The following is a 268,334-nucleotide window of genomic DNA, read 5'->3' as shown; positions in this document are numbered from 1 at the left end:
CGATTGAGCCCCTAGCCATGGCGTTGAGGGAGTCAGGGAACTGGAGGGGCCTGGTGCGGGGTGGGGAGGAGCATCAAGTGTCGCTTTATGCGGACGACCTGTTGCTGTATGTGGCGGACCCGGTGGGGGGGATGCCGGAGGTGATGAGGATTCTTAGTGAATTCGGGGGTTTCTCTGGGTATAAGTTGAACCTGGGCAAGAGTGAGTTGTTTGTGGTGCATCCGGGGGATCAGGAGGAGGGGATTGGTAGGCTCCCACTGAAGCAGGCAGGGAAGAGCTTCAGGTACCTAGGTGTCCAGGTGGCTGGGAGCTGGGGGGCCCTGCACAAGCTCAACGTCACAAGGTTGGTGGAGCAGATGGAGGAGGAGTTTAAGAGGTGGGATATGTTACCGCTGTCACTGGCGGGGAGGGTGCAGTCCGTTAAGATGATGGTGCTCCCGAGGTTTTTGTTCCTGTTCCAGTGCCTCCCCATCCTTATCCCGAAGGCCTTTTTTTAGGAGGGTCAACAGGAGTATCACGGGATTTGTGTGGGCGAATGGGACTCTGAGGGTGAGAAGAGTGTTCCTGGAACGAGGCAGGGATAGGGGGGGGCTGGCGTTGCCCAATCTCTGTGGGTACTATTGGGCTGCCAACGCAGCGATGGTGCGTAAGTGGGTAATGGACGAGGAAGGGGCAGCATGGAAGAGGATGGAGGCGGCGTCATGTGTGGGCACGAACCTGGAGGCGCTGGTAATGGCGCCGTTGCCGCTCCCTCCAACGAGGTATACCACGAGCCCGGTGATGGCGGCTACCCTCAACATTTGGGGGCAATTGAGACGGCATAGGTGAGAAATGGGGGGCTCGATGGAGGCCCCGATACGGGGGAACAATCGGTTTGTCCCAGGGAGCATTGATGGCGGATTTCTGGGCTAGCACAGGGTAGGGGTTAGAAGGTTGAGGGTCCTGTTTGTGGAGGGGAGGTTCGCGAGCTTGGGGGAGTTAGAGGGGAAGTTTGGGCTCCCCCCGGGGAACATGTTTAGGTACATGCAGGTGAGGGCGTTTGCCAGGCAGCAGGTGGAGGGGTTCCCCTTGCTGCCCCCACGTGGGGTGCGGGACAGGGTGCTCTCAGGGGTGTGGGTTGGAGGAGGGAGGATTTCGGACATATACCGGGTAATGCAGGAGGTAGACGAGGCCTCGGTGGAGGAACTGAAGGGTAAATGGGAAGAGGAGCTGGGTGAGGAAATTGAGGAGGGTACGTGGGCGGACGCCCTGGAGAGAGTGAATTCCTCCTCTTCCTGTGTGAGGCTTAGCCTCATACAGTTCAAGGTGCTGCATAGGGCCCACATGACTGGGACGAGGATGAATAGGTTTTTCGGGGGTGAAGACAGGTGTGCTAGGTGCTCGGGGAGCCCAGCGAACCATGCCCATATGTTCTGGGCATGCCCAGCGCTGGGGGAATTTTGGAAGGGGGTAACAAGGACGGTGTCGATGGTGGTAGGATCCAGGGCCAAGCCAGGCTGGGGACTCGCAATTTTTGGGGTTGCAGTGGAGCTGGGAGTGCAGGAGGCAAAAGAGGCCGGTGTTCTGGCCTTTGCGTCCCTAGTAGCCCGGCGGAGGATCTTGCTCAAATGGAAGGATGCGAGGCCCCCAAGCGTGGAGGCCTGGATCAATGATATGGCGGGGTTCATTAAATTGGCGAAGGTGAAATTTGCCCTTAGAGGTTCAGTACAAGGATTCTTTAGGCGGTGGCAGCCTTTCCTGGACTTCCTGGCGGAACGGTAGGAAATAGGCCAGCAACAGCAGCAACCCGGGGGGGGGGGGGGGGGGGGGGGGGGGGGGGGAGGGGTTTTGGTCACATGATCAAGTGATATTGTCCACCCTGAATGGCTTGCAGGCTGAAAGGCATTAATATGTAATGGAAATGGATGAATATCCTTCTCACACCATTCGATAATGGGTTTTCTGCCTTTCTCCTTTTGTTGATTGTGCTGGTGGAGACATGGAGTCTTGAAGACCATCGATTATGAGGTTGGAGTAAACCACAGGCATGGATTGCACAGAGTGGTGCTATCTGCGCATTTCAGTTCAATGGGAGCGCCCCATCCAGGGTGATCAATCAGGAACTTTCTGGAAGCTGGATGTATTCTGTGTTGAATTTGCAAAAATTACCTGACCCTGGCAGCCATCTTAGCCACTTGGCTAATGTCCATTTAAAAAAACAAAAAGACCATTCCAGATGAACACATTCCATGTGTTTTTGTTCATTCTTTCATGGGATGTGGGCGTTGTTGGCTAAGGCCAGCATTTATTGCCAACCTCTAATTTCTCTTAGATAAGGTGGTGGCGAGCAATCTCCTTTAGACTCCTGTTGCAGTCCATGTGCTGCAGTAACAGCTGAACTGCTGTTAGGAAAGAGTTCCAGGATTTTGATCCAGCAACAATAAAGGAACGGCGATATATTTCCAACTCCGGATTGTATGTGACTTGGAGGGGAGTGTCCAGGTGGTGGTACCCTTCTCCTATTCAGTGGCCAATGTCATGGGTTTGGAAGATGAGTTGCAGCTGTGCATCTTGGCTCATACAACTGAAGATGCTGGAAAGAGTGAATGGTTATCTTTGTAAATATTTTTATTGAACATTTTTACATTAATGTACAAAAACATGGCTGGAGGGTTGGGTTTTTTGGGTGGGTTGATGTGATGGTCTTTGTTGTTCTTTGGTTGTTCTTTTGATATTTTGTATATTTTGTTGAAAAGCCTTGAATGAAATATTTATAAAAACAGGAAAACAAGAACAAATTCCCTCTTTTCCAGCCCCCCAACATCCAACAATGACCAGCTCTTTAAAATGCATAACAAATAGTTGCCACCTTATATAGAGTCTCCCAATCGACCCCCTCAGCGCGTATTTAACTTTCTCCGAATACAAAAGTTCCAGGAGGTCCCTCAGCCATACCGAGGCACTGACCTCCACTCCAGCAGAACCTGCCTATGAGCAATCAAAAGGCAAAGGCTAAAACATCTGCCCACGCACCCGCCTGCAACTCAGGAAGCTCTGACACCTCGATTATGGCCTTTAGGGGACCCGGCTCCGGCTCCCTGCCTAAGATCGCCAATATGGTGCTGAAGAAAGAGCCCCAAACATTCACTAGCTTAGGATGCGCCCAGAACATATGTACTTGATTCACTTGGCCTCTCACCCCCTTCACACTTTTGTTCTACCCCTTCAAACACATCCCTCATCCTTGTCCTCGTTAAGTGTGCCCGATGCACCATCTTCAGTTGTATGAGCCCAAGTCTCGCACTCGGCGATGTGGCATTCGCCCTCCCGTAGTCCTCAACTACAACCCCTCCTCCACTTGCCCCCATCCCTTCACGTGACCTAGCCTTCATCTTTACCCAAACTGACTCCTGATCTCCCCACCAACCCAACAGCCCCGCATTCACTGCCCAATAGTAGTAACAGTAAGAAGTCTTACAACACCAGGTTAAAGTCCAACAGGTTTGTTTCGAATCACTAGCTTTCGGAGCACCGCTCCTTCCTCAGGTGAATGAAGAGGTAGGTTCCAGAAACATATATATAGACAAAGGCAATGATGCAAGACGATACTTTGAATGGGAGTCTTTGCACGTAATTAAGTCTTTACAGGTCCAGACGGAGCAACTGGAGAGAAGGATAATCACAGGTTAAATAGGTGTGAATTGTTTCAAGCCACGACAGTTGGTATGATAAGCCCAGGCCAGATGGTGGGGGGTGAATGTAATGCGACATGAATCCAAGGTCCCAGTTGAGGCCGTAATCATATGTGCGGAACTTGGTTATAAGTTTCTGCTCGGTAATTCTGCGTTGTTGCGCATCCTGGAGGCCGCCTTAGACATCGCTTACCTGAAGATCAGAGGCTGAATGCCCTTGACTGCTGAAGTGTTTCCCGACTGGAAGGGAACATTCCTGCCTGGCGATTGTCGGTTCATCCATGTTCGCAGCATCTGTATGTCTCACCAATGTACCACGCTTCGGGACATCTTTTCCTGCACTGTATGAGGTAGACAACTTGGCCGAGAAGCATGAGTATGTGCCACGTACATGGTGGGTGGTGTTCTCACGTGTAATGGTGATACCCATGTCGATGATCTGGCACGTCTTGCAGAGATTGCCATGGCAGGATTGTGTGGTGTTGTGGTCGCTGTTAAGGCTGGGTAGCTTGCTGCAAACAATGGCCTGTTTGAGGTTGCGCAGTTGTTTGAAAGCAAGTAGTGGGGGTGTGGGGATGACTTTGTAAGATGTTTGTCTTCATCGATGACGTGTTGAAGGCTGCAAAGAAGATGTCGCAGTTTCTCCGCTCTGGGGAAGTACTGGACGACGAAGGGTACTCTGTCAGTTGTGTCCCGTGTTTGTCTTCTGAGGAGGTTGGTACGGTTCTTAGCTGTGGCGCTTTGGAACTGTCGATCGATGAGCGCCATATCCCGTTCGTACGAGGGCATCTTTCAGCATCTGTAGATGTCTGTTACGCTCCTCGTCTGAGCAGATCCTGTGTATACGGAGTTACCCTCCCCGGTACAGGGCCTCGGCTGCCTGACCCACCTCAGGATCCGATCCTCATCTAAGAACCGATGCAGGCTCACCACCATCACCTTCAACGGCTCGTTCCCCTGCGGCTTCCGCATCAGCGATCTGTGCGCCCAGTCCACCTTCAAGGGCAGAACAAATGTCCCCTCACCCTGCAGCTTCTCGAACATTTGAGCAACATACACACTGGTGCCCGCTCCCTCACTGCCCTCCGGCTGTCCCACAAGCCTCAGGTTTTGCCTGCGAGACCGATTCTCCAGGTCCTCCACTTTCTCCTGCAGCCGCTTCTGTTGTTCCCGCATCAGCCCCATCTCTGCTGCCATCGAGGCAAGCTGTCCTCATGCTCCACCTTCTCCACTGTCTGGATCGCCTGGCTCTGGGCCTCCACCATCGCCTCCAGGCGGTCGATCCCTGCCTTTATCGGATCCACCACCCTAGCCAGGTCTTCTAGATTCTCCTTCCTCTGCTGGTTAAACTTCTCGTTGGGCGGGTAGGATCGGTCCCTGCCCTTCCACCATCTTCTGTGTCGCAGGCACAACTGCAGCTATCTCCAACTGTTCCTTTCTTTTTCGGCCACTTCTGGTCCACGAATCCATCCACAGGTGGAACACTCTATCTTACCACCCCTCCTGCACCTTTTATAATCAGAAAATCCATCCATTAGCCGGGGAAAAGGTCCGCAAATTCCACCAAAAGGGGGAGCCACCAAATGTGTGAACAGTCGCACCATCATTTTGTAGCCATCTGGCATGGCCACGTCGGGAATACAAAATGGACACTTTGCAAAGAATGCAGGGAAAATGGACAATGCTGAGAAAGCAAGCTGATGCAAGCCTGTTGATTGGAGCTGTCGCTCCCAGCCAAGGCCGATACCGCAAAGCCATTACCATACTAATGAGCCATCTCCGGGGACAAAAAGAGTAACATTTAGGTAAACGATACTAAGGCAGACACCCCGGAGCCAGAGGAGACTAGAACAAAGCAGGCCAACGGCCCAGCAATTGGGACACCCACCCCTTTTTTATAGAACAGTACAGCACAGAACAGGCCCTTCGGCCCTCGATGTTGTGCCGAGCAATGATTACCCTACTCAAGTCAACGTATCCACCCTATACCAGTAACCCAACAACCCCTCCCCCCATTAACCTTATTTTTTAGGACACTAAGGGCAATTTAGCATAGCCAATCCACCTAACCCACACATCTTTGGACTGTGGGAGGAAACCGGAGCACCCGGAGGAAACCCACGCACACACGGGGAGGACGTGCAGACTCCGCACAGACAGTGACCCAGCCGGGAATCGAACCTGGGACCCTGGAGATGTGAAACATGTATGCTAACCACCATGCTACCGTGCTGCCCACCATGCTACCGTGCTTTATTGGAGGAAATCCATAGGAATGATCAAGATGCGGTCCAATTAATTGGAACCAAGTTCAAGGACCGCCCAAAAGCGCACAAAGCCCCTTTGGGTTTAAGAAGAAGCCCCCTCTTGGCCTTGGCTCTCAGCAACGAGAGGCCTTCCTAGCAGCTGCACCAGAACAAGTAAGTCAAAGGTCAACGCACGCTACGAGACAGACGCTCCTAGCTACCATTCCGTACCAGCTCGACCCCAGCAGCCTCAGATCCGGACAACGGCCATTGTTCCTCTGACTGAGTGGGCGCCTGAAGCTAAGTATAGGCTTTAGTAGTAGTGATAGTTTAGTTAGTAGAGTTTGTGCATGTGTATATTTGACTGTGTGTAAATAAATGAGCATTGATTTTGAATTTACTAACTGATATATCGAGTCTTTGATCAGTATTCGGTTTTGAACCTTGTGGCAGTATCGAAAGATACCTGGCGACTCTTGAGCAAACATAATTAGAATTAAGGAGGCAACCATATTAACCGCCATAAACAGAGCCAATTAAAGAGAGAACACAACGAGCAACAATTTCGCTTTTATTTTAGTGGTACAACTTGAAATGTGTATAAATAAACATTGCTTTGCACTTCTGGTGCAATCAGTTGGCACACTCGTGTCAGGATTGAGCCATGTGCACTGCCAAGGTTCAGAGTTCAAGCCAAACCTGGAGGAACATCTGCTGAGGAACTTCATGTTGCAAAAAAACATGAGCTTGCAGCATGTTGCAACCTCTTTGAAATAATTTAATTAGAAGGGACAAACATTTGTAGATTGAAATGTGGTTAAATGTCTAAAATATCAACATAAATGGTGCAAATACTCAACAGATTGAAGCAGCTTCTATGGAGAGAGAAATATCTGATATCGTTGAACTTTCCCTGTGTGTTTCATCTCGGTATTGAATCTTCAACCTCAGTCCCCACCTTCACATAGAAACTAGGGGCAGCAGGAGGTCAGACTGTCCTTTGAGGTTACTCTGCCATTCACTTGATTATGGCTGATCCTCTATCTCGTCACCATATTCCATATTCTCCTTATACCTTTGATGTCTTTGAATTTAGAAAACTATTTCCTTCTTAAATATATTCAGTGCTTTAGCCTCCGCAGCCTTCTGTGATAGAGAATTCCACCGGCTCACCACCCTCTGAGTGAAGAAGTTTCTTCTCATCCTGAGACTGTGGCCCCTTGTTCTGGACCCCCCTCCCCAAGCCAGAGGAAACAACGGCCGGGATTCTCCGAAATCCTGGCCAAGTGTTGACGCCGGCATGAACACTGGAATGGTGCACGCCAGCGTCAACGGACCTCCAGGCCCAGCAATTGACCGGTCTTCAGGGGTCTAGCATGACGCCGGAGTGCTGCGCACTGCTCTAGCGCTGAAAGGCGGTCCTGTACGGTCGGCGCGGGTCTGCGCATGTGCGCAACGGCCGTCTCTGCAAACGTGTGGTTGCCATTTCCGCGCCAGTGCATGCACGTGGTTCACGCCTCCGCACCGGCGCGGAGCAACATGGCAGAGTCCTACAACGGGCCCGTGCGGAAGGAAGTAATCCCCTCCAGACCACAGGCGCCCGCTGATTGGAAGCCCCCGAACGCGGGCCTGGACCCCCATGGAGACCCCCTTCCCACCCCCCCGGCCAAGTGAGATCCTCTCCACCAGAACGTCCATCGCGGCCACGGGTCCGACCTCCCATGGGGTGGAACCAGGTTGGAACCACGCCGGCGGGACTCGGCAGGAGTTCAGCTGGTCGCCCGCGGAGAATCGCGGCCCGGCGTCGGAGTGGCATGGCGGGAATTTCCCGTGTCCCCGGTGATTCTCCGACCCGCCGCGGGTTTGGAGAATCCCGCCCATCATCCCTGCATCCAATCACTTTTGCCCTGTCAGAATTTTATGCATTTTAATGAGATCCCCTCTCATCCTTCTAATCCAGTGAATACAGGCCCAGTAGACCCAATCTCTCCTCATCCGAAAAGCCTGCCATCCCAGGAATCAGCCTGGTGAACTTCATTGCACTTCCTCTGGGGCAAAAATATCCTTTCTCAGATGATGAGACCAAAACTGCACACGGTACTCCAAATGTGGCCTCACCGAGACCCTGTGCAGCTGCAGTAAGACATCCCTGCTCCTGTACTCAAGTCCTTGCGCTGTGCAGCTTTTAAACGAAAGACTGAAATGTAACAACAGTTCGAGACATCCAGTGGTCATGAAAAATGACAGTACAACTCATAAAGTAGATTAAGTTGTACTGTCATTATTACAGGAAGCTTCCAAAAACAACACCTGATTGCCTGCTTCCGTGACATTGGTTGATGAACAGCAGGAGGGCAGGGAAACATTCCCCTGCTCTTCTAGAAAACAGTGCCAGTCTGAACCTGCATTAACACTCACAACAACAAGGGGTGAAGATTCAGGAAAACATCCAAACCATTCCCACTCCGACCCAGGTCCCTCTGAGTGAACCCCCTTTGCCTTTCGCTCTAATCCCCCTCCCCCTCTTTTCCCTGCTTTTGTTCAGTTTAACACGGATCCCCAATCGGATTTTGCAATGTTGCTTTCTTTTCCTGCCTATAAACGGAAGGGGCATGAATATGCTGTGCATCCAGATCTTTTCTCACTCTTTCATCCCCCTCGTTTTATAACGAGGCGGGGTGGCGGTGGCAGAGTGGTATTGTCACTGGACGCGTAAACCGGAGGCCCAGAGTCATGATCTGGGGTCCTGAGTTCGAATCCCACCACTGCAGATGAAAATAAAAATCGGGAATGAAAAGTCTAATGATGACCATGAAACCATTGCCATTTGTCGTAAAAACCCATCTGGTTCACAAATGTCCTTTCAGGAAGGAAATCTGCCGTCCTTACCTGGTCTGGCCTACATGTGACTTAACTGTCCCCTCAAGGGCAATTAGGGATGGGCAATAAATGCTGGCACAGCCTGTGACGTCCAGGTCCCAGGAACAAATTTTTAATAAATAAATAAATGACCTACGTTGAAAACTAACCGGCCAATAGTACAATCTGGTGCCTCTGAAAACTATAACTCTGTCAACATTCCTCGCCCTGGAATCCACTCACCCTACACAAGTTAAACGTGCAGCTCTTTGAAATGAAATGAAATGAAAATCGCTTATTGTCACAAGTAGGCTTCAAATTAAGTTACTGTGAAAAGCCCCTAGTCGCCACATTCCGGCGCCCGTTTGGGGAGGCCAGTACGGGAATTGAACCTGCGCTGCTGGCCTGCCTTGGTCTGCTTTAAAAGCCAGCGATTTAGCCCTGTGCTAAACCAGCCCCTGGCGAGTGCAGCCCACACACCATAACCCAGCAAGCAGAGAATAGTGAATCTAAACATCACAACAGATGGCATTATTAAAGGGCACTCACTGGAGTGTCTCTCACTTCTCAGGTCCTACCCTTCAAGCCACAATGCTTGGAGCACGCTGACCCAGAATCCTCCTTCCCTGCTGTCCCACTTTCCCAACTCGTCCTCGGGGGGGGGGGGGGGGGGGGGGGGGGGGGGGGGGTGAAGAGGGAAATGGAAATTGAAGGTGGGAATGAAAGAGGGAAGATGGGTAGAGGGAAGATAGGGTGAAGAAGGGGGTAAGGGTGAAGGAAGAAGGGAGGGTGAAGGAAGAAGGGAGGGGTAAGGGTGAAGGAAGAAGGGGGGTAAGGGTGAAGGAAGAAGGGAGGGTGAAGGAAGAAGGGAGGGGTAAGGGTGAAGGAAGAAGGGAGGGGTAAGGGTGAAGGAAGAAGGGGGACGGGGCGAAGGAAGGAGGGGGACGGGGTGAGGGAGGGGGGCGGGGTGAGGGAGGGGGACGGGGCGAAGGAAGGAGGGGGACGGGGCGGGGGCGAGGGAGGGGGACGGGGCGAAGGAAGGAGGGGATGGGGCGAAGGAAGGAGGGGGACGGGACGAAGGAGGGAGGGGGACGGGGCGAAGGAAGGGGATGGATGGATGAAGGAGGAAGGATAGGGGGAAGGAGGGGGATTTTGCAGGGCAAATGAGGGACTGGGGGGTGAAGGAAGGGGACTTATGGGGAGCAAAGGAGGAATTTGGGATGGTGTTGAAGGATGGTGGTGAAGGAGGGTGGGATGGGGGTGAAGGGGAGTAGTATGGGTAGAGTGGGTTAAATTACTGTGGTCCTGGGATTTACAGGTGTACACCTCCAATTCCAGCCCCAGCCACATTGGTTCACCCATTTCCAGATTCGAACTCCCGAACACGTCACAGCTGCAACTTCCATCAGGGACCATGGGCTGGGTCTCCCCTGATCCTATTCTGCTGCTCCTCACTGTATAGAAGCACAGCTTCACAAGGGTAATGTCATTCCAAACGGTGATTGTGTGAAGAAAGAGCAGCCCCCTCCTCTGTGGTTGGCTCCGCAGGGTGATTAACATGTAAATTCTGGAAGAGATTTCAAAATAATTCTGTCCTTGGTTGGCTGTGAGGGATTCGCTCATCGCTTTTGGTTCCCCCGACATTTGGGAGCCCTGTGCCAGCCAAGGGTGTGTTTCATTGTAAATCCATCCCTGATTTACACACCCTGATTTACACACCCTGATTTACACACCCTGATTTACACACCCTGATTTACACACCCTGATTTACACACCCTGATTTACACACCCTGATTTACACGCCCTGCTGCTCCTGTGCTTTTCTCTGAGTGTGACTGTGTTTCTGGAGAAACATTCAGATATTCCTCCCACTTATGTGTCTTAGTGCCTGTAACACTCACTCCAGCTCAATGAATTTGAGCCAGAGTACCTCAAGGCAGAAACATTTCCTGCAGATGTGGCGATCTGGGACCATAAAGCTGATCCAAATCTCCCACCTAATGCAGTCCAGACACACTGCCAACTGTAATATTTATTTACTGTTAACAGTAATTCATTTCTCAAGCTAATGGAATCACATGAAATCTAGTGCTAATTAGTTGATGGATTAGTTTGCTATCAAATTAATTACTCTGATTATTTATTTATGTATATCAGATATTTAATGCATTTGGATCCCTTTAATGTTGATATCCTCGACTTAGTTTATTTTATCCACTTAGATCTAATTAATTACTCCGATTATTTATTATTTATTTATGTGTGCTAGATATTCATTTCATGCAGTTTGGATCCCTTTAATGTTGGGACCTTCGACTTGGTTTATTTTATCCATTTAGATCTAATTAGTTACTGATTATTTATATATTTACTTCTTTAACTATTTATTTAGGTTTGATAGTTATAATTAAAAGGTGCATAATAAATTGAATACTTAGTTTAAATTCCTTCAGCTTTGCTGCTCCTCCCTCTGCGTTAACTGTGCGTCACTTGTTCAGATCTTTCTCTGCAGTTGTTCTGCTTTGTCACGCCCAGTTCTTCCTCACTCTCTTTAAAACTACTCCTCCCCGACCCCAAAGTAGAATCATTTCTTTAAAATTTAGAGTACCCAATTCATTTTTCCCAATTAAGGGACAATTTTAGCGTGGCCAATCCACCTACCCTCCATATCTTTGTGTTGTGGGGGTGAAACCTACGCAAACACGGGGAGAATGTGCAAACTCCACATGGACAGTGATTCAGGGCCGGAATCGAACCTGGGACCTCGGAGCCATGAGGCAGTAGTGCTAACCCACTGCGCCACCATGCTGCCGACCCAAATAGAATCATATATGACATTTTATGCATTGCAAAATGTTTGCTATAAACCAAATGCTTATTTGATTGCTAACTGACTTTATATCTTCTATTTCACCATGAAATTAGATATTAAATTCATAAAATGTATCGATCAATTTAGTTCAATACATCTTTGGAATAGATAACTAGGATGTGCACTGCTTAGAAGTTTTGTGCTGCATCAATTTATTGAAATATTTTGTACAATCCTGACACTGGAAACAATTATGTTGCAATTGAAATTTGACAACGGACTCATTAAGCTTTTGCACACGTGAAACATCGGCCCCGATATTCTGGTTCCTGGATGGTCGAAACCGGATGCACCCCAAAGGATGCGTCATGGTACCCCCTCGGGTGGCCTAATGCAAGGACTGCACGGGATTTGCCCGGGACTTTTCAACTTCCGATGAGCCATTCACCTGCTCCCCAGGACCCTCCAAAAAATTTCCAGCTTTGGGATAGAGTCCGAGACTTTGGAGTGTCCTGACTGTCTTACGTGGATAATTACCCAGGAAATGTTAGGCGGAAAAACAATCCAAGTCCAACTCCTGGGTAATGATACAACTCATCCCTTCCTCAACTCTTCCCCACCCCCACACCCCTCAAACTCTTCTCTTGACAGCTGAACCCCCCTAAACCCTCCCACTCACTCCTAACTCAGCCACTCCCCGCATCCTGATTCCTTGATCTGACTTAACCATCCTTCCCCCTCGTCACCTGCCACCATACCCACCTTTCTACTTTGCCACATTGTGCACCCTGCCACCCTGCTCACTTGCCTTACTCAAATGCATTCACTAACACATTGAAATATTACTTAAATCACCCAAAGATTTTTGCTGTGTTAGTAAATGCAGATTTACCGGAATATGGCATTGAGTGCCTTAAAAGGGGGTGTGGCTTGGCTTTCCCAGAGATCCTGCACGTGGAAGGTTGATTCGGAGCCCAGGTCCAGAGGCCCAGTTCTGAAGTTTGGGCCAGAAATGCAGAGCTCCATGTTAGTTTAAAAATAAAAGGCCCGGTAATGTGATGATTGCTGCTCCTTGGGAGATTGTAACAGATCACTTCTTAAAGCTTTCTACTTTGTGTTCTTGTAAATATTGTAATGAAGTTGAACAGAAACACTCGTTTACTTTTCATTGAATGAAATGTCACATTTATGACAAGTGTAGAAGAAAGGACATTCATGATCCCTCGTGCTTTTTTTGATACTTTAAGGGTTGAATTCTCCGCTTCCCGCCGCTGGCAGCGAGAATTGTGATCGGACGGAGAATAGCGTGCAAGTGCAAAATCGTGATTTGTGCCCGGCACCGATTCCGACGCCATGCTCCGGTTCCCCGCTGGCAGCAGTAGCGAAGTTTGCCCCCTTGCTGGCCAGCCCATGCAAAATTGCATGGATTTCAATATCATTAGCGGCTTGGACACAGTATGCTCCACCCTTCCGTGATGCTCTACACTTCTCAGGTGAAAGTACGCGGGTGTGAATCGGTGCAAGTATTTACAGACGGAGCCTGGGAGCCATGGCTGTTGAGGGGGAGCGAGAGGCAAAGAAAACTCTCAGAAATCCTCAGGTTTGCTGGATTGGCAACCTGGGCTGGGGGGAGTAGTGGGGAATGTCTTGGAGCTGAGTGAGTGGCCTGGTGGCTCGGTTGAACTCCCAATTGTAGCAAGAGATCGGGACGGCATTTAAAAATTAGACCTTGAAAAGAACCCCAGCCTCCCCAACACCCACAGCGGGCAACTCGGGCCTGATCACACGCGCTCAAAAAATGCCAGCTTGGCAGTGCCCCTGCCAGCTGGCAATACCACCTGTACCCTGGCAGTGCCAGGCTAGCACCCAGGTGGCACTGTCAGGGTGGCAAGTTGACAGTGCCTGGGTGCCAGGCTGCCACTGAACCCAGGTGGCACCAGCAATGCCAGGGCATCACCCTGCTCAAAGGGCATGCAGCTGGGGGCCTCCACTCCACTTGGAGAACCCGACGGGTGCCATTCCATCTGGCCCCAGTTTGTGGGGAGCAGCGCTGAACAGCACTCACCCGAGGTCCCCAAGACGAAGGGATTGAATCCCAAAGCCTCGGTACCTCGGGACTCTGCACATTAGAGTAATACTTACTGCCTCGCTCTAATATACAGAACTGCTAAAAACTGATGGGCGGGACTCCCATTGCAAGGTGAGATTCCGTGGAATCTCGTGAGGCGTTGCGAGTCAGGTAGATCCCGGGAGCGGAGCCTCCCGGCTTTCACCAGTGACACTGAGCTGCGACGGAACGCTTTTCCAGCGCAGCGAGGCAGGAGGATCCCGCCCTTAGTCTCCCAAACGGAGAATCCAGCCCTTTGAGTTCTGCGCAGCTGAGGCAATAAGTGACCAATATTTAAGTTCAATGAGGAGCTCAGTCTGTGTTGATATGAAATGTGGTCAGGCTGATAACTAGGTGGGTAACGTAAAGTAACTAGCAGCAGCTGCTTGTGTCATACTACATGCAGCTTCATACTACATAGCTTCATACTACATACAGCTTCATGCTACATACAGCTTCATACTACATACAGCTTCATACTACATAGCTTCATACTACATACAGCTTCATACTACATACAGCTTCATACTACATACAGCTTCATACTACATACAGCTTCATACTACATAGAGCTTCATACTACATAGCTTCATACTACATAGAGCTTCATACTACATACAGCTTCATACTACATAGCTTCATACTACATACAGCTTCATACTACATACAGGTTCATACTACATAGCTTCATACTACATACAGCTTCATACTACATGCAGCTTCATACTACATACAGCTTCATACTACATAGCTTCATACTACATACAGCTTCATACTACATACAGGTTCATACTACATAGCTTCATACTACATACAGCTTCATACTACATACAGGTTCATACTACATAGCTTCATACTACATACAGCTTCATACTACATACAGGTTCATACTACATAGCTTCATACTACATACAGCTTCATACTACATGCAGCTTCATACTACATACAGCTTCATACTACATAGAGCTTCATACTACATAGAGCTTCATACTACATACAGCTTCATACTACATAGCTTCATACTACATGCAGCTTCATACTACATACAGCTTCATACTACATAGCTTCATACTACATGCAGCTTCATACTACATGCAGCTTCATACTACATAGCTTCATACTACATAGAGCTTCATACTACATAGAGCTTCATACTACATACAGCTTCATACTACATAGCTTCATACTACATAGAGCTTCATACTACATACAGGTTCATACTACATAGCTTCATACTACATAGAGCTTCATACTACATACAGCTTCATACTACATGCAGCTTCATACTACATAGCTTCATACTACATACAGCTTCATACTACATAGAGCTTCATACTACATACAGCTTCATACTACATACAGGTTCATACTACATACAGCTTCATACTACATACAGCTTCATACTACATACAGCTTCATACTACATAGAGCTTCATACTACATAGCTTCATACTACATACAGCTTCATACTACATACAGCTTCATACTACATACAGGTTCATACTACATAGCTTCATACTACATACAGCTTCATACTACATAGCTTCATATTACATACAGGTTCATACTACATACAGGTTCATACTACATAGAGCTTCATACTACATAGAGCTTCATACTACACACAGGTTCATACTACATACAGGTTCATACTACATAGAGCTTCATACTACATAGAGCTTCATACTACATAGAGCTTCATACCACATACAGGTTCATACTACATACAGCTTTGTACTACATAGAGCTTCATACTACATACAGCTTCATACTACATACAGCTTCATACTACATAGAGCTTCATACTACATAGAGCTTCATACTACATAGAGCTTCATACTACATACAGCTTCATACTACATAGAGCTTCATACTACATAGCTTCATACTACATAGAGCTTCATACTACATACAGCTTCATACTACATACAGGTTCATACTACATAGCTTCATACTACATACAGCTTCATACTACATAGCTTCATACTACATACAGGTTCATACTACATACAGGTTCATACTACATAGAGCTTCATACTACATACAGGTTCATACTACATAGCTTCATACTACATACAGCTTCATACTACATAGCTTCATACTACATACAGGTTCATACTACATACAGGTTCATACTACATAGAGCTTCATACTACATACAGGTTCATACTACATACAGGTTCATACTACATAGAGCTTCATACTACTACATAGAGCTTCATACTACATAGAGCTTCATACTACATACAGGTTCATACTACATACAGCTTTGTACTACATACAAGTTCATACTACACACAGGTTCATATTGCATACAACTTCATACTAAATACACCTTCATACTACATACAGGTTCATACTATCTACAGGTTCAACATACATACAACTTCATATCACATACAGGTTCAAGTTACATGTGGCTTCATACTACTTACAGGTTCACACTTCATACAGCATCATACTTCATACAGCATCATACTACATACAGATTCATACTACGTACCGGTTCATACTACATGCAGCTTCATACTTCATACAGCTTCATACTACATACAAGTTCATACTACATACAAGTTCATATTGTATACAACGTCATACTACCTGCAGCTTCATACTACAAACAGCTTTGTACTACATACAGGCTCACATTGCATACAGCTTCATTCTACATACAGTGTCTTACTGCATACAGGTTCATACTGCATATAGGTTTATATTACATACCTGTTCATATTACATGCAGCTTCATGCTACATACGGAATCACACTACATACAAGTTAATACTACATACAGGTTCATATTACGTACTACTTCATACTACATACAGGTTCATTCTACATACATGGTCATACAGCTTCATAATACGCAGAGGTTCATATTACATACAGGTTAATACTACATACAGCTTCATACTACATGTGGGTTCATACTGTACGCAGCTCCATATTACATATGCGTTCATACTATATACAGGTTCATACTACATTCAGCTTCATAGCACATGCAGTTTCATATTACATACAGGTTCAACCATACATTCACAACAGACAATATTCCCTTTACTCATGGATAATTTTAGAAGTCTCTACGATTCTACTTGCATGTAGATATAAAACTACAAATTGAGAAGGTGTCATGTATCCCATACATGCTTTTTTAACTCAGTAATGCTTTTTATTAATGTGAAAACACCAGATGCATCTTTTACTGCAAATGTTCTTCCTGAATTTCAAAATGCACATCCTTTTAAATCAGACTTGTCCAACCTGTGAGTCACAAAGAAGCCAGAGGGACCTCTCTATGTTGCCCCTGAAGCCCCTCCATGTGGCAAACACACTAATGCTTCCACACTCTTAATGATAGTCTTTATTTATTACTCACGTTTTAATGATCAATTTATCTTGCTCAGCAAGTTGTTTCTTTTCGTAAGTCAGCTTTTTAAATGAACATATTTAATCTTGCTAGCTTTCCAATTTGTTCAGTGTGAGAAAAATTGAAAAGTGGCCCCTCCAGACAAATAGGTTGGACAAGCATGTTTTAATTTCACATAATTTCTAATGGAGCTTCTTTTTAAAACATCACACTCATTACAAATAGAACCGGTTTCTTTTAGCTGGGACTTGTTCATAGCAAAGTCTGCTTTGTTATCTGGACTATTAGCACAGATAGCAACACAGATATTGGGAGTGGCACGGTAGCACAGAGATTAGCACAGTTGCTTCACACCTCCAGGGTCCCAGGTTCCATTCCCGGCTGGGTCACTGTGCGGAGTCTGCACTTTCTCCCCGTGTCTGCGTGGGTTTCCTCCGGGCACTCTGGTTTCCTCCCACAGTCCAAAGTTGTGCGGCTTGGGTGGATTGGCCATGCTAAATTGCCCTTAGTGTCAAGAAGGTTAGGTGGGGTTACTGGGTTATGGGGGATAGGGTGGATCCGTGGGCTTAAGTGGGGCGCTCTTTCCAAGGGCCGGTACAGACTCAATGGGCCAAATGGCTTCCTTCTCCACTTAATATTCTATGATTCCATGATTATGATTCAATGATTAGTAACGTCTTCTAACATGTAATTAAACTGGACCAGTGACAGTATTTGTGCTCTCAACAATTCTGATCTATGTTGTGTGCTGTGTATTAAAGCTGCATTGTTACCACCTTCACTATACACAGTTTATTGTCTAACTCCAAACCCCTTTCCCACATTTTCTTGCAACTCGCCCTGGGTCTCTCACATCCTGGAACAGAACCTGCTCCCAAGTTTAAGTCTTCCTCATGGTATTGTAAACGAGCAGTCGAGCCCGACTGTCGAGCCCATCTCGTCACAATATTCCCTGGGTGGAGTTCAACAGTGTACCTCTGACTGACCTCCCACATTTTACCTCCATGGATGTGAGCTCATCCAAAACTCTGCTGCCCATGTCTTAACTCGCACCATTGGCTCCTGCCAGTGCCTAGATTAAAATTCTCATTTTTGTTTTCAATCCCTCAATGGCCTCAACTTTTCCTAGCTCTGCAATCCCTTCCAGCCCAACAACGCTACAACGTCTCTGCACTACTCCAGTTCCTACTCATTGTTCCATTATTGCTGGACCTCATTTTATTGTCTAGGCTGTAAGTGTTGGATTTTCCTCCATGAACATCTTTGCCTCACCCTTACCCTGTATGATTCTCCTGAAAACCCATCTCTTTGACCAAGCCTCTGATCATCTCTCCCAATGTTTCCTGCTGTGGCACTTCAAGGTTTGTTGGATAACATTCCTGTGGGACACCTTGGGACAATCTAGTGTCATAAAGGTGCCACACAAATATAATATGTTGTTAGAATCATAGAATCCCTACAGCGCAGAAGGAAGCCATTCAGCCCATCGGGTTGGTGCCGAGCCTCTGAAAGAGCACCCTAGCCAGGTCCACTCCCCTGCCAGGTCCACTCCCCTGCCAGGTCCACTCCCCTGCCAGGTCCACTCCCCTGCCAGGTCCACTCCCCTGCCAGGTCCACTCCCCTGCCAGGTCCACTCCCCTGCCAGGTCCACTCCCCTGCCAGGTCCACTCCCCTGCCAGGTCCACTCCCCTGCCAGGTCCACTCCCCTGCCCTATCTCCGTAACCCCACCTTTTTTTATTTTGTTATATTTAGAGTACTCAATTAATTTTTCCAATTAAGGGGCAATTTAGCGTGGCCAATCCACCTAGCCTGCACACCTTTGGGCTGTGGGGAAGAAACCCACGCAGACACGGGGAGAATGTGCAAACTCCACACAGACAATGACCCAGAGCCGGGATCGAACCTGGGACCTCGGCGCCGTGAGGCAGCAGTGCTAACCACTGCGTCACCGTGCTGCCCTCCCGTAACCCCACCTAACCTTTGGGCACTAAGGGGTAATTTAGCATGGCCAATCCACCTAGCCTTCACATCTTTGTTGTTCTATTTCTAATAAGCCTGATGTCAACAGCTCAGCCCTTCGCCCTATGCTGCAGCTCCTGCCTTCTCTTCAGCATCTCCTTGTAGTTGTGTGACTGGAATTGCGGGTTCAGTGAAGTTGGGTCAAACCATTGCTCCACAGCACAGGACTGAACTACAGAGCCACCTGCACGGCATTCCCTTTTAGCTCTCTCGATGCTTAAACAATATCTTACATCTGGTCCACGGATGGACAATTTAAATATGCTGGAAACCTGAAATAAAAATATAATATGCTGGAAACACATAAGTGTCATCAGAATCCAAAGCAGGAAAGATAAATCAATACTTCAAAATGTTGATGCCTTGTCAGAGCTGTGTTCTGACGAAGGGTCTTTTCCCAAATATTAATTTTCTTTCTTCACACATTATATGTTTCCAACATGTAATATTTTTGCATTGATGAACAGTATCTATTATAATCAGTATTTTGGATAAATTGGCTGTAGATTATTAAAATCTTGTTTGTCCTTTGAGGAGACGATGATCACGTTCATAATCTGTGGTGTTTTGTACAGTAGTGTTTCGGTGGGTGCGGAGGTAACTGCTAAGCTCAATCTGTACCCAGAATGCTCTGCTGCAATTAGGACAGAATACCACAGCTAGTGGAATTTTGGATGAGTTGCCGGTTCCAGATTTCTTCTCCTGTATTTTTTCTCTGCCTCTGATATTCTCTTGCTTTTGACGGGGACTGCTCTGTTGTATATTTGGTTGCACTGGGCGGATGTGCCAAGTGGATGATTCATCGCGGTCTCCTCGGGAGGTGCCCAACAACACAGATCATAGAACAGTACAGCACAGAACAGGCCGTTCGGCCCTCAATGTTGTGCCGAGCCATGATCACCCTACTCAAACCCACGTATCCACCCTATACCCGTAACCCAACAACCCCCCCTTAACCTTACTTTTATTAGGACACTACGGGCAATTTAGCATGGCCAATCCACCTAACCCGCACATCTTTGGATGTCAGCCTTCAGACATTCACTCCATGTGATTTGAAGAAACGGCTGAAGGCGCTGGATGCTGCAACGGCTATGGGCCCTGACAATATTCCGGCGATAGCACTGAAGACTTGTGCCCAAGAACGTGCCGCGCTCCTAACCAAGATGGTCCAGTACAGCTATAATACTGGCATCTACCCGGCAATATAGAAAATGCCCAGGTATGTCCTGTACACAGCCTGACCAATTAACACCCAGAAGTCTATTTTATTATCAGCAAAGTGATGGAAAGAATCAGAAACAGTGCTATCAAGCAACACTTACCTGTGCGCAGACGCTCAGTTTAGGTTCAAGAGTTACTGATAGAGTCTACAGAGGGATACAGACAGGTTAGATGAGTGGACAAAAACTTGGCAGATTGAATCTAATGTAAGAAAATGTGAAGTTATTCACATTGGTAGGAAGAATAAAGAAGCTGAATATTATTTAAATGGAGAAAGATTAGATTTGGGGGTCCTCGTGCATAAATCACAAACAGCTAGCATGCACGTTGTGCAGGTAATTCAGAAGGAATGTTGGCCTTTATTTCAAAGGGCACAAAGTATAAAAATAAGGAAGTCCTGCTAAAACTATACATGGCATGAGACCACTCCTGGAATACTTGAACAATTTAGGTCCCCTGAGCTAAGAAAAGAGATATTGACATTTGAGGTAGTCCAGAGAAGGTTAACTAGGTTGATTTTGGGTTTGGAGGGATTTTCATAAGGAGAGAGGTTGAGTAGACTGGGTTTGCACTCATTCCAGTTTAGGCGAATGACTGGTCACCTTATTAAGACATACAAGATTCTAAGGTGGCTTGACAGAGTAACTACTGAGAGGGTGTTTCCTCTTGTGGGAGAATCTAGGACTAGAGGGAATAATCGAAGAGTAAGGCGTCGTTTAAGACCGTTTATATTTAAGACTGAGATGAGGAGGAATTTCGGCACTCAGAGAGTAGTGAATCTGTACAATTCTTTACCACCGCGAGCTGGTTTAAGTATGTTCAAGGCTGGGATAGACAGATTTTTAATCAGAAAGGAAATCAATGGTTATGACGATAAGGCGAGAAAGTGGAGTTGAGGATTATATCGCATCAACCATGATCTCATTGAATGACGGAGCAGACTCGATGGGCCGAGTGGCCTACTTCAACTCCTACATCTAATGGTCTTATATGAGTGATACCCACAAGGTTACAATCTCTACTGGCCTGAGTAAGGGTGTCATCGATATTGTAAATCAAATCTATAATCGAGGCCAGTTTCAATACTTCTGTTAACTCCGACAAAATCTGTTTCTAATTTCCTGGAGGTTTTTTGAAACTTCTGCACTTTTTTTTGGTACGTGTCTGATTCCAATATGAAAGTTTTGTGAATATTCAAAAAAGAAAATAATCATCTGCAACTCAGCATCAAAAGCATTTCTCTCAAAAATGAAATGTAACCAGAAAGTACAAAACACGCCATCAGATCAGTTGTTTGTTTTTAATGCAATTTATGCGTACTATTTAAGAGCCCTGCAGGTCTCCTAACTATCAATAGCAAGCGATAATCCTTAAACAATGACCGCAATTAAATGTACGGAAAAGATACTCCCCCTACAAGTGTCAGATGGTGATCCCTGAACTGACAAGAAAATAACTACTTACATGAGAATGTTGTGTTAAAAAGATGACAATAGGCTTGATTTGATGACAAATAGGGTCCATTATCAGTTGCAGATAAATAGAGCTCTATTGAAAATAGGACTTTCAACAGATTTGCTTTTAGCAGTTTTGACACTGTCTACTAGGCCAACAAAAGAAATGCCATCTGAGGTTTTTTACATATTTATATGTAAAGATTTTTAAAACGGATTTCATCTTAATAAATTGTAGTTTATTCAATTCAGAGTGTAATAAATGGTTGAGGTTATTTCAAGTTTTTGGTAAGTTGATTTCCTACTAATTTTGGAGGGAATAATGTAACCCGGTTATTCTCCAGTTTACATAAACCAATGATACTTCTCTGTAATCCCCACTATTGCTCCGTGTCAAATACTGTTTGGCAAAACCATGAATTATCAGTGCAAAGCACTATTTAAAAGAGCATTTTCTTTACCACTGATTGAATTAGGTCAATTCAGGGTACACGAGAGGGGCAGGAATGTGCAGGGCCAACCAAGACCATTGCACAATTGACTCGGCTGGCCCCAGTGTATCACATCCAACTTTCCATGCCCCTCTATCAAATTTTCTCCATTTACTTATTTGGCTTGTTTTGAAACTATGGCCGCTATTTAACGGGGACAAAGAATCAGAGTTTGTTTTCGGGCGGGTTTAGCGGGGGTATTCTCGGGGGCTACAGAGGTGAGAAGTACCCCGCTATTCAACAGCACTTTATTGTGTATGGTGTTTGATGTCTAGCAAGGAATATACCAAACGACTTGTGACTTGTCCAAACCAGGACAAACATATATCCGTAGTAGTCATCGTCGGATTCAGCACCGTCTGCAATGATCTCTCCTGTAAAATACAACATTGCACCAGGAATTATGTGTTCACGCAGGAGGCTGCCAAGTTCAAAGTCAGCCCTGAGTTTGGCTGCAGAACTTTTGCTTAATGTTCCACGCTGTGGAACTGCAGGAGGACTGAAGAAATTAAAGAACGATTCATTTGGTACGGTTTTCGTGACTGTTCTGTGAGCGCTTTGATTTTTGTGCTTCAGTTTTATTTGAATTGTTTTCTTCGTTACGTTTTTGCCCTCCCTCCAGTCGATCTTACAGCCTGTACATCCCATGATTTCTGGTTCATCAAAGAATGATTTAAGCGGCCATGAATCCAACTGATACATTTCCGTGATCACCTCATTTGTGAAATACTCATTGGCCTCAAACTTAAACTCCCGAGTGAAATTCCACGGCTTCTCATGCTCTGTCCCTTTAACATTCACATCTTGCAGATGCTTTAATACAGGCTCTTCATGCTCCTGTATCATGCCACTGAGCACAGGCACTTTCTTAAAGACTTAACCAGAATTGCAGAATGCTCACTGGCTGTTCCGTCTCTTTGTCTGATTTGTCGTCCTCCATCTGGATTTCTTCTGAACCCTCATCAAATGTGTGCACACTCTAATATCTCGTCGGGATCTGCCGTATTCAGCTGGCCAGTTGTCCTCTTGAGTGACACACAGTCAGTCAACTGAATTCAGGGATTTGCATTCATCTGCTCCTATGATGGAGTTAATGCCCATGTCTACAATATTAAACAGTAACATGTACCTCATGTCGTCTACAAAGTGCTGAAGTTCAAATCCACTGAAAGTCTCCAGCAGTTCTGGCCGATTAGCGACTTTTCAGCTGCACGTTCAGCTTGTACAGGGCAGACTGACTGAGGAGATTAGGTCTCTTTTAGGGTCAAAGGAACATCGTAATAATGAGTTATTCAAGAACACCATCTAGTTTTAATGGTTTCCGGAGAGTTCTTATCAGCTTCGGTCTTTTTGAAATTGTACTTTCATCTTTTTTATTCACCTTTATGATCCGTGGTTGCAATGAGATCGATGAAAAACTGTTCATCGGTATTTACCTCATCAATTACATTTGCTAATTTTACATGGTCCATTGTAGGACACACAAAACACTGTTTTGCAAAATGCCCAATACGGCTGCACCTGGAACAGACCTTTTCAAAGGCCGGGCATTGCCATAGACCATGTCGAGTGCCACACTTTAGGCATAACGTGGTGGCACCTGTCGGCCACTTAAAATGGCCGTCTGCACTGAGACCACTTTTCTTCATGACGTGTGTCACAGCACTAATGGCGCTGGCGTCTTCCTCTGTGTTGACACCAACATTTTTAGAGCAGAGTGTGCTAATTGGCAGGGCAGCTATGTTGATTTGAGCAGAGTGCGCTGATTGGCAGGGCAGCTATGTTGATTTGAGCAGAGTGTGCTGATTGGCAGTGCAGCAATGTTGATTTGAGCAGAGTGTGTTGATTGGCAGTGCAGCTATGATTTGAGCAGAGTGTGCTGATTGGCAGTGCAGCCATGTTGATTTGAGCAGAGTGTGCTGATTGGCAGTGCAGCCATGATTTGAGCAGAGTGTGCTGATTGGCAGTGCAGCTATGTTGATTTGAGCAGAGTGTGCTGATTGGCAGTGCAGCTATGTTGATTTGAGCAGAGTGTGCTGATTGGCAGTGCAGCCATGTTGATTTGAGCAGAGTGTGCTGATTGGCAGTGCAGCTATGTTGATTTGAGCAGAGTGTGCTGATTGGCAGTGCAGCTATGTTGATTTGAGCTGAGTGTGCTGATTGGCAGTGCAGCCATGTTGATTTGAAAAGAGTGTGCTGATTGGCAGTGCAGCTATGTTGATTTGAGCAGAGTGTGCTGATTGGCAGTGCAGCTATGATTTGAGCAGAGTGTGCTGATTGGCAGTGCAGCTATGTTGATTTGAGCAGAGTGTGCTGATTGGCAGTGCAGCTATGTTGATTTGAGCAGAGTGCGCTGATTGGCAGTGCAGCTATGTTGATTTGAGCAGTGTGCTGATTGGCAGTGCAGCTATGTTGATTTGAGCAGAGTGTGCTGATTGGCAGTGCAGCTATGTTGATTTGAGCAGAGTGTGCTGATTGGCAGTGCAGCTATGTTGATTTGAGCAGAGTGTGCTGATTGGCAGTACAGCCATGATTTGAGCAGAGTGTGCTGATTGGCAGTGCAGCCATGATTTGAGCAGAGTGTGCTGATTGGCAGTGCAGCCATGATTTGAGCAGAGTGTGCTGATTGGCAGTGCAGCCATGATTTGAGCAGAGTGTGCTGATTGGCAGTGCAGCCATGTTGATTTGAGCAGAGTGTGCTGATTGGCAGTGCAGCCATGTTGATTTGAGCAGAGTGTGCTGATTGGCAGTGCAGCTATGTTGATTTGAGCAGAGTGTGCTGATTGGCAGTGCAGCTATGTTGATTTGAGCAGAGTGTGCTGATTGGCAGTGCAGCTATGTTGATTTGAGCAGAGTGCGCTGATTGGCAGTGCAGCTATGTTGATTTGAGCAGTGTGCTGATTGGCAGTGCAGCTATGTTGATTTGAGCAGAGTGTGCTGATTGGCAGTGCAGCTATGTTGATTTGAGCAGAGTGTGCTGATTGGCAGTGCAGCTATGTTGATTTGAGCAGAGTGTGCTGATTGGCAGTACAGCCATGATTTGAGCAGAGTGTGCTGATTGGCAGTGCAGCCATGATTTGAGCAGAGTGTGCTGATTGGCAGTGCAGCCATGATTTGAGCAGAGTGTGCTGATTGGCAGTGCAGCCATGATTTGAGCAGAGTGTGCTGATTGGCAGTGCAGCCATGTTGATTTGAGCAGAGTGTGCTGATTGGCAGTGCAGCCATGTTGATTTGAGCAGAGTGTGCTGATTGGCAGTGCAGCTATGTTGATTTGAGCAGAGTGTGCTGATTGGCAGTGCAGCCATGTTGATTTGAAAAGAGTGTGCTGATTGGCAGTGCAGCTATGTTGATTTGAGCAGAGTGTGCTGATTGGCAGTGCAGCCATGATTTGAGCAGAGTGTGCTGATTGGCAGTGCAGCTATGTTGATTTGAGCAGAGTGTGCTGATTGGCAGTGCAGCCATGTTGATTTGAGCAGAGTGTGCTGATTGGCAGTGCAGCTATGTTGATTTGAGCAGAGTGTGCTGATTGGCAGTGCAGCTATGTTGATTTGAGCAGAGTGTGCTGATTGGCAGTGCAGCTATGTTGATTTGAGCAGTGTGCTGATTGGCAGTGCAGCCATGTTGATTTGAGCAGAGTGTGCTGATTGGCAGTGCAGCCATGTTGATTTGAGCAGAGTGTGCTGATTGGCAGTGCAGCTATGTTGATTTGAGCAGAGTGTGCTGATTGGCAGTGCAGCCATGATTTGAGCAGAGCGTGCTGATTGGCAGTGCAGCTATGTTGATTTGAGCAGAGTGTGCTGATTGGCAGTGCAGCTATGTTGATTTGAGCAGAGTGTGCTGATTGGCAGTGCAGCCATGTTGATTTGAGCAGAGTGTGCTGATTGGCAGTGCAGCCATGTTGATTTGAGCAGAGTGTGCTGATTGGCAGTGCAGCCATGATTTGAGCAGAGTGTGCTGATTGGCAGTGCAGCTATGTTGATTTGAGCAGAGTGTGCTGATTGGCAGTGCAGCCATGATTTGAGCAGAGTGTGCTGATTGGCAGTGCAGCCATGTTGATTTGAGCAGAGTGTGCTGATTGGCAGTGCAGCCATGTTGATTTGAGCAGAGTGTGCTGATTGGCAGTGCAGCTATGTTGATTTGAGCAGAGTGTGCTGATTGGCAGTGCAGCCATGTTGATTTGAGCAGAGTGTGCTGATTGGCAGTGCAGCCATGTTGATTTGAGCAGAGTGTGCTGATTGGCAGTGCAGCTATGTTGATTTGAGCAGAGTGTGCTGATTGGCAGTGCTGCTATGTTGATTTGAGCAGAGTGTGCTGATTGGCAGTGCAGCTATGTTGCTAGCCTGGCAAATCTTTATTTCTTGTTCCAGTACCAAAACTTCTCCCTGCAATAACTTAGAACATAGAACATAGAACAGTACAGCACAGAACAGGCCCTTCGGCCCTCGATGTTGTGCCGAACAATGATCACCCCACTTAAACCCACGTAACCCGTATACCCGTAACCCAACAATCCCCCCATTAACCTTACACTACGGGCAATTTATCACGGCCAATCCACCTAACTTCTCCCAGAGTTTATCATTAGCAACACTAAAGACAATTTGGTCGCGGGCGAGTGAAAATTTCAGGCTGCTAAAGTTGCATGACTAGGCCTTCAGCCTCAAGTCAGTGCCAAAACTGTCAAACTAGTCACCAGGGTTTTGGGTACACAGACGGAACATTTATCTCTCAAATGTCTCATTCTTTTTGGGGGAGAAATGCCGATTGAAGTAACTAACCACTTCATTGTATCTCTTGCTATCTTCCTCATTGTTGATTGTAAATGTGTTATCCAGTTCAATTGCTGTGGACCTGCCACCATTAGCAGCAACGCTATTCACCCCACATCAGGCTGAGCCTGCAGTCCTCGGGCCGAAACATAGAGTTTGAACTGTTGCTTGAAGAGCCGCCAGTTTTTGTCTACATTACCGGATATCTGAAGCTGGTGGGGAGCTTTCAGTCCTTTCATCTCGCGCTTCAGCATCGTCTAGTGTGTTGAGTCGCCACAGGCTGCAGTTCACCTGGTCGGTCTGTCTGCTGAATTTTAACTTTGTCACTGCCAGCTTGTTATCTTCAAATATTCAGCGCTCTTGGTGCGATGTTGTGTTTGGTGTTTGGTGTTCAGTGTCTAGCAAGGAATCTGCCAAACGACTTGTGACTTGTCCAAACCAGATCTTTATTGAATCACGTGTGGTAAGATAATGATCTGTTTCAGAGCATGTTATCATGCACTGCACCGAGGCACATTTGCCGTCTTGTACGGCGTACAACCATTTGCCGATTACCAATGTACCCGCACTTATATTTGAGTGCTTTGTCACATGGCCCCTGTCTGGAGACCACATGGTGTGTCTGTACTGCCACCTGCTGGTTGAAGGACCCATCACCAGTCTTCTGCAATATTGCTTACAGGCATATCACCACATACTTTGCCGGGTTTTCTTTTGGCCTTGGCGAGGAATGCCCTTTGTATGCTGTTGAAAGCATACAAAGTGGCAAAGATTAGTGGGAGACTAGATCACTGGGAAATCTTTAGGGGGCAACAGAAAGCTACTAAAAAAGCTATAAAGAAGAATAAGATAGATTATGAGAGTATACTTGCTCAGAATATAAAACCAGACAGTAAAAGTTTCTCCAAATATATAAAACAAAAAAAAGGAGTGGCTAAGGTAAATACTGGTCCTTTAGAGGATGAGAAGGGAGATTTAATAATGGGAGATGAGGAAATGGCTGAGGAACTGAACAGGTTTTTTGGGTCGGTCTTCACAGTGGAAGACACAAATAACATGCCAGTGACTGATAGAAATGAGGCTATGACAGCTGAGGACCTTGAGATGGTTATCACTAAGGAAGTAGTGATGGGCAAGCTAATGGTGCTAATTGTAGACAAGTCTCCTGGCCCTGATGGAATGCAGCCCAGAGTGCTGAAAGAGATGGCTAGGGAAATTGCAAATGCACTAGTGATAATTTATCAAAATTCACTAGACTCTGGGGTGGTCCCAGCGGATTGGAAATTAGCAAACGTGATACCACTGTTTAAAAAAGGAGGTAGGCAGAAAGCAGGTAATTATAGGCCAGTTAGCTTGACTTCGGTAGTAGGGAAGATGCTGGAATCTATCATCAAGGAAGAAATAGCGAGGCATCTGGATGGAAATTGTCCCATTGGGCAGACGCAGCATGGGTTCATAAAGGGCAGGTCGTGCCGAACTAATTTAGTGGAATTTTTTTGAGGGCATTACCAGTGCGGTAGATAACGGGAGGCCAATCGATGTGGTATATCTGGATTTCCAGAAAGCTTTTGACAAGGTGCCAAAAAAGATTGCTGCATAAGATAAAGATGCATGGCATTAAGGGTAAAGTAGTAGCATGGATAAAGGATTGGTTAATTAATAGGAAGCAAAGAGTGGGGATTAATGGGTGTTTCTCTGGTTGGCAATCAGTAGCTAGTGGTGTCCCTCAGGGTTCAGTGTTGGGCCCACAATTGTTCACAATTTACATAGATGATTTGGAGTTCGGGACCAAGTGCAATGTGTCCAAGTTTGCAGACGACACTAAGATGAGTGGTAAAGCAAAAAGTGCAGAGGATACCGGAAGTCTATAGAGGGATTTGGATAGGTTAAGTGAATGGGCTAGGGTCTGGCAGATGGAATACAATGTTGACAAATGTGAGGTTATCCAATTTGGTAGGAATAACAGCAAACGGGATTATTATTTAAACGATAAAATATTAAAACATGCCGCTGTGCAGAGAGACCTGGGTGTGCTAGTGCATGAGTCGCAAAAAGTTGGTTTACAGGTGCAACAGGTGATTAAGAAGGCAAATGGAATTTTGTCCTTCATTGCTATTGGGATAGAGTTTAAGACTCGGGAGGTTATGCTGCAATGGTATAAGGTGTTAGTGAGGCCACACCTGGAGTATTGTGTTCAGTTTTGGTCTCCTTACCTGAGAAAGGACATACAGGCACTGGAGGGTGTGCAGAGGAGATTCACTAGGTTAATCCCAAAGCTGAAGGGGTTGGATTATTAGGAGAGGTTGAGTAGACTGGGACTGTATTCGTTGGAATTTAGAAGGATGCGGAGGGGATCTTATAGAAACACATAAAATTCTGAAGGGAATAAATAGGATAGATGCGGGCAGGTTGTTTCCACTGGCGGGTGAAAGCAGAACTAGGGGGCATAGCCTCAAAATAAGGGGAAGCAGATTTAGGACTGAGTTTAGGAGGAACTTCTTCACCCAAAAGGTTGTGAATCTATGGAATTCCTTGCCCAGTGAAGCAGTTGAGGCTCCTTCATTAAATGTTTTAAAGATAAAGATAGATAGTTTTTTGAAGAATAAAGGGATTGGATTTGTTTATTGTCACGTGTACCGAGGTACAGTGAAAAGTATTTTTCTGCAAGCAGCTCAACAAATCATTCAGTACGTGGGAAGAAAAGGGAATTAAACAAAATTCAAGAAAATACAAAAAAATACATAATAGGGCAACACAAGATATACAATGTAACTACGTAAGCTTTGGCATCGGATGAAGCATACAGGGTGTAGTGTTAATGAGGTCAATCAATAAGAGGGTCATTTAGGAGTCTGGTGACAGTGGGGAAGAAGCTGTTTTTGAGTCTGTTCGTGCGCGTTCTCAGACTTCTGTATCTCCTGCCCGATGGAAGAAGTTGGAAAAGTGAGTAAGCTGGGTGGGAGGGATCCTTGATTATGCTGCCCGCTTTCCCCCGGCTGCGGGAGGTGTAGATGGGGGTCCATGGATGGGAGGCAGATTCGTGTGATGGACTGGGCGGTATTCACGACTCTCTGAAGTTCCTTGCGGTCCTGGGCCGAGCAGTTGCCATACCAGGCTGTGATGCAGCCCGATAGGATGCTTTCTATGGTACATCTGTAAAAGTTAGTAAGGGTTAATGTGGACATGCCGAATTTCTTTAGTTTCCTGAAGTAATGCTGTTGAGAAGGTGCTGTTGTGCTTTCTTGGTGATAGCGTCAACGTGAGTGGACCAGGACAGATTTTTGGTGATGTGCACCCCGAGGAATTTGAAACTGCTAACCATCTCCAATTAAGACAACCTGTCTCTTGCAATGAGGTGTTTGTAATCAAGGTGATTCACAATCCATAAGTCGTTCGACAAGTCGGTTTCTGAACTCATTTGAGCCTTTCTCCATCAGAACTTTCAACACGACTTTGATATACAGGCGAGGATTAAGGGTTATGCTGTTTGGGCGGGAAAGTGGAGCTGAGTCCACAAAATATCTGCCATGATCTCATTGAATAGCGGAGCAGGCTTGAGGGGCCAGATGGCCTACTCCTGCTCCTAGTTCTTATGAAGCTGCACTTACATTATTTCCTGCAATGACTACGAGGGGGGCACCATTTTTAAAAGCAGCCCCAATTTTTCAACCCCCCCTAAGCATCCCCACTGCGGCCTCCGGTCCCGTCCATTTCACTCAACCTACCTCTTTAGGGGTTCCTTGAGTCCCCCCATCACTCCACCTCTTAAGGGAAAAGAACCCTGGGCCCAACCCCTGGCACGGGCAGCCTGGCACTTAGGCACTGCCAAGGTGGCACTGTCCAGGTGCCCAGATGGCAGTGTCAAAGTGCCAGGCTGGCAGTGCCAAGGTTCCCGGGTGCCAGAAAGGGTATTAGCCTGCCCAAAATCCGACCACCCGAAGGTCGGCAATTACCTGGGAAACCCCCTCAGGTGCCGTTACGACTTGTCCATTTTTGTGTGGACCAGTACTAAAGCGCACCCAGTCAAGGCCTTGCTGGGGAGGCTGTTAGTTCCCGGGCACTGGAAGAATAAGGTGTAGACATATTTAGACAAGACATCGGAACAGAATTCGGCCATTCGGCCCATCAAGTCTCTTACACCATTCAATCATGGCTGATATGTTTCTCAACCCCATTCTCCTGCCTTCCCCATAACCCTTAAGGCTAATGGCTCACTAAAATATGCTTACCTGGATCACCCCCACTGAGGGTGCGATCCAGATCGCAATGCCTTGCCAGGTTCGGTTGAATCGCGCGAGACGTCTCAAGATTCAACGGGAGTGACGAGGCCGGCAAATCCCTCCATATGTCTCATATATGAAAGGGCCAGTCTGCTGAACTCTTTCCCCAATTTGACTTTTTTGTGAGTAACCTTATTTAAGCTTCAATTTTTCGCTAAACTTCTGCAGGCTTTTATTCTTGTCATGGAACTTGGTATGCTGGGGAAGAAAATTTTCAAGTGTCTAAAACTGTATTTTAAATATTCCCACATGGCCCTTCAATATAAACATTCATCATTACAAATGTTCATGTTTCTTTCTAGTCCAATTTCACTTTGTTGTCCATACGGAAATTAATTTCTGGTCCATTGCTCGTACATTAAAAAATTATATATAACCCAATAATAACAATAAAAAAAAGAGAATTACTTTATCACAGAAATATAACTTTAATTAAAATATGTATTAAAAATTATTCCAAAGCATTAAAATAGCCAGCGAGTCCCACCCTGAGTGTATATCCTCGCCTGTACATCAAAGTCGTGTTGAAGGTTCTGATGGAGAAAGGCACAAATGAGTTCAGAAACCGACTTGTCGAATGTCTTAAGGGTTGTGAATCATCTTGATTACAAACATCTCATTGCAAGAGACAGATTGTCTTAATTGGCAACACAGCATCTTTTTTGCTTTAATCCGTTCAAAATGTTGTAACTGCTTAAATTGCAAATTTTTATCGAACAGTAAAATGTCAACAGAGTCAAATTCTTGTGGTGGGGAGGGTGGGGGGTGGTGAGAAAAAAAGAATGTTTCGATGCTAAGTTTATACTGCCATGTGTTATTTATTGAGTTTCCATCTCTGGGGCCTGCCTTCACATCCAAACCTGACTGGTGTGTTGAAAGTCTCCCTCTGCTGGCTACATAGGTTCCACATTAAATTAATTTGACCAGTCGCAGTATAGTTTCTTGTGGGTATGGACGTACCTAATAACAAAAGAAATAAGAGCAGGGGTATACCATACGCTCTTGAGCATGTTCTGCCATTCGATGGTTGATCTGATCTCGACCGCAATTCCGCTTTCCTGCTTGTTTTGCATTTTGCTGACTCCTCTACAGTTCAAAGATCTCAGCCTTAAATACATTGAATAAATACTCTCTGTCGTACAGACTTCCAGTGATTCATGAGCCTCAGAGAGAAAAACTTCCTCTTCGTTGCGGCCTTGAATGGGAGAGCCTTAATGTGAAGCTGTTGCATGGATTTTAATTCCCAACGGTGCATCTGCAGAGGTGCAAAATTTCCAGGTTTGCTGCACCTGCCTAATAACAGGATCTTTGCTCAGAAGGATGGCTGCATGCTGGAGTCAGTAACAGGGGCGGGCCGGTTAAAAGGACCGCCTTGATGGGCTGGGACTGTATCCCAGTTTTGTGGTCGAGTATTCGGACCTAGAGCCCTCCATCCTCACAACCTTACAGCCCTTCACCCACCCCCAATTGGTCTCTCATGCCCAAACGATGCCCCCATTCATTCTGATGGCCCCTTATAGCCCCCATGCTAACAGTGCAAACTCATGTCAACATATGCCACTCCATTCATCCCAACGTCCCCATATAGCCCATATAGCCCCTATGCCAACTTAGTGCCAACCCATGCTCATACATGATCCCCAGTCACCATCCTGACTTCCTCTCTGCCAACTCATCAAGTATCCACCATGGGAGTATTTCTCCAGTCATGCTGAGATGGAAATGAAATAAAGTTTCCACTACAGATTCACTATATAAAAAGCATTCTCATTGATGAAAGCCCATTCAATAGATTTAAATCCCCCAAGTACGTAATCCCTTTTAAAAACAAACCTTTGTATTCATAGCCCTACATCAAAGACTGCTAATCCCTCAGTAAACTCATGGAGATATCAATCAAACATTGAATTTACAGCCCCCCTTTCCCAGTGATTCTCCTAGGCTGTGGAAGGAGTCAAGGAGTAATACTATAATGATAGCGCTTTGGGTTATGGCAATAAACTGCTATGGAAACTACAAACACAGATTTTCTTCCATCCCAGAGGCACAGCAGACTGTTTTTGTCCAAATTTAAAGGGCACGATATTTAGATAATTTGGCAGCGTGACAGTTCCACAGACCACTTGCATTTATTTATGTCTACTCTGAAAAATTGTAAGACACAAACAGTGAGAAACAGACCCCTCTCCAATGTGTGGATCACATGCTACTGCTTTCCCTTACCGGCAAAAATGGGATTTCTCAGAAATAGGGGCAGGATATCTGGATCCTTCAACATTTTGGATAAAGCGTGGCACCTCCACAATTCTGTAAAAAATTAGGCCCATGTCATCTGTTTCTAGATTCCCCCAAGAGGGGAAAACTGCCCCAGTAGTTGATAGCAAATTGGTAATTCCACTCAGAAGCTGAAAGGATGGTTGGTAAAGGTTGCACTGATGGAATTCCCGTACCAGCCTCCCCGGACAGGCGCCGGAATGTGGCGACTAGGGGCTTTTCACAGTAACTTCATTGAAGCCTACTTGTGACAATAAGCGATTTTCATTTTTTTCATGATGATGCTCCACTGAATTTGGGGCAACCTGTAGGCAGAATGAAGCTTTGCTCTGCAGAAAACATGCCCTGGTTTCCCACATTACAACAGTGACTTCAAAAGCACTTTGTTGACTGGAAACAAATTGGGATGTTCTGAGGTTGTGAAAGTGGCAAGTCCTTTGTTTATTTATTTAGAAACATCTAACTGTGCTACACAACTGCATGAAACTGGCGGTGGAAATAAGTGTGAGGTGATGGAGTTTGGAAGAAGTGATAGGATGTGTCAATACAGATTAATGGAACAGTTCTGAAGGGTCCATAGGAGCAGAGATCTGGGGCTTCATGTGCATAGATGGTAAAAGGCGCCAGAACATAGTGAGAGGGTAATTAGTGAAACATGGGCGGGATTCTCCATAGCCCAATGCCAAAACCGTAATCGCCGATCGGGCGGAGAATCCATTCCGATGCCGGAATCGGGTCCGGCGCCAGTTTGAGATTCTCTGCCCTTCCAAACCGGTGACATCGTGACGCGCCACCACGTGCAATTGCAATGCCATTGGCACCTCATTGGCCGGCCCACCCGCGATGCTCTGCCCCCAATGGGCCGAGGCCCGATGGCGCGGGACATGTGTGGTCTGAGCCGGTGTGGTGGCTGCGGACTGTGTCCAGCGTCGCCACACTCGGACAGAATCTGTGCCGTTGGCCGGAGGGGGCATCTGTCAGGGACTGGTGGGGGGGGGGGGGGGGGGGGGGTGGCCAGGGGGTGGGATGTGGGGTCGCGGTCGGCGCCATGTTTTTTTTAAAAATTTAGATTACCTCATTATTTTTTCCAATTAAGGGGCAATTTAGCGTGGCCAATCCACCTACTCTGCACATTTTTGGGTTGTGGGGGCGAAACCCACGCAGACACGGGGAGAATGTGCAAACTCCACACGGGCAGTGACCCAGAGCCGGGATCGAACCTGGGACCTCAGCGCCGTGAGGCGGTTGTGCTAACCACTAGGCCACCGTGCTGCCCTTGGTCGGCGCCATGTTGTATGGCGTGACCAGGGACCCAGCCATTCTCCAGCCATTTTCGCCATGGTGGCGGGTGTTTCAGTCGGTGCCGGTGCTAGCCCCTCAACGGTACCGGATTCAGTAAGGAGATGCCGCTGATTTTCTTTCATGTGAATCTCCCACGGATTCTCCGTTCGAGCCGGCACTTAGCCACGGAAACGGAGAATCCAGCCCAAGGAATCATGGGTTACATAAATAGAGGTATTGAGATTTTCTGTGCTCTGTTTAATACTTTATTCATTAAATATCTGAACAAACATTACAAACATTTCAAAATGGCCATCGCAGAAAGTGCAATAATATTCAAGTTTTCTACATTTATCATTCTGCCCTCTGAGGTGCTTCAATACAATTGTGATACAAGGAATATTCACTGTCACTGTATACATTCAATGTGAGCCCAAAGAGTTCGCTACAATTCCACGCTCCTCAGTTCACTCTGGCTGAAAGTTCTTGGACTGCAATCTTTCCCCCTCTGCAGCAGCTGCCCAAGCATTATTGTGTCCCTTAGCACGTAATCCTGGGCTTTCATATGTGTCAGTCTGCAAGAGTTGGTCGGGGACAACTCTTTGTACTGGAAGACCGACAGGTTTTGGACAGGCCAAAGAGCGTCTTTCACCAAATTGATGATCCTCAAGCAGTAGCTGATGTTTATCTTGGTGTGCACCTCTGCAAACAGCCCATAGAGCACAGAGTCCTGTGTCACGGAGCTGCTTGGGATGAATCTCAACAGAAAAAAACACCTTGTCTCTCTCCAGACTTTCTTTGCAAAGGCCCATTCCACAAGGAGGTGGGTAACAGTCTCTTCACTTGAGCACAAAAGCAGGGGTGGCACAGTGGTTGGCACTGTTGTCTCACAGTGCCAGGGACCCGGGTTCAATTCCGACCTTGGGTAACTGTGTGGAGTCTGCACATTCTCCCCGTGTCTGCATGGGTTTCTTCCGGGTGCTCTGGTTTCCTCCCACTGTACAACGATATGCAGGTTAGGTGGGTTGGCCAGGCTAATTTGCCCCTTAGTGTCCAGGGATGTGCAGACGGGGTGGGGTTACGGGGGTAGGATGGGGGAGTCGGCCTAAGTAGAGTGCTCTTTCAGAGGGTGGATGCAGACCCGATGGGCTGAATGGCCTCCTTCTGCACTGTAGGGACTTTATCATGCTGATCCTTTCTAAAGCTCTGGTTAAGTGACAACTAGAGTACTTAGTACTACATCTAGTTTTGATCACCACATTTTAGGAAGAATGTGAGGTTTCTTGAGAGAGTGCGAATAAATTAACCAGAATGATTACACCATAATATCAAAGATTTTTTAAAAATGCAATGAAAGAATGTGAAAGGACTGTTTCAAAGTGCATTTCAGTCTAGATGCGATTGTTACACCTTTGTGTTAGCACTTGAATTAATCTCTATTGCTGCAGGCCCAGTTTCTTCCAGGGCATGCCGTAATGAATTAAAGTTGCTACGTTGAATTAAAGGACAATGGCATCCCCTAGAGGCCATGAAACAAAAGACAGCTTAAATACCCAGTGGTTACACAGTAGAAATTCCTTTTTTGAAGGGAGGAGCAAGTTGACAGAAACAGTCAATCACATACAATTAATCCTACTCTTTTCCTCCACAGCATTTAAAAAAAAAGTCCTCATGGTAATTATGATAATTAAGCTTCCTCATGCAACTTAGGTCTGTCTAAGTATAAAATATCTAATAATTATGTTCACTTTGTTTGATAGTTCCTTGTTTATCTCAATTTCACATCCCAGTTGCATCCTGATGAGACAGAAGCTGTTTGGTAAGGCGACTAATTCGCCATGATTCCTCGAAGTCAGCCTTTGCATAAAGGCAAAAACGAAAAGGTCATGTAGCTTCAATGGATGCTAAGAATTGTTTTTTGTTGCTTTATTAAGTGAAGCCAAAAATAAAAGTGAGTACACCCAAGGGGTGGGGAGGCAAAGTGTGTCAATTCTCTTAGTGATTTTTGTCCAGAAATGTGTCCATCCTAGAATTGGAACATATTCATAAACTTAAAGATTTAACTTTGGAACTTGTTTAAACATATAATCCAACAGGGTTGAACACATATGTTTTAAAGATAGTGGATGGCAAATATATCAAGTAATGTATACAAAACCATGTTTTATTTGAGTACTTAATCTGTTACATGAACAGATTGCTTTAAAGTTTTAAAGTTCAATTGTTTAATTTTCCCCATCCTATTATGTGACGGTATTAGAGTAATGGGGTGGGCTTGTCAACCACAGCAAGCCTGCATGTGAAATAAACATATAACGAGGTCAAAGCTCAGCACAGTATTCTATTAATGCTTCAACATTGCTACACTGAAGTGTCTGTAGGACACACTGGCATATAGTTCAAAGCCCATCCTGGAGCTCCTTCCCAACAACACTGTGGGTGTACCTACATCTCGGATACTGCAACAGTTCAAGAAGGCAGCTCACAACCACCTTCTGAAAGGCAACTAGGGTTAGGAAATAAATGCCGGCCTAACTAGCGACACCCACATCCCGTAAATAAATTTTTAAAAACTTTTTATTGAACAGAGACAAATGTTGAGGGGCACCACTCTGCATCAAGCATGGGGCAGGCAAGGAGGCAGGTCCAAAGCCTTAAGAGACACCTGGATGGGTACATGAATAGGGAGGAAATAGACGGATACGGACCGAGTAAGGGCAAAAAGTTATTTTTAGTTAAGGCATCGTGATCGGCACAGACTTGGAGGGCAGAAGGGCCTGTTCCTGTGCTGTAGTTTTCTTTGTTCTCTCTCCTTGGGTAAAAACAAAGTATTAGCCCTCAAATAGACGGCATCTGTGACTTAAACGGAGCTTTCTGCTTTTAAAAAATATATAAATTGAGATTGACGATTATAATAAAAGCAAAATACTGCGGATGCCGGAAATCGGAAATAGAAACAGAAAATGCTGGATCTACTCAGCTGGTCTGGCAGCATCTGTGGAGCGAGAAAGAGAGTTAGTATTTCGAGTTCAATATAACTCTTCTTCAGAGTTCTGAGGAAGGTCGACGATTGGATGTTTTCAGAATTGAAGAGACTTTGACCAAACTTTAATTTTTGTTCAAAGAAATCACTAGATATTAAAATAAGTAAACAGATTTGTTTATTGCTGCACTTCCCAGCCAGCAATATAAAGGCAGCAAGCATGAGAAGAGCATATTCAATTTCTCCCCTCATTCTGGCAAGTCCTTTGCTTGTTGGAAATTAGATTTACTTTTCTGGGGAAAAAAGATTCCCATGTTGATAATCATTCTCATTCTTGTCGGTTCTGTGTTTATTTGCCTGATGTGGATGACGATTGGAAAGTTTGAAAGCTTTAAGTTAAGTTTTTAGTTCCTTCATGTCCTGTGGATTGGTTCAGGCTGGGTAGCAGTTAGTGGAGTCCGCAGTGTTATGCCTACTTTGTTTTATTTTGTTCCAGCCAACCGTTATCTCTTAAAAAATATTTATAAGCTTCTCCATGAAGGTCATTTGAAAGTAAATTAATTCCAATTCTGAATCGAAGAAATGATATCATGAATATTTTTCCAATTAAGGGCCAATTTAGCATGGCCAATCCACCTACCCTGCATGTCTTTGGGGTGTGGGGGCAAAACCCACACAAAGAAGGGAAGAATGTGCAAGCTCCACACAGACAGTGACCCAGAGCCGGGATCAAACCTAGGACCTCAGCACCGTGAGGCAGCAGTGGGATTTAACTCTATTCATAGTTTCATAATTTGCCAAGTGTGTTAGACAGACCTTGGGATTTATTTTCATCCTGGCTTAGCTTCTGTGGTTCCCACACTTGCTGCTGTGCTTCCTGGCTCAGCTTTAGACTTTCCTTGCCACCTTCACAAACGCAATAAAAGAAACCCTTGCCGTCAGTGAGAAACATATTATGAAAATAAAGCAACACAGGAATAAAAGCGTATGAAAGAGAAAAAAAGGTCACTTAGCCCATTGATCCCTATGCTTCCAACTAGACCACTTCAATGAATTTTGAATTAATTACTTTTTGTGAGTCAATTCCCTGTAATTATTACTATTTGGAGGCAGAAAAAAATGTTTCACATCTCGAGTCTTGCTGGGGACTCACCAGTTTTGTTCTTGTCCTCTGGTTCTTTGATCACAGTCGTTGCATGATCTGGGATGCATCTCATCATGCCTCTGACGATGCTGACCCTCCTCCAAAAATAACTTCATAAATTGTGAGGCCAATTCCTTTTTTTATGTAATAATAATAATAGGTTATTTTCACAATGAAGTTGCTGTGAAAAGCCCCTAGTCGCCACATTCCGGCGCCTATTCGGGGAGGCTGGTACGGGAATTGAACCCGCGCTGCTGCCTGGTTCTGCATTACAAGCCAACTATGTAGCCCACTGTGCTATTATTCTAATATAATTTAGAATACCCAATTAATTTTTTCCAATTAAGGGTCAATTTAGCGTGGCCAATCCACCTACCCTCCACATCTCTGGGTTGTGGGGGCGAAACCCACACAAACAAGGGAAGAATGTGCAAACTCCACACAGACAGTGACCCAGAGCCAGGATCGAACCTAGGACCTCAGCATCGTGAGGCAGCAGTGCTAACCACTGTGCCACCGTGCTGCCCGGTCAATTCCTTTTTAATTTATTCAGGTCATCAATGGGGGCCGGCTATCCAATGTTTAGTTCCAAATCTATATCAATTAGATCACTTCTCATTCTTCTCGGTTCCAACCAGTGTATGCTCATTCTACAGATTCTCTCATCTCTACCCATAGACAACTCCTCAGAGTTAACTTTCCCACTTAGCTTTGTATCAGCATCATATTTGGATATATATACGCTCAGTTTCTTCATTTAAGTAATTAATATAAATTGTAAATCGCTAAGGTACTAGCATTGATCTTTGTGGCACCCAAGTACTAAAAGCCTGCCGATGTGAAAATGACATGTTTATTCCTTCTTTGTCCTTTCTCTGTCCTTTATCCGATCAATCAATGCTAATATATTACCCCTTGAGTCCTTCCCTTTTGTATCAACTCCTCATGTGGCATCTTATCAAATGCCTTTTGAAAGACAAAATATATTACTTCTACTGGTTCCCCTTCATTGATCCTGCTATTTCAAAACTCTTGTATTTCAAAACACTTTTATAGATTCATCAAACACGATTTCCTAGGACAACATTGTGGCGCATGGTTAGCAACGCTGCCTCACGGCGCTGAGGTCCCAGGTTCGATCCCGGCTCTGGGTCACTGTCCGTGTGGAGTTTGCACATTCTCCCCGTGTCTGCGTGGGTTTCGCCCCCACAACCCAGAAATGTGCAGGGTAGGTGGATTGGCCACGCTAAATTGCCCCTTAATTGGAAAAAGTTAATTGGGTATTCTAAATTTATAAAAAAGAAACACGATTTCCTTTTCATAAAACCAAATTGCTGCTACTCTTAGGGAAGGCAGTGGCATAGTGGTATTTTCGCTGGACTAGTAATCTAGTAGATCCAGGGTAATGCTCGGGGGGCCCGAATTTGAATCCCACCATACTGAAAATTGAGTTCACAAAAAAAAATCCGGAATTAAAAGTCTAATGATTACCATGGTTGATTGTCATAAAAACCCATCTGGTTCACCAATGTCCTGCAGGTCCCTATTTTCTCTCTCTCCCTTCTTTCAGTAAAATAGTTAAATGGAATAATATAATAAAGTTCAATTTTTTTAATTGCAGGAAAGACGGTAATGAAAAGACTTGCATTTGTACAACATCTTTCACAACTTCGGGATGTCCCAAATGCTCTTTATCGCCAATGAGGTACTTTTGAAATGGCATCAATGCTGTACTGTGGGGAACACGGCTGTCACAGGGCACAGAGTGAGCTCTCACAAAGAACAATGTGATAACGATCAGATAATCTGGTTTTCTGATGTTGATTAAAGGATAAGTATTGGCCAGGACACTCGGGGTAACTCCCTCGCTCTTCTTCAAAATAGTGACCTGGAATCACTTCCATCCATCTGAGAGAGCTGACAGGCCAGGACCTCGATTTAACATCTCACCCAAAATATAAGACTTTCAACGTTGCAGCGATCCCTCAGTACTGCACAGGAGAACTGCCCCAGAGGGCACCTGAACCCACAACCTTCACACTCCAAGAGGCTACCAGCTGACCCACGGTTGATCCAGTTTAGCACTGTTGAGCGGTGCAGTTGTGCACTCCCATACTGTGCTGCAATATTTCAATGATCTTATCTCTTCATATAACGAGACTCCGTCTTTACTTATTACCTTAATTATTTCATTTCAAACAGGACCGGTTCACAGTCAAGCTTTGGAAAGGTCAGTTGTACACTGGTTAACAGGAGAGAGTTGACACCATTGGAATGCAATTTGAGCATTGTGTTGGTCCAAAGCTGATTCTTACCATGTTGGAGACGTCCGCGCAACAGGTAAAATATGATAGGGAGTATTATGAATAAATTAGAGAGAGAGCAGAGCAGTATTTTGTTTGTTCTTGGCATGGGACCAAAACTTGAGATGGCAAAGCCTTCTCCTTACTGTGGCCCTTGAGATGATGATCACAGAACCCCTACAGCACAGAAGGAGGCCATTCGGCCAATCGGGTCTACACCAACCATCTGAACCCGAGCTAGGCGCCTCTCTATTCCTGTAGCCCCATAACCCCACCTAACATTTGGACAGTAAGGGACAATTCAGAATGGTCAATCCACCTCACCTGCACACCTTTGGACTATGGAAGGAAACCTTAGCACCCGGAGGAAACTCACGCAGACACCGGGAGAATATGCAAACTCCACACAGACAGTCACCCAAAGCTAGAATTGAACCCAGGTCCCTGGCGCTTTGAGGCATCAGTGCTAACCACTGTTCCTGCATGATGCTCCCACAATGGTGTTAGATACAGAATCACAGGATTTTGACCAACTGCTAAAAATACATATCCAAGTAAGAATGGTGAGCAATTTGGAGTGGGATCTGGAGGTACAGAAGTCTGAAGACTCGCACATCAGACATAGGAACAGCTTTTTCCCCACAGCTAGAAGACTCCTCAACAACTCCCCCCTCGGACTGATCTGTTCCCTGTAAGAACGCTATTCACGACACCCTACGCTGCTCTTGCTCATGTATTTGCTTTGTTTGCTTTGTTTGGTCCCTTGTTCTGCTCTGTAACCAATCACTGTTTGTTGATGTACCATTTGTCATGTTCTCTGTTGATTATTCTTGTGTCTACTATGTATGTACTGTGTGCGGTCCTCGGCCACAGTACTTTTCACTGTACTTCGGGTACATGTGACAATAAATCAAATCAAATCAGGTGATGGAGGGCCCGTGTCATTGCTGTGCTTATCTTTCCTTGTGCTAGAGGTTACAGTACAGACAGGGTTTGATGAATTCTGCAATGCATCTTGTAGATCATGCACACTGCAACCATCGTGCACTGGGGACAATGGGATGGATATTAAAATCCACCGATAAGGGGAATATGCAAGTCAACTCTTGGTTCTTTCACATCCTTTTTATATGTTTGTGAGTACCAACATGCCATTCTTTAGCTCTTTGAAGTTATGATAAATTACCGCTTTCATTTACATTCCTGTACAGTTGTACTATTTTATTTTCAAGGGGAGTAGATCGAGCCTTTGCTTGTATAAAACAATAATCAGAGATCTGAAAGAACAATGGGCTGTGAAAGACAACAGCAGACATAGAAAAGCAGGAGCAGCACAGTGGTGCAGTGGTTAGCACTGCTGCCTCATGGCGCTGAGGTCCCAGGTTCGATCCCAACTCTGGGTCACTGTCCTTGTGGAGTTTGCACATTCTCTCCGTATTTGATTGTGCTGGGTGGGTGGATTGGCCATGCTAAATTGCCCGTTAATTGGAAAAACAAATTAGGTACTCTAAGCACTCCTTTAGCCTTGCGCCAGTTAATCTCCCCTGTCTTCCCCCTTATCACAAACCTCCCCTTTTGTTCTTTTTCTCATTATTTTCACTTGCTTAAAATCTCTTTACATCTCTAACTTTTCCCAGTTCTGACGAAAGGTCATTGACCTGAGACATTCGGCTGGATCTTCCTGATCTTCGGAGGTGGGCCTGGAGACTGAAGTAGGAGTTAATTTAGATATAGGGTCGGGGTCTGGTGCGTCCCCACCTCCGATCATAGAGCTTTATAACACAAAAAGAGGCCCTTCAGCCCATCGTGTCTGCGCCGGCCATTGAGCACTTATCTTTTCAAATTCCATTTTCCAGTACTTCGCCCTTGTATCCTATGGCGTTTCAAGTGCTCACTTAATCTTGCCGGGAGAGCGTTATCAAAAGCAGTGGCTACCGACCTGGCAGAAGCAAGTTGCCAATTTGTGGACAGATTAGGGATGCCTTCCCATCAAGGCCAAACACCAGCCGACGCCTGGAAGTTGCTTTCCAATGTCAGACACTGGGTCCTGCAGGATCACTTTCACCCCTCACCCTATCTCCCGCTGGAGGCACAGGGGTCAGTGGGTCATAGTTGCGGAACCTATGGAATGGGTTTCCCTAACCATGGGGATGGCCAGTTTAATTTTAAAAACATAAATATGTCTTACTTCCGAAGGCACCTCAAGATAGAAACACCCTCACAATGGCAGTCTCTGGTGGGGCTGGCATTCGTCCAAGGCTTGCAAACTCAGGAACCTGCCCGCTATCATCAATTAGGAGGTCGCCTCCCGAAAGATTGTGCCTGCCAGCAAGTATGGAGTCGGGATCCAAAACTGGCCCCACCACATGATTATTCCTGAAGGCTATAAAATACCTCCTGTTAACACAGTTTCTCTTTTCACAGAGACTGCCACACCTGCTGATTCTTTTGCGCATTTTCTGTTTTTAATTCAGATTTCCAGCATCCCTGTGTTTTGCTTTTGAATTAAGACTAATTTTGCTGATAGAATTTTAAAAGTGGGCTGACTTTTTTTCCTCAATTACTTCAGCTGATAGTTTTCCAATGAATCATGTTCCTGAACAAAATAAAAGTAACAAGATACAAATTAATCATGTATATATGCTAATATAGTCAAACAACAATTTTCTGTATTGATGAAATTGAAATTATGTAGTCATGTAAAGATTTCAATGGTTATAAAGTACACACTCATGTATAAAAGCTAATTAGTTCATTAAGAAATTGTGCATTTGGGTGTTTAGTGCAGTTTTCTCGTATGCAATAAGTCCAACATAAAGTTCCGTACCAAATTAATATCACAATTATCTATCATTTCATTTGCACGTGTGTGTTTGTGTGTGTCTGTGGACTAAAGGAGAGGATCATTTGTGTATGGGGTGGGGGGGAGGGGGGGTTACTGATGGTGGTCCCTGTGGACTGAAGGAGAGGAATTTATCTCGCATTTAATGTGTGTGAGTGTGTGTGGACTGAGGAAAACTGACATTTCTCATGAGGTATTTGGCAGATGTCTTACAATCCGTTGCTGGCGAACCGCCAATGCCAGAGCAAGTATGTTAGAAGAAACCCATGTTCAGCGAGTGGCATTAACAGTCCGTAAAAAACCCCTAATTGTGTATAAACCAGCATGGCTGGTGAAGAGTGATGAAAAAGCGCATCTGTCTACAGGAACCCAGATTACATTGGTGGCTCTCTTGCTGTTAGCAGATATTCTATTTGAGAATTTGAGAAGACCGGAACGCATCACCTTCATCGCAGCAGCAACAAAGCGCTGCTCAGACTTTCTGCACCTGTTTTAAAAGAGCAACTTAATCAGCTGTCAACACAAAGCGCCTCATTGACTTCTTGAACCTCAGCAGCTATGTAGCTACTCTTTCATTTAGGAGGCACAGAATGTAGAGCATACATCGGCTGTTGTTTAAATATCATAGAGAGCCCAACGTTCCAAATTCCATATTGCCGGATAAATTCTGTTTTAGCTTTCGTTGCTGGCACGTCGATTTTTAGGTGTAAAGAGGACAAGTTACTTTACTCTCTGTCTTTCGTCAGGCATCCCGGTGCCACAAACCCATTTCGTAAGAGGGTGACCTACTCCTGTCATTGGAAATGTTGGCCTATAACTGACTTGTAGCTTTCCCTGCTTCTGTTCTCAGCGGTTGTCAGGAACTCCATGCAATACCTCCCCCCTGACAACGCAGTGTAAAATTACAAACATATCAGAACCATGTGAGAAATGATGGGGATGCGACCATTCTGTGGCACTTGTGTAACAAGCCTATCTATAAACCCAGCAATCAAAGCCGTTCAAATGAACAGTTATTCATCCCCTGAGCAGAAACTTAACACGTTACTTTCCAAGACGTTTCCAGACTGAAGGAGTGAGGTCTTCGCTCCATTTTAAGCTCAAATCTTGGTAAAACATAAAAGAAAGCATAGTGGGTCTATTCTTACCTATCCAGTCATCATTCTCCATTAACTCACCTGAATCCCAAGTTTTATTGCACTTTCTACGCATCATTTAAATCTTATGCGATCTGCTTTATACTTCCTGCTTTGAACCCTGTGAGGATTCTTCATCCTGGTTGGTTGAAGAGCCTCGCTGATTCTTGCCCTGCTTACATGGTGGCACACAGGAAAGCACAGAAGAGTAGAGGAAATCTGTGGGCAGCAGTCAGTGAACTGAACTGCTCCAGTGTCAGTGATTCTAAATCCAAGCCATCGTTAGGCTCCACATATACACAAACAACACTGAGCTCGACCTCTCCATCTCTTCTCTCAACCCCACTCCACTGTTTCTTAATTGTCGTACTGCCTGTCTGAAAACAAGGACAGGATGAGCAGAAATTTCCTTCAGCTAAATATTGGGAAGACAAGAGGCATTGACTTTGGTCTCACAAATTGTACATCTGAAACGCCAGGCGGGAATTTCCACTGCTCAGGTCAGTGGGATCGTTCAATCCCACCGACAGCGCACCCCCGCAACAGATTTCCCAGCGGCGAGGGGTGCATTCAGCAGGAAACCCCATTGACAATGGCGGAACCAAAAGTTGGATCATCCACTTCGACTGAAGATTGTTGCGAATGACCATGAAACCAAAAGACGGAGGAGCAGAAGTAGGCCATTCGGCCCATCAAATCTGCTCCGCCATTCAATGAGGTAATGGCTGATCTGACATAATTATCCTCAACTCCACTTTCCCACCTTATTCCCATAGCCCTTGATTTTACTGATTAAAAATCTGTCTACCTCAAGCCTTGAACATACTTAACGACCCAACCTCTATAGCCCTCTGCGGTAAAGAATTCCACAGATTCAATACCCTCTGAGAGAAGAAATTCCTCCTAATCTCTGTCTTAAATGGGTGACCCCTTACTCTGAGATTATGCCCTCTGGTCCTGGAATGCTTCAGCCTTGGATTTTGCACAAATGAGCTCAGCTCCTCCATCATTGAGGATGGGGATATTTGTGGAGCCTCCTCCTCCAGTGAGTTGTTTACTTATCCACCACCATTTATGACTGGATGTGGCAGGACTGCAGAGCTTAGATCTGATACGCTGGTTGTGGGGTCACTTAGTTCCTTCTATTACTTGTTGCTTATGCTGTTTGGTACACAAGTAATGCAGTGTTGTAGCTTCACTAGATTTACATCACATTTTTCGGTATGCCTGCTTTTGCTCCTGGTGTGCTCTCCTACACTCTTCATTGGACAAGGGTTGATCTCCTGCCTTGGTGGTAATGGTAGAGTGGAGGATATTCTGGGCCATAAGGTTGCAGATTATGGCTGAGTACAATTCTGCTGCTGCTGATGGCCCACAGCACCTCATGGATGCCCAGTCTTGTGTTGCTAGATCTGTGTGAAGTCTATCCCATTTAGCAAGATGGTAGTGCCACACAACACGATGGAGGGTATCCTCAATGTGAAGAAGGGACTTTGTCTCTACAAGGAATGTGTGGTGGTCACTCCTACCGATACTGCTTTGGACAGATGCATCTGCAGCAGGCAGGTTGGTGAGAATGAGGTCAGGTATGTTTTTCCTTCTTCTTGGTTCCCTCACCATCTGCTGTAGACCCAGTCTAGCAGTTATGTCCTTTAGGACCCGGCCGGCTCGGTCTGTGGTGGTACTACTGAGCCACTCTTGGTGATGGCATTGAGGTCCCCCACCCAGAGTACATTCTGTGCCCTTGCCACCCTCAGTGCTTCCTCCAAGTGGTGTTCAACATGGAGGAGTACTGATTCATCATCTGAGGGGGAGATGGTATTTGGTAACCAGCAGGAGGTTTCCTTGCCCATGTTTGACTTAGTGCCATGAGACTTCATGGGGTCCTGCGTTGATGTTAAGATGCCCAGAGCAACTCACTCCTGACTGTACACCACTGTGCCACCACCTCTGCTGTTCTGCCAGTTGGGCAGGACATACCCAGGAATGGTGATGATGATGTCTGGGATATTACCTGGGATATTCCGTGAGTATGATTATGTCAGACTGTGGCTTGACTAGTCTGTGAGACCGCTCTCCCAATTTTGGCACAAGCCCTCAAATTTTAGTAAGGATGACTTTGCAGGGTCGACAGAGTTGGGTTAGCCATTGTCGTTTCCGGTGCCTAGATCAATGCTATGTGCTCTGTCTGGTTTCAGGCCTTTTTGTTTGCTTCATTATGGTTGAATGCAATTGAGTGTCTTGCTACGCTACACATTCAGAGGGCATTTAAGAATAAACTACATTACTCTAGGCCTGGAGTCACATGTAGACCAGACCAGGTAAGGGAGTCAGGTTTCCTTCCCTAAAGGGCATTAGTGAACCAGACAATCAACGCTGGTTTAATTTGACTTTTAATTCTAGATGTTTAAATTTGAGTTAAAATTCCTCCATGTGGGTGTTGAGCAATTGAGCAGTATAGTTATGGATAAAGAAGAGGTGCTAAAATGACTGGCAGCACTCCAGGTAGAGAATTCGCCAGGCCAGGATGGGATGCACCCCAGATTGCTGAGAGAGGTAAGGGAGCATATTGCAGAGCCATTGACAGAAAGTTTCCAGGCCTCTCTGGTCACAGGATTAGTCCCAGGGGACTGGATGATTGCAAATATGACACCGTTGTTTAAGAAAGGGACAAAGAATAACGCAGGAAACTACTGTTGTGTCAGCTTGACATCAATAGTGGGTGGCACGGCAGCACAGTGGTTAGCACTGTTGTTTCATGGCTCCAGGGACACAGGTTCAATTCCCGGCTTGGGTCACTGTCTGTGTGGAGTCTGCACGTTCTCCCTGTGACTGCGTGGGTTTCCTCCGGGTGCTCCGGTTTCTTCCCACAAGTCCCGAAAGATGTGCTGTTAGGTAATTTGGACATTCTGAATTCTCCCTCAGTGTACCCGAACAGGCGCCGGAATGTGGCGACTAGGGGCTTTTCACAGTAACTTCATTGCAACGTTAATGCAAGCTTACTTGTGACAATAAAGATTATTATAAAAAGATAGTGGGAAAACTGATGGAGGCCATAATACGGGATGAGATAACTATACACTTAGAGAAAAATAATTATATAATAGACAGTCAACATGGCTTTGTCAAGGGCAGATCTTGTCTGACAAACTTAATTGAGTTCTTTGACTTTAGTGAATAGGCTCTTGGGACATCATCTGGTGCGCACCAGACAGCTGATCTGGCACAGCAGGTGGCTGCTGCCGGTATATCGGAGATCTCATGCGGCTCCTCCTTTTCACCTCCTCCTCCCCATCCACCTCCTTGGCCTGTTGGGTGGCCGTCCCTCCATCCTCAGCAGTCGTCTCCTGTGCTTCTGATGCACGTTCCGCTACTGCAGCTTCCTCCTCCTCGAGTATATTTTATTACTTGAATTATCGTCTGCGGTTTGCCGATAACCTGACATGTGTGACATGTATGGCAAAATTCAACTACATCCTTATGCAGTCCAGGTCAATAAAAATATTTTTAATTTTTGCTTGAGCTTTCCTCAGTCCTAAATGACCCACTACTGGAACCTCATGTGCTACCCACAAAGCCTCCTCTCTATAACCCACCGGGAATACCAGTTGATGAATTTCTACCCATTTCTCATCTACTTGAATATGTAAAGGCCTCCACTTTCTCATTAAAACATTATTTCTAATGCAATAACACTCCAGTATACACTCAGATCTATTTCTATATATGCTTTCTGATACAACTGCTTTATCTCTAAATCTTTCTGCTATAATTCGACCAACTTGCTTGAGCGAAAGATATCCCCTTCATCCACCACTTGCTCTTGTTCTTGGATTGGATTCTCCACTGGTGGGATTCTCCGTTGTGCTGGCAGTGCACCCACGCCCGGGGTTTTGCCGACGGCATGGGACTGCCCATAATGGGAAATCCCATTGGCCGGCTGGCGAGACAGAGAATCCTGCTGCCTGCGTGGACGCGCCGGTACGGTGTGGTGGAGAATTCCATCCATTAACTTTCCAGGGGCTCCCCTAGTAAAACAATATTGCATTAGCCCAGGCTGTTTTTATTCTGGCCAATTTCATCTCTGGATCCTAAAGGCTTTCTGGTCTTGCAAAACAAGATCATTTTTAAAACATGACTACTGATGGGGCCCCATCACTTCCTCCTCCCTTGGGGTGCTCGATGGGCCCCCAGCTACTCCATGGGACGGAGGTGAGGCCAGAGTGAGCTCCGGGGGCACTACCATCACCTGGCACTAGGCCAAGCTCTGGAGTGCCACAGTAATGTCCGTATGGGCCAGGTACACAGCTGCCTGTAATGGGCATCCCTGTCCTGAGTCTCAGCCATTGACTGCACAATATGCCCCAAACCTTGGGCATCTCGACCCATGGCTGTGAAGTTTTGACCCAAAGCTTCCACTGCGGATGCCACCCAGTGTTGGCCTGGGGTACCAGGCATTGTCGGCACAAACTCCTGCACCTGAAGGTGGTTGGACTCCTCCAGCTGCACTTGCAGACTCTGGAAGATGCTGACTCCCCCTCCTGTAAATCCTGGCTCTGTGTCAGCATCTCTGCCAGTGATGGGATCATACTTTCCAGAAGCTCAGTACGTGTCCTGATTACAGCTGTTTCCTGGGATCGGGCAGCCCTCTGAACGCCCGCTCCCTTGGGAGTTCCTCCCTAACCTGATATGCTGCAGCATATGTGACTTACGCACCAGAAGGTGACCCAGGAGCTTCTTCATTTAAATGCCCACCGAGGTGACAGTCGGCGTAATGGTGTAGGGTGCGGGTGAACGCTGTGCCAAGAGGTCTGTGTCATCCCCGGACTGGTCCTCCGGGCTCTGCTGGGGTTGTGGCTGGGGACGAGGCACTCCAGACTGGCCGGCATGTCGGATGGTGGTCCTGCAAAACAAAAGACAAGACACATGGTGAAACCATGGGAAGGAATGTTTGGGAGAGGGGTGCTGCCTGGCACCCTGGCAGTGCCACCTGGGTGCCAGCCTGGCACTTGAAGGTGCTCATTTAGCAGTACCAAGGTTCCAAGCTGGTGATTGGGCCAAAGGTGCCCTGCGTGGGTCTTGGGTGGGATGTGTGGAGCCTCCCATAGAGTGTTTGGGCTGGAAGTGGGAGGGGGTTGCTTAGGGGGCCTTAGAGATTGGGACACTCCAGCAAGTCGAACTCCTCAGCATACTAAACGGGGCAATATGTGGCCTCGCCCACGCGTTCCCCACTGAGGCTCCTGAGACAACGCTAGTCGTGTTGAATAGCCAGAGCCATGTGTCTCTCGGCTCTCTGAGCACTGGGAAACACGTGGCTAAACGCACTCACTATGAGACTTTGTTCCCAATTAGTTGAACCGCGCCCTTAGTCTCCCAAACAGGGAATTTTGCCTACTATCTCTAATTCGCTTTATAACATTGGTTTGTCAACCTTTCCCGTTTTATTTTTGCACCAGAGAAAAATAAACAATTGTCGCAGTTCACTCAAGCGCTCTTTGAATCTTTGCCATTGCCAATCCATCATCATCCCTTTAAGTAACATTTCCCAATCTATTAAAGCCAACTCACACCTCATATCTCTGTACTAATAATCCAGAGACTCAGGATAATGATCTGGGAACCTGGGTTCGAATCCCACCACAGCAGGTGATGGAATTTAAACTCAATATAATGTCTGGAATTAAAAGTCTGATGATGACCATGAAACCATTCTCGATTGTTGTAAAAACTCATCTGGTTCACTAATGCCTTTCAGGGAAGGAAATCTGCCATCCTTACCTGGCCTACATGTGACTCCTGATCCACAGCAATGTGGTTGACTCTTAAATGCCCTCTGAAATGGCCTAACAAGCCACTCAGTTGTATTCAACCACTACAAAAACACAAAAAAGGAATGAACCAGGCACCGGAAACGACAACGACAAACCCAGCCATGTCGACCTTGCAAAGTCCTCCTCACTAACATCTGGGGGCTTGTGCCAAAATTGGAAGCGCTGTCCCACAGACTAGTCCAGCAACAGCTGGACATACTGTTATACTCACAGAATTATACCTACAGACAATGTTCCAGACACCACTATCACCATTACTGGGTACGTCATGTCTCACTGGCAGGACAGACCCAGCAGAGGTGGCAGCACAGTGGTATACAGTCGGAAACACTTGGGGAGAAAACCAGAGCACCCAGAGGAAACCCACGCAGAAATGGTGAGAACACGCAAACTCCGCACAGACAGTGACCCAAGTCGGGAATCGGACCAGGGACCCTGGAGTTGTGAAGCAACAGTGCTAACCACTGTGCTACTATGCCACCGCCTTGTGTGACAAACAGCAGCAAATAACAGGCAGAGCGAAGCGATTCCACAATGACCGTATCGGATCTAAGCTCTGCTGTCCTGCCTCATCCAGCTGTGAGTGGTGGTGGACAATTAAACAACTCAGTGGAGGAGGAGGCTCCACAACTATCCCCATCCTTAATGATGGAGGAGCCCAGCACATATGTGCAAAAGGCATGGCCGAAGCATTCGTAACAATATTCAGCCAGAAGTGCCAAGTGGATGATATATCTCGGTCTCTGCCGGAGGTCCCAAGCATCACAGATGTCAGTCTTCACCCAACATGTTTCACTCCGCATGATATCAAGAAACAGCTGAAGGCACTGGATGCTGCAAAGGCTATGGGCCCTGACAATATCCCAGCAATAGTACTGAAGACTTGTGCTCCAGAATTTGCCACATCTCTAGCCAAGCTGTTCCAGTACAGCTACAACACTGGCATCTACCCGGCAATGTGGCAAATTACCCAGGCGTGTCCTGTACACAAGAAACAGGACAAATCCAACCCAGCCAATTACCACCCCATCAGTCTACTCTCCAAGTGATGGAAGGAGTCATCAACAGTGCTATCAGTAGCACTTACTCAGCAATAACCTGCTCATGGACGCTCAGTTTGGGTTCCACCAGGGTCACTCAGCTCCTGACCTCATTACAACTATGGTTCAAACATGGACAAAAGAGCTGAATGCCAGAGGTGAAATAAGAGTGACTGCCCTTGACATCAAGGCAGCACTTGACTGAGTATGGCACCAAGGAGCCCAGGCTAAACTGGAGCCAATCGGGATCAGGGGAAAAACTCTGCTGGTTGGATCATACCTAGCACAAAGTAAGATGGTTGTGATGGTTGGAGATCAATCATCTCTGCTCCAGGACATCACTGCAGGAGTTCCTCAAGGTTGTCCTCGGCCCAACCATCTTCAGCTGCTTCATCGATGACCTCCCTTCCATCATAAGATCAGAAGTGGGAATGTCTGCAGATGACTGTACAATATTCAGCACCATTTATGACTCTTCAGATAATGAAGCAGTCCATGTCCAAATGCAGCAAGACCTGGACATTATCCAGGTTTGAGCTGACAAGTGGCAAGTTATATTCACACCACGTAAGTGCCAGGCAATGACCATCTCCTACAAGTGAGGATCTAACCACCTTGATATTCAATGGCATTACCATCGCTGAATCCCCACAATCAACATCCTGGGGGTTATCCAGGATCAGAAACTGAATGGACTAGCCATATTAATACTGTGGCTACCAGGACAGGTCAAAGACTAGGAATCCTACAGCAAGTAACTCACCTCCTGAGCCCCCAAAGCCTGCCCACCATCTGCAAGCCACAATGGAATACACTCCACTTGCCTGGATGAGTGCAGCTCCAACAACACTCAAGAAGTTTGGCACCATCCAGGACAAAGCAGCCCATTTGATTGCTCCTCCTTCCACAAATATTCAAACCCTCCATCACCTACGAACAGTAGCAGCCATGTGTACTGCCTACAAGATGCACTTCAGTAACTCACCAAGGTTCTTCAAACAGCATCTTCCAAACCCACGACCACTACCATCTAGAACAATGTTTTTCAAACTTTTTTCCGGGAGCCCATTTTTACCAACCGGCCAACCTTCGGGACCCAACCCGGCTGATCTTCACGACCCACATCGACAGACCTTCGTGACCCACGCCAGTCGACCTTCGCGACTGTTGGATCTGAACTTTTCGTTAATATATTTCTGTGTCGCCACACGTATATTAATTCAACAGAACTTGAGACTGAACTTAAACTGGGTTTTAATATTAATTAGCCACTTTAATTTGTGTGTCTACTGAGGATTAATTTTCCTGCACAAAATTTACATCATTTTCAACTTCGCGCTGCAGGAAGCTGAGTCAAAATGATTGTCTCCCGCAATTACAGATAGGTTGAATTCAAGATACATTAACAGTTCGAATCAAATATGCACAGTACATAGACAACTGCGCAAATTAAAATAGAGCTGCAAAGCAAGAGGATAGAACAGATTTAGAGAATAGCTTGAGTTGATTCTGAAATGACTTTCTCGTCTCGATACCTAAGCTTTTAAGAGATTTATTATATGTTATTATCTATGACGTCTCAGCCCCTACAAAGCTTTGATTGGTCTGAAATCATCTATAATCCTTCTAATTTGATCACACGATTTGTCTGTCAACTAATGAGGGCAGCACGGTAGCATGGTGGTTAGCATAAATGCTTCACAGCTCCAGGGTCCCAGGTTCGGTTCCCGGCTGAGTCACTGTCTGTGTGGAGTCTGCACGTCCTCCCCGTGTGTGCGTGGGTTTCCCCCGGGTGCTCCGGTTTCCTCCCACAGTCCAAAGATGTGCGGGTTAGGTGGATTGGCCATGCTAAATTGCCCGTAGTGACCTTAAAAGTAAGGTTAAGGGTGTGGGGGATTGTTGGGTTACGGGTATAGGGTGGATACGTGGGTTTGAGTAGGGTGATCATTGCTCGGCACAACATCGAGGGCCGAAGGGCCTGTTCTGTGCTGTACTGTTCTATGTTCTATGTAATGGAAACATTATTTTGGTAATCTTAAGAAGTTGTTTTAACAAATTCCTTTGTGGGGTGATTTCTGTAGTTATAGAATGGCATGCAGTTATCCCGGATGCATAGCTGAATGTCATCCAATTCTTTCTCAGACAAAGAATTACTCATGTTAGTTTTATTGGTCAACCTGACCTTGCCAGCTATAACATCTTCATATCTGATTCCATTTCTTGTCAACAATGAAATGCAGTGGCTGTAAACCAGCCCAAATTCTAGAACACAAAGAGCCTTTCTCTCAGATTGACCCTGCAAACGTTTCCAGTTTTGTTATCGGATCTTTTAATAAGCAGTCAGCTACTCTTCAAGTTATAGTTCATTTAAAACTTAGTTATTATGATTTATTCAAGTAATTTCTTCCCTTACCCCTTTTTACCTATATAAAAAGGTTAGTTTCCATCAGTTGATTATTCGAAAGATTAAATGAGATGAATCAAAATAAAATAGAAATTAAGGAAGAAATGCGATAGGATAGGTGTAAGCATGGAGAGGAACTCATTCCCATTATCTTTAAAGGTTAACTTGTTTGAGAACAGCCTTCAACAATGGAGCGGGCAAAGCTTTTGCAAAGCGTTACAAACATTCTGGTAATTTCTTATTCAATAAAGAATGATTATATTGTACAACAACAATTCATTAATAATTGAATTTTGATTCTACTGATTCAGTAATAATTAATTAATGATGTAATAATAATGCAGTAAATAACAGTTCAAAAGTAACAACCCATTTCCATCTCATTGACTGGTGGTGCAGTTGGATTACTACGAACTATTTGGATTGGTTGGGCATTACGGTTAGTCTTACATTGGCCAATGCATTTGATCAGCATGATCATTGCATAAATGATAAGTCCAATTATGCAACATAAGAGGAGTCCCTGAATAATGGACATTCCTGTGCCACCCAACCATCCAGAAATCCACCCCCAAAGAGAGTTGTCAGAGGATGGGTCAAGTTTCCTGACTTCTTCCTGAATATGTGATACCAAGTTTTTCACTTCTTTTGAATTATCTGGGATGAAGATACAACACTCAGCACCAATCAGGGCTCATGTGCCACCACTTTTGGCTAGCAAATAGTCAAGTGCCATCTGATTCTGTAAAGCCACAGTTCAGATAGCTAGCATTTCGTCAGAAATTTTATCTAGGGCAGTAGCGGTATAATTAGCTACGTTTTCTAAAATAGTTGGTATTTTATTCAATTCGTTGGATACTTTTACTTTCCAATAAAAAGGAACAATGTTATCAAAGATTATACCTCGGTCAGTGACGGCACGTTCATTTCTTTGAGCTGGTAGTCCTGATGGAGCAGGAAGAGAGGGAAGCTGACGAATAGAGGGCATTGCATATCCTAAATAACAAGACCCTGACCAAAATTTTGGAAGCCAGGGGTGTGCTTTGTTGTTACAGATAAAATAAATTCCATTATAGGAAGAAAATGGGCAATATCCTCCATGTACCAGCGGTCAAAAAATGTCTTATTACTGGTGAGATTCTGTCGGCCTTTTAATATCGAGGAATGAATATATCTGCTTACCGAGTGTTTTGTACATTGGTAATCTCTGCTTACGTCAAAATAATTACTACAGATACTATGCCCCATCTTCATCCCTTTTGGATGATTGCTTGTAAAACATATTGATCCTTCTATTGATTATAAGTAGTTGGGAGGTCGATATGGGGAGGATTTTGATTTGTGTTATAGTTCTGTTGATACCATCCTGAAAAAGTGTTTAACAAATAACCTGCCGATTTCCAGTCTCAGATTTTATTTGTTAAGCTAACTTCCCACTTGATTTTCTCACATGTGTCTTCTCCTTTACGGCTCTTTGCAGAATGTTTACCGCTCTGCAAAATATACCATTCTGCTGTTTCTGAAGCATTAAAGGGAGTAGATAAGAAAGGGATACCTTCTCCTGAGTAGGAATTGCAAGACATACCCAACAATTGGAGATGTTCAAATTTTTAGCATATACTCTGGACGTGTGAAGAAACGTATTGTCATTTAATGCTTTGGCAGGGCTTACAAGGCCAATTTTTAAATTGAAAATCAATATTATGGCAAATATTTTTACAGATACTAATATTTATGCATGCACTTCACATATGACGCGTGAATCCAGGTTTTCTTTCCTTGGAGCTTCACAGCTGACTGAGTAGTTGGCAGTATAATATATGGCCCCTCCCACTTGGCTGCCCGCGGCTCTTTCTGTAATTTCTTCACGTAAACGCTTTCTCCAGGGATCAGATTGTACCCACCCTCAGGCGAGGGATTTGGAATCGCTTCCTGCAAATCAGTTGCAATTCAGCTCTAGCGGAAGAACAGTTTTCCAAATGGAGAATCTCGCCTGTTGTCTTTAGTTCTGTTTGATGTTTCCTCTTTTCTTGCTCCTGCCCCTCCTTGTGTGGTTTTATGCCTGCGTGTCTCGAGGTGCTGACTTTTATATACTCCCAGGGGTCTGCTGCTGTGCAGTTCGGCACATTGCCCCCTCCATACGTGTGACCTGGCTACCTGACCCCCGGCTACATGTGGTCTGGCTATCTAACCCCAAACTCGCTGGCAACCCTTGCCAGCTGCGTGACGCCGAGGGCTGTTGTTGGCATCAAGCTGGCAACAGCAGCTCACTGTGGAAAGCTTACTTTTGTTTCAATACTTTTTAAAAAAATTTAGAATACCCAATTATTTTTTCCAATTAAGGGGCAATTTAACGTGGCCAATCCACCTACACTGCACATCTTTGGGTTGTAGGGGTGAAACACACGCAGACATGGGGAGAACGTGCAAACTCCACACGGACAGTGACCCAGGGCCGGGAATCGAACCCGGCTCCTCAGCGCCATAGGCAGCAATGCTAATCACTGTGCCACCGTGCTGCCCTTGTTTCAATACTTAACCCTTTAGCTCCCTTTAACTTCATCCCTGCAGGCCTAGTGGTTAGCACAACCGCCTCACGGCGCTGAGGTCCCAGGTTCGATCCCGGCTCTGGGTCACTGTCCGTGTGGAGTTTGCACATTCTCCCCGTGTCTGCGTGGGTTTCGCCCCCACAACCCAAAAAATGTGCAGAGAAGGTGGATTGGCCACGCTAAATTGCCCCTTAATAGAAAAAATAATTGGGTAATCTAAATTTATAAAAAAAAAGAAAAAAAAAAAAAACTTCATCCCTGCATCTATTTTGTGTGATATATTTTCAAATACTTTGTGGGTGTACCTACACCTCAGTGACTGCAGCGGTTCAAGAAGGCAGCTCACCACCACCTTCTGAGGGGCAACTAGGGATGGGCAACAAATGCTGGCCTAACCAGCGATGCCAACACACGTTGAATGAATTTTTTTTAAAGTAAAAGGTACAATCAATTACCATGATAATTTAGAACTTATCCATAAATAATACAAACAACTTATTAATCGGAACATCTTCATAAATGATTTCAACAACATAATGTCAATTTTGCATGCCAAACTTAATCAAGACAGAGGTGGGAAATCAGTGATGTCCCCACCCGTCACCGTTCCACCTGACTCAATGTCAAATGCCACCAAATACTATCCTGGGAGAGGGTATTACATTCCACTCACTAGTAATTTACTTCCTGATTCCTGATGTTTAAGAGAATATGCACTCGTGAAGTACATTCACATGAAGGGAATTGATTTGAGGAGCAGGGAGGCTATGCTTCGGTTCTGATGTGTGATGCCCGATCTGGCGAGGAATTGGGCATCGGGCTAAAAACGGGATTGGTGCGCGCTCCGGTCCCCCACTGGCGGCAACAGCGACCTACATGCCCCGCCCACGCCGGAAGATGCAAATGGGTCATTTTACACTCATTTGCATCCGATTAGCGGGCTGAAAACCTGACTCTCCAGGCCTCCGGGATTCTCCAGGCCTCTTAGCCGGGATTCACGCGGGTGTAGATTGGTGCAGGTATTTTCAAGGTTGGCCCTGACATGATGAACCCTGTGGTGGGTCAAGGAGGTCAGTGCATATTGGAGGAGGCCTCCAAAGTCCATCAGAAGGTTCCCCTCCCATCACAATACAAATTCTGCACCCCCGCCCGACCCCCCCATCTTCCCCAACAGAGCTCCCCCCCCCCCATCAGACCCCCCCCCCCCCCATCAGATCCACTATTCAGATCCTTTCATTAGTCTTCTCATCAGAGACCCCTTCCTGAAAGAAGCTAAAGAGCAGTCAAGGCATCATTATATTTGCAATTACCCTTTCCTAACATCAGCTGCCTCAGACAAGTGTTTAAAGCAGCAGCTGTTACAATTGTCAAAGGCTTCCTCAAAATCCAGCAGACCTCAAAGAGCTTGAAATCCCTTGACAATCTTTGAAATGCAAATCTTCCATTCAATTTCACACAGCAATTGCTTTAGCCAGTGATTTACAGTTTTATTACTTCAGAGAGAGCTGCTTGGTGGATTTTTTATTGCTCTCTCCCTTCATGCTTGAATGCATCTCCATTACACTGCTTTGATGCAAAGCACAATCTTTATAAATAATCTTGCTATGACTGACAGTCCCTCACCGCGTCAAAAGCAGCTCGGTGCTTTGACCTCCTCGTTTCACAGCAGAAACTGGGGTCACTGTTTAGAAAAAAGGGGCAGTCCATTTAAGAGAGAAATTAAGTGAATCTTTTTTTTCTCAGAGGGGTCTGAGTCTCTGAAACTCTCTTCCTCAAACTGTCTTTCTCTCCGGTGGCACATTGGTTAGCACTGCCGCTTCACAGCACCAGGGACCTGTGTTTAATTCTGGCCTGAGCAGGTTAGGTGGGGTTACGGGGGTAGGGCAGGGGAATGGGCCTAGATAGGGTGTTCCTTCAGAGGGTCTGTGCAGACTCTCTGGGTGAATGTAGGGATTCAATGGTTCTGTGATTCAATAGACAGAGGCCGGGATTCTCCGCCGGTATGATTCTCTGTTATGTTGTCGCCCGGGGGTTTCCCGATGGCGGGGGGGTTGCCCCACATTGGGAAACCCCATTGACCAGCCGGCGTAACGGAGAATCCCGCCGGCCAGTCGGGGCAGAAATGCGGCGCGGAGGGGAGGAGAACCCCGGCCAGAATCTTTGTTTATCAATAATCTACCCAGCTCTGCCTTAAAAATATTCAAAGAGGTGAAAGGTTATCGGGGTGGGCAGGAATGTGGGGGTGAAGTTATAACCAGATCAGCCATAGAATCCCTACAGTGCAGAAGGAGACCATTCAGCCCATCGAGTCCCCATACCCCCTGTGGACACTTAGAGGCAATTTAGCATGGCGAACCCACTTAACCTGCATTTACTTGGAACTGTGGGAGGAAACCCGGGCACCCGGTATCGTGTTAATCACCCTGGGGTAACGCGGACTGCAATTGGATGCAGTTGTACTTGAAAGTAAACTCCAAACTTTGATGTTAGTTCAATACAGTTGTCACCAGTGGAAAGAGGCAGAGTGCTGATGCCTTGTGTGTTTTATAGTGGGAAACCCTCTTCTAGTGTTCTGCCTGGTGATTGGTTGTGTTCTGTCCTGTGTGTTGATTGGCTGTACTGGGTGCCTGTCACTGGCTGTCTGTATCTCGTTATGTGCATGAGTGCATATCATGACATCTTCCCTTTTTAAAAAAAATGTTGGTTGCTTGGAGCATATGCGACTGTATTTACATATAGAACTATTTACATTAAATGGCGAGTGAATGAAAGCGAGTGGATGAATATATACATAAGAGGTGTTTAGCTTGCAGATACAGAACAAAATTTACAAGATAAATATCTATAAGTCCAATCTTTGGGACTTGCGTCTGATCCTTGTCGACCGCCTGCGATGTGGAGGTGGGGACGACGGAGCCTCGACAGGCGGGATTGCTGCCAGATTGGTGGCCTCGTGGTGCGAGGTGTCCGGAGGAGGCAGAACAACATATAGAAAAGTAGGATCTGGTGGTGGACAGGCAACTTTGCGCAGTGCCATTCTGTTGTGCCTGACAATGGAGCCATCAGCCATACGAACTACAAACAATCTGGGAGCAGCCTGTCGAACAACAACAACTGGAGCTGACCAGCCTCCATCAGGGAGCTTGATCCGAACAGCATCCTCCGGAGACAGCACAGGCAAATCAGTAGCATGAGCATCATACGTCAGCATTTGCCGGTCTCTGAGTTGCTGCGCCTTTTGCAGCACTGGGAGGTGATCCATGTCTGGTAAGTGTATGGCTGGAACAGTCGTTTGCAGGTCTCTATTCATGAGGAGTTGAGCCGGAGACATACCGGTGGACAGAGGGGTTTCCCTGTACGCCAACAGCACAAGGTTGAAGTCAGAAGCAGAGTCCGCAGCCTTGCAGAGCAGTTGCTTCACTGTATGGACCCCTTTCTCAACCTTCCCGTTGGACTGCGGGTAGTGTGGGCTTGAGGTAATGTGGTTAGTTTGGTACGACTTGGCGAAATTGGACCGCTCTTGGTTGTGGAAGCAGGGACCATTGTCACTCATGACAGTGAGTGGAATACCATGCCTGGCAAATGTCTCCTTGCAGGCCTTGATGACTGTCCTTGATGTGAGGTCTGACAGCTTCATAACTTCCGGGTAATTTGAGAAGTAATCTATGCTGAGCACATAGTCACGCCCATTGGCGTGAAAAAGGTCGATTCCCACCTTGGACCACGGAGAGGTCACGATCTCGTGTTGCTGGAGTGTTTCTTTTGTTTGAGCAGGCTGGAAACGCTGGCAGGTCGCACAATTGAGGACCATGTTGGATATGTCCTGGCTGATTCCAGGCCAATAGACAGCCTGCCGGGCCCTGCGCCTACGCTTTTCGACACCTAGGTGTCACTCGTGGATTTGTTTGAGCACTAAGCTCTGTAGACTGTGAGGAATAACGATACGATCTAGCTTGAGGAGGATCCCCTCAACGACCGTCATGTCGTCCTTCACATTAAAGAACTGAGGGCATTGCCCTTTTTGCCAGCCATTTGCAAGGTGGTGCATTACACGCTGCAGAAGAGGGTCTTTGGTAGTCTCTTCACGAATGCTGATCACTCTTTCATCTGAGGCCGGGAGGTTGCTGGCACACAGCTGCATCTGTGCCTCAATCTGGCCGATGAAGTCAACCTGTTGACAGGGCGAGGTGATGGAGCGGGACAGGGCATCCACAATTATCACCTCCTTGCCTGGTGTGTACACTAACTCAAAATCGTACCTTCGGAATCAAAGGAGAATGCGCTGAAGCCTGGGCGTCATGTCATTCAAGTCCTTATGAATGATATGGACCAAGGGTCTGTGGTCAGTCTCCACTGTGAATGTTGGTAGACCCTAGACGTAGTCATGGAACTTTACAATGCCAGTTAGGAGGCCCAGGCACTCTTTTTCTATCTGGACGTACCTCTGCTCAGTGGGAGTCATGGCCCCTGACACATAAGCAACTGGAGCTCAGGATGAGGAGTCATCCCTCTGGATGAACACCGCACCAATGCTGTCCTGGCTGGCGTCCGTGCAGATTTTTGTTTCCCTGTCCGGGTAAAAAAATGGAAGTACCGGAGCAGTGGTGAGCTTTGCTTTGCGCTTGAGCCACTCTGCTTGATGTGTGGGTGGCCACTGGAATGCAGTGGACTTCTTCACCAGATGCCTGAGAGCCGTGGTGTATGAAGCCATGTTGGGAATGAATTTTCCCAAGAAGTTCACCATTCCGAGGAAGCGTAGTACCGCCTTCTTGTCTTCCGGGGTCTTCATGGCGTTAATGGCCTTGACCTTGTCCGAATCTGGTTGCACATCCTGCTGGGATATCTGGTCGCCCAAGAACTTGATGGTTGACATGCCAAAGGAGCACTTGGCCTTGTTCAGCTTGAGGCCGTTTGTATGGACACGTCGAAAGACTCGTTTGAGACGAGATATGTGTTCCTCGGGGGTCGTGGACCAGATGATTACATCATCTACGTAGACACGCACACCCTCAATGCCCTCCATCATCTGCTCCATGATCCTGTGGAAGATTTCAGAGGCTGAGACAATGCTGAACGGCATATGGTTATAACAGTACCTGCCAAATGGTGTGTTGAATGTGCAGAGCTTCCTGATGGACTCGTCCAATTGTATCTGCCAGAAACCACGCGATGCATCGAGCTTCGTGAAGAATTTGGCGTGTTCCATCTCACTGGTCAGTTCCTCCCGCTTCGGGATCGGGTAGTGTTCCCGCATTATGTTCTGGTTAAGATCTTTGGGATCTATGCTTATCCGCAACTCTCCTGAGGGCTTCTTCACACAGACCATCGAGCTGACCCAGTCAGTTGGTTCCATCACTTTGGAGATGATGCCCTGGTCTTGGAGCTCCTGTAGCTGTGCCTTTAAACATTCCTTCAGAGGAGTCAGCACCTGGCATGGTGCATGGATTACGGGCATGGCATCAGTCCTGAGTAGGGACTTGCAGCAGTATGGCAGAGTGCCCATTCCATCAAACACATCTGGATATTGAGCAAGGATGTCGCCAATGTCAGCCTGAAGATCCACATGGGAAGAAGACATGGCATGGACTCGCTGTACGAGGTTGAGTAGCTTGCTTCCATGGGCACCGAGCAGGGATGCCTTATCAGGCTTGACAATTTCGAATCGCAGTGTGACATTGATGGTCTTGTTGGAGATGATAGATGACAAGATCCTAGTGCAGTTATGGCATTGCCATTATAATCGAGGAGCTGGCAGGCTGGCAGAAGAATTTTGGGTTGCTTTTTAATGCGGTCAAAATCAGCTTGAGAGATGAGATTGGCAGAAGCACCAGTGTCCAGCTTGAACTGGATGCTGCATTGGTTAACGTGTATGACAGCACGCCATTCGTCCGCGGAATCCACATTGAGGATAGATAGGCGTCTTGCTGAATTTGAGGAGGCATACTCACACAATATGGGGACTCCAGGCAGTCGGTCTCTGGATCCGTAATACTACCAGGATCAGAATCCGGTAAACCTTGCTGTACATATCGAACGCGCTGGCATTGGAATTGGGATCGCTGGCCCTTGACTGGTGGTGCAGACCTGCACAAGGCTGCATAATGTCCAGGCTTCCTGCAATTTAAACATCGCCTGCCTTTTGCTGGGCTTTGCTGCTTTATGTGGGCGGTGCCACAGTTCGGGCACGTCATGACGTTGATGTCGTTACGCTCCGTGCGTCGTCGCACATGTGCAGTGCGGTCAGCCGACGTTCGCACTTGCGCAGTTTGGTTTTCGGCCGCTTCTTTCTCCCGTTCGTGTTGCGCATGCGTGGGGCCCTGGGAAAAGTGCGCAAAATGGACGCTATCATCGATACTGAGGCGCTGCATCTGGGCAATGGCCTGTACACTCTCTGCCTCCTGGGAGGCAAGTTTTTTGCATTCTGCCGATTTGAAATGGGAGTACCGATTTCCCGCATGCTCATGCACTGTACACGTCTCGATTGCGACTGGCAGGGTCATGTGCTTAATTTTGAGGAGTTGCTCCCGCAAGGAATCGGAGTGCACCCCAAACACGATGTGATCCCTGACCATGGAATCAGCGGTTGCACCATAATTGCAGGACTGCTTTAATATACGGAGATGAGTTAGAAAGGATTGGAAAGGTTCATCCTTACCCTGAAGGTGTTGCTGGAAGATATAGCGCTCAAAGCTCTCGTTTGTTTCGACTTCACAGTGACTGTCAAACTTCTCCAAATTTGGTCTAGTCCTGGCCGTCGGTAAAATTAAGCGAGTTGAAAATCTGGACGGCTTGGTCCCCCGCAGTTGATAGGAGCAGAACGATTTTCTGGCATCGGACACATCCTCGAGGTCGGAGGCCTCAATGTGGAGAAGGAACCTTTGCTTGAAGACCCGCCTATTGACGCCGAGATTGCTGGAGATCCGTAGCTGTGGAGGGGCCTGGATCTTCTCCATGCCGCTGGAAGGCACTTGCTGGTCATCACGGAATCACTCGAGGTAAACCACTTAGATATAGTAGACTACTGGTACCATGTCGTGTTAATCATCCTGGGGTAACACGGACTACAATTCGATACAGTTGTACTTGAAAGTAGACTCCAAACTTTGATGTTAGTTCAATACGCTTTATTGAACTTGTTAAGCAGTGCACACAGTTCGCTGTGGGTTTGACACTCTACTAATCTAAGCATGCTTACTATAACTAACTAGACCAGACTAGCTCTGAGCCACGTGTAGAAGGTGCTAACTGATATATACACCCTGACTGTCACTACAGTTGTCACCAGTGGAAAGAGGCAGAATGTCGATGCCTCGTGTTTTATAGTGGGAGACCATCTTCTAGTGTTCTGCCTGGTGATTGGTTGTATTGTGTCCTGTGTGTTGATTGGCTGTACTGGGTGTCTGTCACTGCCTGTCAGTATCTCATTAAGTGCATGAGTGCAATATCATGACATCCAGAGGAAACCCACACAAACACAGGGAAGAATATGCAAACTCCACACAGCCAGTCACCCAAGGCCGGAATTGAACCCTGGTCCCTGGTGCTGTGAGGCAGCAGTGCTAACCACTGTGCCACCGTGCCTCCTCGTGCTGCATTCATTGAATGACCAAACAGGCTCAAGAGGCCGAGTGGTCTACTCCTGATCCTAATCATATGTTTGTACTTGTACTGTGAGTGCGTGGTATATTTAGTATTTTTGACTAAAATTGGTGAATATGGCTAAAACAAGGTCACTGTCGCCACACCTTTGGCTTGCTAGCAATTTCCATTCAACAATGGTGGAAATCCTGGTATGGTAATAATCAGTTGTTTGCGTTGATGGGGAAGGGACTACAGGGTTTTTCTGGATGGATGACCTATGAGGGGCCGAATGGTATCCTGATGTATATCTATTTTGTATGAAATCTTTTCAGGTGCAGTGAAACGTGTGTACAATTCACTCTCTTGCTATGATGTAATGGAACTGTCAATATCATTAAATGCTCACAAGGTGGCAGATGTGAGCCATATTTGGAACGTTTTCCAAGCTCGTACCATAAGAGGTGAAGGTAAGGTGAAAATACATACCTAAGTGTGTTTCTCTAACGATTTTTATTGCAATTCCATTTATCAATTGCAACTGTCGCAGATCTGTCATTTCTTTCAATCTTAATAGCATAATAGTTCTGGAACTCAGTTGAAAACAAGGCCCCCATCCTGACTGGAGTGGATGGGTGTGTGGCATTTTGACTCTGTATCCTTTTTCCTCAAAACAGGTTCCTTACCCAGGAGCCAGCCTGCCTGACTGGAATAGCTCCCTGTTAGACCATAAGATATAGGAGCAGAATTAGGCCACTCGGTCCATCGAGTCTGCTCCGCCATTCAATCACGGCTGATATTTTTCTCAATCCCATTCTCCTGCCTTTTCCCCATAACCCCTGATCCCCTTATTAATCAAGATAATAATAGTAACAATCACTCATTGTCACAAGTAGGCTTCAATGAAGTTACTGTGAAAAACCTCTAGTCACCACATTCCGGCACCTGTTCAGGGAGGTCAGTACAGGAATTGAACTCACGTTACTGGTCTTGCTCTACATTACAAGCCAGCTGTTTAGTCCACTGTGCTAAACCTATCTATCTCTGTCTTAAAGACACTCAGTGATTTGGCCTCCACAGCCTGCTGCGGCAAAGAGTTCTACAGATTCACCATCCTCTGGCTGAAGAAATTCCTCCTCATCTCTGTTTTTTAAAGGATTGTCACTTTAGTCTCAGATTGTGTCCTCTAGTTCTAGTGTTTCCTCCTAGTGGAAACATCCTCTCCATGTCCACTCTATCCAGGCCTCTCAGTGTCCTGTAAGTTTCAATACTCCAGAGACGACTATAATGGGCAAGAGCAGGTATAGGGAGCTTGCAACAGGATTAGTGGGAACGTGGAGGGGGTGGTGCGTAGTTGCAGTGTAGAGGGTACATGATTCAGAGGGGGCTGTTAGTCCCCAATCCCTGGTGGTTTCACAGAGATGTGGTGGGGTGGTCAATGATCCCTGAAGTCTGATACAAGAGCAAGGTAGTTGCCAGTCCCTCGGGGACATCTGATACCAGGGTAGATGTGGTCACTCAATCCTTGCAGGTCGTCCGATATTGGGGGTTGGAGGCCTGGGTGATGATTCTTTTAGCTGGGGGGGGTCTGGTGTTGATCTGATACGGGGAATGGGGAGGCCTGTGGTTGTTGATCCAAGCTTCTTTATAATATTTGGCACACTCCCAGTTGGTTACTCACCCCTCCATCCCCACTCCGTGAAAATTACCCCCAAGGATCCACTGATACTGCATTCTATCTATTCTTTTTTGGGGTTTGGGCATCACTGACAAGGCCAGCTTTTGTTGCCCATTCCTCATTGCCTTTGAACCTAATGGCTCCCAGCCCAACCACATTGATGTAGGTCCCGAGGCACATGTAGTCCAGACCACGTAAGGTTGGCAGGTATTTTCCCTGAAGCCCATTAATGAACCAGATTTTGTTTTTATCACAATCAATGATAGTTGTCAAGGTCACCATTACTGGTATAAATCCAGATTTTATTAATTGAGTTTAAATTCCATCGGCTGCTCTGGTGGGATTTGAACCCGTATCCCCAGACCATCAGCCTGGGCCTCCAGAGCATCGGCCTGGGCCTCCAGATCATCAACCTGGGCCTCCAGACCATCAACCTGGGCCTCCAGATCATCAACCTGGGCCTCCAGATCAGCAGCCTGGGCCTCCAGATCAGCAGCCTGGGCCTCCAGATCAGCAGCCTGGGCCTCCAGACCATCAGCCTGGGCCTTCAGGTCATCAACCTGGGCCTCCAGATCAGCAGCCTGGGCCTCCAGACCATCAACCTGGGCCTGCAGATCATTAATCTGGGCCTCCAGACCATCAACCTGGGCCTCCAGATCATCAACCTGGGCCTCCAGATCAGCAGCCTGGGCCTCCAGATCAGCAGCCTGGGCCTCCAGACCATCACCCTGGGCCTCCAGACCATCAGCCTGGGCCTTCAGGTCATCAGCCTGGGCCTCCAGATCAGCAGCCTGGGGCTCCAGACCATCAACCTGGGCCTTCAGGTCATCAGCCTGGGCCTCCAGATCAGCAGCTTGGGCCTCCAGACCATCAACCTGGGCCTTCAGGTCATCAGCCTGGGCCTCCAGACCATCAGCCTGGGCCTTCAGGTCATCAACCTGGGCCTCCAGATCAGCAGCCTGGGCCTCCAGACCATCAACCTGGGCCTGCAGATCATTAATCTGGGCCTCCAGACCATCAACCTGGGCCTCCAGATCATCAACCTGGGCCTCCAGATCAGCAGCCTGGGCCTCCAGATCAGCAGCCTGGGCCTCCAGACCATCACCCTGGGCCTCCAGACCATCAGCCTGGGCCTTCAGGTCATCAGCCTGGGCCTCCAGATCAGCAGCCTGGGGCTCCAGACCATCAACCTGGGCCTTCAGGTCATCAGCCTGGGCCTCCAGATCAGCAGCTTGGGCCTTCAGACCATCAACCTGGGCCTCCAGATCAGCAGCCTGGGCCTCCAGATCAGCAGCCTGGGCCTCCAGATCAGCAGCCTGGGCCTCCAGATCACCAGCCTGGGCCTCCAGATCATTACCCTGGGGCTCCAGAGCATCAACCTGGGCCTTCAGACCATCAGCCTGGGCCTTCAGAGCATTGGCCTGGGCCTCCAGATCATCATCCTGGGCCTCCAGATCATCATCCTGGGCCTCTAAAGCAAAACTTTATAGCGATAACCACTGTATAATAGCTTTAAATCCTGCTGAACAATATCAATGTGAAATAACAGTTGCAGAGAAAATTGTTACTGTTGATCTGACAGACTCCTGTGTCACAGAATCATGGGGGCAGAAGTACGAGAGCCAGTCCCTTAAACCGGTTCTATCATTTCGATGATAGTTGACCTGCACCTCAATGGTTTAATCCATTATACTGGTGTGGTGAATGTAACGTAGTAATTCACACTGTATTTACCAATACTATTGTAAGCGCAGTAGCGTTATCCGACCACTATGGAGAGTAGCTCTGGGAATGCTCAGGAGTTTGTACAGGGCTCCACCTTTGGCTCCGCCCACAACTCCTCCCCCTGGACTGCTGTATAAATACCCTTGTCCAGGGCCAGCCTGCAGTTCATCGAGAGTTCAACGGGTAACAGGCTGGCTCTGTAGTAAGTAGATTAAAACCACTGTTTATATCTTAAAACATGTGTCTCGTGAATTGATGGTTCCATCAATTTAATCTACTTAAGAACAGTCAGGATCAATCATGGAATCAGCCCTCAAGCCTGGACACCTGGAACTCGACCCACAGGATGCAGAGGCAAAAGAAATCTTCTCCCACTGGCTGCGGTGCTTTAAGGCCTACCTGGCAGAAGCAAGCACAGCCGAAACGACAGAGGAACAGAAGTTAAGTCTACTGCACACGAGGGTGAGCCACAGAATCACTACGCAACTAAACACGGCTGGTTCATATACTGCAGCGCTAGCGATACTCGATAAGATGTATGTAAGGCCCATTAACGAAGTTTACGCACGCCATGTGTTCACGACTCGCCGCCAGCGGCCTACAGAATCACTCGCCGAATTTTTAAGAGAGCTCAATAATCTATCTAATGACTGTAAGTATCAAGCGGTTACCGCGGCTGAACATAGAGAACTTGCTGTACGTGATGTTTTTGTAGCAGGCCTCAGGTCTAATTATGTGCGCCAACGACTGCTGGAAAAGGGGGCCCAAGACGTAGAAACAACTGCGGAAATTGCTACCATGATGGAGGTCTCCTTCCGCAGCCTCACCTCGTTCCCCACGGACCCCGCGACCCAATCATGGGCCCCCGACCAGCGACTCCCCCAGGCCTGTGCTACGCGGCCGCCCAGCCACCAGGCTGCTCCATCCTGCCATTTCTGTGGCCAGAATCAGCACCCGCGGCAGCACTGCCCGGCCCGCAACGCAACCTGCAGCAGCTGCGGGCAGAAAGGCCATTACGCAAGAGTGTGCCTCGCAAAAAGGGCCCCAGCTTCCAACTCTGGGGGGGGGGGGGGCTCCACTGTGGCCTGGCCTGCGATCAGGGCTTACCGATCGGCGGGCCGACCTCTTGGGTTGGGGGCCTCTTTTGCTCTGCGCAGGCCCATATAGCCCTACGCCATGTTGCGTCGGGGCGGATGCAGAGAAGGGAGCCACCGCGCATGCGCGCAACCGCACCGATCGCAGTGTACATGCGCGAAACCGCACCGATCGCAGTGTACATGCGCGCAACCGCACCGATCGCAGTGTACATGCGCGAAACCGCACCGGTCGCAGTGTACATGCGCGCAACCGCACCGGTCGCAGTGTACATGCGCGCAACCGCACCGATCGCAGTGTACATGCGCGCAACCGCACCGATCGCAGTGTACATGCGCGCAACCGCACCGGTCGCAGTGTACATGCGCGCAACCGCACCGGTCGCAGTGTACATGCGCGCAACCGCACCGGTCGCAGTGTACATGCGCGCAACCGCACCGGTCGCAGTGTACATGCGCGAAACCGCACCGGTCGCAGTGTACATGCGCGCAACCGCACCGGTCGCAGCACGCATGCGAAAACCCACGGCACCCATTTGACGCCGGCATCGGCAGCTGGAGTGGCGTGGGTCGCTCCAGTGTCGTGCTGGCCTACCGAGGGGCTCAGAATCGCCGATCCTGAGGGCCTGCTGACACCGTCGTGAAACACCACGGCATTTACGACGGTGTCAACACTTATCCTCAGGATCAGAGAATCCCCCTCCCCCTCCCACCAGGCCACCCCCGGATGGATGCACACCGAGGTCCCGCCGGGTCAGACCACACGTGGGCAGGACTCGTTTTTTTTTGCGGCCGCTCGGCCCATCCAGGGCAGAGAATCGGCGGGTGGGTCCTATAGAGTGACCGGCCCCGACCGGCGCCGCGCCGGTGCCAATGGCGCTGATTCTCCGCTCTCCGGAAAATCGGCGGACCGGTGTCAGGGCGGCATAAGGGCGGCAGCGCGCAATTCGCACCCGGCCCGGCGATTCTCCGGCCCAACGTGGGCTGCGAGAGTCCTGCCAAAGGCATTGATCCGGGGGGGGGGTTAGAGTCATAGTATTGGGAAATGGAGGGTAGAATAATATTCAGGTCAACTAAAAAGTTAAGTAGGGATATTGGATGGCCTCGTGGTGTGGGGTCTGAAGATGGAAGGATGCATGTGGCCTCGGATAGGAGAGGAGCCATATCGACAAAGGGCATGGGGACATCAATATTGAAGGGGTCAGGGTGAAAACAAGAACATCAACATGGACAATAATGGGGCAAGTGTAATGTGGTTGGCTGGGTAGTTACAGTAGGGATGGGAATTAAGAAACTATGGAGGAGGATAGAGGAACCTGGTGGGTGATGGGGGATCTGGTCTTATTTGCTTTCAACTATCAATTAACAGTTGGAAAACCAAGCTTGAAAAAAGTGATATGAGAGGGATCTCAAGGTGTATGGGAAGGGTTCAGCACTACTATTTTGGGCCTATTGAAGGGGCATTCTATTAATTACATGTTCAAGCCATGGAGACAGGGCTCAGCTGAACAAACATAGAACATAGTGCAAAAGGAGGCCATTCAGCCCATCGAGTCTGCACCGACCCACTTAAGCCCACACTTCCACCCTATCCCTGTAACCCAATAACCCCTCCTAACCTTTTTTGGACACTAAGGGCAATTTAGCATGGCCAGTCCACCTAACCTGCCGTCTTTGGACTGTGGGAGGAAACCGGAGCACCCGGAGGAAACCCACGCACACAGGTGGAGAATGTGCAGACTCCGCACAGACAGTGACCCAGCGGGGAATCGAACCAGGGACCCTGGAGCTGTGGAGCCACAGTGCTAATAAACTTGTACTACCGTGCTGCCCTTTAATGTTTCTCCTTTAATGGTGCACATTCAGTGGAGAATCCACTTGGTGCTGGGGTGAAGTTGGTCTTTTGGTGACAGACGCATGTGATAAAGGGAAGTAGGATCAAACAGTCAAGGGTCATGGCTACTACATAGAAGCTGTAGGCCTATTACAAGCCTCAATATTCCCATTGTACTCATCATGGTTACAAGGCACCATGAGAGTAGAATACTAGATTGGATTGAGGATTGGCTGATCAAAGAACAAAGAAAAGTACAGCACAGGAACAGGCCCTTCGGCCCTCCAAGCCCATGCCGACCATGCTGCCCGTCTAAACTAAAATCTTCTACACTTCCTGGGTCCGTATCCCTCTATTCCCATCATATTCATGTATTTGTTAAGATGCCCCTTAAATGTCACTATCATCCCTGCTTCCACCACCTCCTCCGGCAGCGAGTTCCAGGCACCCACTACCCTCTGTGTAAAAAAACTTGCCTCGTACATCTCCTCTAAACCTTGCCCCTTGCACCTTAACCTATGCCCCCTAGTAATTGCCCCCTAGTAATTGACCCCTCTACCCTGGGGGAAAAGCCTCTGACTATCCATTCTGTCTATGCCCCTCATAATTTTGTAGACCTCTATCAGGTCACCCCTCAACCTCCGTTGTTCCAGTGAGAACAAACCGAGTTTATTCAACTGCTCCTCATAGCTAATGCCCTCCATACCAGGCAACATCCTGGTAAATCTCTTCTGCACCCTCTCTAAAGCCTCCACATCCTTCTGATAGTGTGGCGACCAGAATTGAACATTGTACTCCAAGTGTGGCCTAACTAAGGTTCTGATTGACAAAAAGTAGAGGGTCGGGTTAAATGGATCCTTCTCTGGTTGGCGAACTGGTTCAGTCCTTGGACCTCAACTTTTTACAATCTTTCTAAATGATTTGCAAGCAGGGACCGAGTGCAACATAGCAAAATTTACGGATGATACTGAAATAGGTGGGAAAGCAGGCAGTGAAAAGGAGATATAGATTTTACAGACAGATATAGATAGGCTAGGAGATTGGGCCAGAATTTGGCAGGTGGAGTTTGATGTGGATAAGTGAGAGGTTATCCATTTTGGCCAAAACTTTCGTCCAGGCAAATTATTATCTAAATGGAAAAGCAGATTCAATATGCGTCTGGGCAGAGGGATCTGGGTGTTTTTGTTCATGAATCGCAGAAAGTCTGTATGCAGATACAGAGTGTAATAAGAAAAGCAAATGGAATGTTAGTGTTTATTGCAAAAGGACTGGAGTATAAAAGTAGAGAAGTGTTGTTGCAATTGTATAGGGTGTTGGTGAGACCACATCAGGAGTATTGTGTCCAGTTTTGGTCTCCTTATTTTTGAAAGGATGTGGTGGCATTGGAGGCAGTTCAGAGGAGGTTCACCAGATTGATTCCGGGGATGAACGGGATGACGTATGAAGAGAAATTCAACCGTTTTGGCTAATACTCGCTGATGTTTCGAAGGATGAGAGGGGATCAGATTGAGGTATATAAAATACTAAAAGGGATTGATAAGGTCAATGAAGATCAAATGTTCGCCCTTGTGGGAAAACCTGGAACAAGAGGAGACAGATATATGTTGAGAGGCGGTAGATTTAAAACTGAGTTGAGGAGGCACTACATCTCACAGAGGGTGGTGAATTTGTGGAACTCACTGCCCCATAGTACGGTGGAGTCGGAATTATTGAATGGTTTCAAGAGGGAGATAGATATATTTCTGATTTTAAAAATGGGTTAATGGGATATGGGGAACACATAGGAAGGTGACATTGAGAGCAGGAAGAGATCAGCCATGATCTGATTGAATGGTGGAACAGGCTCAAAGGGTTGAATTGCCTATTTCTGCTCCAAATTCCTATGTTCCTATGCTTACAGTCATAAGTATAATGATAGGGTTTTGGTAGTGTTTAGGTTACGGAAGGCAAACTGACAATAGCCTGACTGAGGATTTATGAGCAGGAATACATGGATTATTCATTCCAAGGATGGCGGGACTGTCATATGAGGAGAGATTGATTAAGTTGGGATTGTTCTCGCTGGAGTTCAGAAGAATGAGGGAGGATCTCATAGAGACTTATAACATTCTAACAGGACTAGACAGGGTAGATGCAGGGAAGGTGTTGCCAATGATGGGTGTGTCCAGAACCAGGGGTCACAGCCTGGGGATTCAGGGTAAACCATTACGAACAGAGAGGGGGAGACATTTCTTCACACAAAGAGTGGTGAGCCTGTGGAATTCATTGCCACAGGAAGTAGCTGAATCATTAAATATATTCAAAAGGTGGCTGGATATAGCACTTGGGAAGAATGGGATCAAAGGCTATGGTGAGAAAGCAGGATTGAGTTGGATGATCAGCCATGATCGTGATGAATGGCGGAGCAGGCTCGAAGGGCCAAAAGGCCTCCTCCTGCTCCAATCTTCTATATATCTATGTATCTATATGCATCTAATCAAAATGTTCACTGTGAATACGCGGTCATGTCTGAGGGGGAATGCTCATCCACCTGTGGACCTTAGGATGATCTTATTCTACAAGAGGTGTCCTGGGGATGCCAAATCTAAGACTGGATTCCAGGAAATGGAAGGAGACTATTCAAGGAGAATTAGCAATGATGTCTCAATTCTATTTGATTTGATTTATTATTGTCACATGTACCAGTATACAGTGAAAAGTATTGTTTCTTGCATGCTGTACAGACAACGCATACCGTACATAGGGAAGGAAGGAAAGACGGCAGAATATAATGTTACAGTTATAACGAGGGAAGAGAGAAAGGATCAACTTAATACAAGGTAGGTCCATTCAAAAGTCTGATGGCAGCAGGGAAGAAGCTGTTCTTGAGTCGGTTAGTACATGGCCTTAAAGTTTTGTATCTTTTTCATGACAGAAGAAGGTGGAAGAGAGTATGTCCGGGGTGCATGGGGTCCTGCATTATGCTGGCTGCCTTTCTGAGACAGCGGGAATTATAGATAAAGTCAAAGGACGGGAGGCTGGGTTGCGTGATGGACTGGCCTACATTCACAACTTTTTGTAGTTTCCTGCGGTCTTGGGCAGAGCAGGCTCCATACCAAGCTGTGATACAACCAGAAAGAATGCTTTCTATGGTGCATCTGTAGAAGTTGGTGAGAGTCGTAGCCGACATGTCAAATTTCCTTAGTCTTCTGAGAAAGTAGAATCGTTGGTGGACTTTCTTAACTATAGTGTCGGCATAAGGGGGCTTCGTTTTGTTGACATTGAGGGAGAGACTATTGTCGTCGCACCAGTTCACCAGATTCTCTATCTCATTCCTGTACTCTGTCTCGTCATTGTTTGAAATCCGACCCACTACGGTGGTGTCAGAAAATGTGAAAATCGAGTTGGAGGGGAATTTAGCCACACAGTCATAGGTGTATAAGGAGTATAGTCGGGGCTGAGGACACAGCCTTGTGGGGCACCGATGTTGAGGGTGATCGTGGAGGAGGTGTTGTTGCCTGTCCTTACTGATTGTGGTCTGTGGGTTAGAAAGTTCAGGATCAAGTCACAGAGGGAGGAGCCGAAGCCAAGGCTACGGAGTTTGGAGATGGGTTTCATAGGAAAAATAGTGTTGAAAGCTGAACTGTAGTCAATAAATAGGAATCTGCATAGGTGTCTTTGTTATCTAGGTGTTCCAGGGAAGAATGCAGGGCCCTGGAGATGGTGTCGCTGTGGACCTGTTGCAGCGGTAGGCGAACTGTAGTGGATCAAGGTAATCCGGGAGGCTGGAGTTGATTCGTGTCATGACTAACCTTTCGAAGCACTTCATGATGATGGATGTCAGAGCCACTGGACAATAGTCATTAAGGCACGCTGCTCGGCTTTTTTTTGGTACAGGGATGAAGCAGATAGGGACCTCAGATTGTTGTAAAGAGAGGTTGAAGATGTCTGCGAATACCCCCGTATTTGGTCACAAGTATGAGGAGGTGGAGAATGAACATGGCAGGCAACACTGTCTTGTTGACAGCTGTGATTTGAATGATAAGAAGAAGGGCCTGCCACCAATTGGCAGAGCTCTGGAAGAGTATCGGCCTGAGCAATGTGAGGCAGCCAGCCCCACATAGTCCCAGATGCTCCTGAAGAGGGGAACAATCCACAAAGACAAGTGGCGCGACCAAGGGTATGTAGAAGATACAGCTCATGCATAGAGATAGAAGCGAGAGACAGTGCTGCAGGTGCCTTCGCTAGCCTGGAGATTCGGTGGCGCATATTTGTCATCATCTCCATGAGGAACTCACGCCACAAGGACCTGGAGCACATTCCATGCCAGTTGCTAGGAAGATGACCACTACACTGAACTTTTTTGCAAGCGGGTCCTTTCAGGGCTCCACTGGAGACTTGTGCAGAATATCACAGTCAACGGCACAAAAATACATAAGAGAGGTGACAGATGCCATTTTCAATAAAGCTCACCATTACATCCAGTTCTGTATGGTAATGCGTCAGGCTACCAGAGCTGGGGGATTCACTGCAATCCCATGTTTCCTGCAAGTGCAGAGTGCCATGGACTGCACACATATGGCCTTGAAAGCCTCTTGGCATCAGCCAGTCAGATTCATAAATAGAAAAGGATTTCACTCTTTGAGCGTCCAGCAGAGGAGATCATTTATTTTGCACAACTGTGGAAGCCCGTCTCTGGGTCCCAAGAGTGCTAGCCTCCCCGGCCACCTCCTCCCAACTGGCATGGTCAGGTGGGAGGAGCTCCTGCTCCCATCCCTCGAGAAGAGGACTTCCCACCTTCCCTGCTCAGCATAAAGGGGAATCCCCAGGGAGGCTTCGCTGGACCGTGGAGCAGAGGGTTTCCTTCATTTGGGTGCCATTGTTTTTCTGTCACCACAACACCTGGCCTGCAGTGAATGAATGGCCATCCGGATGCTAATGCTGCCAGGACCTTCAACCCCCACGAGGCAATGGCTTCCTGCCCGCCTGCAACAATATTAATCGAGCTGGTCACTGCTGCATGATTAATTAGCTAGCAAGCACAAGATTGCGGGTGCTGCACCATCTCAATGGCCAGCGGGAATCATTCCGACTTTCACGCCTGCCACGAGACTTAATCTCCAAAATGGAAAATTCTGCCCACTATTTTTCATTCTAGATACAAAAGATAGCATACCTAAGTCCATAAATAAGTGTAACATTAGATGTTGAGGAAAATGTTTTTCTGCTTTCCAACTGCAAGAGGTTTTAATCAAATATAGTGATGCGCTAACAATTGCACACAGAAACACCAAACGGTACAAAAGAGGCTTTATTACCGTGAGATGTTATTCCCTCAAGTGGAGCTGTAAAATGGCAGCTCAGGAGACCTCATGGATATTTATACTGCTCCCTGTGGGCGGAGCTAGCCGGCAGGGGCTTACCGACAAACTATGCAGGGGCTTACCAATAAACCTGTAATAGCAGGTACTATTGTACATCCCCTAATAGAGGCGCACACATATATATACAGTGGTATTACCACATATAGTTGATCCACCAGATTATTTGATGCTTTTTCTTCATTATTTTTTCTCTTCTCTAGGCTTTATTTATAGGGGCATTGGGTATAAAAGCAAGGAAATCGTGTTAAATGACTACAGAACGTTGTTTTGGCCTCAACTTCAGTATTCCAGTCTTTCTGGGTGCCACTCTTTAGGAATGACGTAAAGACATTAGAGAGGGTGTAGAAAAGATTCACGGGAAATGACAGGAGGAAAATCTTTGTCAGGCAGGATCTGGATTGTGCTGCCTGACAATGTGGTGTAAGTAGGTTTGATCAAGCTATTTTAGGGGGAATTGGATTGTTATCTGATAAGGATGAATGTGGAGGGCTCTGGGAGAAGGCAGGGGAGGGCTGGCATCATGTGAATTGCTCCTTGTGAAGAGCTGGCACGGAAACAACGGACTGAATGGCCTCCTTCTGAGCTGTAACAATTCTGTGATTCTGATTCTGAAATTCTCTTTGCGTGAGATGTGACCCTGACTAGAGTTTGTGAAGTTAATTCTTCATATAGACTGGGTTTTATTTTAAATTATAAAATGGCAGTGAGTTACATATGTACTTGAATTCAGTCCTTCACCTGTCCATTATTTCAATGTTTGTATATTATCATTAAAGTAAAGTTGCCATAGTCCCAGATGACCATAGGCTGCTTTCCCCTTTGAGGGGGGGAGCTGACTGGTGGTGATTAAACCTGAGGATCACCATACCTTGGGCAAGGGGCAAGGTTCAGAAGGCGAGGCCTTCATGAATTATTTCCCTATTGGTGGCACCTGTATCCCTTTCAATTGAAGTCTGTTATACAACATTAGACACCACAAATTAATCACAACTTACCAGAAAACAAATTTTCTTATAGATATTTGGATCTATTTCCAGATATTTTCCCCCTAATTTTCTCTGCTCCTAAATTGAAGGTAATTGCTTCATAGTGTGAATGTTGTACCAGTCACAGGGCAGTATGGGCATCAGACACTTACTGAGGAAGGTTCAGCAACTGTCACAGGCATGTGTGCTCATAAAGTGCCCATTGGGATGACACTCAATCATTCTGTATGTCTGCAGGAGAAACAAGTTCATAATCAGAGGGAGTGCAATGTAACTGGAGGAGGACCATCAAATAAAAGAATCCTCACCCGTTTTGAGGAGCGGGCTGCAGAAATTGCTGCCGATGACCGGGACTGAGCTTGTGCCAATGGAGAGCCCAAAGACTTGCAGCAATCCAGTGAGGGTGCCTCCAGTCTGCTGTTGGGCAAATGGACATACGGGACTAATGCCTGATAAATATTGAGAAAAGGAATTGTATATAACCTTCAGCAAATTATTTTTGCTCCCCACTACATGTCCTTGCAACAAATCCAAGAAGATCCGTAGATCCACTTGCAGCTCCAACCTCACCTCGATCACCACCTATGAGAATGATGCCTCAGAATCCTCGGAAGATGCATCATCAAAGTGTTCACCAGTACCCTCCACCAGCACAGATTCAATCACCTCGGTGCCTGCACGTTGTAGATTAGGACTGGAGGCACTGTCTGGTCAGCACATCACTGGCACGTCCCCACAGCTGACAGAGGGTGTGAGAGCTGAGGTCTCCAACACTCGGAGGACTGATGGAGAATATGCCCCTGCTGAGCCGCATGCAGATGGCGAGCCTCTGGAATTCGCCATACGAAACCTGATGGAAATGCAGAGGCAGGTAGGGGAACATCTGGCAGAGATGCTAGAGTCCATGCGCAGGCCAGGGTGGAAGCTGGAGGTGTCTATCATAGTTCTCTCTGCTGCCATGGCTCTGGCATGCGAGTGCTCCATGGGGAGGGTGGCTACCGCCTTGGAGTGCCAGGTCTGGCCGAACACACAGTGATTGACGGATATGTGCCGAGGTCTTCACTCCAGCGTGCTAGCCACGGGTGCGGTGCAGTAATGGCTAGGTGAGTGGGGGATGAGGCACCTCCGTCCAGGTGCCCCTCCGCCTCAAGGAGTTAGAGAGATGCCATTGCACATTAACAGTGAGGATGAGCTCCAGCCTGGCACCCTGGGCTTCATTCTAGAGCACTTCATGGGTGTTTCCGCTCCCAGAAACCCCATCACTTTTGGTAGGTTGTGTCAAGGTGGGCACCTGCAGCTGTTTAGGAGACACCCAACAGGCTGGGGCTCCTAGGCCTCAAACAACTAGAGGACAGATGCAAAGCTTATCATAGTCAACAATACATAGCAGTCAACAGTCTGCCTCCACAGCACTTGTGGATGTTGGGGTAGTGTATGCTATGCGTAGTCATAGGAAAATAATGATTAAGGAGTTCTAAAGGCAGTTCTAAAGGAGTTCTAAAGGCACATAGGTGGCACAGTTTTTACTTACTGTGTATGAAATGCACTTGTAAAATATATGTTTAATTGCAAGTTTGTTGTGTTTTAATTTGTTTGCTATTTGCTGCAATGGCTGTGTGTATTCAAGGGTGTTGCACTTCATTCCTAATTATTACTGAATGATGTGATCCTATGAATACAATATTTATGGTTTACTTTCATAGAATCAAAGAAGGATTTATAAATACACAGTAAAGGGTACAAGCTAGGAGCTGTCTCCGTGCTTTAACACGGCTCTGCTCAACACTCGCCTCACCCTGGGTGCTTGTCATGTGTTCTCTTACATCACTGTGTAGGAAGTACTGCACTCAGTCCCACATTAACTCTATATGTGCCAGACCCTTATACTACACACAGTGGGGCGGCAAAGTAGCACAGTGGTTAGTACTGTTGCTTCACAGCGCCAGGGACCCGGTTCAATTCCCTGCTTGGGTCGCTGTCTGTGTGGAGTCTGCACGTTCTTCCTGTGCCTGCGTGGGTTTCCTCTGGGTGCTTCGGTTTCCTTCCACAAGTCCCAAAACATGTGCTTGTTACGTGAACTGGACATTCTGAATTTTCCCTCAGTGTACCCGAACAGGCGCCGGAATGTGGCGACTAGGGGCTTCTCACAGTAACTTCATTGTAGTGGTCAGTACTTGGTCAGTTTGGCTGTCACAGTGGTTGATGGTGTCATGTTCTGTAGACTGTCCGAAGTGAATGATGAACGACAGAACATCTAGTTTAAATAATTTATTATGAAACAACTGCATGATAACGATTACTAGAATTAAATTAAATAATAAACTATTAATACTCATTAACTATTGTCAAGCTACTACAAACTACGTCTATCCTCCAACACGATCTACTCCCAACTCCACAGCCAAAGGGTCACGTGGTGGGTTTACACTAGTGGTCAGAGGTTGTGCATAACATTATGTACAGAACTGCTTCATACATATCATCACAGATGGTCACTACCCTAACTCAACTTGCAGGGTGGATGAACATTGTGTTCATCTCCTTGTTGTTATTTTGCTGCTTCCATTGTCGAGTGGGTCGTCACAATGCCCTTTGAAGTGGAGGATGAGCATTCCTATGACGAGAATGAGGTTTAATGGTATGCTTACCTTTGTGTTTTGCTGTTGGCAACAGGGTTCCAACATCTTAGGCAGCGGCGTGCAGAGGGGGGGGCCGACGGGGCGCTGGCCCCGGGCAGCGACTGGATGGGGGCAGCACCGCGGTCGGCCCGAGCGCGCCTGCGCACCGCGGTCGGCCCGAGCGCGCCTGCGCACCGCGGTCGGCCCGAGCGCGCCTGCGCACCGCGGTCGCCGCGGTCGGCCCGAGCGCGCCTGCGCACCGCGGTCGGCCCGAGCGCGCCTGCGCACCGCGGTCCGCGGTCGGCCCTAGCGCGCCTGCGCACCGCGGTCGGCCCTAGCGCGCCTGCGCACCGCGGTCGGCCCGAGCGCGCCTGCGCACTGCAGAGGCTGGAGAGGGAGCAGAAAGGGCGCGAATTTTCCAGAATGGACGGCATTGCCACCATGGGTGAGTTTTATTTATTCATTTATTTATTTTATTTATTTGATCTATTTTAAAACTCTTCTCTGCACCCTCTCTGTAGCTGTCAACTTTTAAACTGTCGTGCCCAGAATTTGACATTTGGGCCAGGGGCACCCATTTGGGACAGAACCAGTATTTTATAAAAATTCATCATGGCCTCTTAACTTTTGCCCTCTTACCCTTTATACTTAAAGCCCAGGGTCAGCAGGGTGCAGGGGAGATTCTCAGAGACTTGACTGCAAGCTGCTGGAGCTCGGATCTTGAACAGAGCTTTTATATCTGGATTTGGGGACCCTTTATGCACTGGCATAGTGCACAAACAGGCCCCACATGACCAGGGTTTTGTGAAGAAGAAGGGATCTGGAAATGTGTTGACTGTGAAAATTATATTTGTGGAAATTGGGTGAAGTAGTTTGATGAGACTTGGTGCTAAAGCTTTAGAGAAATGAAGATGGAATTTGATTTGAAGAAGTTCAACGTTTTGAAGGATATTGTGGTTGAAATGAAAGCGATACGTGCTGAATGAGCTGACCGAAATGTGTGAGATATGTCTTTGTATCTGCTATGTGTAATTTATCGGTCATATTATTGCAATTTTCCTGTTAATTCATGTTTAATTTACGTTGATTTTGGTGTGATTGCTAATATAAAAGTGAAGTCTTGTATATTGGTCTTAGTTGGGTTGTTTGTAGTTGTTTCCACAAGGGTCATAACAGTATTTCCATGACGTTCTGCTCATATCCTTCTCCATGGGGGTTGCAGAGGAGGGAGGCGCAACTTTTGAGACATAACATCTCACCCATTGATTTAGATTTAGAACAGTACAGCACAGAGCAGGCCCTTCGGCCCTCGATGTTGTGCCGAGCAATGATCACCCTACTCAAACTCACGTATCCACCCTATACCCGTAACCCAACAACTCCCCCTCAACCTTACTTTTTAGGACACTACGGGCAATTTAGTATGGCCAATCCACCTAACCCGCACATCTTTGGACTGTGGGAGGAAACCGGAGCACCCGGAGGAAACCCACGCACACACGAGGAGGACGTGCAGACTCCGCACAGACAGTGACCCAGCTGGGAACCAAACCTGGGACCCTGGAGCTGTGAAGCATTGATGCTAACCACTATGCTACCGTGTTGCAAAGCAAAATGACTGAAGAAGAGAACAATATCCCTAGAATTCCAGCGCTAAGGGGAAATTGACTAACTTACAGCGCAATTTAACCTCAGGCAGCCGTCCTATACCTTAGAGATGGCAAAGATAAAGAGGTCAGTGAATAGCTCTAGAACGGGTGCAACTACGTTTTTTATAGGTTTTTTGGTGATATTTAATGAAATATTTACGTGGGATGTAGTAAGAGTGAAGCCTGGATGATCAGAGGACTGCTATGGCATTTAATCTCGGAATTGGAGACATTTATTCCTTAACATGCTAATATTTGAATACAGATACCACTAATTTGCAAGTCTATGATATAAATTGCACAAAATTATCAGTGGAGATGAACAAGAAAGAGAGAAATTAAAAAAGGAATGTTCAGACTTTGCAAATTATTATGACAATGATGTGGTTGCAATTCAGTTATATGACGAAATTATTGATTTTGTGATGCTCCTTCGAGCTGGAGGGACTAGAGTTCCCCCTGATCCTAAAGATGCTCTGGAGTCTTTACTGCAGTATGGGAGGGATGTCTTTCCGACGCTGTGTGTTTCATACAGATTACTGCTTACAATTGCATTTTCAGTCGCAAGCTGTGAAAGGTCATTTTCAAAACTGAAATTAATAAAAACATATCTGAGGTCTTCTATGTCACAGGAGCGACTGACCAACCTGGCTTTAATAAGCATTGAAAAAGAATTTCTCACAGCTGATGTAAAAAATGAAGTAGTTCAGGTGTTTTGTGACAGGAGGTATCATTTGGGGAAAAGAACTTAATAAATTTGATTGATTAATATTAAAATCGAATAAATCAGGGTAGCATGGTGGTTAGCATAAATGCTTCACAGCTCCAGGGTCCCAGGTTCGATTCCCGGCTGGGTCACTGTCTGTGTGGAGTCTGCACGTCCTCCCCCTGTGTGCGTGGGTTTCCTCCGGGTGCTCCGGTTTCCTCCCACAGTCCAAAGATGTGCGGGTTAGGTGGATTGGCCATGCTAAATTGCCCGTAGTGTCCTAATAAAGGTAAGGTTAAGGGGGGGGGTTGTTGGGTTACGGGTATAGGGTGGATACGTGGGTTTGAGTAGGGTGATCATGGCTCAGCACAACATTGAGGGCCGAAGGGCCTGTTCTGTGCTGTACTGTTCTATGTTTAAAGCGTTTATTTCATGTTTCATCTGTGTTTATATATTCAAAATGTTTTCCTTTCTCATAATATTTCTCAGTATATTAGGCCTTATACTTGAGTCTTTGGGGGCATATAATCAAGATTTGCCCCGGGCATCACCAGACCTCTGCACGCCGCTGATCTTAGGTGAATTGGATGTTCTGAATTGTCCCTCAGGCGGCGGAGTGTGGCGACTAGGGGATTTTCACAGTAACTTCATTGCAGTGTTAATGTAAGCTTACTTGTAACATTAATAAATATTATTATCTTTTGTCATCTTGCCATGCTGACTGGGAGTTGCAGCATTTGTACAGTGGCTGCAATGTTGACTTGCTGTACTGTTGTCGGAGCCAGAGGTTGAGGCTCATCGCACGCTGATCATGCTCTGTTACATCCTCTACTTGCGCCATCATGGTTACCTCCTGGGTGGCTGTCTGGTCTGACCATTATCGGTTTTCTGGCACCTGAAATGAGAATGGACAAACCTGCTCCAAAAAGAGAGAAGACAGTTCAGAGCTGAAGTCCCAGACAGGATATTCTCTTTTTTGTTAGTGCACTTGGAAACTTGCAGTTCTGTATCATTAACAACAGTGATTATCTTGTCATCTTCTGCCATTTTGAGGAGATCCAGGGCTACACAGGCATCTATGCTCAAGACAAAAAAGGCCAGTCATGGATAACACTGGGGCAAAATCCTGGAACTCCCTCCCTAACAGCGCAGTGGGTGAACCAACTATAAAAGCTTCTACAGTACAGGAATGGGAAAAGATTAGCAAAGACAAAGATTACCGGGACTCTGTTGTATCCGCACAGCCGCGCGGCCCATCCGGCCGGAGAATCGTCGTCCCTGCCGATTCCAGACGCCTGCGGCCAGCGCCGCGCCAAACGTGCCTGCGCAAATGGCGCCAATTCTCCGCACCTCGAAGAATCGCGCGGCAGCGTCGGGGCGTCATGGCGCGGTTGCGGCGATTCTCCAGCCCGGCGCAGGGGTCGGAGAATCGCCCCCATTGTGTCTTGGTTCACCCCCAAAATATAAGAAAACCAAATGACTAGAAAGCATGAAGAACTGACAGCAATTAGTATTAGTCAAAAAGTAGTACAGGAGAAAGAAATGGGACTGAAATTTCATAAACCCCCTGGACCTGATGATCTACATACATCCCAGAGTGTAGAAAGAGGTGGTTGTAGTGGATGCACTGGTGATCATCTTCCAAAATTCTGCAGACTCTGGAATGGTTCCTGCAGTTTCCAAGGTGGCAAATGTAACCCCATTGATAATGAAAGGAGGGAGAGAGAAAACAGGGAACTATAGACCTGTTAGGCTGACATCAGAAGTAGCGAAAAAGGATGTGCTAACAGGACACTTAGAAAATAATAATAGGATTAGGCAGTGTCAACATGGATTGATGAAAGTTAAATCATATTTGACAAACCCTGTTGGTGTTTTTAGAGGATTTAACTAGCAAAATAGATAAGGAACCAAGGATATGATGTATATAGATTTTCAGAAGGCTTTCGATAAGGTCCCACACAAGCAAAATTAGAGCACATGGAATAGAAGGTAATATATTGGCATTGATTGAGAATTGGTTAACATGTGGCAGCACAGTGGCGCAGTGGTTAGCCCTGCTGCCTCATGGCTCCGAGGACCCGGGTTCGATCCCAGCCCTGGGTTACTGTCCATGTGGAGTTTGCACATTCTCCCTGTGATAGCGTGGGTTTCACCCCCACCACCCAAAGATGTGCACGGTAGGTGGATTGGCCAGGCTAAATTATCCCTTAATTGGAAAATTAAAAAAAGAATTGGTTAACATAGGCTTAAAATAGAGAGAAGGAATAAAAAGTTATTTCTCAGGTTGGCACTCTGTGACTAGTGGGGTAGTGGATGCTGGTTGTAATTTTCCAAAAATCCCTGGATTTTGGAGAAGTACCGGAGGATTGGAAAACTGCCAAAAATGACCCCCCCCCCCCCGCCCCGCCCCGCCCCGCCCTCCCCCATTCAAAAAAGGAAGGGAGGCAAAAAGCAGGTCATTATATACCTATTAGCCTAACATCTATTGAAAATGTTGGAATCAATTAAGGAAGTAATAGTAGCACCTTTGGGAAAGCATAATTTAATCACTCAGAATCACCAAGGCTTCATGAAAGGGAAGCTCATTGGGGAATGAGCCCGGCCAGGTAGCCGGTGTTTCAGTAGAGCAATAGTTCTGGAACAGACACCACAATTCAGTAAACTTTAAGGTACTGATGGATAAAGATAAGTGTAGTCCTCAGGTGAAGGTGCTAAATTGGGTGATGGCTAATTACAACAATATTAGGCAGGAACTGAAGAATGTAAATTGGGGGCAGATGTTTGAGGGCAAATCAACATTTGGCATGTGGGAGGCTTTCAAGTGTAAGTTGATAGGAATTCAGGACCGGCACATTGCTGTAAGGATGAAGGATAAGTATGGCACGTTTCGGGAACCTTGGATAATGGGAGATATTATGAGCCTAGTCAAAAAGGAAAAAGAAGCATTTGTCAAGGCTAGGAGGCTGGGAACACACGAAACAAGGGCGGAATACAAGGAAAGAGAAAGAAACCTAAGTAAGGAGTCAGGAGAGCTAAAAGCAGTCACAAAAAGTAATTGGCCAGCAGGATTAAAGAAAATTCCATGGCTTTTTATACATATATAAAAAACAAGAGGGTAGCCAGGGAAAGGGTTGGCCCACATAAGGACAGGGGAAGGAACCTATGTGTGGAGCCAGAGGAAATGGACGAGGTACTAAATGAGTACTTTGCATCAGTATTCACCAAAGAGAAGACTTGGTGGATGATGAATCTAGGGAAGGGTGTGTAGATAGTTTGGGTCATGTTGATATCACAAAGGAGGAGGTACTGGGGGTCTTGAAAAACATTAGGGCAGATAAGTCCCCAGGGCCTGATGGGATTTACCCCAGAATACTGAGAGAGGAAAGTGAGGAAATTGCTGGGGCCTTGACAGAAATCTTTGTATCCTCACTGGCTACAGGAGAGATGCCAGAGGATTGGAGAAAAGCCAATGTTGTTCCTTGGTTTAAAAAAAGCAGCAAGGATAATCCAGGTAATTACAGGCCAATGAGCCTTACATCAGTGGTAGAGAGGAGAGGATCCTTCAAGACAGGATTTACTCCCACTTGGAAATATGTGGACATATTAGCAAGGGACAACATGGTTTTGTGAAGGGGAGGTCGTGTCTCACTAACTTGATCATGGTTTTTCGAGGAAGTGACGAAGAGTGGATAGTCAAGGTTTTTTCCCAGGGTGGAAGAGCCAATTACTAGGGGGCATAGGTTTAAGGTGTGAGGGACAAGGTTTAAAGAAGATGTACGAAGCAAGTTTTTTTACACAGAGGGTGGTGGGAGCCTGGAACTCGCTGCAGGGGGAGGTAGTGGAAGCAGGGACGATAGTGACTTTTAAGGGGTGTCTTGACAAATACATGAATAGGATGGGAATAGAGGGATTTGGTCCAGGGAAGGGTTGGGGTTTTTAGTTTGGACGGGCAGCATGGTCGGCGCAGGCTTGGAGGGGCGAAAGGCCTGTTCCTGTGCTGTACTTTTCTTTATTCTTTGGAAATCATGCCTGACTAATTTGGCAGAGTTTTTCAAGGAAGGGCAGCACGGTAGCACAAGTGGCTAGCATTGTGGCTTCACAGCAGCAGGGTCCCAGGTTCAATTCCCCACTGGGTCACTGTCTGTGCGGAGTCTGCACGTTCTCCCCGTGTCTGCGTGGGTTTCCTCCAGATGCTCTGGTTTCCTCCCACAGTTCAAAAGCGTGAAGGTTAGGTGGATTAGCCATGCTAAATTGCCCTTAGTGTCCAAAAAAAGATTAGGAGGAGTTATTAGGGTTATGGGGATAGGATGGAATTGAGGGCTTAAGTGGGTCGGTGCAGACTCGATGGGCCGAATGGCCTCCTTCAACACTGTATGTTCTATGTTCTATGTCTCAACTATAGTGGATTGAGGGGAACCAGTAGATGTGTTATATTTGGACATCAAGACGGTTTGACATGGTTCCTCACAAAAGTTTGTCATAAGCTAAGATCCCATGGTGTTGGAAGTAGTATATTGGCATGGAGAGAGAATTGGCTAATGGGCAGAAAATAGCGAATGGGGATAAGAGGTTCTTTTTCAGGTTGGTGACCTGTAACTATTAGAGTTCCACAGGAATCAGTGCTGGGACCATATAGGTTTACAATATATATTAATGGCTTGGAGGAAGAAAGCAAATGTACTGGAGTCAAATTTGCAGGCAACACAAAAATAGGTGAAAAGGCAAGTCGCAAGAGGGATACAAACAGTTTACATGAGATATTAATAGGTTAAGTAAGTAGGCAAACCATTGGCAAAATGGAGTATAATGCGGGAAAATGTGAAGTTGTTCATTTTGGAAGGGAGAACAAAAGGACAGTATTGTTTAAGTGGAGAAAAACTGCAGAAAGCTGCAACACAAAGGGCCTTGGAGGTACTTGTGCACGAAACACAGAAAGCTAGTGCACAGGTGCAGCAGGTAATCAGGAAGTGGGCTAAATAGCTGGCTTGTAATGCAGAACAAGGCAGCAGCGCAGGTTCAATTCCCATATCAGCCACCCCGAACAGGCTCCGGAATGTGGCGACTAGGGTCTTTTCACAGTAACTTAATTGAAGCTTACTTGTGACAATAAGCGATTATTATTATTATTATCATTATTATTAATGGCATGTCGGCCCTTATTTCAAGGGGATTGGAGTGTAAGAGCAGGGACGTCTTGCTGTAACCATACAAAGTACCCGTGAGACCACATCTGGAGCACTGTGAGCAGTTTGGTCCCCTATTTAAGGAAAGATAGAGGTTCGGAGAAGGTTCACGAGGATGATCCCCAGTATGGAGGGATTGTCTTATGAGCAAAGGTTAAACATCTTGGGATTCTATTCATTGACAATGAGAAGAATGAGAGATGATCTCATTGAAACATGTAGGGTGGGATTTAGCGACCACCCCACCGTGTTTTCCTGTATTTCCCATTGACAGCACCCTGAGTGCTGGTGTAGCACCGGAATTTCCCGCTGGCGTGAACAGCTGGTAAATCACGGCCATAGGATTCTTGAGGGGCCAACAGGGTAAATGCTGAGCGGATGTTTCACCTCACGGGTGAGTCTCGGGTCAGAGGGCATAATCTCAGAATAAAGGGCTGCCAATTTAAGACTGTGATAGGAGGGATTTCTTCTCTCAGAGGATTGTGAGTCCTTGGAATTCCTTGCCACAGAGACCTGTAGGGGCAGAGTCCTTGTGTATATTTAAGGTTGAGATCAGTAAGGGAATCAAGGGTTACGGAGAAAGGGCAGGAAAGTGGATGTGAGGAACGTTGTGGGATCATCCATGATCCTATTGAGTGGTGGCTCGAGGGATCGAATGGTGTTTGGGCTGAAATAGATTATAATGTGGAAAATGTGAAATTATTCACTTTGGTGGGAAAAACAGTAGTGTGAGAAATGTTGGTGTGTGGTTGTCCATGAGTTCAGTAAAAGCTAACAGACAGATGCAGCAAGCAACTGGGGAGGCAAATGGTACGTTAGCCTTATTGCAAGAGGATTTGAGAACAGGGGTAAAGAGTTCTTGTTGCAGTTGTTTAGGACTTGCTGAGACCACAGGTTATTGTTCTGGTCTCCTTCCCCAAGGAAGGGTATACTTGCCATAGAGGGAGTGCAGCAAAGGTTCACCAGACTGACATCTGCGATGTTGGGATTGTCCTATGGAGTAGCAGTTGAAGAAACTGGGCAAACATAGAAAATCCTTCCAGGGGCTCGGCAGGGTTGATGCAGGAAGGATGTTGCCCAGGCTTGAGGGGAGGGGGTCTAGAATCAGGAGAGAGAGTTTCAGAATGACATTCATAGAGTTTCATAGAATTTACAGTGCAGAAGGAGGCCATTCGGCCCATCGAGTCTGCACCTGCTCTTGGAAAGAGCACCCTACCCAAGGTCAACACCTCCACCCTATCCCCCATAACCCAGTAATCCCACTCAACACTAAGGGCAATTTATCATGGCCAATCCACCTAACCTGCACATCTTTGGACTGTGGGAGGAAACCGGAGCACCCGGAGGAAACCCACGCACACACGGGGAGGATGTGCAGACTCCGCACAGACAGTGACCCAAGCCGGAATCGAACCTGGGACCCTGGAGCTCTGAAGCAATTGTGCTATCCACAATGCTACCATGCTGCCCCCTGACATGAGGAGGGATTTCCTCACACAGAGGGTGGAGAATCTTTGGAATTCTCTACCACAGAGGGCTGTAGAGGCTCAGTCATTGAGTATGTTCAAGACAGAGGTCGACATATTTTTAGATATTAAACGCATCAAGGGACATGGGGATAGTGCTGGAAAATGGCACTGCGGTAGATGGTCAAGCATGATCTAATTTAATGGCAGACCTGGCGCAAGGTGCTGAATAGCCTATTCCTATTTTATAGGTTCCTATGCACAACATCATGCAGATGCATGCAAAACAGCTTCCTGACGTATGCCATCAGGTAACTCAACCCACCATCAAACCTCTGAAAACTTAATACCGTAGTTTAATTCCACCCTGGGGAAGCTGAGTTTTGGTCTCCTGTCCAATTATGTCCCCCCTGCCTGCCAAACCCCCCACTCCCGGTGTGGTGTTCTTTGTGTTGCCAAGTTCAGGATGGTTGACGTAATGTTCACAAAGACCACAAAATAGCTTGAACTTGAACAAAGCTATACATTTTTTAACACTACTAATTTGGATTTGACACGTACTCCTAAATAATACACAGTTGATAATTAACATATAATCTACATTCACCTACAACTAATCTCTACACTACAATAAACTATGATCTGCTCTTACTCACACTATTTTTACTGCAGTCTGTACTCTAACTATCTCCTTCACTTCTCTCGCCACAAGGCTTAGCATCAATGTCTTATATGCTTGTAACTCTAGCTCTCTGTAGTGGCTGATCTCAACATTTCATTAACCCTTGCAGTTCTTACATTTATGATAGTACCACACGCGGAAGCAGCACAATATTCTGCCCCATAAGTGACAACATGAATAGCATGGCAGCATTGTATCCCTGAGGCAGACACTGTATAAAACAGACTATTGTTTCTGAAGTTTTTAATCAGTTTATTGAATTTTCCTCGGACAGCAATTTGCGTTATATTGTGCTCTGGAGCTGCACCAAATCATTCTCTATTAGTTAAAATGAGTGCTGGACTATTTGACTTTTTGGAGCAGGAGGAGGAGGAGTGAATAGATTGAAGGTGCGTAGAGTGAGGCATCAGAAAAATGCTTATTTCCAGCCAGTTGATTACTATTCCAAATGGTTTACAGAGCTGAAAGATCTTACTTAGATTTAACCCACCGCTCATCCATGCATCAGAATGTTATCCGTCTACCCGGAGGCTATCGGAATTTAAATCAGCTTCTGGTTGAACACCTGCTGCCCACTGGATTGAAGAGCTCAGCAATGAAAATGGCCACTTAATTTTTTTTTAACGCAAGGAATGTTTCCAGACAGTCTCAGGTGACCGTTTTCACATTACTCAAGCTGCAGTTCATCAATGTATGAAGAAGACCATTGATATTCTGCTCAGATGGGCCTCCCAGTCCATTATCTTTTCAATGGAACCTGTAAAAAGGGAGTAAACAATTTGGTTCTACAGCATGTCCGGGTAAAAGCGCTGCTGCTGCTGCTGCCACTAACCTGACAGCAAGAAGACACTCCAGTCCTCTCACTGGAAATAGCTGCCTGATCATGCTGTCATTAGGTGCTCAAAATAGAACTTGTTCCATTTCCCAGAGCTAATATCCCTCACCTTAATGAGCAGAAATGTTAAAAGATCTTTTAATCTGGATCACTGACCACTTTAGAACTGTCCCATTCGCTGTTCTTATTTCTGGTGATTGACAATGGCATTCCAAAGTGACACCCAGAAAATAAAATGTCAGTATTTCGGCCATTTTGATCAGAACTGATCTACTCTTGAGAGCAAGATGGAGGGCAGCGGAGAGAGAGGTCAATCCAGAGTGGTTGCACAGGAGCTACAATGGATGTTTGATGACAGTGCAAGATGGGCGTGACACACCATGACAGCAGAGCTCCTCCTGGTAGGAGCCACAACCACCAGCAGCAGCGGTCAATGGCACCTGGCCCAAACTGCCGGGAATGGAATCTAAATATTTATTTGGAAGCATAAAAACTAACATTACTAATTTTCAACCTTCTGGCCTGCAGGATGTCAGATTTAGATCACAATGGGACTTCCGGTGACGGGGATGTGCTGAGTGGACACCTCATCAAAGAACTAGAAAATAGGCACTTTTAACCAAAATTAGCCTGCAAAAATTGGGAAAAAATCATCCCCTCACCCTCTACAACACACGGACAAGGATAAATGCCAGGAAGCAGTAGCTCCAGAGGCCATAAAGAGACCAAAAGCATCGGCAAAGGACAGGAAGAGCGAGCGAGTGCATCAGTGGACCTATGAGGTGGGGGGTCCCCAGCCATACACGGGAGAGGGAGACCAGCAAGCCACAAAATCAGATACCCCCCCCGGCGGAGGATGGATGGAAGATGTTCCTCAAGGAACTGAAGGAGCTGAAGGATGAAATTAAGACCGAGATCAAGGCTGCTTGGCTGACGATCTGCAACACCGACCAAAGCTGCAGACTGACTGGCTGGCTTTTCGAATTTCTCCAGCTGGAGAAAATTGAATTCACCATCCGGGGGTGGGAAGAGGGCTTCCACAAGACTTGGAGGCCATTCACCAACTTGTTCAAAGACCTATTTGCAGCCAACATCCAATAGAGCTGGGGGAAGGGGGAGCGCGCCGAACAGCAGAGGGGGCCACCAAAACGGCAAAGAATAAGGAAAGAGAAGAATGGAAACATGTGAAGAAAACTGGCGAACGAGCCGAGCCAATATCCATCCAAAAGGGGGAACAAGGGTAGGGGGGAGGTACCCTGTCTTTTTCGATGGGACTGGCACATGCAAATAACTAAATCCCTGAAAGTATGTAATGCAGAATGTGACACCAATTAAATACTTAAACAGTTAGGGGGATGAGATGGGGGAGTTGATATTGGCGGGAAGGGGGAGGCGGTTACACCTGTTATTATATTTAATGTATGTTTTTTGTAAACTTTGTGAAAAAATCATTAAAATGTCAATAAAAATATTTTAAAAAAGATTTAGATTTGATTTGATTTATTGTCACATGTACCGACGTACAGTGAAAAGTATTTATCTGCGGCCGAGGAACGTACACCGTACATACATAGTAGACACAAGAATAATCAACAGAGAACATTGACAAAATGGTGCATCGACAAAACAGTGATTGGTTACAGTGCGGGACAAGGGGCCAAACAAAGCAAATACATGAGCAAGAGCAGCATGGGGAGTCGTGAATAGTGTTCTTACAGGGCCAATGAGGGTGGAGGCTGGGAGGGCGGTGGGCAGGTGTTAACAGAAAGAGGGAGAGAAGGCATGAAGGAATTTGAAATTAAGGATAAGAAGACTCGCTTGGTTGTACAGAGGTTGAATATTGATGCAAAAAGAGACGTATTGTTGAAGCTTTGAACTCATCTAGACAGAGGCAAGAATACCAAATTTCAAAGGGAACAATAATTTATACTGCATGTGAAAAGGGGGCTGATTAGTAGACGAGTTGTCTCTAATCGGTCGTGACATTGCCTTTGCAAATTTACCGAGGCCCGAATTTTTCACCCACTGGCCGAATGCACTCGATGGACCCAAAAGTGGGTGCGAAACACACTTCCAGCCGTGATTGGGCCTGAAACATGGGGCGCGATTCTCCGACCCCCATGCCGGGTGGGAGAATCGCGGGAGTGCCGGGCAATTCCCGCCACACCGCCCTGGCACCCGCACGTGATTCTCCCACCCCCCCCCCCTCAAAACGGCGTGCCGGGTTTTACGACAGGCCGCTCGGAGAATCGCCGCTCGCCGTTTCTAACGGTCGAGCGGCGATTCTCCGGCCCGGATGGGCCGAGCGGCCTGCGTAATCCGACCGGTTCACACCGGCGCCAACCACATCTGGTCACTGCCGGCGTGAACAGCGCCCGAATGCTGCGTCTGCGGCCTGTGGGGGGGAGGGAGGATCGAGCACCTTGTGCGTGCTCAGGAGGGGTCTGGCCCACGATCGGTGCCCACCGATCGGCGGGCCGGCGTCTCTAAAGGACGCACTCTTTTTCCTCCGCTGCCCTGCAAGATCAATCCTCCATATCTTGCGGGGCGCCCACGGGGAGGACGGCAACCGCGCATGCGCGGGTTGGGCCGGCCAACCTGCGCATGCGCGGGTGACGTCATTTAAGCGCCGTCGGCCGCGTCATTTCGGAGCGAAATTGACGCGGCGCCGCTCCTAGCCCCCTAGGGGTGGGAGAATAGGGGGCGAGGAGCGGCCTCCAACGCCAGAGTGAAACACTCTGGTTTTCACTCTGGCGTCGGCACTTAGCCTCCTGTTGGGAGAATCGCGCCCATGATTGCACACTGGCTGCCCAATTAATGGGGAGGCAGCATGGAGCTCATAATGCAGAAGGCTTAGCGCTGGAGCATGGGCACCGCGAAAAGGGAGGTTGTATGCTGGTACTTCCAACGTGCTCTCTCAGGGGAACAGCCATTGTGGAGCTTTCTCGGGGAGCTGCAGACCTGTGAAAAATAAATAACGATGGAAAAAATTTGCAAAGGCTGTCTGGACAGCACAATCAGACCCAAATCTCATCCCCAGACACATTTGTTAATTTTATTTCAGCCCTGACCTGGCCTGGCCACCTTGCCAATTGGCGCACCAGTCGGCCATAAAGGCAGATGTCCAACGTAAACTTGTGGTCAATTCCACGATTTGTAGATTGGGTAAGGCTGCTGTACAGGGAGCCGAGGACGAGTTTCCGCACAAATAACATGAATTTGGGTTATTTTGCTCTGCACTGTGGGACCAGGCATGGATGTCCTATGTCCCCCCTGTTGTTCACAATTGAGCCATTGTCCATCATGCTGAGGAGTTCGGAGGTGTGGAAAGGGATATTGCGGGGTGGGGGGGGGGGGGGGGGGGGCAGAGCCTAGGGTATCTTTGTATGGGGATGACTTGCTATTGTATGTATCGGAACCGAGTGTGTCGGTCAGTGGCATATTGGAGCTGCTTCGAGTGTTTGGGTCTTTTTCGGGGTATAAGCTAAATATAGATAAAACTGAATATTTTGTGGTGTCTCTGGCAGGGGTGGGGGGGACTACCATTCCGTAGGACGGGGACTCATTTTAGATATCTGGGGTGCAGGTGGCACTGGATTGGGGGGTGGCTCCGTACGTATAACATTACTAGTCTGGTGGGGAAGGTGAAAGCAGATCTGGCAAAGTGGGATGGTCTCCCTCAGTCGCTGGTAGGTTGGGTACAGGCAAATAAAATTAACGTGTTGCTGCGATTCTTGTTTATCCTTCAGTGTCTGCCAATCTTCCAGCCAAAGGCATTTTTCAAGGACGCCAAAAAGATGATTACCTCGTTTATGTGGAGGGGGGGAAGGTATCTAGTATTAGGAAGGTGCTGTTACCGAGAGAATGGCAGTCAGGGGAGTTGGGTCTTCCGAATTTACTATATTATTACTGGGTGGCGAATGCGGAGAAGGTGAGGTGCTGTGTTAGAGGAGGGCACTCCCAGTGGGTTAGAATGGAGGAGAATCTGTGTAGGGGGTCAGTCTGAGGGTGTCGGCAAAAACGACGCTCCCGATGGCGCCAGGGAAATACTCAGGGTGTCCGGTAAACGTTGAAGCGACGTTGAAAATCTGGAGGCAATTGCGCAAGCACATTAGGTTGGGGGCGGGTTCAAGGGAAATGCCGATTCGGGGGAATCACAGATTTGAGCCAGGGAAGTGGGATGGGAATTTTCAGAGATGGGAGGAGAAGGGAGCCAGGGTATTAAAGGATTTGTTTCTAGGGGCCAGTTTGCAGGATTGAAATAGGGGACGAAATATGGGTTGGGGCAGGGGCAAATATTTAGGTACATGCAGGTCCGAAATTTTGCTAAGAAGGAGATACAGAGCTTTCCAGTGGTGTCGGCCTCCACACTGTTGGAAGAGGTGCTGACGACAGGGGGAATAAAGAAGGCGGTGGTGTCGGCGATTTATGGGGCGATTCTGGGAGAAGGGAAGGCACTGCTGGAGGGGATTAAGGCAAAGCGGGAGGAAGAGTTGGAAGAGAGCTTGGAGGAGGGGCTGTGGTCTGAGGTGTTCCGGAGGGTGAATGCCTCAACTTCGTGCGCGAGGTTGGGGCTGTTACAGCTGAAGGTTGTGTATAGGGCGCACCTCACAAAGGCGAGGATGAGCTGACTCTTTGAGGGGGTAGAGGATGTTTGTGAGCGTTGCGGGGGAGAAGGTGCACAAACCACGTTCATATGTTTTTGTCCTGTCCAAAGCTGGAGGGGTATTGGAGGGAGGTGTTCAGGGTAATTTTGGCGCATGTGAGGCTTGAGCCAGGTCCTCTGGTGTTCATATTTGGGGTATCGGGTCAGCCGGGGTTGGAAGAGTGTGCAGATGCAGATGTTTTAGCCTTCGCCTCGTCGATCGCCCAAAGGCGGATCATGTTGGGATGGAGGTCAGTTTCTCCACCCTGTGCCCTGGCGTGGCGGGGGGGACCTGTTGGAGTTTTTAACACTAGAGATAAGGGGAAGGATAGAAGGGTTCTACAATTCATGGGCTTTGTTTATTATGCACTTTCAAGAATTGGATGACATCGGACATTGGAGGGGGTTATTGGGGTGGTGGTGGGGTGTTGGACTGGGGGGTGGGGGTGGTGTTGGACTGTGTATGTTGTTGGTGACTATGTATGGGTGGTTGGTGGATTCCTGAATCCTTTTCTTTGATGTTTGTACTTAAAATGTTGAGGGTTGTTTAGGGGTGGGGGGGAGGGGGATTGTTGGCCAGGGGATTGACATTGTATTTGTTACCGTTGATTGTTTATGGGTGTAAATTTGGATGAAAATGTGGAAAAGGGAATAAGAATATTAATTTTTTTTAAATAGTGGTCAATTGGCCTATTAAAGAGCTAAATTTCCTATCTGATTATCAGAGGCCACACTTCTGACTCTCGCGTGTACACACCTACCAAAATATTGCGTGATTGCGTGGTGATGTCAGAAAACGTGTCTAATGCCTTCTTGCACGATTTCACATCCTTCTGGTTTGTGCGCGTGTTTTACATGTAAGATTCTGGCCCAGGGAGATATTAGCTGTGTGGGCTAGACAGCTGGTTTGTGATGCAGAACAAGGCCAGCAGCAAGCGTTCAATTCCCCTACCAGCTGAGAGTTCTGAATTCTCCCTCTGTGTACCCGAACAGGCGCCGGAATGTGGCGAGTAGCAGCTTTTCGCAGCAACTTCATTGCAGTGTTAATGTGAGCCTACTTGTGACAATAAAGATTATTTACAAATTATCTCCCATTCTTTTCATTATTCAAACCTGCAGAATACTGGTCCTTGCATATGAACATAGAACATAGAACATTACAGCGCAGTACAGGCCCTTCGAACCTCGATGTTGCGCTGACCTGTGGAACCCCTCTAAAGCCCATCTACACTATTCCCTTATCGTCCATATGCCTATCCAATGACCATTTGAATGCGTTTAGTGTTGGCGAGTCCACTACTGTTGCAGGCAGGGCATTCCACGCCCCTACTACTCTCTGAGTAAAGAACCTACCTCTGACATCTGTCCTATATCTATCTCCCCTCAATTTAAAGCTATGTCCCCTCGTGCTGGACATCACCATCCGAGGAAATAGGGTCTCACTGTCCACCCTATCTAATCCTCTGATCATCTTGTATGCCTCAATTAAGTCACCTCTTAACCTTCTTCTCTCTAACGAAAACAGCCTAAAGTCCCTCAGCCTTTCCTCATGATATCTTCCCTCCATACCAGGCAACATCCTGGTAAATCTCCTCTGCACCCTTTCCAATGCTTCCATATCCTTCCTATAATGCGGCGACCAGAACTGCACGCAATACTCCAAATGCGGCCGCACCAGAGTTATGTACAACTGCAACATGACCTCATGGCTCCGAAACTCAATTCCTCTACCAATAAAAGCTAACACACCGTACGCCTTCTTAACAACCCTCTCAACCTGGGTGGCAACTTTCAGGGATCTATGTACATGGACACCGAGATCTCTCTGCTCATCCACACTACCAAGAATCTTACCATTAGCCCAGTACTCTGTCTTCATGTTATTCCTTCCAAAATGAATCACCTCACACTTTTCTGCATTAAACTCCATTTGCCACCTGTCAGCCCAGCTCTGCAGCTTATCTATGTCCCTTTGTAACTTGTAACATCCTTCTGCACTGTCCACAACTCCATCGACTTTAGTGTCATCTGCAAAGTTACTCACCCATCCTTCTATGCCCTCCTCCAGGTCATTTATAAAAATGACAAAAAACAGTGGCCCCAAAACTGATCCTTGTGGTACACCACTAGTAACTGGACACCAGTCTGAACATTTCCCATCAACCACCACCCTTTGTCTTCTTCCAGCTAGCCAACTTCTGATCCAAACTGCTAAATCACCCTGAATCCCATGGCTCTGTATTTTCTGCAATAGCCTACCGTGGGAAACCTTATCAAACGCTTTACTGAAATCCATATACACCACATCACTGCTTTACCCTCATCCACCTGTTTGGTCACCTTCTCAAAGAACTCAATAAGGTTTGTGACCTACCCTTTACAAAACCGTGTTGACTATCTCTAATCAAATTATTCCTTTCCAGATGATTATACATCCTATCTCTTATAAACCTTTCCAAGACTTTGCCCACAACAGAAGTAAGGCTCACTGGTCTATAGTTACCGGGGTTGTCTCTACTCCCCTTCTTGAACAAGGGGACAACATTTGCTATCCTCCAGTCTTCTGGCACTATTCCTGAAGACAAAGATGACTTAAAGATCAAAGCCAAAGGCTCAACAATCTCCTCCCTAGCTTCCCAGAGAATCCTAGGATAAATCCCATCCGGCCCATGAATATATGTAGATTCTACCAGACTGATAATCTTATATTGTTGTTCGCGTAATTGATAGCACACTTGGAATTGTTCAGCCAATGATGCCCAATCTTTGAATTACATCTAACATTAGACATATATTCTGAATTTTGCATGCACAGATTGGTTGAGTATGATCAGTACTCTGGCCATTACGAGTAGTCGAAGGGACTGTTTGGTGCGATGTGCCAGTCGTTGGGACGTACGGACTATATACTCACATCACACTGGCACTGGAATTCTCAGATGCATTATTCAGTTGTGAGGTTGGCAGAATGTCTTTTTGGCTTCACAGCAACTTCCTGTTAGTGGAGAACACCACTTGTGTTGTTGCTGCATAGTATTCGTGTGATGTAGCTGGTTTCACCTCTTGCTCAATTTTATGAGATACTTTACTCTTCCAACGTAATTTGAGGTAGTGTGCACTTTTCAGATCTGAAAGTGTGATACAGAGCGAACACTGGTCTGGGATTATCCCACAGGATAACATTGATGTGCCCTATTTTGGCATCAACCTTGCATGGTGAGCAAACAATAACAATAATCTTTATTGTCACAAATAGGCTTACATTAACACTGCAATGAAGTTACTGTGAAAATAGCCCTAGTCACCGCATTCCGGCGCCTGTTCGGGTTCACAGAGGGAGAATTCAGAATTTCCAAATTCCATAACAGCACGTCTTTTGGGACTGGTGGGAGGAAACCCACGCAGACACAGGTAGAACGTGCAGACTCCATACATACAGTGACCCAAGCCGGAAATCGAACCTGGGACTCTGGAGCTGTGAAGCAACAGTGCAACTGCGCCACCCAAATTGATCGACTTATGAGTTTTATAAGGTCAATCTTTTAGTGGATGAAACACACCACACAAATATCCTTATTTTCACTTATTTTTTAAAAAAATTCCAATTAAGAGGTAATTTAGCATGGCCAATCTATCTACCGTGTACATCTTTGGGTTGTGGGGGTGAGACCCATGCAGACACAGGGAGAATGTGTAAACTCCACACGGAGAGTGACCGGGGCCAGGATCAAACCCGAGTCCTCAGCGCTTTGAGGCAGCAGTGCTAACCACTGGGCAACCGTGCCATCCCCCCTTATATTCAGTGATGGAGGAGCCCAGCACATCAGTGTAAATGTCAAAGCAGAAACACTTGCAACCAACTTCAGCAGAGGTGCTGAGTGGATGATCCATCTTGACTTCCTCCTGAAGTCTTCACCATCACAGATGCCAGTCTTCAGCCATATTGATTCACTTCATGTGCTATCAAGGAACAGCTGGATACTGCAAAGGCTATGGGCCCTGACAACATTTCAACAACTATACTGAGGACTTGTGCTCCAGAACTAACTGCTCCCCTAGACAAGCTGTCCCAGTACCCAACTACAACACTGGCATCTACCCGGCAATGAGGAATGTTGCCCAACTGTGTCCTGTACACAAAAAGCAGGACAAGTCCTACCCGGCCAATCTCTCGATCATTAGCAAAGTGACATCAACAGCACTATCAAGCGACATTTACTCAGCAAGAACAGAGGAAGCTGGAAAAACTAGCAGGTCTGGTAGCATCTATCAGGATAGAAACACAGTTAACGTTTCAAGTCATGGACCCTTCGACGGAACTGAAAGCAGGAAGGATGCTAGGGCAAAAGAAGCTGCAACAAGAAATAGCAACTTTAAGAGATGGCCTGATATGAGAGGGGCAGGGATGTTTTGAAGTGAGGCAATACATGAATGGAATATTATAAAATGTAAAGAGAAGTGAGGGGGGGGTTAAGATGGAGATGAAAGGTCAAAATCTCGATCTCCGGGGCAGCACAGTGGCGCAGTGGTTAGTACTGCTGCCTCACGGCGCCGAGGTCTCAGGTTTGATCCCGGCCCTGGGTCACCGTCCATGTGAATTTGCACATTCTCCCCATGTTTGCGTGGGTTTCGCCCCCACAGCCCAAAGATGTGCAGGTAGGTGGATTGGCCACGCTAAATTGCCCCTTAAATGAAAAAAATTAATTGGGTACTCTAAATTTTTTTTAAAATGAGGTCATAGAGGTTTACAACATGGAAACAGGCCCTTCAGCCCAACTTGCCCATGCCGCCCGGTTTGTACCACTAAGCTAGTCCCAATTGCCCACATTTGGCCATATCCCTCTATACCCATCTTTCCCATATAACTGTCTAAATGCTTTTTAGAAGACAAAATTGCATCCACCCCTACTACTGCCTCTGGCAGCTCGTTCCAGGCACTCACCACCCTCTGTGTGAAATAATTGCCCCTCTGGACCCTTTTGTATCTCTGCCCCCTCACCTTAAACCTATGCCCTCGAGTTTTGGACTCCCCTACCTTTGGGAAAAGATGTTGACTATCTACCTTATCTATGCCTCTCATTATTTTGTAGCCTCTATCGCTCCAGGGAAAAAAGCCCCAGTCTATCCAGCCTCTCCTTATAACTCAAACCATCAAGTCCCAGTAGCATTGTAGTAAATCTTTTCAGCACTTTCTAGTTGTGGTAATACCACTGTATATATATGTGTGTGCCTCTATTAGAGGATGTACAATAGTACCGGCTATTACAGGTTTGTCGGTAAGCCCCTGCATAGTTTGTCGGTAAGCCCCTGCTGGCTAGCTCCGCCCCCAGGAGCAGTATAAATATCCATGAGGTCTCCTGAGCCTCCACTTGACGTAATAACATCTCACGGTAATAAAGCCTCTTTTGTACCGTTTCGTGTTTCTGTGTGCAATTGTTAGCGCAACAATTTATTACCGTGAGATTTCCCAAATCATGGACATCAGAATCAAGCCTGATCGTCAGCAGCTGGATCCGCAATCGCCGAACGCCAGGAAAGACTTTCACCACTGGCTGGCTGTCTTCGAAGCCTACATCTCCTCAGCGGACCCTGCACCATCGGAGGCTCAGAAGGTACAACTCCTTTACTCCAGACTGAGCTCCAGCGTGTTCCCGCTGATACATAAGAACATAAGAACATAAGAACATAAGAACTAGGAGCAGGAGTAGGCCATCTGGCCCCTCGAGCCTGCTCCGCCATTCAATTAGATCATGGCTGATCTTTTGTGGACTCAGCTCCACTTTCCGGCCCGAACACCATAACCCTTAATCCCTTTATTCTTCAAAAAACTATCTATCTTTACCTTAAAAACATGTAATGAAGGAGCCTCAACTGCTTCACTGGGCAAGGAATTCCATAGATTCACAACCCTTTGGGTGAAGAAGTTCCTCCTAAACTCAGTTCTAAATCTACTTCCCCTTATTTTGAGGCTATGCCCCCTAGTTCTGCTGTCACCCGCCAGTGGAAACAACCTGCCCGCATCTATCCTATCTATTCCCTTCATCATTTTAAATGTTTCTATAAGATCCCCCCTCATCCTTCTAAATTCCAACGAGTACAGTCCCAGTCTACTCAACCTCTCCTCATAATCCAACCCCTTCAGCTCTGGGATTAACCTAGTGAATCTCCTCTGCACACCCTCCAGCGCCAGTACGTCCTTTCTCAAGTAAGGAGACCAAAACTGAACACAATACTCCAGGTGTGGCCGCACTAACACTTTATACAATTGCAACATAACCTCCCTAGTCTTAAACTCCATCCCTCTAGCAATGAAGGACAAAATTCCATTTGCCTTCTTAATCACCTGTTGCACTTGTAAACCAACCTTCTGTGACTCATGCACTAGCACACCCAAGTCTCTCTGAACAGCGGCATGCTTTAATATTTTATCGTTTAAATAATAATCCCGTTTGCTGTTATTCCTACCAAAATGGATAACCTCACATTTGTCAACATTGTATTCCAGGATACAGGATGTGCCGACCTACACCCGTGCTATGGACCAGCTCAAAGAGAATTATGTCCAGTCGACGAACACTCTGTTTGCGAGGCATGTACTCGCCACTCGCATCCAGCAACCGGGTGAGTCGATTGAGGATTTCTGGCGGGCCCTTATCCCTCTAGTAAAGGACTGCGAGTGCCAGGCCGTCTCGGCTACGGAACATTCGAATCTACTCATACGGGATGCATTTGTAACGGGTATTGCATCGGACCCCATCCGGCAACGACTGCTGGAAGGGGCCGCGCTCGATCTAGCGGCGACAAAGACTTTAGCGCTCTCTATGATGGTTGCTTAGCGTAATGTGCAATCCTACCCCGCCCACTCATCCTACCGCACGGCCCACCCATTCTACCCCTCGCCGACCCCGCTACCGACCCCCCGACTGGGGCCACTCCCGCGCAGTATGCCTGCGCTGCTCGCCATACCGCGCATCCTGGGGGTCCCTGCTGCTACTTCTGCGGCCAGCAGAAGCACCCCCGCCAGCGCTGCCCGGCCCGCGCAGTGACCTGCAAATCTTGTGGCAAGAAAGGCCACTTTGCAGCGGTGTGTCAGGCCCGCGCTGTTGCCTCTATCGCGCCCGACCTCTTCCCCTCTCCCCAGCCGATCGCACAATGGGCCCCGCCGTCCGCAGCTCCCGGGGCCACGTGCGCTGCATGGGCACCGCCATTTTCTTCCCCGCAGGTACTCCGGACGCCACCATTCTGGCCTCCCCTCGGGACTGGATCACGGGACCCGGGTCGCTGCCGCTACGCATCGGAATCTTCGGACTCTTCAGACGATCACCCGCTATTTGCCACCATGATGCTCGGCCAATCCCGTCCTCGCAAACTGGACACCGCTTCAACGATGGTGCTCATCAACGGCCACGCGACCTACTGCCTACTTGACTCCAGGAGCACCGATAGCTTCATTCATCCGGACACGGTAAGGCGCTGCTCCCTCGTGGTCCATCCCGCCAACCAGCGGATCTCCCTGGCCTCCGGATCCCTCTCTGTCCCGATCCGGGACTTCTGTCTGGTCAGACTCACCGTACAAGGCGTGGAATTCAGCCGTTTCCGCCTGTATGTTCTCCCCAACCTCTGTGCGACACTTTTACTGGGCCTGGACTTCCAATGTAACCTCCAGAGCCTCACCCTCAAATTCGGTGGACCCTTACCCCCACTCACCATTTGCGGCCTCACGACCCTCAAGGTTGACCCTCCCTCTCTCTTTGCCAATCTGGCTGCAGATTGCAAACCCGTCGCCACCCGGAGCAGACGTAACAGCACCCAGGACAAGACCTTCATCAGGTCCGAAGTCCAGCGGCTGCTTCGGGAGGGTATTATCGAGGCCAGCAATAGCCCCTGGAGAGCTCAAGTGGTGGTGGTTAAAACTGGGGAGAAACACAGGATGGTCGTGGACTACAGCCAGACCATCAACCGGTACACGCAGCTCGACGTGTACCCCCTCCCTTGCATATCTGATATGGTCAGCCAGATTGCACAGTACCGGGTCTTCTCAACAATTGATCTGGAATCCGCCTACCACCAGCTCCCCATTCGTAAATCGGACCGTCCCTACACTGCCTTCGAGGTGGACGGTCGCCTCTATCAATTCCTTAGGGTTCCCTTCGACGTCACTAATGGGGTCTCGGTCTTTCAATGAGAAATGGACCGAATGGTTGACCGGTACGGACTGCGGGCCACGTTTCGGTACTTAGATAATGTCACCATCTGCGGCCACGACCAGCAGGACCATGACGCCAACCTTGCCAAATTTCTCCACGCCGCATCTCTCCTCAATCTAACTTATAACAAGGAGAAGTGCGTATTCAGCACAGACCGCTTAGCCATCCTCGGCTACGTAGGTCAAAACGGACTACTGGGGCCTGATCCCGACCGCATGCGCCCCCTCATGGAGCTTCCCCTTCCCCACTGCCCCAAGGCTCTCAAACGATGCCTAGGGTTCTTTTCTTACTACGCCAGTGGGTCCCACAATACGCGGACAAGGCCCGTCCACTGATCCAGTCCACACAATTTTCCCTCACGGCCGAGGCACAACAGGCCTTCGCCCGTATTTGCTCAGACATAGCCAAGGCCGGGATGCACGCAGTAAACGAGACACTGCCCTTCCAAGTAGAGAGCGACGCTTCAGATGTCGCCCTTGCCACCACTCTAAACCAGGCAGGCAGACCCGTGGCATTCTTTTCCCGCACCCTCCATGCCTCTGAAATTCGACATTCCTCAGTTGAAAAGGAAGCCCAGGCTATCGTTGAGGCGGTGCGGCACTGGAGGCATTACCTGGCCGGCAGGAGGTTCACCCTCCTCACTGACCAATGGTCGGTTGCCTTCATGTTCAACAACACGCAACGGGGCAAGATCAAAAACGATAAAATCTTGCGGTGGAGAATCAAGCTCTCCACCTATAATTACGAGATCTTGTATCACCCTGGCAAGCTCAACGAGCCCCCAGACGCCCTCTCCCGAGGTACATGTGCCAGCGCACAAGTGAACCAGCTCCGTGCCTTGCACGAGAGCCTTTGCCATCCGGGGGTCACTCGGTTGTGCCACCTCGTCAAAGCCCGCAATCTGTCCTACTCCGTCGAGGAAGTACGGACAGTCACCAGAGACTGCCAGGTCTGTGCGGAGTGCAAGCCGCACTTCTACCGGCCAGACCGCGGGTGCCCAGTGAAAGCGTCCCGCCCCTTTGAACGCCTCAGTGTGGATTTCAAAGGGCCCATCCCCTCCACCGACCGCAACACCTACATCCTTAGTGTGGTCGATGAATTCTCTAGGTTCCCCTTCGCCATCCCATGCCCGGATATGACGTCTGCCACCGTCATCAAGGCGCTCGATTCCGTATTCGCCCTGTTCGGTTTCCCTTACTACATACACAATGACAGGGGATCCTCTTTCATGAGCGATGAGCTGCGTCAGTTCCTGCTCAGTAGGGGTATCGCCTCCAGCAGGACGACCAGCTACAACCCCCGGGGAAACGGGCAGGTAGAGAGGGAGAACGGGACGGTATGGAGCGCCGTCCAGCTGGCCCTATGGTCCAGGAACCTCCCAGCCGCTCGCTGGCAGCAGGTCCTCCCTGACGTACTCCATTCCATTTGGTCACTGTTGTGCACCGCAACTAACAACACACCCCATGAATGTGTTTTTACCTTCCCAAGGAAGTCTCCATCCGGGGTGTCGCTCCCGACGTGGCTCGCAGCTCCAGGGCACATCCTACTTCGTAGGCATGTCAGACTCTACAAGGCGGACCCTCTGGTGGACAGGGTATGCCTGCTCCACGTAAACCCCCAGTATGCCTACGTGGAGTTCCCCGACGGCCGCCAAGATACAGTCTCGCTCAGGGACCTGTCTCCCTCGGGTGCCGATCCCACTCACACAGACCTCCCCACCCATGCGCCACCCTCCTTTTCCCCGGCACCCCCAACATCAGCCCCACCAGGTCCATCCCTCGTTCCCCTGCCCACACTAGAGGACATGGAAGATTTCGGCACGCTCCCGGAGTCGTCCAGCCACTGGCCAGCACCAACACTGCCACCACCGATACCATTGACACCGGCACCACCTGTGCAGACGTCGCCACCGCTGCTGCGTCTCAATGAACCGTCAGACCGCCGGTCAGACTCAACCTATGACGGGCACCGGGGTTGCAAGATGGACACCTGATTTTCTTTTTTCTCCCCCCCCTGTAAATAAATCACTGCTTATGTATTATAGTTTCCCGTCACCCCGCCGGACTCATTCTTAACAGGGGGTGAATGTGGTAATACCACTGTCTATATATGTGTGTGCCTCTATTAGGCGATGTACAATAGTACCGGCTATTACAGGTTTGTCGGTAAGCCCCTGCATAGTTTGTCGGTAAGCCCCTGCCGGCTAGCTCCGCCCACAGGAGCAGTACAAATATCCATGAGGTCTCCTGAGCCTCCATTTTACAGCTCCACTTGACGTAATAACATCTCACGGTAATAAAGCCTCTTTTGTACCATTTCGTGTTTCTGTGTGCAATTGTTAGCGCAACACTAGTTTAATAATATCCTTTCTATAATAAGTTGACCAGAACTGTACACACTTATAATGGGTTTGGTGGCAGATATACATAAACCAAGCAATTGCATGCGAGACTTGAATTTTGAGAAGTTTTAACAGACATTACTGGAGCTCTCCTGTGGTGGAGGAGAGCTTGTTAAATATCACATTCTTAAGTTACAACTTTTGAAAGCTCTTTTGGTCAAATGCTCATGACCGGGTATTCTGGCTTTCATATGCTACCCACTCCTGATATATCCTTACCAATGCTCCATTCTTATGTTGCATCATCTTGCAAGAGGTTTGAGAGGAATTTCCAACAGAAAATACACCACAGTGGTTAGCACTGTTGCTTCACAGCGCCAGGGTCCCAGGTTCGATTCCGGCTTGGGTCACTTGTCTATGCGGAGTCTGCACTTTCTCCCCGTGTCTGTGTGGGTTTCCTCCGGGTGCTCCGGTTTCCTCCCACAAGTCCCGAAAGACTTGCTGTTAGGTGAATTGGACATTCTGAATTCTCCCTCAGTGTATCCGAACAGGCGCCGGAATGTGGCGACTAGGGGCTTTTCACAGTAACTTCATTGCAGTGTTAATGTAAGCCTACTTGTGACACTATTAAAGATTATTATTATTAAATGAGCTGGGTGGGTAGAAGGCAAAGCGATTAGCACTAAAAGACCCATAAAATTTAGGATAAATAAGCTTCTAACTGGACCTGCTGGTACTAAATCTAGGCACTTCAAATTATCTTCCACCTTTTCTCTATCACCTGCAAACCTTGGACGAGCATATTTGATCAGAGTAAATGAGAAAAAAAACATACATGACATTATTACAGCTCAGTTTGCATGGTGATTTTTGGAAAATGCAAGAAATTGGTTATTTGTTTGATTGCTGTTCCTATCAGCTATTCCAACATCTTGATATTTTCATTTTTTTTCTCTCAAACGTTTTCCCCTCCTCCCCTCTCGAACGTATTGGCTGCTTGACGCGTGGACCAAATGTTATCCTTAGTCCTATAAATGGGTATTGGCTATTGTCAAGCATAATGGAGGGGGGTTTTCCACCAGAAATTATAGTGGAAATCGGGACAAGTACTAAAGTGGGGGGAGATCTGGCTGAATAACTTTCTGACCCATTTACTGCTTTAGCACACCCAATAAGCGCAAAATATTGTGTAGAGCCAACAAAAATTCTAGGCGTACTTGACTCTGGCAAAGCTAGTGCTTGATCGCATGACCTTGATTGGAAACTAACCAGGCATGAAATTTGCAGTGTAAATCTACACCCCACCACTCAATATGTTACTGCATATTAGAACTCAAATAAGCTGCACCGCCACTGACAACTTTTAAAGTAAATCATGAAAAATCTTTTCATTATCCATTAGATATACTCTAATTTATTAGCGAACTCCCTCGTGATTATCTGCTGTGTACAATTCAGACCCATTGTAAACCAAATGTCGATGTGAAAAGCACAATTTATGCATGATGCATTTTATTTCTGGGTTGAATTAGGTGCAAGAAAAATGTTAGAAAATAGGTAGCCATTTTACCCATTCTCTTCCAGGCATGATGCAATCCGAGATTATACTGTCTGTGTTTTAAAATATATCCTGTTAGTTTTAGAAAGAACTACGTTTTGAAGTCTTTGTTGTAACTATTGCAGCTTGACATTAAAATCGCCTTGATTCGAAATAACTTTGTTCCTCCTTTGTTTGCAAAGGCAGCCAGCCTTCTCGAGACATCGCAATGTAGGTCAAATTACATAGCAACGCATGTGCAGTGCACGATTCATTCAAATGTTATTTTGCGTTTCTTTCAGTCATCCTAAATGGATCTTAATGGATTGCAGATTTAACTGCAGATATTTCTTTACAGTGGCTCAGCTTTGGTTTAAATCCCCCTCCTTAAGAATTAAGATAACACGTTGATGATTAAAACGTTCAAGCGAAATACAAGCGAAACACATGGCGCACATAATGTTCAAGGATTAAAACAGATGGTTCTGTGGGTTGCTGTGCTCACCGGGGGATATGTAGCTATCGTAATATTGTGGGGAGGGGCGGGATCAAGGCTCCCCACGCACCGTGCTGCGAAGATTTAAATGTTCACCTTCCCTCATATTTCTTGTCAGTTTAGTCCAGCTTTAAAAATGTGTGCATTTTTTGTTCCCTCAAAACTCCGGCTGTTTCATATCTCTGTTGCAAATAAGACGGATTTTATTCAGGACAGAACGTCAAAAGGGGAGAGAGAGAGAGAGAGAAAAACGCAGGGCTGACAACATTGCACACGTGCTGGGATGACACACTGAAAATAATGCAGCATGGCTGCAGCATGCCTCCACTGACAACACTAGCAACAGTAAGCAGAAAGGACAACTCAGACCTGTCCTTGCACTGGGCTCAATGCCACACAAACATAGCATGAGAAGGAACACTGGAAAACCACAAGTGAATGGAGTGAACCGCTACCCCACCTTTTCCACGTGCACGGACGGGATTTAATGATTAAATTCACTGTTTTTGTTATTATTGTGAGGTCCCCTCCTCCCCGCCACAGAGTGTGCAAGAGTTGCCAACAGTCCCACCAATCCCACCAATCCGCGCGAGGTCTGGGCCCGAGTGACGTTCGCCCGAGGCCAATGGGAAGTGAAGGGGGGTAGGGAGGGGACGGGAGACACGCCCCCTGACAAAGAGGATGACGCAATGTGTTTCATCCGCTCAACCGAACCTGCTGCGGGCGGGGCGGAGCCTCCGTGACGCAGTAACCGCGCCCCACCCCGCCCTCCCCTTTCTCTGGCCAATCGAGTGACCGCCCGCACCACTCGCCCCGCCCATCCAGTCCTCAATGTACCTACGCGAGGACGGATTGACCCAATGAGCGCGGTGGAGGGGGTCGGGCCGATGCAATAGTAAAGCTGCGTTACGCTCTCTGGCGTCTCTAACTTTGTTTCTAGGGGGAGGGAAAGCAGGAGATTATGAGAGTGTGTGCGCGTGCGCCTCTCTCCTTGTCAAGAGTGGGTCGGCGAAGCCGAGCTGGAGGGACGGTCGACAGCTAATTCTGATGTTGGCCGCCGAGTAACGGCCGGCCGTTCTCGAACTCCCGTCTCCCGGAGTGACGGCGCGAGGCTAACGGCCGGCGCACGAGCGGAGCGGGGGCCGCAAGAAGCCTGTGAACCCTGCACCGGCCCCGTGCCTCACTTCAACCCGCATTAGTGATTAGGGAGCTGATCCCATTGGGGGGGGGGGGGGGCAGAGAAAGAGGAGGCCTCGGTGGAGAGTTGGGGGGAGGGGGGGGGTTAAGGGTTGGTTTTTAAGGGGGTGACAGCGGCCCCCCCTCCCCAATTGAGCGGGTTGGGAAAGGTGATGAGGCGGCAGCCCTGTGAGGGTGTGCAATCCCGGTGAGGGTGTTCAATAAAGAGCAGCGGACATTTAACCCCCCCCCCCCCCCCCCAAAGCCTGGGCACAGTAGAGGCCGGAGTTGGCAAAGCTCATCTCTTCCCCCTCTGGATGGCTACGAGTCAGCGACACCCGCTGCAGCTTTAATTGCCCCCCCCCCCCCCCGGACTGCACCCTGACCCCAGCGCCGCCCCGGTAACTCGCAGCCCCCCCCCACCCCGGGCCGAGGGAACCCATCATGACCGAAGGGGCTGCCCCAGCCACTGGGACCGTGGCGGACATCGACCCCGACTTCGAGCCGCAGAGCCGGCCCCGCTCCTGCACTTGGCCCTTGCCCCGGCCCGACTTCCCCGCCTCCTCTCCCCCGGGCAAGAATGAGGCTTCCGAGATGATCCCCGAGGAGGAGGAGGAGGAGGAAGAAGGGGACGACGAGGAGCCCGGCCCGCCGCTCGCCTCGGCCGGCGGGGGAGGAGACGGCTTGAAGGAGCAGCAGCCGCCGCCAGTGGCCGGGGCGAGCGGCCCCCGGGGAGCCCGCTCGCCGTCCTCGGGTCACTCTCCCGGCATTGGTACCGGGGGAGTGGCGGGGCCCCAGCAGCGGAAAACCTCGTCCCGCAGGAACGCCTGGGGCAACATGTCGTACGCGGATCTGATCACGAAAGCCATCGAGAGCTCTCCGGACAAGAGGCTCACCCTGTCCCAGATCTACGACTGGATGGTCCGCTCCGTGCCCTACTTCAAGGATAAGGGAGACAGCAACAGCTCGGCCGGCTGGAAGGTACAGTAATTAATCATTATTATAGTCAGCCGCTCTCAGCACTTTAATGCTGCTGCACTGTGCGTGCATCACAATCCGCTTGTTTTGCCAGAAACAAAACCCAGCACGGACCCAGTAAGTAAACTCAAACACAAATCGACCGGTGCCTCCTTCAAATGCCAGAACTGAGATTTCAACTCGGGATAGCTTGTTCCCGGAGCACCCGCGATTTGCAGGCAAACTCGTCCCGGGAGATGTGTCTGTGTGCTGATCTGGTATTTACTTCCATCAAGCTTGTCTTTTTTTTTGGTATGTTATACTTCGCTCTGAATTTGTAAGTGACAGTTTGGTTATATAGTGCACGGAAATAAGTAACTGTCTTGCATTTAATGCAACTTCGTTCACGACCTCAACGTACCCTCCCCCATCCTCGCTTATACAGTAAGTAGAGAAGGACTTTTGAAATGTTGCTCGTGTTAGAGAAACGGGGCAGCCAAATTGAGCGCAGAAAGGTCCTACAAACATGTAGAAAATTAGGTGTTTGGTTGAGGGATAAATACCGAGGAGCACTCCAATGCTCTGAGAAACGGTGCCGTATAGGTTGCCAACTTTTATGCCTACCTGCGAGGTCAGATCGCTTCTCAGTTTAATGCCTCACTCGAAAGGCAGCGCCTCCAACAGGAGAGCAGTTTCTCGGTACTGTACTTCAGCCGGGGTTTAGAGCTCAGCTTCTTCGAATGGGACTTCAAGTCAGAACCCTCTGACTTTTAGGGGAAAGTTACATGCTTTGGTTGAAAATTGCTGCATTGTAAGCATTTATTCATTTGCAGGTTATGGGCATTGCTGTGAAGGGCAGCATTAATTGCCCAACTCTATTTGTCCTTTTGAAGGTAGTGGTGAGCAGCTGCTTTGAATATAACTGTGGGGCTTATCGGGTCATTTCCAAGGGCAGTTGGGGGTTAACCTCATTGCTCTGGGTCTGGGGTGACACATAGGCCAAACCAAATTTAAAAACCGAAATATTGGGTACCTTTTAAGGACCTCAGGACTGGTAGTGAGACAAATAATTAACGTCATAGAATTTTTACAGAGCAGAAGGAGGCCATTCGGCCCATCGAGTCTGCACCGGCTCTTGGAAAGAACACCCTACCCAAGGTCAACACCTCCACCCTATCCCCATAACCCAGTAACCCCACCCAACACTAAGGGCAATTTTGGACACTAAGGGCAATTTATCATGGCTAATCCACCTAACCTGCACATCTTTGGACTGTGGGAGGAAACCGGAGCACCCGGAGGAAACCCACGCACACACGGGGAGGATGTGCAGACTCCGCACAGACAGTGACCCAAGCCGGAATCGAACCTGGGACCCTGGAGCTGTGAAGCGATTGTGCTATCCACAATGCTACCGTGCTGCCCAGATAGCTGTCATATAGCTGATTCCCTGTTAAATTCATGACTTAAAATGTAGCCATCAGCATTTCTAGGAGATGCTGCTGCATTTCCTATGAAGATATTGAAATGTTGTCTTCAGGAACATTTAGTCCATCAGGACGACCGTTGTCAACTGTTATTTCAATTGTCTGGCACAAGTACAGTTTCTGAGTATGGCAAACTTTAAAAAAAAAAGTTACATATATTCTGTGGCATTTGAATGAAGTAGGATTAGTACAGTTTAGTCTAGTGTGGTATTCTATTTAAAGATCGGACAATGAGAAGTACCACATGTAGCTGTGTTTATACTGATATCTTTAGATTGTTTTCGTGTGGTAAAACTACACACTCTTCAGAGATTTTAAAAAAAAAAAGCTTCATTTTTCTTGGCTCATGACCTTTTTTATAAAAATACTTTTATAAATAAATAAGACTTAAATTTATTCCTGCGTGCATGGTAGCACAGTGGTTAGCACAGTTTCTTCACAACTCCAGGGTCCCAGGTTTGATTCCCAGCTTGGGTCACTGTCTGCGAAGTCTGCACGTTCTCCCCGTGACTTTGTAGGTTTCCTCCGGGTGCTCCGGTTTCCTCCCACAGTCCAAAGATGTGTAGGTTAGGTGGGATGGCCATGCTAAATCGCCCTAGGTGTCCAAAAGGGTTGGGTGGGGTTACTGGGTTACGGGGTAGGGTGAAGGTGTGGGCTTAGGTAGGGTGCTCTTTCTAAGGGTCGATGCAGACTCGTTCAGCACTGTAAATTCTATGATGGTTGCTAGTATGTTTGTTAGTATTGATAAAATTGCTTGCTTGATTAAAACACTAGTATTAATTAAGGAATTATTAAAGTGGCAGTGAATATTTCAAATTTCACTGTTTTTAATGAAAAATCTGTAATAACAGGGGCAGCACGGTAGCACAGTGGGTGCAGCATGGTAGCACAGTGGTTAGCTCCATGGCTTCACAGCGCCAGGGTCCCAGGTTCGATTCCCCGCTGCTCTGGTTTCCTCCCAGAGTCCAAAGACGTGCAGGTTAGGTCGATTGGCCATGATAAATTGCCCTTGGTGACCAAAAAAAAAGGTTAGGAGGGGTTGTTGGGTTACGGGGATAGGGTAGAGGTGGGCTTAAGTGGGGCGTGCAGACTCGATGGGTTGAATGGCCTCCTTCTGCACTGTAAGTTCTGTGTTCAACAGTGGGATCTATGTATTTTGTATTCTGTGCAGTTTATCCAAATTAACCATATGCTGTTGAATCTGCGGGTGCTCTTCCTGCTGTACCATTACTCAAGGGTGTATCTTTGGCCCTCTGCTATTTCTCATCTGCACGTGGCCCTTCAGTGACAATTTCTGAAAGCACAGCATTAGTGTTCACCTGTATGCTGATGACACCCAGCTCGACCTCACCACCACCTTAGTTAACTCCTTCACTGCTGATAAATTACCAGTCTACTTGCATCCAGTATTGAACGGAAAACATTCCTTCAATTTAATTTTAAGACTGAAGTCATTGTCTACCTGTCCTACTTCAAACATCCCGACCTTTTGATTCCATTTGTCACCCTGGCAACTGTCTGAAACTAAACCAGACTGTTTACAACCTTTTTGTTACATTTGACCCCAAGAAGAGCTTCCAACCTCATGTGTGCGATCACTAAGTCTGTATATTTCCACTGTCTCTGTCTTAGCTCTTCTGCTTACTTAGACCCTCACTCTTGTCTTGTTACGTCTGGACTTGACTGTTCCAATTCTTGGTACTTCTCCACTGCTTCAAACTTGTCTCCCTCTATAAACTTGAGATCATCTCGAACTCTGCTATCTGTGTCTTAACTCTCACCCATCACCCCTGCACTCACTGACCTATGTTTGGTTCCCAATCAAGCAAACTCCTGATTATTAAAATTCTCATCATCGTTTTCAAATCCCTCTATGACCCACCTCTCCCCATCTCTGTAATCTCCTCCGGCCCCACAACCCTCCAAGGTATCTGTGTTCTAATTCAGGACTCGAGTATCCCTCCACCTTCGGCTACAATTACTTAGGCCCCAATCTCTGGAATGCCTTTCCTACACCCCTCTGTCACTCTACCCTGATTTCCTCCTTTAAGGCACTTAAAATTGACTTATTTGATCAGCTGATTTAATAACTCCTTGGTGTCATACATTGCTTTATAAAACTTCTGTGAATCTCCTTGGGATATTTTGTTGCATTCAAAGGAGCTATGTAAATATAATTATGGGTGGCATGGTGATTAGTACTGCTGCCTCACAGCACCAGGGAGCCGGGTTCAATTCCAGCCTTGGGTGGAATTTGCACTTTCTCCCATTTTGCACTTTCTCCCACATCTTTGTGGGTTTCCTCTGGCTTCTCCCCTCAGTCCAAAGATGTGCAAGTTAGGTGGGGTTACGAGGATAGGGCAGGGGAGTAGGCCTAGGCTGCGTGCTCTTTTGGAGGGTCGATGCAGACCCGATGGGTCGAATGACGTCTTTCTGCACTGTAGGACTTTTATGGTTCTATAAGTTCATAATAATCTTTTAGTGCCACAAGTAGGCTTATATTAACACTGCAATTAAGTTACTGTGAAAATCCCCTAGTTGCCACACTACGGCACCTGTTTGGGTACACTGAGGTAGAATTCGGAATGTCCAATTCACCTAACAGCATGTCTGTCGGGACTTGTGGGAGGAAACCAGAGCACCCGGAGGAAACCCACGCAGACACTGGGAGAACGTGCAGACTCCACACAGACAGTGACCCAAGTCGGAAATCAAACCTGGGTCCCAGGTGCTGTGAAGCAACAGTGCACTGCTGTGCTACTGTGCCATCCATAAGTTCAGTATTGTTCAGTTCAAGAATTTTGTCAGCTACAATAATTTTATGGGTTGCATAATAGGAATGCTGCTTTCTGGCACATGGTTTTAATGTTGTGGATTGTAGATTATTTTTGAACTGAGAAAATACTAAAATTGTTTCTAATGATGAGCAATGAGATTTTCCAAATTGTTTAGGAAGTTGGGTGTGTTAAATAGTACTATTAACGTAGAAATAAAATCAGGCATGAGGAGTTCAATCGAGCTTAAGGAGGGGTGATCAAACACTTGGTTAGAAGTGTGTTCCAAGGAGCATATTACATACAACATAGAAGCAGGGGGAGGCCATTTGGCCCTTCGTGCCTGCCCCACCATTCATTATGATGGTCGCTGATCTTAATTGAAGCAGGCAAAGGTTTAATTTGGAAATTAAGCAGCTGAAAGCCAATAGGGATTGCTGGAAATGCACCCAAGGCCAATCAGCCAATCAAAGGAATCGTCTATTAGTGTGTAGTTCTAAGCTATTACTGTACCAGCCTCCCCGAACAGGTGCCGGAATGTGGCGACTAGAGGCTTTTCACAGTAACTTCATTTGAAGCCTACTTGTGACAATAAGCGATTTTCATTTCATGGGGAAGAGATGTATGATCAAGGATGGTTATGTTTATGAATTGGAAGCCAGTGTAGGTTGGTGCGGACCATGTAATAGGTGAGCAAGTCTTATTCTGCCTAAATCTGATGAGCATGAAGTGAGGGTGATGTAAAGCTTAGAGTCAGAAGCCTTACATTTGTAACTCAACATAGAACGCAAGTGACCTCAAAAGGCAGATTTTCATGAATAAAGTGATTAGGGTCAGACTGTGTGAGGAAAAACTTTGAGGTTGAGGAGACAGTGGGAGAGACATGGCCTGGGAAATTGAGATGATATGAGTCATAGGAAGATGGCACTTTCTATAGGCAGAACAACAGTGTCTGAAGAGAAGAAACCCTTTATAATGGGTGCTAGGGCGAGAAGCTGAGTGGTCTGAAGTTTATTGGGAATAGGATTGAATGGGCAAGTCTTAAGTCAGTTGAGCTGAGAGGACAGAAAAGAAGCAAGCTATTGGGGTGGTTTGGGGCTAGGATGGCAATAAGTGCGTTTAGTGGCAGGAAGAACCATTGGTGGGTGAATACACTTGAAGACAAATTCTACCTCGTACACCATTAGAGATGGGGAGTGGTTAGGAGAGAGGGTAAGGAGTAGTAGATGTGCCTCATTTTTATTCTACTATTATTCTGGCAAGCAAAGGTAATTTGACAGGAAACCTTGATTTGGTGGAGCTTGGTGTGGGCAAGTCCGATCTGGTGATAGATCGTTAAGTTATGTCTGCCAACGTTTTGAAGTTTGTATCCCTTGGACTTCAAAGTGCAAAGATGGAGGCTGCACTGGAAGTATTGCCAAGGTGGGCACAACGTTTTCATTGGGAACACGAGTATTATTGGTGGAGGTGTGAACATAGAACACTACAGCGCAGTACGGGCCCTTCGGCCCTCGATGTTGCGCCGACCTGTGAAACCATCTGAAGCCTCTCTGACCTACACTATTCCATTTTCATCCATATGTCTATCCAGTGACCACTTAAATGCCCTTAAAGTTGGCGAGTCTACTACTATTGCAGGCAGGGCGTTCCACACCCCTACTACTCTCTGAGTAAAGAAACTGCCTCTGACATCTGTCCTATATCTATCACCCCTCAATTTAAAGCTATGTCCCCTCGTGTTGGTCATCACCATCCGAGGAAAAAGACTCTCACTGTCCACCTTATCTAACCCTCTGACTATCTTATATGTCTCTATTAAGTCACCTCTCAGCCTTCTCCTCTCTAACGAAAACAACCTCAATTCCCTGAGCCTTTCCTCGTAAGACCTTCCCTCCATACCAGGCAACATCCTAGTAAATCTCCTCTGAACCCTTTCCAAAGCTTCCACATCCTTCCTATAATGTGGTGACCAGAACTGCACGCAGTACTCCAGGTGTGGCCGCACCAGAGTTATGTACAGCTGCAGCATGACCTTGTGGTTCCGAAACTCAATCCCCCTGCTTATAAAGGCTAGCACACCGTATGCCTTCTTAACAGCCCTATTAACCTGGGTGGCAACTTTCAGGGATTTATGTACCTGGATGCCGAGATATCTCTGTTCATCTACACTACCAAGAATCTTGCCATTAGCCCAGTACTCTGCATTCCTGTTACTCCTTCCAAAGTGAACCACCTCACTTTTCTGCATTAAACTCCATCTGCCTCCTCTCAGCCCAGCTCTGCAGCTTATCTATGTCCCTCTGTACCTTATAACATCCTTCAGCACTATCCACAACTCCACCGACCTTCGTGTCATCTGCAAATTTACTAACCCATCCTTCTACACCCTCTTCCAGGTCATTTATAAAAATGACAAACAGCAGTGGCCCCAAAACAGATCCTTGCGGTACACCACTAGTAACTGAACTCCAGGATGAACATTTGCCATCAACCACCACCCTCTATCTTCTTTCAGCTAGCCAATTACTGATCCAAACCGCTAAATCACCTTCAATTCCATACTTCCTTATTTTCTGCAATAGCCTACCGTGGGGAACCTTATCAAATGCCTTACTGAAATCCATATACACCACATCAACAGCTTTACCCTGATCCACCTGTTTGGTCACCTTCTCAAAAAACTCAATAAGGTTTGTGCGACATGACCTACCCTTCACAAAACCGTGTTGAGTATCGCTAATCAACTTGTTCTTTTCAAGATGATTATAAACCCTATCTCTTATAACCTTTTCCAACATTTTACCCACAACCGAAGTAAGGCTCACAGGTCTATAATTACCAGGGTTGTCTCTACTCCCCTTCTTGAACAAGGGGACAACATTTGCTATCCTCCAGTCTTCCGGCACTATTCCTGTCGACAAAGACGACATAAAGATCAAGGACAAAGGCTCTGCAATCTCCTCCCTGGCTTCCCAGAGAATCTTAGGATAAATCCCATCTGGCCCAGGGGACTTATCTATTTTGACATTTTCTAAAATTGCTAACACCTCCTTTTGAACCTCAAAAGTGTTTGAATAAATAGGTACTGAGGTAACGTAACAAATGGAGTACTAAAACCTGACAGATTTGATTCTGTGTGGTTGTGTGATTTGGGGTGTTGGTGTTTGTTTGCAGGATATAAAGGATGGAGATTTGTGGTATTATGTGGTGAGAACCACAAAGGTGGAAATGACCTTGCAGGTCTTCAACTCCCAGATAATGGCATGGTTGAGGGGATGGCTGTGAAAAGGAGAGATTTAGACCATGAGAGGTCAGTCAATTGGGTGGAGGGGTTAGGGGATCTGAAATACAGTTTAAAGTAATTTTAGGATAGTGCCTTCACTTGAATTCACTCCCTAAATGCTGTCACATGTGGTACTATTTGCAGAAGAGCAGGTAGATTCACTTGCCCTAGCAACCCAACATTTAACCCTTGATGAGATGAGACTGATTATCTCATAAATGATCTTATTTCAGTTTGTGGGTGCCCTGTTGTATGGTGCCTTGTTTCTCCATGTTGTAGCAGTGACTGTTGTTGATGGGATGTCACAAAACACTTGATGGCCTGAGATTGTGAAAGCCACTATAAAATAAAAGGGTAATAATTTTTGTTCTTTAACCCACCACCTCCTTTTCAGACTTCTTCTTTGTCCAAGCTTTTAGTCACCCCTCCTAAACTCCCCACCTTGGTGTGTTGATTTATGCCAGATTATGCTTCTGGCAAGTATCTTGGATATTTTTCTACACTTTACCCAATATAAATGAAAGCTGTTGAAGTCGATGAATGGTTGCAACCTTTGGGCGAACCCCATACAGATCCCCTCAAGGCGAACTTAATTTTTTCCATACCCAGAAAACGTGACATGTCCAAAAGCCATAGTTCGGTCTTCGAGGGTTTTGAGTCCCTCCATGCCAACAGTATTCGCCGCCGGGCTATTGGGGAAGCAAAGGCCAGAACATCGGCCTCTTTCTCCCCCTGGACTCCCAGGTCTTCCGAAACCCCAAAAATTGCCACCTCTGGACTCATCACCACCCTTGTTTTCAGCACCCGGGCCATGATCCCTGCAAATCCCTCCCAGTACCCTCTAAACTTAGGACATGCCCAAAACATGTGAACGTGGTTCGCTGGTCCTCCCGCGTATCTAGCGCACTTGTCCTCTACCCCAAAGAATTTGCTCATCCGAGCTACCGTCATGTGGGCCCGGTGAACGACCTTAAATTGAATCAGGCCGAGCCTGGCACATGTTGCGGTTGAGTTTACCCTACTCGGGGCTTCTGCCCACAGCCCGTCCTCCATCTCCCTGCCAAGTCCCTCCTCCCATTTGAGTTCCTCCATCTGGGACTTTCTCCCCCTTCATGAGCACCGTGTAAATATCTGAGACTCTACCCTCTCCTCCTTCTCCTCTCGAGACTATTCTGTCCTGGATCCCTATTGGTGGGAGGCGTGGGAAGGCTGGGACCTGTCTGCATACAAAGTCCCGCATCTGTAAGTACCTAAAGTAATTTCCCCATACCAGCCCAAATTTCTCCTCCAAGCCCCTCAAACACGCAGAGCTCCCATCCAGGAACATATCGCCCACCCTCCTCACCCCTGCCCACTGCCATGTTCGAAACCCTCCATCCATGTTCCCAGGGGCGAATCGATGGTTATCACATATTGGAACCCAGACAGACGCACCTACCTCCCCTAAATGCTTCCGCCACTGGCCCTATATCCGCAGGGCCGCCCCCACTACCGGGCTGGTTGAGTACCTGGCCGGCGACAGTGGTAGGTGAGCTGTGACCAGGGCTGCCAAACTGGTGCCCCTGCACGAAGCCGCCTCCACCCGCTCCCAAATAGACCCCGTACCCACCATCCACTTCCTTATCATGGCTATGTTAGCTGTCCAGTAGTAGTTGATCAGACTCTGCAATGCCAGCCCTCCCTCGCTGCGGCTCCTTTCAAACATCGCCTTCTTCACCCGTGGGGATTTTCCTGCCCAGACAAAGCTCATGATGATTTTGCCAGTCCTTTTGAAGAAGGATTGTGGGATAAAGATCGGGAGGCACTGGAAGATGAACAGGAATCTAGGGAGGATTGACATCTTTACAGTCTGCACCCTCCCCACCAGTGACAGCGGGAGTGCATCCCATCTCTGAAACTCCCTCTTCATTTGTTCCACCACTCTAGTCAAATTTAACTTGTGCAACCTGCCTCAGTTTCGTGCCAGCTGTATCCCCAAGTACTGGAAATTTTCCTCAACCAGCCTAAATGGCAGCTCCTTCAGTCTATTCTCCTGACCCCTTGCCTGCACCTCAAACATCTCACTCTTGGCTATATGTAATTTGTACCCTGAAAACCGGCCGAACTTCCTCAATGTTTCCAGTATATTTTCCATCCCGGCCAGTGGGTCCGACACGTACAGGAGAAGCTCGTCCGCATAGAGTGAGACCCTATGTTCCCTTCCACGCCATCGCAGCTCTCAACGCAATCGCCAACGGCTCTATGGCCAGCGCGAACAGCAACGGGGAGAGTGGGTATCCCTGTCTGGTCCTGCGATGTAGTGAGAAAGAATCTGACATTATCCTGTTCGTCCTAACGCTAGCTTTTGGGGCCTGGTACAATAGTCTGACCCAATTAACCAGTCCCTCCCCGAACCCAAACTGTCTAAGCACCTCCCACAAATAGCCCCACTCCACCCGGTCGAAGGCCTTCTCGGTGTCCATTGCCACCACTACCTCCACCTCCTTGCCCATCGGGGGCATCATGATCACAATGATCACATTAAGCAATCTTCTCAAGTTAGCTGTCAGCAGACTGCCTTTCACAAACCATGTCTGATCGTCCCCAATCACCTCCAGCACAAAGTCCTCAATTCTAATCGCCAGGATGTTGGCCAGGAGCTTGGCATCCACATTGATCAGGGAGATTGGCCTGTATAACCCGCAGGATTCCGGGTCCTTGTCCTGCTTCAATATCAGCGAGATGGTGGCTTGCGACATCGGCGGCGGCAGGGTCCCTCTGTCCCTTGCCTCATTAAAAACCTTAGTCCGGACCGGTCCCACTATCTCCGAGAACATCTTGTAAAACTCTACTGGGTATCCATCCGGCCCCGGGGCTTTCCCTGACTGCATGGCCTTTAGGCCCCCCAATACCTCCTCCGCTCTAAACGGGGCCCCCAGCCCGTCCACTAGTCCCCTGCCTACTTTTGGGAAGGTTAGTTCGTCCAGGAACCTTTTCATCTCCTCAGGCTATTCCAGGGGTTCTGAAGTGTACAGCTTACTATAGAAGTCCTGAAATACCTTATTCAGTCCTGCCGGGTCCTCCACTCTGCTCCCCACCCCATCAACCACTCTACTTATTTCCCTGGCTGCCTCCCTCTTCCCAAGTTGCTGCGCTAGCAATCTGCTGGCCTTCTCCTCATGCTCATACACCACTCCCCTCGCCTTCCTAAGTTGTTCCATGGCCCTATGCGTGGATAGCACCCCCAATTCCGCCAGCAATCTCTGTCTCTCCCTGAGTAGGTCCTCCCCCGGGGACCCCGCATGCTCCTTGTCTATCCGGTAAATTGCCCCAACCAATCTGTCCATTTCTGCTCTGTCCGCCCTGACCCTGTGAGCCCGAATTGAGATCAGCTCCCCCCTCACGACTGCCTTCAGCGCCTCCCACAGGGTCGCTGCTGAAACCTCCCCCGTATCGTTTACCTGCAAGTAATTTTGCATACACTTCCGAAGTCTCACACGTATCTCCTCCTCTGACAACAATCCTACGTCTAACCTCCATTGCAGGTGTTGGTAATTCCCCCCCCCCCCCCCCCGACCTGCAGGTCCACCCAGTGCGGGGCATGGTCCGAGATAGTGATTGCCGAATATTCCGTATTCTTTACCTCCCCTACACAGTCCCTGCTCAAGATTTTTAAAAAATCAATCCTAGAATATACTTGAGGAACATGTGAGTAAAACGCGTAGCCCCTTCCTGTCGGCTGTCTGGCTCTCCATGGGTCCACTGTCCCCATTTGCTCCATGAACCCTTTCAGCTCCCTTGCCATTGCTGGGAGTCTACCCGTTCTGGGACAGCCCCGGGTCAAGGTAAAGTGTGCCCCCCCCCATTATCAACTTGCGTGAGTCTAGGTCCGGGATCTTCCCCAGCACTCTTTGACAAAGTCAACGTCGTCCCAGTTCGGAGCATATGTGTTCACCAGCACCACTCTTCTCCCCTCCAGTTTGCCCCTTACCATAAGGAAACTGCCCCCGCCGTCTGCGACTACGCCCTCAGCCTCAAATTGAACCCGCTTATTGATCATAATTGCTACCCCCCCTGGATTTAGAATCCAAGTCCGAGTGGCCACCTCCACACCCGACCACCTTTCCATTACCTACTTCAGATCCCCCCACGTCAGCAGAATAACTCTTTCTCCCCCGACTCCCTTGACTAGCCAGTCTGCTAGCCCGGTGACTCATCGCTCTGGCACCCACTTGTCTCACTCCCATTGTTTCCCTGATCTCATCTCCCCACTCCCCAACACACCATCCTCCACTCCAACCCACTGGAGCAGTCTCACTAAGATGGGAAAGATCAGACAAGATGTAAACATCAAACAGCACCGCGAGGCTGCTCCAGAAACAATACAGTTCCAGCTGTGTACACAAAAAAGTGTTAACCCACGTCCCTTTTATGAGCATTAATAAAATAACACCGCAATAACCCAATACCCGTACATCACCCATCTGAAACAAACATAAAAACCATAGACGTAAATGAAGCGAAAGCCCCCAGCCAACATCTTTAATCCCCACTGCTGACCGGCCACCTTTTTGTTACAATACAGGCTCCAGCGCACTCGGAGCCCAACAAAAGGTACCCACCACATGGCACCTTTAAAACAGTAAACAGTCGACCAGCAGTCCAGGCACAGTAGGCAATCCTTCAAATGGTAATTCTCAGACCCTAGCTTGCGTCCGTGGGTCCTTTTTTCGAGACCAGCCCCTGATCCCTTGCAAAGTCCATCGCTTCTTTGGGCTCGGAGAAGTAGTGTTGTTGGCCCTGATACGTAACCCAAAGACGGGCCGGGAAGAGCAGACCAAACTTCGCGTGCTTTTTGAATAACACCTCCTTAACTTGTTTAAGGCTGCTCGCCGCCTGGCCACCACCTGGCTTAGGTCCTGGTAAATACGAAGAACACTGTTATTCCACGGGCTGCTCTTAGCATTCTTTGCCCACCGCAGCACCTGCTCCTTCTCCACAAACCTGTGGAACCTAATCACCATCGGACGGGGGGGACCCCCCGGACGCACCTGTCTCGCCTGTACTCTGTGTGCCCCCTCCAGCTCCGGCGGTTGCGGAAAGGCTTCAGCCCCCATCAGCTGCATCAATGGGTCCGCCACAAACGCTGTGGCATCAGCTCCCTCAGTCCTCTGCGGGAGGCCGACCATCCTCAGATTTTGTCTACGAGCTCTATTTTACAGCTCCTATACTCTGTCCAGCAGTCTTCTCTGTCTCTACTTCAACCCGTCGACTTCTAGCGCAGCAATCGTCTGTGCATCCGCCTGCTCCTCCACCGCCTCTCCCAGCTCCTTAACTTTTTCGTCCTGGGCATCCAGTCTCTGGTTCAGCTGATCGACTGCCTTCTGAAGTGGGTCCAAGTTATCCCGCTTCAACGACTCAAAACTGTTTTTAATCACCTGCAGCATGTTTTCCAGAGCTTGCTGGATCGTGAGGTCCGTAGGTCCGCCATCTTGGCTCCCGGGTCAGCTTCCCCTGCACCTTGCCTTTGCCTCTCCTGTTTTCACTGCTTTCTGCCCTCCTGCGGTTCCATGCAGCTCTGCTCGCTCCTCCGCACCTCCGTGGCCGTCCTTTCAGCGCTCCATAGTCCCGCAAAACCGGGGAACCAGTTCCTCAAATCCCACCGGAGTGAGAGCCCCCAAATGTGCGGCTCACTCACTCGTTGCCGCCACCGGAAGTCTCGTTTCATGAATATTTTAATGCAGAAGCTGGAGGAGGATATCCAGTGACCCAGTTGATATAAAAAAAATATATACAACCTGTCATGAGTAATCGAATGGGTGTGCATTCTCAGGATCCCTGCACATGTTTGCTTAAATGTTCTGAAATACGGTGACAAAGCAGTCTACTGTTTCAACATCATTCTTGATGGAGAGGGACTAGAAACGCTTAATGAAAAGGTGTCTCAACATAAGCCTTGTACTCGCACTGTAAAATTAAGATTAACTGTGAGTATAGCTCTGTGCTGGTTGTGGCTTGGCTTCAGCTCTTTAAATGATGTTGTTAACTTTGGAGTAGATTGGCAAAGGGGCCATGATCAGCACAATATTTTGTCAGATGTAATTGATGTGGCTTCAGTCATAGTAGATGATGTAATCTGTATTTTTATAATCCTATTGCGGAATGCAGTTTCTTATCTACTCTCACTGTTGTATTTGAAGAATACAATTGTCTAACTATATAATTGGAGTTTTGCAAAAGTTTAGATATATTGCTAAGCTGATCTTGGTGGTAACATTGAACCATTGGGGATCCAGCTGGGAAATATCACCAGTTGAAATCCAACCTTCACCTTTGTAAACCTCTATCACTGAATGTTAATACAAGAAACATGTATCACTGTAAGAACCTGAACTGACCAGTACCATAGGCGAGTTTGATACTGGGTCAGCAGATTTTTGGCTGAAGCAGTTTTTTGGCTGGGATGTTGAAATGTATTTGTGTGGAGACACAATTTTGTTGGGAATAACTAAGAATTTTAGAAATGTGAATTGTTATGAGGGAGCATACCGCTCTAACCACCAGCTTGAAAACTAGTTAATTATACTTAACTGATGCCGTTTGCTCAGCCTGTTAACTTGTTCACAGTAGAGTGGAGCCGAAGGGCCACAGCATATTTTACTTTAAATCTATACGCATTTTGGATAAATGAAGTAAATGCACCCAGGCAAATGTTGTACAATTCCCACAGAGTGGCACGCCAATATTACCAAGTGCTTTTTGCTTAGGAACAGTATTAAAGGTACACTACATATTCAGTAGACCTGGTCTGGAGGGCAGCAGAGAAACCCAATCTTCTCTTGGAGTGTAACTAATGGTGTTTTGAACCAAGTTTATATTTAAAAAAAAAAAAAAAAATACATGTTTGGTTTGGATCTCCTGAGTAGTTTTAAATCATGGCCCCTACTATCAACATCCTGAGGGTTAACATTGACCAGAAACTGAACTGGAGTAACCATATAAATACAAGAGCAAGTCAGAGGCTGGGAATTCTGTGGTGCGTAATTCACCTCTTGACACCCCAAGCACATTCACAATCTAAAAAGAACAAGGTGGGTGTGCGATTGGACACACTTCATTTGTCTGAATTAGTGCAGCTCCAGAAACACTCAAGCAGCCCACCATTCAGGACAAAGCAGCCCATTTAATTAACACCCGATCCATCACCTTAAGCATTCACTCCCTCCACCGACGCAGTGTACCATCCACAGATGCAGATGATACTAAGATTGGGGGTGTTGAAGATAGCAAGGAGGACATCCAGAGAATACAGCAAATATAGATAGATTGGAGAGTTGGGCAGAGAAATAGCAGATGGAGTTCAATCCAGGCAAATGCGAGGTGATGCATTTTGGAAGATGTAATTCAAGAACGGACTATATGGTCAATGGAAGAGTCCTGGGGAATACTGATGTACAGTGAGATCTGGGAGTTCAGGTCCATTGTACCCTGAAGGCGGCAACGCAGGCCGATAGAGTGGTCAAGAAGGAATACAGCATGCTTGCCTTCATCAGACGGGGTATTGAGTACAAGAGTCGGCAGGTCATGCTACAGGTGTATAGGACTTTGGTTAGGCCACATTTGGAATACTGCGTGCAGTTCTGGTCGCCACATTACCAGAAGGATATGGATGCTTTAGAGAGGGTGCAGAGGAGGTTCACCAGGATGTTGCCTGGTATGGAGGGTGCTAGCTATGAAGAAAGTTTGAATAGATTAGGTTTGTTTTCGTTGGAAAGACGGAGGTTGAGGGGGGACCTGATTGAGGTCCACAGAGGTATGGACAGGGTGGATAGCAACAAGCTTTTTCCAAGAGTGGGGGTGTCAATTACAAGGGGTCACGATTTCAAGGTGAGAGGGTGAAAGTTTAAGGGAGATGTGCGTGGAAAGTTTTTTACACAGAGGGTGCCTGGAACGCTTTGCCAGCGGAGGTGGTAGAGGCAGGCACAATAGTATCATTTAAGATGCATCTGGACAGATATATGAACGGGCGGGGAACAGAGGGAAGTAGATCCTTGGAAAATAGGCGACAGGTTTAGATCAAGGATCTGGATCGGCACAGGCTGGGAGGGCTGAAGGGCCTGTTCCTGTGTTGTAATTTTCTTTGTTCTTTGTTCTACAAGCTGTACTGCAGCAATTCAGAAAGACTCCTTCGACAACACCTTCCAAACCCACCTCTACCATCTAAAATGACAAGGGCAGAAGATGCATTGGAACACCACCATCTGCAAGTTCCTCTCCAAGCCACACCCCATCCTGATTTTTTTTTAATAAACAATTTTATTGAGGTAGTTTTTGGCTTTATAAACAGTTACAGACATCATCAGAAAGAAAGCAAAAAAGGAAAAAATGTGCAAACATCCACGTACTTTCAATACTTCCATCGTAACATATTGCACAAGCCCGCTCCCCTCCCACCGGTACTACCCGCCATATTTTCCCCTCTACTCTACTCTACCCCCCCCTTCCCCACCCCCTTGCTGACGCTCACTCTTCCGTAAAGAAGTCAATAAATGGTTGCCACCTCCGGGTGAACCCCTGCACAGATCCCCTCAAGGCGAACTTAATTTTTTCTATCCCCAGGAAACTCGACATGTCCGCAAGCCACCACTCAGTCTTCGGGGGCTTTGAGTCCCTCCACGCCAATAATATTCGTCGCTGGGCTGTCAGGGAAGCAAAGGCCAACACATCGGCCTCTTTCTCCCCCTGGACGCCCGGGTCTTCCGAAACCCCAAAAATTGCCACCCCTGGACTCATCACCACCCTTGTTTTTAGCACCTGGGACATGACCCCCGCAAATCCCTCCCAGTACCCCCTCAGCTTAGGGCATGCCCAAAACATGTGAACATGGTTCGCTGGTCCTCCCGCGCACCTAGCGCATTTGTCCCCCTCCCGAAAAATTTGCTCATCCGAGCCACCGTCATATGGGCCCGGTGAACGACCTTAAATTGGATCAGCCCGAGCCTAGCACATGTCGCGGTCGAATTTACCCTACTCAGGGCCTCTGCCCACAGCCCATCCTCCATTTCCCCGCCTAGCTCCTCCTCCCATTTAAGTTTCAGTTCCTCTGTCTGGGACCCTTCCTCCCTCATGAGCACCTTATATATACCTGAGACTCTGCCCTCCCCTTCTTCCCTCCTAGAGACTATTCTGTCGAGGATCCCCATTGGCGGGAGGCGCGGGAAAGATGGGACCTGTCTACGAACAAAGTCCCGCAACTGTAGGTATCTAAAATCATTTCCCCTTACCAACCCAAATTTCTCCTCCAAGCTCCTCAAACTCGCGAAGCTCCCTTCCAGGAACATATCACCCACTCTTCCCGCCCCTGCTCGCCGCCATACTCGGAACCCCCCATCCATACTGCCGGGGGCAAACCGATGGTTGTCGCAGATTGGCGCCCAGACAGACGCCCCCATCTCCCCCACATACCTCCTCCACTGGCCCCATATCCGCAGGGTCGCCACCACTACCGGGCTGGTGGTGTACTTGGCCGGCGGTAGCGGTAGAGGAGCCGTGACCAGGGCTGCCAAGCTGGAGCCCCTGCACGAAGCCGCCTCCACCCGCTCCCAAATAGACTCCCCATCCTGATTTAGAACTATATGATCCTTCACTGTCACTGGTCAATATTCTGAAACTCCCTTCCTCGCTGCACTCTGGGGTTTCCTGCAACATATGAACTGCAGCGATTCAAGAAGGCGGCTCACCACCACCTTCTTGAGCAATTGGGAATGGGCAATAAATGCTGGCTGTGCTAGTGCCGCCCACGCCCTATAAACAAATTTAACCAAAAAAATCCTCACATTGCCATTTAAGCCAATAGACCAACTGTGCTTCAAGAGGAAGAGCACAGGAGAGCATGTCAAGTGCAACGTCAGAAATACCTAAAAATAAGGTAACATCCCATTGAAGGTACAACACAGAACTATATGAACACTGAACAGCAAAGGCAGCATTGCCATAGGCAGAACTGAGCGATCTGACAACCAGTGGATCAGATCAAAGCTCTGCCATCCTACCATATCCATTTGTGAATGATAGTAGACAATTAAGCAACTAATTGCAAGACGAGGCAGCTCCAAATACATCCTCATCCCCGATGATGGGGGAACCCAAGACTCAATGCTGCAGGCAAGGCTGAAGTATTCGCCACAATCTACAGCTAGTGGCAACTGGATGATCCATCTCTGTCTCTTGAGGATGCTATCATCGCAGATTCCAGTCCTCAGACAATTAAGTTCTCTTGTGATGTCAAATGGCGAAAGGTACTGGATACCGCAAAAGCTAGGGACCTGAACAAATTCCAGGTATAGTACAGATGGCTTGTGTTCCAGAACTTGCCAAACCTTATCCATTCTGTTCCACTCCAGCTACATCACGGGCATTTCCTGACCAATGTTGAAAATTGCCCAGGTATTTTTTGTTTGCTAAATGTAGGACAAATCAATCTGGTCAATTATAGCCTCATTAGTCTACTCTTCTAATGGAAGATTTCTTGACTGCTAGCACTTACTCAGCAACAATCTGCTCAGTTTGGGTTCCTTCAACACCACTCCACTCCAGGCCTCATTACAGTTTTGGTCCAAATGTGGACAAGAGTTTGAAGTTCAGAGTTGAGGTAGGAGTGACTGTCCTTGGCCTCAAAGCAGTATTTTGACCAAATGTGACATCAAGGAGCCCGATCAAAATTGAAGTCAATGTGAAGATATGGGATAGATTCCACTGGCTGGAGTTGTACCTGTTATGACCAGGTGAGAAGGGGTGAACTGGCTCCCTTGTATTTGACATCTTTGGTTGATCACAACAAATGTTTGTATTTTATGAGGATATGTCCTTTTCCAAATCTGAATGTATTTAACTGCTTGAGCAGTAATAATAATCTGTTATGAGCCAGGGTTTAGAGAACCCCAAAGGGTATCATGGCGTTTGCCTGACCCATAATCTTTAATAGATTGTGGTATGGGGAGCACACGGCCCACTCTACAGGTGTTGAACTGCAGAAATGGAAAAGTATTTTTTTAAAGCAAAACAATGTTCATTCTATGAACTTAAGTTAACCTTTTTAAAACATAGTGAACATCTTAGCAGCCATTAATTCAAATACAACCCCCAAAGAATACAACACTAAGTAATCCTTAATCAATTCCCAAACAACATTCAGAAGACAAAAGACCCTTTCAACACACAGATCAGATTTAAATTCACTATTGAGAACAGTTACCACGTTGAAATCAGCAAATGAACATTCATAAGCTTACAGAGATTCATACACACCCTGCTGTGATTTCAACTTCTCCAAATCTAAAACGAAACCAAACTCACCCTGCAGCAAAAAGCCTAAAGCGAAAGTAAAAAGCTGACAGCCCAGCTCCACCCACTCTCTGACATCACTGCAGTAATAAACACCTATTTCTTAAAGGTACTCTCACTACAGATATTTATATACCCACCTATTTATAAACACCCATTTCTTAAAGTTACCACCATGCCACCCCCATGGGAGACTGTTTGAGAAGGTTAAAACACATAAAATTCATGGAAACCCGTCGAGATGGATCCATATAGATGAGAACGTGGGGAATGATGAACAAGTTTGCAGATGACACCAACGTTGGTAGGGTGGTTACGGGTGAAGATATAGATGGGTTGGTCAGATGGGCAGAGCAGTGGTAGATGATATTTAACTCTGATAAGTGCAAGGTGATGTTCTTTGGAAGAAGAAACAAGACGAGGGAGTATGTAATGAATAGCAGGTAACTAGGAAGCTCAGAGGAACAAGATGGATCTTGGGTTACTTGTTCACATATCCCTGAAGGTGACCGAGCAGGTGAATAGGATAGTTAAGAAAGCATATGGGACACTTGGCTTTATCAGTCGTGGCATAGAATAGAACAACCAGGAGGTTATGTTGGAGCGGTACAGAAAGTTGGTTATGCCACAGCTGGAGTACTGTTCTGATCACCTTACTATAGGAAGGATGTGATTGCACTTGAGAGGGTACAGAGGAGATTCACCAAGATGTTGCCTGGGATGGAGCATCTGAGCTACAAGGAGAGACTGGATAAGCCAGGATTGTTTTCTTTAGAGCAGAAAAGCTGAGGGAGGATATGATATTTGTATAAGATTGAGGGGTTTGGACAAGGTAAATGGGAAGCGGCTGTTCCCTTTGGTTGAGGGGGTCAATCACATGGGGCCATAGGTTTAGGATGAGGGGCAGGAGACTCGGGGGATTTGATTAAAAAAATCACTTGAGGGTTGTGAGAATCTGGAATGCACTGCCTGGAAAGATAGTGGAGGCTAGAAACCTCAAACCTTTAAAACACACTTGGATGAGCACTTGTAACACCATCACATTCAAGGATATGGGACATGTGCTGGTAAATGGTATTGGAGTGAGATTAGGGGTAGTCAGTGCAGACTTGAAGGGCCGAATCGCCTTTTCTCACTGCGTCCACTCTATGATGCTCTTCAGACTTGGTTGATGTTTGTGCCACACCCAATGGCAGGCAATGACCGTGTCCAACAAGAGTCACAGAATCACAGAACTGTTATGGCGCAGAAGAAAGCCATTCGGCCTTTCGTTTCTGCACCAGCTCTCCAAATGAGCGTTATGACTTGGTTCTACATAACTCTGCATATTGTTTCTATTCAAATGATCATCTAATGACCTCTTGAATGCCTCGATTGAACCTGCTGCACCATGTTACAAAGGCAGTGAATCAAGACTCGAGAGAGAATCTATCTATCTCTCCATGACATTCAATGGCATTAATGTTTTAGTAATATTTATTAAGTGTCACAAGTAGGCTTACAGTAACACTAAAATGAAGTTACTGTGAAAAGCCCCTCTTCGCCACATTCCAACGCCTGTTTGGGTGCACTGAGGGAGAATTCAGAATGTCCAAATTACCTAACAGCATGTCTTTTGGGACTTGTGTGAGCACCCGGAGGAAACCCACGCAGACACGGGGAGAATGTGCAGACTCTGCACAGACCGTGACCAAAGCCGGAAATCGAACCCGGATCCTGGCGCTGTGAAGCAACAGTGCTAACCACTGTGCTATGGGTTCACCCTTGAATCTCTTGTTGAATCTCCCACCGTCAACATTCTGGGGCTTACCATTGACCAGAAACTGAACTAGTCATATAAATACTGTGGCTACAAGTCCAAGTAACAGACTGGGAATTCTGTGGCAAGGTACTCTCCATCTGACTCCCAAGGCCAGTCCACCATCTACAAGATACAAGTCAGGAGTGTGATGGAATGGCATTCACTTGCCATGATGAGTTCAGGTCCATGAACACTGAAGAAGTTCAATAGCACTGACTCACAATATCAGCTGGATGTACCAGCTACAGGATGCACTGTTGCAACTCATCAAGCCTCTCTTGACAGCGCCTTGCAAACCCTTGACCTCTTACCACTTAGGAAAAGGGCAGCAGATGCATTGCAAGTTACATTCCAAGTAATTCACTATCCTGACTGAATGCCATCACTGTATCTTCGCTGTTGCTGCGCCTTGGAACTCCCTCCATAATAGCACTATGGGTGTAACTACATCATGTGAACCTACAGCAGTTCAAGAAGGTGACTCACCACAGTCTTTCCAAGCACATTTAGTTTTGGGAAATTAATGTGGCACTTACCTGTGACACTCACATCTGAGGAACAAAGAATTAAAAAAAAAAACCATGGTTTGTCCTCTTTTTGTTTTTCTTCGAACGGTAGTGTGATGTTCACAATCCTCCCGAATCCATGAGAAGTTTGGAAGATTGTGGCCAGAACTGTTGAAATTTCCGTTATTTCCTCTAGCAACCCATGATGTATGCCACCTGGATTGAGTGATTTTTCTACTTTGATCACTGCCATTCTTTTTAAACCTTGTCTTTATTTTTATCCATTTTATCTTTTCAACCATCTCTCTTTGAATCTACCAACATTATAGTAGAGTACTTGATTGTTACCTCGGCCATGGCCTCTGCCTCTATTTAGAAGATCTCTGTTTTGCCCCAAATTGTCCCATGCTTCCATTTTGCCTCCACTTTGTTTTCCAATATTTATTTTTCTCTTGTATTAATGGGTCTGCTGTTTTGTGTGATAATCCACTGGTAGCAGTGGCGGAAGTTGATAAGAAATAAGTGTAAGAGTAGGCCGTTGGGCCTATTGATCGTTCATTAAAGTTATGGCTGTTCTGCTTTGTGGCCTTCACTCCACTTTCTTTCCTGCCATCTCCCATAACCCTTCATTCCCTTGTAGATCAAAAATTTGATTGGCTCAGCCTTGAATTTACTCAATGATGCAGCCCCCACTGCTTGTTCTCTGTGGAAAGGAATTCCAAAGAACCCTCAGGAGAATGGGAAGATTTATTTTTAAACTCTGTCCCCAAGTTCTATACTCCCTCACGAGGGGATACACCCGTGGTCTTTTATTCTGGGAAAATAAAGCCTGAAAGTGGTTGGCTATTTTTCACCCTAAATCAGGAGCACAATACCTTGGTTCTCACGGTGTGGAGTTGTTCCTGCATCAGTATTTAGTCAAGTCATTTAGTTGGCTTTATAACTGATCTTTAACTGAAGATTGGAAAGAGCCCCTTTCATTGTTGCTGGACTAAGATTTTCAGGCATGTTTTTTGAATAACTGACAGACGTAATGGATGTGCTGCAGATACTTGCAGGAAGTGAGCGCACAAGCTGTTGTATTATAAATGAAGAAGAAAGACTTGCATTTATAAAGGGCCTTTCATGACCCCAGATCTCCCATAGCATTTTTGGAGAATGTTTGAAGTAGAGTTATTGTTGGGCAGACAATTTACACAGCAAGGTGCCATGTGATGACTAGATTATTAGTTATTGGTTGAGAGTTAAGTATTGACCAGATCTTCCTCCTTCAAAATAGTGCCATGGGATATTTTATATTCATCTTGGGTTCGGAAGTGACCTGATTTCAACATTGCAGCATTCAACAATGAATGGTGAAACCAAAAACAGTGTGGCTCTCTCTCCTGACTTGCGCTGGAGTGTCAGCATAGATTTTGTGTTCAAGGCTGGTGTCAGATTTGAGCCCTTCTGACTCCCAAGATGAGTGTTACCACTGAGCTGTGCTTAACATTCATGTTGTCAGTTTAGAAAAAACACTATTTATACCTCAACAATAAGGTTTTGCATTACTGCTATCAACCATTTTTTCATATCGACAATTTAAGTTTTACTAGGGGCTGGTTTAGCATAGTGGGTTACGACAGCTGGCTTGTAATGCAGAACAAGACCAGCAGCGCAGGTTCAATTCCCGTTCCAGCCTCCCCGAACAGGTGCCGTTATGTGGCGACTAGGGGCTTTTCACAGTAACCATTGAAGCCTACTTGTGACAATAAGTGATTATTATTATTATCTTCTTGCTGTTTCCCAAAGACCCTTGTCGCAGGGATATATTGTACACCCCACTATTTGCCTGAGGGCTGTAAAATTGGCCTCCTACGGAGGATTCTCTCCTGTACCTCATCACTTCAGTGATGCCCCATTCCTCTCTAGGCCTGCAGCTGTAATCCAGTAGCTCTCTTTGTAATTTTGAGAGGCTTCGCCATACTTTCATGTTTACTAAGTTAACAAAAGTGATATTATTTAGAATTGTAAAAGTTGGTTCTTGGATTATTCTTGAGCTGTTGTGAATTTAACAAATGACTTCTCCTACTACTAAGATAGCATTCCTGGCTCTTATGGCTCTTTTTAGCACTGATTTCAAACCACAGCTTAGCCTTTTTTTAAAGAAAATATTTTATTGAGGCATTTATAACATTTTCACATTTTAAACAACAACAGAGATCCATCACACGTGCAAAAAATCCCACAATAACATACCCAACTCCCCCCAGCCCTAAACCCTGACTACCCATATATTAAATTCCTTGCCCTTATCCGTCACTTCCATTGGCCCCACCCCCAGCTGATGGTCACTTCTCCTTGAATAAGTTGATGAATGGCTGCCACCCCCGAGCAAACCTCTTAAGGCGCACTTGATTTTCTCTAACCTAAAAAACCCTGCCATGTCACTAACCCAAACCCCCGACTTTGGAGACTCCAAATCCCTCCATTCCAGCAAAATCCGTCTCCGGCTCCTGGATCTTCTGACACTCCAAATATTGCCACCTCTGGACTCTAGTCACCCTCCCTTCCAGGACCCCTGACATGACACAGCTAAGTCTGACCACAGCAGTTCCATGCTCAGTGCTTTCTAAATACCCTTATTTTGCTTCTAAACTCCAATATCCACCTTCTCTTAAGTACCATCAATCTTTGAAACGCTGCTTTCAACTTCACAATCCCCCTCCCAATTCAACTTGAAGCCCCTTCTTGTAGATCCTGCACCTCAAGAATACTTTAGACTTAAATGAAGTACGTAAAAATTCTGAATGAGATTGTATTATCTACAACAATTAAGATGTATAAAAACAAACTGAAGCTTCACTTACTGATAACACTACCTGTGTAATTTTTGTGTTCCCTCACAATAACCGTGGCAATGTTAATAGTCTTTATTGTCACGAGTAAGCTTACATTAACACCGCAGTGAAGTTACTGTGAAACTCCCCTCGTCGCCACATTCCGGCGTCTGTTCGGGTACACTGAGGGAGAATTCAGAATGTCCAAATTACCTAACAGCGTGTCTTTCGGGACTTGTGGGGTGAAACCGGAGCACCCGGAGGAAACCCACACAGACATAAGGAGAACGTGCAGACTCTGCACTGACGGTGACCCAAGTGGGACCTTGGCGCTGTGAAGCAACAGCGCTAACCACTGTGCTACTGTGCCGCTATAAAATGTCTTCTTATACTTAATTGGATATAAGCACTTTGATGTCTGTGGCCATGGAAGGTAATCTATAACATGCAAGGCTGTCTTTCTTTGGTTATGAAATATGTGAATTTCACTTCTGATGCATTTTATCACTTTTCCTTACAATTGTGGTGTACTGCATGGTCTAACATGAGCATGGGCATGCTTCACGAATCACACTGAAATAGATTAAAGTTGAGATCAATGATCAACATGTCCAACCAACAGAGCGTGGCAACCTGCCAAATCATGGAACTTTAATCTATCTGACCAAAATAGTACTCTGCCCAATCCTAGTTAGGAATGAGATATTGTAGTGCTAGAGCAGAACCACAACACCAATCCCTAGTGTAAAATGTTTGCGTACATGGAACACTGGAAATGAGAGGTGCACGAAACGGTACAGAAAATTTAAATGTGAAAAATTACTTTAAATTGAATTCTAGGGTTAGGTACTGGTTCAAGCTAGTAAAAAGTCAAATTTAGGACTGATGTGGAAAGGTTTTGCAGAAATCACAGGTGAATAAACTTCCAGAGAGTGGCAGAGATGAAAACAATGGACTTATTTTTATGGTTAAATGAATTGAAATAGACCAAATAGCTTTCTTCATTCATAAATATCTTCTGCAATTAAACTAAAAATACTTGGATTTTTGGTCAATTTTCTTTTTTGCTGTTTGTTTTCTGCTGGTTAGAATGCAATCTTTTTAAAGGCTACATCTGTCTGGAAGTAAAATCGACATTCCAAGATGCGGGGGGAGAGCCGACTGGTGGTGATTTAACTTGAGGATCACCACACCTCGGGCAAGGGGCCTTCATGAGTAACCTCAGCCAGTACAGGAATTGATCTCGTGCTGCTGGCCTTGCTCTGCATCACGAACCAGCAGTCTAGCCAAATGAGCTAAACTGGCCCCTGGTTATTATTAATGCCTTGAAGTTGCTGTTGCAGGTTACAGTGACTGAGAAACAATATTAAGGCTTTCAAAGATAATGAAAGGGTTTGATATGGTGGACATAGAGATGTTACCTCTTGCAGGCAAAACAAGTAGGGACTTTAAATGTGATGTAGTCACTAAAATCCAATGAGGGATTAAAGGGAAATCATCTTACCGAAAGTGGTTAGATTGTGGAATGCACTACTACAGTGTTATGGATTGTATTGAAGATGAAACTGGCTAAGCACATTAGGGTGGCATGTTCTGTGCTGGAAGTAAAATTTTTAAAAATTCCAACCGAGGGGCAATTTAGTGTGCCCAATCCACTTACCCTGCACATCTTTGGGTTGTGGGGGTGAGACCCATGCAGACACTGGGAGAATGTGCAAACTTCACACGGGCCGGGATCTAACCCGGGTCCTCAGCACCGTCAGACAGCTTCCCCAGGAATCATTGTTTATGATTCATAGTCGGTTTTTTAAAAAACTTCAAATGGTTGACATCCTCAAAAGTGAAGCTTTACTAATGACTGAATTTCATTGACTGGCTTTTTCAATTGTCATAAATATTTTTGGAGTCCATGAAACCTGTTTGAAGTGATGCTACATTTTTTTGAAAGTCTGAAGAATAAAACTAGATGCCATTATGGAGTTAACTAATCTTTCTACATAAGTAAAGCCAAGTCAGAATCCTCAAATCTAACATGTGACCAGTATTTGTACACAATATTTCAGTGTGGTTGTTGTAAAAAACAAACAAACGTAGGTTTGTTTGTAAGCTCTTTCCATTCACTGGTTAAGATTATAAAACTCCTTTAAGATTTAAACCCTATTTGGATATGTAGCCTTGATAATTGGACTGGGAACTCCCTGCTGGCTAAATGTGCACTCAATCCTATTCTAAAAGTGTCAGGAATTTTCAGAAATGCCTATACTTTCAGCATTAACATCAGGAGCAGCTGTTTATAAGGAATACAAGTGTGACACTGGTGCATAAGGAACATATCAAAGCCACTTATTTGGAACGCTACTGAGTTTCAATTTGGTTTTAAATTTTATTATGTGTGACCTGGATAAGTTTGATTTTTATTACATAAGCAAAAAAATGTAGCATTTTCATTTTACCAACTGTCTTCGCCTTCATTAAAATAGCAATGATTGTGTGTGTTTGTTTCCCGATGGGGGTGGGGGCGAGAGAAATACATAAGGCTTTGGGCACAGCAGCCAAGTTTACTGCAGGAATCTTTGCACTTCTGTGCTTATCATGTATCGGAAGGGTTTCAACAGTTGAAGGAATGCTGTGTTAACTTTTTTTTGGATTAATTCTTGGTAAGGATGTTTTCTTTTCTCTCCCTCTTCACTCAATCTCATTCCTGACCCAGCAAATATTTCTTGCTTGGAGCCTGTGTTCATTCAACACTTGATGGCCTGTTTCTGTGCTATAAATACTATGTAACAAATGTTCTCTGGACTTGAAATACATTCGTTTTATTTTTCTTCATTCCCTTTATGCCCTTGCATTCATGCTAAATAATATTTGATCCTAATTTGTACTGTGACACAGTGAACCTATGGTGCCTCATGTACAAAGGAGACACTTTCAGTATACAAAACTACACAATGCCATAAATCAATTGTATTTCATCTGCATCTTTTGTGCACCCGATTTAGATAATCAGCTGATTCAACAAATGTAAGTTATGACATTAGAAAAAGTGGACCTGGAGTATTCGGCATTAATTCAGCTCTACCTGACTAATGTGGCTAGTGAAAGAAAGGATTGCTGCTCTAGTTTCTTGCGTTTCTAACGCTTGCAAAAATTGATTTACTCTTTTTATGTTTTGAGGTTAATTTGACGATTTGTTTGATTGGGAAAGAAAGCAATCTGAAGCTGATCACCTTGGGTTTAAGGCAGTCTTGATAAGCTTTTTAGGTATCCTGTGAGGAAAGGTTTTGTTTTATGTAAACTGCAGCAAATGTCAGTCATTGGTTAGCGGTAGAACAAGGACAGCAGTACACTGACCTATCTACTACACCGATAGACCCTTGAAAACTGATGTCATCCATCCAAGGCTGGCGCTAATCACAAACTAAGCCATTGTATAATAAAAATCAGATTGCTGCAGTTCTCCTGCACATAACTCTAAGTTTAACAAAAAAAATCAAGATAAGTGAGAGAAGCCATAATAGAAATACAGTTTCTTCAATTTTGCTTTTTAATTCAGAAAATCATCCAGCTATTTGTTCATTTGCCAGTCTCAGTTAATTAGGAAAAACAGATATACCACACTTGCAATTGCCCATAACTTCAATGCTGACACTGGTAAATTACCAATGTTAAATTGGTTTTTTTTGAAATACTTGTTCAAATAGAATTAATAAATAGTCATCTTGGTTAGCTATTTCAGGTACCTGTCGATAAGCCCAGTAGAGGCTGTATTGAATTGACTGAAACTTGATTTACTATAAATCCTGAGAGATTGAAAGTTGTTTAGTTAATTAATATTACACAGTACAGCAAGTTACCAATTTGTTCGTCCGAACCTTTCCTGTTTTTAAAAAGCAGGAGTGCCTCATTTGGTGCCTACTCTAGCCTGAACTGACTAAAGATTCACATCAGGCCAATTTTGAAATCATGATGGGTGGAAAGGGTGGCATAGCTTTTTAAAATATAGTAATTGTACTTAATGAAAATAACATTTTACAGATTCTTCAACAAAATTGATTTTGGATATTTTTGATATTTGCAAGGAATGCTTATTTAAAAAAACACTTGTGCACTTTGAAACAATGACTCACCTTTTCCTAAATTGATGAAATAAAGTCAGCAGATGTGTTGTATTCTGGTGAGCTACATGCTCCTTGTCTCCATCTGATTGAGGGAGATCCAGACCTGCACCCATTTGTTGGCTTTATTACATCAATGACAAAACTAGAAAATTCATTGTAGTCATTGCCAAGGATGTTATTTTACAATAGTTAATTCATGTGCAAGGACTAATCCTTGGAGGACCCTTCTGAGAGTGCGCCATCACAAGAATGTACAGTCATGCACCAGCACAAATACTAGCATCTTTCAATGCATCATTGAGCTGGACCATTTACAGCAGCCCACATTCAGGCCTGTCCCTTTCCCTTGCATTTTCACGCTCCTCATTGGTTGAGAAAATAGACCTCAAGCAAAGGTCAGATATTCACCTAATGGATACAGTGCATCTGGTAAGGATGGCTGTGAGACATGTATCACATTGCTACTTACCCCAGTCGTTATGCAATGGTGGATGGATAAATGTTTAAAGAATGGAGGGCATTAAAGTCTGGACTCTAAAAGCTAAGTGGCTAATGATGTGCTGGAGTATGCTTCGCAAGATGGTGAAAATGGGGAGGGCTTAAGCCACAGGATGTAGTTGAGTAAGCAAATGTATTTTCCTTTCCTGGCCTGGTTGGGTCATTCCTACACTGCATCCAAGATTGGCATCATGCTCTTGCTGTTCCTTAGCTGCCTCCAACCATGCCTTTCTGGTGAGGATCAGCAGTTGTCTTACTCTCAATTTTAGGACAAAGTATGTCTTTTCCTGACCTCTTTTTTTTTTTTTTTTTCCCCACCCCCCTACTGATGGCACCCAGGGATGCATTTGAATTTGCGCATTTGTACCAAATACCACATCTGCAAATCCAAATTCTACAAATGCTCATTATCTAGGCCTTGATTGGTCATGTAGGACACAGCTACGGGGTGTAAACCTCAAAAGTGAAAATTCACTGATAGTGACAGTATCAGTCTTGATGCCGTGCCCCCTGGTTGTCCGTATCCCTATGACCGGAAACAAACTCCCAGCATCTACCCTGTTAAGCTGCCTCCGAATCCTCTGTTTCAATTCATTCATCTTTCATTCATCTGAATTGCAATGACTACTGACTCGATCTGTTCAAAAATGCCTCCGAAGACAACCCCTTTTATCCCAGCAATCAGCCTACTGAACCTTCACTGAACTGCTTCCAATGAAAGTTATGTCCCTAAAGTATGGAGACCAAAACCGTGCATGCTACTCCAGATGCAGTCTTACCAATAACCAGTTCAACTGTAGTAAGACTTCACTGCATTTATACTCCATCTCTTGCAACAAAGGCCAACATTCCATTTGTCTTCCTACTTCTGTAACTGCATGCTTACTTTGTGATTTATGTATGATGACACCCATATTCCTCTGTAGCTCACCATTCTGTAGTCTTTTTCATTTATACGAACACAGAGTGCAGGAGTAGGCTACTTGGCCCCTCTAGCTAAGATATCATAGAATTTACAGGGCAGAAGGAGGCCATTCGGCCCATCGAGTCTGCACCGGCTCTTGGAAAGAGCACCCTACCCAAGGTCAACACCTCCACCGTATCCCCATAACCCAGTAACCCCACCCAACACTCAGGGCAATTTTGGACACTAAGGGCAATTTATCATGGCCAATCCACCTAACCTGCACATCTTTGGACTGTGGGAGGAAACCGGAGCACCCGGAGGGCACCCATGGGGAGGATGTGCAGACTCCACACAGACAGTGACCCAAGCCGGGAATCGAACCTGGGACCCTGGAGCTGTGAAGCAATTGTGCTATCCACAATGCTACCGTGCTGCCCTCATGGTTGATCGGATTCTAACCTCAATTCCACATTGTTGACGACCCTGATTTAAATAATATGCTGCTTTTATATTATTCCTGCCAAAGTTTACAATCTCATATTTTAATAATCCTTATTGTCACAAATAGGCTTACATTAACACTGCAATGAAGTTACTGTGAAAAGCTCCGGTTTCCCCTCTAGTCCCGAAAGACGTGCTGTTGGGTAATTTGGACTTTTTGAATTCTCCCTCCGTGCACCTGAACAGGTGCCGGAATGTGGCGACTAGGGGCTTTTCACAATAACTTCATTGCAGTGTTAATGTAAGCGTACTTGTGACAATAAAGATTATTATTATGCTATTGGATTTTATAGCAAAACGATCCTTCGGCCCATCATGTCTGCAGACACCTATCAATTCTAATCCCATTTTCGAGCACGTGGGTCCATAGCCTTGTATACTTGGGAGGTTTTACTACTCATCTAAATGCTTCTTAAACATTGTGAGGGTTCCCACCTCTCCCACATTTTCAGTAAGAAGTCTTACAACACCAGATTAAAGTCCAACAGGTTTGTTCAAATCACTAGCTTTCGGAGCATGGCTCCTTCACCTGAGGAAGGAGCCGTGCTCCGAAAGCTAGTGATTTGAACAAACCTGTTGGACTTTAATCTGGTGTTGTAAGACTTCTTACTGTGCTCACCCCAGTCCTCCTTATTGTGCTCACCCCAGTCCAACGCCAGCATCTCCACATCATGGCTCCCACCTTTTCAGGCAGAGAGATTCCCACCACATTCCGTGAAAGAGAGTTTTTCCTTGAATCCCCTCTAAATATCCTGCTCCATACAGTAAATCTCTATCCCCTGGTTACTGACCCCTCTAGTAAGGGTCTCCAAAATCACCATCATATCGCATCTGCTTAGATCTATTTGTGCTGAACTACCTTATTATGAATGCTCCATGCATTCAGATGCATGCCTTTTTAGCATTTTCACACATTTTCTTTTGTACCATAGCCCTATTTACTGCAAGCTGTTGTTTCCCCTGCATTCCACTTTTGGAATTCAACTTTTGGAATTTCATTTCTGCCTTTTCTTCTCTCTCTTGCTCCCATCCCCTGCCACTCTGGTTTAAACCTTCTCCCACAGTACTAGCGAACACCCTTGGTAAGATTTTTAAAAATTTGATCTTGGGATGTGGTCGCTGGTTGGGCCAGCACTTGCTGTCCATCCCTAATTGCCCTTGAATTGGGTGGCTTGCTAGGCCATTTCTATGGGGGGTAATTAAGAATCAACTACATTGCTGTGTGGGTCTGCAGTCGTGTAAGCCAGACCGCATAAGGACGTCAGATTTCTTTCCCTGAAGGACATTGGTGAGCCAACTGGGTTTTTACGAAAATCTACAATGATATCATGGTCATCGTTAGACTTCTAATTCCAGATATTTATTGGATTAAATTTCCACCATCTGCCATGGGTCTCTGAATTACTAGTCCAGTGACAATACCACTTCCACCACCTCTCCAAAGATATTGACTCTGATCCTGCTGGAGTGCAGCCTGCCCAGTTTGTTTTGGCCCCAGCTTCTCCAGAATCTATCCCAATGCCTCTGGAATCTAAGTCCCTCCCTCCTACACCATCTCTCCAGCCACGCATTAATTTGGCATATTCTCCTAATCCTGATCTTGCTAGTACATGGTGCTGAGATCAGTGCTGAGGTTACTATCCTTTTAATTTATTTCCTACCTCCTGCTTGCACCAGAGCGACAGCATACCATCCTAGTGTCATGCCTGCAACCACAGACACATTTATCTGTTCCCCTTACTGTCGAATCCCCTATCACTATTGCCCGCCCACTCTTGCCTACCTCACCCCAAACCCTGTGCAGCTGTGCCACCCATGGTGACACAAACTTGGCTCTTGCTGTATTCCCCTGAGAAACCATTCCCTCCAGCAGTATCCAAAACGGAAAACCTGTTGTAGAGCGGGATCGACCTGGTGTTTTTACTCTGTCTGGCGGTCACCTATTCCCTTTCTGCATGTGCACGATTTACCTGTGGTATGACAGCCTCACTGTATGCACTGCTCCAGATCCGAAACATTGATTTTTGAGTAGCTGCAGCTGGAAACATTCCTGCACACGTGGTCACTCTGGGCATTGGCCATTGCGCAGGAAGAGAACTCTTATTTAATAACTCAGCGATCAACTTAAATGGGTATGCCACCACCGTCACAGACTTCATCAGCAAATGTGTGGATGACTGCGTGCCAAAGAAAGCAGTACGTACATTCCCCAACCGGAAACCATGGCTCAATCGCAAGATTGACTCCCTACTGAAGGACAGGTTTGAGACATTCAAGTCAAGCGACCTGGACCTGTACAAGAAATTCATGTACGACCTCCGCAAAGTCATCCGAGATGCCAAGAGAGAATGTCCGACCAAGCTTGAGTCACAGACTAGCGTTACAGACTCTCGGCGGTTGTGGCAAGGCCTAAAAACATAATGGGCTACAAAGCAAAGCCGAGCAGTATCTCCAGCAGCACCCCTCCCCGATGAACTCAATGCATAGAATGCATTCTATGCTTGGTTTGAGCAGGAAACCAAGGATCCGCTGTAGAGTGTCCCAGCAGCCCAGAACACACCCATACCCACCATCACAGCTTCCGAAGTCAGATCGGCCTTCCTGAAAGTGAACCCTCGGAAGGCGACGGCTCTGGACGGGATCCCTGGTCGTGCACTCCGAGCCTGCGTGGACCAGCTGGCAGATGTGTTCACGGACATCCCTGTCCCCACTCCGCTCTGAGGTCCCCACCTGCTTCAAGAAGACCACCATAATATCGGTGCCAAAGAAGAACCAGGCAACGTGCCTCAATGACTACCATCCGGTGGCCCTGACTTCAGTTGTAATGAAGTGTTTTGAGAGGTTGGTCATGAAGTGCATCAACTCGACACTCCCAGAATGTCTTGATCCACTGCAATTTGCATACCGCCGCAACCGGTCCACAGCAGACACCATTTCCCTACCACTACACTCATCCCTAGAGCATCTCTACAACAAGGACTCCTACATCAGACTCCTATTTATTGTGTTGCTGCTTCTGTGTGTGTGTGCTGCCCTGCCATGACGTACCCTTAAATTACTCCCTTTTGCTTACTCTTTAATTAATATTAAATATATACTAGGGACGGTACTTGCTTGTAGTTTAAACACTTGATCTAATCTAAAGGCCAATTTTATTTTAATGAAAAATAGAAATAGTCACCAGGTCAAATAACTAGGCTGCCGCTCTTCTCGAGCTGGATACTGGTCTGGCTCCGTGAACTTTTATTTCCCTGTGATGTCACTCTTGAATGTTTTTTCCAAATATCGCCCTTCCCGTGCAGCTTTTCAACTCCTGGAGACTGAAGATGATAAAGGGGGAAAAAAACACCTCCGCTCCCTCTTCACTGCAAACCCCCCCCCCCCAACCTCACGTACCCCCTGCTCCCAAGCCTTGAAGAAACTTGAAAACAGTAATTTTTAGTAAGATGCTTAATTGCAAGCAAGCTGTACTAGATTTTAGAAATGATTAACCCTTAACATTTAAAGTTTATTCCCTTCTCACCAAACTTGCGGGCAGCGCAGTTATACAGTGGTTAGCACAGTTGCTCCACAGCTCCAGGGTCCCAGGTTCGATTCCCGGCTTGGTTCACTGTCTGCATGGAGTATGCACGTTCTCCCAATGTCTGTGTGGGTTTCCTCCGGGTGCTCCGGTTTCCTCCCACAGTCCAAAGAAGTGTGGGTTAGGTGGATTGGCCACAATAAATGTTGAACAGTTCTTCCTTTAAAGAATTACTTGGAACATGAATGGTAGTATTTTGGGTTGGATACAAGCCTTTGAAGAAGCATAGTTATTTTCAACATGTGAAGTAACTGTACTTCGGAGTTAATGAGATATTGTGCAACAATAACATGCACTCCGGTGCGTAACAGTGGTCAGCCAAAGTAATGGCAATAAGTGACCATTTGATATTCTTCCTTCTGCAAAACCATATTGAAACATGTGGTAAACACATTGTTACTCCTTAAATTGATCTGGGATGAGAATAAAAGAAGATCGCCAGCTGATGAATATGACATTGTAGATTATTTGTGTCTCTTGGTGATATACCTCATTGGTCTACCAGTTTGGTAATAAATAATATTGTTGGGTTCTCCATTGTTTGGACTCCAAATTGGAATGAGTAAGAAGTAATGTGTGCCATAGGGATCGGTGCTGAAGCCTCAACGTTTTACATTTATGTAAATGAGTTGGATGAACAGTAGCACAGTGGTTAGCACTGTTGCTTCACAGCTCCAGGGTCCCAGGTTCGACTCCCGGCTTCGGTCACTCTCTGTGCGGAGTCTGCACGTTCCCACCGTGTCTGCTTGGGTTTCCTCTGGGCGCTCCAGTTTCTCCCCTCAGTCCAAAGATGTGCAGGTTAGGTGGATTGGCCATGATAAATTGCCCTTGGGTTAGGTGGGGTTACTGGGCCACGGGGATGTGTGGTCTTAAGTGAGGTGCTCTTTCCAAGAACTGGTGCAGACTTGATGGGCCAGATGGCCTCCTTCTGCATTGTAAATTCTATGAGTGAAGGTTTGGTTGCTAAATTTGCTGCTGATATAAAAGTAAATAGGAAACTGAGTTGTGAAGAGTACAAAAGGAGGCTACAAAAGGATATAGATAGGTTAAGAGAGTAGGGAAAGATCTGGCTAATTGGTATAATGTGGGAAAATGTGAGAATTGTTCATTTGGCAGGAGCAATAAAAGAGATGCATTATCTAAATGGTGAGAGATTGCAGACCTCTTGAGATGCAGAGGGTTTGGGAGGCCAAAAGACATGAGAGCAGAGGTAGGCCATTCAGCCCATCGGGTCCCAATGAGAACATGACTGATCTGATGCGAAAATACTCAACTCCACTTTCCCGCCTGATCCCCATAACCCTTGATTTCCTTACAAATCTGTCTTTCTCCGTCTTTAACATAATTATCGACCCAGCCTCTAGAGCAGGGTTTTTTTAAAGTGTGGGTCGTGACCTGTGGGTGGGTCACGGGTGGGTGTCAAAAGGATCGCGGAGCCTAAGGCTGGTAACAATTCTGTAATTTGTGGGACAAAGCTGCTCCCCTGTAAAAGCAAGAATTTAACAAGACCTGACATGAAGTTCCAAGGTAGCACCGCTGGCCCGCCTGGCCCCCGTTACCTATACCGTGTCAGGGACAGGAACTGCTTCGAATTTGCTCCAACTTTGTGTGGCTAAGACTGGGAAACTGGAACGTCCCGCTCCAGGGATAACATCCAACTGGGATCTAATCTCAGTTTCAAATCAAAACCATGTGGATTTGGCTCGTCTTAATGGTGAAAAGAACAACTTGCGCAAGTCTCAAATAAAACTTCTCTATAGTTTTTGACAGAAAAGGGACTTGATACTCTGCGTATGCCAATCTCCAAATACCGACATCTTTGTACTGCATCAAATATTAATGACTTGACTGCACAGTCCTGTCCTATGGATTTTCAAAACCCAGAACACTCCCCCAATATAACGCCCTATCAGGACGAGAGATACTGTACTGATATACAGCAATGTTTTTAAAAGTTGAAGATCGGCAGACGTGGTCTAATTTGGACAGGTTAGCAATGCCATGGCAACTTGGTAAACTTCCACCTCCCCCAAGATCTGAACTCCTGCTAGAAGCCTTTACTGACAGACATTTTATATATTCCCTACATTATTGGAGACATAAGTAATAATAATCACTTATTGTCACAAGTAGGCTTCAATGACGTTACTGTGAAAAGCCCCTGGTTGCCGCATTCCGGTGCCTGTTCAGGGAGGTCAGTACGGGAATTGAACCCATGCTGCTGGTGGTGTTCTGCATTGCAAGCCAGTTATTTAGCCCACTGTGCTAAAACAGCCCCAGTCTCCACAAAATGATTGCAATGGCATATTTGGGGAGAAATGTGCACATCACAATGGAATATCTGAAAAACATTGTTCAGTGTCCATTCGGTAGTACATTGGCTAGCACTGTCGCTTCACAGCACCAGGGACCCGTGTTCGATTCCCGGTTTGGGTTACTGTCTGTGCGGAGTCTGCATGTTCTCCCTGTGTCTGTGTGGGTTTCCTCTAGGTGCTCCCGTTTTCTCCCACAAGCTCCAAAAGACGTGCTTGTTAGGTTAATTAGACATTCTGAATTCTACCTTGGGCGTACCTGAACAGTTGCCATGGCGACTAGGGAATTTTCACAGGTATATATATATATATATATATATATATATATATATATAAATAATATATACGCTCCGGGGATGTACCGCACGACAAAGGGTACTCTGTTGGTTGTGTCCCGTGTTTGTCTTCTGAGGAGGCCGATGCGGTTTTTTGCTGTGGCGAATTGGAACTGTCGATCGATGAGCCGAGCGCCATATCCCCATCGTACGAGGGCATCTTTCAATGTCTGTTACGCTCCTCCTCGTCTGAGCAGATCCTGTGTATACGGAGGGCTTGTCCACAGGGGATGGTTTCTTTAATGTGTTTCGGGTGGAAGTTGGAGAAGTGGAGCATCGTGAGGTTATCAGTGGGCTTGCGGTAAAGCGAAATGCTGAGGTGACTGTCCCTGATGGTGATGAGTGTGCCCAAGAATGCAACCGATTCTGGAGAGTAGTCCATGGTGAGTCTGATGGTGGGATGGAACTTATTGATGTCATTGTGTAGTCGTTTCAGTGATTCTTCGCCGTGGGTCTAAAGAAAAAAAATGCATTTGATGTATCTGGTGTATAATGTCGGTTGAAGGTCTTGTGAGGTGAGGAGGTCTTGTTCTCACTTGTGCATGAAGATGTTGGCATATTCGCTGACAATTCCCGTCCCTTCACAAATCACATCTAGTCCTCTCCCGGTCACCCTGGAACACAGTTCTCTAACCTTCGGCAACAGATGTACATCAACATTAAGCAGCAATATCCGATGGTGTGACCCACACTGCTCCGGATCCTTATCTTTCCTCAAAAATCAAGGAGATGGATGCCTGCGACAATTGGGTGGGTGGGGGGGGGGGAAAACTCCCCACTACCCCTCACCCTCACCTCATTATACATACTCACTGGGATCAGACATGCCTGTGTTCTCCTCCTACCTATAAAAGTTCACTGTCCAGGGTCACACATGAAGAACAGTTACTCATGAGAAATACTGGAGGGCCGCCAACATTTGAGGTGCAAATTTGGTCCCAATGGCTGTCCCTCGAGGCAGTTTCCCACGATTAATGCAGGTTCACAATTGTTGGTGGCCCTCCAGTATTTCTCATGTTGGGGGGGGTGGGGGTTGCGGGGTGGTGTCGGGCCAGAATATGGAAGGAGGCCCTGCGGAGGGTGAATGTGTCCTCGTTGGGTGTGAGGTTAAGCCTCATCTGGTTTATGGTGGTGCACAGGGCCCACATGACGGTTGTGAGGTTGAGCCGGTTCTTTGAGGGGTGGTGGATGGGGGGTGCGCAAATCACGTCCACATGTTTTGGGTAAGTCCAAAGCTGAAGAGGTTCTGGCAGGGATTCTGGGAGGTGGCTCTGAGTCCAGAGGGGGCAATATTTGGTGTGTCGGAAGATCTGGGAGTCCAGGTGGGGGGTGAGGCCAATGTATTGGCCCTTGCCTCCCTGATAGCCTGAAGATGTGTTGGTGGGGCTCTGAGCCGCCGAAGGGTGGGGGAGTGGAGGAGAGAAAATAAGGGGGCAAATTAGGAAGGCGGGGTGTAGTGGGGTGTTGGTATCGGGGGAGGTTGGGGGCTTGTGGTTTCTGTTCATGTTGATGTTTTGGTCTTACATTTTTATGTATATATGTAAAAAGCCTTGAATAAAAATATATTAAAAAAAAAAAAAATCTTTGGGCTGTGGGCGGAAACCAGAAACCTAGAAGAAACCTACACACACTGAGGAATGTGCAAACTTCAAACAGTCACCTAAGACTGAAATCAAATCCAGATCCATGTTGCTGAGAGGCAGCATTGCTAACTACTCCGTCACTGTGCTGCATTGATGGTACCTCTCCAGGGCCTTGAAGTGGCATCTGTTAGTAGGCCCAGGTTTTCAGCCATGTAGCAGAATGATAGAATCCCTTCAGTGCAGAAGGAGACCATTCAGCCCATCGAGTCTGCACTGACCCTCCGAAAGAGCACTGTATCTAAGCCCCATTCACATAACCTCGCCTAACCATTGGACAGTAAGGGGCAATTTAGCACAGCCAATCCATGTAACATGCACATCTTTGGGCTCTGGGAGGAAACCGGAGCACCCAGAGGAAACCCACGCAAAAAACTGGGAGAACGTACAAACTGCACACAGTCACCCGAGGACAGAATTGAACCCAGGTCCCTGGGACTGTGAGGGAGCAGTGCCACCATTCTGCCGCAGAATTTGGAGGTCAACCACCTTGTACACTAAGATCTTGACGTCAGTCAGCATGGATGTCGCAGTCGTCATAGACGCTCATCCTTTGTCCGACGGAAGTGTTTATGGATTGGATACCATGTTGGATCTCCGCATCGGTGTCAGCCTTTGAGGAGAGGTGGCTGCCCAGGTTTTGGAAATGTTCCTCGTTTGATAGGGTTTCTCCGTTGATCTAGATGGAGGGAGAGACCGGATCTTGTCGTGGGGTGGATTGGTCATGGACTTGAGTCTTCTTGAGGTTTAGGCTAAGACTGATTCTTTGGTATGCTTCCATGAAGGTGTCAAGCATGGTTTGGAGATTCTCTTCTGAGAGGGTGGAGATGGCGATAACATCCACATATTGAAGTTTCATGAGTGATGCCTTAGAGCAGGGGTGGGCAAACTACGGCCCGCCAAAGGTTTTTATGCGGCCCACCAAGATCAAGTCATAAAATTTTTTTATTTTTAAAAATTTTTTTTATTTAATTTTTTTTTTTAAAAATAAGGTTAATTGGGGGGGGGGGGGCTGTTGGGTTACTGGTATAGGGTGGATACGTTGACTTGAGTAGGGTGATCATTGCTCGGCACAACATCGAGGGCCGAAGGGCCTGTTCTGTGCTGTACTGTTCTATGTTCTATATGAGGCGCCCAGAATCATAACCGGGTGAAGCGCCATTTTTGAAAAGTAGAGAAAAAGAGGGCTAAAGGCAGGATGCCGCCGGGGGAAGCGCTGAGGTATATGCCGCACGCTAATTGGTTACAACGGGGACTATTAATTAATATACTATGCGGACCTTTAAAATTGTGAATTTCTGAATGTGGCCCTTGCACGGAAAAGTTTGCCCACCCCTGCCTTAGAGTCAGTTTCCTTCTTGGATTTCAACTGGTTGGGGTTGAAAAGTTTTCAGTCCATCCTGTAGACAACTGGGAAGCCTGCTGTTAACCAGATGAACAATGGTGGCAAGGAAGATGTATCTCCTTAGATTGTCACCGTACCGTGGGAAGAGACTTGAATGTTCCATTGATCCTGAGAGCAATGCCATCGAGAATCTTAAGCTCCTGGCAGTGTTACCCATGATGGTAAGGTTGGAGGAGAGGAACCAGACAAAGTGCAATCGAAAATAAGTCCTCAATGGTGGTTCAGGCGGACGATACCCGTATAGTAATAACAGCTGCAGATTAAAGCTGCAGCAGTAGGGAGATCCCCAGTTGTTGAGGTTTCCTTGCCACCGGAACTGGATCTACCCTCTGTCAAGGGTGGTGTGTCTACAGCATAACAAATATATGCAGATTTAAAGATTAACATGGGTTACAAAGTACATTTTAAGCTGCAATAGTCTAATAAACATCAAAAGCCCATTTTAGGCACACATGGTGACTGTGGTCAAATACACACTCTGCTATGAGCTCAAGTTCGTGTCTTTGGATTTCTCCTTTGAATCCCCCCAGATGATGGTCACATGAGATTTCCAAACTCCACTCCCAAAAACACACTTTAAAATGTCTCTCATAATAATGCTTTCCCTCAGCAGTTTGCATTCCAAAATTCAGTCCATGTCTTACAAATGACTTGTCTTAATCCACCTTGACCCAAACGTCTATTCCAATTTGCTTTCGCACACAGGGCTAAATCGCTGGCTTTTAAAGCAGTCCAAGGCAGGCCAGCAGCATGGTTCAATTCCTGTACCAGCCTCCCCGAACAGGCGCCGGAATGTGGCGACTAGGAGCTTTTCACAGTAACTTAATTGAAGCCTACTCGTGACAATAAGCGATTTTCATTTCATTTTAAAGCAAATCCAATCCACGATTCTACACCAATCCTGTTGGATTTCTTTCTCTTGACTGCTGTACAAACTGTTCACAATTGCTTTCACTCTTGATTCACAGACTGTATAGCATCAGATGTTTGATTTACCTTTGAAGGCTGCATTCACACTTTAAATCTGGTTACTGCAACTGTCTTTTTACTTTGTTAACTCTTTAAATTTGTTTGAACAATACCGTATGTCTTCACTTAATCCCAGACTTGGACATTTCTCTTCGTTTCTCTAATTTCCTTAACTAGCTGCTCTGCAGACCTCTGCACTTGCTTTCTTAACCATTACTCCATGGTGTCTTCTGTCGAAGCTGAGAGAGATGTTCCCTCTCTAACCTTCTAAATCTGCTGTTTCTAGCAAAGGCTTTGCTGCCTTCTCTCTCACTACGTATCTCTAACTGCCCACTAATTCAGCTAAATCTTTAAAGTTTCTCTACCGTACAAAGCACCAGTTTCTCAACAACGCCCGCATACTTATGCCTTTTATTTATTCTTCACGCCCTCTATAAGCACAATAGAAACACAGTTGGGAACTTAATCAACCCCCATACATACAAAGACCGTTGTCCAGCATGAATACTAGAGGGTTTATCCTTCCAGGCACAGACCCATTAAATTAAACACTTAAAACTACACCTTATTTCTAATGTCCACCAATACAAATATAAATTCCGTAAAACTACATTTGCTTTCCTAACAATTATATATAAATATATATGGCGCAACTAGAGTACAGTGCTAAGTTCTGGTAACTGCATTTTTGGAACGATGTGACCATGACAGAGAGGAGATTTGTGAGGATGTTGTAGGAATGATGAATTTTAGTTGAGGAAAGATGAACGTGTCTGACTTTCTGTTTAAATGTATCTGTTCTTTTGCTTCAACAACTTCCTGAACATTTTCCATACTCTTCTCACTCTTTAGGTAAAGAGATTTCTTTTGGGTAAAGAGATTTCTTCTTTCCCGATAGGATGTCTTGGTGACTGTCTTCTATTGATAGCCTCTAGTTATGCTGTTCCCTACAAGAGGAAATATTACCCATTTATGAGGGGCCCAGATGGAATGGAAGAAACTATTTTCCTTGAGGACAATAACCAGGGACCACAGCTTGGACTTGTACAGCATTTCAGGGAGGCAGCTCACCACCACTTTCTCAAAGGCAATTTGGGCAATAAATATTCATCTTCCAAGGACGCCCACATTTCTTGGATGAAGATTAAAATAAAATCCACTCCAATAATAATAATCCTTTGCAAATTGTATCCCCTGCTCGCCGCTGCTTGTAACCGATCTATAATTCTAGTATTTATCCAAGTGTGGATGCATTCAAAGTGCATAATTATATATTGTAGACCTGCCATACCAGCATCACAAAACTTAATAGATCAGAGGTTCTGAAATATTTCCCTCACTTCCACCCTATCCCTGTAACTCAATAACCCCTCCTAATCTTTTAGGTCACTAAGGGCAATTTATCATGGCCAATCCATCCCGCAGAGGGGGATGGAGGGGTTAGAGGCTAATATATAATGTTTGACTATTCAGAATTTGAATGATATCATTTGGCATAAGTTCTTAAATCTCAAGTACTTGAGCATGATTACACATTTTACATTAAAATTGCTATATGTATGTAATAAACATCATAGGGGCTTCACAGGAGCATTGTTAAACAAAATTTGAAGGAAGTATTAGGTCAGAGGGCCAAAGGTTTTGTCAAATAGCTAGGTTTTAAGGAGTGTCTTGAAGGAGGAAAATGAAATAGAGACCCAGGTTTAGGAAGGGAATTCCACAGCTTCTGATCCTAGATGCTTGAAGTTGCAACCATCAGAGTTGGAGCGATTTAAAATCGGTATTGCTCAAGAGGCTAGAATTAGATGAGTTAAAATGCCTCAAGAGGGTTGTGGTGCAGGAGGAGATTAGAGAGCTGGGGACCAGTGAAGTCATGGAAAGATTTAAAAATAAGGATGAGCATCTTTAAAATCAAGACATTGCTTGATCTGGAGCCAATGTAAGCCAGCAAGTATAAGGTTGATGGGGGAATGGGGCTTGGGTGTGAGTTAAGACACAGGTAGCAGTGTTTTCGGTGGCTTCAAATTTATGGTGGGTAGAATGTGAGACTGGCTATGAGTGCATTGGAATTGCCAAGTCCAACAGCAACAAGGCCATGCTTGCAGGTTTCAGCAGTAGATGAGCTGAGACAGTTAAAGTCGGATGATGTGATGAAGGTGGAAATAGGTGGTTTTAGGACAAAGCAAATATGTGATTGAAGGCTTATGTTGGGGGTCCAATATGGCAATAAGATTACAAACAGGCTGGGTTTGTCTCGGACTGTTACTCGAGAGACTGCTCCCGCAGAGGGGAGGGTGGAGTCTGCTCCCGCAGAGTGGGGTGGGTGGAGTGTGCTCCCGCAAGGGGGGGGGGGGGGAGAAAGAGAGTCTGGTCTGCAAACAGTGGTTTCCGCTTACCAATATTTAATTGGAGAGCATTTCAGCTCATTCAGTAGTAGATAGAACATAGTGCAGCAGGAGGCCATTCGGCCCATCTAGTCTGCACCTACCCACTCAAGCCCTCACTTCCACCCTATCCCTGTAACCCAATAACCCCTCCTAACCTTTTTGGTCACTAAGGGCAATTTATCATAGCCAACCCACCTAACATGCACGTCTTTGGGAGGAAACCGGAGCACACGGAGGAAACCCACGCATTTACGGGGAGCATGTGCAGACTCTGCACAGACAGTGACCCAGCAGGGAATCGAACCTGGGACACTGGCACTGCGAAGCCACAGTGCTATCCACTTATGTTACCATGCTGCCCCAAGTTCAGTAATGGTGGAGTGGTGAGGTGAGCTCTTGTGTTGTCAGCATAAACGTTGAAATCGTCACTACTTTTGGATGATGTTGCATGTAGATATAAAATAAAGGGGACCAGGGGGGCAGGAGGTAACAGAATGGGAACAGGAAGAGAAACTGTTGTGAGAGGTACTTTGGCTCCAGTGCGATAGATGAGAATGAAACCAGCTGAGACTTGTCCCATCTGAGTGTGGGAGAGGAGTTGTAGTCATGAGACATTTCACAATGCATATAAGGGTGATGGTTGAATGTGGCTTGGGTCAACTCATGGGACTTTTTCCAGTGATTTTGGTCCAAGTGTCAGACAAAAGTAGTGTCTCAGGCTAAATGGCAAGGCATGTAAGGGGAAAAATAATCACGAGTGGGAGAAGTAGCAGGGGTCCTCGAAATAAGAGACGATTGGGCTTGGTGCCCGACTTGACAAAGTGTTACGCATTTTCAGTAGATTTTATCTTCCATGTCATTGGGCAGCATTGTGACACAGTAGTTAGCACTGCTGCCTCACAGCACCAAGGACCAATTCCGGCATTGGATGACTGTGTGTTTGCACATTGTCCCCATAAGGGTGGTACGGTAGCCCAGAGGTTAGCACTGCTGCCTCACAACACAAGGGACCCGGGTTGGATTCCCACCTTGGGTGACTATATGGAGTTTGCACATTCTCCCCGCGCCTGCGTGGGTTTCCTCTGGGTGCTCCGGTTTCCTCCCACAGTCCAAGGATGTGCATGTTAGGTGAATTAGTCATGCTAAAATTACTCTCTTGTGTCAAAATTGTGCAGGTAGGTGGAGTTACAGAGATAGAGCAGGGGAGTGGGCCTAGGTAGGGTGCTCTTGCAGAGGGTCAGTGCAGACGCTATGAGCCAAATGGCCTCCTGCACTGTAGGGATTCTATTGGGCTTTTTCTATGATAGATTAGGGATTTTGAACCGAGCATCTCTTGAGATTTCAAATGCTCTTTGTTGCGTAGATGTCTAACACCACTAAACATACTGACTTGAATACATAGAACATACAGTGCAGCACCTGGAGGAAACCCACGCAGACACGGGGAGAACGTGAAGACTCTGCACAGACAGAGATCCAGCAGGGAATCACAGTGCCAGCCACTTGTGCTACCGTGCTGCCCACATGAGCCAGTTAACTGGAACAGTTGCCATATTTTAACCCATGTATGTAAAGTAAATTCTTTTAGTTTTATTGGACTTTGGTAAAGGACTATGCTTAGAAGTAGAAGGTTTAGTTTCATACCAGCAGAGACCTGCAAGGATTTGAGGTCAAATTTGTATACTTGACCAATTCCATAATTTCATCCACCTAGTCCAAGCCCCCCCCCCCCCCCCCCCCACATGCTAACCATCCCCACAAAACATTTACTGTCAAATTAATATCTTTATTGCAATAATAATACTATAAATATAATTATTCTTTCACTAAATACTTCAACAAAATCAAAATTTCTCATCCTGAAAAAAGCTACATAGTTGTCCGTGTATAAAACAGGCCAAAGAATATAATACAATTTTTGAAAAGTCTGGTCCTGTGACTTGTATATGGTTATGGGCCAGGGTTCAGAGAACCCCAAAGTGTATCATGGAGTTCACCTGACCCACAACTTTTAATAGATTGTGGTATGGGGAGCACACAGTGCACTCTACAGGTGTGGTACAGCAGAAATGGAGAAGTATTTTTTAAAGCAAAATAATGTTTATTCTATGAACTCAAGTTAACCTTTTTAAAACATACAGAGAACACCTTGGCAACCATCAATTCAAATACAACCCCCAAAGAATACAACACTTTAAATAATCCTTTAAGCTGTCCTTTTAACATCCATAAGATTTAAAAAATCTTTAAATCAGAAAGACACCAGGCTTAACTTCAGTACTGTTATTACAGAACAGTTATTAGCTTTAAATCACCAAACGATCGATTTACAGTCTTGAGATTGCAGAGAGAGAGACTCGTACACCTTCTGGCTGTGATTGCAGCTACCCAGCAATGAAAACGAAACTAAAACACACCCTGCAACAAACAGCCTAAAACGAAAGTAAAAGGCTGACATAACCCAGCTCCACCCACTGTCTGATATCACTGCAATAGTAAATACCCATTTCCTTTTTTTAATAAATGTTTTTATTGGGTTTTTGAACAAGGTATAATTACCGTTATGTACACATATATATCATAGAATTTACAGTGCAGAAGGAGGCCATTCGGCCCATCGAGTCTGCACCGGCTCTTGGGAAGAGCACCCTACCCAAGGTCCACACCTCCACCCTATCCCCATAACCCAGTAACCCCGCCCAACACTAAAGGCAATTTATCATCGCCAGTCCACCTAACCTGCACATCTTTGGACTGTGGGAGGAAACCGGAGCACCCGGAGGAAACCCACGCACACACTGGGAGGATGTGCAGACTCCACATAGACAGTGACCCAAGCTGGAATCAAACCTGGGACCCTGGAGCTGTGAAGCAATTGTGCTATCCACAAGGCTACCGTGCTGCCCTATATGTACATATACACCTATTTAGAAGAGAAGGGCGCACCCCAACATAAAATACAATAAAATATGAAATAGACTAACTGGTGGGGTATTGTGCACCAGCTCGGCAGTGGCAGCTCTGTGCACCTGGCAGAATTATTTACACCACATAAGTACGCGACTGTTTGCGGGGGGGGGGGGGGGGGGGGGGGGGTGGGGGTTTAAGGGGGAGCAGGGGTGGCGGGGATTGGGGGGGCGCAAATATACATTTGGGAGCCGGGGAGATAATTACAGTGTGCGATATTTGGCTGTGTTGTGTGCTGTTGTCGCCTGCTTCTCCCGGACGGTTCTCGCTGCCGTCCTCCGCTTCTGCTGCTCCTCCTGTCCTCCATCTTTAATTGCCTCGTTCCCCGCTCCTGGAGATGTCATGCACGTTTTGGCATCCTGTGCCTTCCTTCCGGCTCCCGTTTCCCTGCCCCCCCCCCCCCCATCCCGCTGGTTCTCCTCTCTTGTCCCTCTTTCCCCCCCCCCCCCCTTCCACGGTTTGCCTTTCTTAAACACCCATTTCTTAAAGGTTACCCATTACTCTCACTACAGATATTTATGTACATACCCATTTATAAACACCCATTTTGTACAGGTACTCTCACATGACAATATTGCCATTTGATGTGCAAGTCCAACTGGGAAATGTTTTCTCCTGATTTGGAAAGGTGGCTTTATATCTGGCGAGCTCAAGAATAAACACTTGCTTCCTTCAGCTGTCTATTATAATTTCAGCATTTATCATCAAATAAACAAGTTTTCTAACACCAGTCATGTCCCATTACAAAATCCTTGCTTCGGATTCAAGTGTCATAACATTAAAAGCTCCTTCCTAGAGTCTAAGCTTGTGTGATGGCGTTGGATTCTGTAGAAACACTGGAGGGTACAGAATGTGGACGTTTTCATCTCTAGAGTCGCTAACTCTGAAGCCTTTTAATTGAAATTAGGGGCATTTTTATTTTTGTGCAAGGAATAGTGTTGAAGTAATGAGTGATATCAAATATCTTGATGCTTTTACCAAAGAGGAATCATAGAAACATAAATAGGAGCGGGAGGAGGCTATTCAGCCCTTCGAGCCTGCTCTGCCATTCATTATGATCATGGCTGATCATCCAACTCAATAGCTTGATCCCAGTTCCTCTCCCCCCTCCCCCCAACATACTTTGATCCCGCTCACCCTAAGTGCTACATCTTACTACTTTCTGAAAACATGCTATGTTTTGTCTTCAACTACTTCCTGTGGTAACGAATTCCATAGGCCGACCACTCACAGCACAGGAATAGGCCCTTCGGCCCCTCAAGCCTGTGCCGACCATGCTGCCTGTCTAACATAAAACCTTCAGGGGTCCGATTTCCTCTATTACCATTTTATTCATGTATTTGTCAAGAGGCCCCTTAAACATCACTATCATACCTGAATCCACCACCATCTCTAGTGGCGAGTTCCAGGCACCCACTTAAAAAAAAATAAATAAATTCCCTTGCCCATCTCCTCTAAACTTTGCCCACTCGCACCTTAAGCCTATGTCCCCAAGTAATTGATTCTTCAACCCTGGGATAAAGCTTCTGACCGTTGACTCTGTCCATGCCCCTCATAACTTTGTAGACTTCCTATCAGGTCGCCCCTCAACCTCCGTCATTCCAGTGAGAATAAATTGGGTTTATCCAACCTCCCCTCATAGCTAATGCCCTCCATATCAGGCAACATCCTGGTAAACCTCTTTTGTATCCTCTCCAAAGTCTCTCTCTTCTGCTAGTGTGGAGACCAGAATTGAACACTCTATTCCCAGTGTGGCCTAACTTGGGGTTCGATACAGCTGCAACATGACTTGACAATTTTTAAACTCAATGCCCTGGCCGATGAAGGCAAGCATGCTGTATGCCGCCTTGATTACATTCTCCACCCGCGTTGCCACTTTCAGTGACCTGTGTACAGTGTACCTGTACACCCAGATCCCTCTGCCTGCCAATACTCTTAAGGATTCTGCCATTTACTGTATATTTCCCACCTGTATTAGACCTTCCAAAATGCATTACCTAACATATTTGGCCAAATTAAACTTCATTTGCCATCTCTCCGCTCAAGTCTCCAACCGACCTAAATGCATTACCAAACATTTGTTCCAATTAAACTTAATATGCCATCTCTCCGCTCAAGTCTGCAACCGACCTCAATCCTGCTGTATCCTCTGACCGTCCTCATCATTATCCGCAATTCCACCAACCTTTGCGTCATCCGCAAATTTACTAATCAGACCAGTTACATTTTCTTCAAAATCATATGTACTACAAACAGCAAAGGTCCCAGCACAGATCCCTGAGGAATGTCACTAATCACAGCCCTCCATTCAGAAACGCATCCTTCCACTACTACCCTCAGTCTTCCATGACCAAGCCAATTCTGTATCCATCTTGCCAGCTCATCTCTGACCCTGTGTGACTTCACCTTCTGTACCAGTCTACCATGAGGGACTTTGTCAAAGGCCTTATTGAAGTCCATGTAAACTATATCCACTGCCCTACTGTCATCAGTCGCCTTGTTACTTCCTCGAAAAACTCTATCAAGTTAGTGAGACACCACCCTTCCTCCACAAAACCATGCTGCCTCTCGCTAATACATCCATTTGTTTCCAAATGGGAGTAAATCCTGTCTTGAAGAATCCCCTCCAATAACTTCCCTACCACTGACGGAAGGCTCACCGGCCTGTAATTGCTTGCTTACCCCTTTTAAACAAAGGAACACATTAGATATTCTCTTCTGGGAACTCGTCTGTAGCCAGTAGGATACAAAAATTTCTGTCAAGGCCTCAGCAATTTTCTCCCTTGCTTCCATCAGTTTTCTGGAGTAGATCGCATCAGGCCCCAGGGACTTATCTACCTTGATGTTTTTCAAGACGCCCATTACCATCTCCTCTTTGATCTCAATGTGTCCCAGACTATCTACATACCCTTCCCCAGACTGATCATCCACCATGTCCTTCTCTTTGGTGAATACTGATGCAAAGTACTCATTCAGTACCATGCCCATTTCTGCTGGCTCCATGCTTGGATTTCTTCCCCTGTCGTTGAGTGGGCCAATCCTTTCCCTGGCTACCCTCTTGCTCTTTATATACGCGTAAAAAGCCATGGGATTTTCCTTAATCCTGTTTGCAAATGACTTTTCATGACACCTTTTAGCCTTCCTAACTCTTTGCTTTTAAGTTCTTTCCTTGTATTACTCACGGGCTTCGTCTGTTCCCAGCCTTCTAGAACTCACAAATGTTTCCTTTTTCTTTTGGACTAGGCTCACACTATCCCTCGTTATCCAAGGTTCCTGAAACTTGCCATACTTATCCTTCTTCCTCACAGATACATGTCAGTCCTGAATTCCTATCAACTGATATTTGAAAGCATCCCACGTGCCAGATGTTGATTTATCCTCAAACATCTGCCTCCAATCTAGATTCTTCAGTTCCTGCCAAATATTGTTAGAATTAGCCTATCCCCAATTTAGCACTTTCACCTGAGAACTACTCTTCTCTTTATCCAACAGTCCCTTAAAACTTAATGAATTATGGTCACTCCCGAATTGCTCTCCAACTGAAACTTCGACGACCTGACTGGGCTCACTCTAATACCAGATCCAGTAAGGCCCCTTCCAAGTTGGACCATCTAAATATTGTTTCAAGAAGTCCTCCCGAATGCTCCTTACAAACTCTGTCCTAAATGGTCTACCCCGTAGCCTCAGACTGTGACCCCTGGTTTTGGACACACCCACCATTGAGAACATCCTTCCTCCATCTATCCTGTCTAGTCCTGCAAGAATTTTCTAGGTTTCTGAGAGATCCTCCTTCATCCTTCTGAACGCTAGCAAATATAATCCTAACCTAGGTAGCACAGTTGCTTCACAGCTCCAGGGTCCCAGGTTCGATTCCCAGCTTGGGTTGCTGTCTGTGCGGAGTCTGCACATTCGCCCCATGGCTATGTGGGTTTCCTTTCCTCCGGGTGCTCTGGTTTCCTTCCACAGTCCAAAGATGCGCAGGTTAGGTGGATTGGCCATGCTAAATTGCCGATAGTGTCCAGAAAAAGGTTGGGTGGGGTTACAGGGATAGGGTGGAGGTATGGGCTTAGGTCGGGTGCTCTTTCTGAGGGCCGGTGCAGACTTGATGGGCCGAATGATCACCTTTTGCACTGTAAATCCTATGATTCTATGAAAACCTATTCAATCTCTCCTCGTACATCAGTCCCGCCATCCCAGGAATCAGTCTGGTAAACCTTCGCTCACTCCCTCTAGAGCAAGAACATCCTTCCTCAGATTAGGAGATCAAAACAGCACACAATATTTCTGGTGTGGATTCACCAAAGCCATGTATAATCACAGCGAGACATCCCTGTTCCTGTACTCTAATCCCCTCACTATGAAAGCCAACAAACCATTTGTCTTCTTTACCACCTGCTGTACCTGCATGCTTACCTTCAGTGACTGGTGTACGAGGATACCCAGATCTCGTTGCACATTTCCCCTCATATTTCATGACCATTCAGATAATAGTCTGCCTTCTCGTTTTTACAACCGAAGTGGATAACCTCGCATTTATCCAAATTATACTGCATCTGCCATTCATTTGCCCACTCACTCAATTTGTCCAAATCGCACTGAAAGATCTCTGAAACCTCCTCACAGCTCACCCTCCCACACAACTCAGTGTCATCTGCAAATTTGGAGATATTACATCTGAATCATTAATATATATTGTGAATAGTCTAAAGTATTAATATATATTGTGAATTACCAGTTTGAATCCTGGAAAACAATTCTCCATTATTTCAATTGAATCTCCCAATTTTCCATCCCTTCGAATTTACTGCAGTGTGCCCTCTTAAGCTGAGTGGCCACATGGCCATTTATGCTGAAAGTTCTAAGTAGGCTGTGCACAAGTAGCTGCTTAAGGTTATCATGTGTGTGGGGCCACGTAAACAGGTTGCCCATGCACTCCAATAAAAATTATAAATGGATACTTAGTCCTGACCTCATGACAACTAGTCCAAACATGGGCAAAATAGTTGAATTGCAGAGATTACTTGAGTGAGTGCCCATGACAGCAAGGTAGCATTTGATTGTATGGCATCAGAGCCCCAAATACAACTGAAATAAATGGGATTTAGGATAGGCATGGAATTGCCAGTGCTAAAAAGATAATATTGTGGAGGAGAATGCTGAGACCCAGGCTATTAGAATAGATGGCATTGAGGTGCGTAGGGAAGAAGTGTTGGCAATTCTGGACAAGGTGAAAATAGATAAGTCCCCGGGGCCGGATGGGATTTATCCTAGGATTCTCTGGGAAGCCAGGGAAGAGATTGCTGAGCCTTTGGCTTTGATTTTTAGGTCATCATTGACTACAGGAATAGTGCCAGAGGACTGGAGGATAGCAAATGTGGTCCCTTTGTTCAAGAAGGGGAGTAGAGATAACCCCGGTAACTATAGGCCGGTGAGCCTAACGTCTGTGGTGGGTAAAGTCTTGGAGAGGATTATAAAAGATACGATTTATAATCATCTAGATAGGAATAATATGATTAGGGACAGTCAGCATGGTTTTGTGAAGGGTAGGTCATGCCTCACAAACCTTATCGAGTTCTTTGAGAAGGTGACTGAACAGGTAGACGAGGGTAGAGCAGTTGATGTGGTGTATATGGATTTCAGTAAAGCGTTTGATAAGGTTCCCCACGGTCGTCTATTGCAGAAAATACGGAGGCTGGGGATTGAGGGTGATTTAGAGATGTGGATCAGAAATTGGCTAGTTGAAAGAAGACAGAGAGTGGTAGTTGATGGGAAATGTTCAGAATGGAGTTCAGTTACGAGTGGCGTACCACAAGGATCTGTTCTGGGGCCGTTGCTGTTTGTCATTTTTATAAATGACCTAGAGGAGGGCGCAGAAGGATGGGTGAGTAAATTTGCAGACGACACTAAAGTCGGTGGAGTTGTAGACAGTGCGGAAGGATGTTGCAGGTTACAGAGGGACATAGATAAGCTGCAGAGCTGGGCTGAGAGGTGGCAAATGGAGTTTAATGTGGAGAAGTGTGAGGTGATTCACTTTGGAAAGAATAACAGAAATGCGGAATATTTGGCTAATGGTAAAATTCTTGGTAGTGTGGATGAGCAGAGGGATCTCGGTGTCCATGTACATAGATCCCTGAAAGTTGCCACCCAGGTTGATAGGGTTGTGAAGAAGGCCTATGGTGTGTTGGCCTTTATTGGTAGAGGGATTGAGTTCCGGAGCCATGAGGTCATGTTGCAGTTGTACAAAACTCTAGTACGGCCGCATTTGGAGTATTGCGTACAGTTCTGGTCGCCTCATTATAGGAAGGACGTGGAAGCTTTGGAACGGGTGCAGAGGAGATTTACCAGGATGTTGCCTGGTATGGAGGGAAAATCTTATGAGGAAAGGCTGATGGACTTGAGGTTGTTTTCGTTAGAGAGAAGAAGGTTAAGAGGTGACTTAATAGAGGCATACAAAATGATCAGAGGGTTAGATAGGGTGGACAGCGAGAGCCTTCTCCCGCGGATGGAGGTGGCTAGCACGAGGGGACATAGCCTTAAATTGAGGGGTAATAGATATAGGACAGAGGTCAGAGGTGGGTTTTTTACGCAAAGAGTGGTGAGGCCGTGGAATGCCCTACCTGCAACAGTAGTGAACATGCCAACATTGAGGGCATTTAAAAATTTATTGGATAAGCATATGGATGATAAGGGCATAGTGTAGGTTAGATGGCCTTTAGATTTTTTCCATGTCGGTGCAACATCGAGGGCCGAAGGGCCTGTACTGCGCTGTATCGTTCTATGTTCTATGTTCTATGAATGATCCGTTTCAGTGCTGTATATTCCATCCAATCCAGTATTTATGCAGCTCTATAGCCTGGTGTTTAGCTCTGAAAAATATCAACTCAACCATTAATTTCCTCCTCCAATTCTTTGAGGAATTGGTGATGTTGGGCTCAGGACTTTAAATACTTAATTGATCCAGTTTCTACTTTACTTTAATGTTTTCTAGATCAATTAACTTCATTTACTGTAATATTACATGTGCCTTTTTGAAAACTTGTTATCCGCTCTATCCTAATTATCTATAAGGACAAAATTTCACAAAAAATCACAGCTGCTATTGACCCGTGGGGTGAGCAGGGGTGGACGGACGATGGTGCCACACCCAATAGCAGCCCGATACAAAGTTTAAAGGCAGCATGCAGAGGCCACAGAGACATCATTGCCTGCAGAATGGCCAGCACTGCTAGATGCAGCAGGCAAGAGGGAAGTTCCAGCGGACAGCGAGAACCACACTGCTGAGTCCAATGCAGAAAACGCTCTCTCAACACTCCAAACACCATTTCCACTCTCTCCCTGAAACTCTCAACTCCTCCAGCATTTATCCCGCCCTTGAATCCAAAAAGTTAAAAAAAATGGTTATCACGCTATTTAACACGCTTCTGGGTTCATGCACCTGGCCGGCAGATGTAAAATCTTACACGTTGTATTCAACTCCAAGTGTTCCTTCATGAGAGTTTGATATAGTCTACGTGGATTTTAGCAAGGCCCCACATGGTAAACGGGTTAGGAAAATAAAAGCCCAATGAATCCAAGGATATGTGGCACATTGGATCCAGTGACAGGAAGCAGGGAGTAATGGTATATAAATGTTTTTCTGGTTGGAAGGTTATATCTGGTCGGGTTTGCAGGGCTCTTTACTGGGTCCCTTGCTTTTTGTATAATAAATCAATGATGTATGAACAGTGATAGTTATAACCTGCCCTATTGACTGGGGACAACTGGTTACCCCATAAATGAGGAATAAGTGCTCCTGCAATGAGGGGGGGGGGGGGGGCATTCATTAGCATGCAACTGTATAAATAGAGCTGATCAGTGTTGTACCAGCTAGAGAGAGAACCAGTAGTGAACTGCTGGTACTTTGTACATATTTTGTTAATAAAGTTACTTTCTGCTTGACTCTGCATACTCATGCAGGATTCTTCGTGGCCCTCACAAAAGTGATGTATGATTTTGATTAAAATAGATGATTAGGAAGTTCACTGAGAATACAAAAATTGGTTGTGTTGACCAGCAGTGAGGAGGAAAGCTGTAGACTACAGGAGGTTAGCAATGGCTGATCAGCTGTGCAGAAAAGTGACAAAGAGAAGTAATGCATTTTGGGAAGGCAGGCAAGAGAATGCCCAATAAAGTGTAGAACTCTCAGATGTGTTGAGGAAGAGATGGACCTTGGGATGCATGTCCACGGACCCCTGAAATATCGGTAAGTAGGATCAGGTGATCAAGAAGGCTCACTTGATACTTTTATTCTGTACTTGGTTAATAAAAGTGAGAGCAGGGAAGTTCTTCCAAAACAGTATAAGCCACATCGAGTGTGTTCTGTTCAGTGCTAGTCACTGCTTTACAGGAAAGATGTGATACACTAAGAACCCAACTGTTGGATGCAAGGGTATCCCAAAACCCAGAAGGGTAACTTGGAATATTGGTTCTTAATGGTTCATTTTGCAATTTGGTATCTGTTGTGTGTTTGGAGAATGACACTCTGGAGCACCCAATAAACGAACATAACTTTATTGTGTGTTCTCCCTCATACCTGCTGCTGCTCTGTTTCCCACTCTACATCACATTACATTTCTTCCTTGCATACATTCCTACAGCAGGGCTCTACGGTGAGCCAAAAGGGACAAACATATAACAGTATCATGTGAAGAAAGATATGCAAACCACTGAGTAACTTTCTAGTTTTGTTCTAATAATTCAAATAAAAGAATGTTTATTAAATTGTAAAAACATACAACAAGAAAGGTCACAATACAAAACAATGGTACAATTAACTACAATAATGGCTACAGACACACACTATAATTTGATTAACCCCATTCCGTATCTATCTATGTTCCAAAGATGTTTCTTGTACCAAAACAACTTCACATGCGGAATAATTTTTTGCCAAATCCGGCAAATAATTGTCACACACAACTTGTATCTTTAATTTTGGCAAGCCTTTCTCCTGATTCAGCGTAGACTTTGAGGTTTGGAAACAGCAGCTTCTATGATAGAATCCTGCTTTCAGGAGAACATCTGTTTCCAGCTGGCCGTGGCTATGATCTTGGGTGTTCATCAGCTGACTCTCCTGCAATACCTAGCTAACCCTGCTATTGATGTAACAGTTTTCCCTTTTGATCTCATCATGTCTAAACAACTTGCCTTACTTTTAGCATGCAAGTGTGACATGCACTCATGCCTCGACTTTGAACTATTATTTTTTGTAGATTTAACACGTCAATTCTATGCTCGTCCATCATTATCTATTGTTCACTTAAGTAAATGTTTGTTTATCCTGTTGCTAAGCTAATTCGCATATCAACCCACCAGGCAGCTGCACTCTCTATCAATTCTCTTTCATTCAATTCTTTAATCGTTAGTTTATCCAATTCTTAATTTTCTTCAAGCTTATTGACAAAACTGAACCAGGTACAGAGGAAAGTTTAGAGAGGCTAGGTTTTGAAGAGAGGAGGCTGAAGGTAGGTTTAGTCGAACTGTGTAAAGTTTTGAGGGGCTCTGAGTGGTTTCTTCCGGGTGCTCCGGTTTCATCCAACAGTCCAAAGAGGTGCAGGTTAGGTGGATTGGCCATGCTAAATTGCCCTTAGTGTCCAAAAAGGTTAGGTGGGGTTATGGGGATAGGGTGGAGGTGTGGGGTTAAGCCAGGCGCAGACCTGATGGGCCTAATGGCCTCCTTTTGTACTGTAAATTCTATGATTGAGAATTCACTTGAAGTGGGTCCACTCTCTGACTATTGCAACATTCAGCTCCATTCTCACTTCCTCAGATAATAAAGCGGCCCATTCCAGCATGCAGCAACACCAAGCAACATTTAGGGGTAACATGTGGCAAATAATATTCATGCCACACGAATGCAATGACCATCTCCAACAAGAGTTAAACCACTCTTCCCTTCTCTTCCCACCCCCCAAACATTCAATGGCATCACCATTTCTGAATCACCCCTCGAACAGGCCTTTGAGGGTGGGAGGTCGCCGCTTGTCAGAAACACAGCTAGACCAACCACACAAATGTGCCAATGCTACAAGAGCAGGTGTGAGACTGGTGAATCTGTGGTGAGTGGCTCATCTCCCAACTTACCATTGCCTATCCAGCACCAGAAATAAGTCAGGACTGTTAGAATTATTTCTACCTCCCTCAACGGATGTAGCTGCAGCATTCAAAGAAAGAAACTTGACACCATCCAAGATCTCCTAAGTATAATCTCAGCCATCAGTTTATACTCACTAATCTCTCTCCCGAAAAAATTCCATCCTTCCATCATCACACGTCAAGTTTTACTTGGGGTACCCAGGGCCTCACCTTGTATCGGAGAATTGTAAGTCCGAATACATGAGGTTTGACTTCCATCTAGGATGCTCCTTCCTCAAAGCAAAGTTGACATTGGTCATTCAGTCTGTTCCGCAATTAAACTGAATGCCTTTCTGACAAATAATTCTCAACATATTCTCTGCACCTACATAGATCTAAAAATAACTTGACATTTTAGGCTACTCTTGCAATACAATATTAAGGATAATTAAGGTGAATTTGGGACACTGGCCTACCATCAGGATTTTTATACTTCAGCTGACTCCTGCATGAAGTTGTTGAAATTAAAAAAACTTGAGGCAAACTATTAAATGTAAAACGTTTCATGAGAAATTCAATTTTAAAAACTTCCAAATGCAATGTCAGTAAGCCTATATCTCAAGTTTGTAATATGGGGTAAGCAGAAAGTGATAGGCAAGTCTTATTTACCAAGAATTAACATCTTCCATGCTTGGCTCTTTGAAGCTGGGTTTTTTTTCCCACCAAGGGTGGTGGAGATATCCAGTACACTGCCTTAAATGGTGGCACAAATTCTCATTGCATTTAAAAAGTACTTAGGGTACGCACTTGGACTGTGGGGATGGAATGGGCCTGGGTAGAGTGCTCTTTTAGAGGGTCAGTGCAGACTCGATGGGCCGAATAGCCTCTTTCTTCACTTTAGGTAATCTACAATTCTATGAATGTGCTTTGATTTTTGTTGGAAACCTTCCACTGGCTTCCATGTCTCTTTTGCTCTCTCTGCCACTACTTTTATCCCTGCAGGGTTCTCGCCTCTCTCAAAAGTGCCTCTCTTGCTATCTCCGCTGTCCATTTTATCCCCTCTGAAAAATTGCATCTCCCATTGATTTTGCAGCCTCGGTCTTGGTTCCTTTGTCTTTTGATCCCTGCTGTGCTCTGCCCTCCCACTTATTTTGAATCAGAGGGAAATAAAAGAGCAAATATGTGGGCGAATTGCAGAAAAAAAAATTAGGAGATTTCAACTACCCTAATGTTAACTCTGACAAATTCACACTCAAAAGGTACAGAATTCTTAATGCATTTTAGCAAAACCGAAAAGCAAGGGGGCAATTCTGAACTTCGTTTTAGGCAATGAGTCTGGGAAGTTGGACGGTGTGAGTATCAGCAAGAGAACGTTTTGGTGTTTGTGAACATTTAGAGTAGTTCTGCAAAAGGATCAAAAGTTTGGATTACAAAAAGCCAATTTTGCTAAATTGAGTTGTGATTGAGCAAAACTGACCTGAAAACAGTGCGAGGCGCTGTAGGAGATAAAAGTATGTTTCTGCAAATACTTTCAGCTCTTTGTGGCTTATGCCAAGGAAAGACCTCCAGTGTGGTGAATACATGCTGGCAAAAGTTGTTGTGGAACAAAAGTACAGAATCTTCCAAATAACATACATTTTGTCATGTGGAGTGGAATGTTCGTTCTTGTGTTCCAAGTAGGCAAAATAGACTATTTAAGGCTATTGCTCGCCCATAACATCTTGACTTGTTAAGTTGTATTTATGTTATACAGAACTTTGGGGTATATTCCAATTGATATATCTGAATGTACAAAATGAAAATGGGGCTAAGATTTCGGGTTTACTGTTTTGTAGTTGATTAAATGAGACAAAACTTGTTTGCAATGCAAAATATTAGTGATTAATGCTGATGTAACTTAAGATTTAGTAGTGCATTGCTAGTACTGCATGAAAACACTTTCTCAAACATTTGTTGCCACGTTATAATTTGCATTGTTGCTAAGCTATAGATTTTCAAGTAGCATGTTTTTTTAGGAAAATAAATATTCACATGTGTGTATGATGAGGAAATTGGATCAGGCTCCGACTATGGTTCAGAAGGGGAGGAGATGGAAAGGATAGCGATCACTGAACTGTTTTACATTAAATGATTAATCTGAGGAATTTCTATTACCAATTGGAAACTAAAATAAACTTTTGCTAAATGCTATGAATATATAATTTCTATCCTCAGGCACAGAAAGGAGTTGTTCCAATTTTAAATTAATTTAATATATATAATATTTTTTAATAAATTTAGACTACCCAATTTTTTTCCCCAAATAAGGGGCAATTTAGCATGGCCAATCCAGCTACCCTGCAAATCTTTGGGTTGTGGGGGCGAGTCCCACACAGACGGGGGTAATGAACAGACTCCACAAGGACAGCGATCCGGGGCTGGGATCGAACCAGGGTCCAAGGCGCTGTGAGGTAGCAGTGGTACCCACTGAGTCACCGTGCCACCCTAATCAATATTTTGAAAGAAAGTTGCATTTACATTGGCACCTTTCATCTCCTCGTGACATATAAACACACTTCACATAGATTTAATTCCTTATACGTGGCAATTAATTTGCGTTCAAGTTTTGTAAAAATAGAAATTGGATTGGATTTGTGTATTGTCACTTGTACCAAGGTACTGTGAAAAGTATTTTTCTGCGAGCAGCTCAATAGATCATTAAGTACATGAAAAGAAAAGGAAATAAAAGAAAATACAAAATAGGGCAACACAAAGGTACACAATGTAACTACATAACACCAGCATAGAGTGAAACATACAGGGGTATAGTGTTAATGAGGTCAGTCCATAAGAGGGTCGTTTAGGAGTCTGGTAACAGTGGGGAAGAAGCTGTTTTTGAGTCTGTTCGTGCAGGTTCTCAGACTTTTGTATCTCTGCCTGATGGAAGAAGTTCGAAGAGTGAGTAGGCCGGGTGGGAGGGGTCTTTGGTGCAGATGGAGTCAATGGATGGGAAGCAGGTTCGTATGATGGACTGAGCTGTGTTCACGACTCTCTGAAGTTTCTTGAGGTCTTGGGCCGAGCAGTTGCCATATCAGGCTTTGATGCAGCCTGATAGGATGTTTTCTACAGTGCATCTGTAAAAGTTGTGTAATACAGCAAGAAGAGTAACAATACCAGGTTAAAGTCCAACAGGTTTGTTTCAAATCACTAGCTTTCGGAGCACTGCTCCTTCCTCAGGTGGATGAAGAGGTAGGTTCCAGAAACACATATATCGACAAAGTCAAAAATGCAAGACGATACTCTGAATGCGAGTCTTTGCAGGAAATTAAGTCTTTACAGGTCCAGATGGAGTAGATTAAAGAGATGTGAATTGTCTCAAGCCAGGACAGTTGGTAGGATTTCGCAAGCCCAGGCCAGATGGTGGGTGGGGTGAATGTAATGCGACATGAATCCAAGGTCCCGGTTGAGGCCGTACTCATGTGTGCGGAACTTGGCTATACGTTTCTGCTCGATGATTCTGCGTTGTCACGCGTCCTGAAGGCCGCCTTGTAGAACGCTTACCTGAAGATCAGAGGCTGAATGTCCTTGACTGCTGAAGTGTTCCCCGACTGGCAGGGAACATTCCTGCCTGGTAATTGTCGTGCGATGTCCGTTCATCCGTTGTCATGGTCTTGCCAATGTACCACGCTTCGGGACATCCTTTCCTGCAGTGTATGAGGTAGACAACGTTGGCCGAGTCGCACGAGTATGTATCACGTACCTGGTGGGTGGTGTTCTCGCGTGTAATGGTGGTACCCATGTCGATGATCTGGCATGTCTTGCAGAGATTGTCGTGGCAGGGTTGTGTTGTGTCACGGATCACTGTTCTGAAGGCTTGGTAGTTTGCTACAAACAATGTTTGAGGTTGCGCCGTTGTTTGAAGGCAAGTAGCGGGGGTGTGGGGATGACCTTGGCAAGATGTTCATCTTCTTTGATGTGTTGAAGGCTGCGAAGATGATGTCGACGTTTCTCTGCTCCGGAAAGGGACGACGAAGGATACTCTGTCGGTTTTTGTCCCGTGTTTGTCTTCTGAGGTTGGTGTGTTTTTTTGATGTGGCGCGTTGGAACTGTCAATCGATGAGTCAAGTGCTATATCCCGTTTGTACGAGGGCATCTTTTAGCATCTGTAGATGTCTGTTACGCTCCTCCTCAACTGAGCAGATCCTGTGCATACGGAGGGCTTGTCCATGGGGGATGGCTTCTTTAATGTGTTTAGGGTGGAAGTTGGGGAAGTGGAGCATCGTGAGGTTATCCGTGGGCTTGCGGTAAAGCGAAGTGCTGAGGTGACCGGCCTTGATGGACATGTGTCCAAGAATGCAACAGATTCTCGGGAGTAGTCCATGGTGAGTCTGATGGTGGGATGGAACTTACTGATGTCATTGTGTATTGTTTTAGTGATTCTTAGCCGTGGGTCCAAAGTGAAAAAATGTCATTTATGTATCTGGTGTATAATGTCGGTTGAAGGTCCTGTGCGGTGAGGACTTGTTCAAACGTGTGCAAGAAGATGTTGGCATATTGAGGTGTGAATTTGGTCCCCATGGCTGTTCCGTGTGTCTGGATGAAGAACTTGTTGTCAAAGGTGAAGACGTTATGATCCAAAATGAAGCGGATGAGTTGCAGAATTGTGTCTGGAGATTGGCAATTGTCGGTGTAGAGTACTGAGGCTGTTGCAGCAATGCCGTCGTCATGGGGGATGCTGGTGTAGAGTGCCGAGACGTCCATTGTGACGAGAAATGTTCCTGGTTCAACTGGTCCATGGCTGCTGAGTTTCTGTAAGAAGTCCGTCATATCGTGACAGAAGTTGGACGTTCCTTGTATGATGGGTTTCAAGGTACCCACGATGTAGCCAGAGAGGTTCTCACGCAGGGTCCCATTGCCTGATACGATAGGACGGCCTGGTGTGTTGGCCTTGTGTATTTTCAGGCGGCAGTAGAGATCTCCAACACGGGGAGTACGTGGGATGAGAGCACGTAGGGTGCTCTGAAGGTCTGGATCCAAGGTCTTGATCAGTCTGAGTTGGCGGGTGTTCCTTGGTCGGATCTGCGGGTAACTGTCTGTAGTGTTCCAGGTTGTTGAATTGTCAGTACACTTCTTTGCGGTAGTACATTCTGTTCAGTAAAAGTTGATAAGAGTAAGAATTGGTTAATCATCCAGTTAATCTGTTTAGGTGGTGATTGGGGAATAATTACATCAATACATTTCTCTAGTTTAACCCAAATGTTATGACTTCACTGCCTTGCATTCTCTTCGTAAATGAATATGAATTGGGCTATCTTTGAGTCTTGCAGTTTTTTTCTGTTCTATAATTTCCCTTCAGCTTTTATTGTTGAAGATTATTAAATTTGATAACTGAAGGGAAGCAATGAGATGGCTATGGTAGAAAAATAATAGTGAGGCTTATTGTTATTTGTGTACAACTTTCGGTGATGGTGTATGTGCAGTAAAAATCAGAAATCCAGAAGTTATTAACAAATATCTTGCCCCAAAAACTCTGAAAATGACATTATCCTGTCTGACTCAATTCACATACATTGATATTTTGTAGATAGAGTTTAAACTAAATGAAAAAGTTTGGACTTGTCTATTTTCCAAGTAACCTTTTAATGGTGTGATGAAAAATATTAATTACTGCTAAATAACCTCTCTTGTACAGACAATTTACTTCAACAAGTGTGAATCTCATTCCAGCAATTTCACTCTTATTTTACCTTGGTCATTATGGCAGCGAAGGAGGCCTTTCTGTCTATTAAGTCCATGCCAGCTCGCTGTAGAGCAACTCATTCCCAAACTGTATCCCCATAGCTCTAGGTGGGTTGCTGCAAAATTAAGTAGGATCTGTGTTGGTCACATCAGCCGTTTAATGTGCAACCACAGTTTTCCTGTTATTTCATATTTACTTCACATTCTAACAGGCAGAATTAACAAAAAAAATGACACTGTATAGTAAAACTTATTTTGTTTGTTTTAAAACCATGGAATGTTGTTTCTTTATTCTCCTTGGGGATAACTGGGTTTCAAACTGTTCCTTACTGGTCCTTAACTGGATCGTAACACACTGAAAACTGCATTGGCAATGTGGTGGACTGAATCGCACACATTCGAAGCTAAGCAGAAAAAGATGCAGAGATTTTTGAAGCTAACTCCTGATGTTTTTCAATGCAAAACTCATAGGAACATAGGAATTAGGAGCAGAAGTAGGAAATTCAGCCCTTCGAGCTTACTCTGCCATTCAATCAGATCATGGCTGATCTCTTCCTGGTCTCAAATCCATCTCCCTACCTGTTCCCCATATCCCTTTAACCCGCTTTTTATCTGAAATATATCTATCATCTTCTTGAAACCATTTAATGATTCCGATTCCACCACACAATGGGGCAGCGAATTCCACAAATTCACCACCCTCTGTGAGAAGTAGTTCCTTCTCATCTCAGTTTTAAATTTACCACCTCTCAACCTATATCTGTGACCACAGGGGGGAACATCTGGTCTATTTTTATTTTATCAATCCATCTTCGTGTTTATATGCCTCAATCAGATCCCTGCATTCTTCTAAACTCCAGTATAAGCCCATTATTACAAGGTCAGATCATTGTACAGTGTGAACAAATTGCATAAAGACTTTTTCCTCCCATTTACTGCTTTGCTATGTTTTCATCTGGCATTTAAATCTGTTGTTTTTGACATAAACTGCATTTGTCGGCATAGCTGGTTACATAATGATGCATTCATGTGGCAATGGGGCTTCATCGTATCACAAAGCTCCGCTTCACACTCCTTTGTGGGCGGATCCTCTGGCAGTGGCAGGGGGATTTTACTGTCAAAAAATGCAGTGCTCCTAACTGACTCGTGTCTCAATTTTGTTAAGCAACCTTTCATGTGGTACTTTTTTAAACACTTGCTTAAAATCCATACAGCCAACATCCATTGCATTCTGTTCATCAACTTTTTGCAGAAGGTCAAAGAGTTTAATTAGGGGCGGCATGTGGTGCAGTGGATAGCACTGGAACTGCGGCGCTGAGGATCCGGGTTCGAATCCCGGCCCTCGGTCACTGTCCATGTGGAATTTGCACATTCTCCCCATGTCTGCGTGGGTTTCACCCCACAACCCAAAGATGTGTAGGTTTGGTGGATTGGCCATGCTAAATTGCCCCTTAATTATGAACCGGGATATCCACTGCTTGCTGAAGTCTAGGTTTGAGGCGTTCTACAAGAAAGCCAGATATGATCTAAAGAAATCCATCGCAGATGCCAAAAGACAGTACCGGACCAAGCTCGAGTCCCAGTCGAGCCACACTGATCCCCGCTGTCGATGGCAAGGTCTGCAAGACATAATGGGCTACAAGATGAAGGCATGTAAAATCGTCGGCTCCAACGCACCCCTCCCTGATGAGCTCAACGCATTCTATGCCCGCTTTGAACAAGAGGTCAGCGAGAGCGAGCCCTCCACCCTAGAAGCCGAGGATGAACTTGTACCTGAGATCACCACAGACGTCAGAGCAGCCTTCTTGAAGGTCAACCCACGGAAAGCCACTGGCCCGGATGGGGTACCCGGACGAACACACTGGTCTTGCGCGGATCAGCTGGCAGGGGTATTGGCAGACATCTTCAACTCCTCCTTACAGTAATATGAAGTCCCTATCTGCTTCAAGAAGATGACAATCATCCCTGTACCAACCAAAAGTCAAGCAGCGTGCCTTAATGACTATCGTCCAGTGGCTCTGACATCCATCATCATGAAGTGCTTCAGAAGGTTAGTCATGGCACGAATCAACTCCAGGCTCCTGGATTGCCTTGATCCACTACAGTTCGCCTACCACTGCAACAGATCCACAGCAGACGCCATCTCCATGGCCCTGTATTCTACCCTGGAACACCTAGATAACAAAGACACCTATGTCAGTTTCCTATTTATCGACTACAGCTCAGCCTTCAACACCATCATTCCTACGAAACTCATCTCCAAATCCGTGGCCTTGGCCTCGGCTCCTCCCTCTGTGACTGGATCCTGAACTTTCTAACCCACAGGCCACAATCAGTAAAGATAGACAACAACACCTCCACGATCATCCTCTGCACCGGTGCCCCACAAGGCTGTGTACTCAGCCCCCGACTATACTCCTTATACACCTATGACTGTGTAGCCAAATTCCCCTCCAACTTGATTTTTTTTCAAATTTGATGATGACACTACCGTAGTGGGTTTGATTTCAAACAATGACGAGACAGAGTACAGGAATGAGAGAGAGAATCTAGTGAACTGGTGCGATGACAATCTCTCCTCAATGTCAACAAAACAAAGGAGATTGTCATCGACTTCAGAAAGCGTAGTGGAGTACCTGCCCCTGTCTACAACAATGGGAACGAAGTAGAAAGGGTCGAGAGCTTCAAGTTTTTAGGTGTACAGATCACCAACAGCCTGGCCTGGTCCCCCCCCCCCATGCCGACACTATAGTTAAGAAAGCCCACCAACAACTCTATCTTCTCAGAAGACTAAGGAAATTTGGCATGTCAGCGACGACTCTGACCAACTTCTACAGATGCACCATAGAAAGCATTCTTTCTGGTTGTATCACAGCTTGATATGGAGCCTGCTCTGCCCAAAACCGCAGGAAACTACAAAAGGTTGTGAATGTAGGCCAGTCCATCACGCAAACCAGCCTCCCGTCCTTTGACTTTATCTATAATTCCCGCTGTCTCAGAAAGGCAGCCAGCATAATGAAGGACCCCACGCACCCCGGACATACTCTCTTCCACCTCCTTCTGTCAGGAAAAAGATACCAAAGTTTGAGGTCACGTACCAACCGACTCAAGAACAGCTTCTTCCCTACTGCCATCAGACTTTTGAATGGACCTACCTCGTATTAAGTGGATCTTTTCTCTACACCTTGATATAACTGTAACATTATATTCTGCAGTCTCTCCTTCCTTCCCTATGTACGGTATGCATTGTTTGTAGAGCATGCAAGAAACAATACTTGTCACTGTATACTAATACATATGACAATAATAAATCAAATTAAAAAAAAATAATAATAATTGGGTACTCTAAATGTATTAAAAAAAACAAGTTTAATTAGATTAGTTAAGCATGATCTGACTTTTACAAATCTTTCCTGGCTCACAAATAACTTGTAACACCTCCAAGCGCCTGTCTGGTTTTTCTAAAACTTTACCATCAGTGATGTTAAATTGACCATCCTGTATTTTCGAGAACTGTCCATGCACCCATTCTTGATTAAGGGTACCACAATCCTGTGGCACCTGTCCTGTATCTAAGGGAAATTACAATATTATGCTAAGGCCTTCTGCCAACTCCGCTTTCACTTCCTTTCGCAACCTAGGATGCAAGCCATCCAAATCAGGCAAATTATCCACTCTTCAGTATTACCAGTCTTTCCACAACATCCTGCCTACCTATTTTCACCCCATCCATTACCTCTTCCATCTTCACTTCTACCAATATTTTGTTGTCTTCCTCTGCCTTGGTACGTACTCATACAATGTACTCATTATGTATGCTAGCCTTGTCCTGCACCTCCAAAGCATGTATTGTCATGTGAGAGTACCTTTTAAGAAATGCGTGTTTAAATGGGTGTTTAAGAAATGTACCTTTTAAGAAGTGGGTGTTTATCAGTGATGTCAGTGTGGGTTAAGCTGAGCTGTCAGCTTTTTACTTTCATTTTAGGCTGTTTGCTGCAGGGTATGTTTTAGTTTTGTTTTGAGCTGGATAGCTGCAGTCACAGCCAGAAGCGGTATTAGTCTCGCTCTCTGTAATCTAAAAACTAAATCGATCCTTTTCTGATTTAAAACTAATAACTGCTCTCAGTAGTGACTTTAACCTGATGTGCTTCTGTTTTAAAGTTTTTTTTTTTAAAGTCTTCTGGATGTTAAAAGGAAAGCTCAAGGATTACTTAGTGTTGTACTCTGGGGGTTATATTTGTATTGATGGTTGCTAAGATGTTCTCTGTATGTTTTAAAAAGATTAACTTGAGTTCATAAAATAAACATTGTTTTGCTTCAAAAAATACTTTTCCATTTCTGCTGTACCACACCTGTAGAGTGGGCTGTGTGCTCCCCATACCACAAGCTATTAAAAGTTGTGTCAGGTAAACTCCATGATACACTTTGGGGTTCTCTGAACCCTGGCCCATAACAGTATCACCCCATTTGTCCCACAGATTTGACAGCACAGTGCGAACTTCTCGAGGGCAATTAAGGATAAGCAATAAATGCTGGCTGAGCCAGCGCACCCACGTCCCACGATTGATATTTTTTTTAAAAAGGAACCAGCCTCCCTCTTTCTACCTCATTATTTAGATGCTTGGAGAACATTTTTGAATTTTGTTATTTTTAATTCATTCATGGGATGTGGGTATCGCTGGTTAGGGCAGCATTTATTGTCCATTCCTAATTGCACTTGTGAAGGTGGTGGTGAGACCATAAGGCATAGGAGCAGAATTAGGCCATTCGGCCCATTGAGTGCTCTGCATACACTTACGGCTCATTTGTTTCTTATCCCCATTCTCCTGCCTTCGCCCCATATCCCCTGATCTATCTCCATCTCAGACACTCGGTGATTTGGCCTGCTCAGCCTTCTGCAGCAAAGAGTTCCACAGATTTGCCACCCTCTGGCTGAAGAAATACCTTCCCATCTCAGTACTTGTTTTTCCTACTAGTGGAAACATCTCTCTACGTCCACTCTCTTGGGCCTCTCAGTATCCTGTAGTGCTCCAAACGGTGTCTGACCAGAGCCGTTTACAGCTTCAGAAGTACATCCGTGCTCTTATATTCTAGCCCTACCGATATGAATGCTAACATTGCATTTCCCTTCCTAACTGCAGACTGAACCTGCATGTTAATCTTAAGAGCATCGTGAACGACTCCCAAGTCCCTTTGTGCTTCTGATTTCCTGAGCATCTTCCCATTTAGAAAATAGTCTATGCCTCCATTTTTCCTTCCAAAGTGCATAACCTCACACTTTTCCACATTGCATTCCATCTGCCACTTCTTTGCCCACTCTCCGCGCCTGGCCAAGTCCTTCTGCAACCCCACTGCTTCCTCAATACCACCTGTCCCTCTGCATATCTTTGAGCTGCCTTCTTGAGCCACAACAGTCCATTAAGTGTAGGTACATATGCCCACAGTGCTGTTATGGAGGGAGTTCCAAGATTTTGACTTGGTGGCAGTGAAGGAACAGTGATAACATTTTCAAGTCAGGATGTTGATTGGCTTTTGCGTTAATTGCCACTCTATTCTCAGTCTTTCTTCACCTTGCATCTTTTCCTCTTCACTTGCCCTCTCAACTTGCATTTGGCCTGGTTTTCACGTGATGAATTCACCCAGCATATTCTTTCTTATTATTTCAATCATATTCTCTATCTCTCTTGTCATCCATTGTGTTCTGACTTTAGTTCCACTGCATTTCCTTTGTGTATAAGGGCGGCACGGTAGCACAGTGATTAGCACTGTTGCTTCCTAGCTCCAGAGTCCCAGATTCAATTCCCGGCTTGAGTCACTTTCTGTGCGGAGTCTGCACGTTTTTCCTGTGTTGATGTGGGTTTCCTCTGGGTGCTTTGGTTTCCTCCCACAAGTCCTGAAAGATGTGCTTGTTAGGTGAATTGGACATTCTGAATTCTCCCTCTGTACCTGAACAGGCGCCGGAATGTGGCGACTACGGGATCTTCATTGTGGTGTTAATGTAAGCCTACTTCTTACAATAAAGATGAATATCATGTTGAAACGTATCTAGCCTGTGCCTGAAACATCTTCTTAAAGATCATCCATTATCCAGTTGCAGTTTTTACTGTAACAGAAATCTTTGGCTCTACTTTACTTTGGCTAGATCCCTTCTCCACCCATTAAAGTTAATCCCCTCTAATTTAACGGTTCTACTTTAAATTGCTCCTTGCTACGATCATAAGGCTGAGATTAATAATGGGTATGATGATCACTGTTACTCAAGTTGACCCACAGTCACTTGGTTCACTTGGCCCACCTCATTCCCCAGCATCAGATCCGGTTTGCATCCTTCCCTAGTTGATAGGAGAACATACTGGTCAAGAAGTTCTCCTGAACATATTTTAGAAATTCCTCACTTGTTACTCTACCAAAATATCATCTTGTGCTTTCACTCCCCCAAAAACCCCCCAGTAGCAGCATCTGCTTTTTGCTTCTCGTCTCTAACGAAATGGGTCACGGGAGAATTTTTTTTAAGTGTAAATATTTTTTTTTAATAGTTTATCTCTCTGACATCTTCCCTTTCCCTCTTTTCATTACACCTTCTATACACTTTAATATTTAATTTACCATTTTAACTGCCACTTCCAGTTTCAGAGTCTTCACTGGTCACTAATGATTCTTTACTCTTATTCTGACCCCTTGTACATACCAAATTACAATTGCTCCGCCAACAGATGTCTTGCCCCCAAGGTCCGAAATTCCCTCCCTACACCCCGCTGCCTCTCTATCTCGCCTTTCCTCATTTAAGACATTTCTTAAAACATACCTCTTAGACCAAGCTTTTGTTCATCTGACCCAAGATCACTGTGGCTTAATATATTTTGTTGTAAAATGCTCCTGTGAAACACCTTGGGATGTTTTATTATGCTAGAGGTGCTTTATAAATGTAATTGTTGTAATCTGATTTGTGAGACAGTTGATTTCCCTATTCACACAGGCCCTATTTACCTTGTAGAGGCTGCTGCGTTTTTTATATGGAGAACTGAAAGCAACTCGCTGTGCAAAGGTAATAGCATAGAATGTCTACTGATAAGTGCAAGTTGTCCAATCAAAGCAAAATCCAGCCCACAGTAGCTTCCATAGGTATTTTTGTGTCCACTTGTGATAGTCTTCTCAAAGACCGAACTTGTTTTTTTTAAAGAGATGAATTTCAATAACTTATATAAAACTATGAATTTTCCAGCAACCAATAGAGAGAACTGAAGACCCAGATTTCATGTTTTAAGGCTTGTACTGTAGTTGCGAAGGGATGGGATGACTGTGTAGCTTATCCAGCTCGGCTACTCCGCAGGTCACACCATTAATTTAAAAATTTTATTCACTCACCAAAATGACCAATTATTTACCTTCGCTGCTGTTAGACCCGGAATAAAAGAGACTTTAACCAGGCTTACTTCAATAAACTCAACGATTGATTTATTATAAAACAAAACTTTATTTTTCAAACAATTTGCAAGAACTAGTTAATGCACAATTGTACTATGGAAGTATAATTATCTGTCCCTGGATGGATAGATTTCCAGAGGTTCTCAGAGTTTCAAGGTGGAGGAGAATATAGAGCTGGATCAATTTGCCTTGTCTCAGCTTTGCAAGGTTCCAAATACAGACAAGATATACTCCGATGAGGATTTATTTGGCTGCAGGTTGATAACATGGAATTTCAGGACTGGCAGGGAGAGAATGAGTTGGGGCAGAGGCTGCCTTCCTTAGCTTATTCCCCAAAACACACTGATTTCAAAACCAACAGATTAAAAACTTAAGGCTTGTCTCTGCCATGTAATTTGTCATGTGATTTCCAGTAGATCACTAGCTTTAGCCAGTTTTATGGGTTGGTAGCACAAAAACAGTCCATCTGCTTCCTCACTTTAGTGGCGTCTTTGTCTCCATAACTCGCGCAGCAGCTGTTCTTTTTCTGAGAGATACTGTGAAAAGTTATTAAAACTGGCACTCGACATTTGATGGATTTCTGTTCGAGTTTCTGTCCAGGCAACCAGGGACATTTCTGGGCCCTTGATTTTTATTAATGACCTAGGTGTCGGTGTAGGGGTCGATCTGCAAATTGTGCGATTGTTTGGACTGCGCACTACACTTGATGGCTTCAGATGGATCTTGACATATTAGCAGATTGGGCTTCTGACTGGAAAATTATACATTTGCAAAAATGTAGTGGTATGCAAATAGGCAGGGCGAATGCTCAACAGAAGCACACCCTCCAGGGAAAAGCATTGAAGCCGGTGCAGGAAGAGCGATCTGGGCATTTTAGTGCATGTATTTGTAAAAATACATGATTAATTCTTTTGAGAAAAAGCTGGACTGTCTCGGGTGTTGGGATTCATCAATGGGACAGTTGATTATCAGACAAGGCCTACTGTTTTGTTGTTGTATAGTCCTTGGTCTGGTGGCTTCAGTTTGAATACTCTGTTCAATTCTGGCAGTATATTATGTAAGGGATATTGACACTTTGGAAATGGTGCTTAGAAAGGACCCTGAACCAAGATGCTTATTCTGGGAGCTAATGGCAATTAGTTATCCAGATTGACCAAAATAGTTGAGTCTGTTTACTACAGAGAAGCATAGGTGTAGTTATGATGTGATTGAGGTTCAAAAGAGAAATACGAAAATAATTGTGCTCCAGTAGTTGATGCTCATTCCAGTTTCAAGTTACGTGAGGCTAGATCTTGCTTAGATGTCAGGAAATGGGTCTTTTCCCGGAGAATAATGGTCACCTGGAACACAGATTTTCTGGCTCATAAGAAATAGGGATGGGTGTAGGTTTTTGAATCACCTGGCCTGCTCCGCCATTCAATACAATCGTGGCTGATCTGATTGTTGCCTAACCTCCATTTTCGTGCCTCTGCCCTGTAACCCTTGAAATCCTTTCAAGCAAAAACTGGACCGGATTTGGTTAGAACTTAGATCACCACCGTAAAATGTAGTTACTGCAGGGAGTTCTGATCTAGATTAACCTCCTGATTTTTTTTTTGAGTCAATTGCTTAAGTGGGGTTGGTGAGGGATTTCTTTCTTTTCCTGCCTCTTGAGTACAAAGTTTGGGGTAAGATGAAGTGCACATATTTCAATTGTGTGGGACAGGCTGGATAGGTGAGAGGGCCTTTAACCAAAAATTCCTACCCCTCTTTCATGGCAGACTGGTACAAAAGGTGAAGTCACACAGGATCAGAGGTGAGCTGGCAAGAACTGGCTCGATCATAGAAGACAGAGAGTTGGCTGTGACTAGTGGTGTTCCGCAGGAATCAGTGCTGGGACCGTTGCTGTTTGTAGTATATATCAATGATTTGGAGGAAAATGTAACTGATCTGATTAGTAAATTTGCAGACGACACAAAGGTTGGTGGAATTGCGGATAGCGGTGAGGACTTTTAGAGGATACAGCAGGATTTAGATCGCTTGGAGACTTGGGCGGAGCGATGGCAGATGGAGTTTAATCTGTCAACACGGTAGCATAGTGGCTAGCACAATTGCTTCACAGCTCCAGGTTCGATTTCTGGGTTGGGTCACTGTCTGTGTGGAGTCTGCACGTTCTCCACGTGTGCGCGTTGGTTTCCTCCGGGTGCTCCAGTTTCCTCCCACAGTCCAAAGATGTGCAGGTTAGTTCGATTGACAATGGTAAATTGCCATTGGTGTCCAAAAAAGTTAGGTGGGCCTGCTGGGTTACAGGATTAGGGTGGATGCGTGGGCTTAAGCGGGGGTGCTCTTTCCTAAGGGCCGGTACAGACTCGATGGGCGAAATGGCCTCCTTCTGCACTGTAAATTCTGATTCTATGAAATGTGAGGTAATGAATTTTGGAAGGTCTAATGCAGGTAGGGAATATATGGTGAATGGTAGAACCCTCAAGAGTATGAACAGTCAGAGAGATCTAGGTGTACAGGTCCACAGGTCACTGAAAGGGGCAATACAGGTGGAGAGGTGGTCAAGAAGGCATACGGCATGCTTGCCATCATTGGCCGGGGCATTGAGCATAAAAATTGGCAAGTCATGTTGCAGCTGTATAGAACCTTAGTTAGGCCACACTTGGGAGTATAGTGGATAAAAGAAAATTACTGCGGATGCTGGAATCTGAAACAAAAGGGACAATGCTGGAAAATCTCAGCAAGTCTGGCAGCATCTGTAGGGAGAGAAAAGAGCTAACGTTTCGAGTCCGATCACTTTGTCAAAGCTGAACTTTGACAAAGAGTCATCGGACTCGAAACGTTAGCTCTTTTCTCTCCCTACAGATGCTGCCAGACTTGCTGAGATTTTCCAGCATTGTCCCTTTTGCTTGGGAGTATAGTGTTCAATTCTGGTCGCCACACTACCAAAAGGATGTGGAGGCTTTAGAGAGGGTGCAGAAGAGATTTACCAGCATGTTGCCTGGTATGGAGGGCATTATCAATGAGGAGAGGTTGAATAAACTTGGTTTTTTCTCACTGAAACGATGGAGGCTGAGGGTGACCTAATAGAGGTCTATAAAATTGAGGGGGATAGACAAGGTGGATAGTCAGAGACTTTTTCCCAGGGTACAGGGGTCAATTACTAGGGGACATAGGTTTAAAGTGCGAGGGGCAAGGTTTAGAGGAGATCAACGAGGCAATTTTTTGTCAAGAGGGTAGTGGGTGCCTGGAACTCGCTGCCGGAGGAGGTGGTGGAAGCAGGGACGATAGTGACATTTAAGGGGCATCTTGACAAATACATGAATAGGTTGGGAATAGAGGGATACGATTCTGGGAGTGTAGAAGATTTTAGTTTAGACAGGCAGCATGGTCGGCACAGGCTTAGAGGGCTGAACGGCCTGTGTTTTTCTTTGTTTTCTTTGTTTTGAGATAGTTAAACTTTGACTGGGATTTTCCGGTCCTACTTGAGCAGAATATCTAGCAAAGCAGCCAAAAGCCCATTGACTTTTGGATGAAAAATCCCAGCCGTAGCTTTCATTTTGTCACCATATATGCAGTAAATTAATACTCAGCAGATCTGAGGGGATCCATGAACAGAAAAAACAAGCTAACGTTTTGGATCATGACTGTGTTTTGTTTTTATTTCAGATTTTCAGCACCTGCAGTATTTTGTTTTGTAGATTATGCAGTGAAGTAGTTCTATTTGCAGTACTTTTATCTTTATCATAAACATTTGCACAGCTCTGCTTAGCTTGTTGACTACTGTTCACAACCTTTTGGTGTCCTATTTGATTCTAAACTGAAGGTCTTGAAGATTGCCATCTCCAGACTCAACTATGCCAATGTTTTCCTGCTGCCAGCGTTAATCATGTTGAATAGTGAAGCAGGCCCACCAATAGACCGCAATCTGTCAGGAAAGGTAACAACACCTCTGCCACAATAGTCCTCAACACTGAGGCCCTGCAAGGATGTGTGCTCAGTCCTCTACTGTACGTCATATGCACACAGTATTCTGTGGCAAGATTCAACTCCAATTCAATCCAGAAGTTTGCAGATGATACGACTGTGTTGGGTCATTTCTCAAACAGCGACGAAGCAGACTACAGAAGGGAGATAGATCACTTGGTTGCATGGTGTACTGAAAACAACCTCTCTAAATGCTGGAAAGACCAAGAAACTGATCATTGACTTCAGGAAGCGTAACACGACCCCCCCCCCCCCCCCCCCCCCCCCCCTCGTCTACATCAATGGCTCTGAAGTACAGATGGTCGATAGCTTTTAGCTCCTGTGGGTTACCATCACCAACAGTCTGTCCTGGTCCACTCATGTTGCTGCAACAGTCAAGAAAGCCCAACAACGTCTCTACTTCCTACGGAAGCTGAAGAAATTTGTTATGTGTGCATCAACTCTCTCAAACTTCTACAGATGTGCCATAGAGAGCTTCTTATCCAGCTGCATGACAGCTTGGTATGGCAACTGTTCGGCCCAAGATCGCAAGAAACTGCAGAGTGTGGTGAACTCAGCCCAACGCATCACACAAACTTGCCATCCTCCCATTGATTCTGTGTACACCTCGCTGCCTCAGAAAGACGACAGTATTGTCAGAGACCCCTCCCACCCAGGCTTTCCCTTTTCCAGCCCTCTGTCTGGATGTGCAGGTCTTCAAACTTCTGTATCTTCTGCCTGATGGAAGAATACTCTGTCGATTTATTCATCTGTCTACTTTTACGTACTGCGTATGTTCCCTTGGCCGCAGATAAATACTTTTCACTGTACTTTGGGACATGTGACAATAAATATCAATCAATCAATGAGCCATATGGCTTACTCCTGCTCCTATCGCTTGTATTCTTCATATGGGTTGGTTTAGCTCAGTGGGCTAGACAGCTGGTTTGTGGTGCAAAACAAGGCCAGCAGCACGGCTTCAATTCCCATACCGGTTTACCAGAACAGGTGGTGACTAGGGGCTTGTCACAGTAACTTCAGACTTGTGACAATAAAAGGCTATTATTATTATTATAATACCTGATATATTCTTCTTCTGCTTCATCTTTGTCATTGTCTTCAGTTCTGTGCTCAAAAGGCAGGGCCTCCAGGTTATTCGCCGAATCATAGCAAAGTGCTGTTGGTTTTCACAAGTGGACACGGTGGTCGCCCCCAAGTCTACCTCAGCCAGAAAGTGATACAGCCTATGTTGTTGGTGTTAATTCGATTGACATGCCAACCATCTAGCCAACCAAACCCCACTTGGTATTTTAGCCAGTCACGAATGACACAAGGAACTCAGACATGCAAGTATTTGAAACTTGCAGCTTCCCGGTTGACAAAGAAATATTTTCTACCATCTGGTTTGCAAATTTAATACTTAATTGCTTTGTTTTCAGGCCTTCAGAATATGTACTCAATGCAACGAGTGGTTGAGATCTGGAATGTACTGAGTGTAGTAGAGACATGTTCAGTTGAGGTATTCAAGGGTGAATTAGATAGTTATTGGAAAGGAAATGTGTGCAAGGTTGAGGGAAGAAAACAGGACGAGTACTAGCTGAGCTACTCTTTTGCAGAGCCCTTACAGACGTGATGGGCCAATGACCACCACCTGTCCTGTGACAATTCTGTGTTAATATACCTATTCAACATTACTCATGTTTGTATTTGACACATTGTGGGTACTTTGTGCAGAAGTATGAGCATCCTTGCTAATGTACAGTAAATTCTTGTATGCTATGTGCAGCTTGACTAGCCAATTGAATGAACTTGGTCTTGAAGTGTTATTGACAGTGTTTGCTTGCTGATGTTTTTGAGCCAATTATATCCTTGGCTGTCCTATAGCTTCTTGAGGGGCAAGCAGCTTTATCCCTGAAGGAAAATGAGTAGGTAGGCATGGAAGATCACTGAAAGCAATCCAGAAACTTTACAAAAACACTGATTATCATCTCTAAATAGATATATGATTATCATACATAACCGTGGCTATGTACTATGTACAAAAACTACACCATTGCACATTAGGATTGGACAATAAATACTGATGCCCACGCCACATGAAAGAATAAGAAACAAATCATTAAGCAGTTCTGATTTGTAGCATATACATTAGTGATACTGGATTTCATTTGCATGTATTAGTGGTTGTGATTTTTGGATTATCTCAACTGTAAATATGGGCCCTGACAATATCCTGGCAATAGTACTTGTGCTCCTGAACTGGCCGCATCCCCAGTATAGCTACAACACTGGGATCTACCAGACAATGTGGAAAATTGCTCAGGTGTGTCCTGTACACAAGAAACAGGACAAATACAACCCCGTCAATTACAACCCTATCAGTCTACTCTCCAACATCAGTAAAATGATAGAAGGAGTCATCAATAGTACTAGCAAGCGGCACTTATTCAGCAATAACCTGCTCACGGACGCTCAGTTTGGGTTCCACCAGGGTCACTCAGCTCCTGACCTCATTACAGCCTTGTTTCAAACATGGACAAAGGAGCTGAATGTCAGAGGTGAGGTGAGAGTGACTGCCCTTTGCATCAAGGCAGCATTTTACAGAGATGGCATCAAGGAGCTGTAGCTAAACTGGAGTCGATGGGAATCGGGGGGAGGGGGGGGGGGGCACTCTGCTGGTTGGAGTCATACCTGGCACAAAAGAAGATGGTTGTGGTGGTTGGAGGTCAATCATCTCCGTCCCAGGACACCACTGCAGGAGTTCCTTAGGGTTGTGTCCTCGGCCCAACCATCTTCAGCTGCTTCATCAATGACCTCCCTTCCATCATAAAGTCAGAAGTGGGCAAATTTGCAGATGACTGAACAATGTTCAGCACCATTCCTCAGATAATGAAGCAGTCGATGTCCCAATGCAGGATGACCTGGAAAATATCCAGGCTTGGGCTGACGAGTGGCAAGTTACATTCGCACCACCCAAGTGCAGACCATCTCCGACAAGAGAGCATCTAACCACCACGCTATGGCATTCAGTGGCATTACTATCGCTGAATTCCTCCACAATCAACATCCTGGGGTCACCATTGATCAGAAACTGAACTGGACTAGCCATATTAATACTGTGGCTACCAGGGCAGGTCAAAGGTTAGGAATCCTATGGCGAATAACTCGCTTCCTGACGCCTCCAAAGCCTGTCTGCCGTCTACAAGGCAGAAGTCACGAGTGTAATGGGATACTCTCCACTTGCCTGGATGAGTGCAGCTCCAAAAACACTCTGACACGATCCAGAACAAAGCAACCCACTTCATTACTCCCCTTCCACAAACATTCAAACCCTCCACATGGCAGTCATGTGCACCATCTACAAGATGCACTGCAGTAACTCACCAAGGTTTCTTAGACAGCATCTTCCAAACTTACAACCACTACCATCTAGAAGGACAAGAGCAGCAGATACTTCGGAACCTCACCACCTAGTGGCTCCCCTCCAAGTCACTCAACACCTTGACTTGGAAATATATCACCGTTCCTTCACTGTCGCTGGGGCAAATCCCATCCATCCCCCCCCCCCCCCCCGCCCGAGCAGCACAGTGGGTGTACCTATACCTCAAGGACTGCAGCAGTTCAAGAAGGCAACTCACCGCCACCTTCTGAAGGCACTAGGGATAGGTATTAAATGCTGGCCTAACCAGCGATGCCCAAATCCCATCAATGAATTTTTAAAAAAACAATTTGCTTCAAACTTTGAAGACCATAATTTTGAACTATATAAAATTTTAAAGTATCGATATGTACTCGTTTTCAAATTTGCTGATGACACCACCGTAGTGGGTCTGATTTCAAACAATGAAGAGACCGAGTACAGGAATGAGATAGAGAATCTGGTGAACTGGTGCAACAACAATAATCTCTCCCTCAATGTCGACAAAACAAAGGACAATGTGATCGACTTCAGGAAGTGTATTGGAGAACATGGCCCTGCCTACATCAATGGGAACCAAGTCGAAAGGGTCGAGAGCTTCAAGTTTTTAGGTGTACAGATCACCACCAACCTGTACTGGTCTCCCCCCCATGCCGACTCTATAGTTAAGAAAGCCCACCACCGACTACTTTCTCAGAAGACTAAGGAAATTTGGCATGTCAGCTACGACTCTCTCTAACTTCTACAGATGCACCATAGAAAGCATTCTTTCTGGTTGTATCACAGCTTGATATGGAGCCTGCTCTGTCAAAGACCGCAGGAAACTACAAAAGGTCATGAATGTAGCCCAGTCCATCACGCAAACCAGTCTCCCATCCATTGACTCTATCTATACTTTCCAGCATAATTAAGGAACCCACAAACCCCGGGCATACACTCTTCCACCTTCTTCCGTCAGGAAAAAGATACCAAAGTTTGAGGTCATGTACCAACCGACTCAAGAACAGCTTCTTCCCTGCTGCCATCAGTCTTTTGACTGGACCTAGCTCGTATTAAGTTTATCTTTTCTCTACACCTTGCTATAACTGAAACATTATGTTCAGCAGTCTTTCCTTCGCTCCCTATGTATGGTATGTATTGTTTGTAGAGCATGCAAGAAACAATACTTTTCACTATACTAATACATGTGACAATAATAAATCAAATCGACTTCCGGTGGCGGCGATGTCCGAGTGAGCCGCACATTCGGTGGGCTCTCACTCCGGCGGGACTGAACAGCTGTTTCCCCGCGATAGCGGGACCACGGAGGCGGCAGAAAGGCTGCCGGGAACAGAAGAGGAGAGCGGGCTGCAGAAAATGAAAGTGTGGGAGGCCAGCAGGTGAGGAAGAAAGAGAGAGAGACGGAGGCAAGGAGGAAGCTGACCTGCAGGGTAAGATGGCGGACCCACGGACCTTCCTTCCTCCAGGACAAAGGGAAAAAAAAGTTTGGAGTTGCTGAGGAGGGACAGCTTGGACCCACTTCAGATGCCCAGGAGGGGGTAAAAATTTAAGGTGCTGGGCAAAGGAAAGCGGCAGCGAAGGCGCTGAGGAGCGGGCTGCGGTATATGGAACAGCGGGATTCCAGAAGGCAGAAGAAGAAGGAGAAAAAGGGACAGAGACAAGGACCTGAAGAAAATTACCTGGGACCTAAGATGGCGGACACACGGACCCCGGACTCAGCAATCCAGTTGGCGCTGGATAACATGCTCCAGGTAATGAAGGCCAGTTTTGAAGCGCTGAAGCGGGACAGCTTGGACCCAATCCAGAAAGCGGTGGATCAGCTGAACCAGAGGATGGACGCCCAGGATGTGAAAGTTAAGGAGCTGGGAGAGGCGGTGGAGGAGCAGGCGGATGCGCAAACGGTTGCAGCGGTAGAAGTGGACGGCCTGAAAGAGCGGCAGAGAAGACTGCTGGACAGAGTGGAGGAGCTGGAGAATAGAATCCGCAGGAACAATCTGAGGATGGTCGGCCTCCCGGAGGGGGCGGAGGGAGCTGATGCTGCAGCGTTTGTAGCAGACCTGCTGAAGCAGCTGATGGGAGCCGAAGCCTTTCCACGACCGTTGGAGCTGGAGGGGGCACACAGAGTGCAGGCAAGGCGGGGGTGGCCGGGCGGACCCCCCCGCCCGATGGTGATTAGGTTCCACAGGTTCGTGGACAAGGAGCGGGTGCTGCAGTGGGCAAAGAGCGCCAGGAGCAGCACGTGGAACAACAGTGTTCTCCGCATTTATCAGGATCTAAGCCAGGAGGTGGCTCGGCGGCGAGCAGCCTTTAAGAATGTCAAGGAGGTGCTGTTCAAGAAGCACGTGAAGTTTGGTCTGCTGTTCCCAGCCCGGTTATGGGTCACGCACCAGGGTCAACACCACTACTTCTCCGAGCCCGAAGAAGCGATGGATTTTGTGAGGGACCTGGGGCTGGTCCCGAAAGGAGGCCCCAAGGACGCGAGTTAGGGCCCGAGGATTTCTGTGGGAAGGAACGCCGAATGTGCCTGGACCGCTGCTCAACGGTTTGCTGGGCCAAAGGGGCCAAGCGGAACATTTGAGACTCTTTCCTTTGTTCATGGACATTTATGTGCTTTTTCTCTTTTTTCTGTGGTTTTTTTCCCTTTTTATGGGGGTTTTTTTTTAATTTTTTTTCTATTTTATTTTTTCCTGTTCGGGGCTTTTGTGCAGCTCGTGGAAGACACTGGAACTGGCTTGCCCCAGTGGGTGGGGAGGAGGGCGGGGAAACAAGGGGAATGGGACAGGAAGGCGCCGGAGTGTTGAGTCACCGGGCTAGCAGATTGGCTAGTCAAGGAAGTCAGATGGGGGGGGAAGTAACAGCCAGTAGATGGCGGGGGTGGGGGTATCGGGGGATGGGGTTAGGGGAGGGGGGGGTTGTTCTGCTGACGGGAGAGGGACTTGAAATAGGCACTGGAAAGGAGGTCGAGGGTGGAGGCAGCCGAAGGGCGGGCCAGGAATGGCGCGACGCACGGGTCAGGGGCCGGCCCGAGAAAGGCTATGGCTGACCGGCGGGGTGGGGGGGGTGGGATGTGCCCCCCGACCAGGCTGATCACCTGGAACGTCAAGGGACTGAATGGGCCGGTTAAGAGGGCGCGGGTGTTCGCGCACTTGCGGGCCCTGAGGGCGGACGTAATTATGTTGCAGGAGACACATCTGAAAGTGTCAGACCAGACCAGGCTAAGGAAGGGCTGGATTAGCCAGGTCTTCCACTCGGACTTGGACTCGAAGTCCAGAGGGGTGGCAATCATGATCAACAAGCGCGTGCAATTTGAGGCAGAGGGCATATCTGCAGACAGGGGGGGCAGATACCTGATGGTACGGGGCAGACTGGAGGGGAGAAGGGTGGTGCTGGTGAATATATATGCCCCGAACTGGGATGATGTGGACTTTATTAAAAGAGTGCTGGGGAAGATCCCGGACTTGGATTCTCGCAAGCTAATAATGGGAGGGGACTTTAACATGGTCCTTGACCCGACTTTGGATCGGTCGGGTCCCAGAACGGGTAGACTCTCAGCAATGGCAAGGGAGCTGAAAGGGTTTATGGGGCAAATGGGGGCAGTGGACCCCTGGAGAGAGGGACAGCCAACAGGAAGGGGCTACTCGTTTTACTCGCACGTCCATAAAGTATATTCCAGGATAGATTTCTTTGTAATAAGCAGGGACTGTATGGGGGAGGTAAAGAACACGGAATACTCAGCAATTACCATTTCAGACCATGCCCCGCATTGGGGTGGACCTGCAGTTCGGGGGAGCGAGTTATCAACGCCCGCAATGGAGGCTAGATGTGGGACAGCTGTCGGAGGAGGGGATCTGCGAGAGGCTTCGGAAATGTATAAAAAATTACCTGCAGGTGAATGACACTGGGGAGGTCTCAGCGGCGACCGTGTGGGAGGCGCTAAAGGCAGTAGTTCGGGGGGAGCTGATTTCAATTGGGGCCCACAAAGCCAAGGCAGACCGGGCAGAGATGGATAGATTGGTCAGGGAAATGGGCCGGATAGATGAAGAGCACGCGGAGTCCCCGGGGGAGGTTTTATTCAGGGAAAGGCGGAGGCTACAGGCGGAACTGGGGGCACTATCCACGAGCAGGGCCGTGGAACAGCTTAGGAAGGCGAGGGGAGTGGTGTACGAGTATGGGGAAAAGGCTAGCAGGCTGTTAGCGCAGCAACTCAGGAGGAGGGAGGCGGCCAGGGAAATAGGTAGAGTGAGGGACGAGGGGGGGCGCAAAGTGGAGGATCCGGCAGAATTGAATAGGGTATTCCGGGACTTCTATCGTAAGCTGTATACTTCGGAGCCGCCGGAAGAACCGGAGGGGATGAAAAGGTTTCTGGACGGGTTAACATTCCCAACAGTTGGGGGGGGGCAAGTGGAAGAGCTGGGCGCCCCGATTAGAGTAGAGGAGGTATTGGGGGGCCTAAAGGCCATGCAATCGGGGAAGTCCCCGGGGCCGGATGGATACCCAGTAGAGTTTTATAGGAAGTTCTCTGAGCTGGTGGGCCCGGTCTTGGCGAGGGTTTTCAATGAGGCAAGGGACAGAGGGACCCTGCCGCCGACAATGTCACAAGCCACCATATCTCTGATATTGAAGCGGGGTAAAGACCCGGAGGTGTGCGGGTCCTACAGGCCAATCTCCCTGATTAATGTAGACGCCAAGCTCCTGGCAAAGGTACTGGCGGGGAGAATGGAGGACTGTGTACCGGAGGTGATTGGGGAGGATCAAACTGGGTTCGTTAAAGGTCGGCAGCTGGCGGCCAATCTGAGGAGATTGCTCAACGTGATAATGATGCCCCCGGCGGGTAGAGATGTGGAGGTAGTGGTGGCAATGGACGCCGAGAAGGCCTTTGACCGGGTAGAGTGGGACTATCTATGGGAGGTGCTCGGACGGTTTGGGTTCGGGGAGGGATTGGTGGATTGGATCAAATTATTATATCAGGCCCCGAGGGCCAGCGTCAGGACCAACAGAGAAGTGTCGGAGTACTTTAGGTTGTACCGAGGGACCAGGCAGGGCTGCCCGCTCTCCCCGCTGCTGTTTGCGCTGGCCATAGAGCCGCTGGCGATGGCGCTGAGAGCCGCAGAGGGTTGGAAGGGGATGGTGAGGGGCGGGGTTGAACACAGGGTTTCTCTTTATGCAGACGACCTGCTCCTGTACGTGTCGGACCCAGTGGCCGGGATGGGAACTATACTGGGAATGCTGAGGGAGTTCGGCCAGTTCTCAGGATACAAATTAAATACGGTCAAGAGTGAAATGTTTGTGGTCCAGGCAAGGGGCCAGGAGAATAGATTGAGAGGGCTACCGTTTAGGCTGGTTGAGGAAAATTTCCGGTATTTGGGAATCCAGGTGGCACGAGACTGGGGCAGGCTGCATAAGTTAAATTTGGCCAGGGTGGTGGAGCAAATGAAGGGAGAGTTTCGGAGATGGGATGCACTCCCGCTGTCGCTGGCAGGGAGGGTGCAGACTGTAAAGATGACAATCCTCCCTCGATTTTTGTTTATTTTTCAGTGCCTCCCGATCTTTATCCCACAGTCCTTCTTCAAAAGAGTTAACGGGCTGATCATGAGCTTTGTCTGGGCGGGAAAGTCTCCGCGGGTAAAGAAGGCGATGTTGGAGAGGAACCGCAGCGAGGGAGGGCTGGCTTTGCCGAGTCTGGTCAATTATTACTGGGCGGCCAACATCGCTATGATAAGGAAGTGGATGGTGGGTACGGGGTCTATTTGGGAGCGGGTGGAGGCGGCTTCGTGCAGGGGCTCCAGTTTGGAAGCCCTGGTCACGGCTCCTCTACCGCTGCCGCCGGCCAAGTACACCACCAGCCCGGTAGTGGTGGCGACCCTGCGGATATGGGGCCAGTGGAGGAGGCATGTGGGGGAGATGGGGGCGTCTGTCTGGGCGCCAATCTGCGACAACCATCGGTTTGCCCCCGGCAGTATGGATGGGGGGTTCCGAGTATGGCGGCGAGCAGGGGCGGGAAGGGTGGGTGATATGTTCCTGGAAGGGAGCTTCGCGAGTTTGAGGAGCTTGGAGGAGAAATTTGGGGTGGTAAGGGGAAATGATTTTAGATACCTACAGTTGCGGGACTTTGTTCGTAGACAGGTCCCATCTTTCCCGCGCCTCCCGCCAATGGGGATCCTAGACAGAATAGTCTCTGGGAGGGATGAAGGGGAGGGTAGAGTCTCGGGTATTTATAAGGTGCTCATGAGGGAGGAAGGGTCCCAGACAGAGGAACTGAAACTTAAATGGGAGGAGGAGCTAGGCGGGGAAATGGAGGATGGGCTGTGGGCAGAGGCCCTGAGTAGGGTAAACTCGACCGCGACATGTGCTAGGCTCGGGCTGATCCAATTTAAGGTCGTTCACCGGGCCCATATGACGGTGGCTCGGATGAGCAAATTTTTCGGGATAGAGGACAAATGCGCTAGGTGTGCGGGAGGACCAGCGAACCATGTTCACATGTTTTGGGCATGCCCTGAGCTGAGGGGGTACTGGGAGGGATTTGCGGGGGTCATGTCCCAGGTGCTAAAAACAAGGGTGGTGATGAGCCCAGGGGTGGCAATTTTTGGGGTTTCGGAAGACCCGGGCGTCCAGGGGGAGAAAGAGGCCGATGTGCTGGCCTTTGCTTCCCTGATAGCCCGGCGACGAATACTATTGGCGTGGAGGGACTCAAAGCCCCCGAAGACGGAGTGGTGGCTAGCGGACATGTCGAGTTTCCTGGGGATGGAAAAAATCAAGTTCGCCTTGAGGGGTTCTGTGCAGGGGTTCACCCGGAGGTGGCAACCATTTATTGACTTCTTTGCGGGAGAGTGAGCGTCAGCAGGGGGGGGGGGGGGGGGGGGGGGGGGGTTTAGAGTAGAGTAGGAGGGAAAATATGGCGGGTAGTACCGATGGGAGGGGAGCGGGCTTGTGCAATATGTTACGGTGGAAGTATTGAAAGAACGTGGATGTTTGCACATTTTTGCCTTTTTTGCTTCCTTGCTGATGATGTCTGTAACTGTTTATAAAGCCAAAAACTACCTCAATAAAATTGTTTATTAAAAAAAAAAAAAAATAATAAATCAAATCAAAATGTACTAATGTGTCAATGAGAGAAATTAGAAATGATGAAACAAAAATTCCAGGCAGCAGTTCTCATTCCCCTCCTGGGGAATGAGTTGACCCAAATGGATCAAATATAATTTAGGGGACAGTCGGTGACAATTGTATCAGATTTAGGTTGGCCATGGGAAAAAACTAGGGGCAATTCAGAACAGGGATAATTAATTGAGCGATGCCAACTGTATGGATTTTCAAAATTTGATACAGTGCCACGCAACAGACTTGTGAAGAAAATTTTAGCTCATTGAATAAAAGGTAAATGGGAACTTGGACAAGAAATTGGCTGAGTGACAGGAAACAGTAGAACATAGAACAGTACAGCAGAGAACAGGTCCTTCGGCCCTCGATGTTGTGCCGAGCATTTTCCGAAACCAAGATCAAGCTATCCCATTCCCTGTCATTCTTGTGTGCTCCATGTGCCTATCCAATAACCGCTTGAAAGTTCCTAAGTGTCTGACTCCACTATCACAGCAGGCAGTTCACTCCACACCCTAACCACTCTGAGTAAAGAACCTACCTCGGGCATCTCTCCTATACCTCCCACGCTGAATCTTATAGTTATGCCCCCTTGTAGCAGCCACATCCCAAGAAAATAGTCTGTGAACGTCCACTCTGCCCCCCACATCACCGTATAAACTTCTATTAAGTCGCCTCTCATCCTCCTCCGCTCCAAAGAGAAAAGCCCTAGCTCCCTCACCCTTTCCTCATAAGACCTACCCTGCAAACCAGGCAGCATCCTGGTAAATCTCCTTTGCACCCTTTCCAATGCTTCCACATCCTTCCTATGGTGAGGTGACCAGAACTGATAAATGTAGTGATAAATGTTTTTCTTAGATTGGAGGAAGGTTTGTAGTGGAGTTCCTCAGGTCAGTTTTGGGACCCATTCTCTTTCTGATGTATACTAATCTGTGATATATATACTATACTGTGGTGTGAAGAGCATGATTTCAAAACTTGCAGTTGATACCAAGATTGGAAACGTCATCAACTGAGGATCGTCTTCAACTTGAAAAGGACAAAAACATATCAGTAGATTGGGCAGACAAAGAACCCACCTCTGAACCCCCCCCCCCCCCCCCCCCCCCCCCCTATATCTTCCACCATTCACCTTAAATTTATGTCCCCTTGTAATGGTTTGTTCCCCCCGGGGAAAAGGTCTCTGACTGTCTACTCTATCTATTCCCCTGATCATCTTATAAACCTCTATCAAGTCTCCCCTCATCCTTCTCCGTTCTAATGAGAAAAGGCCGAGCACCCTCAACCTTTCCTCGTAAGACCTACTCTCCATTTCAGGCAACATCCTGATAATTCTCCTTTGCACCTTTTCCAAAGCTTCCACATCCTTCCTAAAATGAGGCGAACAGAACTGCACACAGTACTCCAAATGTGGCCTTAACAAGGTTTTGACAGCTGCTTCATCACCTTACTGCTCTTAAATTTAATCCCTCTGCTAATGAACGCTAGCACACCATAGACCTTCTTCACAGCTCTATCCACTTGAGTGGCAACTTTCAAAGATCTATGAACATAGACCCCAAGGTCTCTCTGCTCCTCCACATTGCCAAGAACCCTACCGTTTACCCTGTATTCCGCATTCATATTTGTCCTTCCAAAATGGACAACCTCACACTTGTCAGGGTTAAACTCTTATCTGCCACTTCTCAGCCCAGCTCTGCATCCTATCTATGTCTCTTTGCAGCTGACAACAGCCCTCTTCACTATCCAAAGTTCCACCAATCTTCATATTGTCTGCAAATTTACTGACCGACCCTTCAACTCCATCATCCAAGCCATTAATGAAAATCACAAACAGCAGAGGACCCAGGACTGATCCCTGCGATATGTCACTGGTAAATAGGCTCCAGGCTGAATATTTGCCATCCACCACCACTCTGACTTCTATCGGTTAGCTAGTTCGTTATCCAGCTGGCCAAATTTCCCACTATCCGCTGCCTCCTTACTTTCTGCATAAGCCTACCATGGGGAACCTTATCAAATTCCTTAGTAAAACCCATGTACACTACATCCACTGCTTTACCTTCATCCATGTGCTTGGTTACCTTCTCAAAGAATTCAATAAGACTTGAGGCAAGACCTATCCCTCTCAAATCCGTGCTGACTATCCCTAATCAAGCAGTGTCTTTCCAGATGCTCAAAAATACTATCTCTCAGTACCCTTTCCATTGCTTTGCCTACCTCCGAAGTAAGACTAACTGGCCTGTAATTCCCAGGGTTATCCCTATTCCCTTTTTTGAACAGGGGCACGACATTTGCCACTCTCCAATCCACTGGTACCACCCCTGTTGACAGTGAGGACGAAAAGATCATTGCCAACAGCTCTGCAATTTCATCTCTCGCTTTCCATAGAATCCTTGGATATATCCCGTCAGGCCCAGGGGACTTGTCTATCCTCAGGTTTTCAAAACGCCCAACACATCTTCCTTCCTAACAAGTATCTCCTCTAGCTTACCAGTCTGTTTCACATAGTGCTCTCCAACAATATGGCCCCTCTCATTTGTAAATACTGAAGAAAAGTACTCGTTCAAGACCTCTCCTATCTCTTCAGACTCACTACACAATCTCCCGCTACTGTCCTTGATCGGACCTACCCTCTCTCTAGTCATTCTCATATTTCTCACTTGTAGTATTGTGCATAAATTTATGGCAGTGTTAGTTAGCATTCATAGGTTTTAGGGAAAGAAGAAAAGTGAGTCTTGCATTAAAATAGTGCCTTTCATGACCTCGGGATGTCCAATACTAATTTATACAGCCTATGAAATACTTTTGACATCCATTCGCTGTGATATTGTACAAGTACCCAAAGCTTGCCTCCAGCCAAGTGAAGTAAATCAAATTTTGAGGGAGTGTTTTAAAAATTTGCACTTCTGGCCAAGTTATTTTTGAGGCACAAAGCCAGTACAATTGTAGGTGTAAATGCCTTTTCATAGAATTTACAGTGCAGAAGGAGGCTTTCCGCCCATCAAGTCTGCACCGACCCTTGGAAAGAGCACCCTGTTTAAGCCCATATCTCCACCCTATCCCTGTAACCCCACCTAACCAATGCTGTAGTATGTTCCATAAAATCTCTTTTATTGTGAAATACTTGAGCAGCGTATAACTAATTCTAATATAACTTTGTTTTGGAAAAGTTTGTAGTTTCCAGAGGTTTTATAGTTTGCTGTTTCACAACTTGCTTTTTTACTTTTAAAGTGAGTGGTTTCCTTTTTACATTGCAGAATGATAAATTAATACCATCTGTTGCTTTAAAACAAAAAGCTTCTGTTTCTGTTTGAATGACTTGCAGCTGGTGTTCAGTTTGTAGCAAGAACTTCAAACATATATGACACTTTAGACAGATCACAAGGAGATGGAATAAAAAATATTTTTTAAATGCACTCTTGGTCAATATCCAATACATAATGCATTGTAGGTTTAAAAAAAATTTGGAAGTTCTTCTGTTTTGGCAAGACTGAAGTTGTTTTTATAGTTTTTCTGCCAATGTTGGTGTGCACAATTCTGATAATATTATTTTTGGGGATACTTCAGATTTAAGCAGTGAATAAAATGTGGACTACAATTTTTGGAAATTTTTCCATTGCTATTCCTACTGAGAATATACTTACTGCAAAATTTATTACCAGTTTCAGGTCCTCAAATTAGCCAAATGGTTTGAAGTATCATATGCCTTTTGGTAGATTAATAATTATGTAATCTGATGTGGCATTATGCAAAATTGTTTGTTGGAATGGCCCCCTGAAATGGATTCCCTTAATTGCAGAAGTTAACCAGTATAAGCCTAAAAGGTTAGCATCAGAACAGTCTTGTACTAAGGCAGCAGTTCTAGTCAAGTTACCCACACTCAACTGAGCTGCACTAAAGAGATCCTAGCTAGCAGCAGTTCTGAACCAATTACTGGATGTTTGGGTTTAAAGTCTATGGTCTCCCAACTGAGTATGCATTAACATGCTCAAAATATCAGTGGTACTGTTGGCCATGCCAGAAAGCTTTGGTTTGTAGTTAGGGCTAGTCTGTGGATTAGATAATTCAGTGGAATTTGTATATAACAAAAGTTGATCTTTCCAGCAATATGCAGGGGCACATGAAATATAGGACATGTTTACCTATTTGACCAAACTCTTTTTATTAAGGGGCAATTTAGCGTGACAAATCCACCTATCCTGCACTTTTGGGTTGTGGGGGCGAAACCCACGCAAACACGGGGAGAATGTGCAAACTCCACAGGAACAGTGACCCGGGGTCGAACTTGGGACCTCGGCACTGTGAGGCAGCAGTGCTAACCACTGTGCCACCGTGCTGTCCCTTTTGACCCAACTTGTGACTGCAGTGAAGGTAATGTCAATTGCATTTATAGATTTGGTAAACTAGAGATGAGTCTTGCTTACAGCAGCAAATATTGGACTGGAGTACTGTTCAAGTGTCAGACAATTTCAACAATCTGGCAGTGTGGACTTTATATTTGGAAATTGTGGAAAATGGAGTTGAATTAAAAGGACAGTAGTCATTTTGTTGACGCTTTATTATCTCACAGTAGAGGCCTGCTTGTCCCAAATTTTAGCCAAATTCTTGGTGTACTAACATTGAAGGGCAAACTGCTTCATCATTTTGGATATATTTGCTTTCAAAAATGTTTTCTTTTTATTTAGGAGACTGGTCTTAACATGTGGTTCCTTTCTTATTAATAAGCAAACAGCTTATCTTTACTGACTTTAACACACTGAAAAGTCCTAAGGCACTTCAGGCGCAATATAATACAAGACTGAAAGCCCCAGAAACTGGAGGATCGCATCGAGCAGCATGTTCCTTCTGCTGTTCACGAGAGTTGCAGCCCATGCTTGCAAATTCAAAGCACTGACCAACATTAAATGTGATTTTGCGATTGGACAATATTTGCTAAACAATGCTCAGTGTGCTAAGACTATGCTGAAAACCAATTTAATGTTGGCCGGAGTGTAACGCATTTGTATGTACTGGAAGCTACGTACATTAATACGCAGAGCCCTGTTCATTACATGCATGCACATTGCGCTTGTTTCAGCCATTTGCAAATTCAATCCTCGGGGCAATTTCTTGACCGATCCAAGTTGAGCTGCCTGGTTTAAATTTCAAGCAATGCTTCGCAGTTAACTGTCAACTGGTGCATTATCCATGGCAATGCCACTACCAATCAGAGTCTACTTGCAATCTAATCAGCACTCTTCATGCAGTATTAATTTCCCTTACTTTGTATGCATGCAGATGTCCTGATGAATGCAATTCATCCTTGATGAAGGAGAGCCAATGAATGTTATCTATCTTGACTTCCAAAAGGCCTTTGACAAGGTGCCTCACGGGAGACTGCTGAGTAAAATAAGGGCCCATGGTATTCGAGGCAAGGTACTAACATGGATTGACGATTGGTTGTCAGAAAGAAGGCAGAGAGTTGGGATAAAAGGTTCTTTTTCGGAATGGCAACCGGTGACAAGTGGTGTCCCGCAGGGTTCAGTGTTGGGGCCACAGCTGTTCTCTTTATTTATTAACGATCTAGATGACGGGACTGGGGGCATTCTGGCCAAGTTTGCCGATGATACAAAGATAGGTGGAGGGGCAGGTAGTATTGAGGAGGTGGGGAGGCTGCAGAAAGATTTAGACAGTTTAGGAGAATGGTCCAAGAAGTGGCTGATGAAATTCAACGTGGGCAAGTGCGAGGTCTTGCACTTTGGAAAAAAGAATAGAGGCATGGACTATTTTCTAAACGGTGACAAAATTCATAATGCTAAAGTGCAAAGGGACTTGGGAGTCCTAGTCCAGGATTCTCTAAAGGTAAACTTGCAGGTTGAGTCCGTAATTAAGAAAGCAAATGTAATGTTGTCATTTATCTCAAGAGGCTTGGAATATAAAAGCAGGGATGTACTTCTGAGGCTTTATAAAGCACTAGTTAGGCCCCATTTAGAATACTGTGAGCAATTTTGGGCCCCACACCTCAGGAAGGACATACTGGCACTGGAGCGGGTCCAGCGGAGATTCACACGGATGATCCCAGGAATGGTAGGCCTAACATACGATGAAAGTCTGAGGATCGTGGGATTATATTCATTGGAGTTTAGGAGGTTGAGGGGAGATCTAATAGAAACTTACAAGATAATGAATGGCTTGGATAGGATGGACGTAGGGAAGTTGTTTCCATTAGCAGGGGAGACTAGGACGCGGGGACACAGCCTTAGAATAAAAGGGAGTCACTTTAGAACAGAGATGAGGAGAAATTTCTTCAGCCAGAGAGTGGTAGGTCTGTGGAATTCATTGCCACAGAGGGCTGTGGAGGCCGGGACGTTGAGTGTCTTTAAGACAGAAATTGATAAATTCTTGATTTCTCGAGGAATTAAGGGCTATGGGGAGAGAGCGGGTAAATGGAGTTGAAATCAACCATGATTGAATGGTGGAGTGGACTCGATGGGCCGAATGGCCTTACTTCCGCTCCCATGTCTTATGGTCTTATGATAAGTTTGACGAAAATGTTTCCTTTCCTTAAGGATATAGAATATCTTGGCTGCAAAATGTAGCTCCATAACACTACTGGTGTCAGCGGTACAGAAAGCTGAAATTCCCCAAAAAAGATATTAACTAATCATGGCATCAAACATCATTGAATGCTGATTTGGTGTGCAGATTGCCACTTTGGGACTTGCAGGCTCTGTTAACACACCAATCACTCCCAGCTGCACAACGGTCTACGACTTAAAAGGATTATTATGGGACTTTCCAGTGAAATGCTTTGGACTTTCATTGGCTGCTGCAGCAGTGGTGGAAATACTGTGCCGGACTCTGTTTTTGGGACTATCTCCCCATGTGGTCGGAAAAATTGTGGCCTTTCACGCCAGAAAAACTGGTGTGAAAGGGCCACATATTCATAGCCTGCAGGGGGCTAGCAGTGCACCATTGTGAATCCAGCAGCTTTTGATGCAGATACGGGCCCCCGCACTGGTCAGAGGCCGCGCCGCGCTCCATGGCAGACTCTCACCGCAGAGCCGGATCCTCCAAGTAGTGCTCCTGATTGGCCGCGTGCCCGACCTGGATCATAGAACATAGAACAGTACAGCACAGAACAGGCCCTTCGGCCCTCAATGTTGTGCCGAGCAATGATCACCCTACTTAAACCCACGTAACCCGTAACCCAACAATCCCCCCATTAACCTTATACTACGGGCAATTTAGCATGGCCAATCCACCTAACCCGCACATCTTTGGACTGTGGGAGGAAACTGGAGCACCCGGAGGAAACCCACGCACACACGGGGAGGACGTGCAGACTCCACACAGACAGTGACCCAGCTGGGAATCGAACCTGGGACCCTGGAGCTGTGAAGCATTGATGCTAACCACCATGCTACCGTGAGGCCCCATTATTAGTGCAAAATTAGTGCGGTGCCGTATAAGGCCCGGCCCCGACCATGGCGGCCGCGGACTCACGCCCTGCTAGTATCCCGACTGGCAGGACCATGTTAGATCCATGCCATCAGGGCCTCTAAGTTCAGCAATGGCTGCAGGTAGGCGATACATGGCAAGGTGTACTCTTCAAATACGCCGCTTTTCGGGGCTCGGAGAATTGGGGAATCGGCGCCGGTCCCGATTCCATGTGGAGAAACTGGATTCTCAGCCCCAGCGCCAGCCACGATTTCAGAGTCGGGGTGCGGAGAATCCAGCCCACTGTGTTCAGTGTTGGATTTACAAGGTATTTGGATTTACAAGTGAATAGTGCTGGATTCTGGAGGGATCAGGAGTTGGAAGGCCTATCAGGAAAAACCTGCTTACATTGATTAGGACTAGAACTGCATTTTCTCTTGGGCTGCAGCATGATTTGTAGATGTAGCCAGGCTGTAGAGAGGAAAAGCTGTGTGCAGAAGGAGGAGGAGAGCTCTTAAACGCACTTTAACCACAAAGGGTCTTCAGAGAACACTTCTTTTGCCTCAACCTCAGCCAGAAGCATACGGACATAGAAATGGCATCAGAAGTAGGCTATTCAGCCCCTAAAGCCTGTTCTGGCATTCAGTGAGATCATGGCTGATCTGTTTGCATTGAGTTCCATATCTACCTTGATAACCAAGCGAAACAATCTACCTCTGCCTTTAAAATATTCAGTGACACTACCTCCAAAGCTTTCTGAGGTAGAGTTTAAGTGTGTCAACCGTTGGAGAAAAGGTTTTCACCTCATCTCTGCTATAAAGGCGACCACTAATCTTAAAACAGTTTCTCCTAATTCTGGACTCGGCGACGAGAGGAAACATCCCTTCTACGTCCACCTTGTCAATGCCATTAAGGATCTTGTATATCTCCCATCAAGTCACCCCTCACTCTTAACTCCAGTAGAAACAAGCACAACCTGTCCAACCTTATCCTCATAAGACATTCTGTTCGATCCAGGTATCAATCTAGTAAACCTCCTCTGAACTTCTTCCAACACACATACATCCTTCCTTAAACAGAGAGACCAAATCTGCACATGGTATTCGACGTTGCACTTGCGTGCCAAGGCACACAAGGTTATGGGAAAAGTGCTGGAAAATGGGATTGGAATAGGTGGTGGTTTTTGACAAGCACAGACATGATTGCCCGAAGGACCTTTTCTGCACTGCAAGCTTCTATGACCCTGTTGTTTCACCAATGCCCTGTATAACCTCCCTACTTTTATGTTCAACTCCTCTCATAATTGAGTAATACCTGAACTGTTGATTGAACTATAATATCTGTATATGCTAACCAAAATGCAACCGGGCCTGTAATCGCATTGCAGGGCAACCGCAGCTCTGCTAGTAGCTGTCCAAGTAACTATGGCCCTTAATTTCTACGTCAGCGAATCCTTCCAGGACGGTGCAGATGACATTTCTAATGCTACACAGTTGGCATTGCAATGCTGCATCAGGGAGGTGAGAGAGGCCGGTACCGGTCACTGTACAAAAATAAGGAGTTGCCCATTTAAATGGGGGCGAGAGAATTTTTTTTACTGTAAGCTGTGAGTCTTAGGAATTCTCTTTCTGAAAAGGCAGTGGAAGCAGAGTCTTTGAAGAACTTTAAGGCAGAGGTGAATACATTCTTGGTATGCAAGAGGGGAGTAGGTGAAAGGGGGATGGTTTGATGCAGATTTGAGGTTAGTATCAGGTTAGCCATGATCTGATTAAATGGGGGAAAAGGCTCAAGGGGCTGCAAGAAGACCTTGTTCGTATGTGTCAAGAGAGACAACTTCATAGTCTTGTTTCTTACCCAAATTAAGTAGGATGTGAAAGCCAGGAAATTTGCAAGGGTGCAGGTTGCAATTGGCTTGCTCAGACATGGATATGTGAGCCCCACATATTAATAGGGCAAGGTACTGTACCTTTCAGAGCTACGACTCTATGAATGTGCAGGTGGTATGCAGCCATACCTAGAATATCCAGTGGTGAGTGGCATCACACCCCTCTGCAATGGCATCACGCAGTTCTCTCCTCCTCCCTCCCCCTACCAATGGTGTCTCTTCTCTCTTCTCTCTCTCTTTTCCCCCCCCCCTGCATCATGCACTACTTTTCCCCACCCCAATGGCCCTCACATGGCATTGTGCTTTTCTCACCCTCCCCTCCAATGGCATCATGTCCTTCTCCGCCCCCTCCAAGGTGCTGTGCCCTACTCCGCCCTCTCCAATGGCGTCACGCCCTTCTCTCCCCCCCCCCCCCCCCACCTCCCCTTCCAATTGCATCAGGTCCTTCTTCTCTTCCCCCCCCCCCCCCCCCCAATGGCATCACACCCTTCCTTCCCCCCCTCAATGGCATCACGCCCTTCCTTCCCCCTCCAATGGCGTCACGACCTTCTCCGCCTCCTCCAATGGCGTCACGACCTTCTCCGCCTCCTCCAATGGCGTCACGACCTTCTTCTCTTCCCCCCTCCCACCCCCTCCAATGGCGTCACGTCCTTAATCTCTCCCCCCCCACCCCCTCCAATGGCGTCACGTCCTTAATCTCTCCCCCCCCCACCCCCTCCAATGGCGTCACGTCCTTCCCGGCCCCCTCCAATGGCGTCACGTCCTTCCCGGCCCCCTCCAATGGCGTCACGTCCTTCTCCGCCTCCTCCAGTGGCGTCACGTCCTTCTCCGCCTCCTCCAGTGGCGTCACGTCCTTCTCCGCCTCCTCCAATGGCGCCACGACCTTCTCCGCCTCCTCCAATGGCGTCACGTCCTTCTCAGCCCCCTCCAATGGCGTCACGTCCTTCTCAGCCCCCTCCAATGGCGTCACGTCCTTCTCAGCCCCCTCCAATGGCGTCACGTCCTTCTCAGCCCCCTCCAATGGCGTCACGTCCTTCTCAGCCCCCTCCAACGGCGTCACACCCTTCTTGTCTTTCCCCCCCCCACCCACTCCAGTGGTGTCATGCCCTCTCCCCTCCCTCAATGGTGTCACGTCCTTTCCCCTCCCTCAATGGCATCACACCCTTCTTCTCCCCTCCCCCTTCAATGGCATCATGCTCATGCCCTTCTCCCCTCAATGGTGTCATGCCCTGCCCTCCTCCTCCCTTCCCCCCTCAATGCCATCACACCCTGACCACCTTCTCCTCTCTTCCCTCAATGGCGTCATGCCCTGACCACCTTCTCCCCTCCCCCCTCAATGGCGTCTCGCCCTGACCTCCTTCTCCCCTCCTCCTCTCAATGGCGTCACGCCCTTCTCCCCTCGCCCTTCTTCTTCCCTCCTCCCTCAATGGCGTCTCGCCCTTCTCCCCTCCTCCCTCAATGGCGTCTCGCCCTTCTTCTCCCCTCCTCCCTCAATGGCGTCTCGCCCTTCTTCTCCCCATCCCCCTCAATGGCTTCTCGCCCTTTTTCACCTCTCCTCCCTCAATGGCGTCTTGCCCTTCTTCTTCCCTCCTCCCTCAATGGCGTCACGCCCTTCTTCTCCCCTCCCCCCCCATAATGGCGTCACGCCCTTCTTCTCCCCTCTCCCCTCAATGGCATCACGCCCTGCCCTTCTCCCCTCCCCCCTCAATGGCGTCTCGCCCTGACCTCCTTCTCCCCTCCTCCTCTCAATGGCGTCACGCTCTTCTCCCCTCGCCCTTCTTCTCCCCTCCTCCCTCAATGGCTTCTCGCCCTTCTTCACCTCTCCTCCCTCAATGGCGTCTTGCCCTTCTTCTTCCCTCCCCCCTCAATGGCGTCATGCCCTTCTTCTCCCCTCCTCCCTCAATGACATCACGCCCTTCTTCTCCCCTCCCCCCTCAATGGCGTCACGCCCTTCTTCTCCCCTCCCTTCTCAATGACGTTGCGCCCTTCTTCTCCCCTCCCCCCTCAATGGCGTCACGCCCTTCTTCTCCCCTCCCTTCTCAATGACGTTGCGCCCTTCATCTCCCCTCCCCCCTGAATGGCGTCATGCCCTTCTCCCCTCCCCCTCAATGGCGCCACGCCCTTCTTCTCCCCACCCCCTCAATGGTGTCACACCCTTCTCCCCTCTCAATCTTCTCCCCTCCCCCTCAATGGCGTCACACCCTTCTCCCATCCCCACTCAATGGCGTCACGCCCTTCTCCACTCGCCCCGAAATGGCGTCACGACCTTCTCCGCCTCCTCCAATGGTGTCACGACCTTCTCCGCCTCCTCCAATGGCGTCACGACCTTCTCTGCCTCCTCCAATGGCGTCACAACCTCCTTCTCTTCCCCCCCCACCCCCTCCAATGGCGTCACGTACATCTTCTCTTCCCCCCCCACCCCCTCCAATGGCGTCACGTCCTTCTCTGCCTCCTCCAATGGCGTCACGTCCTTCTCCGCCTCCTCCAATGGCGTCACAACCTTCTCCGCCTCCCCCAGTGGCGTCACGACCTTCTCCGCCTCCCCCAGTGGCGTCACGTCATTCTCCGCCTCCTCCAGTGGCGTCACGTCCTTCTCCGCCCCCTCCAATGGCGTCACGTCCTTCGCCCCCTCCAATGGCGTCACGTCCTTCGCCCCCTCCATTGGCGTCACGTCCTTCGCCCCCTCCAATGGCGTCACGTCCTTCGCCCCCTCCAATGGCGTCACGTCCTTCGCCCCCTCCAATGGCGTCACGTCCTTCGCCCCCTCCAATGGCGTCACGTCCTTCGCCCCCTCCAATGGCGTCACGTCCTTCGCCCCCTCCAATGGCGTCACGTCCTTCGCCCCCTCCAATGGCGTCACGTCCTTCGCCCCCTCCAATGGCGTCACGTCCTTCGCCCCCTCCAATGGCGTCACGTCCTTCGCCCCCTCCAATGGCGTCACGTCCTTCGCCCCCTCCAATGGCGTCACGTCCTTCGCCCCCTCCAATGGCGTCACGTCCTTCGCCCCCTCCAATGGCGTCACGTCCTTCGCCCCCTCCAGTGGCGTCACGTCCTTCGCCCCCTCCAGTGGCGTCACGTCCTTCGCCCCCTCCAGTGGCGTCACGTCCTTCGCCCCCTCCAGTGGCGTCACGTCCTTCGCCTCCTCCAGTGGCGTCACGTCCTTCTCCGCCTCCTCCAATGGCATCACGACCTTCTCCGCCTCCAATGGCGTCACGTCCTTCTCAGCCCCCTCCAATGGCGTCACGTCCTTCTCAGCCCCCTCCAATGGCGTCACGTCCTTCTCAGCCCCCTCCAATGGCGTCACGTCCTTCTCAGCCCCCTCCAATGGCGTCACGTCCTTCTCAGCCCCCTCCAATGGCGTCACGTCCTTCTCAGCCCCCTCCAATGGCGTCACGTCCTTCTCAGCCCCCTCCAATGGTGTCACGTCCTTCTTCTCTCCCCCCAACCCCTCCAATGGCGTCATGCCCTTCTACGCCCCCTCCAATCGCGTCACACCCTTCTTCTCTCCCCCCCCCACCCCCTCCAATGGCGTCACACCCTTCTTCTCCCCTCCCCCTTCAATGGCGTCACGCCCTTCTTCTCCCCTCCCCCTTCAATGGCATCATGCTCATGCCCTTCTCCCCTCTCCCCTCTATGGTGTCATGCCCTGCCCTCCTCCCTTTCCCCCCTCAATGCCATCACACCCTGACCACCTTCTCCCCTCTTCCCTCAATGGCATCATGCCCTGACCACCTTCTCCCCTCCCCCCTCAATGGCGTCTCGCCCTGACCTCCTTCTCCCCTCCTCCTCTCAATGGCGTCACGCCCTTCTCCCCTCGCCCTTCTTCTCCCCTCCTCCCTCAATGGCGTCTCGCCCTTCTTCTCCCCATCCCCCTCAATGGCTTCTCGCCCTTCTTCACCTCTCCTCCCTCAATGGCGTCTTGCCCTTCTTCTTCCCTCCCCCCTCAATGGCGTCACGCCCTTCTTCTCCCCTCCCTCCCCCCATAATGGCGTCACGCCCTTCTTCTCCCCTCTCCCCTCAATGGCGTCACGCCCTGCCCTTCTCCCCTCCCCCCTCAATGGCGTCTCGCCCTGACCTCCTCCTCCCTCCTCCTCTCAATGGCGTCACGCCCTTCTCCCCTCGCCCTTCTTCTCCCCATCTCCCTCAATGGCGTCTTGCCCTTCTTCTTCCCTCCCCCCTCAATGGCGTCACGCCCTTCTTCACCTCTCCTCCCTCAATGGCGTCTTGCCCTTCTTCTCCCCTCCCCCCTCAATGGCGTCACGCCCTTCTTCTCCCCTCCCCCCTCAATGGCGTCACGCCCCCCTTCTCCCCTCCCCCTCAATGGCGTCACGCCCTTCTTCTCCCCTCCCCCCTCAATGGCGTCTAGCCCTTCTCCTCCCCTCCTCCCTCAATGGCGTCTCGCCCTTCTTCTCCCCTCCCCCCTCAATGGCTTCTCGCCCTTCTTCACCACTCCTCCCTCAATGGCGTCTTGCCCTTCTTCTTCCCTCCCCCCTCAATGGCGTCATGCCCTTCTTCTCCCCTCCTCCCTCAATGGCGTCACGCCCTTCTTCTCCCCTCCCCCCTCAATGGCGTCACGCCCTTCTTCTCCCCTCCCTTCTCAATGACGTTGCGCCCTTCATCTCCCCTCCCCCCTGAATGGCGTCATGCCCTTCTCCCCTCCCCCTCAATGGCGTCACGCCCTTCTTCTCCCCACCCCCTCAATGGTGTCACACCCTTCTCCCCTCTCAATCTTCTCCCCTCCCCCTCAATGGCGTCACACCCTTCTTCTCCCATCCCCATTCAATGGCGTCACGCCCTTATCCACTCGCCCCGAAATGGTGTCACGACCCCCTCCTTCTCAATGGTGCCACGCCCTTCTTCTCCCCCTCAATGGTGCCATGCACTTCTACTTCTCCCTCCATGGCGCCACACCCTTCTTCTTCAAATGGCGTCATGCCCCTCCTCCCAATCCTGCCCAAACTCACCCTGCCGAACGCAAACCACAAAAACACACATTGATCACTGCTTAACTTGTAAAAAAAAAAACACCTGTGTGAATAATGACTGAAGTGAAATTCAAGCTTGCCTCTTGTCAGAATTTTGATAAAGGTGCCCAATATTGCAATGTATGCCTTGAGGTGACCAAACCTGGAACTTACTGATGAGCAATGAGATGGAAAATCAGCCAATGATACCCACACAGGACAGTAAAGGACAACATGAGCCAGTCCGGTACAGAGGAAAATTGTGAATCAACAAGTTTTATGCTGTCATTCAGTATATTTAAGAGTCTCACGCCGTCTCAAAATTTAACTTCCTTCATCTCTCAAAATCAAAGCAGTTATTGCCATAAATACATGAGTCGAGTGTTCAGTCACTCCAAGCCCAATATCAGTGGCCCTTTCTGCAGGATTTTGTTCTATGGCCTAGAATAGACTTTCTGAAGCCCAGTCTTGAGCAATGGTAGGTAGAGCTATCAGCTTGTGACCAGGTGCAGCCATTATACCAGACCAGCAATCGTCCATTTTGGAAAAACAGAATTTTAGCAAGAGAATATGGAAGGGGTACAGATTTTTTTAGATGGTCTTGCTTCATCCCTTGTGAGCATGGCAATTTAGAGAGCTTTTTTTTCTCCAATTTTTCTTCCCAAGATCAATAACATCATCACAGGTAAAATCTTGTAAAGATGCACTTTCAATCGTCAATATTGCTTAACTTATCAAATATTGCTGATTTCCCATACTTCTCAAATTTAAAAAAATCTATTTATTCAATACAGAAAAAGTGTTCCCCAGCAGCAGTTATGACCGGTATTATTAACAATATTTTCAGAATGATTTCCACATTGGAAAGGCTGCCTGGGAACTATCACGTACAAGTCTGCATAAATCAGTTGGTGATCTCCAAGCACAAAGCTCATCATTATCAATGAAACGAACGAATTGTTTCACTTCATCGTCAAAAAAGATTTGTATATTTGTCCCAGTAGAATTCACAATTCTTACTGCAGTAGCTTTTGGCATTCTCATTCAAACTTCTGTCAAAAATCACGCAAAATAAATCCGGAGAGAATCATTTCTACACTGCAATTAGACCATTATTGTATCGCAAATAAGATTGTCCGTCTAAATGGTGATCTTCTCTTTCCCACTTAAAGTGATTTTATTGTCTCTAGTTTCATTGAAAAATAATGTACTGGGACCTGTACTTTTTGTTCATGTTACTGCCTCTGCTTACACCAGGCTATAGTCATTTTGAACTTCCATGACATCTTTTTTAACTCGTACTAACAATTGTTTAGATTTTTGGATTTGATTTATTGTCATATGTACCGAGGTACAGTGAAAAGTATTGTTCTGCGTGCAGTCCAGACAGATCGTTTTGTACCTGAGAAAACATAAGACCTACATAAATACACAATGTAAATACATAGACACAAGCATCGGAGTGCAGTAATACTCAAGAGAGAACATGTGTGATCAGTTCAGTCTATAAGAGGGTCATTGAGGAGTCTGACAATAGCGGGGAAGAAGCTGTTAGTGCGTGTTCTCCGACTTTTGTATCTCCTGCTCGATGGAAGAGGTTGAAAGAAAGAATAACCTGGGTGGGGGGGGGGGGGGGGGTCTTTGATTATGCTGCCTGCTTTCTCTAGACAGTGAGAAATGTACACAGAGTCAATGGATGGGAGGTGGTTTTGCGTAATGGACTATGATCTTAGGATGACAGTTACCATACCAGGCTGTGATGGAGCCAGATAAGATGCTTTCTATGGTGCATCTGGAAAATTTGGTAAGACTCAATGTGGACATGCCGAGTCTCCTGAGGAAGTATAGGCGCTGTTGTGCTTTCTTGGTTGTAGCATCGACGTGGGTGAACCAGGACAGATTGTTGATGTGCACACTTAGGAATTTGAAACTGTCAACCATCTCTACCTCGGCACCATTGATGCAGACGGGGTGTGTATGATACTTTGTTTCTTGAAGTCTATGGCCTGCTCTTTAGTTTTGCTGTCGTTTGAGGGAGAGATTGTTTTCGTTAGACCATGCCACTAGGTTCTCTATCTCCCTCCTGTAATCTGACTCGTCATTGTTTGAGATCTGACCCACGCTGGTTGTGTCATCAGCAAACTTTTAGATGGAGTTGGAGCCATATTTTGCCACACAGTCGTGTGTGTGTATAAGGAGTACAGTAGGGGGCTAAGAACGCAGCCTTGCGGGGCCTCAGTATTGAACACTATAGTGGAGTAGGTGCTGTTATTTAGTCTTACTGATTATGGTCTATGGGTCATAGCAGATAGGAGCAGGAGGAGGCCTTTTGGCCCTTCGAGCCAGCTCCGCCATTCATCACAATCGTGGCTGATCATCCAACTCGATAGCCTAATCCTGCTTTCTCCCTATAGCCTTTGATCTCATTCTCCCCAAGTGCTATACCTAGCCGCCGCTTTAATATATTCAAAGTTTTAGCATCAACTACTTCCTGTGGTAATGAATTCCACAGGTTCACCACTCTTTGTGTGAAGAAATGTTTAATTATATCTGTCTGAAATGGTTCACCCTGAATCCTCAGACTGTGACCCCTGGTTCCGGACACTCCCATCATTGGTAACATCTTCCCTCCATCTGCCTTGTCTAGTACTGTTAGAATTTTATACGTCTGAGATTCCCCCCTCATTCTTCTGAACTCCAGCAAGAACAATCCTAACCCAGTCAATCTCTCCTCGTATGACAGTCCCGCCATCCCTGGAATCAGTCTGGTAAACCTTCGCTGCACTCCCTTGAGAGCAAGAACATCCTTCCTCAGAGAAGGAGACCAAAACTGCATACAATACTCCAGGTGAGGCCTCACCAATTGCAGCAACACATCCCTGCTTCTATACTCTCAACCTCTCGCAATGAAGGCCAACATACCATTAGCCTTATTTACCGCCTGCTGCACCTGCATGCTTATCTTCAGCGACTGGTGCACAAAGACACCCAAGCCCGCTGCACACTCCCCTCTCCCAATTTACAACCATTCAGGTAGTAATCTGCCTTCCTGTTTTTGCTTCCAAAGTGAATAACCTCACACTTAGCAAATTATACTGCATCTGCCATTGATTTGCCCACTCGCCCAACCTGTCCAGATAATGCAGTAGGATCTCTGCATCCTCGTCATAGTTCACCCTCTCACCTAACTTGGCATCATCTGCAAACTTTGAGATGTTACATTTTGTTCCCTCATCCAAATCATGAATATATATATTGTGAATAACTGGGATCCCAGCACCGATCCTGTGGTACCCCACCAGTTACTGCCTGCCAATTTGAAAAGGACCCATTAACCCCTACTCTTTGTTTACTCTCTGCCAACCAGTTTTCGATCAACTCGGTACATTTGCCCCAATTCCATGCGCTTTAATTTTGCCCAATAATCTCTTCTGGGGGGACTTTGTCAAACCCCTTCTGAAAGTCCAAATATACCACATCGACTGGCTCCCCCTTGTCAACTGTACTGGTTACATCTTCAAAGAATTCCAACAGTTTTGTCCAGCATGATTTTCCCTTCATAAATCCATGCTGACTCTGACTGATCCTGCCACGGCTTTCTAAATGTTCCGCTATAAAGTCTTTGATAATGGATTCAAGCATTTTCCCCACTATCTATGTTGGGCTTACTGGTCTATAATTCCCTGCTTTCTCTCTAACTCCCTTTTTGACTATCAGAGTGACGTGATCACTCATGAAGTCGAGGACCCAGTTGAAGAGGCAGGAGCCAAGGCTTAGGTTTTGGGAGTTTGGCAGGGATTATGATATTGAAGGCGGTACTGTAGTCAATCAATAGGAGTCTGGCGTAGGAGTCCTTGTTGGCAGTTGCTCCAGGGATGAGTTGTAGGGCCAGGGAGATGGCGACTGCTGTGGCCTCGTTGTGGCAGTATGTGAATTGCTGTGGATCAAGGCATTCTGGGAGTATAGGTTGATGTCTCACGTGGTCAATCTCAAAGCACTTCATAATGACAGATGTCAAGGCCACCAGGTGGTAGTCGTTGAGGCATGTTGCATGGTTCTTCTTCGGCACCAGTATGATGGTGGTCATCTTGAAGCAGGTGGAAACCTCAGAATGGAGGAAGGAGAGGTTGAAGATGTCCACGAACACACACCAATTGTGCAGGATCTGAGTCCAATAGAGTTGTATCAATATTTTGCAGTGATTTGCTGGCACCATTAATTTTTTTTAAGTAACAGCTCCACAAAACAGTAAAAACAGCAATGTATTTTTCAAACTTCACTGATGAGATTTTGGTTCAGCTTTCACATGTGGTTTGGAATTTGATGTGGCTATGTCTAATAATGTTTTCCTTTGATGGCGACGTTTATTTTTAAAGCCAAAACAGCATCTGTACGAGCGGACCACCTGTGTCACGAATCTTTTTGACCGTCAAATGTTTTCTATTTGCCTGCTCCAAGTGGATTGCAACATATATTTCATCAAGGCGTGGAAACCGAAGAAACTGCATACACGTTTTGAACAAAGTCAAAAGCGATGTACGGCTCCTCACAGGATTCAGCTGCAGCATTGCACAATAAATTCAAGGAGTGACTGAAACATGAGATGAATAATGCCCAAATGCTTGCATTGTTCAGTTTTGCTTGCAGGCCTGAATATTTTCCTGCATTATTTGCAGCATTATCTAAACAATTTTTGATGTCTTGTCTTAAATTTGCAACAATATCCAAAACAGTTGTCTCTAGACACTCGAGGTGTGGGATTACAGATGGACAAGACAAAGAAATTGCCCTGCAATCTCATCATTGCTGGTCACACATCTTAAAATTAATGCTAATCCATCCACAAGATGCGTGTATGGTGTTGAATCTACTATTATGGAATAGTATTTGGCATATTTTTCCTTCATTAGTGAATTTTTTTTTAAGCTACTCTGTCTATATAGGGTGAAGTCAGCATAGGTTCTGTCTATTAGAAAGTTGGTCTTCCCTGAGCCACAATCCACAATATTAACTTTTCAAATACTCTTTGAGAAACTCATCAAATTCACCTGGAATATTCAAGGCAGGCTAAAATAAATTACCTCTTCGATTTAACTGATGACTCATCATGTCTGCTTTGAGGTAGTCTAAAGAAGACAGCAGTTTGACTGGGAACAACACAGCACGGCACTTTCCTCCAATAAGAACACTTATTAGCACGAGGCAGCACGGTTTTGTGAAGGGGAGGTTGTGTCTCACTAACTTGATAGAGTTTTTCGAGGAGGTCACACAGATGATTGATGCAGGTAGGGCAGGGATGTTGTCTATATGGACTTCAGTAAGGCCTTTGACAAGGTCCCTCATGGCAGACTGGTACAAAAGGTGAAGTCACATGGGATCAGAGGTGAGCTGGCAAGATGGATACAGAACTGGCTAGGTCATAGAAGGCAGAGAGTAGCAATGGAAGGGTGCTTTTCTAATTGGAGGGCTGTGACTAGTGGTGTTCCGCAGGGATCAGGGCTGGGACCTTTGCTGTTTGTAGTATATATAAATGATTTGGAGGAAAATGTAACGGGTCTGATTAGTAAGTTTGGGGACGACATAAAGGTTGGTGGAATTGCGGATAGCGATGAGGAATGTCAGAGGATACAGCAGGATTTAGATTGTTTTGGAGACTTGGGCGGAGAGATGGTAGATGGAGTTTAATCCAGACAAATGTGAGGTAATGCATTTTAGAAGGTCCTAATACAGGTAGGGAATATACAGTGAATTGTAGAACCCTCAAGAGTATTGACAGTCAGAAAGATCTAGGTGTAGAGGGCCACAGTTCACTGAAAGGGGCAATACAGGTGGAGAGGTGGTCAAGAAGGCATACGGCATGCTTGCCATCATTGGCCGGGGCATTGAGTATAAAAATTGGCAAGTCGTGTTGCAGCTGTATAGAACCTTAGTTAGGCCACACTTGGGAGTATAGTGTTCAATTCTGGTCGCCACACTACCAGAAGGATGTGGAGGCTTTAGAGAGGGTGCAGAAGAGATTTACCAGGATGCTGCCTGGTATGGAGGGCATTAGCTATGAGGAGAGGTTGAATAAACTCGGTTTGTTCTCACTGGAACGATGGAGGTTGAGGGGCGACCTAATAGCGGTCTACAAAATTATGTGGGGCATAGGCAAGGTGGATAGTCAGAGACTTTTTCCCAGGGTACAGGGGTCAATTACTAGGGGACATAGGTTTAAGGTGCGAGGAGCAAGGTTTAGAGGAGATGTACGAGGCAAGTTTTTTTTTAAATTACACAGCGGATAGTGGGTGCCTGGCACTCGCTGCCGGAGGAGGTGGTGGAAGCAAGGACGATAGTGACATTTAAGGGGCATCTTGACAAATACGTGAATAGGATGGGAACAGAGGGATATGGACCCTGGAACTGTAGAGGATTTTAATTTAGACGGGCAGCATGGTCGGCGCCGGCTTGGAGGGCCAAAGGGCCTGTTCCTGTGCTGTACTTTACTTTGTTCTTTGTTCTTTTAACACTCCGTTTGAAACTGAGCCGATAACGCAGAATCGATTCTCCAGATGGTTTACATCTTTGAATGAATATACACATAACTTTAATATGAACTTTGAAACCTTCATGATAAGCAATATCTCTTTCAACATTTCTCCAACGAGAGTACCCTCCAATGAATGCTTGTTTCCATTTACTAGGGTCAGGAATAATTTGCAAACATAACGTAAGCTGCCTTAGAGATTTCCGAAAAAAATAAAATCAATTTCTATTTTGCGCCATCCCATTTCTGTTCTCCCCAGAAACTGGGACTTATGAAGACTTCTAACTGGCTTTCGACCTCCAAACTTAAACACTTTTCTCAATTTTTCAATATTAACTGTACTTTCTGGTTGAAAAATGAACTTCATCCTCTTGCCTACCCTTCAATTTTCTACATTTTGGACTGGTAGATTGATAGTGTTTTTTTTTGCCCCTCAGCCCTGGGGGTCGAGTTGCCCCTGCTCCCCTCGCTGCTTGACTACAGCTACCCCAAGACTTGACCTGCTGGCTCACCACCTCCTTCCACTGTGACTGCTTTCATAATTTGCTCGCCCGGGTTGATCCCGATGATCTCGCCTCTCTGCTGTCTCGCCTGCCTGGCTATGGCCTGCCCAACCCTCCTTTAGCCTGGGAGCCGAGTCACCCCTGCTGCCCTCAACGACGACTTGCTTTTGAATCCTGACTGTCTGACTACTTCCCTCCCTCGTGGCTTTTTTCGCCAATTTGCAAAAGTTAGTCAAGTAAACACAGGATGTCTTCACCTTGACTTCTGCCTCGCTCCCTTGTCACCTCAATGGACTCGACCAATGAGCCTGATATCGTTCCGTATTTCGTGCTGATACGTAAACGGCAAATACTGAACTATCAGGTTCTGATTGGTGCCCACATACTGGCTGGCATGCCATACCCCCCCCCCCCCCCCCCCCCCCCCAAAATTGGTCGCGGCCCTGTGCCTAAGCATAGTGGCTTAATTATAAGTCCACCACTGGTACATAGGGATAAACCCAAATTGAAAAGGAAAATGAGCCCTTCCAGTTGCACTAAGGAAACTAAGACTGAAATTGAGGTTTACATCCAAAAGTTCCACAACTTTATTATTGAAATAAACAAAAGAGCTCCGAGGCACCAGAGCTCAGTTGATGATGATTCCAATGGTGCAATGCAGACAGGCTGAAGAATTTGGAAGCTAGATCCATAAATTGTAAATAGGCAAACATACAGTTGCTATTTCATTTACTTGAAGATAACTAAAATGGGTCAATGTGACCCAGACCACCATAAGTTTTGAGTTGAGGAGGTTCTACGGACGTGTGCTATTTTTGGTACCCATGGAACTCTGTTGTGTATTGATGTTGGCTGGGGATGAGACAAAATCCAGAAGAAGAGGAGCTGAAATCCTTTGTGAGGAAGACCGTTATTTTTTTTGACGGTGTTTATGACTGAGATTGATGACTGCTCATCCACTTCATAAAGGATTCTCTTAGTTGTATTTTACATTTAATGTGTAATTTGTAGTTTATAATTGACCACAATTCACCTGTTAAGATAAACATAAATTATATTGATTCTGTGTTTTAGTGTGTTAAGATCCTGATCCAGATTCCAATATGGTCAGGGCCAACAGTGGTCAGGGACAATGTGTGACTATGAGTGAGGCAGGTAGAGGGATCCTGAATTCCGAAATGGAGGAGCCTCAGCTCTTGATTTTGTCCAACAGGTACGATGTACTTGCTCCCTGTGTGGATGAGGAAAAGTAAGGAGAATGAGCTAGCTGACCACTGCACCGTGGTACAGGAGGCCATTAAGTGGAGGGAATAAAAGGACTTGGTAGTTGTAGGGGATTCTGTGATTAGGGGACCGGATAGCAAACTTGGCAAGCAGGACCGAGAGTCCTGCATGGTATGTTGCCTGCTGGTGCCAGGGTGAGGAACATCTCTAATCGGCTTGAAAAGATATTGGAGTAGCAGGCGGAGGATCCAGTTGTTGTGGTCCATATTGGGACAAGAAACATAGGCAAGACTCGAAAGAGGGCCTGTTTGGGGAATATCCGGAACTCGGAACAAAATTAAAGAACAGGCCCTCAAGTGTTATAATCTGGATTATTTGCGAGCCATATGCAAATTGGCATAGGGATGAGAAAATTCAGGAAGTAAACATGTAGCTAAAGGAGTGGTGCGGGAAAGAGTGGTTCAATTTCATGGGGGACTGACATCCGTATTGGGAGAGGAGGAATCTGTACTGCAGGGAGGATCGGTCTCCACCTGAACCGATCTGAGACCAGTGTTCTAGCGGAAGGGATAAATAGGATGGTCACAAGGACTTTAAACTAGCAAAGGGGAGGATGTGGTGGGGGAAGGGGAGGGGGGGGGGGGGGGGGGAGGGAGGGAGGAGGAAGAGAGTCTCAGGGTAACTCCATGCAGTTCCAGAAACAAGTAACAGGGCAGAGTAAAGAAATAGTCAAACCTAAATTTAGGAACTGCAGTTAATGGTAAAACGACAAGTGTAATGGTTAATGGGAACCAAAGCAGCAGGTCAGCATGTGAGAAGACTGAAGAGGATAATGGGATGAACAGGCAGGGCCAGTCTAATGACTATGGAGGGGAAAGGACATGTAAAAAAAATCAAAATATATGATGCTTGTGGGAGTGAAAGTTAGCGATGAGGCTGAGTGTTACCAAAGTTTAATAAAGGGGGTTGGAATGTGTGAAAAGCATAGTGCACAAGAAAATCCTGCAAGGGAAAGACAGCTCTGTAGGAAATATTTAAATACCGTGGACCAAAATGCATGCAGTATTCTGAATAAGGTCAATGAGCTGACTGCACAAATGGAGACAGATGGGTATAATTGGGGATTACTGAAACATGGTTGCAGGAGGAGCGAGACTGGGAGTTGAATGTCCAAGGGTACTCAGTACTCCAAAATGATAGTCAGGATGGTACAGAAGGTGAAGTTGCTTTATTGGTTGAAGATGACATCAAGGCTGTATTAAGAATACTGGGGCAGCACGTTAACACAGTTGCTTCACAGCTCCAGGGTCCCAGGTTTGATTCTCGGCTTGGGTCATGTCTGTGTGGAGTTTGCATGTTCTCCCTGTGTCTGCGTGGGTTTCCTCAGGGTGCTCCGGTTTCCTTCCAGAGTCCAAAGATGTGCAGGTTAGGTGGATTGGCCATGATAAATTGCCCTTGGTGTCCAAAAAGGTTTAGTGGGGTTTCTGGGTTACGGGGGATGGGGAGGCAAAGGTCTGTGTAGGGTGCTCTTTCCAAGGGCCGGTGCAGACTTGATGGGCCAAATGGCCTCCTCCTGCACTGTAATGCAAATTCTACGATTCTATTGGCTCTAAGGGCCAAAATGTTGAATCGATGAAAACAAAGAAAAAATCTCATTGGTAGGAGTAATTTTACAGGCCCTCAAGCAATACTTCCAAAGTGGGCATAGTGTAAACCAAGAAATAATGAGAACTTGAGAAGGGCATAATCGTAACCAGGGGTGATCTTAACATGCAGATTGACTGGATTAATTAAATTGGCAAGGGTATAACCTTGAGGGAGATTTCATGGAGGGATTGTTTCTTGGAGAAATATGTTATGGACCCAACCTGGGAGCAGGCTATTTTAGATTTGGTATTATGTAACGAAGAAAGGTTGATAAATGGTCTTGCCCTTAAGGACTCTCTTGGAAGGAGTGATCACAGCATGCTAGAATTTCAAATTCTGAGCGAGAGAAGAGAGTGCCATACTAGATTTTAGAGTTGTGCAGAGGTAATTATGCAGGCCTGAGGAAAGAGTTGGCCCAAGTCGACTGGGCACAAATAATTGAGGGTAGGACAGTTGAGGAACAATGGTGGATGTTCAGAGAGGTATTAAATACTTTTGAATTGAAGTATATTCCTGAGAGAGAGAATTGTAAAAGGGAGAAAAACATTCCATTGGTAAAAAAGGAAGTCGGAGGATATAAAGGCAAAAACTAGGGTTTACCAGACTACAAAAGCACGCGGTAAACTGGAGGATTGGGGGAACTTTTGAGGTTCAGCAAAAGGCCTGCTAAAAATAAAATCAAAAGAACCAAGATAAACTATGAAACAAAACTAGCAGAAAACATAAACACTGATACCAAAAGCTTTAATTAGTATATAAAGAGGAAGGGAATAGCTGAGGTAAATGTTGACCCTTTAGAGGACAATACTGGTGATGTAATAATGAGGAACACAGATGGTGGAGGCACTGAACCAATATTTTGCCTGTCTTTATGGTGGAGGATAATAAATTTCCGAAAACTGCGTTAATGCAGAGGAACTTGGTGCAATAAACCTCACTAGGGTGAAGGTATTGAATAAACTCATGGGATTAAAGGCAGATATGTCTCTGCGACCTGATGGCCTGCAACCTAGGGTATTAATGGAGGTGGCAGGAGAAATTGCAGATGCGTTAGTTATGATATTTATAATTTCCCTAGATTCTGGTTACATTTTCTAAAATTATTAAATGAGGAAAAATTGGTAAATTTAAACTTTTCTAAGTTTTTAGTTTGGAATGGGGGTAGTGGGCAAGAAAGAAGGGCAATAAATATCTAATGTGGAATGATTAAAGAGGAAATCTGTGTACTAATTGTTAATTGTAAAAAACATGTGTATGATGAGCAAATGAAAAAACTTTGTGGGATAAAGCATCTACTTTATTTAGTAACTTGTAAAGGAATTATGTATGCTTTGCATTGGAAAAATTATATTTTCAGTAGCTAAACATTAGCTCTGTTATGTAATTAACATTCCCGTACCAGCCTCCCCGAACAGGCGCCGGAATGTGGCGACGAGGGGCTTTTCACAGTAACTTCATTTGAAGCCTACTTTTGACAATAAGCGATTTTCATTTCATTTTTAACATGTTAATTCTGTACAAACATTTTTCTCCATGCCTACTGCAGCAAGGTCGTGGAAATATAGACATACGGACTTGGCCCCTTGAGGTTGCCCCTCCATTAAATAAAATCTTGGCTGATCTGATTCTAACCTCAACTCCATATTCCCACTTACCCCACATAACCTTTCAACCCCTCGTGAATTTATCTACCTCTGCCTTAAAAAAAATGCAAACACCCTCTTCCTCAAAAGGCAGTGGAAGCAGAGTTGGGAAGACTCACTAACATCAGTGAAAACATTTCTCCTCATCTCTGTCTTGAATGAGCAACCCCTTATTTTTAAAATGACCCTCGGTTCTACATTCTCTCACAAGAGGAAACACATCAACCTTGTGTAGACCTCTCCGATCTTATGTTTCATTCAAGTCGCCTCTTAACACTCTGAACCCCAGCAGATACAAGCCGAGCCTGTCCAATATTTCCTCATAAGACAACTTGTCCATCCCAGATATTGGTACAATAAACCTTCTCTGAACTACTCCTAAATGAGAGCAATAATGTGCACAGTACTCCAGATGTGGTCTCACCAACACCTTGTCAAAATGAAGCACAACCTCTCTACTTTTGCACTCAATTTCCCCCTCAATAAGCAATAGCATTCTATTAACTTTCCTAATTAGTGCAACATGAACTAGTGTGCGGAACTTGGCTATAAGTTTCTGCTCGGTGATTCTGCGTTGTCGCGCGTCCTGAAGGCCGCCTTGGAGAACGCTTACCCGAAGATCAGAGGCTGAATGTCCTTGACTGCTGAAGTGTTCCCTGACTGGAAGAGAACATTCCTGTCTGCCTGCCTATGAGAATGGTGGTGGTTAACCTGAGGAAAGGGTCTGCATGAAAACCTTCCCGCTCGGTGCAAACCCAAAGGTAATATCTTGTTTTAGCTTTGATGCCTCCACGAGGTGTTTGTGAAGCCTTAACTCCCATCCACTGCCCCTAACGCTGCTTCCTCTTATCCACCTCCTCCTCGTCTGAAGATGAGGCAAACAAGCATCTGTCCTGGGACATTGAAGGAATTGCGACATAGTTCCAAGTCAGGATGGTGAGTGACTTGGAGGGGAACTTCGGTTGTGATCTCTTGCATCTGCTGCTGTTGTCCTTCTAGATGGTGATATTTGTGGGTTTGGAAGTGCTGTCTAAGGGGCCTGAGTGAGTCCCTGCAGCACATCTTGTAGATGATGCACACTATTACTGTGTGTTGGTGGTGGAGGGAGCGAATGTTTGTGGAAGAGGTGCCAATCAAGTGGGCTGCCTTGTTCTGAATGGTGTCAAGCTTCTTGAGTATTGTTGTAGCTGCACTCTTCCAGGCAAGGGAGAGTATTCCATCACACTCCTGACATGCCTTGTAGATGGTGGGTAGGCTTTGGAGAATGAGGAAGTGAGTTTCTCACTATAGGATTCCTAGACTCTAGCCTGCTCTTGTAGTCACAGTATTTTATGGCTAGTCCAGTTTAGGTTCTGGTCAATGGTAACCTCCAGGATCTTAATAGAGGGGGATTCAGTGATAGTAATGCCATTGAATGTTAAGAGGCAATGATTATGTCCTCTTTTGTTGGAGAAGGTCATTGCCTGGCTCTTCTGAGACGCAAATGTTACTTGCCCCTCGTCATCCCAAACCTAGATATTGTCCAGGTCTTACTGCATTTGAACACTGATTGCTTCAGAGTCGTGAATGATTATTGCTGATCCCAAACTGAGTGTCAGTGAGCCAGTTAATGCTCAGCAAATAATAATAATCGCATACTGTCACAAGTGGGCTTCAATAAAATTGAATTTGCCACATTCCGGCGCCTGTTCGGGGGTGCCGGTATGGGAATTGAACCCGCACTGCTGGCATTGTTCTGCATTACAAGCCAGCTGTTCAGCCCACTGTGCTAAACCTAAGTGCTGCTTGACTGCTCCCATCAATTTACTGATGATCGAGAGTAGACTAAAGGGGTGGTAATTGGATTTGACCTGCTTTTTGTCTACAGGACATAACCTGGGCTAATTTTCCACATTGCCGAGTATATGCCAGTGTTGTAGGAGTATTGAAACAGGTTGGCTGAGAGACAAAGTTCTGGAGCACAAGTCTTCAGCACAATTGCCAAAATATTGTCAGGGCCCATAGCCTTTGCAGTATCTAGTGCCTTCAGTCTTTTCTTGATATTCCATGGAGTGAATTGAGTTGGCTGAAGACTGGCATGTTACTGGGGGCCTCCCCAGAGGAGGCAGAGATGGATGATCCACTCGGTAGTTTTGGTTGAGGATTGTATTTTTGCACTGATGTGCTGGGTAATCCCATCGTGACAGCGATACTTGTGGAGCCACCTCCACCTGTTATTTGTTTAATTGTCCACTGCCATTCCTGGCTGGATGCAGCAGGACTGCAGAGTTTGGATCTGACCCATTTGTTATGGGATTGCTTAGCTCTATCACCAGCTCTTATGCTGTTTGGCATGCAAGTAGTCCTGTGCTGCAGCTCCACCAGGTCGATACCTAATTTTTAGGTATGCCTGGTGCTGCTCCTGGTATGCCCTCCTGCACTCTTCATTGAACCAGGGTTGATCCTGTGGCTTGGTGGTCATAGAAGAGTGGGGATATGCTGGTCATCAGGTTACAGATTGTAGTTGAGTACAATTCTGCAGCTGCTGATGGCCCATAACGTTTCATGGATGCCCAACCTTGATTTGCTAGATCTGTTTGAAAACTATATCATTTAGCATGGTGGTAGTGAAACACAACACGATGATGAGTATCCTGTGTGATGGTGACTTTACCAATGCTGTCATGGACAGGTGCATCGACCTGTGTACTGGGAACAATGATGTGAAACCCAACCCTCTCGACTCTCGAAAGTCCTTCTTACTGTGCCGTAATTGGGAGATCTGTGTCAGACCAGTCGAGCAACAAAGTGACATAGTCATACTAATTGAATCATATGATTCAATGTCCCAGATACTACCATCACCATCCCTGGGTATGTCCTGTCCCATCAGCAGAACAGATCATAAAAGGTGGTGTCACATTAGTATACATTCAGGGAGGAGTTGCCCTCTGAGTCCTCAAAGTCAACTCCAGTTTTGTGGCATCAGGTCAACTGTCGGCAAGGAAACCTCCTGGTAATTACCATGTACTGTTCCCCACCCCCTCAGTTGATGAATCAGTGCTCAGTAACACCACTATTAGCTGAGTCCTAAAGGACATAGCTGTGAAGTAGAGCTACCAAGTGGCACTTACTCAGCAATTACCTGCTCACTGATGCTCAGTTTGGGTTCCAGCAAGCCAATCGGCTCCTGACCTTATTACAGCCTTGGCCCAAGCATGAACAAAAGAGCTCCACTCGAAGTGAGATGAGTGACTTGTCCTTGACATTGACTGAGTGCGGCATCAAGGAGCTGCAGTAAAACTGAATTCAGTAGAATTGGGGAAAACTCTCCAGTGGTTGGAGTCATGCTTAGTGCAAAGGAAGATGGTTGTAGTTTCTGGAGGTGAATCATCTCAGTCCCAGGACATTGCTGCAGGAGTTGCTCAGGGTAGTGTCCCAGGCTCAACCGTCTTCAACTGTTTCATCAATGACCTCCCTTCCATCATCATGTCAGAAGTGAGGATCACAACTCCAATACTGAAGCAGTTAGTGCCCATATACAGCTAGGTGGCCAATAGTCAAACTTGGACTGATGTGTGGCATCAATGTTACTTGTCACTTAAGTGTCAGGAAAGTACCCACCGAGAGAATGTAACCGTTTCTTCTTGTCATTCAGTGACATTACCATTGCTGAATCCCGCACGATCAACGTCCTGGGGGGTTACCATTGACTGTAAACTATACCGGACCAGCCATGTAAATACTGTGACTACAAAAGCAGGTCAGAGACTGGGAATTCTGCAGACGGTAACTTGCCTTCTGTCTCCTGTCCACCACCTGCAAGGCACAAGTCAGGTGCATGGTGGAAAACTTTCCACTTGCCTGGATGAGCGTAATTACAATGAACTCCAGGCGCTTGACACAGAGGACAAAACAGTCTGCTTGATTAGTATCCCATCTACCACCCTAATGTGCTCCAAACCTTTGTATAGTCTGTTATCTGCAGGTGTGGATGCAAATAATTAAAATATAATGTATTGTGAAAAGTTATAGCCCGAGTATAGATTCTGAAGTACACCACTTATCACATCCCGCCCATGAAACAAGCTCTTTGTCCTCACTCTGACCCTACCTCTATACCGTTGTCATGAGATTACTTGTAATTCTGTGCATTCTCATTGTACCTAATCTCTCGTGTGGAACCTTATCAAATGTCTTCTGAAAGAACAAATACTACAGTTCCTGGCCAAACCTTTAGTTGCCTCGCTCCTACCCTGAAAATGAAATTAAAATCGCTTATTGTCACGAGTAGGCTTCAATGAAGTTACTGTGAAAAGCCCCTAGTCGCCATATTCCGGCACCTGTCCGGTACCAGCCTGTCCGGGGAGGCTGGTACGGGAATTGAACTGTGCTACTGGCCTGCTTGGTCTGCTTTAAAAGCCAGCGATTTAGCCTGGTGAGCTAAACCAGCCCCTTGGTGAGCTAAGGACTCCCACCCTCAATCACACTGCCTCTGACTTTTTTTAAACTTGCCTCATTTTGTCAATTTTTGTTAATTTCCAATTTTTCCATCATGATTCAATGTTCACTCCTTTTAAAAGCAAATTACTGCAGATGCTGTAATCGGAAACAAAAACAGAAAATACTGGACTATCTCAGCAGGTCTGACAGCATCTGTGGAGAGAAAAAGGAGCTAACATTTTCAGTCCGGATGACTGTTTGACAAAGCTTTGATAAAGAATCACCGAGACTCGAAATATTATCTCCCCTTTCTCTTCACTCCTTTTAATCCTTGTTATTCCCCATCCACATTCGGCTATTTGACCAGTATATTTTATAATATGTCACTGACGTCTGGAAAGTGCAGAAAAAATGCAATGTTGAGAAAAGTAATGTTAAATTTACAAATGTTTCTCCCAGATAAAGAATTAATTATAACCCTTTAGGGGACTTCTGGTGGTGTTACGTAGTGGGAAAACATGCACAAGATGGTTCTCGCTAGAGTACTGCACTTTTAGCCCTTTTAGTTCCAGGGTGTATTTTCTTTGGAAAACCTGTATATTTAATGGGATAAGGAGTCTATATAGGTTAAATGTCTAGAAGAGGGAGGGGGGTGGGGTGGGGAGAGGAGACGACAGAAAATAGAAGTTCGTCGATCAAGCCGGAGGTATCTCTGGACTCATCAGTGGAAAAGATAGTGGAGGCAGCCCCTGGAGCTCCGGCCACTCTACTATGGCCAAGATACTTATGAGCACCTAGGCGACAGAATTTGAAAACACTTGTTGGGTGACCTCCTCAAATTGATGGAAGAGGCCTTGGCTCGCAGCTGAACGGCTTTGGAGAGGACCAGTGAAACGGTGAAGGCCCCTGGAGCCACAATAAAAGGCATGGAGATGGCCCTTTTAAAGGCATAGTGACCAAATTGCCTCACTGGAAGAGATGTCTCTGGTGGCTGAAATTAATAAATTGCTAAAGCCAAGTTGAATGATTTGGTGCAGAGGCGATTCACCAGGATATTGCCTGGTGTGGAACAAGAGAGGTTGGGTAGGCTTGGGTTGTTTTCGCTGGAGCGGAGAAGACTGAGGGCTGACCTGATGGAGGTGTACAAAACCATGAGGGGCATGGACAGGGTGGATAATAATCTTTATTAGTTGTACAAGTAGGCTTACATTAGCACTACAATGAAGTTATTGTGAAAATCCCCAAGTTGCCACACTACCGTGCCTGGGTACACTGGTAGCACAAGTGGATAGCATTGTGGCTTCACAGCGCCAGGGTCCCAGGTTCGATTCCCTGATGGGTCACTGTCTGTGCGGAGCCTGCACGTTCTCCCCGTGTCTGGGGATTTTCTCCGGGTGCTCTGGTTTCCTCCCACAGTCCAAAGAAATGCAGGTTAGGTGGATTGGCCATGATAAGTGACCAAAAAGGTTAGGAGGGGTTATTGGGTTCCGGGGGTAGGGTGGAAGTGAGGGCATAAATGGGTCGGTGCAGACACGATGGGCCGAATGGCCTCTTTCTGCACTGTATGTTCTATCACTGAGCGAAAATTCCGAATGTCCAAACCACCTAACCGCACGCCTTTCGAGACTTGTGGGAGGAAATTGGAGCACCCGGAGGAAACCCACGCAAATACTGCAGGAAAATGCAGATTCCACACACACTGACCCAGCCAGAATTTGAACCTGGGTCCCTGGTTCTGTTGCTCATTCTGGGTGAGTGTGCTTTACACTCAATTTGGCTCTGTTTCGTTCCTTAGCTCTATAGTTGCCAGGTATCGTTAAGATACCGCCACAAGTTTCAAGTTCAAGTTCCGACCAATAACTCCATATACCAGTTAGTAAGTTCAAACAAGACACGTTTATTATAATACAGTTATCTACTAATTATGCATATAAAACTACAAGACTAGGCTAATCCTACCACTAACAGGCCAAATACTTATCTGGATAAGGGAACTGCTGGATCAGGGAACAACGGCCTCTAGCTTTGTCCTGGATCCGCAGGCTTCCAGTCGGTGTGGACTAAAGGGGTCAGGAGTGTCTACTCTCGTAGCGTGCGTTGTATGACACTTACTTGATGGCGGCTGCTGACCAGGCCCCTCCTTCTCAAGGTCTTCTGCTGCAACGGTGTTCTGCTGCTGGCTGGCTGGTCAAGGAGAGGCTGGCTAAGAGAGCGAGCTGGGGTCGGGGTCTCGCGCCCACCTGGGCGGACCCTCTATACACTCGCAATCGATTGGGTCTCTTCCCAATCGATTGATTTGAATTTCCCCAATAACGGGGCAGTCCCTTGATCACTGGGCGATTCTTGGGGCTTATTGTTTTGGACTTCTCTTAGCGCCGAGAAGTCTGGCCTTCTATTCAATGTAGCAATTTGAGTTAACTTGTTTCCATTGTGCCTGGGAATCACCGGGTATCGCCTCATTAGTATGCTAACTTGTTTTTTTTCACAGTGCTGTCTGGTTTCTGCAGCAGTCAGAATACACAATCGCTTTGCAAGCTGCTTGCTTTTGCAACATGTCCATTTTCCCTGCATTCTTTGTAATCTTCCATCTTGTGTTGGGCAGTGGCCACCCCAGGTGGCTACAGTTCTTTGAGGGCACAATGCTGGCCACTGTGCTACCATGCTACGCCTTAGTTGTTCTTAGTTGAAGGATCAGTTACGAGGGGACACAAGTTCACAGTGAGGGGCAAGAGGTTTAAGGGGGATTTGAGGAAAAACATTTTTACCTGGGCAGGAGTGACGGACTGGAATTTGGACACCTGGAATGTCAGGGGCGTAAATGGCCTAGTCAAAATGTTGGGGGTATTTAAGAGTTTACCAAGGGGCTGGTTTAGCACAGTGGGCCAAACAGCTGACTTGTAATGCAGAACAAGACAAGGTGCTGCTGCCTATCCTGACTGATGGTGGTCTGATGGCGAGGAAGTCAAGGATCCAGCTGCACAGGGAGTGTCAAGTCCAAGATTGCAGAGTTTGGTTATTAGTCTTGTCAGGATAATGGTGTTAAAAGTGGACCTGTAGTCGATGAACAGCAGTCTTACATAGGTATCCTTGTTGTCGAGGTATTTGAATGTTGATTAGAGAGCCAGGGAGATGTCATCTGCTGTGGATCGGTTGCGGTGATAGGCAAACTGCAGAGATTGAGACCATCTGGGAGGCTGGCAGTGATCCGTCCCCGCCCCTTTGGACACTGAGGGCAAATTATCATGGTCAATCCACCTAACTTGCTCATCTTTGGACTGAGGGGGGAAACCGGAGCACCTGGAGGAAACCCACACAGAGACGAGGAGAACGTGCACACTCTACACAGACCAAGCCAGGAATCAATCCCGGGACCCTGGAGCTGTGAACCGACCGTGCTAACCACTGGACTACCATGCCATCCGAAAGTATGAAAAGTTATTTGGAAACATTTATGAGAAATGACTGGCTTAAGATAAAAAGCTGACGGCATCCTTAACTGCTTAAAAGCAAGAATATGCAATTAAACCAAAGCTTACCAAAGTTAGAGTGATCGAGTCTGTGACAACAAGCAATTGGGCAATCTCAATTGTTCCGGTTATCAAGTCGGATGGCTCAATAAGAATTTGTGGTGACTTTAATATGATTGGCCCCATGTTGTCTGCCCACCAGTATTCCTTACTATTAATAGAGGATCTATTTGTTGCATTGTTGGTGGACAAAAATACAGTAAGATAGATTTGTCCTAAGTGTACCTCCTAGATGAAGGTAGCAACTGAGCCTCAACCTCTTCTCACAATTCTATAAAAGACTGTTCAGGTACAGGCACCCACCATTTGGAATAACATCAGTCCTATTCCAAAAGCCTCTGGACCAAATCCTTAGTGGCCTTAATGGCGTTAAATGTTATTTGGAAGATATCTTAATTACCAGCAGGGCTGAACAGGAGCACCTAAACAATTTAGAAGACACATTGGAGCATCTTGAAACACACAACTTTTGTGTCAAGAGAGAAATGCTAATTTTTACAGTTGTCAGTAAGGTTTCTAGACCAGGGGCTGGTTTAGCACAATGGGCTAAACAGCTGGCTTGTATTGCAGAACAGGGTCAGCAGCGCGGGTTCAATTCCCGTACTGGTCTCCCTGAACAGGCGCTGGAATGTGACGACTAGGGGCTTTTCATAGTAACTTCATTGAAGCCTACTTGTGCCAATAAGTGATTATTATTAATATTATTATTATTTATTAATAAATTTCAATGTGTGTTTCTGCAAGAGATCCTCTTGCAGGTCAGAGATCAGACAAGGTTGTGGAAGGAATGGGTGGGACAAGGTTTTCATTCAGACTTTAATGGTCAGGCCCGGGGTGTGGCAATATTAATCAAAAGGTTTAGTTTTCTGCTGCTAAGATCTTGGCTGACTCTAATAATAGACATGTTATTGTCTGTGGCACCTTGGCAGGTACCTCGGTGGTTCTGATTAATATCTATGATCCAAACCGGGATGATACCTATAGAATTCTAACAGGACTGGACAGGGGTAACTACAGGTTGGATGTTCCCAATGGTGGTTGTATCCAGAACCAGGGGTCACAGTCTGAGGATACAGGTAAACCATTTAGGACAGAGTCGAGGAGACATTTCTTCACCCGGAGAGTGGTGAGGCTGTGGAATTCGTTACCATAGGAAGTAGTTGAGGCCAAAACATTCTATGTTTTCAAGAAGCAGTTGGACATAACACTTGGTAGGGCTGCACGGTGGCGCAGTGGTTAATACTAGGACTGCGGCTCTGTGGACCCGGGTTCGAATCCCGGCCCTGGGTCTCTGCCCGTGTGGAGTTAGCACATTCTCCCTGTGCCTGCGTGCGTGGGTTTCACAACCCAAAGATATGCAGGTTAGGTGAATTGGCCATGCTAAATTGCCCCTTAATTGGGAAAAAAAATTGGGTACTCTAAATTTATTTAATAAAATATATAAAACTTGGGGCGAAGGGAAGGATATGAATGAAAGGGAAAGTGGTATTAGGCTATTGAGTTGGATGATCAGCCATGATCATAATGAATGGCGGAGCAGGCTTGAACAGCCAAATGGACTCCTGCTCCTATTTTCTATGTGTCTTTGAGACGGATTTTATGAATAAGCTGCTGGCCTCCATCCCTGATTTGGATTTGCATCAGCTTGTTTTGGGTGGTGATTTAAATTCTGGATCGGTCTAGGCCCAAATACGGTATTATTAGCAGACAAAAAATTTCTGCTTGGGTGGAGGTCTCCTGCTCCGCTTAATGCCTCAGATTGGTTGGGTGACCTCTTGCGTTACATTTGGCTAAGGACAAGAAAGGTTCTACCTAAGATGGCAGCCATTTCCTTTTTTTAAAGAGCTAGTTGCTGTCTGTTGTTAAGGGGTTTAGTTTTGTTTTTGGGGTTAACTTGATGGGTGCGCTTTCTTGTTAATCTGATTTTGTGTTTGTTGTGTAACTCCGGTTGGTTCTTTTGTATAATGTTTTTATCTGAAAATTGTAAAGAAATATTTTTAAAATTAGACCACTTTAGAACCATAGAAAAAATACTGCACAGAAAGAGGCCATTCAGCGCATTGTGTCTGCGCCAGCCAAAACAAAGAGGCCCAAAAAAAACCCAGTTGCTCCTTTTAATCCCATTTTCAGCACCTGGTCCGCTACGGATTGAATCCAGCAGGTTACAGCACTTTGTGTGCAAATCCAGGTACCGTTTAAATGAGTTGAGCGTTTCCACGTCAACCACCAATTCAGATAGTGAATTCCAGACACCCACTACCCTCTGGGTGAAAATATTTTTCTCATGTCCCCTCTAAAACCTATGCCCCTTGGTAATTGACCCCTTAGCTAGGGGAAACAGGACTTTCCTTTCCTTTCTATCCAATCAAGGCCCATCATAATTTTGTACACCTCAATTAAGTCACCCCTCTGCCTCTTCTGTTCCAAGGAAAACAGCCCTAGCTTATCCAATCTTTCTTCCTAGCTGCAATTTTCAAGCACTGGCAATAGTCTTGTAAATCTTCTCTGCACTCTTTTTCTCCAGAGCAATTATGTCCTTCGTGTAATGTGATGACCAGAACTGTACACAAAATTCCAATTGTGGCCTAACCAGAGTTTTATACCAGAGTTCCAGCATTACGTCCCTGCTTTGATATTCAATACCTCATCCAATAAACATTTCAAATGCTTCTTCACCACCTTATTTACCTTTTCTGCCACTTTCAGGGACCTATGAACATGCATGCCAAGGCCTCTCACTTCCTCTACCCCCCTCAATATCCTCCTGTCGATTAAATATTCCCTTGCTTTGTCCCATATACATAGCTCACACTTTTCTGGATTCAATTTCATTTGACATTTTCCACATACTCAACCTAATCATTGATCGAATTCTGGGGACAACAGCTATCATTTGCGCTACCAACTGCACAGCCAATTTTTGTGTCATCTGCAAAATTCCTGGTCATGCCACCCACCTTCTCCAAATCATTAATATACACAACAAACAGTAAGGCCCCTGTGGAATGCCACTGGAAACTATTTTCCATTCACAAAAGCATTCATCGGCTGTTACCCTTTGTATCCTGTCACTGAGCCAGTTTTGGATGCAAATCCTTACCTTCTCCTGTATCCTGTGGGATTTCACTTATCTGATTAGTCTGCCATGTGGGACTTTGTCAAATACCTTACTAAAATCTATGCAGACAGCATCCATCAACCTTTTTACTTCCTCAGATTTCAGTCAGACACTATCAAAACCACACCATGCTTGACTATCCCCGGTCAATCCATGCCATTCTAAGTGACCGCTTAACCTGTCTTATGAACAAAAAGAACAAAGAAACTTACAGCACGGGAACAGGCCCTTCGGCCCTCCCAACCTGCACCGATCCAGATCCTTTATCTAAAGCTGGCGCCTATTTTCCAAGGATCTACTTCCCTCTGTTCCCCGCCCGTTCATATATCTGTCTAGATGCATCTTAAATGATGCTGTCGTGCCTGCCTCTACCACCTCCGCTGGCAAAGCGTTCCAGGAATCCACCACCCTCTGCGTAAAAAAACTTTCCATGCACATCTCCCTTAAACTTTCCTCCTCGCATCAGTTTTAAGTCACCGAGATATTCTGTATGCTTCCTCTTTCATCTTAGCTAGTCTCACAATTCCACCCGTCATCCATGGTTCCCTAATCTTGCCATTTCTATCCCTCGTTTTCACAAGGACATGTTTGTCCTGCACTCTAATCAACCTTTCCTTAAAAGACTCCCACATTTCAAATGTGGATTTACCCTTAAACAGCTGCTCCCAATCCACATTCCCTAGCTCCTGCCGAATTTTGGTATACTTGGCTTTTCCCCAATTTAGCACTCTTCCTTTAGAACCACTCTCGTCTTTGTCCATGAGTATTCTAAAACTTATGGAATTGTGATCTCTATTCCCAAAGTAATCACCGACTGAAACTTCAACCACCTAGCCAGGATCATTCCCCAATACCAGGTCCAGTATGGCCCCTTCCCGAGTTGGACTATTTACATACTGCTCTAAAAAACTCTTATGGATGTTCCTTACAAATTCTGCTCCATCTATGCCTCCAACACTACATGAGTCCCATTCAATGTTGGGGAAGTTAAAATCTCCCATCACGACCACCCTATTGCTCCTACATTTTTCTATAACCTGTCTACGTATTTGTACCTCTACTTAACGCTCGCTTTTGGGAGGCCTGTAGTAAAGTCCCAACAATGTTACTGCACCCTTCCTATTTCTTAGATCTACCCATATTGCCTCAGTGCTCGAATCCTCCATCGTGCCCTCCTTCATCACAGCTGTGATATCATGTCTGACCAGTAATGCAACTCCTCCACCCATTTTACCTCCCTCCCTCTCTATCCCTCCTGAAGCATCTATACCCTGGGATATTTAGTTGGCAGTCTTGCCGTTCCCTCAACCAAGTCTCAGTAATACCAATAACATCATATTCCCAGGTATTAATCCAAGCCCTAAATTCATCTGTCTTACCTGCTACACTTCTCACATTCAAACAAATGCACCTCAGACCACTGTCCCTTTGTGTTCATCATCTCTTCCCTGTCTACTCTTCCCCTTGGTCACATTGAGTTTATTATCTAGTACCTTACTGGCTTTAGTTGCTGCCTCTTTGACCTCTAACTTCCTTATCTGGTTCCCATCCCCCTGCCACATTAGTTTAAAACCTCCCCAACAGTGTTAGCAAAAGCACCCCCTAGGACATTGGTTCCAGTCCTGCCCAGGTGTAGACCATCCGATTTGTAATGGTCCCACCGCCCCCAGAACCAGTCCCAATGTCCCAAAAATCTGAACCCCTCCCTCCTGCACCATCTCTCGAGCCACGTATTCATTCTGACTATTCTTGAATTTCTACTCTGACTGACTGTCTCGTGGCACTGGTAGCTATCCTGAGATTACTACCTTTGAGGTCCTACTTTTTAACTTATCTCCTAACTCCCTAAATTCTGATTGTAGGACCTCATCCTGTTTTTTTACCGATATCGTTGGTGCCTATATGCACCACGACAACTGGCTATTCACCCTTCAGTATGTCCTGCAGCCGATCTGAGACATCCCTGTCCCGTGCACCCAGGAGGCAACATACCATTCAGGAGTCTCGTTTTCGACCACAGAAACGCCTGTCTACTCCCCTTATGATTGAATCCCCTATGACTATAGCCCTGCCAGTCTTTTTCCCGCCCTTCTGTGCAACAGAGCCAGCCACGGTGCCATGAGCCTGGCTACTACTGCCTTCCCCTGGTGAGACATCTCCTCCAACAGCATCCAAAACGGTATACCTGTTTTGGAGGGAGATGACTGCAGGAGACACCTGTACTGCCTTCCTGCTCTTTCTCTGCCTTTTGGTCACCCATTCCCTGTCCCCCTCATCGATCCTAATCTGCGGTGTGACCAACTCATTGAACGTGCTATCCACGACCTCCTCAGCATCATGGATGCTCCAAAGTGAGTCCATCCGCAGCTCCAGAGCCGTCATGCGGTCTAAAAGGAGCTGCAGCTGGGCACACTTCCCGCACATGAAGGAGTCAGGGGCATCGGCCGCGTCCCTGAACTCCCACATTGAGCACGAGGAGCATAACACTGGTCTGGGATCTCCTGCCATTTTTACACTTTGCCTTAACTGATTAAAAATATAATATCAAATAATGAATAAGTGAAAGGAGTAAGGATTTTACTTACCAATCACAATACTTACCAACACATGAAGAGTTGAATTTCTCCAAGCTACTGCTAATTAGAGCACTTTTCTTACCAGCCGATCAGGCCACTGCTTTGCTGTGATGTCACTCTTCAAGGTAAGTTTTTAAAGAGGTAAACTTACCTTCCCAACAGACCCCTGGCCACTGCTCCCGCCGAAAATCTGAAGCTATAACTTGCAGATAAAAGAAAGGAAAGAAAGAGCTTACCTGATATTCACTCTTTCTCTCTTCCCCCCCCCCCCCCCCCCCCCCCCCCTTAGGTTAGAGGAGGTGGAAGGGTGGGGGGGACACTACAAGTGTAGTGTCTCAGTTTTAGCAACCGCCCAACTTAAATGCAGGTAAAAATAAAACACTTGAGCACCTACCTGAAGCCCAAGCTGCACACCGGCTGCGCCTCTCTCCCGCCCCCGGAAAAAATAACTATTTATTTAAATTTGGAAAGTTTAACGCATGATTTGTTTCTTTGGTTTTGCACAACAAAGTTGTACGTTTTTCTTTAAAATATGTTTTCATTGTACTTCTGGTTTGCTGTTGTGAGAGTGATATTTTTTATTTTTCCTTTTCAGAATTCAATCCGCCACAACCTTTCACTGCACAGCAGATTTATCAGGGTACAGAATGAAGGTACAGGCAAAAGTTCTTGGTGGATGATCAATCCAGATGGTGGAAAAGGTGGAAAGTCTCCACGAAGGCGTGCTGTTTCCATGGACAATAACAATAAATATGCAAAAAGCAGGGGAAGAGCAGCAAAAAAAAAGGCAACTCTGCAAGCTGCACAAGAAGCTAATGCTGAAAGCCCATCACAACACACAAAATGGCCTGGTAGCCCAACATCCCGCAGTAGCGATGAGTTTGATGCATGGACAGACTTTCGTTCACGTACAAACTCAAATGCCAGCACTTTGAGTGGCCGGCTTTCTCCTATCATAGCCAATCCTGAAGTTGATAATGTTCAAGATGACGATGCTGCTCCATTGTCTCCCATGCTGTACTCTAGTCCATCCAGCGTTTCCCCCACTGCAAGTAAACCATGTACTGTTGAACTGCCTAGGTTGACTGACATGGCTGGAACCATGAATTTGAATGATGGATTGACAGAACATCTGATGGATGACTTATTGGATAATATTAGCTTAACTCCTGCTCAGCAGTCATCACCTGGGAGCCTCATGCAAAGGAGCTCAAGTTTTACTTATGGGTCAAAGAGCTCTGGGTTAGGTTCCCCAAATAGTTTCAGCAATTCCATATTTGGACCACCTGCTTTGAATGCTTTACGACAGACTCCCATGCAAACTATTCAAGAGAATAAGCAAGCTACTTTTTCTTCCATTTCTCGTTTTGGCAGCCATACTTTGCAAGATCTTCTTGCATCTGATTCTCTAAGCCACAGTGATGTCATGATGACTCAGACAGATCCTCTGATGTCTCAGGCAAGTTCTGCAGTGTCTTTACAAAATTCACATAGAAACCTGATGCTTCATAATGATCCAATGATGTCATCCTTCCCTGCCCAATCCAATCTGGCAAACCATAATCCGCTACATCGCCAGTCTCCACCTCAGAGTTCCGCTCTTAGTGGCGATAGTGCCTTGTCAAACTCCATGAATCGTGTAGCTTTACCAACAGACTCGAACAGAATCTCCAGTAAGCATCAACTTCAATCATCTGCCAATCAATCTATGCAAATAGGATTGTCCGATACACTCTCCGGCCCTCCCGTATATCCAGGTAGTATGATTCTTCCTTCTATGGGTCAAGACAAGTTCCCCAGTGATCTGGACTTGGATATGTTTAATGGAAGTTTAGACTGTGATGTGGAATCCATCATTCGCAATGAACTCATGGATGCAGATGGGTTAGACTTTAACTTTGACTCACTCATATCTGCTCAGAATGTTGTGAACCTGAATGTGGGAACCTTCACTGGTGCTAAACAAACATCAACACAGAGCTGGGTTCCTGGTTGAAATTGCCTTACATTGGTGGAAGCAGGTCAGTAAAGTATAGCCTTAGTTTTGGGAAATCTATTTTTGTGTATATGATGAATTTTGCTGCTTAAGTGTTTAAAGAATGTACTAGACAAAGAAACAGGAGGTTATGCTTTGTCGTGCAATAGACGTGGATAAAAAATGCAGCAGAGTCCATACAAAGCCTGAATATTTAGAAGAAATTGATTAATTTTAATATTGGCCAGAGATTTTTTGCGAGCAGAGTTGGCCAGGCAAGGTCAAAAGTTGTGATTTTTTTTTTCAGGGGGCATAAACTGAGCTGATGAGGCCCAAAGTTTGGACAGAGGGAAGCATCAATGGTTTGGGAAATTAGTCCTGTGGCAGCAATAGATGGGCAGGGCTCTTAAGACTGGAATCATCAATTTGTAACATTGTCTGGCGTCTGCAAGCAGAGTTAATGGCCTAGATTTTGCAGTCACCAGTGAAACAACATCACCTGCCATTAGCCTCTAAGAAAGCTGCCTACACATATCTAGCAATCTCTTGTGTTGCGGATGTCTCCTTTCTGATGGCAGTTTAAATCTGGTACCAAATTATGGAATGCCTACAGTGCAGAAGGAGGCGATTCGGCCCAACAAGTCTGCACCAACCCTCTGAAAAAGCACTCTACCCAAGTCCACTCCCCCGCCCTATCTCAATAATCCCTTTACCCATCCTCCACATCTTTGGACACTAAGGGGCAATTTAGCATGGCCAATCCACCTAATCTGCACATTGGGGTGACATGGTGGCATAGTGGTTAGTACTTCTGTATCACAGCACCAGGGTTCCAGGTTTGATTCCTGCCTTGGGTAACTAACTGTGTGGAGTTTGCACTTTCTCCCTGTGCCTGTGTGGGTTTCCTCTGGGTACCGGAGTACCCAGAGGAAACCCAATCCGGTTCCTCCCACAGTCCGAAGATGTGCAGGCTAGGTTGATTGGCCATGCTAGATTGCCCCTCAGTTTCCAAAAGGTTAGATGGAGTTGCTGAGTTACGGGGATAGGTTGGGGGTGTGGGCCAAGTAGGGTGTTCTTTCAATGGGTCGGTGCAGATCCAATAAGCCTCCTTCTGCGCTATAGGGAGTCCATGACCGTTGGAATGTGGGACGAAAGCGGAGCACCCAGAGAAAACTCACGCAGACTCTGGGAGAATGTGCAAACTCCATACTATCACCCAAGGTTGGAATTGAACTCTGATCATGAGGCAGCAGTGCTAACCACTGTGCCACCATGAGGCTTGCAGTAGCAGTGATAGCAGCAAACATGGTAAGCAGTCAGTCAAATTTAACTTCTCTCAAACAGCAAACTGGGAAGCAAAACATACTGAATCCCTTCAAATTTCAGTGACTGAAATAAATATGGGCAGCACGGTAGTACAGTAGTTAGCACTGTTGCTTCACAGTTCCACGGTCCCAGGTTCGATTCCCGGCTTGGGTCACTATCTGTGTGGAGTCTGCACATCCTCTCCATGTCTGCGTGGGTTTCCTCCAGGTGCACCGGTTTCTTTCCACAGTCCAAAGATGTGCAGGTTAGGTGTATTGGCCATGCTAAATTGCTCTTAGTGTCCAAAAAGGTTGGGTGGGGTTCCTGAGTTAGGTGGATAGAGTGGAGGTGTGGGCTTGGGTAGGGTGCTCTTTCCAAGGGCCGGTGCAGTCTCAATGCGCCGAATGGCCTCTTTCTGCATTGTTAATTCTTTGATTCTATAAATGGGTTTTGATTAAAGGTAATATCTGAAATAAAGATTAATTTTTTTTTCACAAACGTAGGATTTTAAAAAAATAATGGAAAAAATGACATTCCACAAATATAGTAGCTTTTCAGGGCCAACAAATTTTTTTTACCAGTAATTATGAAGTTAGTATGCAGTCTAGTTTATGCCCCATTCAACAAGGTTAAACATGGCTTTTGCAGCGAAACTGCTGGTGTGAGAGTGAAAGGTCATGGCAATGATTTGCAGGGGATCCTCAGCAGTGCACCCTCAAGAGGATGGCATATTTTATATATTTTTTGCAGTAATATTAAAACCTAGGTTAAGATGCATACAAACACTATGTCTGCTAGAGTGGTGATTAAGGTGCTGTAAAAGTGAGATCATCATTGATTTGCAACTGAAGTGTTCTGCCAGCAGATGTAGAGAACTACTTGTTTACAGATAGCTAGCTAATGGAAGAGGTGGGGAAGAGCTCTAGGATAACTACAACAATCAAAATGGCACCGCAAGCAACCACTTTGGAGGGTCCCTAAAAAAGAAATTCTTGAGCGCAGGGGTCTGGCCTCTTGAGTATGGTGACCAAGGCCATTTTGGATGGCCCCCTAACAAAGGGAAACCCCAGAGTGCAGGGACGCATCCACAAGGTAAATATGGTTGATCCCAAAGGAGGTGGGGGTGGGACAAAAATCGCCCCACTATAGTCACCTGGAGCATCAGGGAACTTAATGGCCCAGTGAAAAGATCCAGCGTCTTCGCCCACCTGAGAAGTATGAAAGCTGAACTGAGGGAGAAAGATTTGCTGCATGTAAGAAAGGGCTGGGTGGGAAAAACATGCATTCATCCTACGGAACGAGAACTGGGGAAGGAGGGTAGCCATACTGCTTGGTAAGAGGACGACATTTACCGCAGCAAGGACAGTTACAGACCCAGGGGAACAGTACGCTATGGTCAGCGGTGTCCTGGACAGGGCACCGGTGATTCTGGTGAACGTGTACATGTCCAACTGTGACGACACTGGATTTATAAAGAAGACCATGGCAAAAATCCTTGACATGCTCCCACAGACTAATCGTGGGAGGGGAATTTAACTGTACACAGGACCTGCTGACGGACAGGTCAAACCCCAAAACATGGCGAGAGAACTAGGGGCTTTTATGAAGCAGATGGGAGCAGTGGACCATTGGAAGTTCATGCATCTGGGAGAGATGGAGTTTTCATTTTTTTCACAAATGCCCTGGTTTACACCCGTATCAACTTCTTTGTGGTGGGGAAATCATGTGCTTCCAGGGATAATAAGAGCGGAATACTCCGCGATCGTAATCTCTGGCCACACTCCACACTACATGGATGTGAGGTTGGAGATGGGCCATGCCCAATGCCCCCATGGAGGTTAGACAGGTTCCACTAACACCAGCCCCCCACCCCCACAAGGCCAATTTGGGTATTCTCCCAGAAAATATCACAGGCTGTAAATGAGTGCAAAAGTAGCAACCGAATGAGAAGGTCACCCGCCACATACTGGGAGGCGCTGAAGGCTGTGAGGAGAGGAGAAATTATCACCTACAAGGTGCGCAGAGAAAGGAAAGAGAAGGCAACTAGGCAACAAATGGTCATCTCCATAGTGGAGTAGACAGCTGGTACTCGGAGTCCCCCACTGTAGGCTTCTGGCAGAGAGGAAGAAGCTACAAATGGACTTTAACCATCTATCCACGAAGAAAGCAGTGCACCAACTCCACCAGACATTAGGACCTTTTACGAAAGCCACAGGGGGAACAACCGGACAAGAGGTGGGGAAGAGCTCTAGGATGGCTACAACAATCAAAATGGCACCACAAGCAACCACTTTGGAGGGTCCCTAAACCCTCCAAAGGAAAAGCCAGCCGCCTGGTGGCTCACCAGCTGGGAAAGCAGGCAGCTACGAGGGAAATAGTGCAGATGAAGGATAGCAAAGGCAGACTGGCAGCCGAACCAAAAAAGGTCATGAAGCATTCAAGGCTTTCTATCGAGGGCTGTGCATCTCCGAAACCCCTGATACTCTGGGATGAAATAGTTTTGCGATGGACTGGAAATGCCAGTCGTGGGGAAAGAGAGGAGAAGGGGGGCTGGGAGCACCACTAGAACTGGGAAATGTAATGGAGAGCATCAGCTCAATGCAGGTGGGGAAGGCGCCGGGACTAGATGAGTTCCTGGCAGACATCCACAAACAAGTTGCGGCAGCACTGGCCTCCAACCTGCAGGAAATATTTGCAGACTCACTAGTGAGGGGCTCTTTGCCTCCAACACTAGCACAAGCCACTGTATCACTGATACCCAAGAAAGACAAAGGCCCAACCGAATGTGGATTCTACAGACCAATCCGCTGCTCAGTGTGGATACGAAAATACTCGTAAAAATCCTGGCCATGCGACTGGAGAACTGCGTACCAGAGGTGGTCTTTGTCAAGAGTAGACAACTAATGGACAACGTCAGGCGCCTGCTGAACGTGATAATGACTCAACCGGGGAGAGAACACAGAGGTGATCATCTCCTTGAACGCAGAAAAGACCTTTCATACAAGTCGAGTGGAAGTTCCTCATTGAGGTACCAGATCTGAATACTTCCAATTGCACAGAGGCACAAGGCAGGGATGCTTGCTGTCCCCACTTCTATTCGCCCTGGCAATTGAGCAGTTGGCGATCGCCCTCAAGTGAAAAACTGGAAGGGATCCAAAGAGGAGACCGAGAGCACAGAGTCTCATTCTGTACAGATGACCTGCTCCTCTACATCTCGGACTCCAAAGCGGCATGGAAGTGATCGTGACGCTCCTGATAGTTTGGAGCCCTCCAAGCTAGAGAGGGGACAGACTCTTGGGATCTGTACAGACAACTGTTAGAAGGGGCACGCTCCCCGCTGGATGTGACACTGGAGAAATGGTGTGGGGGGGGGAACTAGGGATTGAAATAGGTTGGGTACTCTGGAGCGAAGCATTGAACAGGACCAACCCCACCTCCATATGCGCATCACATTGCCTCATGCAACTGAAAGTGGTGCACAGAGCACACCTAACCAGAAAGAACAGGTTCTTCTCTGAGGTGGAGAACAGATGTGAACGGTACCAGGGAGGCCCTGCCAACCTCACCCACATTTTCTGGGTATGCCCCAGACTGGTCAGACACTGGACAGCGTTCTTCAAAGCAATGTCTGAAGTTGTAGAAATGAGGGTGGAGCCAAGCCCGAAAGTCGCAGTCTTCGGGGGTATCATACCAGCCAGAACTATTTATGGGGAGGGGGGGGCGACCCCCAGCCTCTGTCTCCCTAATCACTCTCCGAAGAATTAACAACGCCACCCAAAGCTGCAGACTGGCTGGCCAACCTGTCGGAATTCCTCCAATTGAAGAAAATCAAATTCACCATCTGAGGGTGGGAAGAGGGCTTCCAAAAGACATGGTGGCCATTTACCAACTTGTTCCAAGACCTGTTTGAAGCTGATAGAGGGAAGGAAGGGGGGTTGCGCATCGGGGCCACGAGGGCATGAAAGATTAGGAAGGGTGGAAAGGAGGGGGGGGGGGGGGGGGGGGGGGAAGGAGGAAATAGTGGGGAGGGGGGGTGATGGAAACTGCTGGAACAAACAACTGGGGAGAGGGGGTGGCAAAAACAAGGCCACAAAGATAGTGTCCTACAGCCGGGTCAAAGGTCCCAGGTCAGAACGGGGGTTGGCTCAGGCCAAACCTGGGTGGAGAAGTCCATTCTAATCGGCAGCCAAACGGGGCCAGAAAAATAGTAAACATCAGGAGAGGAGGTGCCCAACCTCTGAGCGGGGAGACACGGAGTGAGGTGGAGCGAAACACGACCTACCAAGCAGAATCACTAAAGCAAATGCCGGCCCAGCCATCAATGGGGCAGTTTATGGAGCTTCTTTCAGCAGAGCCCCAGAATCACAAGGATCCTATAAAGGAGATCACTCTGGCCCCCATTATGGAGAGATTGGACGAAACGGAGAGGAGACTGGAGACCCGGGAAGTAACAGTGCGGAACCTGGAGAAAGCGGCCACTGATCAGAGTGACCGCATTGCCTTGCTCAACGCTGAGGTGACAAGGTTTGCGACAACCCAGGGAGAGCTCAAGGGGAAGGCTGATTATCAGGAAAACTGGTTTCGCCTCCATAACCTGAGAATTGTTGGGCCATCTGAGGACGCAGAAGGCAGAAACCCAACCGTATGTCACGAGAATGCTTGGGAAGTTGGTCGGAGGGGGAGGGCTTCACCAAACTCTCAGAGTTGGTCTGAGCCCACAGGTTGCTCCAGCGGACACTCAAATCAGGAGAACCAATGCGGGCGATAATAGCCAAGTTACATGGGTTTCAGGACAAAGAGAGGATGCTGAACTGGGCAAGGAGGACACGGAAGAGAAGGGCAGAATGCTGGTCACAACAGGCCAAGATGGGCATCATGACCGGTACAGGCTCGGAGGGCCTGTTCCTCTGCTGTATTCTTTATTCATATGAGGACAGCTGCAACAAAGAAGTCAACAGCGGCCATTCTGGATGGCTCACAAAGGGGAACCCCAGAATGCAGGGGTGCATTCACGTGGTAAGTATGGCTGACTCCCACAGGAGAAGGGGACGGAACCCCCCCCCCCCCCCCCCCCCCCCCAAATCAGGATGGTCACCTGTAATGCCAGAGGGCTCAATGGCGCGGTGAAAAGTTCCAGAGTCTTCGCCCATCTAAAGATCCTGTGAGCCTTCCTTCAAGAGACGCACTGAGGGAGAAGGACTGACTGACGATAAGGAACAGCTGGATAGGACAGATATACCACACGTGCTTTTATATGAGGGGAGTGGCCATACTGTTTAGCGAAGGGATGACCTGCACAGCAATACACATGGTGACAGACCCAGGGGGACCTTGTGTAATGGTTAGCAGTGTCCTGGAAGGGGCAACGGTGGTGCTTGTAAATATATATACACCCCTAAGAAAACCATGGTGGAGATCCCTGCCTTAGACTCCCATCAACTCATCATTTGGGGGGGGGGGGGAAAGAGAGAGTATATACCCGTATCGACGACTTTGTAGTTGGTAAGCCGGTGCTTCCAAGAGTGTAAGGGGCAGAATACACCACAATAGTAATCTCTGCCCACACTATGTGGATGTGAGATTGGAGAAGGACCAGGCCCAACAGCCCCCCCCCCCCCACCCAAACCAGCCCTCCTCGCAGACTAGGCATTCTGCAAAACGATGTTACAAGCCATCGATGGGTATGTAACCAGCAACGAGAATGGGGAGGTCTTATCTTCCATGTTGTGGGACGCACTGAAGGCAGTAATAAGGATGAAAATAATAGCTTATAGGGTGCTTAGAGATGGGAACGCAAGGGCGACTAGGCAACAGCTGATGGACTCCATAATAAGACCATAAGACATAGGAGCGGAAGTAAGGCCATTCGGCCCATCGAGTCCACTCCACCATTCAATCATGGTTGACTTCAACTCCATTTACCCGCTCTCTCCCCATAGCCCTTAATTCCTCGAGAAATCAAGAATTTATCAATTTCTGTCTTAAAGACACTCAACGTCCCGGCCTCCACCGCCCTCTGTGGCAATGAATTCCACAGACCTACCACTCTCTGGCTGAAGAAATTTCTCCTCATCTCTGTTCTAAAGTGACTCCCTTTTATTCTAAGGCTGTGCCCCCGCGTCCTAGTCTCCCCTGCTAATGGAAACAACTTCCCTACGTCCATCCTATCCAAGCCATTCATTATCTTGTAAGTTTCTATTAGATCTCCCCTCAACCTCCTAAACTCCAATGAATATAATCCCACGATCCTCAGACTTTCATCGTATGTTAGGCCTACCATTCCTGGGATCATCCGTGTGAATCTCCGCTGGACCCGCTCCAGTGCTAGTATGTCCTTCCTGAGGTGTGGGGCCCAAAATTGCTCACAGTATTCTAAATGGGGCCTAACTAGTGCTTTATAAAGCCTCAGAAGTACATCCCTGCTTTTATATTCCAAGCCTCTTGAGATAAATGACAACATTACATTTGCTTTCTTAATTACGGACTCAACCTGCAAGTTTACCTTTAGAGAATCCTGGACTAGGACTCCCAAGTCCCTTTGCACTTTAGCATTATGAATTTTGTCACCGTTTAGAAAATAGTCCATGCCTCTATTCTTTTTTCCAAAGTGCAAGACCTCGCACTTGCCCACGTTGAATTTCATCAGCCACTTCTTGGACCATTCTCCTAAACTGTCTAAATCTTTCTGCAGCCTCCCCACCTCCTCAATACTACCTGCCCCTCCACCTATCTTTGTATCATCGGCAAACTTGGCCAGAATGCCCCCAGTCCCGTCATCTAGATTGTTAATATATAAAGTGAACAGCTATGGCCCCAACACTGAACCCTGCGGGACACCACTTGTCACCGGTTGCCATTCTGAAAAAGAACCTTTTATCCCAACTCTCTGCCTTCTTTCTGACAGCCAATCGTCAATCCATGTTAGTACCTTGCCTCGAATACCATGGGCCCTTATTTTACTCAGCAGTCTCCCGTGAGGCACCTTGTCAAAGGCCTTTTGGAAGTCAAGATAGATAACATCCATTGGCTCTCCTTGGTCTAACCTATTTGTTACCTCTTCAAAGAACTCTAACAGGTTTGTCAGGCACGACCTCCCCTTACTAAATCCATGCTGACTTGTCCTAATCCGACCCTGCACTTCCAAGAATTTAGAAATCTCATCCTTAACGATGGATTCTAGAATTTCGCCAACAACCGAGGTTAGGCTAATTGGCCTATAATTTTCCATCTTTTTTCTTGAACAGGGGGGTTACAACAGCGATTTTCCAATCCTCTGGGACTTTCCCTGATTCCAGTGACTTTTGAAAGATCATAACTAACGCCTCCACTATTTCTTCAGCTATCTCCTTTAGAACTCTCGGATGTAGCCCATCTGGGCCCGGAGATTTATCAATTTTCAGACCTTTTAGTTTCTCTAGCACTTTCTCCTTTGTGATGGCAACCATATTCAACTCTGCCCCCTGACTTTCCTGAATTGTTGGGATATTACTCATGTCTTCTACTGTGAAGACTGATGCAAAGTACTTATTAAGTTCCTCAGCTATTTCCTTGTCTCCCATCACTAGATTACCAGCGTCATTTTGGAGCGGCCCAATGTCTACTTTTGCCTCCCGTTTGTTTTTAATGTATTTAAAGAAACTTTTACTATCATTCCTAATGTTACTGGCTAGCCTATCTTCATATTTGATCCTCTCCTTCCTTATTTCTCTCTTTGTTATCCTCTGTTTGTTTTTGTAGCCTTCCCAATCTTCTGACTTCCCACTACTCTTTGCCACATTATAGGCTCTCTCTTTTGCCTTGATGCATTCCCTGACTTCCTTTGTCAGCCATGGCTGCCTAATCCTCCCTCTGATAACCTCTCTTTTCTTTGGGATGAACCTCTGCACTGTGTCCTCAATTACTCCCAGAAACTCCTGCCATTGCTGTTCTACTGTCTTTCCCACTAGGCTCTGCTTCCAGTCGATTTTCGTCAGTTCCTCCCTCATGCGCCTGTAATTACCTTTATTTAACTGTAAAACCTTTACATCTGATTCTACCTTCCTTCTTTCAAATTGCAGACTGAATTCTACCATATTATGATCACTGCTTCCTAAGTGTTCCCTTACTTTAAGATCTTTTATCAATTCTGGCTCATTACATAACACTAAGTCCAGAATAGCCTGTTCCCTCGTGGGCTCCATCACAAGCTGTTCCAAAAAGCCATCCTGTAAACATTCAATGAATTCCCTTTCTTTGGGTCCACTGGCAACATTATTTACCCAGTCCACCTGCATATTGAAGTCCCCCATGATCACTGTGACCTTGCCTTTCTGACATGCCCTTTCTATTTCGTGGTGCATTTTGTGCCCCTGGTCCTGACCACTGTCAGGAGGCCTGTACATAACTCCCATTATGGTTTTTTTGCCTTTGGTTCCTCAACTCTACCCACACAGACTCCACATCGTCTGACCCTATGTCGTTTAGTGCTATTGATTTAATTTCATTTCTAATTAACAAGGCAACCCCGCCCCCTCTACCCACCTCTCTGTCTTTTCGATAGGTTGTAAATCCCTGGATGTTTAACTGCCAGTCCTGAACCCCCTGCAACCATGTTTCTGTGATGCCTACCACATCATACCTGCCAGTCACAATCTGGGCCACAAGCTCATCTACCTTGTTCCGTACACTGCGGGCATTTAAATATACAGGTAGCACCTTTAATTCCCTATTGACTGTCCCTTTTTGTTTTCTTAGTGTGGTGGACCTTGGTTTACTGAGCCTTTCCATACACTGTGTCATATTTTGTGAGATGGGGACCATCGTAACCTCTCCTGAGCTCTGTCTTTTCGTGATTTTTTGTAATCCTAAGCAGCTACGCTTCCCACTGATTCCTTCACCTCTTGGTTCCCTGACTTTCCCTTCCCCCCCCAATCTCTAGTTTAAAGTCCTATTGACCACCCTATTTACTCTTTTCGCCAGAACACTGGTCCCAGCTCGGTTCAGGTGGAGACCATCCCAACGGTATAGGTCCCCCCTGTCCCAAAACTGATGCCAGTGTCCCATGAAAAGGAACCCCTCTTTCCCACACCACTCTTTCAGCCACGTGTTAACTTCCCTTATTCTTGCCTCCCTATACCAATTTGCACGTGGCTCGGGCAGTAATCCGGAGATTATGACCCTTGAGGACCTGTTTTTTAATTTGAATCCTAGCTCTTTATAATCTCTAAACAGGTCCTCTTTCCTAGACTTGTGGATATGGATCGGCAGTACTCCACAGCCCCAATCGTGGAACTACTACTGTTGGAGAGCAAAAAGCTACAAATCGAATTTGACCCGCTCTCCACCGGGAAAGCACTGCATCAACTCCGCCAGACACTGGGGACTTTTTCCTGAAACAAGACCAGCCGCCTGCTGGCTCACCAGCTGAGAAAGCAGGCAGCCACGAGGAAGATAGCACGGGTGAAGAACAGAAACATTAAGCTAGTCACAGCGCCAGACAAAATCCACAAGGCCTTTGTGACTTTTACCAGGAGCTTGGGGGGAGTGGGGGGGTAGTTTCGAGAGGGACCCGGCTGCCCTCGCAAGCCTCTGTACTGTTGATCCCTAAAAAAGACAGAAACCCAACGGAGTGCGGTTCATACAGACCCATCTCACTCCTGATTACCAACGCCAAAGCCCTAGCGAAGGTCCTGGCGAGATGACAGGAGAATTGCGTGCCAGAGGTGTGGAGGATCAGGCGGGCTTTGTCAAGGGCAGTCAGCTAACGGTGAACATTAGGCGCCTGCTGAACGTAATTATGGCCCCACTCGGAGGGGACACAAGATATAATCATGTCTCTAGATGTAGAGAAGGCCTTCAGAGTCTAATGGAGGTGGCTTATGGCGGTGCCTCATGAAGGTACTGGAACGGTTGGGTTTGGACAGGGTCCACCTCTTGGGTGAAACTACTGTACAGCACTCCCATGGACCACAAGATCTGAATACTGCTGGACAGAGGCACAGGTCAGGGACGCCCATTATCCCCGCCGCTATTTGTCCTAGCAGTCAAGCCACTGACTATTGCTCTCAGTTCAACGAACGTGTGGAGAGGCAGCCAGAGGGGAGAGATGGAGCACAGAGTCTCGATTTATGCGGATGACTTGCTCCTCTTCGTCTCAAACTCCTTAGCCAGCCTGGAAGGAATAATGGAACTCCAATGGAGTTCAGAGCCTTCTCGATTTACAAACTCAACCTGAGCAAGAGCAAAGTCTTCCCCGTGTACCCATAGCTGGAGGGGAAATCTGAGCCGGGAAGCTACTGTGCAAGTCGGCCCAAACCAAAGAAGAACCAGGCAATGTGCCTCGACACATACCGTCCAGTGGCCTTGACACTGATCATTATGAAGTGCTTCAAGAGGTTGGTCATGAGACACGTAAAGTCCATACTCCCAGAATGCCTTGATCCACTGCATAGCGCCACAACCGGTCCATCTCCCTGGCCCTACACTCATCCCTGGAGCATCTCAACACCACGGACTCCTACGCCAGACTCTTATTCATTGACTACAGCTCTGCCTTCAACACCATAATCACAGCCAAGCTCTTATCAAAGCTCCAAAACCTAGGACTCTGTTCCTCCCTCTGCAACTGCCGGGGGAAAGCAGGCAGCATAATCAAGGATCCCTCCCACCCGGCTTACTCACTTTTCCAACTTCTTCCATCGGGCAGGAGATTCAGAAGTCTGAGAACACGGCCGAACAGACTCAAAAACAGCTTCTTCCCCACTGTCACCAGACTCCTAAATGACCCTTTTATGGACTGTCCTCATTAACACTACACCCTTTATGCTTCATCCGATGCCAATGCTTATGTAGTACATTGTATATATTGTGTTGCCCTATTATGTATTCTCATGTATTTTCTTGAATTCTGTTCAATTCCCTTTTCTTCCCATGTATTGAATGATCTGTTGAGCTGCTTGCAGAAAAATACTTTTCACTGTACCTCGGTACACGTGACAATAAACAAATCCAATCCAATCCAATCCAATCCAACTGGATCCTCCACTTCTTCACCCATAGACCACAATCAGTAAGAATAAACAACACCACCTCCACGATAGTCCTCAATACCAGTGCCCCGCAAGGCTACGTACTTAGCCCCCTACTATACTCTCTATACACACATGACTGTCTGCACGCCCACTGCTTTGGGAAAGTGGGCAGCATAATCAAAGACTCCTATCACCCGGGTTATTTACTCTTCCAACTTCTTCCATCGGGCAGGAGATATAAAAGCCGGAGAACGCTCACTGATAGATTCAAAAACAGCTGCTTCCCCACTTTTACCAGACTCCTGAATGACTCTCCTATTGACTGAACTGATCTCGTGACCCATATTCTCTACTGAGTAGTACTGCACACTGTAAGCTCACCTGTTGCCTGTGCCTATGTATTTATGTCCTATTTTTTTTCATGTATGGAATGAACAGTACTTTTCACTGTACCTCGGTACACGAGGCAATAAAACTAATCCAATGTGCGGACATGAAACTCATCCCAATGCTGCTGTAAACGCCAAGAACATTTTCTTATAATAGAGATGCTATATAAATGTCGTTTGCTGTAAGCTGATGCCTAAGTACTTGAACCAGGATTTAGGACTAGTAATTCGGTACAACAGAATGTGGTTTCCTTTTCCTTGTCGCAGAGGTGCTGAGATCAATACTAGTACCTCACCTATGCTCCAAAATAAGGGTCAGATTGTCCGGCACAGACTTGGGGCTTTCTTGGTATGGGGTGGATCAAAGAGCTGGAGGCAGAGTCGGTGAGAAATGAAGAGGCCTCCTGCACAGGGACATTCCTCCGAGCACTGACCATAGCCCCATTCCCAGTACCCCCCAACTTGAGAAACCCAGTGGTGGTGGCCATGCTGAGGATGTGGAACCGAATCAGGCGCCAGTTCAATCTGGGTGTAATGTGCACTATGGCTTCCATCTGCAAAAATCATAAATTCACCCCTGCAACAATAGATGCTTCTTTTAAAGGTGGAGCCAGAATTAAGGGGTACTGACAGTAGGGCACCTATACATAGACGGCAGAGTAGCGACCCTGGAGGAACTAACAGACTAGCTCCAGCTCCCGGAAGAGAATGGGCTGCGGTGCATACAACTAAAGAACTTCCTCTGCTAGGAAACTACAGTGTTACTGGAGGGGCTTTTCTCAGTAATTTCACTGAAGCCTACTTGTGACAATAAGCTATTATTATTATTATTATTATTATTATTATTATTATTATGGGCTCCGCTGGACAAGATACGGGAAAAGTGGGAAGAGAAGTTGAGCATAGAGATAGGGGAAGGACTCTTAATCAAAGCTGCATAAGGGCACCTCCTTCATGCGCAGGGCTGAGCCTAACACAACTGAAGGTAGTGCTCAGGGCACACTTGACCAGAACACGGGTTCTTCCCGGAGGTGGAGGACAATGTGAATGGTGCCAGGGAGGCCTGGCCAACCACGCCCACATGTTCTGGTCCTGTCCCAGTCTTGGATACTGGACAGCCTTTCTCGATGCCATGTCCAACGTTGTTAGAGGACAACCGGCACGAGATTTTTAAAAACATTGTCAGCTAACGGCTCCCAAATCACTTTCACCTAAGGTTCACAAAGTCTTTCACGTTTGAAAGTTCTTGCATCCCAGTTGGGAGGCAGCACCATAGAGATTAGTGTGCCGCAAATGGATGGCTTCCCTTTACATTTTACATCTGACTTGTCACTTCAGGGCAATTGTTTGTTCAGATTAGCTGTGGAATTCACTGCTGGGAGATCATCTAACCTGTTAATTAGTTGCTGTTCTGCACACTGGGATCTGATGTACTTTAAACAAGAAGAATTGCTGTAATTATTGGCAGGGTTTAAAATGTCCAATGTTACCAAATCATGGACTACAATATATTTACTTCTATGGCTGTTTAGTTTTCAACGTAAGGCATCCTTCTATTCACTAAGAATAATAGAACTGCCAATCCTGACTCATTCGTGTTTTTGAATAAACCTTTAATTGTTTATGGTGAGACTTTGTTATATCTTTTCTCCGGCCCAGGAATAATGGCTCTATAAGTGCAATATATTCAGTTGTGTTTTTGGTACCATCATAGCAATGATGCATTCAGGTCCAATGGCCTTGGGGCTTCATCAGAATCAGTTGACCACAGATATTAGATGAGGTCGCCCAGTTAACATTCCAAAATAGTTTAGGTCCTTCACGGCCATATGGTATATCTATTACCCAGTGAATCAAACTTCCTGTGTTTGTCAGTCCACAAAGTCTAGTCTCAAATCAAGCTGCCAAAAGTATTGCGATGCTCAAACTACAATTGCCACTGATCAGGCACTGGTCAATATGAAAGATTGTAAGTTAATTCATTGTTCAACTCCCTAAGTAGACTGTAAACCACCAATTTCCTTCCTGTATTCCAATCATCAGTCTTCAACATTCAAAAGAATCTATAAATATTAAAAGTAAAATACTGTGGATGCTGGAAATCTGAAATAAAAACGGAAAATGCTGGCAAACTCCCATCTGAAATGAAATGAAAATCGTTTATTGTCACAAGTAGGCTTCAAATGAAGTTACTGTGAAAAGCCCCTAGTCGCACATTCCGGCCCCTGTTCGGGGAGGCTGGTATGGGAATTGAACCGTGCTGCTGGCCTGCCTTGGTCTGCTTTCGAAGCCTGCGATTTAGCCCTGTGCTAAACCAGCCCCTGACCGGTCTGGCAGCATACTGGTGCTAAGAAGCAGCAATGTTAACCACTGTGCTACCGTGGTGCCTATCCGGAGGTAGTGAATCTTTGCAACTCTTCTCCAGAGAGCAGTGGAGGCAGGGTCAATAAATATTTTTAAGGCAGAGATAGATGAGATTCTTGACCAGCAAGGGAGTCAAAGGTTATAGGGGGTAGGCAGAATGTGTTACGGCCACAATCTGAGCCCCATAATCTTACCGAATTGTGGTACAGGCTCGAGGGCCCGACTCCTATTCATGACATGTATGCTAATATATAGGACAGGGACAAATCCCACAACTGTCAGCAAGTTGTATGGTGTCATTTTGGCCTATTCACCTGACAAGGAGAAAATAAATTGACCCTTCTGAAATATTTGGAATTATCTTTTACCCATGTGCTGCAATCTTTATTGGAATCATAGAAAAGTTACAGCACAGAAGGAGTACCAGGGGCTGGTTCAGCGCAGGGCTAAATCGCTGGCTTTTAAAGCCGACCAAGGCAGGCCAGCAGCACAGTTCAATTCCCATACTAGCCTCCCCGAACAGGCGCTGGAATGTGGGGCTTTTCACAGTAACTTCATTTGAAGCCTACTTGTGACAATAAGAGATTTTCATATTTGGAGAGAAACATTGTCTGTTTATCTGTCCGCCAGCCCTGCTGAGTTTTTCCAGCATTTTCTTTTTTTATTTTACAAAACTTTAATCTATTTGCCATTTTTGTTTCCCAGAAGATAGGATGGACAGAATAAAATTGTTTTCCCTGCTGGAGAATTCTAGAACTGGCAACATGGATTCAAGATAAGTGGCAGAAGGTGTAGAGGGGACATGAGGAAAAACTTTTTAGACAGATGGTAGTGGGAGGGAGTCTGGAATTCGCTGCCCACATTGGTGGTGAAAGCAGAGAACTTAAACTCTTTTAAAAGGTACCTGGATCTGCACCTTAAGTGCTCTAAGCTACAGGGCTATGGACTGGGTGCAGGAAGGTGGGATTAGAAAGGGCAGCTGGGTGTCCAAGGGCTGGCATGGACAAGATGGGCCAAATGACCGCCTTCTGTGCTGTAACTTTTCTATGATTCCAATAGAGATTGCAGCACATGGGTAAAAGATGATTCCAAATATTTCAGAAGAGTAAATTTATTTTCTCCCTGTCAGGTGAATAGGCCAAAATTACACCATACAACTTGCTGACAGTTGTAGGATTTTTCCCTGTCCTATATATTAGCATACATGTCATGAATAGGAGTCGGCCCCTCGAGCCTGTACCACAATTCGGTAAGATTATGGTGCTCTGATTTTGGCCGTAACACATTCTGCCTACCCCTATAGCCTTTGACTCCCTTGTTGGTCAAGAATCTTATCTATCTCTGCCTTAAAAATATTTATTGACCCTGCCTCCACTGCTCTCTGGAGAAGAGTTGCAAAGATTCACTACCTCCTGATAGGCACCATGGTAGCACAGTGGTTAACACTGCTGCTTCTTAGCGCCAGTGTCCCAGGTTCGATTCCCGGCTTGGGTCACTGTCTGTGTGGAGTTTGCACGTTCTCCCCATGCCTGAGTTGGTTTCCTCCGGGTGCTCCGGTTTCCTCCCACAAGTCCCAAAAGATGTGCTGTTAGGTAATTTGAATTCTCCCTCCATGTACCCGAACAGGTGCCGGAATGTGGCGACTAGGGGCTTTTCACAGTAACTTCATTGCAGTGTTAATGTAAGCCTACTTGTGACAATAAAGATTATTATCTTCCTGCTCCTCTACCTTCACCCTCAACAATGCATAGGTACCCCAGGACCTCCGCCTCTAAGGACATGATCCGATCGCTCTAGTTGGCACCACCTCCCGTTTGCTTCGTGCCTCGCAGCAATTCTCTATACGGTCCATCAGTCCTCGCAGAAGTGCGCCCTCAATGGCCTTTGATCAGCCACTGTACATCTCCTCCCTTTGCTGCCCAAATTCGTCTTTGGTGGCCATCAACTGTTCCATCTGGGCCTTTCCCACTGGCGGAGACCCTTCCACCTCCACCATTCTCGCATTGTTGCTGCACCACAGGTCCCCCACCAATTCCTGAGCCAGCTCTTTGTTTTTTTTCTGGGTCTGGTAGCCAATGGGCATGGCAATCTTGGGGAGAACCTCTCCCTCTTCTCCACTACTTTCCTCCTGGAACTACCCCACTAACGGGTATAACGTGTCCAAACCAATGAATTTGAGCCAGTGCTGCCCTGTGTGCAACCACACACTACATGTCCCGCCACCGGAAGTCCAAAAATTGGCAAGTCATGTTACAGCTGTACAGAACCTTGGTGAGGCTACTTTGGAATATTGCGTACAATTATGGTCACCACACTACCAGAGGGATGTGGATGCTTTGGAGAGGGTACAAAAGAGGTTTACCAGAATGTTGCCTGGTCTGCAGGGGAAGCTGTGAGGAGAGGTTGGATAAACCGGATTGTTTTCACTGGAACGACAGAGGTGGAGGGACGATCTGATAAAGGTTTACAAAATTGAGTGGCATGGACAGTGTGTATCGTCAGATACTTTTTCCCAGGGTGGAAAAGTCAATTGCTAAGTTTATGGTGCAAGGGGGAAAGTTTAGAGGAGATGCGCGAGGCAAGTGTTTTTTTTTTACACAGTGTGGTGAGTGCCTGGAATGCGCTGCCAAGGGAGGTGGTGGAAGCAGATACTGTAGCGCCATTTAAGAAGCTTCTTGATTAATACATGAATAGGATGGGAATAGAAAGATACGGACCCCGGAAGAGCGCAAGGTTTTAGTTTAGACAGGCATCATGATCAACACAGGCTTGGAGGGCCGAAGGGCCTGTTCCTGTGCTGCAAAGTTCTTGTAGGTTGTGCAAAAAGCCCAACGCAGGCCATACAGTTTGCCACCTTTAAGTTCCTGGGCTGAAAAATTTAAAAGGGCCAGATGCAAAAATCACCTGTGCACTCCCCAAAAAAAGGGTACTTTGCTTGTGACCAAAGTATTCTATGTAAATTAAGCCATAAATTAGTTTTGACGTTGATCTTGTGTTGCATTTATGCGCTTTTGACAGCAAAATCTAACTTGGCTCTCTTAATATGGAGAACACTACTCTCCTCACAGTAGTCAAAAGAAGGTTTGGATATTTCTAGTAGCTTGCTTGTCTAAAAGGTCCATCATTATTAAAATAAATTACACATTGCTATCAGTAAATTTGTGCTGTGTTACCTCAAAGTAGGTGTGAATGTTTGGAGCATCTGGAGCATAAGAAGAAGTTAAGATGAGCTTTTCATATAATTTTCCTTCTTTTTTCCTTTTCTAGGTTAGTGAACTGAAGACTTTTTGCCAAATCTGCTGTCAGCAAGATGATATGAATTGGATTATACTGTTTATTTGACAGCTGTAAACCTGACGTTTCGTCTGCAATGGAGACAGTTCTTGGAATTGCATCTCAACCAACACAAAAGACGTTAACCAGAAGAATGTGAACTGCAGTTAAAATGAATCCTGAACTGTCTCAAAATGAAATCTCATTGTTTAAACTGTATAGTTTCCCCGTGTCCCATATCTTAGCCCTATATAAATTGTTGGTTGATACGGGTAGGTGCATATTTTAAGTTTTGGTGTTTTATGTCTGATATGAGCATCTGCCCTTGGCCTACATTGTAGCTATCATTGAAGTGTTGATGGAATGGGACAGTGCCATCAAAGGCATGAATATTGATGAGGAAATGAGCGTATATGCTGACAGAATAAACCAAGACAAATTGGCATCGTCAGAATGCCAGAAGACTTATTACACAAATGAAGGTTTTTATCCTTTTTAATCTGCTAATATGCAATTGATTAACAGGCATTTTGAGTAATTTGAAATTGCATGAGCTTATTAACAGAAGTTGAAGTGTGACTTTGAATGAATCTTTACAATTTATGGCCTAACGTTGTGTGGTCTTTTTATAATAGTGTCAAGTACCTAGTTTAGTGGTGGTGGGGAGAGGGTGGTAAAAGCATTAGTGTATCACCATTACATCTAACCTGGGAATAATACTGCCTGTAAAACTTTGCTTGGCTTTACAGACCAATCTTGTGAACAAATCTTTTATCTTGAGAGAGTTAGGTAGTTGGAAAAAAAGAGTAGAGACTTTCATATGTTTACAAATTATTGTGTCTAGAGAAAACAGCCAAAATAATTTTCTCTTCTGAAGTAATCTTTGCATGGATTGAGATCTAAATGTATTCACAAGGTTGGAAAATATGACCCATATACACATCTGTCATCATTTGTAGAAAACTTTTTAGGGTGTGCGTCTTTTTTAAAAAAGTTTTTTTTAAATCTCTTTTCTTATCCATTCTTTTGAGTACAGATTAATCTGGTATAAGGACAGATTACACCACCAGATAACAAACTGCCTCCCTTCTGAACAGATCCCTCATTGGTCGACTTTAATGTGGTCTATTTTCTGTGGATACATTTACACTTTTAGTAAATAGTTTTGCATACTACATTTCTGTATGACATTTGTACATTTATTGAAAGTTTTATTGTCCCTTGATCACCTTTTTGAACAGTTTCTATATAAATATAGACCAGCTCAGATTGCACCAATTTATGCATATTTCTTCAAACTAATGTGTAAGATTTCCTCTTTTTACAATAGGGTAATGCACATTTATATTTTATTATGGGCCGAGACAAATCATTATGCATGACTGTTTAGTAAGTAAATTAGTTTGTCTCAGTTCATTGCATGAAATTCCAGGTAGTCACATTCATTGACGTTAGTGCCCCTGGAGAGCTGGCAGTGAAACAAAATGTGATGGAATATTGTTGTATAACCTAGCTGTCTCGTATAAATGGATATTGTCTTTTCATCATGCAATTTGCTATTCTATTTGTAGAATAATAGCATATCAATTATGGTAATTGAATTACTTTCATCAAATGTAAATGAGGTTTAAGGTAGTATATTCATTCCTGCCATTTTTGTTTAACATTTTCACTCGAGTTGTAGTATCCAAGTGACTTCCATACCAATATTCCGAGACCGTTCTGCAAAAATCCATATTCTTAAAGCTGCATGGTAGGAATGCAGCTAAACTGCTCATGTTACTGCTGTAGTCTGTTTGGAATCTTACTAAAACTGAATCTGTCACCCAGTATTAGTTCTCATCCAGGCCAGAAAGTTTGCCAAGTCTCAGGCTAGCATCTCAGGAAGTGGAGAGAAGGTACTGCAAGGATCTACAGTAAATGCATATTCACCCAGCCTCTTTATGATTTAAGTATACATGTGGAAGTGACAAACCAGTTACGAAGGGTGCAAAATAAAAATACTTCCACTTTTTAAGCGCTTGAAAAATTAATCCAATTTAAAATTTACTTAACACTAATCTGATCTTTTAAAACTCATAACTTTATATATACCCTATTTAGGTTTACTGTTATGCACTGTGTGCAAGACCAAATTTTGTGGCCAAATTACTGCTATAACTCACTAACGTGACTAACATCACCTATCACCTGCCTCTTACTTAGTTTGATGTATCACCTTGGAAACTGCCACTGTTCAAGTTTCTGAAACATGCCATGCAATATTTCATAGTTATGTCTGTTGATAGTTCAATTCAGCTTGCACCCATCATTCAGAATTTGTGGTGTTTAGCACTGGATAAAACTGAGCAGTAAATATTCTACATTTTGTTTTTGAAATGCATACCTTGGGCTGCATGAAGGCAATGAAACACTTTACACAATATATGTTTCCTCCATATAATGAGACCAATGAATATACTATCTTCTCCTCTTTCCCCCCCCCTCCCCCCCCATTTTAAATTGTAAGTTTTTTGACAGGAATAGGATGGTTCTCTTGAACTGCAGGTTTTTTATTGCGTAAATTATTGGTATGTATTGCCCTGTGTATTTCATTAATCTGTGCTCTAGGAGAAGAGTGCGCATGTAAAATAAAGCTTGATAACACTATATTGAAATGAACTTGGTCCCCAATGGCACTCATTTTCGTATGTAAATTCTGTTCATCGGTTGCTCTAAATGGTAGATCATAAGAATTACTGCATACCAGGTTACTATTTTTGGCATGCTAGTTTCAACAGGAGCTTATCTACCTTTTTTTTTGTTTCTCTATCTGTACTCTATTCTTTTTCAGTTACAATGCATTTTATTTTAAATAAGTCTGTCTCAATATTCACTTATGATAAAGCTGTCCATATTCTAATAATATTGCTAACAATTCTTCTGACTTCTTTCTTCATTTTCCCTCCGAGTCTCTGCCACCTTATTACAGTATCTGAACACTAGTGAAAATGATCATTCACTGTGGTTACCTGCATTATTTTTAAAAACCTGTTGTCCACCTCTTTTTTTTTTTCCCTGTCCAGTGAAATTCCAATTTTCCAAATACTTCTTCATAACTATAACTTTGGTCCTGGGGTTCCCTGGGTTATAAGAAAATCACAGCTCATATATTTACATATATTTAAAAACTTCCAAAATTGCTTTAATTTAACATTTCACTCCCTTCTATGGGTCCTGAAAATTGGTTTTGGCCTGTTTTCTGAAGGGTTCAATAAACCCTTTAAATGTCTGCCATTATTAATTCAGAATTTAACAGGAAGCCTTTCCCTAATATCAGTTCTAATTCTATTCTGCCGCTTAACTGTTTCATACTCGAGTCTCAAAGATTCCAAAAGGTGTCTGTAGGTAATCAGAAAATTTAAGGACTCCTACATCAGGAGCATGTGGTATATAGGTTACGCAATCTCTGTTCTACCATTTGCTTAACTCCATGGAGGAAAATCTTCCTGCATTACTGTTTCTGTCATGGAGACCTCCGGTATATTATAAAGGCACATTCATTTGGCAAAATTTTAATAAGATTCTAATGTCAACACTGCTTGAGTTGAAAGACAGGAACTGAGAAATGTGCAAAGAAGGTCTCTTTGAATTATGAATTTGAAAGAATCTTATTTCAATTTCATGAAGTTGGGGTATTTGCTAATGGTTTTAGGAAGTCTTGAGAACAGAAGAAGATAATCTGACATGCATGTTTGTTGATGTGGTTCTCAGTTAATTTCTAATTTTTAGAAATACGTTTTCAGTGGGCGTAGCTGGGAGGGTCACATTTATTACCCATCCATATTTTGCCTTGAGAAGATGGTACGTCTTGTCCTTGGACTGCTGCAGTCACTTAACAAGTTCGGGCCCGATTTAAAAGATTCCCAATAAAGCCAATTTTATAGTGTGTGGAACAGTAGGAATCCCAATGTTTTATTAACCTGGAACATTAATTCCACTTTTATTAAGTGGAACATACATGTGAATTGGGAGCAGGAGTAGGCCACTCGGCCCCTCAAGCCTTCTCTTCCATTAATAAGATCATGGCTGAACTGATTGTAATTTCAATTCCATATTCCTACCTACCCCAATAACCTTTCACTCCATTCTTATCAAAAATCTATCCAACTCTGCCTTAAAAATATTCAAAGACTTTGCTTCCATTGCTTGTTGAGGAACATTTCAAACAATTCGCTGTCCTCTGGCAGAGAACATTTCTCCATTTGTCTCAAATGGGCAACACATTTTTAAAAAGTGACCTCTAGTTCTAGATTCTCCCACATCCTTTCCAAAGCTACCCTGCCAAGGCCACTCAGGATCTTGTGTTTCAAGTAAGTCACCTTACACTTCTAAACCCCAGCAATACAAGCCTAACTGTCCAACCTTCTATCATAAATCTATCCTCCCATCCCAGGTATCAGCCCAGTAAACCTTGTCTGAATTGTTTCCAAAGCTTCCAACATTTTCCCAGTGACAGATGTCCCGGCGGATTGGAAATTGGCAAACGTGACACCACTGTTTAAAAAAGGAGGTAGGCAGAAAGCGGGTAATTATAGGCCAGTGAGCTTAACTTCGGTAGTAGAGAAGATGCTGGAATCTATCATCAAGGAAGAAATAGCGAGGCATCTGGATGGAAATTGTCTCATTGGGCAGACACAGCATGGGTTCATAAAGGGCAGGTCGTGCCTAACTAGTTTAGTGGAATGTTTTGAGGACACTACCAGTGCGGTAGATAATGGGGAGCCAATGAATGTGGTATATCTGGATTTCCAGAAAGCCTTTGACAAGGTGCCACACAAAAGGTTGCTGCATAAGATAAAGATGCATAGCATTAAGGGTAAAGTAGTAGCATGGATAGAGGATTGGTTAATTAATAGGAAGCAAAGAGTGGGGATTAATGGGTGTTTCTCTGGTTGGCAATCAGTAGCTAGTGATGTCCTTCAGGGACCAGTGTTGGGCCCACAATTGTTCACAATTTACATAGATGATTTGGAGTTGGGGAGCAAGGGTAATGTGTCCAAGTTTGCAGACAACACTAAGATGAGTGGTAAAGCAAAGTGAAGCAGTTGAGGCTCCTTCATTAAATGTTTTTAAGATAAAGATTGATAGTTTTTTTTTGAAGAATAAAGGGATTAAGGGTTATGGTGTTCAGGCTGGAAAGTGGAGCTGAGTCCACAAAAGATCAGCCATGATCTCATTGACTGGCGGAACAGGCCGGAGGGGCCAGATGGCCTTCTCCTGCTCCTAGTTATGTTCCTAAGTTGACTGGTCTGTGGTTTTCTGCTCTCTGCCTCCCCTTTAAGAGAAGAGAAATTGCTCATTTCCAACCTACCGAAACCTTCGGCAAAACGGTGGGCTTGTGGTAGCCGATAGTAGAGAATTCATAGGTTCTCAACTAGTACATCAAGAAAAGGGTGCTGATTGGCACCATTTCAAAGGTGAATTTGAGTGCAGGGTGGACCATGTTCAGGTGTGTAAGGTGTTGCATGCAGGTTCAAATACAGAAAACTATAATTCATGTATCAGAAACATGCCATGAGTAGGAAGGTAGGGGTTATTCCAGTGAAGATGTTAGCGAGAGCTAGTGCGAGAAGGGATCCCATTTGGGCTTACATGTCATCAAAAATGAACTCAACTGCATGAGTTGCCAAGTTCATAAGTTCAGTGAATACAGCTTAAGGCAATGGCAATAGATCACCATGATATCGTGACATGATGCAAATGTCTGGTTTCCTTTGAGCATTATATTGGTGAATAGGCTAGCAATGTTGAACAAGCACATGGATGTGCATTCCCATCAAATGCAAGTCCCGCATTGTCTTCGCAAAGGTGAAGGAATCCATCACTATGAATGTGGGAAAACTCGCTCAACTGGTTGTTGCATGTTGCTCAACCATTTGGCAAATTCATGTTGTGCAGAACAAGTCATAGTTAAGATAGGACATAAAAGGACAGCAGTTTTGTGTGTCTTGGGCAGCCCAGAAAAACTGAGCCACAATGAAATAGAAACAGTGATCTGTTGTCCATGTCAGGATGGTGTGCCCATGACTTAGCTGCTATTCTCAGTAGTACAGATCAGGACAGGGAAGTGCAATCAAAGTAGCCTTGGTGAGTTGTTGAGGAGGTGGTGGCAGTGGTTTTGTCACTGGACTAGTAAACCAGGAAACCAGGGTAATGCTCTGCGACGTGGGTTTGAATCCTGCCACTGCAGATGGTGAAATTTGAATTTAAATCTGCAATTAAAAGTCTAATGAGGATCATGAAACCATTGTCGATTGTTGTAAAAACCCATATGGTTCACTAATGTCCTTGTTGACTCTTAACTGCCCCCTCAAGGGAAATTAGGGATGGGCAATATATGCTGGCATAGCAAGTGATGCCCATGTCCCATGAACATAAACAAAATACACTCTTTAGGTCTTGCATACTGGTCACTGTACATTAGTCTTCATGAAAATCGCTTATTGTCACAAGTAGGCTTCAAATTAAGTTACTGTGAAAAGCCCCTAGTCACCACATTCCTGAAGTCTGTGCTGGGTGTTGTCAAACATGCACCCATCCGTGCAAATGATGAACATTCCACCGAGCTTCCCTACCATGAGCCTTTTAAATGTTGGGACAGGCTTGAAGTCGAGATGGGCTCAAGCACTCAGCCTTTAACCTGATTTTGTAGTTTCTGTTGATAAAGCTATTCCAGTTAAGACTCTGACCAGTGCCAATTCCCAGAAGTAGATGGTGAAAAGCATGGTGATGGTATTGTTGAAGATTTGTTACTGGCCACTTGTCTGTTGAAGTATAAGCAATTCAACCCCTTGAGCCTGCTCCACCATTCAATTAGTTCTTAGTTGATCTGCATCCTAAATTCATCTGCATACTAACTTAATTTAACTGTCTTGGCTCCATACCCCTAACAAATCTATAGAGCAGCCTGAAAGCTGCAATTATCCCTGCATCCACTGTCTTTTGGGGGGCAGAGAATTCCACATTTCACTACCCTTTGTGTGAGAAGCGCTTCCTGATTTCAATCCTGGATGATATATCTCTAATTGTAAGAGTATGTCCCCTCATTCTTGATACCCCCAGCAGAGGAAATAATTTCTCTGTACTACCCTATTGAATCCTTTAACATTATTGACACTTTAATGAAATTACCCGTTAATTTTCTCTGGAGTTTAAGGGAATGCAATCGGTTGAATATTAAGGACAGCAGTCCCTTGAGGAAGCCTGGTACTGATGTCTTGGATCTGTGATCTCTTAATTTTGTCTCTTGTCATATTTGATACTTCTTGGTTTGTTCTTATGTTTTCAGGACCAGCTTAGATAGATAATTGGTTTATTGAAAAATCTTGGCGGTGGGTATCGAATTGTAATGCTGATTCAATAAAACAGGTAATCATTCATAATAGTTTTCGACAAACATTAAAATAAAAATAAAGTATTAAGTAAAAGAATTGCACAATTAGGAATATTTCAATATGTAAATTGCAAATATGTTGCAATATGCAGATCTCAATTTACAGAATAAAAACGAGAAATCTACTGCACTCTACATTTTGTATTAAAGTCCACAGACTATGTGTTGACAGATTGATTTAATTCTCAATCATTTACATACTCTAATATAAACAAATGGTACTCCAAGATGGTAGATTCTGAAACATTGCTGTTTACTTGCAGCCCTGTAATGTTTTTTACCCCTACTTTGGCTGCTCCAGAAGAACCAGATGAAGAAAACTTTATTAAAACATAAGCATAATGTTTGCATGTCTGCAGTTCTTTGTTCTCCTTCCTGTTCCTTCCTCCTTTCCCCTGCTTAAATTGATTTTAAGCTTTGACAACTCTGTAAGCGAAACAACTAGGGTTTCCTCCGGGTGCTCCGGTTTCCTCCCACAGTCCAAAGATGTGCTGGTTAGGTGGATTGGCCAGGCTAAATTGCCCTTAGTGTCCTAAAAAAATAATGTTAATGGGGGTTGTTGGGTTACTGGTATAGGGTGGATACGTGGGCTTGAGTAGGGTGATCATTGCTCGGCACAACATTGAGGGCCGAAGGGCCTGTTCTGTGCTGCACTGTTCTAATTCTAAAAAAAAAAAAGAGTCCAGGAAAGAAAAGATCACTTAGAGGGCACAAAATATGCTCACTTAGCACCAAGTGATCTTCTAGCCACTGAATTGAGCAAGCTAGGTGTTCAATTCAGGTGGGTCCAGTATGTTTTCTAATAGGAAATCTAATCTCTCTGAGCACTTGCAACTGAATTTACTTGTTACAATAATTTGTTTTCCGTTAGAGATCCTGCTAATGAATAAGGTTTTGTTGTAAAATTGTTTGTCCTGACCTAATGTCCCCTTCTGCCCAATGAACAAGTGCAATTTTCTCAATTTGTAAGACTGTTACTCCGAATGACAGATTATATTCCTTCCTACAGGGCGCAGTTGTCCCACATGGGAAAGTAATTATCATGCTATCTGGCTTGGATGTCCAGAGCTAAAGCCAGTTGCATAAGACTTGCAAATGAAATCACTTTATTTTTGGATCGGAAAATGAATTCCAATCAAGTCAGCTCCTTACAAAATAAGAGCAGGAAGGAGTAGGCCACATATACCCGTTCAAGTCGTCTCCGTCATTCAGTACTGATGTGGAGATACCGGTGTCATCAGGTGAAGGAGCTACACTCCGAAAGCTAGCGAATCCAAACAGACCTGTTGGTCATTCAGTAAGATCATGGTTAAAGTTCGGTGGATTTTTCAGTCCTTCCCCACCCGTTTGGGGATTTTCTTTCTAGGGCAAAAGGTGTGAGAGTGCCCACGGAAGGTAATACTCCTCTGGTGAGACCGCCATATGGATCAGCGGACAAGAAGTGTCACGTGAGACAGAGAGCAGCTGGAGCAAAAAGGTTTTTGTAGTGTGCCACAGGTGAAGAAGGCTGAGGGCAAGGTGGCACACTGCCCACCCAGTGGTCGATGGAGCAGCTGGTGGAGTTTTTAAACGATAACTTCCAGCAGCAGAGGAAAGAGGCTCTGGAGGATTTGGCCAAGGTGGTGCAGCCGATTGAGAGAGTGAAGCAGGAGGCTCTGGGCCTGGCGATTCAGAAGTCTGAGGGAGCATGAGGAGCGGCTGGCTTCGCTGGAGACTGAGCTGGGGATGGTGTTGACCAGCCAAAAGAGAGAAATTGGAGGACCGTGAGAACCGCTCCAGGAGGCAGAATCTGAGGATCATTGAGGGAACGGATGCCGCCAAGAATGTGGCAAGCATGCTGGAAAGGTTGATGGGGGGGAAAAGGCCTTTGACTGGGCCCTCAAGGTGGATCGCGCGCACAGGGCACTTGAGGAGGAAACTGCAGGTGGGGGATCCACCGAGGGTGATGGTGGTGAGCCTGCATCGATTTTTGGACAAGGATAAAATTCTGAAATGAGCAAGGCAGATCAAGAAATGCACCTGGCAAGGGAGTCTTTCAGGACCTGGGTACGGAGCTGGCGAATCAAAAGGGCCGAGTTCAACTGGATAAGGGCTGCCCTATCTAAGAAGGGGCTGAAGTTCGGGGTTTTGTAACCTGCCCGCTTGTGGGTGACACATCAGAAGCCGGAGTTTTATTTTGACTCGCCAGAGGAGGCGATGGACTTTGAGGGATCATGGACTGGGAAGAATGTGACCATAATTTTGGAGAGAAGCTTTGTGTTCATTGTAAAGTGTATGGAATGGACAATTTGGGGTGGGTTTTGACAGGGGAATGGCGATGGCGAGTGTTTCTTTTGTTTCTCTTTGGTGGTGGAGAGGATCAATGGGGGGAGGGGTGGACTGGAGGGATATGGGGAAGTCTGAGGCCTTGGGTGGGGGCTGTCATAATATACACCAGTATATCATGGTGCAGACACACACTGATTGACACACAGCAAGACCAATCAACACACACAACACCACAGCCAATCACCAGTTAGAGCACACTCACTATAAAGAAAGAGGGCATCAGTTTTCCCGCTCATTCGGGATGCAGCCTCTCAGAAGGACCGAGCTCACAGCTTGCAGCACAGATCTTCACCATGTGCTGAGTGCATAGACTGGTTAGGATAAGCATAGGTCTTTAGTTTAATCTAACATACTTTCACTGTGGGTCGACACTATGTTCAACAGTTTCTAGCTTAATAAAATAGTGTTGAATTATTTCAGGTGTTGGTAGCCTGTATGTGTTACTGCCGAGGTAAACACTATCTCCACGGATCCAGAGTACCCAACACATCATGGTACCGGTAGTTGATGTTAGGACTTCTTAGACTACCTGCAAGTGATCTGCCTTCCACCAACATACAGCCATCCTGCAGACTGGACAGCGTCCACCCGCCACTGCCGCTCCGCATCACCGGTAACCCAGGGGCCAACTGGAAGATCTTCAAACAACGCTTCCAGCTCTACCTTGAAGCCACAGACCTGGAAGCTGCTTCAGACGCCAGGAAGATCACTCTCTTCCTCTCCACGGCCAGGGACCACGCCATCCACATCTTCAACTCTCTCACCTTTGCTGATGGTGAAGACAAATCAAAATTCAAGACGGTCCTCCTCACATTTGACAGTCACTGCGACATCAAGGTGAATGAAAGTTTCGAGCGCTATGTCTTCCAACAGCGTTTGCAGGGTAAAGATGAACCTTTCCAGTCCTTGCCCACCCACCTCTGCATCCTTGCACAGTCCTGTAATTACGGGTCCACCTCCGACTCCATGATACGCTACCAGATAGTTTTCGGTTTTCAGTCGGACCAGCAGCTCCTCGAGGTTAAGCAGCTCACCCTAGAGATTGCCATCGAGACCTGCGTGCTGCATGAATATGCCACTAATCGGTATTCACACAACCAAGCGGTTGAAACAGTGCGGCAAGGTCCCCACGAGGCAGAACGGGTACAAGCAATCAAGCAACTCCAGGGCCTCAGCCTGGATGACGGTGGCCATTTTGAGCGCTTTTCGCAGCCTTCCTCACATGCGCGCATTGAATGAGGGGACGGCGATGATCGCACTGCGCAGGTGCGCACCACGTACAACCACACCGCGCATGCGCGCACCACGTACAACCACACCGCGCATGCGCGGTGGCGAAGCGCGCGTGCTGACGCTACAACGTGCGGCAACTGTGCCTCCGCCCACTTAAAGTGCCAATGTCCTGCCAAATCCCGATGCTACCTACAATGTGGCAAACTTGGCCACTATGCTGCTTTATGCAGGTCTGCTCAGCCTGCCAACTCTCGCAGCTCCAGCCAGCCTCGCAGGGATGACCATGCCATTCAACCCACGGTCACCGAACCCGCTTCTGACCTGCTGCCCGATATTGACACTGAGGACCCGAAGGCACCTTTTCGAGTCGGTATCATTACTAAAAACAGGATGCCCCCGAAGCAAAAAGTCCAGCCTCTATCGGTATACAGCATCGATCTGGACGATGAGTGGTGTGCCACCCTTACAGTCAACCGGTCCCAAATCCGATTCCGCCTGGACACTGGTGCCTCCGCCAATCTCATTGCGCGGTCTGACCTCCAAAGCCTTTGTGTCAAACCAGCCATCCTGCCATCAGCCTGTCAGCTATTAGATTATAATGGCAGTGCCGTTGCTGCCAGTGGCTCATGCCAACTTGAAGTGACGCACAAGTCACGCAAAGCCATCCTTCCCTTTAAAATCGTGGGATCCTCGAAAGCCTCCCTGCTTGGTGCACAGGCATGCAAGCTGTTGAACCTAGTTCAGAGGGTTCACACTCTCCTGCTGACGCGTCTGCCTTTCAGGACACTGATTTTAGGGCACAGCTCGACACCATTATTAACCAATACCACAACGTCTTCAAGGGCATGGACACGCTTCCGTACCTTCCGGCGAACTGCGAATATGCATTGATCCCAAGGATCTCAACCGCAATATTATGAGAGAGCACTATCCCATTCCCAAGCGCGAAGAGCTCACATGTGAGATGGCTCACGCCAAGTACTTTACCAAACTCGACGCCTCAAAGGGATTCTGGCAAATCCAGCAGGAAACTCTGCACGTTTAATACCCCCTTTGGAAGATATTGCTTCAATCCGATGCCGTTTGGGATAATCTCTGCATCAGAAGTGTTCCATAGGATTATGGAACAGATGATGGAAGGCATTTAAGGCATTCGCGTCTATGTCGATGACATAATCATCTGGTCCACCACTCCGCAGGAGCATGTCAATCGCCTCCAGCGCGTCTTCAGACGGATACATGAGCATGGCCTCAGCCTCAACAGGGCCAAATGCTCCTTTGGTCAGACAGAACTTAAATTCCTCTTGAGACTACATCTCCCAATTGGGTGTGCAGCCGGATGCGGACAAGGTAGCTGCCATCAAGGCTATGAATACACCGGAGGACAAGAAGGCGGTCCTCCGCTTTTTGGGCATGGTCAACTTCTTAGGGAAATTCATCCCTAACCTCGCCTCTCATACCACGGCTCTCAGGAACCTGGTCAGGAAGATGACAGACTTCCAATGGCTCCCTGCCCACGAACACGAATGGAGGGAACTCGAGGCAAAACTGACCACGGCCCCGGTCTTAGCTTTTTTTGATCCAGCCAAGGAGACCAAAATCTCTACGGATGCCAGTCAAACCGGCATTGGAGCAGTGCTACTTCAACGTGATGAGGCCTCGTCATAGGCCCCCGTTGCATCCGCGTCACGTATGATGACCCCCACCGAGCAGCGCTACGCGCAGATTGAAAAGGAGTGCTTGGGCCTTCTGACTGGTGTCGTTAAATTCCACGATTATGTCTACGGACTCCCTCAGTTCACCGTCGAGACAGACCATCGACCGCTGGTCAATATCATACAAAAATACCTGAACGACATGACGCCTCGCCTCCAATGTATTCTTCTCAAGCTCCGGCGATACGGCTTCCAGCTGGTATACACCCCAGGCAAGGAACTCATCGTTGCTGGCACTCTCTCCCAGGTCAGTCACCACTCCATGTGACCCAGCAGGATTTGTCTGCCAGGTTGATGCCCATGTGGCATTCGTGGCCTCCAATCTACCTGCCTCGGATGAACGCCTCGTCCAAATTCTTAATTCCATAGGGGTTGGTTTAACACAGGGCTAAATCGCTGGCTTTGAAAGCAGACCAAGGCAGGCCAGCAGCACGGTTCAATTCCTGTACCAGCCTTCCCGAACAGGGGCTTTTCACAGTAACTTAATTTGAAGCCGACTTGTGACAATAAGCAGTTTTCATTTCATTTTTCATGTCATACTTTTATTATTTGTTGATTAATCCATTGGGTCAATCATGACATTTTCCGTGCAACAATATTATGCAAAATCAATATTTGGTGCACTCTATTGTTCGTGTTATATGAAGGAGTAAAAACCTTTTACTCTCCCTTGACCCGGTATTTTACTTGCACATTATCAGGTTGAAAATATATTGGGGCATAATTACTAGTTGGCTTGTTATTTTATTGTAAACCAAGTCATCAGAACATGTTATGGTCAAGAAGCTCCATCAGGACCTCTGAAGCGGTGCTGATTGATGACTCACCAGCTGTACAAACTGAAACCCTTCCAAATAAAACAGTTGGAACACGGCCAAACCACTTGTTGCGTTCATGTTCCATAAAATGTTGTTATTATTGATGCTGTTGGAGACACAGATGGGGCAATATCAATGAGAGCATTCCTGTGCTGATAGTGGAATCTTGTGGGATAGAATCTTAAGAGTGACCTGCCTGCTTTCTATCTCACATAATACCTAGTTCTTCAAGAAGTTTTTGCTTTTCAGAACATGTTGGGTGATGCTGCTGCGATTCTCAACTCCAGGATATTAAAACCCTTTACACTAAATAAATATGACAGGAATATCCACTTTGACATCAAAATGTCCTAGCTGCTCACACTGAAGATGGGAGGAAGGAGATCAGCTCACCTGGTTTTCCTGTCTGTAATATTGTGAAAACTCAGGCTGATCAGGCCTCTTAAATGGGAAATAGAATTTGGAAAAACTTTGCTGAAACAGGACACCGTAAGTGTCAAATTCCATTGTTGGTCTCTTTGAAAAAGGCGAACCTCATAAAGCTTAAAAATGACAAGCTTGATATCTTTTGTGCCAAGTTGTTTATTTTTCTTTAACCACCTGTAGCATGAGATCAGTACACTGTCACAATATGCATCCATGTATATAAAGGAGTGCAGACAGGCAGTGATTGACACACAGGATGACCAGTAAGCACACAGAACAGAGCAGCCAATCACCAGACAGGACACGACCACTATAAAGCCAGAGGGCACCAGTTTTCCCGCTCTCTCGGGATCCAGCCTCTGAGACAGTCAGAGCTCATGAGCATAGCCAGTGCAAACACCATGTGGTAGTCAGTAGGTTTGGTCAGGCTAGCATCAGGTCTCCAGTCAAGTCAGCATAGTGTCAACCCACAGTTGGACATGTAAAATAGTTAGATTTTGAAAGTGTTGGAAGTCTGTCTCTCACCACACTGCATCAAACACAGTCCACATAGACCCAGCCTGCCCAACACATCATGTTACCAGGTATGGATGCTGAAAATTGAGTGAATCGGCATTGACCAGCAAACAGCCATCTGGTGACATGGAAAACATCCGCCCTCCTCCGCAGCTCCGCATCGCGGGCAACCTCGGTGCAAATTGGAAGATCTTCAAACAAAAGTTCCAGCTCTATCTCGAAGCCACCAACCTCGAGGCCACATCGGATGCCAGGAAGATTGCACTCTTCCCCTCCACAGCCGGATACCATGCCATCCACATCGACAACTCACTTACATTCGCTGAAGGCGAAGACAAGACAAAATTTAAAACGGTCCTGCTGAAATTCGACAGCCACTGCGACATAGAGGTAAACGAGAGCTTTGAACGGTACGTTTTCCAGCAGAGGCTTCAGGGTAAGGATGAACCTTTCCAATCCTTTTTGACCCATCTCCGCATCCTCGTGCAGTCATGTCACTGTGACTCGACAACTGATTCCATAATCCGGGAACAGATCATTTTCGGGGTCCATTCCGATTCCCTTCACCAGCAGCTCCTGAAAGTCAAGCAGCTCACCATCACCATCGAAACGTGCGTTCGCCACGAGCATGCTAACAACCGGTACTCCCACATCAGGGTGGCAGAAACGGCAAAGCTAACCCCCCACGAGGCAGAAAGGGTGCAGGCCATCACACAAATGCAGGGCCTGAGTCTTGATGAGAGTGGCCAGTTAGCGTACATTTCCCACGCTCCAGCGCATGCGCGCCACGACCGAGGGGACGGCAAAACCGACGACCAGCCTGCGCAGGTGCGTACGTCATTCAACCACACTGCGCATGTGCGTTGGCGCATGGAACGCGCTGACGTTGGCATCATGACGTGTCCGAATTG

The 268,334-nt window shown here is 46.3% G+C and overlaps 1 protein-coding gene across 2 annotated transcripts; it reads left to right on the top strand.

Annotated features, from left to right (window-relative positions):
* The first annotated feature begins 109,294 nt into the window (after positions 1–109,294).
* Positions 109,295–255,613, top strand: foxo3b (forkhead box O3b). 2 transcript variants are annotated; one of them, XM_038799211.1, is made up of 3 exons: positions 109,295–109,876; positions 233,233–234,658; positions 252,947–255,613. In XM_038799211.1, the coding sequence occupies exons 1-2, from the start codon at positions 109,340–109,342 to the stop codon at positions 234,631–234,633; spliced, it is 1,938 nt and encodes a 645-aa protein (XP_038655139.1). In that variant the 5' UTR covers positions 109,295–109,339; the 3' UTR covers positions 234,634–234,658; positions 252,947–255,613. The 2 variants fall into 2 exon arrangements, with proteins under 2 accessions (XP_038655139.1, XP_038655140.1); XM_038799212.1 differs by lacking the exon at positions 252,947–255,613 and adding an exon at positions 250,385–250,443.
* The last annotated feature ends 12,721 nt before the right edge of the window (positions 255,614–268,334 follow it).

Source organism: Scyliorhinus canicula, chromosome 6 (genome assembly GCF_902713615.1).
Source record: "Scyliorhinus canicula chromosome 6, sScyCan1.1, whole genome shotgun sequence".
Classification (NCBI taxonomy): Eukaryota; Metazoa; Chordata; class Chondrichthyes; order Carcharhiniformes; family Scyliorhinidae; genus Scyliorhinus; species Scyliorhinus canicula.
This window is presented reverse-complemented; position numbering and strand designations above follow the sequence as displayed.

Excerpts from the sequence above, each read along its gene's own strand:
- foxo3b (XM_038799211.1), top strand. The coding sequence starts at position 109,340 with ATGACCGAAGGGGCTGCCCCAGCCACTGGGACCGTGGCGGACATCGAC. Across the intron at positions 109,877-233,232 it reads ACAGCTCGGCCGGCTGGAAG|AATTCAATCCGCCACAACCT; the intron begins GTACAGTAATTA and ends TTTCCTTTTCAG.